This window comes from Passer domesticus, chromosome 2 (genome assembly GCF_036417665.1).
Source record: "Passer domesticus isolate bPasDom1 chromosome 2, bPasDom1.hap1, whole genome shotgun sequence".
NCBI lineage: Eukaryota > Metazoa > Chordata > Aves > Passeriformes > Passeridae > Passer > Passer domesticus.
This window is the reverse complement of record NC_087475.1, coordinates 75534323-75799063: the sequence shown is the minus strand read 5'-3', so window position 1 is coordinate 75799063 and position 264741 is coordinate 75534323. Positions and strand designations below refer to the sequence as shown.

Below are 264741 nucleotides of genomic sequence, written 5' to 3'. Positions count from 1 at the left end.
GAGCCAGCTCTGGTGCTCATGCTGCCCCTCAGTGTGCAAATTCCATCCCTTAATCCAGCACAAAAAGGAAACAAGACAGACATTTCCTTTGTATTGGTGAATTCTATTTTCTCACAGAAAAAAATATGATCAAGACTACTCAGGTATGCCAAGGGAGAGAGTACATAGATAGATCAGGGATGGATGGAGGAGGTGGGGGAAGAAGTCTTTCCCTTCTTTTATCTGAGAACTCCTATGTCAGTTCACCACTTTCACTTGTAGGCCCTTTCAAAGGATGCTGACATACCACATTTGTACTATCTGTGCTGAGAGCATTTATAAAGCACGCAGGAACTTGGGATGGAATACAATGATAGCATAAATTAGATGAGACAGATTAATTATTCTTAATCCCTAAATTATTTTTATGGAAATCATGGGAGTCCAAAAGTTGGAAAGAGTGGTGTTATTTATTTATTACAAGTTTCATCTCAGCATCAATGGTAATTTTTACCATTGATGGCAAGGTAAGTTTGCCTCCTTGGCAAGTTAAGTTTGCCAGGATTTTATGCTAAAGATAGAGGCTCAGGACTACCAAGAACAGAGCAATGTTCCTTATTCTGTACCATGCTATTCCCTACCTTGAATAGTACTCAGAGGCACAGCTGCCTCTGGACTACGTGGGGCTTATCCCCAGCACTGCAGAGACAAAGTGGTGACCAGCACTATCCCAGGAAAAGCAAACACCTATGGGCTCCCAGGAATCACACAGGAGAGCTGTGAACAGTCCAAGTGCACCATATTTGAAACAGTGGTGACTCAGCCTGATGAAATGTGTATTCTGATTCATCTCATCCAAAAGCAAACAACTAAATTAGGTCACATGAACAGCCCTTAAAGTGCCTGTTTCTCTCCAGTACTAGAAGGGAGCAAATGTTGTCTAATTCAGATGCATCCAAAACATCTAATCCGTAGAAATCTAGAATCAGCTAAAATGAATCCCACTTTGGGCAATAGTTTGGTGAAAGAACAACAGTAAAAATTGAACATAAAGAAGTTTAGGTGGTTTCCTATGAAACGGTCACATTTTGTTTAAAGGAGAATATAACTCCCCATTTCTATACACAAAGTTTTTCTAGGAAATAAATGTCAAAAAGAGCAAGCATTGTCCTATAACTTCTTCAGGCAGCCCAGTGGCAAAGTCCAGAAACAGGCCTGTAAACTAGTAAAGAAATGGGAGTTCTGCTTAATAACCCAGAAGGGAAAACAAACCCTCTAGGAAAAAAAAATGTTTCATATGGTTTGTTTGGGTTTTCTGAGTGCTTTACAACTTCCAGAGATATTAACATTATATTAATTTTCCCACATGGAATTCTGCCTCCTACATTCAGGTTTATTTAGAACCAATAAATTTTGTCAAGATAATGGGGCCCCTAATGCATTGGACAAATGCGTATTAACTATTGTGTGTAAGAAATAATTCAAAAAAGAAAAAGAAAATTAAGAAAAAATTCTGGGATTATATGAGTTAAAGAAACACATATCAAACTTCAATATTACATTTTTTCCCCCTATATTACAATGGTTAGGACATTTCAGAGAATAAATAAAAACTCTTATGAAGAGACACCTATCTAAATATCTGGTCCATAAATACATGACTTCAGTACAATTTCTTGAGTTATTTTCACATTGAATTCAGCTACTGCCATGACAATTTCTCCTGCTCTGCTCATATCTTTCTAATTCAAGATAATACAATACTGGGTGAGAAGGAATTGGGACATCCTGTTCTCTTTAGAATCAGAGGAGGCAATGAGACATGGGGAGTTTCGTATTCGTACCTCCATGCAAATTAGATGCCACAGAGAGAAGTAGGTAACCCAGACAGACTTCCTGTATAGAGCAAGTCCTTACCTTTCCCTTCAGAAATTCAAACTAAACTAATTTTGAGAACTATCACCGTCTCTGCCACCCATGCCTGGAAGATTTCTTTGATCATGAAGAAAAGATAGCAGAGACGTGCAATTCTGAAAATAAACCACCTTATTTCAGTTTCAAAATAATTTGACAAGTGGTACCCACACTTGGCCCCTATGGTACACCCCGTAATAGGAGATCTGCTTTGTAGCTCAGCAGTGGTTAAATATTCAGTCAATTCAGTACTGAAAGGGCAGTTTTTGGAAATTTCTCATTTGCCTTCTCATTGAAGGTCATGACTTTCCTACTTTTAATATAAACTATTGGCAGACTTATATAAGAAAACTACCACACTAATTCAAATTTGAGTTGTACTTGGAGGATTATTTCTTATTACTTTTCACTTATGAGATTTCTCGGGAAGAAAGCAATGCAAGACCAATGGCATTGAACCCGCACTGGGTTAAACAGTTAAAAACAAAACAAACCCAAAAATGTGGTGGTTTTCTTTTAAAATGAAATTATTAATGAAACTTGCAAAACAAGACTGCTAGAATTCTATTCTGACCCTCTACAAAATGATGATTATAGCATGAACCACAAGCAGGCTGGCACATGGTGGAAATCCCGGGTGTACCGGGACTTTCACCAGTACCAAAGTGGCCATTTCACATCCCTTCTTCTCACTGACATATATTTACAAATTCAAGTAACAGAAAAGGTAACGCTAAGGCTTGACTGATGAGCTCTTTAAGGTGATCTTGTCTGGGTGCCAATGAATGCACATAAAAATTGTCTCTATCCATGCAAAAAAGTTTTGCACTAAATGGAGAATAGGCCAATATCACTTCAAATGAATAGAGCACCATGACCGATCCTAAAATTTTTTTCTAAGAACTGTAATTGTGGCTTTTCCATCCATTACTGATAGTAGTTTTGGCAGTCTGAAAGCAATAAAACAATGTTTAAAAATACTCAAAAAATAACACTATCTCAGAAAAGGGTAAATTTTATCTGCCTTTTACAGAAACAAAGACTTAAGTATTATATGTGGTAAAAGTTAATGATATTAAAAACTGGTGGCAAAGTAAACTACTCTTGTTTAAAATTGTAAACTGAGGTATGATCATTTTGAAAAGGCAAATGAATATATTGTTTGAATACAACAAAACAGTGAGGAATGGAGACATGAATAAACAACAGGGAACCAAAAGCCAATTCAAGGGCAGAGAAAGAAGAACACAATGATCTGCACTTCTGCTGTGTCTCTGAGCAACAGCACTCAGAAAAAGCAGGTCAGCTCACCAGGTGGTAGGCTGTGCAACTGTTTGATGCTGAACCCTCCTGAGGATGCTCTTTCTGTGTAACATACATGTCCAAGGAACAGTATTGTGTTAAAGCCAGTAAGCATCACAAAAATTCATTTTCTTTAATGAGAGGACAAAATGAGCCAATCTTTCTGGGACACTTTCTCAAAAAATCATCTCCCGTTACATTAAAAAGCACCAAAAACTGACCCATCTCCGAACACATATTCCTGTGAACATCACTGCTTTTTCACTGGAAATGTGGAAAACTTCCCTCAACACTTCACCTTCGCCTCAAAGGTTTTCAGACAGCATATACAAAACCAGCATCTGAGCCACTGAAGGCTTTGCAAAGGGTTTTTCTCCATCACTTTGGTGCCTTATCTTCTCAGGTTTCCACTTCTACGTTAAGACCCCTATAATTCACACTCTTCTTATCTCAATGCCATACTCCGGGTATTCTTTTGAGAGTGCTCAATATTATTCCACAATTCTTTGAGGTATTTATCCCCCAAAACTGACCATGTACTCTTCCACACCTTATTCTAGGTAGGTTGTATCATTTCTATACTAGAATAACAGACTTCTTTACCATCTTTCTACTCAAATCCATTTACTCATAAAAAGTTCATCCTATAGAGAAAACAAACAAACAAACAAACCAGAAACCAAGAGAAGCAACACGAACCCCAAATGGTCAGAGACAGAGAGGTTTTTATTTTCTTTATAGAAAGAAAACCAATTTATGGAACCACAATGGTATAAATACAGTCTTACTTGTTATCAGTTTTAATCTATCTTTCTGTGCTTTACCTAAGTCAATAAAATTGGTTTGAGCATAGGAACAGAATTTGAAAAATTTAATCCACATATTTATCTAGATATAATAGGTATAATGCAATGCTTAGATATACTTTTTTAAAACACTATTTATCTTATTTCAGGGTAGCAAGTGTATCTACTCCTCAAAATCCCTGACTCCAGCTATTGTGTAAATGCGCAGAGTTGGCCTGACTTTTACATCTCTGTTTAAATAATCCCAGATGACCTCCAGTTTTACTGCAAATTAAATATTTATACTTGCAGGCATTTACACATTCACACGAAATAAGAAACAGAGAACTGGAGTAAAATTCCTGTGACAGCCTTATAGAAGGCAATCTTATCATGCTGTGCTGTGCTATGTTATGCTGTAAAATAATAAATGTAAAAACATAATATAATATAAACAACTTCCAAAACTTGCATTATTGAACACCCAAGCATTTTGCCCTCATTTCCTTTCCAGTTTAAATGTATTCATGGACAGTTTGTTCCCACTTGTTCTTGAGCCAATACTATTCTTTAACCTAAACACTTCCTTCCTGTCTCCGGCTTTACCATCCTGATGTATTTAAAGACAGCAATCTTATCCTTGCTCTGCTTTTGTTCTGCTAAAATTCTAAGCTCTTTCAGCATCCTTTCATGAAATAGACTCTTCCTTCCCCTGAGAATCATAACAGCCTGTTTCTTGCACTTTTTAAAATTCATTTCTCCTGACTATGAATGAGGAATTGAACAATATTCCAGATCAGGTCTCATCCAAGCCTGCCACAGTCGCATTAATATTCTCTCTTCCTCCACTGGAAATGTCTCCCCTGACATACCCCAGTCTTTTACTAGCTTTTTTCACCATCACTTCACAATGGCAGCACACAAATTATCCCGTGATTGATGAATGCACTCAGATGCACTTCCTTCCCATAGCATCCCATTGATAAGCACTAAGATTATTACAAGGGATGTGTTTTACTTAGTTTATTAGCCTTTAATAATTAAAGTCCTTTGTACTTCACAATTTTATATGCTATTCTATTTACGTTACAGCAATTCTGATGCCAAGTATCTCTGAGTTAACATCATTTTAGTACTCCATGTTAAAGTACTTGCCATTTTCAAATATTCAACACATCTCATTAGAATATTTCTACTTTTTGAGTGAAGTCACAACAGCAAAGGATGTGCATCTTGAAAATTACTCTGTAATAATTTCATTCTTAACACTTAAGCTGAAGACTTTTGGGTTCAACATCACCCATTTCTTTTTCTCTTGTTAGCTGTACTCACTTTAAACCTTTTGTATTTATCTCATTTTTTCCTAGCCAATCTCTATATGGAATAATTGTGACCTTTATTAAAAAGTGAATTATGTAATGATACAGATCAATTAGATCTTTTAAAATCTTTCTATTACAAAACCCAATTAGTTTTTAAAGAAAGATATCATTTTAGTTTGGCCTAATCTCCTTTTTTTTATGAAACCTGTTTTTTATTATCCCATTTCATGTTTTTCTCTTTTTTTTTCCTTCAAATCTTCTAGTCACCCAAATCAGTTCACTACCAATTCCACAATCCTAACATATATTCACTTACCATACAATATTTTTCTCCTCCACTCTTCGACTCCCCCTCTCCCTCTTTCTAATTTTACCAATGTCTCAAATCCTTACCACTAGATTTGTGACTTAGAGCCTCTTATTTAAAAATTATCTGTCCCCAATACAATTTTATCTTGAATTCAGTTGAATATTATTCCATTTCTACTGTCTTATTTCCCACAGCATGCAGGCAGCATCACCACTGCAAAAAAAATAATTTTGACCAGCCATTCACTTTATATTGAGATTTATTAGATTTGCTCTGTCCCTTCCCTGTCCTTATCACACATCAAAGCCCTATTCTACCTTCATTCTCCTTCCTTGTTTTTTTTTTTTTTTCTTCTGTAGAACATTATCACAGTTCTTAGCATGTATATTTTGTTGTTCAAAAATATGAGGAATTTCTGCAACAGAAAAAATTTGTAGCCAAATGAAATTTATCTTTCTACATGGATTTTCCAGTCCTTGCTGCTGACTCTGAGTGCAAGGGATAAACTGAGCACTCAGATGTATTGTCCACAATCTAAATTCATGCTCTGTGTAAGATGCGAAGACTGCTAGTATCACATGCATCTGTACTTGCTAAAAACTGTAACACAGAGGATTTTTCAAGGTGGTTTTCTCATAAGAGTTTTTCAGACCAAGCTGTTGCCCACTCCCTACCTAAAGGAGCAGTGGAATGAGCTCAGCAACGCAGTCAACAGGACTTCGAATCCACAATGCACTGCCCTACTAAAAAACGCTTGTTGGTTTCCATCCTGTAACAGTGTGCAGATAGTTTGTTTCAATTAACTCTGTGTTGCTGAGCTTTAGAAACATAAAAATACTTCTTAACTCTTTCCTCTCCTTCATGGAAGGTGGGGGGTGAGGGGATGGAGCCGGGTGGAGGAGCCAAAACTGCCTAGATATAATTTTTTCATTTCAGGTACAACTCCATCCAATCATGCCCAGTGTGATAGATGGCTGATGCTAGGCTTGCTTCTGGATTTTTTGTGGAAGGTGTGAGCAGACACTGAACACCCCTAAACTCCACAAATTAATAGAAAGTTATTTTGTGCTGTTCCAATGGAGAGCACTGTTCAAATACTACAGTCCTCTGAGACGAGCTGTATTTACAGAAGTCTGTGGAACTGCTGAGAGTGCCACTGTTTAAAAATTTACACCATCCTCCACTCGTACCTCAGCAAATCCACATTTTAGAAATTAATGAAAAAAATAATAAAGGCTCCAGTTTTCCTATGTTAGCCTTGAGGGCCATATATATTAATAGCTGCTATACCTTTTTTTTTTTTTTTTCTGTGAGATGCTGAATTATTTGGACATGCTGTAAAGCTATCTGGCACTTTGTGACCTAATAGAAAAGCAAACATTAAGAATTTACTATTATACAACAGTAACCTGGAGAGATAAATACTCTGCTGAGAGGGAAATGTAAGCTGCAGAAAATTAATAATAGCAATTGCTGTATGAAAGAAGAGTGACCTACTCACAGCTAAAATTTCTTTCTCTCTTGTCTAGCATTTCACAGTCTCCCTTATCTCCTTCCAGCATGGAGCTACATATTTCTGCTTTCCTGGCTTGTATGCAGAGGCTTTTAACCCTTTAAATGTGGCATACTCAAACAAACCAGAATAGGGTGTTTTGGAAAAGATTACATCTTCTCTCAAGTCAATAGATTGAATGATGCATTACTTTTTTTTCCTATTCTGTTACTCTCTTGATTTTAAAATTGATGTATATTATAAGTACATCTATAGGGAGGATGGTAAAACAACTATGGGATATGATTATGTGTGTAGGAAGAAATATGGCATAGACATGTGGAATGCCACAAAAGAAGGAAAAGTGAAGAATGAGAAAATACTTCCCTGCATTTAGAGCATTTGGTGTACAAAAAATTTGTCTGGGATGTCACGTTTTTGTGTCTGGCCTAAATAGGACAGATAAAGGTATAAACTAGTTCTTTATGGTTATGAATACCTTCATAAAAATTGTTTATTGTTTTTCTTTTTTCATCAGAAATATTTAACTCTCTATCAGCATTCACAGATAGATTTTTAGAAAATAATAGACATTGTGTTCTGAATGCACATCAGGATAACCAAAAGCAAGACATTTTCAAAAAGATTGATGTGCCTGATACCATTATCACCTAAAAATAAAATAAAAATTGCGGAAAAAAAATGTAGAGTGTCAACCCACTTTTCTTCCTTTGTTTCTGCTGCTGATTGTTTCCTTTCAGTATCTTGTCACTTCATCCTGGGTCACGTGCATTACCACTCTCATCCAAATGCTGTGCAAAGCCAGAGGCAATACAAGGGAAATGGCAGAGGTCCATCTTTTAATATTTTGCTTTTGCCTTCATGGAACAGCATCATCATGATACAGCCTGCAGTAAGGAGATCAGCAGTGCACTTAGAGCCCACTTGGGTCAGTGTCCCTCCCACTGGCTGGGGACTGGCATCTCAGGAGTCAGTCCCAGGAAATGGTTTCCCACCACTGAAAACTGTCTTGAATGAAGTGTGATCCGATCTTCTTGGGATAATGCAGTCATGAATACAAAAGAAATAAAGATGGAAATGCATTAAAATGTTTTTTATTGCAGTTTACCAGAGCTCTGATGGTAAAGTAATCTTGTAAGTGAACACATTATTTAGACATTCCCTAGGATCAGTAATCTTGAGCAGAAGTTTGCCTGCAGCTTCAGTGATCCTCCTGTGATCCTGATGATAAGTCACAGATTAGTGAGAACTGAGCTCTTGCTCTTCCTGGGTGACAGGTTCATTTGATATTATCTTGTGAAACATACTTACATTTTGTACTTCTTATTTCCCTTTCTATCAAAATGATTATAATTCTTTAGTTCATCACTGTAACATTGTGAGACTAAGACTGAAGATCTGAGGTGTTTGAGTAAGATAGCCATATATGAAAGATCCCAAAATATGACACTAGAAAAATAGATCCAGCCATTAAAATTCAAAAACTGAGAAGTTTCTGTTTCAGCAGAAGTGCACATGAAAATGGGGGATGTGTCCACATTCAGAAAAAAACATCAAACTACAGCCTGAAGTTATGGCAGTCTATCCTCAACCACACTTTCTGGAAGATGTGGGAAAAGCTTACGGATATGTGAATACTTCATTAAAGACATACTCATGAAAAAGATTTAGAAGACCTTTTGTCGTCCTTTAAAACTTGGACACAAGGTGAAATCTCATCTTTACAGACAATAATCAAAGCTTTTCGTGATTTAAAAAAAAAAAAAAAAAAGCAGGAACTAAACCTTCGGGGGTAAAACTGTGAGGCTAATAGGCGTTATCTCCATCAAAACACAGGCTTTGCTTCTGTAGTTCTGTATTTTCAGGGTCAAATCTGTTGTTTGAAAGATATTCAAAGGAGATAAATAAAGTCATCTATTTCAAGTCTAAGTAAGAAGAACTTAACTTCTAAGAAGTCTGAAGAATGCTTTGGAGGATCGGGTGAAAGGTCAAAGTTATCTTCTGATTTACCACACTTAATATGAATAAGACAGAGAGTTTAAAATTATCATAATGCCCAGCTGCACTTTCTCTCTAGTGTTAATAGGGCCATTGATCCTTAGGACAATTGAACTGGACTTCATAGAAATCAGAAATATTGCCATTTGGGTCAGTGGCAGTACTCTTACCTTTTATTCTGAATGTCACAGTGTTTACAAATCAGCATCTGTGAGTTCTTGCCTCATGTGGAAATGTGAGGTAATGCAGTTATTTGAAAATGGATAAAAAACTGTAGGAAATCAGCTTCTTTATGTGAGATAGTCATAGCTTTATGCTAGCAAGCAGAGATTTCTGGCATTACAAACAGATTATTTATTTCATCTGACATGCCCTAGTGAGGATTTAGTAATATGCAGGGTTGACACCCACCCCAGATATTTTGGAAGGCATGGTGGAAAGTAAGATCCATGGGAGATCAGAGTACATGTTTGCTCACTGAATGGCAGGTGTGCTCCCAATAAAACTGCATTTACAAAGGCACCCCTCAGAAAGAAAATTTGCTTCAGACATATGTTTTTAGTTCCTTGTGGAAAGCAGGCAGGACATGAGAATAGCTGTGAATGGATCTTCACTGTGTGATTTTGTTTTGAATTAACACTGCTTTTCTCTCTGTATTCAGCCAGCCACAGCAGGTGGGGAAGTTGGTTTCTTTTATTTAGCTCAGAACTGAAAAAGTAGATTTAATTTCTTTTTGGGAAATTTTGCTGCAGAGAAGATTTCATTGGTTAAAGATAAAACATCAAGAGGGAGAGCAGAATGCCATTGTGTAAGATCTATAAATACACATTGGGTTTATATATATATCACAAATGCAATTAGACTAGGAAGTGCTATGCTACTGTTATCTTCATGGAACAAATGTTACTAAAAATTTCTCTGATGTATCCCCTATCAGATGCCACAGCACCTATTTTTCCAAAGCACAAAACTGGCTTTAAAAGCTGTTTCAATAACTTTAATTTTCTGGTGAACATCCTTAGCTATAACTACAGCTTGCAGTGGATTCTATCAAAAATGAAATTAATCTATCCAGGGAGGATGGATGGGTTTTTCTTGATGTGAAAATGTGTGAAAAACAGTTTTGAGAAATTTAGTTTAACAAAATCTACATTAGGTGTGACAGGCTCCCAATACTATTTGGTTTCCAATGATCTTCAGAGGTCTTCTGTGCCTGTACAGGTCCTGTTTCTGTTTCATTCTGTGAGGAAGCAGTTGCCAATAACCTGCTTTTGAAACACAGCCATCATATCCCATCATGTGGTGTGTTACACACCAGCTTCTGACCTACTCTTAGCTTGATCTCTAAGGATCCACCCCAGTAGGTGTGATGACCTGCCTTATCACAATGGCAATAGTCTGAACACTAACATCACTCACTGAATTAAATAATCCCTGAGAATGCACCAGACATACTATAACAGGGCATTTTAGGTGCATTAAGAACACACTGAGCCCTTAGTGTTACAAATTAAATTGACTGAATTGAATTACTGTGAATGGGGGATAAAATCTTAACTTGCTAAACCTAAAACGGGTGATCCAGCATCAAACAATTAGAGGAATTGATGGCAATGTTATGTAAATAAGGTATCAAAGATAGACTGCTGGAACAGTCCATGGAGCTCAGCATTCTAATACAGCATGGAGTAGCTTTATTTTACTCCAATCCAAGGAATCAAAAAGGCAAGGAAAAATAAAGCAAAATACAACATCCAGACAAATAGGATGCTAAAGAGAAGGGAAGAGTGCTATGAGAACAAAAGAAAGAGAAAAAAAAAAGAAGTTTCTCTTGCAAATCAACACTTCTGGTTTTGATACACTTCATTTTCCCAAGGATTTAACCTTAGCAAGCAGAATATATTTGTGCACTCTAATAAAATGTAATACTTTGTGTAGATAATACGTCTTTTTGTTTTTTCTCATAAATTCCATCTCTGAGGAATGTTACAGACTTCAGTGGATATTTTTGATTATTTCCTGATTTGCTCCTGATATTCCCTAAAAAAGCATGTCTTTCTTGATATGGGTAGGAATCAGTTGTGGTGTCCATAACCTGGGATATTCAAGGACTCTTAAACTGTTCATAATCCTGATTCCTTTAAACTGAGTGGTAAAATTGTTTCTATTGTTAGCAAAACATAATTAAAACAATATTGTGTGGAAGTTTTCTCTTATATATTTTTTTTTTCTTTTGATTTACCTATTTCTTGTTTGTCTCAGATTCTACCATTTTTGACTTAGAAACAGTTTGAATAATAATAATAACAAAGGCATATGAGTATAGACAAGAAAAATAATGCCTTCATTTCATGAAAATACAATAAAATAAAACTTCCACATAAAGGGGTGCTTCCCTTATTTAAGGTTGTTTTCTATGTAGTCAAATATGGATTTGTGTGACATATCATAAAGAAAATATTTTTTTACTCATGCATGGCACTCTGATTCTACATGAAGTCCACCTGTAGAAAAAGTAAAACTAAAATCCTTGCCTGTAGTGGCTGTTCTAGTCACTTGAATTGAAAGACTGAAACTTCACTTTCAGAGGGACAATGCCAAATACTTATAGGAAACATTTTTTTTCTGTTTCTGCTTAAAAAATTATTTATACAAATTTCAGAGTCATCCAAAGGTCCCTCTTTGGGAACAGGGCTTGCAGTAGGATTGGTCCAATTGGTTCAGCTCAGTAAATGAATAAACTGCAGTGAACATTTGTGCAGCTTAAGGAAAGCCTGAAAGCACCACCCCAAAGTGACCAGTAGGGCCAAGATGAAAGGTTTAGACTACCCTGGTAAAAGAATTGCAAGATCTATTAGTACTTCAGAGACTCAAGACAAATATATCCTCCAAATTCTTCTATCATGCTTGCTATCTTGAAATTATTATTATTTATAAAAGATCTTGGGTTTATCTTTTTGCTGTAGTGGGATATTTGTGAAATCTCTTTTATTACTTCTTGCAGAGGAAAAAGAAAATTATTTCTTCCCACTTCTGCACCAGAACATATCCCTTTATTTTTCAATTATCCTTCCATCAGCTGTTTCCTGACACTTGATTCCATATTGAAAGAGAGTTGAATTCTATCTGTTCTGCTGGTGACATTCTGCTCTGTGCTTTGTTTATTTAGCCTAGAGCACCACAATCAGTACTTTCACCTATGTGATGTACACGGCAGACAACCACTTCTGTGATGAACTGAGTAAACAACAAGTTCCTGGGAATACAACTGCAGGATTTGTCTGGACTGTTTTGATCACTTTGCAGCTGCTTTGTTTCTTTGAGTTAAAGTTTTCCATTACTGGATTTATTTGACAAATAAGAAATAAATTTAGTAACATGATATTATAACATAATAGTCTTTCTGGAGCCTGTGAAGAAGCTTATACCTTTCAGTGACCTTTTGATCATAAAACATTTTCTGTTGGTGCAGTGAGATTTCAATGGGCTGGGCTTGACTTACCCTTAAGGTTTGAACACTGCAATTTCTGCATGAGACAGCATATGAAATTTAACCTGGGCAGACTTGAAAGTTGAGCAGAGGGCAAGCTAATGCAGTTCCACAAAAGCAAATGCAGGGTTCTGAACTGGGGGAGGAATAACCCCATGCACCAGCAGAGGCTGGGGCTGACCTGCTGGAGAGCAGCTCTGCAGAGAAGGACCTGGGGGTCCTGGTGGACAATGAGCTGTCCCTGAGCCAGCAGTGTCCTTGTGGCCCAGATGGCCAGTGGGATCCTGGGGTGCCTCAGGAAGAGCAGTGCCAGCAGGTCAGGGGAGGTGATCCTGTCCCTCTGCTCATCCATGGTGAGGCACATCTGGAGTGTTGTGTCCAGAGCTGGGCTCCTCAGGACAAGAGAGACAGTTCCTGGAGCAGGTCTAGCAGAGGGCAACAAAGATATGAAGGGAGTGGAGCATCTCAGTTATGAGGACAGGCTGAGGGAGCTTGCCTGCTCAGCCTCAAGAAGAGATGAAAGAGACCTCATCAATGTATACAAATATCCAAAGGGTGGGTACAGGGAGGATGGACCAGGCTCTTCTCAGTGGTACCAAGCAACTGGGACAAGAGGGAATCAGTAGAAACTGATGCACAGAAATTCCACCTGAACATGAGGAAGAACTTTTTTACTCTGTGGGTGACCGAGCACTGGAACAGATTGCCAAGAGAGGTTGTAGAGTCTCCCTCACTGGAAATAATCAATAGTCATCTGGACAAAATCCTTTGCCTTGTGGTCTAGGATGGCCCTGCTTGAGCAGAGAGGTTGGACAAGACGACCCACTGTGGTCCCATCCAGCCTGACCCGTTCTGTGGTTCTGTGAGCTCACTTGTCCAACACCTGTATTGATCAGGAGAACCAGGTCCTGAACTGTAGCTACCAACGGATCCTTTACTGTTTGAGTAATGCTGAGAATGCTCAGCATTCTTTTGTTCAAGCTGGAGACAAAATTAAATGAAAAGGCTGAAGATAAAATAGCAAGGAAAGCAAACTAAATGGAACACATAATTTTATAAGAACATATGCAGGCACTTTTAAAGTCTTCTGTTATAAAAAATATTATTATATGTAGAAACAGACACCCCTTTTAATACACAGTTCACAGGATAGAATAGATGTATTTTCTGGCTCTTCCACCTGGAAAAGGAAATACATATTCAACATCCATTAGCACTTTTCTGCAGGCTTTCCATATCATTTGAGCCAGAAAAAAAACCCCAAAATGCCCAAACAAACAAACCCCAAAACAACCAAACAAACAACCCAAAACCAACAACACAAAACCACCAACACCACCAAAAAACCAGAATAGAATATTATCCTGGGTTTTAGGTTTTTTTTTTTTTATTGCAAACTTCACTAGCCTCACTCAGAAGAGTTAAATGTAAAGCATGGTAGAAGACATTTTCAAAGACTAGGATTTTTTCTCTTGCAGTGAGTATTTAGAAGAAGTGAGAGAGTCCTAACAGTGACAAAATTTGCCATCAATGAAGAATTTTTCTTGCAGACATCTCTGATCCTTATTTCTCACTGACTGCTCTGCACTCCCAAAAATCATTTTCTGTGACCGCCACTCAAAAGCTAGCAAATTCATATCAAATATTAGGATTAAATATATCTCTCACAATGCATAAAACTGCCTTTTCTCTCTTTCTTGGAGTGATTTTTAACATTCTGCCTGCAATTTAGCAAATATAGACTGGGTATGCCTCTATACATGTTTAAGTACTGTTCCCTTCATCAGAAAGCTGTAAAGTGTTCCATCTAAAAGCTTCTATCAGAATGAAAAGCATTAATTTATTCACCTTCAAAAATTCTATCTTTTTTCATTACTAATAATGCATTATTACAGGTGGTGGTCACCTTAGATGGAGATGTTTTGCAGCCTTCTTTTGTAACAGTTTTGTAATGGTTTCATCCACCACACAGTGAGACTGCTTCTTGATTCTGAGATGTTTTCCTTAATATGCTAGCAACAACAATCCATCCCTCTAGAGGTTAAGGGAAACTTTTGACATCAATTTGCTCTATTCCTGTTTCTGCAAACTGTGAAAATCCTGTGTCTGAATAAAATGGTAAAGTAGTGTTTGTGATGCTGCATCCACATACTCTGCTATCCTCTTATAAATGTGACAGCTAAATTATTCAATTTATTGTAAACATATGGTTCTAAATTTTCACCAAGCAGTTTTTATTCTCAAGCAAATAGGCAGACCTACCCACTGGTATCTGACAAACAGCAGAGGAAGAAATTCAAGCAGGTATGGAATAGTGTGTAAAACTAATATGTCTTGCTCCTAATCTGCCTCTTCATTAAGCTATTGCTATTTTCAATAATTTACTTAGTAGTACTATAAGCATTCCTTTGTAATTTTCCTGCTTTCAAGAGATGGAATATCTGCACACATTGATTTTCTAGAGTTTTCCAGTTCCACAGCAGACCCGCATTTCTGATCTCAGTAGATACAATACCTACACAGCAGATGTTTCAGCATTTTTGACATTTCAAGAAAAAATATTTCATTTCTGTAACACACACCACCTCTTTCCAAACCTGTATTAGGCAAAATCAATCCCTTCTTTGAGAGGAAAGGCTCAGAGTTCTTGTGGTGGGCTGACCTTTGCTGGCTGTCAGGTGCCCACCAAACCAATCCCTTTTTCCCCCTTCCCAACAGAACAAGGGGAGAAAATTAGGGCTGAGATAACAACACAGACATCATCCACTAATTATCATCAAAGGCAAAGCAGACTCAGCTTGGAAAAGATTAAATTAATCTATTGCCAATTACAAACAGAGAATGATACTGAGGAAAAAAAGAACAAACATAAAAAATCCCCAACCCTCAAACAACCAACTAAAAAAGCAACCAAAAAAGCAAGTAAGCAAGCAAGCAAGCAAGAAACCAACCAACCAACCAAAAAAAAACTCAGCCCAAAACTAAACAAACTAAACTAACACAAAAAACCCCTACACCCCAAAGACCAGAAAAAAAGCCCCAAACTCTTCTACTTCCCCTTCTTCCCTGGTTCAACTTCACTCCTTCATTTCTGACACTCTTTTCACTCATTTCCAGCTCTTCCCCACCATTGCAGCTTCCTTCAGGCATCTCCACCTGTTCTAATGTTTTCTTGGGAGCAGATCCTCTCTCATTCAATTTTTATTAATATATGCAATTTTGGAATTTGCCTCCAGAAAAGCATTTAATTCCACACACACAAAAAAAAGGACTTTTGTGTTTTTAAGTACTTGTGCTTTGAATTCAATAGAATAGAATAGGGGATGTAACTATAACTACATATACAATACATAGTTATATAATACATATTTAATTATATATGCAATATATGTCTTCTTAATTCTCCTTTTTATGCTTACTTTTGCTGCAGACCTGACACAGATCTTTTTCATTTGTTTTTCTCACAGCTCCTTCTTCACTACTATCTCCTCAATAACTGCTTTGATCTTTCAACCCAATGTGTGTGTTCATGTCTGTTTAACCAAGCTCTTTTCATAATTTGTATTACAAACAACTGTTTTCTTCCTTTTTTTCACCATGTAAGTATTTCAAAGGTACTATCCAATTTAGCTTTACAGAATACCTGTGAGTTTAGATTGTAGGATCAACTTCATTTCGTAATTGAAGAACAAAACTGCTCAAAGCCTCTGCTAAATCTGTTTTCATCTATTGTCAATGTTTTGACTTTGAAAGTAGATATCAGGGACCCTCTTTTTCAGCTACTTGACCAATTCACTTAGTTTAATAGAAAAACAAGTGCACTGTACCGTTGGAATTCAGAGCAATGTCTGTAAGCAACCTCAGAAGAGATCACACAAAGCAAAGCCTTTCCCTTCCTGAACTCCATGTGCTTAGTGCCTCAAGCATCCAGACATTTCTCTGCAGACTATGGCTCAGTATATTTCAGTCAACATCTTCTCCGGACTCTGAGCTCTGCAAGCCCATCTTTGAAGCTGTGTTATCTCCAGTATTTCCTTCTATATATTCATCTGCTGTTTCCTTGCAACACTTTGTCTTCAGATCTCTGTTTTCCTCCTCATCAGTCTTGTTCTATGGTATTAGGCTGTTCAGTACAGCTAAGCCCTGATGCATTTATACAGGTTTTAGGAAAAGGTTTGGAGAGGAATGATTATGAGTTTGGGAGTAAACTGAAGGGAAACTGAAATATACAATTACAATATACTTGAGGACATGATAGGCAAAATATACTTCCTGGGGTACTTTCAAGTCAAAAAGCTTTTTACCACATGCTCCCACATCATGCTCAATTCACAGCATCAGAGCTGGAACTCTTCCTTTATTCTCCTTACTCCCAGCTCAGGTACAGATGGAGTTCTTGCTTTAATTCAACTTGGATGACTTTTCTGTGACACTAATACCTCTGTTATTCATTATCCTTTCCAAGTTTCAGTTGCTGTACCTATTCAGAAAGGGAATATTGTTATTTCAGGATAAGTTTCCTCTTTTCTGTGATAATCAATACACAACCTTAAAATCTTGTAAGGTCTCATATATCATGAAAAGAATGTGAAAATATTGTACATCAGCTAATTTAAATCTTAAATCTCCAATACATCCCATGTTTTTTATCAAAACCAATTTCAGACATAAAAATAAAACTTTATCCAGAAAAGCCACGGAAAACTTTGTCCTCTCTGATCTCTTCCCCTCACTCTTCAGACGCATATTTTTGGACATGATTAATGGAACCTCTATCCAGTCCTGAAGATAAAACATCTTTATCAAAGAACTGAGAGAGATGGTGTGTTTTGTCTTACATTTCACCACTGTGAATGCTATATGAAACCTGGTCATATTCTCTTTCACGCTTTACTCTCCTTGGCTCTGAGGAGAAACTTCTGCAGAAATTTCTTCAGGTATTCAACTCATACTGGAAGGAAAAAAACATTACTCAGTGTAAACTAGTTTTAGGGACCCCTTGCAATATTTAAAGAAACCTATATTCCCATCTATCTCAGAAGGAACTTTTGAAAGAACTTTTGCTTTTTTAGTCTTAAATCTTTGTTATGCTGGTAATCTACTCAGAGTAATCCTCAAACAAAAAAGGTTCCATCTAATATAAGAGATTTCAAGTTTAAGCTGCAAAATGGCAGCAGTTCATAAAAATAGTAGTTCTGATTTTTTAAAACATAATAAAAAAATACTGCTTCTTTTCTCCCACTTGTTGTTATTTAAAGAAACTCTCCAGTGGTGTTACCTGACATTTAAGGAAGATACAAATCTATATGGCCTAAAGCTACTGTCTTGGTGTAGAAAATTTCAGCCCAAGTGATTAAAGTTTCAACAAAAATGACAGAAGTTAATGGGAAGTGTCTGGTAACCTAGCTAAATATATGTCTAATTACAGACAGTGATGAAGACTTTTCTTGTAATATGCCTACATATTTCACTAAAAGAGTAGACTTTTTTTGCTTCATTCCTCTTCAGCTATTGCTGTGTTTTATCACATCTACTTTATTTGTAAGCTTTTTTTTTTCACTCAGTTTCATTACCCCAGTCTTGGATGATCTTATAGCATGACCTTAGTTCCTGTATGGTGAATTCCTGATTGATAGTGATGTGGTCATGAAATGAAACTGAGATGATTGATTACTCTTAAGAAATGTTGACCTTGACTTTAACATTATATCCTTAATGTTTTCCTGAATATATGAAATAATTTTAGTTTATAACTTAGCTATTTAAAGTGTTATAAGTATAAAGTGTTTCATCCCATTGCTGTTCATTTGGAAAACTTCTGAATCACTTACTTTATGGTGACTGATAACCTCCCTTGGCTGTGTATTAATCCCAAGGAAGGAAGCAGCCAGATCATTTCACTGACAGCCAGTGTGTCCCTTGAATATCTACTGAGCTCTGAGTTAACTAGCACAATAATCACTACTTCATATGACTTGGACTTAGGATTTTGCTATTTCTTTTATTCTTTGGTGATATACACGTTTAATGGTTACTCCATTCATTTTTTCAGTCAAATATCCAAACAACATCATATTAATGACAAAAAAAGTTCTTCATAAAGTACTTGCTTAAATGAAGTTTCACTTTTCTGCAAGCTGTATTGAGGTCAGAAAATAATGAAGACATTTAATAATATAGAAAAGCTGTTGTCAAATACGACAGAAAAATTCTCAGGGATTTTTCAACCAGATAATTTCCTCTCATTTCAATAGCAACAAACTTACATTGTCAGTCTCATGGAGAACTGAAGGCAGTTGTGTTTTCACAACTACTGCATAGCTTTATATCTCTCTGGATATTAATTCCTACTTGCTAAAATGCAATTCAAACGTAATGAATAATTTTTAACCTTCTTTGCTAGGAATTTTTCTCTTTCCACATTTCATTATCAAACTGTACTCTTCATCCCTTTTTGGATCTTCAGAGTTTTGAAAGCTGCATTCACAGACAACACACATTCAACTTTCTCATTGCTTTTCATCTTTCCCATAAGTTCATACTGAACAGGACTTGTTATAGTACAGAGGATTATGTTTGCTATATCCAAACATTTTGGCCAGCTATGTTATCTAACCTCTCTTTTTGTCTAGTTCTTTTTTTGTCTGGCTGAGCTGAATTCTATTATACTCAGTGTGCACTGTCAAAGAAAAAGTTATCTGTGACCTGATATCACACACTTGACTGTAAAAGTTAAATATTTCTCCTCCTCTCAGAAATATTTTCCCCATTTTCAGTCAAAATCCCTCTTACCAAATATTTCATAAGTCAACAGTGTGTGTTAGCACATAGGCTTTTGTTGCAAGGGGTCATGTAATTTTCATTCTCTGAATTTTTGTCTTTCAGAGAAACTGGTATTCTGTAACTGGCTTCAGGAATGCATATTAGAGTGGTCAGCTTTTGAAGCCACGGAAGGTAGATCACATGATAAAATTCTATACAGAATATGAGCATACGGAGGTCTTAAAAACTTTTTACTTGTAAAAAAATATGTTGAGATGCTTATGAATTTGCACATCAAGAATCAGATTTATTAGAGTAATTTAGCAACACTGGAAAATGTTACACCTATTTTCTATAAACAAAATGAGGAAAAATTATGAAGAAACAGCTTGCAGAGAAATTTGCTGTAGTGTCAGAAAATGGAATAACATCTCCTACCACAGAAAATGTTTGTTTGTCTTCTAACAGAGCATGTAAAAATTTAACACATATTTAAAGCTTAACTTTATATGTATTATTATACCTAGAATAAGTAAAGCCCCTAAGCTCATGGAAGGCCAAATGTGTCCCGACAGTATTATGTTTGAGAAGAAATTCAAGCTTCCTTCCCGTATGATGGGTTGATCATGTCACCATTTCATTCCAAATGAAATTCATTGATTTGCCAACTCAAATTGCATTTTTTTCAGAGTGCTAAGAAATTTTGCCTTCAACCTCCCAATATGATTTTTGTTTTTACTGGGTGCAAATATAAGAATACCTGTATTAAGTGAAAGGCAATGATATCACATTTCCAGAGAAGCGTTCAATTCCTCTGAGGTGGATTCTGCTATCAAGCTCAGGAGATACCACACAGTACAGCCCAGACACAGTCACGTAAAAATATCCAAAACTGGAATGATTAGAAGAAAATCCCTTTATGTTCTGACAACCCAAAAAAACCTCTGACCAAATATTTTTCCAATCAGATTCTACTCTGGATACATAGTAGCTACAGCCACTATTTCTCTAAATAACATTCAAGTGACATATTCCAGAATAAAATTTGGATTTTCTTTGTGTTTCTGTAGTTCTCATACAGACAGCCTGTGAAATTACGTATTTCAGATATTTCTCTTTCAAGATCAGTCTGATGTGAATTGGACTGCTGTTTAATTACACCTCTAAATTTCACAGGTGAACACTGGAATAAAATATTGGGATGATGACCCCAGATCACCACAGCAGTGACTGCAAGTACTATATTTATGGCAAAGTATTGGTTTATATGTCTCTGTGTTGAATTTGCTTGAATTTCTTTTTCACTTATGTAGTTATTGAGTTGGGTTTTTTTTCCTCTTTCCCCCACAACAATTTTTTTAAGACATAGAACATGTTCTTCAAAGACATAGTTTTAAAGACAACACCATGCTGGTTGAAAAAGGGCAAAAAATGAACAGAAAATATTCTTTTCTTCCAACTTATTCCTGGTCCAGGCAACAATCCAGGCTACTTATGCAGTTCTATAGAAATCCTTCTGTGATATGCATTACACAAAAACAAACAAAAAGGTAGTTCCCCTGAGACTGCTTTTATTGTACTTCTAAGATGAAAAAGCTACACATGAATGATAAATAAACCAGAAGATTCATTCAAAATTCACTATAATCACTTATGTGTGGCCACAAGACTTCCATTTTTATTTTAAGAGTTTTAACATTGTCAGTAAACAGAGTCACATTGTTTCCAAGAACAAACTTGTAGGTGGAAAATTTAACTGACCAATATTTGTAATGGTCCACCAAGTAGCCTCACTAGCCATGATTTTTAAAAAGTTGAAAACTGTAAATTGCCTTCTCCAAAATTCAGAAGTATTGCAGAAGGTTTTCATTAGCATCATTAATAAAAGTCATCAAATAGCATGTAAAGTGATGACTACAGGCTAGAAGAAGAACTCTTTGAGACCAGCCTTGCAGAGAAGGACTTGAGGGTACCAGTGGCTGACAGCCTAGACATGAGCTGTCAGTGTGCTCTCACACCCCAGAGAGCCAAAGCTGTGCTGGGCTGCACCCAGTGGTGGGCAGCAGGGTCAGGGAGGGGATTCTGCCCCTCTGCTCTGCTCAGAGCCCACCTGCAGGGCTGCTTCAGCTCTGGGGTCCCAGCACAGGGAGCACAGGGACTGCTGGAGTCTCCTATGAGACCTTTCCTATGAAGACAGGTTGAGACAGCTGGGATTGTTCAGCATGAAGGGAAGAACACTCCAGCAACACCTGATTGTGGCTTTCCAGCACCTGAAGGGAGCTAAAAAAATAGGAAAGTGACTTTTTACATGGGCAGGTAGTGACAGGACAATGGGTAATGGTTATAAAAAAAAGATAAAACTTAGATTTTAGGAATAATTTACTCAGAGAGTACTGAGATACTGGATCAGGTTGCCCAGAGAAGTTTTGGAGGCCTCATCCCTGGCAGGATACAAGTCAAGGCTGGCTGAGTCTTTGAGCAACCTGGTCTAATGGAAGGTGTCCCTGTTCATAGCAGGGGGTTTGGGACACATTATTTTAGGTCTCTTCCAACCCAAACCATTCCATGATTGTGTGATCTTTTCTGAGGAACCCTGTACAGTCAGCAATGCTCAGTTCTTTAGCCTTTCCAGGGCAAGAAGAGGATTCATATTGGATGCACTCCAGCCTTGATCTTCTTGCATTTATTTCCCTTAAAATGAGATCCCTGCTCTGCTAGGGTTAGGGCAGTGTAAGGTTCTAGAAACAATGGTGATTTAATGTTAAATATAGCAATACATTTTGAAACTTATTTCTTTTCAAGTTAGGTAAATACATTCTTTGTACATAACATATATTAAATAAACTAAGAAATACTTTATGCAACTTACAGTCATTAAATCACACTTCTATGGCTGTATAAAATGAAATGTATGCATTTATATGTCTCAGTCTTCAATCATCTTGAATTTAAAGTCATAAAAGCACACTTTATATACAATAAAAGTCTGCTTTATTACATCAGAAAGTCTAGTAAGATTCTGACTTTCCTTTTCTGTTTTCCTTTTTTATACTGTTGCAGTCTGCACAGTCTATATAAAAATATTTACACTTTTCTTTATGAGTCACTGCAAAAATTAAATTATATTTGGTCTAATAAATATTTTGCCATCAAAATAGCATTACAATTTATTATGAATATTATTTTTATTAAGGCTGATGCCATCCTGGCCTGGCTCAGCACCGGTGTGGCAGCAGGAGCAGGGCAGTGACCGTCCCCCTGTACCCAGCACTGCTGAGGCCACAGCTCCAATCCTGTGCTCAGCTCTGGGCCCCTCACTGCAGGAAAGACATGGAGGGGCTGGAGCGTGTCCAGGGAAGGGCAACGGAGCTGGGGAAGGGTCTGGGGCACAAGTGCTGTGAGGAGCAGCTGAGGGAGCTGGGGGTGTTCAGCCATGAAATGAGACAAAAGGAGGACCTTATGCTTTCTGCAAGCACCTGAAAGGATGTCATAGACATGTGGGTGTCAGTCTTTTGTCACAGGTAGCAATTAATTGAATGAGAGGAAATGGCCTCAAGTTGCACCTTGGGATGTTTAAATTAGGGAAGAGGAAAAGTTTTTTCACACAAAGGGTTGTTAAGCATTGGAACAGACTGTACAGTGCAGTGGTGCATTTACCACTCCTGGAAGTGTTCAAAAAACATGTGGCTATGACACTTGAGGACATGGTTTAGTGGTGAACATGGTGGTACTGCTCAGTTGATGGCTGAGCTTCATGACCTTAAAAGTTTTTTCCTACTTAAATGATTCTACAGTTCTACAATTCTATTTCTAATGTGCTATAATGCTGAGTACTGTTTGTACAGTCCCTGTAAAAAGTCTGTACATTTTATTATGTGGAGAGTAAACTTCACGGTTACATTGCAACAAGATTTAAATACGCAACAGTAAGATTTGTAAACTGTTTTGTATTTCCTGAAGGGTAACCACAGCAGAGAAGTAAAAATACTAAAATGAACACATGCAAAAAGAAGCAAGTCAACTCAAAATACTGAGAGAAATGAGGAAACCAAGGATTAAGCATATCACCAACATTCTCAAGTAATGAGAGATGCATTTCATTGATACTACTAATAAAATTTATTCTTAAACTTTACAATAGGGGCTAAGCACATACGGAACTGGCCATAACACAAATGGCAGCAAAAGACAGATGTTACAATCTCTTTCACCCAAGAGATACAACATTAAATAAAAAATTGTACAGTGGTAGACTGTATCAATAAAAGTATTTGCAGAGGCTTAGGAAATATTAATGCCATTGTATAATGTCCTCAGGAGATTTCATCTGGAAACTCTATAAAGTTCCAGCTATACTCACACAAAAAGAAGAGGAGTTAAAATTGCAAAAGCAGGAGAGAACATTTCCTAGCATGAACAGGGAAATGAGAAAGGTTGTCTTCACAGACAGCACACAAAGATCATGACTTGCTCATTTTACCAAAATGAAGGCTGTGATGTGGAAAGGAATTACAAGTGACTTTTTTACAGAACGAAGGAATGAAGGAAGGTGTAGGAAGATGAAGTAGGATGGTGTCAGATGGAAAGAGAACCAGTGTGGAGGTAGAAGAATCACATAAACTGCAAGAGAGACTAACACAAAAAATATGCAAACTAGACAGAAATAAATTCAGGTTGAAAATTATGCTTCTGTTATGGGAGTAGTGAGATTCTGGAACAAGGTTTTGGTTTATATGGTGGAAAGAGAGGAACTCATATCTAAATTTTATATGGCCCTGATCAGGTCAGCTCACTGATAGCAGGGAGCTTGAGTTAAAAGGCCAGGTCTTTCTTGCAGCTGCCACACTTCATATCAGTTCAAGGAGTTCATTGAGTTTCATAGCAATGAATCTTGGTAAAATGAAAGATTAGACACATAGAAAAATTTACCCTTAATCTCCAGCACTGCATTACAAATCTTCCAGAAATTACTGTAGTTTGTTGGAGTTTCTGTTCCACTCTTGGTCTCTACTGTCAAACTCTAGTGACACTCAAGTCAGCTAACCTGGTAGATTGAATTCAAGAAAATCACAGCACTTATGTGCCTTTTTGTGGGTCTATTTTTTTCTACTAATGATTTTCCCAAGGTATACTGCAGAGTGTATTTGCTCTTAATCCCTGACATTTGACAGGGTATAGATTTTTATAGATACGATCACCATGGAATCCCAACACTTTCTATATTGGGACACTTCAGCAGTTGACTTGATCAGAAACACTCTTTTAATGGATTTCCAGAAGAGTGTCAATACTTTTATGCTAATTTTACTGTGCAAATTGGATTTAAAAAAAAAACCCAACTCAGCTAGAAAAATACAATATTATCATAATTCAAGTGACACATCTTCTACACTTTCTCTGATCCTGGAATTGAAAGAATTGATCCAGACAAGACACTCAACCGTATATTCCAGAGCATCTGCTAAATTTTTAAGTACAAGCTCAGAAGAAAATACAGTCAAAGCAGCTTCCACTTGCTTTTTTATTCTTACTATTACCAAGTGAAAGTAATCTAAGGTCAAAAAATATTCCCAATAAAATGCAAAAGCTGTGGAAGATAAATCTAAACTGAAGAAAATAATCTTATTAACTATCTAAATATGTTAGTTGTGCTCCTTAATCTTGAAGAAAAAGTCATCTGCTAGATTCTGTTCTGTTAATAGCTGCGGGATGACTCAGAATAAACTGAGGAAAAAATAAAGCAGAGAGCGTAGTAGGTCTGGGAGCTGTGTGTATAGATCTGTTCATAGGGAGAGACTTGCAGTGCACAATACAAATATAGAGGGTGCACCCACTTCCTGAGCGGTGCAACATTCCACGGCACTGCAGACACCCAGGAACATGGGAGAAATACGTCTGGGTGTAAGCCCAGGGACCAGACCCACCTGCACATGCTCTTTTAGCCTCCTGAGCTAAGGGGAAAATGGTTTGTCTTTTGCAACTACCTATTTCCTCCCCTTGGAGATGCTGATGAAGTCAAGACTTTGTGGACAGTGAGGAATAAGCAGAAATAAATTGAAATGTATACCATGACACCTCAAAAAGCCATTCCAAACTATTAAAATGTATAGACTTTCCTAAATGGGACCATTTTCCTTTACAAGACATAGACCAAGTGTTAATTTCCATAAGATTAGGTCAGGGGGGAAAAAAGAAATCAGAATAAAATCCTGCCAATCTCTTAGTTATTTTAACATGTTTCCCCAGGAAAAACATCTCTGCTACAAACAGAAATATTCATGCAAGTCTTTGTTGCAGAAAATATCTAGCCTAATTTACTTGAAAAGTCAGCTTCAGGAGTGCTAGGAAAACCTCTATTTCACACAACATGATGCTTCTGTGAAATTGTAAGATATATTCTTAAATTTCTTTATTCCAGCCTTGCTCCAACAGTGTAGTAACTTATTGCATAAACAGCTTATGTCTGCACGCCATTTGCAGTTTTTTTTGTGAAGACAAGACATAATTGTATTATTGAAAGAAGTAGAACAGAAACTACTGCATGGTTTGCATGTTGCAATGACTGGCCTAATCTGCTGGCTGAAATGGAAAAAAAACCCTATTTTCTGTATTACCTATGTACCTAACTTCCTCCTTTCCCTCCCAAAGTAACAGCAACCTTAGATTACAGATGTTTAGGAGTTCTGCATGTTATATAAAGGCATAACTGATATACTGGGAAGATGATGCATATAGAAATCCTATAAGTTTAAAAAGAAAGGAAAAGGAAAAAGAAATTTCAGAACTGAAGTCTTTAATTTCTGTAAGAACAGGAGAATCTGTTAAAAAATTCTACTTCAGCATTTTACTGATACACATAGTAAATGCTTTTAGGGTAAAGGAAGCAGTACAATTGAATATTTACAGATGGGATTTTACAGAATTTTCAGAGATGCAAATCTTATTTCAGTCTTGTAATTCACCATAAAATAAATCTTAAGTCTGTGACAGAGCATCAGTGAGAGATGAAAACGGGAGATAAAATAAAGACTGACTTCTTGAGCACCCCCACCCCCCTAGTCTTCTCCCTTGGGGGGTGGGGTGAGACGTAGAAAAGGCCTTGACTCTGTGCAAACCCTCCTCAGCAGTGACTAAAACATCCCTGTGCTATCAACACTGTTTCTAGCACAAATAATTTTATTCAATAGTATTTTCTATCCCCAAATCCACTTTTCCTGGGTTTCTTGAGAGTATCTTCCATGTATTAGGCTATTGGAGAAAAGAAAAATTACTTTGTTGTCTGTCTAATGCAGATATAACTCAAAAATATATCTATTTTCTTATGGAACACTCAATTTGAGTTAAACCTGATTTTTATTTTTACGTTTTAAACAAGTAATTTACATATTTCCATATTCCTCACTGGACACTCTGAAAATGTCAGCTCCTTGTAATCTCTTGCTGCAGACCTACTTTTTTAAACTGGGGAGTTCATTCTGTTGTTCCTCATGCTGAATGCTTGAAATGTCCAGAAAAATTTAAATGGAAACAGCTTTCAGTGCAGAAGGTAATCCTAGCAAGGTTAATCCTTTGTGAAAACATTTTCATTGGGATTTCTTCTTTTTTGAGGTGTGAGGGTTATTAATGAAAGGAAGAAAATATGACAGAACAAGAGAATTAACTAAACCTTTTAAATTAATTAAATCATTATTCCTTCCTCATTGTTTCATTTATTTAATCTTTCTGTAGACTAATGCAGTGGTTAGATTCAAATACAAGCCCTGTTTTCCTGCTCTTTCAGGCAAATAATCAGAATTTTTAAGAGCCCCTTACTGCCCTGATAAGTCAGGACCCACAGACTTGTGCAAAGAGAGAAGGTTACATTGGAATTTAAGGTCCTGCCTCTGAAAACTGCTGTGAAAAACTTTTAGTATTTCCTTTTCCAATACAGGGCCCTTGTACACGTCTGTGGATATTTTTGTAGCAGTGTGATTATTCCTGGCAAGGACACCTCAAAACACTTCTCCAAAACTTCCTTGGTCCTATGACAGCTGCTGACCTAGTGACAATTTCTGACAATGGCTTAAGCATAAAACTATCACTGCAAAGTAAGAATCACTTGAAAAGTCGTTTTTTGATGACCATTTTTTTCCAGCTATAATAAATAACTTGTTGTTGATAGTGTTGTTGTTGTTATATTCTGTTCAACAAACCTCAGCAACCAATTCAATAAAATAGCTATTGAAATTCAACAGCAAAGTGAGAGGTAATGCAAGAAGGAAAAAATATCTTTATTGATGGATGCTGAGGACTCCGTGTCATCCAACTTAACTAAGAAAAAACTATGAGAACTTCTGTGGATAGTTCTCTGAAAATGTCAAGAAAACACTCTATCAGAAATTCAGGCAGCAACTGGATGTTGAGGGTCATTTCAGAACAAATTGACAACAACATACATGAAATCACTGCATCACTTTTTGAACTCTCACTTTCTACTGGAAAATTTCAGAAAGGTCTGGACAAGCCATTGCAAAAAAGTATACTAGAAGATGAAGACAATCATAGAGTATTTCACATATTTCAGTAAATTACTTAGATTTCAGCATGGAAAAGAAATAATATGATTTCACAGCAAATACCTATTGACATAAAAAAGGAAGGAAGACATGTCTTTATGTATCATAGAAAGATAACTGTAGAACACACCAGGAAATAATCAGTAAGTATAGATCAAACATAAAATAAAATAAAATAAAATAAAATAAAATAAAATAAAATAAAATAAAATAAAATAAAATAAAATAAAATAAAATAACTGTGAAATTCATCAGTGCAGGATGCCATGAAAGGTTAAAATACAGGGAAGGCTCCAGATAGAGCAGACATACTTATGAGGTGTGCTAGTTCTGCAGTTTAGCCATTTATTTTTTTGCTAACTGGCCCAAACTAGCTCTTGATTACCATGAATCCATCTTCCAGATTATTATTATTTGAACTGTCATATTAGGAAATAACTGGATTCATGTCTTTGACCTATAAAATAATCAATTATTTACACAATGGTGCACTGCTATCAGGATACATCAGTGTTTCACACATTGGAGTACCCAGCATGTATTAGGCATTCTTTTATGTTATGAAAAGTACAGAAACAAATCCCATCAGTCTGCAGAAAAAAATCCTGCCTACTTCCCACAATGGGCAGGAAGGGAGAGCATTTTCTAATCTTCAACACAATCTTCTTTAGGCACCTAAAGTACTCTGGCCTATTCTACTGAAAAGAAACTGCTTGGTGAGTTCAATAGTGCTTCTGAAAGTTCGTGTCCTTTCCTCTGCCTTCAAATCTCTCTGTGATTTAGCAACATGACTTCTGCAGATTAGCAAGTGTCCATTAAATGGAGGTTGGGATAATCACAACTGCCGGTGCAGCAGTACACTTTCTGTGCTACTATAAGCAGCAGGACTTGAAAACACGCAAAATCCACGTGCTTGCAGAGGATCTTGTGTAGGAATCTCTCTTTGACAGGTTTTCAAAATACTGCACAGAGTGAGAAGCTGCCTGCTTGTCACAAGCCACACTTTGCTAATGCCACGTGTAAAGGGTTTGAGCAACAGCAGGGTCTGTTTGAAGCAGGTTCTGCTTGGAGCTGCATCCTCCCCGGAGCCCCAGAGCTGCACAGCCTTGCAGTACACACACAGCTACTCCAAAAGCTCTGGCAACACCAAACATTCATTTAATGGGGTGAATGCTGCACAAAGGTGCAGCAAGGTCAGGGATAGCTCCAGGTGAGGGAAGCCAGGGGCCACAGTCCTACACCTGAAGGGTGCAGTGCCACTGACACAGAGGAGGGCAGGGCAGGGGGGAGACAGCACAGGATCCTGGTCATCAGGCAACGGCAAGGCAGCAAGTCAGCAGCAAGATCAAGCCAGGAAATCCATGCCATTTTCTAGGAATGAGAGCAGAGGCAGACACCCCTACAACAGGGCTCAGACAGGAACTCAGTGGTCCTGGGCTAGGCTTAAATGGAACACTCACTCAGAGGTGTGGAGAGGTCCTAGGTGAGCCTTGTTAAGGCCATTAAGGACTATCCATGCCCTCAGGACCCCCACATATGTATGGAAGGTAAACTACTGCACGTAACAATCACGTGCAAAAACACTTGTCATTCGAGCTGAGATGCACATCTCAGAAATGGAAAATGGAAAGTGCTGGGCTGTAAAATCATAGCATAGTGCCCTTTGCAAGCTTAGCTCACTGTAAAAGAGTTATTTTCACATTTTCAGTGAAACTCTGACATAGCTAAATTGATTTACAAAAGCATTTAAAATAGAAATGTGTGGGGTTTAAAAAAACCTGCTGATTTTATAGTAATCTTGCAAAACAGAGGTTGTGTGCACCCGTATTACGACAATAAGCAATTCATCAAAACAATCGTGCTGTTATAATGTGAGCTGTTGGTAGTGCTGTGCAGAAAACATAGAGCAGAACCAGGTGCCCGAGCCTTAAGGAAAAACCAGCAATAATGCTTCCATCCTGTTCTGCATCTGCAGAATACATTACCTCATTAACTACTGCTAGCTGCAGTGGCAGCACAGGTGAGACAGTGATGCTGTCTCTGACTGTAATTCTCACCCATCCAGTCTGTACTGGGAATTTACATCAGCATCCACTCTCTTTGCTTCTTGTCTCACTGGTTGTCTGCTTTCAGTATGCAGTTATCTCATTTTTCTACAGTAGGGCTCAATTAATTCATTTCCCTAAGACAAGACTAAAGGGTTCTGGCATTTTAACAGCATTTGAAGACATCATCACAGCGTGACATTTTCAAACACTATTGTTGAGGGTGAATGCATGATCCAGCTTCAAACAAAGACTGACACTTGCCACACAATCTACCTGGGTTACTTATGGATTATTGTGTCTTGTTGCTTTGCTTGTGAATCAGCATATATGTAAAACCAACATGAATGGAAACCTTTCTATTCCCCACCAGTCACTGAAAAGGTTTCTCTTCATTTTTCAAAATTATTTGGGACCATTTTGCATCAGTCAATTTTAGCATCTCGGAATAATCAAAACCTCTTTAAAAGACAATAAACTTGTTTGGAAATTTATCAGTTTACTAATGGAATTTGCTGATAATGATTGCCTGTTCAAAGCTTTTATTACTTTCCAGTCCATTTTCTAATAAAATTTACATCTGCAATATATCAATAGGCACATGATCAAGTTTGTTTATAAAAAGAGCATGTACTAGATGGAGAAAAATCAATACACTAACTTTGTATCCTAACAGCTAATTTATAGTAGCATTTGACATTAACTTCAAATAGTTGCTTCATCATTTTTGGGCAGTGTTTATGAGAGGGGAAAAAAAACTTCTCCAGTGTTCAGGCAACAGGAACTATACAGAAAAGCTTCTGTAACTGGTATGATTTGATGAAAAATATAAGTCTAATAACCTCTACTGTAGTGGGTGTGTGCAGCCAGGTTTTAGTAGTAGTGGGGCTACAGGGGGGGCTGCTTTGAGAAGCAGCTTGAAGCTTCCCCCATGTTTGGCAGACCTAATCCATCTGAAGTTGGATAAACCACTGGTTTAACCTGATCCCATCAGTAGCAATGGTAGTGCCTGGGATAACATAGTTAAGAAGGGGGAAAAAGTATTGTGCAGAAATAGTTGTGTCCAGAGAAGTGAGGAGTGAGAATCTGCGAGAAGAACAACCAACAGCAAAGAAGGAGGGGCAGGACGTGCTCCAGGCTCTCAGTGCAGCCCATGGTGAGGCAGCTGTGCTCCTGCAGCCCAAGGAGATTCATGGAAATATCCACATCCCATGCCAGAGCAGAGGGATGCCCAAAGAAGGCTGTGGGAATCCCAAGCTGGAGCAGGCTACTGGATGGACCTGTGGCTTCTTGGAGAGAGGAGCCCCTGCTGGAACCGGTTTGCTGGCAGGACTTGTGACCCTGTCACAAGAAAATAAGTTCTCAGGCCTAAAGACAAAGTAATATGCAGGAAATAATTAACTCTTTAAAAAGTACCACTCAGCAATCATTTTCCAGAATTACTCTAGAAACCAGCTTATCTTTTTCTCTCATGATAATGGTAAATATTCATTACTTAGATTCATACGCCTCACTTTCTTAGAGGTTTTCCAAATTATAGTAGCTCTGTGCAGTAGAGTCTTCAGACCCAACAACAAAAAATATATGTTAATGACTAAAAGAACCCCTAACCTACATTTCTGAAATTTTAGTAACCCCACAAAGCATCATGGTTTCTGACTGAAATGTTTTTACTTTGAAACAATCTACATGAGTCAATTACTCTATTTTAGGCTAGAAGAAAAATCCAGCAGCATGGAAAAAAAAAGAGCAATGAGAGCACATGCCAGATTATGTGATGCTTTTGTTTCAGAGACCCAAATATCAATGTACTTCTGCTTCAATTTCAATTTTGTTGTGTTATCAAGCATAACACCATTTCACAAGAACAATACCATCAACATGAAATCTACCATATGTGGCAAGCCTACATTTATAAATAATTATACCATATCCATATTTACCTGGGAATATCTAAGTATAAATCAAAATTCTGAGTGTTTAATTTTCTATCTGGATGTCTTCAAGAAGTTTTATAGATAAAAAATACTTTTATCATTGAAGAAAGTCAAATTATGCCTGAATGTTTTGCAGTACATGAAGAAAAATAAGACAGTGATTTTTGCAGATATGTCTCTTTCTTTAAAAGTCTGCTCACTTCTAGGGGCTCTTCCCCACTGTCAAAGAATCTGCATGCTGAAGTTCTGAAAAACTGGTGACATGGCAGTAAATATTCAGTAAAGAATTTAATTTCATACTCATTAACTTTCCAAAAACAATGCTTTTGAGCAGAAAGCTGGTATTCCTTTTCTACAAATCTAAGTTATGATACTGAACTGAAACAAGAGCCCAGTTCCCAAGACAGAAGTTAGAGATGAGAGACAGTGTCGTGCATCATGAAAAAGAGGTTTTTAGATAACACACAATAAATAGAAATTGAGTATATTTTCAAAGCCTAGCTCTACATTTGTGCTCAAAAAGCATGGACCATGAGCCACATGATGAATGTCTGCAAATGTTCACTGAGACTCAGAGTAAAGGTCAAAGTATATAATATCAGTCAGTCAATCAGCCCAGCATCTGTTTGCACTGATTATCACCGACTGTTTTTGAATGCACAGGTGTGGCATTTAAACCATTTGCTGCTGCAAGTATTAAGAAGCATCACAGTGGTCCTTCCCCATACTTCAGCCCTCTACCTCTCATGTCATCTTTCTATCTCATACTTGCAACATGGTAAATCACTCTGCATTGTATTAACTTTGAATAATTCCTCAGAGGTAGTAGGACTATTTCAATGTTAACTTATATATGTAAATAATTTTTACAGGATCAAGACTACACTGTGTAAATATTTGGGTCACATGCTATGTCTGAGGTATATTTGCATTGTATGGTTGAATATGATCTATTTTTGAACATAATACACAGGCAAACTTTTGGAGTTCAAATATTATAATCTCTTAAACTCCTATTAACAATAATTGATAGGGGTTTTTTTGATGCGTTTATACATTGGGATTCATCTTGTGTTGAGGATAAAACTCTAAAGCAACTGCAGTAAGCCTTGACCAAATAATTTGATCATGTCTTAACCTCTCTCAGATATCACTGTTTTTATTATTACCTGATATCTTTCTCAGCCAGCTCCTACTTCTCTATTTGGCTGGGGTTTGTTTCCTATTAAGAACTTTTTTGGTGGGCCATCTGAAGCAGTTCACTCTATTTCTTCATGTGCATAGTACCTGAAGGAACCTCAGAACACTACAGCACTAATAACAAGAGCAACTTCCAATATCTTGGAATATGTACCACTAGATTTCTACAAGGTTTCTTTCTTCCTCTGCCTGAGAAAACAGGCCTAAACTCTTGAAAAGCATTTTTACTAAAAAGTTCACTAATTCAGTGTAAGCTTAACAGCAAAAGACCAACTATGAAAATTGATACTGTTTGAGGGGAATCACAGCTGATTTCCATTAAATCTTATCAGAAAACCAGTCTGGTTTTCAATCTGTTATAATTATCAATAGTTTTGAATATATGAAGACAGCTATGCATTAACATTCCCTTCCCCTCTGCAATTACAGAACCTTTCTAGAGCTACCAAGGGAGAAACACAACAATTCTGATTTCATGCAAAACAGCTGATACCCTTCCAGATCATCTTCTATTGTTTTTCTTTTATGTTTGGCGCATTGCAAGACTTTTTTTTTTTTGCAATTTGACAATGCCTTTAAATTCAGAATTAACTGGATGTATTTGTTTCTTCACTGTAACCACAATATTTGTCAGTAGTTTTACTTGCATGGATCAAGTGCTCTCAAACTGTGAGATGAGCTTTCCTGATGTGACTTAGATCTCTTCCAGAGCAAGACGTACCAAGTCCAGAGAGAAAACCAAAATCAGCATTCATTTTCTCTTAATTTTCTCCATTTGGCATAACACAAACCTATATTTTCCTAACTTATGATCAATAGAATAGGTGCTTCTGTTTCTTGATATCTTCCAAGCAGAAGTGAACTGGGAAAGCAAGAAGTACACCAGGACTGTACAACCAGATGTTATAAACGTTCACAACTATGTGATGTTTCCAGAGGTCTATTAGAAAGAAGTTAATCCACAGGGATTTCCATTTTTTATTTATCACAGCAGTGGAAACATATTAGGTTGTTTTTGTTTTGCAAGTTTTTGATTTTTTCCCCTGAATCTAATGGTATGTTAGCAATACACCTTGAAGTCAAGTTTCCAAAGGTATTTGGTTGTCTGTTAGGGAAGAAATAGTGAGGAAGAAGATTGATGCAGTGTTTCTGGAAGAGCTAGATTCTCTTCAAATTTGAAATCACACATTTTGAACTGGACACTCATGCCAGGTGAGCAGGTATTCAGATATGGGGTGACAAGTTCATGTTAAGAACCAAAGGTTGGAAATAAATCACTCAATATGATTTCTTCCTCATAGTGGTGGGCCACACAGTAAGGATGAAACAAGATTAGAAGAGAAGGCATTACAATAATGTATCAGTCTGCCTGTTAACATGATTTGTCCTTTATAATGCAATATCTACTGCTCAATCTGATCTTGTATTAAGCTCTTTTAAATTAGGAATGTATTTGTTCCCTTAGATCAAGATCCCCAGCACCCAATTCTCATGTCAATGACATCTGCAGCTAGTGCCAATGGCAAATCTTGAATCACAGATAAGAGATATTTTACTAAAAAAAAAAGGCTAAATATGCCTAATATTTCTCCATTTGCTAAATCTCAACTGTATTTATTAATGAACACTTTGTAAGAATATTCTGCATTTAGGTGGAATAGCTGTATGCTTACATCTGGATAAACTAGCTGAGTATTACCAGTTTTCAGATTTTTGACTATTTCTTCCTCTGCTCTACCAAAATTCCCCAAATTTCCCACAATAAGTGATATTGCTTCCTTACTCAGACTTCATCCTGAAAAATCTCATTCATTAGTTAAGTCAGGACTCTCCCTGTCCTTAAAAACAGGGTTTCTGAGCATTTGCATAAGTTCCTGTTAGCAGAGTAAATTTCACCTTCAATTAAAAGCTCCCACACTTTTTGGGGGGAGAACCTATTAATTCATAAGCATGCTCTTACTAGACTGAGAGTTTGCAAGAAATTTTCTGTAGAAGCCCACTTGTTCATGCCAAAAAGAGAAAGGCTATTATTATATCAGCTCCCATGCTTCAAGATAAGCCTGCTAAAAATTTAGAAGTTCATAAATTTCCCAGCTCTATTAGTGTTCAAGAATTTTTTTTCTAAGTTTAGTCATTTTACTGGGTATGCATAATAGTGAAAGATCTTTTTTTCCATATAGGTAGGTATAAATCTATTCAAAAGACACTGAATATTAAGAGGAATATTTAAGAAAAGGCAAGCACAGTGTCCAATATAATTTTGAAGAATGCAACAATCAAGCTTGAGAAACAAATTTTTCTCATTTTTACATTCAGTAGTTACCTTGTTAGAGCAGCTTTTTTACTTCCTTCTTAAAGTTATGATACAGAAGAAGAAAAGCCCTACAAGATAAGCAGCTAAAATAGTAAACTCAAGCAGTTAGAACTGTGAGAATCAAGGCGTTGGAGCTGCATTTGTGATTTTAAATTTGTTCATTTTAAGACATAATTTAAACTGTCATTACTATAAACTGTCATTACACAATTTGAATATTTTTCCACATAATTCTGACTCGGTATGTAGTCATTATTCGAGTGAGTAAACATTTAGTGGAAAAAATCAACCCATCTTTATCTACAATCACAGACTCATAGAATGGTTTAGGTTGGGAAAGACATATGGGAGCCTTCATGGGGAGATCTGATGAATGTGCTACAATGATGCATTGGCCAATAAGATTAGCAAACACTAAATCTGACGTATTTTCCCTCAATAAGCTTGCTTGAATATATGTAACATTCATTAACAAGACTGAACCAACACCATTTTTCTAAGGCTGCCATTTCTTCTTCTGGGACTATGCTGTAGCCTAAGTCCCAAAATTTTTTTAAAAATGTTGAATGTAGAAATCCCCACTTCTTGTTGCTCCTGGTAGCCCGCAGTACTGTGAGGCAGTCTATAAAAGATGGAAATGAGGAGACATTTCACCTTGTAAACACGGAATGGCAGTAATTATTCAGAATAAATGCAAAGACATTTTCACTGAGAATTGGTTTCCTTCAAGAAACAGTTTGTTCCATATAATTTATTAAAATATACAAAATAATTTTTAAAAGGGTAGAAAGCCTACTGAATGTCATGATGAAGATATAAGAGGGATTCAGATATTTTGTTGCTTGGAGAGTTAGCACAACCTACTCACAGACAAACACAAGTCCTTAATTTGAAAATGAAAGAAGGGTTGAAGAACAGAATTCCCACCAAGACCCTTTCAAGTAAGTAAAATAAAACAACAGATTCTTATATTAATAACATAATTTAGGTATTGCTTCACAAAGCTATTAAAGGTGTTCTGTGAATATTCAGTCTTGTGCCAAAGCACATGTCGCTTCACGAGCTTTATGCTGAGTTTCTTTTTGAACACTCTCTGGCACATCACGAAGTGACCAGCTGAAAACCAGCAAGCTGTCACAGACAGACACACAGGTGCACATGCACATGAGAACTACAGACACCTGCTTCCAGGACAGTCCCTGCTCCTGTGGCTCCTGTCAAGGACTGAGGCAGGAATCCCAGCTGGGAAAGGGCTGCGTGCAGGCACCGTGGGCACTGGAAAACGAGCAGCAGGCAATGTCCCAGCTGCCAGAGCAGAGCTTCCCCTGGAGTGACCACAGCGGAGGGGACACCCACACCCATGGAAGACCCCATGTCCCAGCAGGTGGGTAGTTCCTGAAGAAAGTTGGTGCCATGAAAAGCCCACTCTGGAGCAGGGGAGAAATGTGGACTGACCACAATGCCCCCCCCACCATTATTCTACCAAAAAAAATTTCTAAGAAATCCGTCTTTATGAATTTTGCCTACTCTCAAGTTAAATAGACCAACATTTTTTACTATATTTGATAAAGAAAAATTAAATAATACACTGCACATAGACTTTTCCAAGAACATTTTCTTTCTATTAGGTGTGCCAAATAACAGTTTAATCTGATTTTCCCTCCATGAAACCTGTTAGACAGCTCAGGCAAAGAATTCCTTCAAATATTAAATACATATAAAGTTTGTCATGCATCATCAGAAATAATGCCCATTTTTTCAATTAGTAAGATTTAATTAAATCTTTCCAGAAACATCTGATCATGGATCAAATCATAATTTGTGGAAATTAAAAAGAAATTTCCAAATTCTCAGCTGTTGAGTAGCAGGTAATTGTCAGTGAAATCTAAGAAAATATTTTTAAGTCCATTAGTACTGTCCAGTGTTTCTTGAGTAACTCTTAAGCTGTAATTACCAAGAAGATCATATATATCTTGGTTTGTCCACACTTCTTTCCTAGAAACTTCTGATCTGCTACAGTGAATGACTCTTGGCAGCTTTGGCTTAGGAAGTCCTGCTTTTCCTAACCTGCAAGATGGATTTTCAGAGTCCATGGCTACTTATATTTTGAGTGCATATTTTAAAACTAACTTTACATCTCCAACCTCACTAGCATCACAGAGGCAACAGCCACCTAGACCCATTCACAGATGATTTGGTTGCATATGACTTGACAGCTGCTGTTGATTCCGTCTTAATACCATTAACCTATGAAAATTCATTCAACATAACTGCAGCCTTCCACGCTGAACTTCATAAAGTAGTTCCAATCATTGTTTGCTGCAGGTCATTAAGAAACTAGTAAACAGACTATTTAACAATGATGCTAATGTAAATTTTCCATGACAGCAGTCACTGGTATCCTGCTGACAAATGATAATGTCCTCACAACGTGTCCTTAGAGCTCAGTAATTACTTCAGTATTCATGAGTGTATTTGGCTGGAGGTTTACCTGATCTGAATGTAAAATCTCTCTGCAAAGTCTACCTATGCTAAGTGCATCAGGTGCATGTACAACATGAATATGTTCAAAATACTTCTAAAAGAAATAATCTGTTCACTTCAGGCATTACACAATCTTTTCCCCACCTCTCAAGATTCTTCCTGAAATACTGCTTTATTGAACTGCTTCCTGAAATACTGCTTTATTGAGGAGCTTTAGCTCCTCACCTTACTCTTGTAACATAATAAGAAAACATTTCAAGGAACAAAAAGTCAAAAAATTTTAAAAGTGTCTTGGCTACTTGTGTAAAACAGGCTTTTGATATTTCAAACACCACTAGCATAGTTTGAAGCACAGTTTTATGATGATGATTCTTTTAAGCTGCTTTTAAGCCTTCTAAAGTATTTGAAGGACAAAATCTGAATTTCAGTAGTTAAGACAGAATAGGGTTTTTTTTAAATGAGTTTTTTAATTTAAAGTGTCCACTACTTGATCAAATTTACCTCCAAGTGCATAAAGAAATAAACAACACTGTATTTGAAGCATCAGTGATTACATGTGAGAAGTCATATTAGAGAGGGATAGTCTCAGAAAATAAGAAAATGTGTATCTCTAAAAGAGAGATAATGGGGAATCCAAAGAAAACGGGACACCTCACCTAACTACAGACTGCATTAAAATGGAAAAGATGTGTACACAGAAAACTTGGAAACACCTGAAGAACAACAAAATCAAACAATGTGTATTTAAAAAAAAAATTAACTGTTTCAAGCCAAGCAAATCTCCTGGGGCAAGATAATTATATTGCTGGGTGAGCTGATCTTGGCTGGGGTAATTTCCTTCACAGTAGCTGGTTTGGGGCTGTGTTCTGGATTTGTGCTGGAAGCAGTGTCAGTAACACAGGGATGTTTCAGTCACTGCTGAGCAGCCCTTACACAGAGTTAAGGCCTTTCCTGCCTCTCATCCCACCCTACAAGCAAGTAGGCTCAGTGTGCACAAGGAGCTGGGAGGGGACACAGCTGGAACAGCTGACCCCAGCTGAGCCAAGGGACATTCCAGACCACACAGCACCATGCTCAGCATAGAAAGCTGGGGGGGAAAGAAGGAAGGGAGGATGTTCAGAGTGACAGTGTTTGTGTTCCCATGTCACTGATACACGTGGTGATGGATCCCTGCTTTCTTGAAGATGGCTGAACATTGGGCTGCCCATGGGAAGTGGAGAAGGAATTCTTTGCTTTTATTGTGTGTCTTTTTCTTTCCTTATTAAACTGTCTTTATCTTACCCCATGAGTTTTCTCATTTTTACCATCCTGGTTCCCTGATCATGCTGCAGGGGGAGAGACCAAGTGGCTGTGTGGTGCTGAGTTGCCAGCTGGATTTAAAACATGACGCAGGGAAGAAGAATAAATTTGAAGTCTCTTGAGCACAGTAAGAAATATTTTTTTTCCATATTAAATACTTGTAGGAAAATAAGGGAAATGTCTTCTACATGAAAAAACATATAGAGACTGTGTGTGACTTCTTGGAAAGCTCTTCTCAAAGAATAACTATCGGTATCAAATGGGGATTTTCTTTCAGACTGCAACCCTCAGAGATTTCAGGCTCAACTCTGTTCAGTACTTTCATTAAAAGTATGGATTAAAAAGTTAAAAAAATATTGTAGATGAAAAAGGATATGTGAGAGTTACAGTCTGGAAACTTCTGAACTGTCCTAATAAATACATAATCTAGAATTAAAAAGAAATTAATAAAAAAGAAGTAAAGTTCAGAGCAAAATAACTAGTAAGGAGAAATGAATACTGAAAATGCCAAGTGAGGAAAGAAGGACCTGGAAGTTTAAGAGTATTAGAAAAGACCTGTGAGTCAACAGTGCAGTATTACTGCAAAAGAAGGAAAGGGAAAATCTGTTGTCAAGCATTTTGAAGGTAAGATATGGGTCAGAATAATTTCCTTCTACTTGTTTACAGGAAGAATGAAGCTGAAGGAGCGCCAGTGTCTTTCAGTGCCATACTACAAAACACACAGTCACTCTGGAAAGAATACAGAAGAAAACAGCAGGAAAGAGAAAAGTATTAATAGTGAAGGAAGATTGCAAAAAGAATGGTTTCTTTTAGTCTAGGCAGAAAAATACTTGACAGATCTTTTAGGGTATGGCAGATTGTTAATAGGAAAGACAATGATCAATTGTTATGAATTGTCCATGTGAAGGAAAGACAAAAAGAACCCAGTATAACTTGCAGAAAAGACTATATAGGTCATATATTAATAAAAAAATTGAGAGGAGAAAGCTTGAACAGGACACCCTTGGAGAGTCTTTTAGCAGAAATTCTAAAAAAAAGTAGCAGATAAAAACCTCTGTAGGAAGCTCTGGTGTATTTGTTCCTTCCCCAGAGCCAGAGGACTGGACGATATAACCTTTGGAATCTATTCCATCCCAGCATTTCTAATTCAACGACCACATGATGTGCTTCAGTAAGGACCACTTGTGGGTTTTTTAAAAGAGTGCTCTAAGTGACATAAGGTTAGATAATTTCACCCTTTTGCAAAGTAGCATTTTCTTCCCCTAAAGGCACCCCTGCTTGCCTTGCACTTACTTGCAGATTACAGTGCTATTTAGAACAGCAAAAGACTAAGAAAGTTAACATAAAATGTATTTTGGATAATTTTTATAAGTATGTATACATCAATTATTATGACAATATCTGACCTGTTTTAAAAGATGCTCAATGAAAAAACTTTCTGCCAATAATCCCTAGTCCTTAGAGTATGAACCATTGTGTATCAACTGTTAAATAAACCAACAGCTTATAAATTAATTTCTTTTCAGGGACATTAGTGCTAGATGGGACCATTACAGCACTAAATTGCTTCATAATTAAACTTTACTTAATAATGCAACAGATAAACCCACCTTCAATCTTCACTACATATTTTTGAAGAAGAAATAACTGGATAAAAACTGACAAGTCTTGACTATCAGAGTACTAGTAAGAACTTATATTTACTGCATTTAAGGCATCAAAGATTGTCTGATTTTCTAGGGAAACAGATTCTAGTTCTGCAAACACAGCACATGGCTAGAGCTGAATGACAGCAATTATCTAGTCTGCAGCTTTTGTGGTGTGGGGGACAGGGCCTGGAAGACAGCTAGAGCTGAGCCAAAGAGACAGATTTATTTAAGATAAACTTTAACCCTACCATGGAGAGAACACAATTTTGAATACAGAAACGCCAAAACTGTGGGCTGAAAATGCATCTTCAAATCCAGGCAATACTTTATGGGCTCTAATTAATGTGAAATTTAGCAGAAAATAGAGACAGTGTGTGCGATTTGAGGAAAGCATTGCAATATTTGATTGTATGTTTTTTTCTGAAGCTGAGAAATAACTTTATATAAGTAAGCAATGCTTTGGTACAAAAGTATAGATGGTACAAAAGCCAGATATTTATCTCTCAGATATGCAGACACAGGTCTGTTAGGGACTAGGAAATGCAAGACAAGATCACAGGATTTAAGTGAAAAGTATCATTTTTATTGGCAATAAACCTCACTAAAACTAATTTTTATGAGCAATTTAGTGTATCAAACTGCAGTTACATTCTATAAGTGTGATTTTGCAGAAACAGCATTGAAGGTTTCCTGGTTATCATGCTTGAAATATTTTTTATCAAATTTGTTTCACTTCATGTGTTAAAAAGACAGGGCAGAGGCTTCTTCTCAGCAATTTCACCATTCTCTTTCTCCCTCAGGATCTGGACTCATCCTTTTTGCTCATCCAGCACCATCAGTACTGAGACTTCTGCAGCTTGATCTGATGAGGTGATTCTCTGATAGTGGTGGCACAGAAACCAGCTCACTCCTTCTTGTGGGTGACAGCACTCAGGAGGTGAACAAGAGAAATGAGCTAAAAACTATTGCCTTCAAACAAAGGTGAACTTTGGGGGTGCTTTTTCACAAGAAGTGACAATTAGGTCAATACAGCAAAATGCTATGGGTAGTGAACAGGGGCTATTTTTTATACGGTTCTGACCTCTTCCTCACTCTGCTGAGTAGATTATGTCCCAGAGCTTATGGGAAAATATTTGTCATGGAATTAGAGTGATGTTTTAATATGCTTCTGTGGTTTTGGTTTTTGGCTTGGTTTGTTGGGTTAATATAGCCTAAAGAAACAGTCTTTTTTATTTAGGAAAAGCAAATTTTTATTCATAAGAATTAACATTTCAAATATCTGTAATTACCTAAATTGAGTTTCTGCCTCTCCTGATTTTCTTCTGGTTTCTTCCCATCTCATTCCACACTGAATTCAGTTTCACTACAAAGTGTTCACCTGCAGGGACCTGTCTTTTTTACTGTGACTGTTCTTTGCTTAGGAGATGTAGAACCAATGTCCTGATCCCGGATAAAAAAGGGAATTTTTAAGTCCTGCGTGATTCAGAAGAGCCATAATGCATGTCTCCTATCCACAGCAGAGAGACATGTGGGTGAATGACCTTTCTCAACTTGTACCCTCCTTTTCAGGTAACAACCTGACTTTTTGGTGTGGGTGATTACTGACTAGACTCCTCAGATATACCCAGAGGAACCCTTCCTTTGCTACTTTAGGAAAGTACTCAGATGAGTAAGTATAGAAAATGAGAATGAAATACACTTATTTTAAACCCTATTTCATATAAGTTTACAGACAGCTTGTCTAACTTTCCTAGTACCTAGAAGATTAGCAATAACTCATTTTGAATTCAGGAATTATTATAAGTGATGGGCAGAAACCAGCATTAGCAAAAGTTGATCTTTTTTCCCTGTATAAACAAGACCAGATGGGCTCAGGTGGAATGTTTTTAAGTTGCTGCATTTTCCCCCCAAGCACACCGATAATTGATGAGGAAATTACCCCATCCTTCAGAATTGCCTGGCATTTACTACTGCAATAAGCTGTACTTAGGAAAGATACATTACTTCAAACTTTTGTATTTTCTCAGGTAGACCCCATGATGCAGCCCAGGTTATAAATATGGACAAAAAAAACCCCTAATTAAGCCATTATAAATATAATGAATATGACATCAAATTTAAAGGTAATATATTCTGATTTTGTTATTTTATCAAATTCCCGGGGACTGAAGCTGTCTGGAAAGCATTGCAGAAAAATTTCACGATACTAATTGATTGAAAAATAAAATAGCAAATGAAATTCGATATCGAAAAAAATTACAAAGCAGTGTACATGAGAAAAACAACCTTAACTATGCATAACACAATGATAGGCTCTAAATTAGCTATTACCACCCAGGAAAGAGATATGGAAGTCTTTGTGGATAGTTTCCTGAAAACATCGTCTGCATGCTCAGAGGAAAATTATGTTTTAGAAATTATTAGGAAAAAAACTAGTTAAGCAGAAACCAGTTTTACACCTGAAAAAATGTGTTCTATTTCATGTGTCCTGTTTTTCAGAAAGACTTAAGAGGCAGCAGAGAGAATAGTGGCAAGGAGGATTGATATGTAGTATAGACTATAAGATTTGGGAAGACAGAAAGAGGTGACTGAAAGGTGACATTTTAACAGTATATAAAGCTATGCATGGTATTGCAAGGTAAACAGTATTTTTATTATTACTACCTTTGGGAATTTCCAGGAAAAGGTCAATACAAAGTAAGATTTAAATCAAACCAAATAAACTACTTTCTTAGTATGGGGTTATGGAGTTCATTTGCATAGGATGCTGCTGGACATGGAAGTAAATACAAGGCAACAGCACTGTAGGCAACTCTTCAACACAATCACCTGTAGAAATCTTTCATTTAGAAGCCTCAAAGCCCTGACTGTCAGGAGGTCAGAGGACTCAGCAAGAAATAACCTCCCAAAAGTCACTTAAAGTTTAAAGGAAAAGCTGCTGAGCTCTCCTACTCTTTCCTAATAACCTCTATCAGTTAATGTTACAAGTAAGATAATGTTAAAAATGGACATTGAGTCTATATTAATAAGGCAGTTCTTAATTATATCAGTGTTACCACATTTTTCTCAGACTAAAAAAACTCCCAGACTGATATCAGCACAATTTAAATTATAATCAGGACTTTTTCCATTCCACAACAACTTCTCCTTTCATGGTCATGGTGTCTTATAATATCCCTTTAATTTCTTCAGGTCATTGGGTTTGTAAAGAATGATGTTAACATGCATCACAGTAGAAAGGAGTAGGACTGGTGGATGAACACATTCAAAGCCAGATGCATTGTACTACAGTTGTTCCAGTATCAAAATAAAACTCTTAATGAGAAGCATTATTAAAAATAATTAACTATTCTCTCTACCCCAGAATTTAGATGAATGAAAAATAGTAAGAATGAAAATGGGAGGAAAAAATCTTGCAAAATGGAAGAAATTGCTGTAAAATGATTTCCTGAAAAGGAATCTGCTACTGAAAGAAAATGTATCCTCTTGTGTGTTGTTCATCTATTCAGTACTGCTGGTCTGACTACAAAAAGTCACCTGAGACCAGGCCAAAGGGTGGAGTGCCAAAAATTCTACATAGATGATTTGTATTTTAGTTACTTTTTATTGCCTAACACTTCACAAAAGACATAGCCTTGTCCCAGAGTTTACAGTCTAAGGGATCTATTTGACAGATATGTGAGCTACAGCATTTCATAAGGCAAGAAAGAACTAAGAAAGTGCAGGGTGTTGACTCAACTGGTTTTGCCACCATTTATTTATTGCTGAAGCATTTCCAGTGGCCACACAGTGAGAGCTGCAATGAAAATTGTATTTGAAGCAAATGAAGGAGTCTCTTTTTGGGATGGATCTCTGTACCCAGATGGTTGTGCCATGGGGAGCCATTGTGGCACAGACATTTGCCTGCTCTGAAAGGACTCATGAGGAGTCCTGGCACACAGGGGTGTTGTCTGGTTTGAAGCTGTCACTGCTTCTGTGCACCTGAAACCTGCTAGGAAGGGGTTATGGTGGATCTTTATTTTTGTGTCTTTTGATAGTGAAACTTTCATTTTTTCTTCCTCTTTGTGCTCCTAATTGTTACAACCTATCCTTGACAATTGGCACAGCTGTTACTTTCCCCCTTTCTCACTCAAGACCTCCCTCAAAAAGTTAAACGTCTCCAGACACATAACGACATGCCTTTTTAATAGATGGTGTAGCTGGAATTTACATTTTGGATGCAAGAACATATAAATAAGAATCAGAGTTGTTACTTCAGCATATGGATATTTATCTACTACATATGCAACACAAACTCTGTCCACAGTGCAAGGTGTCTTTCTCCTCCATATCCTGCTTTTCCTCTGGTATTCCCATGAGATGAATGCCTTTGGTATCTTCTCTACAGTATTATTCCTCCTAGCTAACACAGCCTTCTTCTCTTTAGAGTAAATCTTCTCATATTATTCAAGTTCCTGCAGGGTCTTTTCATACAGGGATTTTGTTCAAGCACAAGACTATCTGATCAAGAAAACAGCCAAGGGTTTCCAAACCTTGCCAGAGGGGGGGGAAAAAAATCACATTCATGCATCTTCTGCAGCAGGAGTCATTCATGTGCTGCAGCAGATACTCAGCCTCAGCTGATTCTCTACAGAGTGAGTCTTCTCTCTAGTGGTGGCCTCCAGCCAAGGCCAACATGAGCTGTTTGTGCCCTAAGGCAGAGCAAGCCTTCACCACAGAATGTCAGAGCTCCCTAGACAAGACCCCCTCTAGTCTACCACTTCCATACAACTGATGCATTCAACAAAACTCCTTTCACTAATTTCTTACTTTCTCTCATATTTCGTTGTGGAATTCTGAGATCTGTCCCTCATTCCCTCAATCACCAACCACAACTTTCCTAGTCTGCCTGAGGGGAACTAAGGGAATCCTGGGATCTCAGTTCAGAAATGGCTTCAGTGCAGTGCGTCCCCAGCTGCCACCAGGAAAACACACAGGCTCTTCCTTCTGGTCTCCTCTTGCTTGGCAGGCTACAGCAAGGCTGGGGTGGGAGGGTGAGCTGCAGAGAAGTCCTCTGGCACAAGACATGACAAGCTCCCAAAAGGAGCTAGTTTCATCCAGCTCCAAAACAGACCCACTGTTGCCCAAATTGCTGAGGCCGTCAGTGATGCTCGATGCTACCTCAGGAGGAGGAGGGAGAAAAGTCATGAAAGAAAGAGTGAAGTTGAGCCTGGTAAGAGGTGTGTGTGGGGGGTGTTTATAGTTTTGTCTTTGTTTCTTACCATCCTATTCTATCGCTTCCTTGCAATAAATTAAATTACCTTTACCCAATTTGAGTCCGTTTTGCCTGTGATAATAACTGGTGAGTGATCTCCTCATCTTTACCATGACCCATCAGCTTTTTCACCTTATTTTTCACCCCCTTCCTTTTGGGAATGGGAGAGCAGCTTCCTAGGTACCTGGCAATCAGACAAAGTTAACTCACCAGAGCAGCAGAGTCTGAAATCTTATCTCACCTTTCCTCCCCTCCAGCCTTAATCCTTATTACCTTTCCTGTTCCAGTTTCCTTAATCCCTGTTGCCTTTCCTGTTCCAGTTCTTCTGTAAGATAAACATTGTGATCAATTACTTCATCATCTACCATTCACTTCTCAAAACTTACTGAAATGGGATTTTCCCCCTTTGATACTGCAATTCTTTATTTTTTTCCCCTTGTGTCTTTTAAACAAAATTGCTATAGTATGGCCTCATCCCCTTTCTTTTCTCAGCTTTCCACATCTGCCAAAATGATCCTGAGTCGTCTGGGCAACGGAGGGTCAAGTGGAGGATGGGATTATTTCCAGGAATAGCACTGAGTGATACCATTACAGGAATACTGGGTTCATCTCTGACAGTGAACATTAGAAACCAAAGCTAGAAAAATGCAGGTTTTAACAAATGAGAGTAGATATCAACTTGAACAACTCACCCTGGGAAGTGATGGATTTCCTGTCTCTTGAAGTCTTTAAATCAAGATTGGATGTTTCTCTAAAATACATTGTCCAACTCCTAGAGAAATTACAGATTTGATGTAGGAGCTGCTGGGTGAGACTCCTGGTCAGATCAGGTTAGACCACTGTATGTTTCTTGTGCACTCTCAAATTAAATTTAAATTAGCATGCTGCCATTGTGTTTGAAAAAGACCAAAGCATATGCCTCAGCTCAGTAACTTGCTGATCCACTATCATGGATATAGGTCTAAAATCTTAACATTGCTTGCATGAATTCACATGCATATGTGCCAGCAAAATAACTAAATATTTTTCCAAGTTCATTTGCTCCTAGTGGCAAAGAACCAGCCAGCCATGGAAATATTATCTCATTGTCATTGTTTTTTATCTGGGTTTACAAAGTCAAAAAGTTAAATGATGAAGAATGGAGGAAAAGAGGAACCAAATTTTGGGGAGAATTTAGGCAGACAAAGGAGGCAAAGCAAGGAAGAAGAAAAGAAAATCAAACAAGAGCAAAAGCAGAGGTCACAAAAAGAGATGGGTAAATAATGTGAAGAACAAGCCTGCCGTTTCAGAGAGAAGACGGGAAAACGTGAAGGGAAAGTAAACAGAAGATTTACTGAAACATAAAGGAATGAGTATTTTGAAATGTGGGTTAAGTCTGTTTGCCATTGATCTGCAAAGAAATGTTTCAAAAAGTAATTAATTTACAGGAATTTCGCCGTCTCCCAAACACACGCACACACAGAGTCATGCACACAGCTGGACACATCCATGCTGATAAGTCTGTCTGTCTATACATCTCTGCTTTCACTGTTCTGTGCTTACTCTCCCATGTGGTAGATGCTAGGAGCCCACAATCATTCTTCACAAATCACTGTCACCCTCTGCAGCAAATAGAGGGGTTGTCTTTCACCCTGCAGCAGGAGAGGTTGAGGACACAAGGTGCAGTAAAAAACTAAGAAAGTAAACTTGAGTGAAAGGAGGCAAAACTCTGATCTCGGAGCAAATGTGTGTGTTTCAAAGCAGAGGCATAAAGTTCACCTTAAAAAAATCAATATTCTTTCATATTGCCAATTAACATTTTAAAATGATGCTATTGCAACTCCAGTCATTCCCTGTGACTGACAGAAATATCTTGTAAAGCCACATGTGAAGCTAGAAGCTCCCTCCTCTGACATACAGCTATTGTTGGATGATTTCATTACCTATCATTTATTATATATATCTTTTAATTATTAACTGCAACAGACCCAGACTTCTAGCAGGTCCTCTGGGAAACTTCCAAGGCATGAAGAGAAAAATTCAACGGCACCAAAAAAAAAAAAAAAAAAAAAAAAAAAAGACTAGACACTAAAAGAGCTCCATTATTTTTTTTTCCCCACTTAAAAATATTAAGAAAAAATTAAAAAAAAGAAAATAGAAAAATAGCGAAAAGGAGGCGTGAAGTTTTCCTTTCCATTCGCTCTCCCCCGCTTTGGCACGAGTGCCACAGCGCTGAGCGCTCCCTCCTGTGCCGCAAAGCCGGGCGGCGCGGAGCGCTCCCGCGGCTCCCGGCGGAGCGGAGCGCCCCCGCGGGGAGGGGCGCACGCCTGCCCCGCTGGAGCCCCGCTCCGCGGCCGCCTGCACCCGTAACAGCGGGCACTGACTGCAGCAGCCCCCGTGACGGGCGGCAGCGGGCGAGCCTCCCGCGCCCAGCCCGGGGCTCTGTCAAAGTTCAGCGATGCTGCGCGCCCGCGGATGGGCGAGCGGCAGGAAAAGGCGGGGTGAGGGGGGCGAGAAAAAAAAAATAATAAAAAAAAATCCAAACCGCCATCACTAGCAATAAAAATAAGAAAAGCCCCCCCATAAATCACAGGTAAAGGCGAGGCCGTGCCCGCGGGCGGCGCGGGGCGGAGCGGCGCGGCGCGCTCGGCGGCGGCGGCTCCCGCCCGCGGCGGTGCGGGCGGCGGGGGGCGCACGGCGCATGTCCGCCCGCGCCGCGCCGCGCCTCCGCCAGACGCTGCCCCCCGCCGCCAAACTCACCACCATCTTCTGCATGTGCAACATTTGCGGCCGGACACACTCCGCTCCCCGGCGATGGAGACTGCGGGAAAAATGCGCCGCGGCGGCATGGCTTGCTGAAGCGGCAGCCGGGAGAGAGGCAGGGCGCGAGCGGGAGAGGATAGCGAACAAATTCTAAAACCAAACCACCGGAGAACAAAAAAAAAAAAAAATAAAAAAAAAAGAAAAAAAAAGAAAGAAAAAGGAGGAAACCTCTCTTTTTCTCCCCCTTCCTTTTTTTTTTTTTTTAAATTTTTTTTTAATCCTGGTTTTGTGTGTATCCTCCTCGCCCTCGATGCCTCTTTGAGAAGCATCCAGCGAGCGAGCGGGAGAAGGCGAGACAGAGAGGCAGAAGAGAAGATGAGGATAATTTGCAGACAGCTTGTCTTGTTGTTTTCTGGCTTTTGGGGACTAGCAATGGGAGCTTTTCCTAGCAGCGTGCAAATAGGTAAGCGCTGCATTGGGCTGCGTGCGTGTGTCCAGGGGTTCAATCCTTTGCGAAGTGAGTTGGAAAGGAGGCTCTGAAGGCAGTTTTTGCAGATTTCTCCTCCAGCACCATCCCATTTCCGTGCCTGCACGAATCATCCTCGTGTTTCTGTGTGTGTGCCTCCGTGTGTCTGCGTGTGTAAATATTTCTGTGTGCGTTCGCGTGCGGGAAGCAGGATGCTTATCTCGTGCAGAACTCCTTCCAGCCCCGGGTGTGCGCTATCGGCGGGGCAGGAAGGGGCTCGGGGCTGATGCCCCTTGGCTGCTTCAGCCCCCTCCGACTCCCCTTGCTTTTGCCTGACTCTCGAAGGAATGGCGAGTCCTGAGCACCAGAGGTTGCGGTAGCCGGCAGGGATGGGGGGGGGGAAAGGCTACACCGTCCTTCGTTCCTCTCTGTAGTTGGAAAGTTTACGGTTTTGTAAGTGTTTCCCTGTAGTCCTGTGCCCCATTCTCACCCCTTTCGCATCGCCTCCTGCTTCCCTCCTTTCGGACGTGTTTGGGATGGGACGCAGCTATCTGAATTCTTTCCAGCTCAGCTCCATCACTGCATCATTTCTTGTGGACTTGTGAAGATGCTGCTAATAAGGCTGAGCTGCTCCCTGCCTGCACATGGCTGCAGAGGAGCAAAGTTCATTATCTTCCTCTTCAGTGCAGATTATCCTACGTCGAGTTGGTATTCCCTTTTTTAATCCAGAAAGTATCATTCCGCTTAATCAGCCCGCCACTTAATGTGAGAGGCTGTTGAGCAGCTGATTTACCAGTGTGTTCAGTATCAGGGAGATGGAGGCTAAACACTTTAAAAGGTCACCGTAATCATGACAAATCTGGGTATTTATGTATGAAAGGCTGAAAACCGAGAAGTCAGAAAAGAAGCATGAATGCATCAGGGAGGTTAAAATCGATTGAGGACGGTGATTTAAAGGCAGTGGTTGTGATTATGAATATGATTAGTTCCTTATCCATTAAAGTCTTAGGACTTGCCTTACTGTGCAGCTTTGGGAGAGACAGTTGCTTGGTTTTACAAGACAGTAAGTGGCTTGCCAATGATTTACCCAGCTGCTTTTGCTTTTTGCTTTTTTTTTTTTTTCTGTTTTTTGTAGGTGGTCTCTTCATCAGGAACACAGATCAGGAATACACTGCTTTTCGATTAGCAATCTTTCTTCATAACACCAGCCCCAATGCATCCGAAGCACCTTTTAATTTGGTTCCTCATGTAGACAACATTGAAACAGCTAACAGCTTCGCTGTAACAAATGCCTGTAAGTAAACATGCCACTGATCCCACCACCTTATGCATAGATTCCAGTGGAAAGAGCAGGAAACCACATCGTTATCTTGCATTATAAATACATCAGGAGGTCTGTCTTTGGTACAGATAGCCTTTGCAGAAGAGCAAAAGGGGCAGCAGTCCTTGGTAGTTACTTAGTGGAGCAAAATCCCCTCTCCTGCCTTCTGCTGACTAACCTGATGTGACATTTACTTTAGTAAAAAGTAAACTGCAGTATTACTGTAGTTTCTTGCTTCCTCGTTTCTATGGAGATGAATTTTGTTGTTGTAAAGAAAAATTATGAATGTCTCAATAAGTGCATAAACCCTACACTTTTGTTTGCTTCTGTGCATGCTTCTGTGCCTTGCGTGTATTTGAAAATATATGATAATGTTTGTGCTCCCAAATGCTTTTCTAATGGCTGGAAGGGAGACAGGGAAGCAGTGGTGTGCAGGATAATATATCTGAGTTGCTTGACGCTGCAGTTGATCTGGTGATGTCACTTGAGGCAGCCCTGCTCTTATATTCTAGGTTGTAAATGTCTCTTACCATTTCGTAATGCATACATCCTGTGGATATGTCTCTATGCATCCATACATTGGTGCCAAATCAAGTTAGTATCTGATCTACTTGATTTCACAGACCACCTCAACTGGAACAAATATTCTCATCCTACTATATATTTTATAAACACACACACACCCACATACACACAGATGCACATACACAATGAGAGGAAGACAGAGCAAGAAATGCCCTTAACAAATGAGGTAACATTTATTTTCTTTAATTTCTGTTTTTGAAAAAGTGACATATAATTAGCTGAACTTGCTGCATTTCAGTCACCCCAGGGTCCTTACCAGTGGTTAAAACGTGTACTGGATATGCCTAATCTCTGAGAAGGGTAAAGCATTATTTCTGTTTATTTTCGTGTATGTCTAGCTTCTTAAAAGGAATTCATGTTATTATGTAAGACAGTGGTGTACAGAGGGGCAAAGCTGTAGTAGCGTTACTACTTTGATGGTCATATTTCAGGACTCTATAGGTTTTCCTCTGTAGCTCTTAAGTTTTCAAATCCCTCCTCTTCATTCAAGAGAGAATTGCCTCTGGAAGTAGATGCTCTAAGCGACATTACTGAGCGAGTTTAAAATAGAAACATACTGGAGAATGTCTTAGTGTTCATCATGCCTTTAAAATATGTGCTGTGTTTCTCTTCACTTTCTCACTGCCATCTCTGTAGCACTTTTTAATATGTAAACATACAATATGCTGTGCAGTTCTCATGAATAATTTATTGCATGATTGCTAAATTTATTTATACAAGTCTTTGCTACTTCAAGTTTCAGATGACCTTGCCACCTTGTTTAAGAGGAAGAGCTTCTGAGCTGCCAAAATGGCTCCATTCATTTTATGCAGGAAAGAGTGATGTTCCGTAAAGCGTGAATTCTGTATTAAGCCATGTATAAGTTGTGTTTAGCGTGGAAATCAGTATCAAATTCCATAAGGTAGAAAGATTTCAAAAGATGCTTTGAAACTGAAAGGAATCAGGTCTGTGCAGGTGTAGTACATTGAGAAAATACTACAGCTCATGCCAACTTTTGCAAGCACTGATAGTATTTATTCCATGGAGACCAATGACACAGCAGCATTTTTAAACTTATATTTTTAGTAATTGGAAGGGGACTAAAATTTTTGTGTACTAAAGTCAGTAATTTCAGGTGCAGTCAATTAATATAGATTCTGCCTATGCATCTAATTTTGACAATTTCTCAGGCTATTGCTACATTTTGCATTAAGGATATTGCTTAGTCTTTCTGTTTGAATGTTAGTGAATTAATTCTGATTTGCACAAATTTAAAATTGTCTAAAATTGGATCACTTTTCTATGTAAAACAAAACACCTTAAATTCAAAAAGTGTTTTCCCAAACCTTTGTTCATTTACACTATTTGCAGCAGATTCTTCTCTCATTCCAACCACCTTGTGCTATTTTTGCCTTATATTTAACTTAAGAACACCTCTCCCATTATGTTTGCTGTCATTTATAGAAATAATGATTCATAACCTGATCCTTTTTTTTCCTCTTTAAGCTGAACCCAGTTTCGGTTCCAAAGTATTTAACAGCTTTAGAAATGATGAATCCTTGTAGTATGGGGGGGGAGGCAGAGAAGAAAGGGAAAATTAAATTTATATGCTTATGTGTGTGTATGCTCATAAAATTCTGTACATCTGTATTAAATAGAAGTAATCCTAAAGGCCTTATTTATGTTTCTACTTGCCACTTAAATGCACATGTATTTTTGCATTAGTCCAAGTTTGCATTTATTTCATGTTTTGTAGTCTTGCGCCAATAATCTGACTACTTCTTCTTTTTAAAAACGTTTTTTTACTGAAGAATATTTTTTAAACAACAGATATTCTCCTAATGAAATGTAGGCAAACCGAATGACAACTGAATGAACATATCTCATGTTCCTTAAGCTAAATGTGAGCAGAGTCCTGCAAAAATCAATTGTCTGATAGCTGGAGGACACTGGCTTCCATGTGATTGAATTTCCTGGCTTGACAGAGGCTTCTAAAGCGCAGATGTGTGAGTTTTTCTAACCTAATTAAAGAAACCCCCACCATCAGCTCTGAATTAAGTGATTTCATGGTAATATGAAATGAAAACTCTTTGCTGAACCGCTGTGAAACAGTGGGTTTGGACCTTGCTATTGCATAGAAATTACTCGGAGCACATGTCCCCAAACATACAGTACAAAAGCCTGAGAGCTGCTGGACCGAGATGAATATTCATGTGAGTTCAAGCATAAAGCTCTGAGACATTACCAGTTTCCTCTATTTCTGTTTCCATTTGCTGCAAGAGGTTACTGTGAAGATTCAGGGCCTGACCCTTTGCATGTGTCAGGGGCAGTAGACAGATTCTTCCAAAGGATTATGGATGTCATACTAGCAGGTAACTCACTGCAACACTGGCAAAACTTTAATGGTTTTTTTTTTCTTTTCACTAGGTAAAAAACTTACATCAAAATATTCACCCAGGAGTACTTTTGGAACTGGAAAAATTTTGTGTGTTCAATGTCAAGGCTAATTTCCAATGGTTATTTTATGCGTTTTTGTTTTCTTCAAACAGGCCTATAACTTTAGTATTTTAATTTTAAATCTTGAATGCATATGAAACAGGTTGCCTTAGCAGATAGTATCTGTTGTGAATTATCAAAATTGATCTGATCTATATCACTTTGGAAATTTCAGTCCTTTTTCTTTTCCCTTCACATTTGCGTGTTTTATTTAAACTCTGTTCATTTCTTTTGCACTACATACATTATTCAGAGAATCCCTCTTACTGACAGAGCTGAAATTATTCAAAAACATGAATAGTACAAGATTCTTACTCATCAGAACACAATACACCAGAGCTGAAACATTTGTCTATTGGCATACATTGGTTTGCCACTTACAAGCAGGAAATTCTGCTCATGATTAGAAATATACCTGCATTTAGTTTGATTTCAGATGTTGGAGCAATACCTGCATTCAGTTTGATTTCAGATGTTGGAGCAATACATTGATTTTTTGGAGGGGATTGTATATATTTATTCTTTAGCTGAATACAAAATAATTTACTTCCCTCCATGTACCATCTATGTAGTACATTAGTATATCTCAGCAATGCAGTCAGCATTAAACATGCTTGAGTACTTATGAGAGGTAGTGCTACGATTTGACAAAGAACTATTTGCCTTTCAGCTCTTGTCTTGTGGTTGAGAAGTTTTCTGTTGAAGTTGGAAGAATCCTTAATCTGTAGCAGCTTGCAGTTCTTGCACAGAATTAGGCTAAAGAGTATGAAGAGAGATTGTTTCTAGTTTTTCATTAGTGTTTTATACTAAAAGTAAAGCTTTTCTCTTTGAGCTTGTTTGACTTCATGTGTACTCTGAGATGAATATATACCTAATAAGTGTAATTTAGGAAAAACGAGACACTTCCTTCCTGTTTTGCACAGTTCTGTTCTTACTAGATTTTAATCCCAGTAGAGGCAAACCTCCCAAAGCATAATCTTGTTTATCTGCCACATGGACGAGAAGAAAAGCCTACTGGAATTAAAAATTTTGTATCTCGGAATAACTTTCGTCTTTCTCCAGGAGTTAGTGTCTTTGACTCTTGTGCCCTCTAGATTTATGTGGGGTTGATGACCTGAAATTGGAGGGACTGATTCTCCCTCATTTGGGAATGCAGTTTCTGGGGAAGATCTGCTGAGGTCAGAGGCAGCCCTGAGGTCAGACAGGAGTCTCCCTTATCACCCTCACCTCCCTGTGTGTTTGTCTCTGGGCTTGTGCTCCTGAAGGGAGAGGCTATGTCATTTTGGAGTTAACTTTTTGCTGAGAACTCCAGAAGGCTGAGGGAATAGACTCACACACAGTATTGCCCTTATATTGTGACTATCTGTCATTTTACCTACAGGAGTTTCAACTTTGATTTCCACAGCTGCATCATAATGGGATTTTCATTAAATTTGGTTATTAATTCTGCTTTATAATTACAACTCAATTTAGCAATAGAGGCGTAACCTTGGTTGAATAATCAGTGTCATTTAAAAACATGATGTTCTTTATTTAGAAAGTGAGGTTTCATACAGCTGAATGATGTTTTGCTATCAAGAGCAGTGCAGTATTCCCAAGGATGCAGTTTGTAGTGTGTTGGGAGTTATCATACAGTGAGGTTTTAACTGCAAAAGCAAATAGTGTACCAGTTGGCTAGAAAGATGGAACTGGATTAAATTTTACCCTTCCAAGATGGGTTCGATTGCAAAAATCCCTTTGAAGTGTGTGTTTTGCTTTAATACGTATAATTTATCTCAAGCTAGACTCCAATTATTGAAAACAATTTCTCTTAACATTTTTTATTATTAGCACTTGCTGATGGAATCAAAGAACATGTGTGTACTTGGGTGTCATCTGCCATAAGAAGGATTCTGTATATTTTTTAGAAATAAGAACATCCATATTCAAAAAGTTTCATGGCCCTAAACGTGATATTTGTAAATAACCATGCAACAGAGAAAAGAACAACTGTCAATATATCCAGTCCATCAGAGTCTGGTTTTAATTTTCAGGGTTATTGTTGAGGAAATAAATAATGGGCCTTTGCTGACATACAGTAGATTTCTACTCTGGAAATCTAGAACCCTGGCATTTGTCTTAGCATGTTACTGGACTGACTAAAACTTTAAACTCAAAAGCTTTATAGTAGCCTATAGAAATAATTTAATGTTCATTTTAGATGATTAATAGGAATGACTGTGTTCCTTCATTCCTTTTGCAGAAGGCAAAGCAGTGCAGTACTTCTTGTCTAGGACAAAGCACTTTTAACAAGTAAATTAAATTGATTAACTTCAGCTTTATCACTGTGATCTAAGTTTGTATGCTAGTCAAAATAAGTCATGCATTTCATTTTTAGGTCTTGATTGTTTTGAGACTTGCTTGTTCATGAGAGGGGAAGACGTCTGCTTTGATTTCTTAACAGTTTTAGATCCTCCAATGAATTGTGCAATTCCAGATTGTGAGCAGATGAAGTTCTTTGGATTTAAACATGTTGGACCAAATAATCATTTCTCATAGTTCCTATTCCTTAATATATGACTGATTTAAGAGTATGAGATCTGTGCTAGTGCAAAAGTAAAAATGTCCCTATGGTTGGACCAATGTTATTATAGGGAAAAGTTGACCTGTTCCCTAGATTTACATTTTCTGTAGATTTCCATTCCTCTGGGCACTTAGCTTGAGGCAAACATTTTGGGCTAGTACAGCACCAAGTCCTTTTCTACAACTGAGGTGGGCACACCAAAGTTATGTGGTAGGACACAAAATCAAACTAGATAATTTATTCGTGTGTAAATCAAAAATTGTTCTGAATTTTGGAAAATAAATTCATTCAAAAGTATCTGATCATGGTGTCTTGTTTTGAAATTTCGGCGTTGCTTTACTTTTAATAATTTTCACAGATGTTTTAACATCTTCCTCTCTCTAGTTTAGGTTCTTACATAGATTTTTGGTTGTTACTATGGTTTGCAAAGATCCTACTGGCTTTTATCAATGTTGATGTGAATTCAGTTGTTCATCAATGCACCTACATCTTGAGTTCTCTCAAAAATTCCATATTAGTGATGTCTCCTTTCAGGCACCCAAGTTCAAATAGAAAGGATACCCTACATTTTGGCACTCGGAGACATTCTAGTATTTTCCAGAGTCCTTAGCAGCACCTGCCTTCTTCTGGGGAAGTGCTTATGGCTGAGCACTTGGGAAATATGTCCTCCTCTGTGCAATAATGCATGGGGCAAGTGTCTTCTGTCGGTGTTGCTACTTCCTTGTGAGGGCTGTGTTTCTTCCCTACTCTTTTGCCCATAGTCCAGATGAAGTCTGCCTGAGTTGTGCAAATAATTGCAGGTTCCATGTGGTGAGAAGATGGAACCAGAGTGACACATACCCATCACCCTTGTCCTGGTGACACATTGGAAAGACCCAGCTCCTCCTTCCTCTTCACCAGTTCCTCCAGAGCTGACTATAGCTAAAGTTTATGTTGGACTCAACTGGAAATACCCAGATACTTACAAGAAAGCTACTGTAATGGCTGGATTTAGATCAGCTATGCTAGCATTAACAAACTCTAGTGCAAGCACTGGCCCTTGTCCTGCAGTTTTTTCTCCCCGAGAGAGCTGTTTGTGATATAAATAGGGGCTCTACCTGAGCAGTGATTGCAGTTTGGAACCTCTTAAAAAGAAAGAGTAGTAGGAATCCACTTTATTTGCAAGGGGAATATGTTCTCATTTTTCATCTCATAGCTCAAATTTTTAAACTTGCTAAAAACCAAAATGTTTAGCAATTGGACCTCGGGTACATAATGGCCTGTTTACAAAGAAAGTCAGCTGGGCTACTGTTTTCTTGTGTTCCACAGGATACTTCAGTGTTGTATTTATATGCAGCAATGGCTCCTGAAGCATGCAGGCTTGTGCAGTACCTTTCACTATATTCATGACCAACATGTAGTTGCTTTTTCCTGTAAATACAAATACAGCCCAAGAGAAAGAAAAAGTACTTACATTTTTCACTAGATTATTTATTAGACTATTTGTGGGGAAAGACTTTAAACACATTTTGACGATGTATTAAAATACATAATTATTTAACTACTCATAGCAGCTCTTTGTTTCTTGCTTTCAGACCCACTGTTGGGTAGAGCCTATGCCATTTCTGCATGCACACTCTTCCAGTTGTTTCTGTGGTGTATTTTCATAATGAACTTTTAAACCTGTAAAAATGCAATTTCATTTTTTATTTGCTTCTTTTTTTATTTTATGTTCTTGATGTTCAGGTATGACTAGTGAATATCTGTCAAATTTTGGGAAAGTTCACAGGAAGAGAGTTAATTGCCAAAAAGAATTGACACCCTTATGCTTTGCTTGCCACAATTCTCAAGGAGATGGAATTTGCATCTTCACATTGTGGTGTAAAATATGATACATTATGTTAGTATTAGAAATTACCATGCAAAATAGTTAGGAATTATTATAAAAATAATCCTTTTTTGTTAATTTCTTTCTCAGTCATGAGGTATGCTTAATTTTTTATTATCGTCAAGGTCCCCTTGCAACCCAAACCATTCCATTATTTCCTTTTATTAGAGATTTCACTGATGTCACCTTGTCAGGATCAGATCTGTTTTCCCAGTGGGAAAAGCGATTCATGTAATAGATATTCAAGGTAAAAACAGCAGAAAGAGGGAAATTCTTGTAGAAAAGAAAGTACAAAATGTAGTGTATTATTTGTCCCCAAAAGCTTCCTGTGCTACTTTAATATTCCTGATGTTCAGTAGAGGTGTTTCACGCTACTTGCTAACGTGAGATATGGATCTGGATGATGCTATATTAAAGGTCTGGAAAACCTTGAGTATAAAGGAGAAAGATTTTATCCAACACAGACACGTTCATGTAAAATTCAGGAGAGAAAGTTATAATAATTTTTAATAATATCAATAAATGGAGCTCTCTGTTCTGTCACCTAAGTTGATGGGGGAAGAGGGAAGAAGGTTTTACAGACCCTCAGCAGAGTAGTGTAGGATCTTCTTTCAGTGATTTCCTCCAGGTTTTCTGTATGGATCTGTCCTGGAGAGATTTGCTAATAAAGGCCTTCAGCCTTGGTAATTTCCATTCGTTTAAATTGAGAAGAGTGTTTAAGAGTGGACTTTTCAAAAACACTGGAGCTGGAAGGATAATTTCCTTCAAAAATCAATAGTCATGGGCTCTTGGATGACTCAGGAGTTTTTCTCACTTCCCCTCCAAGTAGAAAGCACAAGCCAAGTAAGAAGCTGGGTTTTAGGGCTGTTTGCACACCCTGCTAACACTTGTCGCTGTATCTAGCTGCTTGTGTGGCCTCCAGTTGAGAGCTGATCAGGGGTTTTTTCTTTCTTGGGTCCTTTGTTTAAAAATCAGTTCTTTGGCCAGCTTCTCTCAGGTGGTAAAAGCAGTAGAATAATACTGTATGATATGTTATTTTATAGATTAATTAATAATTAGAGTTTCTATCTGGAGGCACAAACAAAGATTAAAGAAAAAGAGCATAAGAGGTGTAGAGGTGTATTGGGAGGACCTTCACTGGCATTTGCTGCAGGATTACATAGATCCCATCAAAGTGTGTGTCTGGAAGGTCAGTTGTGGTGCCAAATGGAAGTGATCCAAATTAGAAGTCCTTACAGATGATGCAGGAAGGATGTGAGAGCAGTCTGGGGGAGGAAATGTTGACTGATGGCTACGAGCATCATTGCTTCAACAAAGAAAAAGTAAAGGTCACCAAGTGAGTGGGAGTGTGGATAGTATGCAATAATGTCCACAGATTAAGGCTAGGTGGGACCATTTTGGTCACTCAGTGGGAACATCAGGTTGCTTGTCAGCCAGCCTCAATACCTTTATCCAGCCTGTAATTTATTTTTTTTCCTGAATAAGTCCAGTCTTGACTTGAAGACAGGAAAAAAATAGCAGGTAAATTGTCATGTCATCAACACTGCATTGGGATATGTCACCCAGTGTCTTTATCTGTGTTGATTGTAGGAGCCATAAAGGGTAGGAAATTAAAAAGTCTACTGCATTTATTGTTGGTTTTTACTTTAGAGGGATACCATAATCAGCATGATTTTCATCCAGGTCAGAGTTGTGCTGCTCCCAGAGCCCCTGAGGTTTGTTCTGGATGGTTGGAACTGTGTCTTGCCAGCACAGAAAGGTGGCTTGGGACACCCTTAGTAGCATGGTTTAGGTATGGTAAACCATGTAAGGACTTACTGGGGCCTTTTTCAAGTTCTCTTGAAAAATGCTTAGGGTGGACACAAATGGTAGAGTTTTATGCCTCTCATAAGGAAAAAACATCTCCTAACCCCAGCAGGGACTGTGGCTTGAAGCAACAGTAATATAAGCCTAGTAAATGTGTTCCAAGACCATTCAGTACATTTTTGCTAACAAATGTGTGCTAATACCCATTACTTGTATTCACAGACTTATCTACCTACAAATGCAACTTAATGGTCATATATGTTACACATATTTCACTTTCTATGAGCCACAGAGGATGTGAATCTATTACTGCTTTCACCTGGAGGCTTTGGGCTGTTAGCTTAAGATATCAAGAGTTATGAATTTAGCTTTGGAAATCCCTAGTTTCATCTGCTTTGTGTGTCATATGAGATTGCAGCCTGAACACAAACATGATGATGAATGAGATTTAAAACACAAGAATATTTGCAGAAAGCAAAAGACTGAATAAAGGAATACAAGAAGTACTCCCATAGCTGTCTTTGATGATCTGTGGCAGTGTTCTGAATAGCAGATGTATATGGAAAGAATAAAAAAGGACAAACCCTTTCTTTCCTGATACTATTAAGTCACTAAAACAGGGATACGTAGTAACAGAAGACCTCAACAATTAATTATTGTTGTAGTAATGGCTGTATTTACAACGTTCTGTTTACTCCATCCATTAAATGCTTTACTTAAATTATTTATTATTCAGCTATTTTTGAAATCAGCTGGAAAATGTAAAGGTCTTTTCAGATAACTCAGAAAAAGAACAGTCACAGTTAATGCAAATGCATGTGTGCAGCAGATGATGGACAAGGTTTCAGCAGGTGCTGTGTGAGATGATTTGGAGCCCAGGTGGGAGGTGGGTCTGCCCTGGTTCTTCAGGCGCCTTTGCAGACTCAGAAATCAGAGATTACCCAGACTAAGGACTTTAGAGTTTGAGATCTTGCACCTGAAGTTGCTCTTTGCCCTCTGTGGATGCTCAGCTGAGTGGGAGAAGGGCTTCGAGATACATCAAGAGCTGTGTATTAAGGAAATATCATTATTTTGTGTTGGAGAAAGAGGATTCAGAGAGCAGAGAATGGACTGACATGGAGCACTACTTGTTACATAGGGAATTTTCTGCTTCTGAAAACAGCTGGAAGATGTGGCTGGTGCTTGTGAACCAGGCATTACAGCTGGTGTGAGCTGACATGACTTTACAAAGCTTCAAGGTGAACATTTGGTTGTGCCAAGCTGAAAACGTAGTACAGAGGGGGAAGTAACACCTAGAGCAGACGTCCAGTGAAGCACAGGAGGAGTTATGGAATAGCACAAGACTAAAAAATATCGTTCCAAGAGACACAGAGAAAATTCTGTTTGCTTCCATCAGCTATCATCTCTCTTATCCTGTTTTTTAATGTTACATGCCTCAGCTTTACATGACAAAATGGGAGCAGTGTTCAAGAGGCACCACCAGTGGAAGCAGTTGACATGATGCTTCCCATGCTCTGCACCACTGAAAAGGATCCAGGCATCCCAGAACCAAAGTCATAATGTCCCAATCCTACCCCACAGCTAAGGACAGGCTGTTTGTGGCTTCTGGGCTCAGCATCAGAAGCCACAGCAGCTTATTTGCTCCTGTAATGTATTGATTGCAGATAACTGTCAGCTTAACTACTGCAGGGAAAGGAAGGAAAGGGAAAGAACATAAAACATTAGATTCTTGGTCACAAGCAAAAAAGAAATGGCATCCTTATATGACCTCAGAAAAACTCTGCCTGTTTCCATCTCTGTCTTACTCCCCCAAGTCAGACTTGGATTTCAACATGTTCAACACTTTGAGGGAGTGGTGGTGCTGTACCACAAAAAACAGTTCATGCAGATGAATTGCATTGCTTCCCTCCGTTCTTTTCTGGGTCTCTAGCAGATGTTGAAGGACTACTGTTTTTTTAATTTCCTGGGGAAAGGACCAGAAAGTCCATCATTCTTTCCATTACTGTTTATGATGGGAATCTCTTGTTCTTCAGAACAGCTGGCAGGAACCAGAGATTCACAACTTAATCACATTTTCTTTGTCAGCCTTTCACATACTATGCTAAATGGGAGACTAGCAGAAAATCCTTTGAGCAATTACAATAATAGGATAATAATAATTTTTGCAGTTCCTTGCCCTTATATAGAGTCTGTGAAATTAAAATGAGATCAGCATAATGTTACCCATTTGAAAAGGTGTGGATATCCCCTTTCAGGAGCATCACCTTGAGAAAAACTGCTCTCCAGGGCCTCACCTTCCTGCTACCTTATATTTTATATGGTAAAGCAGGGCTGTACTGCCACCTTCCTATTCATGTCTGTGAGCAATTGACTGCACAAATGAAGTCATGAAAGAGAACGTGAATGAGAGGAATCGGCACCGTGAAGAAGTTTTTTTCCCTCTTATGCCCATAAAAGACAGGAGAACATTAAAGGATAATCTCTCCAGTTCAGAGGGAGCATGCTTACATAAGATAGTTTCCTTTCTTGACTGCACATCATGTAGGTCTTAGAAGTAGTAGTTAGGACAGTGAAGTGTGTGCCACCAAAAATGTAGCACACTGGTATAGCTCTAAGCCTGTTGATTTCTTAAAAGATGTGCATTACAATAATGTACTGCCTTCCTGTCTGGGAAAGTATTGTCTGCAAACTGTTGGATTATTGGCACAGTAAGTTTGCAGTTTCTATCTACTGAAATAAAATCCCTCAGGGCCTTTTCTTGGCCTCAATAAAAGTGTTTCACATTTAACTAAAATTATAAGGTTCAATGTCAAGCTTTCAAAACTTTGTACCTATTGTTAGTGCTGTGATGATGGTAAGTTCCTTACGGTATAAGAAGGAATAAAGGGGTGCTACGGTTTTTTCACTGAGTCAAAAATGGGAAAGTCATTAAAATTCTGAGGTTCGGTTTTTTGGTTTTTTTTTTTAACTTGTTGATATAGACTTTCCACACTGAGAATAATGAACAATTCCACATTTTAGTGGGAACCTGCCCCTTTTTCCACCTCTCAGCAGACAGAGATGGAAGCATTCAAAACCAGCCAGGAACAAAGCAGACTATCTCCCTGCATCTGTAGCATGGGTGACTGAAAGAATTCATTGTCACTTCCATTAATGTGTCTGTCCTGATGCTTGACTTCAAGAGAGAAAATAAAGCCTCAGACTTCCTAAAATGCAGGATGTACCACAGTTCTGCTCCCTATATAGCCAGTTGTTAGCCACAGGGGACCTCCATTGAGGGCAGCTTGGATGTGGCAATTCCTGGTGCTGCACTGGATGAAATGCTTTTACCACAATACTTCTTACTCTCTTCTCTTCATCCTCACCAAACAGAAGTTTTGGTCCCTGATGTCTGTTTGGCTGTAATCCCCTGGAGATTGTAACACCCTACAGTGGTCCCAAAGGATTGCAGCAGGGGTTTGCCCAAGTATCTTGTTTCCACCACGCCTGTGTTTACCCAGCTATTCTATCTCCTTTTGGCTTTGTGAAGGACATGAGGAGAGCAGAAAATGGTGACCCTGTCCTTATTTGGGCCTTTTACTCTTGCATTTCATCCAGTACAGCCTCTACCCAGATTAGTTTTTGGAGCTTGGACTTTTTTTTTAGGATTATTACTTGTGTTGCAAATGATAAACTTGGTTGTCAGTGTTTGCACCCAAAAAAGGAGGTTTGGGATAATAGGAACAAGTCACTGAGGCTACACTACAGCATTTTGGGATAGTGTCTTAGGTTGAGCTGCAGATACGTGCAAAAACATCTTACTTGGTTTCTTCCACCTCTATGTAGATAAAGCTTTATAAAACATTTAAATACCTATAAAATGATGTATTTTGGCTTTATGTGGAGAACTGTAAACCTCTAGGAGATGCTTTTCAGGAAGAGACTTGAAGGTACTTGAAGCATTGCATATCCTGGCAGGCTAAATTCCAATACCCTGTTGGAAGCCTGTATGGGAGTTATTTTACTTAGACCAAGTTGTTAATTTCTGGTTGAAACTGTTGCCCAGAAGTCTGTGTAAATGTGTATAGCTGACGGAGAGCTGTCCTTCTGTGCATATATTTTTGTACTACTTTCAGCCACTTCAATGATCGAAATACTAAATCTAACACTCAGACAGCTTTTGGATTTATGCCAGTCCCTGAAGGACTTTGGCTTACAGTTATTCATATAGGTAGTTTTGAAAATTTATGACAGAAATAACAACTCTGTGGTAATACTCATCCAATTGCTTATTTAGAGCACCCAGTGTGAGAACAAAAAACCAGCAGCTAGAAATTCCTGGGGCAAAGCTTTGGCTCAGTGCTCTGCTGTCCCTCACAGGATGGGGATGCCAGAGACATTGCAGAGACTTAAGGCAGTTTTCAGAATTTGTAGAGATGTAAAACCAAAGTGAAATTTGTCCCAGCAACAATTATATATTTAACTGTATATTTAACTGTATTTTTAACTGTATTTTAGGTGCTGTCCTTATCTATTTCATCTTAATCGTTGTTTTCTAATATTCATGAATGTCCACATGCATTGTAGAAGCATTTAGTAAGTCACCTCTGTCCCCCTCCGCACGCTGCTCATGGGATGACAGTGATTTTCAGCAGCTTGTTCTGCCCCTCTTGCTCCTCGGTCATTGTCTGTGGTGTTGCACATAGCAGATCTCTCAGGTCTAGGCAGTAACAAGGAAAAACAAGAATAGGCAGCAGGAGATGAGTGGAGTCAAGTCCCATTGAACTGCCTGATGTGGTGGTGCCATTCCTTCTTCCTACCCTCTTGGGCCATCACATCTACCAAGCTTCATTAAAGGAACCTGCTAACTATCAGGGATGATTTTTTGATATTTATATATATATTTCATATTTTTGTTGTACCTGCCATCTGTGTTTTCTGTGTTCTCTGGTCAAAAAGACCAACTGTGACCTGAAGGAAAGTTCTTCTGCAGAGGGGGCAGGACATGTCCTTCTAACATGCATGTCTTTGTAAGAAGAGGGTCAGTGATGTGATGAAGCGTGAGCAAGAGGTGTGAGCATTCAGGTGTGATCTTTCAGATATGCTTGGGATGATAGTTTAGCTTTCATGTTTGTTTTTTTTGTTTGGTGTTTTTGGAGGTTGTTTTGTTTTATCTCAATTTCATAACCAAGAATCACCTGCATAAATCTTACAAAACTTAAAAAAAAAAAAGGCAAGAAAAGAGGAAAGCTGCAAAGTGGGTGAATGTGGGCAGATTGCTTTCCATTTGAGCGAGGCACACCGGGGCAGGTGTTGGATGGATGGATGCTGTTTCGCGGGCCATTAGCGCCCTGCGGAGGAGCTCGCTGCCCGGGGAGATGTGCCGGTGCTGCCCGCAGGGCTGTGGCACCGCTCCCTGCGGGATCCGTGTCCCTGCAGCGCTGTCCCCCTTGGGAAGGGCTGGGTACGCACTCGGGACACACGCGGGGCTGGTTGTCCGGTGGGGCTCAGGTTCAGCTGGTAGAGGTGTGCAGAAGTCGGGGGGCTGCAGCTCTGAGAGAGTGATGGAACAAACCTGCCCTGAGCTCCAGCTGTGTGGAGCAGTGCCCACCTCTGTGTCTGCCTGCCAGGAGCTCCAGACATGGAGCTGCCCACCTGCATCCCCACAGGAGCGGGCATCAGCATTTCTTCCACAGGGGTAAGAACCTACAAATGCTGATTATCAGCTTCAGGCTTACTGCAGGGAGAGTTCTGCCATTAAAAGCTCAGTTGCAGCTACTAAGAAGTGACTCCAAAAATTGGGGATTTCAGAGGGAAACTTTTGTATGCCTTGAAATTATGTGGATTTTCTTCTTGCTCTTCAGGGTTAATACGCTGTGGCCGTGTCATAAGAGCGTGTCTGCTAAGTGTTTCTAGCAAGAAAATGAAATGCTGCCAGAGACCTGGAGATCTGCATACCTTGCTTTTAACACAGAGCGACAGCTTTGAATCACACATTGTGCCACTGCACAGCCAGGATTGTAAATACTGAATTTTAATTATCAGGTATATTCATAATTCATTAATAGGAGGTAGACAAGTAGACTGGGCTGGCTTTGCAGTGCAAGAAAGATAAATGGAAGATTGTGCATAGGTAATAGAAGCTGGAGTAGAGTGTGTAGAATTTTTCTTTCCTCCATTTTGTCTTGCTGCAGCTATTTTTCTTGAGCTCTCAAAGTCATTCCAGGAAGAGGGGCTGGAAATAGGACAAATGTACATTCATCACAAATGTTCAGAATTCTGAAACAAAGCTTTAAATACAATGTGAGCTGTTAAATGCAAAAGCTACAGGATCAGCCATGATGTTATGTATGCTCTGTGGCAAATATTTCTCTAGTTACTTAATAGCAACCACTGAAACTTCGGATGTATTAAATGAAATAATTCTTAACCATATCCATTGCATTTGTTCTTGAATATATAAATACAACTGACTTAATGATAAATATTCAAGGAATTGCTTATCAGTTTGGGTGGCATGATAGATGATATGTCGGTGATTTAATGACATAAAACCATGTTTAGGTAATGAATTTTTCACAGTCTTTCTCTTGTTAACATACAATCACCAGCGTCAACAGTGTTTTTTCAGGCTAAATTAAAAGTAGCATGTGAGACGTGATATATATTCAGTATATCACATACTCAGCTGTAACTTGAGTCTAGATAGCAAAGCACACGATTGCCTAACCATCAGGCTGGCTTTGGAGAAGTAATCAACTACAAGAAAATGATGAGCACATAATTTTAGATCATTAGAGGTAATTATTATAACTAGGAATGCTTTTAACCTAAAGGTGAATAAATGGCAACTCTGCAGTATATATGTCCATGGCTTGAATTACCATTTTAAATTAAAGATGTAGTGGAAGATAGAAAATATAAATTCTTTGTTTGTTCATAATATTCTTATTTCTTGTGGAGCTGTCTTGGGATTCTTAGGATAGAAATGACATTTAATACAATGTACTATTTGTGTGGAGGCTTAGGGTCAGGTATATGTCACCTTGTTCCTAAATGAGGTAGTTCTTTGACTGTCTGGGTCAGGACTTGTCTGGGAAGCTCCATGACCTCTACTGGTCCCCACACTTGGGTATTGGGAAAGTCTCGGGGAGCACGAAATTTCAGGGGAACTAACTTGTTTTACTCTAATGATGCAGTTCAGTTGGGAACATAATTCATAGATTTTGAATGGAAACTTGTAATTTTTAAAAGTCAAAAAATGCCAGATACCCCATTGCCTACTGTGAAAACACCTGCTTATAAAATGATATTCAGAAGCATACTTAAGAAGTCATGACAAGCAGGTAAAGTTCCCCCTGACTGGAAAAGGGGAAACACCAAAAGCTCCATTTTAAAGAAGGGGAAAAAACAAAGACACAGGGAGCTAGAGACTAGTGGGTCTCACCTTGGTGGCTGACAAAGCCATGGAACAGGTCCTCCTAGAAGCTATGCTAAGATTTACATCAGATATTAAGAAGAAATTCTTTCCTGTGAGGGTGGTGAGGCACTGGCACAGGTTGCCCAGAGAAGCTGTGGATGCCTCGTTTCTGGCAGTGTTCAAGGCCAGATTTGATGAGGCTTTCAGCAACCTACTCTAGTGAAAGGTGTCCCTGCCCATGGCAGGGGTTGGAATGACACAGATTTTCAGGCTCCTTCCAATTCCACCCAGTCTATGACTCTTTCATTTTCTATTGATCAGGCATTTGGTGTCTTATTTCCAAGAGTGGTGTGCTGACGACACACACTGTTCCATCAGCCAGAAAGCTAATGGCAGATGTTGTTTTCACTTTTCTGAAAAATAGGGCTGAATATTTCTCCCAATTGAATCACCAAATGTCAAAGGCAGTTTATTTTGTCTGGAAAAAAAGGTCAGTAGGTTTTCTGCTGAAGCACATAAATGGTTTCACCCAATTACAGAGCCAGTAGTTTGGTGAAGTGACTTTAACTTCTGGTTCTATTTTTGGTTGTAAAATTAGTAAAATCAGCCAAAACCAACTTATTTTCCAAGTTCCAGAACAGCTGCAAATTTCAGAAAGATTCAATGGTCAGCTATGTATGCTGTGTGTGCAATAGCATCTCCTAGGGAAATAGGAGATTTCATGGCAAAATGACTCGAGGTCCAGTCTCCAACAGTTTATTCATGTATGTGCCAAACATAGAAATTTCATTTTATTTAGATCAGCAGTGATCTGCTATTTAAAGATTGAAAATATACAAAAAAGTTTAAGAGAAGGAAATCAATTACATAGTCATGTCAGGTGTGGTCATATACCCCATATCTAAGAGTTTAAGGGGGAACTTTTATACTTCAGAAAGACATTACACCCTATCAGTTACAAGTTACTTATAGCCAAGCTACAAGTGAAAATAGCCATTATTTTATGATCCATCCAATATGCTTTTAGCAATTCCACTTTAAAACAAAAGTTACAGATGTTCTTCAAGGCTCATCTCAGAAAAAAAAAAATTGTGCTTTTTCAAGAAAACCTGTTATGTAAAAGCCTTTGCAAATATGTGTATGTGTAAAGTTAAGCACACTTACTTCGAAATGCTTAGCTGAACAAAGCATTCAGGACATTTCATTGTTCTTCAGGCCAAAGCACAAATATTTTACAAATGGAGAAAACAAAGTGATACAGTTGCTTGAGGCCAAGAAACCTGTTGCCAGCAGGCTTGGAAGGGACTAACTTCACTAGCTTCTTGATAGATGGAGCACAGTCTGAGAGCCATTTACATTACATTTTAGTATAGGTGTAAGAAACTTCATGATGAGTGTGTTTTATGGTTGTCTTCATTCTCTGTGAATGCTCTGTCTGAAAAATAGGATTTTTTTAGAAGAGCAAATAAGCTATTACATGGCAATCTATTATGAAAATAAATTAAAAATTGTGCATACTTTCTTGTTTTATCTTACAGTGTTGTCATGAACAAGTTTATAGTCTTAGCAGTATGTTTTATTTTCCCTAGAAACATCAAAGCTGTAATTTAATTTTAGTGGGATATACAATTGCTAGGTGGTTTATCATCAAATTTAAAGGGTATATTCCTGGAGCATGGAGCACAGTGTTTCCCAGGAAAATTAATTCCCTGATTGTAAATGTCAAGAACAGTTGCTGAACTATTGTTTTGTTATTCTGTTTTTAACTTTTGTTTTACTAATATATTAAATATGTAGTGTAAGCTTCTCACAAAATAATCTTTGCCCGAAAAAAGAAAAAATCTGAAAATATTCTTCTCTTTATTTTTGGGCTGTTTTAAAGGAAAATTTATGTCTGTGCTGACTTTTTAATAACAATTGAAGTATGGAAACAATGGTTTCCATAAAGTGGAATGAACTTTTGGAGTTTAAGTAATAATGGTGTAAATTAAAGTTATTTATTTCATATATTTTTTCTGTATTTTCTCAACAAAGTTTTTAAGCAGCAGATTCAAAACAGACAAACAAATAATAAAACAACAAACAGATGTGGTTTTGCATGACAAGTGGCAGTCCTATGGGACCTTTTCCTAAAGAAAAATGGAGATGCAAACAGTTTGGATAGATTCAAGTTCAAATTACCTGTGCACTGGCTGAGATCCATGAGTCCAGACCACTCAGAAGCTGTAATCAGGAGATGTAAATGCAAATAGTTGAGCGCTGGGAGAATATTCAGGGGAATTACAGATTTCTGGACACTAATGGAGATAGGTGGATCCTTTACCTGAGGCAAAATCGCCATTCTTACTCTGGGGCGTGTCCTCAATCCTGTTACAATTATAGGCTCTTTTGTGAACCACTGTGCTAGTATAAGGACGGGCTAGACCTTATGGCAAACCAGCATCTCTGGGCTGCTGGGACTGACCTGAGATGTCTTTGGAGAGCTGGGTGTTGTTTCTAGAAAGCAAGGACCACCCAGGAGTGCTGCTCATGCTCTGAGCATCATCAGCCTCTTGTGGCTGTAGGTAATGCCACGAGATGAAGGATGGGAGAGACGCAGAACCAGGGAAGCAATTTTGTGTCCAATGCAAGCACCAGCACTCATGAAAGCCTCACAGGTATTTTCAGAGGAGAACGTACCCTTTCTATGCATAAACATCAAAGGATTCGTAGGGTTACTGATTAGGAACTGCAGCTTCTTTCAGTTAAAGAAGGCATGGTTAATTAATGATTTTGCGTTCTGATTAGAAAATTAACATTGCTAATGCTGTTATTAGATAACTGAGTTTCGGTATTATAAAAGCCTTTTGAAATGCAATTTGACAGAGCATATATCAGATGAAATTGGATTGATTATGGGAGTTTTGAAGTTGTTGATTTCTTTGAGAGCTCTGTTAACGAAGCATTATATTGTAAGAGAATCCATTAATAGCTCTGTTCTCCCCAGCTAACGGCCTATTACCCTTGGTAGGTAATAACATGCAGACGTGAGACAACCCAGCAAGCAGGGTAAGACAGAGTTACTCCACTGTGTCCACTGCAGATCTTTGTGTACAGTTCTAGTTTTGCAGAGCTAGGGGGTCCTGTTCTCATTGTCAGCTTGGGTTGGTAACACCGAGTCCCACAGAGCCCTGTCATGAAGGAAGGCCATGGTTTGGTGTTGTCTATTAGCATCAGAGGCCTGAAGTGGTAATACCACGTGGCAGGATGGTGCAGTGACAATGTTCTGTCTGTTCCAGGAACCAGTGAAAAGAATTGACACACTGGGACATGTGACCCCCTCAGAATGGCAAATACTACCTGCATATCCTCACCTCCCCAGACCTTTTGTTTTGCACTCTATGTATGCCAAGGCAATTTCTACAGACTTGCTGAGGTGCTAGATACCTCAAGATAGTATTATGGGTTTTCCCCTCCCAGGCAGGGGTAGGAGTCTTACTCCACAGAACTAGTGAACTTATTTATTTACATGATATTTCTGTGTAAAACAAATCTTTCTAAAAGGTGTAAGAGTACACAAAGACATTTACTGCACATTTAGGGACATCATTAAATTGCTAGTGCAGAGTGGTTTAGCCAATGACCTCAAGAGTACTGGTGTTTTTTTCTTTTTGTTTGGATGTTTGACACATTCTTTTTTTTTTTTTTCCAAGACAAAAAAAGAGGAGACAAGATCTCCAACATAAAAAATGCTCTTTTTTTATGATTCTATGTAGTTTTTATCAGTTGCTTTCAGGTGAGGTCCTTTTCTCCCTAGACGCCAAAGGGGCTGTGTTGTACTCTGGGGTACCGTGCAAGAAACGAAAAATATGCACTGAATATTAAAATAGGGAAGGCAGCCTCAGAACTAATAGAAACTAGAGGCTTTGGCTGAATACCAGAAGCTCTTTTGAATTCTTTTACAAACTTCCCTGCACTGGATCTTGGCCAAAACCTTATCTTGGCCAAACTCTATATATTCAAAAGTTTGGAGAGAAAAAGCTTCGGTGTCTCGTCTCTGAATGTTAGTGCTGCATCTTTGCTACTTTCTCATCCATTACTGTAATGGTCCCATTGAAGGCAATGGTCAATACCACAGTACAACTCTAGAGTGTAATTCAAAGTCCTGTGGTGCATAGATACACCAAAAAGTTATTTTTCATCTTCTGAGCTTTTTTATAACAGTCATGATGCAGGAAAAGACATTTTCACAGCTGGCAGCTGAAAACTGGACCTTTTGCGGTCAGGAATAGAAGAGGTCAAAAAATAAAATCCACGGTGCTATCTATTGTTACCTTTTGCAGTAAAATTGCCTTTAATGTAGATGTTGCCAAGTCCACAGTTACATCCTGTGGTTGTCCGGAAGCCCGAAAAAGAAGCAGCCTGCAAAGGAAACAACCGATAGGGAAATATGTTATTCAGCAGTTCAGTAGCCATCCTGGCATGCAATGTCTGCTTTTCTATGCTTAGGAGATAAAGCAAAACTTTTACTTTATTCTGTGAGGAGATTTTTGAGGCTGGCAGAAAAATTGAGGATGTGAGAAACTATGTACTTTCTGCCGGTTTCTATTAAATTTCATGCCCCAAGTATCCCTGCATGATCTTGACTGTAAGGGTTGAAATCTGGGCTCAGTACAGGTTAATAGGTCCTAGAGCAATAGCCCAGGAATACCTAAATGCACCTGTCAAAGACTGATAAGGGCTGAGGTCTGTCAGCTGCATTTCTGTAGTTCCGGGATTGTGTCAGCCCAATTTCCTCTCTATTTTATTACTTTTCAGTGACACAAAATTCCTAGGAGCGTCTGGTGCCTTGCAACCCCTAAAACATAATTCAAATTATTTGCCACCAGAACTACATTCACAGACCTGGAATACTAACATTCTGCCTGCATTGCAGAGGTAGATACAGTAGGTAATTTTTTTTTTTTTAAGCCCCAACAAAACAAAAAAGTGAGACATGACACTGTTGGCCTTTGATGTTGGATTCTTTGCCAGACTGGGTTTTTTTCCTATGAATGTTAATTTGATTGAGATTATTGACATTTATCTGAATTGCCATTGGTTCTTAAATCTTTTGTCAAATTTTTGTTTTCAGTAGTTTGGGTTTTATTTTGAAAAGTATTCTCCACACCCAGAGTTGTTGTTGTTAATGTGGTCTCTTTCAATCAAGATAACAAAAGAGAGTAAAAAGCAGATGGAAAGGATTTACTGCCATGAGACAAATAGGAAAGTAAGAAAAGCAATTCCAGGGAACTGGAACATGAGAATAGTTGCACTGTGACCATGCCACTTCTACCAAGATGTAGATTTCTGGAGGCAATGTGTTTATCCCTGCCATGGTGACTTACACAATGAGTTTATCTGTCCTTCAGGAATTTGCCTAATCTCTTTCTGAATTTGTGTATCCTCCTGAAATTCTCAACATCCTGGTGTGGGAAGGGAGCTGGAGACACATCATATTCATCAGCATCTTTCCTTTTTTTTAAGTTATGAAATTAATGGGAAGGAGTCAGATCTTCACCTACTGGTAGTTGCTTTTCTAGAGTTTATGCAGAAAGCTACATCAAGCTTTGATTAAACCAGACAAAATGTTTCCTCCAAAATATCGTTTAGCCAAACATACAGATCTGTTGCTATTGATAAATTTCATTAATCCTTTTATATTTTGTGAGTATGTTTGACAACGTGTTCTCTCCCTGTCTCTCTCATCTCCTTCACATTCAAGACACTTAAATACCAACTTCTAGATTTAGTATTTGACATTTTAGTTTTGACAACTACTTTGAATTCAGTGTAGAACAATGAAATTACAGAATTATATTTTGACTTTCAGATATGTTCCTGACTGTTTTACTGTCAAGAAAAAAGAAAATCCCCATCCGCATAAGATGTTGATTTCATTTGCAGAATTGCAAATAAACTGAAAAAATAAGTTATGCAGACCGTTTTCCTTGTGTATCTTTGGAAAACTCATGTTTATTTTAGAAGCCTCAGATGACAATAATTTGTATTTTGGTACTCACTGCTGTACTGTAGTCTTGCAAATAATAAAAGAACATGTATGCCATTGGTACATTGCATGTAGTATCCCAAAATAAACCATTAACTGTCAAAAATTAGTCACTTTATACAGCTATGAAGTTGTTACAGTACTCCCTGTCCCCTTAAGATTCTTGTGACTGCTCAGTCAATCAAAACCCAAGTGGAACAACTAGCTCTTGAGGACACTGAATTTGTCAAAGTCCTTTGAAGAGCTGGCATTTGATTTAAAAGATCAAAATGACAGTAAAATTGTCTGTAATATCTGTGACTTCTTTTCCCAAAACCACTGCACTAAAATTTTTAAACATAGAAAGTGTTTGAAGACTTCATTTTGGAAATTGCACTTTTATGATAAGTAAGCGCAGAACAATTTTAAAGGATATTACAATGCCTGTATGAATGATCAAAAATTGCAAATTATTTAATAAGTGGGCACAATTTTTTATGTCATGCCAGTGAAGAAAGACAGTGAAGCACAGCAAGCAGGGACAGAGCTGAGATGTCGAAGTCTAATGTAATGTTGCAGGTAGCTGTTCTCTACCAGAGTTATTAGAACTCTGTGTCCCTTGAGAAACAGTAGAAATTAATTTGCTTGCTTTACTCTCACCTCTTTACACCACTTAATAGAGAACAAGAAATAAACCTTATGAAAAATCAGTGTACATAGATAATTTAGATTTTATTTTCCTATATTTTTCCCTCTCTGTATTTTACCACACTGCCTAATTAGGAAGATACCCATGATAAGTGAAAAAATTGCTTGAATACTGGGGGCCTTTTGTTGGTTTATTTTGAAGCAGCAGAAAGCAACTAGAATCACCAAAGGGTTCAGATTCTGTTCTAAATATTGACCTAATAAATTTTTAACTGAAATTTATTTTATAAGAACCATTAAAAAAACCCAAACTTTTTAATGCAATCTAAAATATGAGTTGGGAAGATGATTTATGTTATTCATGTATTGTGAGTACTATCAGAAAATCTACTAGGATATGCATTTTTTTTTTCCCCTTTTTTTGCCTTAGTTTTTTGCTATACAAAACCAGCACACATCCCTTTGTGGAGTTTTAGTTTTCATCATTATGTGTGGTAATCTCTTAAATAAAGGCATTGGATAACTATTGCAGATTAAAAATACAGCACAATAGGCTACATGCATCTTCTCCTCATTTGCACCTAGGATGTTTGATAAGAAGAACAAGATTTTTTTTTCCCAATTGGACAGGCTTCTGGTTGTGCAGACAGTGAATGAGACTGATTTAACATCAATATTCTCAGTAAAATTAGACAGATGTATTAGTAATCTTGCTCCAGTCTGTGTGCTGACAAGCAGTGCATGAGTAATGAAGAGGTCTTTCCAATGTGACCCTACTGAAGAGCACTGATGAACAGGGATGTGCCTTATTAGTTGATAGTATATACAACAATTAGAACAAAGAAATGCAGTTTAGGGTGCTGCTTACCTATCCAGTATTCTAGTGACTTTACTTTAGGGAACAGAGGAGAAGTGGGACTTCTGTACTGGACAGAGACAAGTGATGTTTTCCTTGTTTTTTAAGGAATTCTTCAAGAATGTGGAAAGCTTCAAGAAACTATTGTTCCTGTCTTTACAGTCAAAAAAACAGACTATCTGACCTGTAAAAATATTTGCATTTAAATTGCAGTATGGGTGAACAGATAAATGCTTTTAAAATGTACAGTCATGTTCAGTTAAAGGTAATGAACACTTGACTTAAAAATGGAAATACAATTTTTTAAGTTTTGGCATCCACTCAGAACTAACAGTCAAACAAATCATGTTTTCTGGCTTTTTCTCTAACATATGCTGACAGACCTTATATTTTACTTCCTATTTTCTGAGTTGGTGATAATGGACAACAATATTTAGGAAAAAAATAATTTTTGTATACTTTAGAGTGCAAATTAACTCTTCACATCTTTTGAAATTGTGATCAGTTTCACAGCAAGACAGATAGTAAGATGTTAAGGAATAAAATTTCATCTCAGAAGCACTGCAATCCATAGGTACTCATTCAAATGAGGAGATAGCCATGGGGAGTTGTCAGAGTTCCAAGGATTCAAGTCACAATAGCACATTGCTCCAGTTTGGCATTACTGACACATGGACATTGCTGAAATTCACAACACAGTCATGCACTGGACAAAGGCAGATACTCACCACACAACACAGAAATGATCTTTTGGGGCAGTAGTGTGGATGTTGAGATGATTTTTCTGCTCCTTCAGACTTGCAGCTCTGTGTACAGGAGTAGTAGAAAGATGTGTAAGGAGATGCTGATTGGAAGCAGAGTGTGGAAGGAAGATATCAACTGGCACTGAGTTCAGTCAAGGAGTCTTTAGCCCTTGGAGCAAAGATACTCAGAGACACCTCCAAAGACATCAAAAGAGATTGCAAAATATTCCAAAAGCCATGCTACCGTGGAAAAAAAGTTGATCTTTCTTGACTTTTAAATCGCAGATAGATGAGAATCATACTATAAAGGATGTTTTTCATTGTTATTGAATAATAGATGTTCAGAATAAAGAACACGTAGTTATTATCAGAGCATGAAATCATCAATCCATTTCAACTGACCAGCTAATTTGAGGAAGCATCTGGTCTGTGGTCTGCATGTCCCACAGATGACCGAGGAAGCCACAAAAAAGTGCTTGGAAGCCAAGCAGTCTTCCAAGTTTGGTACACTGCAAAATTATTTGTTTTATTTTATTAAAAATGGTAAAGGTTGCTGGTGTACCAGACCACCTTGGAAGTGTTTATGTTCAGGTTACACAGCTGTATGAGGAAGCTCAAGTCTTGCTTTTAATTGGAAGCAAAACAAACGTGATTCTAATCCTCATGCTAAAAGTAGTCTTTCAAAATGTTTTGGCTTCTTTAAAGCTAAAATTGAGCCCCTAATCTGTATTGTGAATCCTGTAAAGCTGGGGAAATAGTGGAGGGAAGTAAGTAAGTCATTCTTCTGTTCGTTTTGCTTAGATCAGTTTCAATGAGAATTTGCTTAATCATTTGTATGTAGAATAGGTGAAAAAGCAGATAGCCCAGCCAAACTGGGTAACATTTTTTACCAGCTCCGCAGTGGATCTTCCAGGTGAAGTCCCTCTCCATGTATTGGAGATCAGCTGAATTATTGTTCTTTGTAGTGCACTTTTGTTTGTAAAAGTAATATAATTTTAGTACTTCTATGTACTAAAGAATTTTACAAAGTTAGTATGTAAATTTTAGAGCAGAGAAATGTGAGATTTAATTTTGTTTCTTTTTTTGGTTTGTTTTCAGATATTTTATTTCGATTTAGATATGTGTGTTTTGTTTTTGTTTACCTATGTTACCTATTTATTTTTACCTATTTTCCTCTAGAAAAAAAATTTCCATACAAATTACAGCAACATGTGCATACATATTTATATATATGTATGTATAAGTACAGATGCAGGCATGCACGTGTGTATGTTAGACTTACCCTAAGCCTAATTGTTGGTTCTGATGCAAGTTTGACACCTCAAGTGAAGTCACTGTAAATACCTCAAGAAAATAAGATTTTAAGTTAGTAAAGGATGTGTGAAGGTTGTGCTCCTTTTGTTTTTGCTTGCAAAAATCAACATGTTTCTGGGAATGTTGCACCAACCAAATAAGCCAGGCATGAGATTTCTCTGCCATTAAACCATTTTCTGTATGCCATGATTTTCTCTAGAACTGCCATAGAGTGCTGTGGGACTGTAGGTCCAGTTGTGGGCACTGGAGGAAAGAATCCATGATTTGAACCTGACTGCAGAGCTAGAGCAGGAGAAAGAACAAAGTATCCCCAATTGCTCTGAATGGTTTCTCCCCTTCAGATACATCACCTTACCCTACATGAAGTTATTTTCCTTTCCAGAAGTGTGAATGAAGATCAAAGCATTTTATCCCTGAGCTCCCCATCTTGTAGAGGGGCCAGAGTGAGGGAGCCTGTGGGAAGCAAAAGCCCTTGGCTAAAATGAAGACAGCTACAAAGAGTAGTGGAAGTTGGTCTCTCTGGAAAATTGGCTTTTGACCAAGTATAACCTTAAGGCTTTCCCGATGGGAAATTTAGCATACCTGTTACTGTGACTCTGCCCTAGTAACCACTTGCACCTGTAGCAGCTCAGCGAGTTGGCAGTCCTGCTGTTTTTACAAGAAGTATTCATGAGCTTAAAACAGTTCAGGGTCATGAAATAAGTTTGTAAACCTTATGTTTTCACAGTGAAAAAATAATGCTAATATATTTTGCTTTCTAAACAATTCCTTGTGTTCTAGTTTAACAGGCAATTTGTATTTTTTTTTTTTTTTTTTTTTTTGCTGTGGGATTCAACTATATAAATATTTTGACAATAATCTGAAGAAGTGATCTCTTTAATTCATAACCATTGCTTTAAAAGAACAACTAAAATATTAAATGAAACTGTAGTGTCTTATATTTTCATTTTGCTGACAGATAAACATAGACATGTCTCTTAAACTGGTGAGGAAACTTTCCTGTCCTACCATTCAGGGAGAACTCTGGCAGTCATGCTCCCACCATCGAAGACTTCTCCCTGCTGGGGTTGAAGCCCCTTTGCAGCAAGGCTCACACAGTCAGACCAGGTTTCCTTACTGGCTCAACCCCAGGTTTCCCATAGCAGGGTCTCAGACATCTGAATCCTTTAAATGATTTAGTCAAGGTGCAGAACACAAAGCCAGCTCGAGCTGGTTGCCTCCAAGGAGGGACCCTTAGCAACCAAATCCCTGAGCTTTGATACCCGTGCACCTAACTGTGCCATAGTCTGGGCTCCTCCTGCTGAGTCCTTGGCTCCTGCAGTGTCTCTGAGTGCCTGCTCTCCTGGCTGGCCCCTGAGGGCTCTCTGTTGTGCAGAGGGGCAGCACCAATGCTTGGGGCTTCCATAATTTCCCAACACCCAGCACCCAATCTGCAACTCACACTGCAGCTGCACATTGAGATAGCTGCACTAAATTAATTCCTCAATGGGACCACTGAAGTTTGTGTTTGCTGGTTGTTCACACGTTCCAGAGTGCTCTGCTATCCCACATGATGAGTTTAGCATTATGCACCATGAATTTTGTAGAATGGGAATTATAAAGCTTTACCTGATGTTTTGTTAGCATCACAGTGGTTGTACACTGAGGATTTGTCATGCCTGACAAATCAAATAATAGATTCTCATGTACTGGGACGGGTGCCCATCAGTACACTCCAAATTAAGCCATGAGAGGCATACTTAATCATATTGATTAGATGAGGAGAGTTAGAGATGTAGAGGAAGAATTTCAAATTGAGTAAAACTCAGAGGAAAAAAAAAAGAACCCAAGAAAGGCAGGGCTGAACTGAAAATATCATACCTGGTAAATCCTTGTGCCGAGCTATCGTGTCCTGCTTGCAGAAGAGGCAGGGGAAGGAGACACAGTGGAGCCACATGCCTGCCTTTGTCCCTGCCAGCACAGCCCAGCTTCATGGCAGTGAACCTTGAGGGTGCAGTGACTGTGGCTGCTGTGGCTGCTGTCAGTGTACTAGAGTCATTGCTAAGCACGGCTGGAAATTAAGAGAATTAACCTGTAACTCACAGGGGGCCTTTCTCTAAGGCAGGTGTCATACTCTATTAAAGACTGCGTCCCTTTGTGCTCTATTGACTAAAAATTATAATTTAAACCTTTAAAATATATATCACAATGTCTGTTTACTATAACATTAACCGGCTTGTACTGTTCCAGTTTGACTGACAAGATAATATATATTTAAATAAAAAATGACAGTGGGGCTCCAGCAGATTTCCCTGGGATTCAAGCGGCAATTAAACATTACTCAGTCTTTGTGCCACAAAATAATGAAGAGATAGAACAGTCAGAGGGGGAGCTTAGAGCCAGAAAATACCATTTACATAAAGTGGTCATTTATAGGAAATCAGTGTTTACTGCACTGCAAATACACAATCTTTCCTTTTGTAAAAAATAACCACAGGCCCATGGTACATATCTCTACAGAGATGACTAGCGTAGCTACAAACAGCTATCAAGTAAATATACTGCCAAGTGCTATTACCACTTGTTCTTGCCATAGAAATAAGAAAAGCTTACATACAGTTCTTAAATGAGGGCAGTGTAAGTAGCTTTGGGCAGTAATTCAGAATGTCCAGTTGTGTCACTTTTACAGGATGTCTGTGACTAACAATAGCTCTCTCGTACCAGGAATAGTGAGACTAGCTTGGGATGGGATGCTGGATGTGGAAATCCAGGTTATGGGTTATCCAAGTGCTGCTAACTCAGGCCCAGACCTTGTGGACTTTTTAAAAGGAATCTGTTACTTCAAGATTTTGGGTTAGATTTGCAATAGGAGGTAAAAGCACAGCAGTGTTAACCATTGGAGCTGACAGCAAGCATGGTGTTGCCACTGAAAAACAGCAGGAATTCGCTGCTGAAAAGAAGTCATACCTCAAAATTAAAATTGATTAGGGACTTAAAAAGCGTAAAATCAGCTAGAGTGAATAAAATAATAGCTTAACTGACAGTATTTAAGAAAAAACCAAACCAAATTGCTCGTTTCTATTAATGCACTGAAACAGGGACAAAATCTCACTAACATGAACTGTAACAACATTTATTCAGGGTGGAACTGCTTGACAGCATGTTTCCTCAGCTCAGTAAAACATGGGGTGAGCTTGACAAGGGATAATCAATGTAAATCACTGTCTAACCCTAAATTCATTATAGTATTGCAGTGATAACCTGTACTTAAGGTTGCACTGCCAAATTTAGTCTCATAAAATATTGTCATAGATGGATAATAATACTGAAATGTCAGTCATGTTTTTATTCAGGCAATGTTAAAATAATTAATAGACAGATTCATAGACATTAATATTATACTTAATATTAAATGTTTTATTACTTCAAATGCTCTAGCACTTGCCTTAACTGAAAGTGACTTCTCTTTGAAGGTGAAATAAACTCTCAACAACCTTGAGGTTTCCAAGTGTCTGAACAGTGGAGTTTCTTTACTTAGGATAATGGATGGAAATGCATTTTTACACATACGTGTTAGAGAGTATAATTTTAAGTCCTTATGTTTAAGATGCATAGTATATTCTTGAATGATGAAATATGTTCTCTGTCTTGCTTGAAGATTATTTTTATTAATACAAGTACTGTTTAAACCAGATGAAAGTCAAAATATGATCTGTGAATTTAGGACTATAGTCAGGGTTCTAGTATTGCTTCTGAATTGGAGTAGGAAGTGTATGTGTGTTTCAAATTGGAAAAATTGTACATTTCTGTAATTAGCTTTGAGATAGAGTTTTTAAAGTAGCATAATACATGTGTTTATATGTGCCAATCATAGTGAGGTTTGGGGGGTTTTTTTGTGCTACAGATTTCTATGAAAAGGAGGTATTTTTCCAGAGACATTATTTTTTACAATAGACTTGAAAAAAATGTGGCTTTTTCCCCCAAAGGATTTCTGTAGATTGTTTAAAATATGAGCAAAATTAAAATCTTCAAATAAAACTGATGATTTTTTACTTTGGATTAAGAAACGCATATGCTTTTATTTTCATCCTTTAGAGATAAGTAATTGAAATCTTTGCTTTAGCCTGTTTTAAAATGCTACTTCAAAGGCAGAGGGAAATTAAATTATTGTTTCTCCACTGAACAAAGCAAAACTTTCTTCCAAAAAATTTTACAAAAATACCTCCTATTTCTAAACATACTTTATGGTGTATGTTTCTTAGCAGTGGGAAGCACATTAAGACATCACAGTTACATTCTTTAACTGACAGCTTGCTGAGTATCAGGGTGAATATTTTCTTATGCCAAAAAAAGTCAATTATATTTGCAATTAAAAAAAAGCATTAACAGAGAAAATGCCTTTGAGTTGTGTAAAACCAGGTTACTATTAGATTTACCTTGCCTTTTGAAATTTCTATTATATATTCTCTCCAAAAAGATAATCTCACATACCTGTGCATGCAATTCAACTATATGCCTTGGCTTTTATGTGTCTTTTGTGCTTTTCTGTAGTTTGAATAGATGTGATGTATTATTTAGTGTTAGGAAGCCACCACTATTTAGTTACAGAAACTCTCTTAATTATATTAAAAATGGAATATTATCTCCTCCTAAGAATTTATTATAAAAGTCAGACTAGGCTGTAGTTTTGGAGGAAGGATACAGAACAGATGACCTTTGTGTCCAGTATTGATTTGATTTGATTTGATTTAATCTAATTAAAAGCCCCATGAAATGGTCCCTGATGAAATGCTGCTAAGAAAGAACTTAATATTTGAGCTTTACTTTTCTTTGTAAATGAGCAGTGGCTCACTCAGCAGTTAGGAGCATTACGAAATCCTTTCAATACCTGAGGTGCTCCCAGGTTTCCTCGTAGGAGCCACTTATGACATGGTTGCAGGCACCAGCCCCAAGCCTTGCCAGGGTGGGCTGTCTGGCTGCAGTGCAAGCCAGAAATGTACTTTCCCAGCTGAAGACCTAAAATATCCTGATGTGCCGTCTTGGCTTGTCACCTCAGATCCTCATCAGGCTGTACTGCTTCTCACTGCTGAACAGAGATGTGAAGGACGAGCTTCTGCCCTACTTTGTACAAGGTGCCTGTAAAGCACGCCCAGAGCCACATTGGTGGTACCCAACTCTTTCTAATATCATTTTAGAGAGATGTTTTACCAAATGTGGCTGCCTGTAGGAGAAACAATGCAGAGGAGTGTTAGGGACTACAATGGGAGCAGGGTTCTTTCTGTTTTGACAGAGAAAATATGAGCTGCCTCTGGTAGAATGAGTTTGTGTGGTTCAAATTGTTAGATAATAAATTCTAGTATGATTAGTTATCTTTATTGCAGTATCTATCTGCTATCAACACTTACTTTGTATGCAGCAGGAAAGATTGTCTTGTGGAGGCTTGGTTGGCATGGGGGAACAGACACTTTGATTTTTTTGGTTGATATTTTTCTTTTTTAGTGCTACATTTAAATAGATTCTTGGGAGCTAAAGGATTAATCCAGACTAGGACTGTTTATACTGAAATACTAGTCCTAGTATTTATACTAGGACTTTTTATACTGAAATTTCTGTTTTGTTTATACCATGTTTATGAGTATGGCAGAGGCAATACCTGGTAGTCCTTGGTTTATAGGTGCTTTGGAGTTTGGGTAGCATGGGTACACTGTGTAAATTTTTCTAAAAAAAAAAATAATGTATCTGAAGAGACTTTGCTTCTCCATAATCTGGCTGCCTTGTGTATTTTTCTCTTTGGGCGCTAAGGTACTGAAACCATCACATAGATTTATGACCTTCCTAGAGAACTTACAGCAGCTCAACAAGTTTTTTATGTGCCCATTTGTCGTCTATTTTAAGCAGACTTGTTGGATACTTTTTATACCTGAATCAGTATGAGTCCCTGAATATTATTCATGCATAAATTTTTTTTTGAAAGCATAACATTTTTCATGCATTTAAATTTTCATTCAAACAGAAGTGTAATGGTAAGTGTTGATTTCGTATGAAAATATTGAATGCTGAGTATATGAAATGCTGAATTTAGAGTGTAAAGTATACAGAAAAGCAGATAGCTGAGAGCTGCCCATGTGAGTGTTCAATGAAAGTTCAGACTGCAAGGTGTCATATTAGTAATGTGTCACACTGATTGTCTAGTTCAATTGTTCGCTACCAAAAGTCAGTCTAATGGAAACATTTCATTTCAAGAAGTCACAGATTGTGGTCACCTGGTACTGTACATTAGTATTGCCTGTGGTTATAATTTGAAGGTAGTAACATCTAAAATAATGCTGTGCTAGGTGCTACAGCAGCATAATGAATCAGTCCCTGCCCAAGGGCAGGAAATGATCAGTGCAGACAGTAGGAGTACCCTTCCTTCCCAAAACAATCAGCAGTGCTCATATGGGCAGGTGTTGATAAGGTAGTGGTGGTACCAAATGCTACAATGTTTATGGATGAATCATGCTGATATGAGGAAGGAAGAAAACAGATATTTCAGCCTAAATTTTCTGCTACAGGTGTCTAATACTGAGTACTTAAGTGTTTGAGAGGTGTGAGAATGTTTGACTATTCCCACTGAAATTAACTGATGGAGAGGTCTGAGGGCAGCTGACTCAATCAGACTTGAATCTATGAATTTTGAGGTGTTGGCCTTTATATCCCACTCATGTGTAAGTGTGTTCCTTTACAGTTCGCATCCAGAAATTTCCTGTAAAGGTTGTTTATTTTGTACATAATTAGAATTCTAGCAATTTCTCTAGTTACTAAGAGAGAAAGGCAGAACTGGAGTAATAAAGTCACACAGGAGAAGCCTGCCTGTATCCACAAACAAATGTTGAACAGCACAATTTTGTCAGGGTCATGGATATGTAAACTCTACACAAAGATCTGCAACATATTCTGTTATTCTCTTCCTATTTAAAGGCTTCTATGAAATGAACTCAAGGGTTTTCTGGTATTTCTGGTGTTACAGTCTTCAGGATTTGATGCTTACAAGAATGAAATCTTGGAGGCTGTCCATTTTCCTGAAGGATGCACTGGGAATTGCCCTTTAGCACCTGTGGAGAAAAAAGTCATGACAGACATAAGTATTCTTCAATATAAATTGTTTTCAGTACTGTTAGAAAAGCTGCACCATTCTTATTTTCTGTGTGTCCCTTTCTGCCTCTCCTTTCTTTCCTGCATTTATTAAATATTAATTATATGGTAATGCATTCTATCAAATTATACGAAACATTCATGTGATTTTATGCTTTGAGTTTTGCAAACTCAGTAAGGACATACATTAAAACACCAGTAGAGATGTAGTGGAGCTACATTCACTTCTGCCATGTAAGTCTGTACTGAATTTGTTTCATTGGCATAAAACTTCTAGAAAATACATGTTTTTACACAGATGTCATAACAATAGACTCATAACGAAATGAAAGCACTTGCTCTTTCTGCCTTCTTACTTAAGTCACCTTTGGATAGTATCTCAGTAATTGAAAGGTAAATGTAAACAATAATATTAATGAGCAATGTTTCGAGGTCGAGGATATGTTTGCAGGTCTAATCTAGCCACCTTATGCACCTGATGAGTACCTGCAGGGTCTGAGAAGGGTGCTGCATGCCCATGCTGAATTAGGGAATGGCAGAAAGTGACAGAGAGCTTCAATGTGCAGTAGTTGTTCTACGCTGGGTTTTTTTGTCAGCCTCCTGAGAAGAAGGTTTTGGCAAGTTGTCTTCATTGGAACTTGCTGAAATATTTTCCATTGTTTTTCATTTTCATGTAAAGCCAAAGAAGCTTTACATGTGCTGATGCTGAGTGTGTGGTAGCATTGTTCCAGGATCTCCTTAGGAGGCATCTTTTGCTGTGGCTGTAGTTTGTGCCACCTGCACTGCCTGTGCCAGAATTGTTGGACCTGGAGGTGTTTCTTGGTTCTAAGGTCTGTGTGTATATCCCACCCTGTGCCTCAAGTCCATGCTCCAGTACCGACTTGTTTGTGAAATTATATACTCACTGTTCTTGAATTAATTCAATTTCTAACCCTAACTGCAGATAAGATGCAAGGCAGCTAAACAGATAAAACTCACTCTGTATAAATAGTGAGATACTGAATGGTGTGAAGATGTTGGAAATTTTGCATGTTTCTTAGAAAGTTTTTGCTAACAACAGCAAACACTGTTGGTTTTTGGTGCATCAGCAAGTGAGACTGGGATTCAGTAGAGGATTCTTCCACGGTGTTTTTTGCAGGGTGTTTTTGTATCTTTTCCCATTCCAGTGCCCTGAGACCATCTCAACTTCCTGCTTTGTTTGGATATGTGCTTCCTTGGGTTGTTCTCCACTCAGCAAAGTTCTTTCTACTGTGTCTCCTTGCTTCACAGTTTGAAAATTTTCAGTTTGTAAAGGTCCCTCATTTCTTACAGCTACTATGTCTTCATGTCTTCCTCTGATCTCTCCTATCCTCTTCATCTGCATCACTAGACTTTCACCATCACAAGCAGCATTCTACAGCACTTGTGGCATAAAAAGATTCTAGCAGATCTTGCCAGCCTTGCAGAGCCCTTAGAGTATAAAAGAACCTATATTTTCATTTGTTGTGGAACTGTTTACTGTTTTATTCATTGTTAATTTAGACAATTCTTGCCATAAAACCTATGCTTGTTTGAACTCTAAGTGCCTGTAACTTGTTTGCACTGTTGCAGTATCCCTTCCCATCATATATACAAGTTACTAAAAATGTTAGTTCAGTTTTACATTACTTTTTGTGCAACTGCTGAAGCAAAAGCTTTGTCATAATCCTTTCTACACAAGTATCTGGCATAGAAGAGGACTGGTAACAGGTATCATTAGGATGAAAAACAAAAATAGTGTCAATTTTAAACTGCCTTAATTACAAATTCTAAAGCCTGAATATAGACCCCACTTCCTGAGATCAATTACATAGCCTTGCATAAAGATATTTTCTGTTTTATACAGCTTTTTTTCTTTCTTATTTTTAGTCTGTGCAATTGAAAAGAAAAAAATTACATCCTGCACTCATAAGCTGAATCTGCAACATAACCAGGGAGCAATAGTTCTGCAGTAGAGAGAAGTACTATCAAGTTGCATTGTATCCTATGTGGAATCAGTGAGCATGTGAATTGATCTGATGTTTTCTCCCAGCTGTCACCAGATGGATCACCAGATTTACATAGTACCAGTCACTGGCTTACCTCTGTTTTATATTATCCACTATGAAGTAAAAAGCTCTAGGTAAGCAGCAGAACAGTTCAATACCCTGTGCTGATTTATGAACACTTGTAATGTGGCTATGAAATCAGAAGCCACTGCAGTGTAGAAGAAAGAAACATAATTTTTGGGCACACCAGGAAAGCTGAAATTGTATTGCCAGTTTGTAGTAAATGTGCAGTGAAGCCCTTTCCTACTAGAGGATTTTAGTGTCTAGTTAATGGCGCTGTGTCTTGCTTGGATTTGAACTCCTAGCATGAACCATCAGTGTGCTGCAGACTTGCTTGAGGGAGCAGAGGGTGGTCTGGTCACAGTTCACCTGCATGACCTTTACATTTCTCTGAAGGATTGTGCAGAGTCTGTTTCCTCTCCTGCCTTCTCTAGGGGGGAGGTTTAGAGTATCTCCTGCTTATCATGCACGCACTTAACTCCTGTTAATCCTTTTGGGAGGGACACTGTGGTATCAAAGCAGGTATATACTTTTAATCTCTAAAGCAGCTCTCTAAGAGGTAACTGGAATTTATAAGTCTTATCAATTTGCAGCAGTGCAGGTGAATAAAGAGAGCCTTTAAAATAAAGCAACTGCTGACTCAGCTTACATAGAGGCTTGGGAGTAAAACTGAAAATTCAGCAGTGCTGGTCCCTCTTCAGCTATCAGCTGATTGAAAGTATTACCCTTTTTATGCTAATCCTCTGAGACTGGTGTAATGTAAAGTACTGGCGATATGGGTGTCTAAACAACAGTAGATCACTAGTGTTTGGAGACCCTTTAAAGGGTAGCTCCTCAGGGTATCCTTCCACAGCAGACAGGGAGAAACTCAAAATATTAAGGTTTACTTTATGTCTGAAAGCTAACAAAACTGCTTAAATAAATTCAGGAGATTCACTAACATGGAGACAGTTCAGATATATTTCCTTTGCTATGAAAAGGTGGTAGGAGCATCTGCTTTTGATCACTTTCGTATTTTGATTTCCTGAGACAAGTAAGGTTCGATAGTCATCCTAACTGGAATAACAGCTGTACAAATAGCTCACTGCCAATACATGTTGAATAACAGTATCATTGTGTAATGTCAGATTTATGTAATGCACTCTTTGTCAGATCACAGATAATAGAAATGCAAGTTTGTTGTATGGTGCTGGGATGAGCACATTTGGGATCCACATTTGTGAACCAGACTCAATTAAATAAAAGATCACTTCAACCCATAATTAACTGTCTTATCCTTCCAATCTAGTCCTATTGGCTCAAATGTCTGTTTAATGTTTGCAGATATGTTGAAAAATGGAGCTGAACAAATAGTTTATGAATTAAAGAGCAGTCAGAGATGCTGTTCCTGCTGCTAATTTTTTCAGACACTTATGTTTATCTCCTTAGATACTGGTCATATGATGAATAAAAGTACAGTGGAATAAGAAGTCTTGTACATAGATAATAAATATTATTTAGTGCAGTTAATAAAAATGAGCAGTGGTGTCTTTAAAGGCTTAAAAATTTCAGTGGGGGTTCTGATATTCTCCTGTTAGTCAATTTCTAATATCTGTTATTTGATGAATAATGCCTTATATTTGTGTCTCTTAATATATTTTTCTTTCTGATTATATAAAGCCATTGTGCATGGTAGTCATTGCCCAGGGTGCTTGAAGAGCCAGAACGTTGTTCTTAGTTGTCATACAAGGGTTTTTTCAGGTGCTATTCACAGGTGCTACTTCCTGAAAGAAACTACATTCAATTTCATATGACTATATTGCAGCCAACTTCTAAGTTTTAGAATGATAAATAGCATTGAATTATATCTTTTAAGAGTGCAGAAATTGCAGGTTTTCTGAGTCTTATTCTCATTACCCATTGCATGCGTATTTTGAATAAAATGTTCACCTACCTACTAAATGCCTCCTTCACAATGCACAATATGAGAAACAAGTACTGTGAACAGGATTCCATAAAGTAAATATTGCTTGTACTTGTAGAAATTGAGCTTTTTGAAATTTCAAATGCAGTGAAGAAAAATGCAAATAAAAAACCCACTGTGCTTGCAGATACTTACAGAGAAATTTCCTGGATCATTAAATGCTTCTTTTCATTCATAATATGGAAGCATAGCAAGATGCATCTGGTATTTCTGTTGAAAGAAATCACATTCAATTTTTTCAACTTCCTGAAGCTTAAGACATTCATGATCTGAATAACAGATTTTACAAGAAAAGGATTTATGGGTTAATTCTAAAGGCTGATGACATGAGACAAAATATCAGAACACTAAATTATATGCATAAATCCAGGTAATGAGGGTGTGGAGCAAGGCTGCAAAAAACTTTTTGAACCTGGGACATGTTTTAATTACTGTTCCATATAGAGGAAATAGTTTTCTAAGAATTCATGGTATCTGCACTTAAATTACAAAGAAGATAACATTATACAAAATGAAGAAACGTAAATTTGGAGTTTATGTTCGTGACTTCAAAGTCTAGGAATCTGCATATCATCTCAGAAATGAAACAAAAGCTGAACCATAAATCAGCTGGTGTTCATTATAATTTGCATACATGTATGTAATTAGAAGTGAATGGAACAGTAGAAAAATACCATCATTTCCTATATTTTTAAGAATTGTCTGTAAACATTTTGTGTCTTAACTATAAGCTAAGTCACAGCTGTAAGTTGATGTCTTTCAAAGACGAGAAACTGAAAAGCAGGTCCCGTCATGGATCCAGAGACTCCACTGGAACATTGCTCATTGGGATATTTCAGCCTGAGATTGCTCTTGAGTGAATTCCTTAGCAATGGCAGCTGTTCTTTGCTGGAGCTAGCTGCTGATGCTTTTAATGCTGGTAACCCAGCTCCTGTAACTCCATGTTACTGCTGTTGTACAACTCGGTGCGTGTGTGGCTGCTGCCTTCCCTATTCCCTTGACCTTTTCCTTGTTTGAGTGTGGAGTCAAGCATGTTAGATTGAAATGCCTTCACTGTTGATTTAAGATTAAAAAAAAAAAAAGACTTTTCATTGGGGCATTGAGTCTAGGAAGCACTCATGGGCTCCATTTAGTTTACTTTGCTGTTGTCATGGTGAACTCCAACATGGAAGTGGAAAAAAATGGCCTGAGGTACTAACATTTGCAGCTCTTCCAGCTGCCTGCAAAGAAATATATATCTGTGACCTTAAGTTCTAGGATGTAGTTTTATAGTATGTGGTGAATTTCTGTTTGTAAAATAAATGTAAATTTTTTTAAATGAACCCTCTGAAAAATATATTTAAGTCTATAAGGTCACATGGATGGTAACTGCATGTTGTTGCGTTGAGGATGTATGTCTTGGTGCTTGGCTTTCCCAAGGCACATTCTAAGGTTCTGTAATCCTCCCAGGTCCAATGGTAGAGACATTCTTGTAAACATGAGAGTTTTCTCCATAAAGCTGTCCTTGCAGATTATATCTGTGCAATTAGCCCTCTGTCACTCTGTTCAGCACTTGCTCCTGCTATTGCAATGTTTCACTATTCAATGGGTCTAATTTAGATTAAGTCTTCAGATCAGGGCGGCAATTTCTCTGTCTGTTCACATCTGTGGTGCTATTTAAACATGTCATATTGTTGACCAAAATCATAACATACCAGACATATTTTTATCCAGTAATGTCTGGTAAGGCTATCTGGTTACAAGGTGAATGGGAAGAAAAAAGTGCATTTCTGGAGGGGCTGGAGAGCTTTTTTCAGCCTTTGCATTTTCTGAGGTACTATGTGAGGGAACTGTGAATGATAAAGGAATTGTGCAGTGTGTCCAAGGCCTCCAGTTTCTTTTGCAATGACTCAAAGGAGTAGGAAGAAAATGGAACTTTTCCTAAGTTTTCTTCTGTTTGAAAGCCATGCTCAAAGGCTCTGTGAAGAATGTTTTATTGCTACCCAGGTACCAAGACAGGAGGGGACTCTTCCAGCAGGCCCAGATTTCCTTTGGGCCCCCTTATGGTGCTACTTTGGGCACGTGAAGTGACCTGAGAATGGGCATAGCTAACAAGATGACTTGTGGCAATGTCCATTGGGATCTGGGATCGCATCTGTCACTGCACATTGCACTGCCTTATCTCTCTGCAGCTCAGAAATACTCCTCCTGCAGCTCCGAATAATCCTTCCTTTAGGTGATGTTTCTGTCTTTATCTAGCTCTTCTTACATGACTTCACTTTCTTTAAACCATGAAATATATTCCTTCAGCACTGGAAGAAGACCTGCAAATATATCTGTCATTGGCCTCAATTCAGGCTCTGGGAATGCGGCAGGCTGGCTGCTGCAGAACTGTCCCAGTAGTTAAATCTGTATCTGTCAAAGCTGATGTTTCATTTCTCTATACATCTCTGTTCTCATATCCCCAAAGTTAGAAGCTGGGTCTTAGAATTATTTGAGTCTGTGTACACAATTTTGTACTTGGACCTGAAACTTTGGACAATTTTGAACTATTCAGGGCTGTTCACCTTGGCCAAGCTGTGTCTCATCTCAGCCTGTGTGGCTGGGTGTGTGTCCTGTCTATAACGCCCTCACGCAGAAACAAGTTCTAGCTGGTGGTCACTGAGGAGAACATTTGTGTACACAGCCTGGTGTACAGGTTGATCTAGTAGGTTTTAGCTGTATTCATGCATGTACGTGAGTGATCTGATATTTTCTCACTTGATGTACGAACTGAGCCAGCTTAAATCCCTGGCAGAGGAGTGATAACACAAGGGGGGATGCAACCAAGTCTTTGGATTTGAATGTTAGATGGAGGTGCTCCGTATGCACCCTGTTTGCCTGGGAAAGATGGAGGTTTAACAAGTGTGTGAGGAAGATATCATGCCAGGATACGTTCCTAAGGTTCTCCTGAAAGGTTTCCCATAGGGCATGTGAGTGTGTAACTGGCCAAATATTCTATGAATCGGTGTCAGTACACATAGCTCAAAGAGGTAAAATGTTAATGGAAGTGCTTTAGGGCAATGCAAAAGGAAAGGGATTTAATTAAGGCATATAGCTCTGGGTGTCTTACAAGCATGTAAATTTGTTCCTGAAAATTGCACTGAGCAGTTTTGGAATTTCTGTCATTTGATTGAGAAAACCATGAAGTGTCTGTGGACTTCTATGACTTGAACTCACGCAGGGGGACTGGAGGGCAGGATCAGACAGATGCTTGGTATGCATTTACAAGCTCGGTTTCAGTCTGATATTAAAATAAAGTTGTTGCTAGGTACACTTAACCATGCAAAAGTACCTCTATGGGGAGTAAATGGGGTAAAAGAGTCTGTCATGTAACTTTTTTTTCTTTCTTCAAACCCTTCTTGGGCACAGAATTGTATTTGAATTACCTGCTGACATTATATTTTTGCTATGAAAATTGTGAAAGGGGAGGAGAGAAAGGCTTTATGTTAACATGTCCTGAATAAAACTGAATCACTAACCAATTTAAGTGTTTATTTCATTATTATAATTGATGCAAACATATAAGAAGGGGGGGCAGTGAGTTCCACCATTTTTGATTACATGGTAGTTATGAAACAAGTATTATTGATGATGGCTTTAAAGCTGGAATGTATAGTAGTTATTTAGCATCCTTGCTTTTTCTTTAAGATGCCTTAAGCTACTGGAAAAATAATTTACTATGTCACAAAATTTCCTGCCTTATTAGTTAAAAGAAAATATTTCCCTACAGATATTTTCACATGTAATGCTATTTTCCATATTTCACAAGCTGTTTGCAGTTTAAACTTAATCATATTTGCCTCTCTGTCACTGAGGCTCTTTAGAATTACCGTAGAGATCTAGATATTATTTGGATATTTATAGCATAATTAGATTTGACGTATCATACTTTGTTTATCTCAGTTAATGCCTAAAGGCTTGATTCTGATCTCAGATCTGCAGAGGCATAGCACCAAATTTGGAATGAACTCTGTATTGGAAATGCTAATATCAGTCTCTGTCCAAAATAGTTACCCTGCTCTCCTCCTGTCTCCTAAAATGTGTTAGATTGGAAGGATGCATTTGTATTTTTTTTAAGAATGAGGTAATGGCAGGAAGTGGAGCCAGTCTGCAGTATTTTAGTCTTCTCTGTGGTACTTTCCGTAGATATTATTGTATAGCTAACAAAAGAATACATTTTATTTTCTCACATCACTATATATTTGATCCTTCAAATATACCCTCCCACAAAGAGACAAAATCACCTGTACTTTTGTTTTGTATTTTTTTCTCTCCATTTTTAGTAAAACAGAAATCCAGACATAAAATTCAGCATTCCTGGAAAGTCAGTCTGGACTGGTGATGCTCCCCAGATATCTTTATTCTCATTAATCAATGACTTAATCATCACCCAGAATTTGTAGTTTATCCTCAGTAAACTAAAAATATTTTTGGTTATCTTTCTTCATAAGCATTTGCCAAGGATAACTGTAGTGTTCTGGCTGCTATAAAGTCACATCTTTCCTTTGAAAAAGTTCAGTATGGTCCTACCACACTAGATGTACTCCCCATAGCCCTACAGCAAATGCTGCACCAGTAGAAGCAGTGACAATGTGTGTTGGCTGGTGATGCAAAAATTCCTAGTGCTGAGAACTTGTGTGTGGAGCACACTGAATTGCAACAGGGAAATTTATGTCCTTCCTTGTCTTGCACGTGTTGGCAAAATGCTGTCAGCATCCTTCCCCCAGACACATATTTTCATTGGATATCTGCTATCATAATCTTTACCTAAGCCGGTTTATCATGTTGATCTTGAAGGCTGATGATGTTTGAAAGCAGGAACACTTTCAGGCCCACATTCAAAGTGTGGGGAACCCTCCTGTGTTCAGCTCTGAGAACAGAGTGTAGGACAGGAAAATCCTGGTGTAAACTGCTTCGTGTCTGCACTGCTTTTGGTTGAACCCCTCAAATATATGTTCTAAAACACCACATCTGGTACTGCTTAGCTCATCCCTGATTTAGATGCTGGGTAATGCAGCCCATGGACTCTGTTAGGAAATCTTTCCGTTCCATAACTTCTCTTTTTGTCGTCTGAACTCTGACTCAGGGTCAATTAAATTCAATGACCATAGTCATGCTTTGTGGCTGCTACCCCTCTTGTGAAAGGAGCCCTTTTAAGGACAGGTAAGACTCACAAAATATTTATGTACTGGCAGTTTCTTTCAAGACATGGAATGCATTTATGGTTTTTTTGAAAGAGATGAAGTAGGGGAGAGGTGTTTTTGATTTGCCTGTTTTAACAGACTGAAAATATGCAATTGTGTCTTGAAGGTTATTTACAGTGTTATGTTTTTATGGAAAAACAATATGCTAAATTAAAGTTTGCTGACATACAGTACAGGTTTAGCTACACTTAAAAAAAACCCAATACACATAAAATACTCCGCAATTCTCACGAAAATACAGGCAGAGAGACTGATTTTTTTCTGGTTTAACCTTTAGATGAAGAATACTGTTTAGTATTCATAAGGCAGAGGGTAAAGTCTTGCTTTTTGAATTCTGGTGCACTGTTGAAAAAATGGCTAGTGCTGAAAATCACTATTTCTATAGAATTTAATTTCTTGTTGGATGGTTTGTGTAATTGTAGAGAAATATTGCTTTATTAAAGAGAAGACAAATGAATATCCTTAACTCATTAGTAAGAGATTCTGTATACACTAATTAGCACTATGTTATTTCTCAGATATTCAAATTATAGTGTACAAATAAATTTTAATTGCTAATGATTTGTACAAAAGTTATCAATTTTATTATTACTGAACATTGATGCTGTGGAAAATTATTAATGCATTAAGCATTTCAGACATGAGCAGGGCCATAATTATTGCTACTATTAGTATTCTAGTATTTTCCAGAATTTACTGAGTGCTTCAGAAATGCAGAAGACAGCATAGCCTACATCTCAAAAAAATTAATTAAATAGCAAGAACAGATGTAATATGCAGAGAGTCAGATTGATGGTAGGCAAATGTCTCATTATTTACAGGTTTGCTCCTGTCTGAGTCTAAATTTAACACATTTGTGGCATTTAAGCCGTTGCTGTCTGCACTGATCCATCTAAGTCAGGAATGGCCAGCCTGTGGCACTTGGGTAGGTGACACACAGCCCGTGCCGCGGCTGTGTGCCGAGCCACCGTGGGGCTGCTCCTCAGGGGCATCACTGCAGAAATAAACCCCGCAGCCACGGGAGCTGGAGGATGCTGCCAGAGAGGTCCTGCAGGGCCTTGGGGCTGGGCTGGGCTGGGAAACACTCCCGTGTCCTTCTTTGTGTATGAAATGCTTGAGAGCTTTGGATGTGCTTCCCTGCTCCACTGCCTCCTAGCCCCATTCGGGGATGGGCTGTCTCTTCCTTTCATTCCCATGAAGTGTGATGATGCAGCATGTAGTAGCAGCTGGAATTTGGCTGCTTCTAGTCTTTTTTCTGCAACAGTTCTGGCTGGGTAAATGTAGGCTTTGTACCTATGGGCCCTTCAATGCATATCTGAGAGCTGCCATAGGGAAGAGTGACTCAAGGAGACACCTGGCAGGGAATGGGAAGCTTTTCCAAACATTTCAGAGCAGGTGATCCTATTGGAGTTGAACCATGGAGAGAGGTGAGGGCATAACTGTGAGAAATGTAACAAATGAGCTGTGAATAATGCCTTCATGACTATTTGCTTTCAATTTGCTGCAGCTGGAGATCTCAGAAGTAACACTGGTGAGAGCTCAGAGGTGACGCTCTGATGAGAAGCAGCAAGGGAGACCCTGTCAGAGATGACTCTTACATGGACCAGAAAGTAACAAGTGTGATTTCTGTCAGGCCAGCGTGCAGGCTTTGCTGTGAGTCGAGCTGGTGAAGGTGCAATAGGAGAACTAAGCAAGATGTCTTATATGCAGTGTGAGAAAAAAGTACTAGACATGACTTGCAGGAAGGAGGAAGATGAGGAAAAGGGGTGAACATTGTGTGTAGTTCTATATCAGAACTACATGGTGAAGCAATTCCTGGAGGAAACAGAAGAGCTCTCTTTTGCTGTGGTGAGTTGGGCAGATACTGTGAAATCATGAGTTAGGCTGATTTATAGAACTGAATAAATTGAGACAGGCCATCACTGAAGAAGCAGCTTTGCTGTGAGTCACCTATACAAGACTATTACCTAACAGTGTGTGAACATGCAAAATTGGGGGGAAAAAAAGAGAGAAAAGAAGCAGCTTCAAGCGAAATCAGTGAATATGGGTAGACAACTGCATTTGACTGAGCCAAAACAATAAAATTAGTGTTCTCACCGTTTTCCAGTTTCTCAGCTCATGGTAAATTAACTTGTCAATCGGTTTGAATTTACAACCTAAAATCAGACCTTCAATACTGAAACAAAGTAGCATACATAAAACGGGTAGAAGGACCCAATAAATAACTTATTTGACCTTTATATATTATTTATAAAGGGCTATGCATGCAAAGCACTAAGCATATTCCATTTTCAATAACCAGCCTGAAGCAGGTCCCATAAAAGCATTGCTTCAGTCTCACGTGGAAAGAAGCCAGGTTTATCAGGGAGTTTACCTCAGGCAGTGGGATATGATGACTTCTGCTGCCCTATTGACATGAACCAGCTGTGTAGTGATACCCAAAAGATGATTTTAAATAAATAAATGCAAAAAGTATGCCTGCATGGCACTGGTGGCAAAATAATGACAAAAAACCCCGAAGGACTGAAGTTTCTCATAGAAATTAATTTAAATATGGCTTATGTTTAAGACTTTCTAAGATTAAAGAAAAATTAAAATCTGTAACCTTAAAGCAGATGAACTTGAAGTTATGGTTTATGCAGGGGTGCTAGTGGAGAATTTTCTGCTAGGAAAATTATTGTAGGTCAAAAAATTATTTATGTAATGGACCACATTTTTACTGATGAGCAAGAGCAAGTGGAAGCTGTTGCAGTTGTGAAGTTCCTCACATGAAAAAGGTTTACAGTCACAGTCAGGATTTGCAGGATTCTGCTCTGTGTTGTTTAGGTACAGATATCCCAGTGCTTAATGGGCTGAGATCTGCAGACTGCTTTGGATCAATAAAAATCTGGTACCAGAAGCTGTGACTCTAGTAAATGTAATTTTAAATGCAGGTTTCAAAACAAGAAAGAGCTTTATAGTTTTGTAGCCCATTCCTTCTCTTAATTTTCAAATTTACCTGCTTGCATTTCTCAGATCTAATTAGTCTTTTTGTTAAAAAACAAACAATCCAAAAACACAAAAAAAATTAACTTTCAAAAATCTGTCATTAAAATTGTAATTAATCAATTTAAATAGGGAAAATAAACTATAGTTTATATCATGAGGGTGCCTAGACAAGATTTTAGTATGGTGTCTTCTGAAGTAAAAATCTGTGTGTCCAGGGTGTTATGGTAGATTGGTTGATTGCAAAGGCTTCTGCTTTTAAATATTAGCTGGGTTGACAGTAACTCCGCTCTTAGATGGGGTGATAGAAATTTCTACCTGTGGAAGACGGCAGTATTCAGCTATAGGCTGTATTTGGCCTTCTTAAGAGTGGCAGAGCATTAATTGCTCATGCTTTAAGCTTTACTAATGCAGAAAATTGTGTACATTGGGGATTTCCTACAGAATATTGTTTCTTGTACAAATGACTTAAAGGTGTGCTTTTTCTTTCAAATATTGAAGAGGGTTTTTTTGTCTTCACGAATTCTACATCCACTACTATAGCTCAGTTTAGCTGCTCTGAGAAATCAGACTTTTGTGACAGTGCACAGATTGGATCATCCAGTGTATTTTGGAAGGTTGAACTTGATGACCCTGCACATCTTTTCCAACGCAAATCATTCTATGATGTCCTGTTGGTGTTGGTGTTCCCCTACCTCATGAAACTTTCTGATTGTTCAGCTTTCAGTTCAGTGTGTCTGAGGCAGCAGGGCTTCTGCCTCTGCTCCTGGGGCCATTCATCTACACATTGGAATGGCTGGATTGATTCTTCATATTTATCTTAAGTCATGGATTACATTTATTCTGTCCTGCTTGAGTGTGCAAGGTGTGCAAGCCAACGTATCTTTTCTATCCTTCTCTTCATTTAAGTGTTTGCAGACTATTACTTTTCTATCCTTTAGAAATGTTTCTTCTGATCTCTTTGAGGAAGCAAATTTAAAAATATTTTTACTTTGGAATCTTCTTTCTCTCCTTCGCTTCTCACTTTTATGTGTTTGTATTGTTTGAGGGGTTTTTTTCAAAGAATTAAAAGACTCTCATAAAGAGTGTCATTGGCTGACTTGGGCTAAAGTCCTCCTTAACAATTACTGCTGTGGACAATGCAGACCTGACTGTGGGAAAATTAATTAAGCAGCTTTTCCCAGGGTCCTTCCCTCCCGAGTCCTTCACCTTGGCTGCAGGCTCAACCATGGCATGTGGTGGGGCCCTCGGAGGCTGCCCTGGCCTCCCTTTACTGGTCCAGGCCACCCTCCTGGCCAGTGCCTGGGTGCTGACACGCACACAAAGAGACACAATTCAGTGAAAACATCCAAAGAAAAGTTCTTCCCAATCCCAAGTACATTTTCTCCATTCTGTTTTCTAGTACTTTTGGGCTGAATTTTTTTTCCAGTGTATGTGTATGAAAGCTTACTCTCTTGTTTTATATACATAAATTTAATAATTTTCAAATTATGCTGTTTAAATCCTAAGATGCTGCTGCTTCGTGCATAAATTTATCTCCCCCACTCTGCTAGTTGTTACCTCGATGTTTTTCCCCTCCCACAATCAACTGTTAATAGGGGTTTACTGCTCTGTATTTATCATAATTACTCTGCCTTTTGGTGGCCTGCTAGAACTTCCCCATAGTTGCTGGTTAGTATCAGAGAGCCAGTCTGTGCCACTGGGCCCATTCACTTCTTCCTCTTCCAGTGTGCTTTGGGCACAAACCTGGTTGATGCCGAAATCCTTGCCCAGACCTTGCCTCTTTTACCCTTTTGGACAGCATTACCAATTCCAGCTTGCTTCTTCCAGTGCTTGTCTGCTGCTTTCAGGAGTACATGTGCTTTTCTTCTTGGACTTCTTTTATTGTTTTCCATGGGCAAAATTGTTTCCATAAGCCTCAGACATTTGGATGTACACTGGCACAGCCATACTACCTTTTACCTTAGCTTATTTTACACTTCTGTTAGGTGTATGTTGATATCTCAAGAGTTTTTTCCATACATATATATGTATATAGTATGTATTACATGTATTTTGCACATTAATATGATATATTATCATTTCTTCTCCTTAAACTTTTAGCCACCATTATAAATGGTTTAATATCTTTCCCAGACTCTCACTGTATTCTTGATTGAAAATTATGTTTTTCTTACTATGTCAGCTATTCCATATCATGATGGTTTCAAAATTCTCCTCTTTCACAGCTACAGATGACTTAATTACTGGAGTCTTCTGTTAATAGGATAACTGAGATTGAACATGGGAATATTTGGACTCTATAGCTGAAGTTTTTAGGGGATTAGGGGAGCTAAAACTTCCCTAATCATTAATCATTCCTGATGTGAGAAAAACTTAACATTATAAAAGATGATAAAATATCTTTGTTAAAATCATCTCTGGACAGCTTGTAAGCTGAATGCTGAGCTGTGTACACATGGTTTTAGCTTAGTGAAATGTTATCTTCTGAAGTATAAAAAATATAATCACTGCAGGGCTCTGTTTAACAAGTTCAAAATCTGAGTCACCGAAGTTTAATTACAGAACAACTGGTATTTTGTGAAATCCAAGTCAACTATTTTTGTCTTACAAAATTATGACTTCCTGTCCTTTTAAAACTACTCTGTATTTTGATGCGTTTGTTTCAACTCTTGGCAGTGATGAAGGTGTATATATTATTCATGATCCTTGAATATCAGGTGTATTTCCAGTTTCATGGCCCTCAAAGTTGGACTGCTCATTTCATGACAGGTTTTTTGAGTAGTGCTAGTGTCAGGTATGACCAAGCCATGTGTTAAAAAAATCCTCCTTTTGCTTTGCTCTTAGACATTTATAGAAATTATGGAGATCAAGTAGTTGTAATATATGGCATATACTTACATATCTTTTTAATAGATTAAGATGGAAAATCAAAAACACTGTTTCTCCACTGCTCCTTCTTCCTTTTACCCTAGCAGCAGCTCTTGTAATCATCCTGTTCAGAAGGCCAGGGGAAATGTTTTGTTCCATGATGGGAATTGTAGTCTAACCAGAGAGCTCTGTTTCAAGTGAGAATGAGAAATTGTCTGAAAAAGGAAATTCATAAGGATGTTATGAAACAAAATTTTCCAAGTCACTTTAGAAAAATTAATTATTTTAATTTTATTTGAAATATAAATATTTGTTTAGATTTTACTGGTGAAATAGTCTTCGGATAGTTGTGAGTAGATATCAGAGACCTCTACATTTATGGAAATTGTAATTTCCTAATAATATTCCTATTTAGATGTCAGAAAAAGAGAGTTTTTTTGATCGCACCCTACATCGTGATATTACCCTTATGGCTCTTTTACTGAAATTAGAACCATTATTTCTCATTAGATATTTTTATTGTTTTGAAATTATTTGGTAGTCCTTGTTTTTTCACATGTGGGAACTCAAGAGTTGAACAGGTGAAAATTAGAGAAAGGTCAGTAAGTAATCATCTATGCAATTAAAAATATTTCATGTTGTCTATGAAATCCAACCCAGACAAATGTCACAATTTCTAATAACTTTTCTCTTCTGTTAAATACAAGAGCCAAAAGCAATTATGGCAAAAAGTCACTTGACTGTGTGCATATACACATATACCTTTTTATTTCATTGTTTTTATACTGTATCATTCTGGTTTATCCCTATTATAAATCTTAAAAATGTGTATCATGTAGTAGATGTAATTTAAAGACAATAGCCTTGCAAAAAGAAGATATTTTGTCATTGCCTATGTGATGCAGTACGGCAAGGAGAAAAATTGGCAGCATTTTGGATAAGAGAGAGCCCTCTATCAGAGACTGCTTAAGGCATATCTCACTAGCTGCTTGATTTCCTGATTGCTCAGCATTTTGCAGAAGATTGGAGTTACACTAAAAGCAAAGTTACGTGGTTTTGACAAATTATTCACTATTTCTTTGCTGCAAGGCTAGTGCAGAAAACAACTTGCACTTTCCTCGTTTGGCACAGAGGAGCTTTTAGGTGAAGCCAGGCAATAACCTCGCTTCACCCAGCCAGACGAGCGTAAACCAAAACACTGCTCAGTGCTGAAGTGTCACACAAAATGTAACCATCAGGAGGAGGCTGAAGTGCTGGTGTTTCCCTCAGTAACCATCAGCTCGTTGCTTTATCTCTAAGGAGGAGCATCCCTGTCCATCACACGCTCTGCGGTGAGGTGCTCAGTGCTGTGACCGCCTCCCCTTCCCAGGTGCCCAGCATAACAGGAGTGAGGCTGCTTGCAAGTGGGATGATGCTTCACCCCACAGCAACAAGGATGATGCTTCATCCAGCTTGAAAGTGTCACCAAGGTTAACCCTTCCTACACCCTGCATCAAAACCACTTCCTTAACGAAATAAAGATGTGTCACTGCCATAGGAGATGGCCTCCTGAAGGGAAGACAAGGCCTAATATGCAGACTGGACCCACTCCTTAGAGAAGCCTGCTGCCTTCCTGGGGATCAGGTTGAGGATATGGAAAGAAAGCCTCCTAACCTGTATGCAGCCCTCAGATTCTCAGATCATTATTGATTTATCAGTAGGGAGGCAGTGTTGAAGTTGCACCAGTAAGTCCAAGGGCAATCAAGACTTTATGGCCTTGGGATGTCCGGTCAAGGGATGAGGAGCACAAGCCATATTCTCTATCCATTCAACTGCAGGGAATGATGAGGGAAAAAATGGGAAGAGCTGACAGATTCTCTTAAATGTATGTACACCTCTGTGATATTCCTTAAATGTTAAATTTAAATATATTTCAAAGGCCTGTATCTATTTTTTTCATAATCTTTCCACTAACATCAGGGTATAGATCACTTATAAAGTGTGTCCTCTGCCTACATAGCTTCCTAATTTTGTTAATGAGTTGGATCTCCTATGCCTGTGTTCTAATTTCCACAGGTGTTGTCTTACAGCTCTGGTCTGCCACTTACTTCCTGAGGTAATGCAAAAAGATAGGACAATAAACGGAGAATAGTACAGCAGGATGAAATATAACCTCTAAAGAGCAAGGCCTTTGCACTATTCTGACATGTCTAGACCTATGCCTTAGGCTGTGTACAGTGTCAAATAATCAAATTGTGTTGTTTAAAATACTCATTGATATATGTTGTTTTATTTTCTGATGCTGTGGGATGACTTCAGGCTAGATTTTGCCTTTGTGTGTGCAGAAGCAGTTTTTACTGACTTTGAGGCAAGGTGACTCCACACAGAAGTGGGATATTGTCTCTCAGCCTTTATGGAAATGCAATTATTTAATCAATTGGAGCTGTATTTTTGCAACACCTCATAGTGCACCAAATCCATAATAAATGATCAGTCTGGATTTCTGGAGTTAGTAAGTGATTTGGAATAAACCATGTTCCTTGGTGTGTTAATAACATTTTTTTACGGGCTTGTGCATGCATGAATGGGTATGACTTTCTTTATGTTTCTACAGTTGCCTTACTCGTGGTCCAAATTTGTATTTGGATAGAACAATATGATTATCAAGTGCAAATATGATTATGTTTTAAGTCCTTATTTTCAGACACATGTACATTTGTGTTCATTGGCATTACCATTGATAAGCCTTGGTTGTAAAGGTTTTGGGGTGTTTTTTTTTCTAGTAACTGTGCTGACTTTGATCATATTAGTTACTTACTGCTTGCAATGCGCAATGAAATTGGTGCCATTTTTCTGTAAAATTTATAAGAGGGCCTGTTAACCAGTATCAGTATCCTGAGCTGTGTGAAAAGGGGCAGAGACAGTAGATCAGAGTATTGCACTCACCTTGAGCACCAGCCAAGTGAGGAGAGGCTGTGGGCACTGGTCTTGTTCAGCATGGAGCAGAGATGGCTTTGGGGAGGACCTGTCAGGAGCCCCCAGTGCCTGTGGGAGATCATCCAGGAGATGGAGCTGGGCTCAGTGAAGTGAGGCTGGGTGAGAAGCTGAGGTAGTGAAAGTAAAGTGAATCAAGAGAGGTTCAGACTGATTTTTTTTCTTTTGAGATGCCCCTGTGTAGACAGCAGTGGAACAGAACAAGCATTATACATTGTCTGTTTTTGTCCTTAGAGATTTTCAGCCTTGGCCAGGTGAAACCCTGAGAATATGGTCTGACCTCAGAGCTGACCTCCTGTGAGCAGGAGGATGGACCAGAGACCTTTGTCACTCCCAGTCTGAACTATCCTCTGATCCTGATCCTGCCCTCCAGACAGGTTACTTGAAACCTATCTCTATTTGCTTTTTCTGAATTTTGATCTCTGTTAAACTCAAGGATAAAAAGTACCATGGTAAGGAAATCCTGTGAGATTGTGCTGAGTTTGAAGGTACTGAGATCAGAACATTATGACACGGAACATGATGCTGGAGGAGATGCCTTTGAGTCTCCAGTATAGTCCTCTCTACTCTCACAGGCCACCAGCTGGCAGGACATTCCTCTTCTTCAGTCTAGAATAAAGGAGAGAAGAAAATCAGATAGCTGTTTTGGTTAAACTATCTCTTGATCATAATATTGGAAGAATTACCCAGCAAGTGTGCTGTGAATTAGAAGATCCAGGCATTGAAAACCAAGACTGTACAACAACTGGGTTTGTTTTGGGTTTTTTTTTAATTTCCTCGGTGTAATTTCAACAAGACACACCTTAAACCCAGCTGAACCTGGAAGGAAGTTAAATGACCCTGCCTAGATTATGCTTTAACTTAAGCAAAAGTGTAACTAATGCATCTCTTTTCCTTTGTGAGTAGGTACAGAAGCATAACTACTCTGGAAATGCTAAAAAATAGGCTAAGAAAGAGACTGTAGAGAAAATCGAGTTTTAAAAGGATAAATTTTCTGTGCTTCTGTGAATTATGCCTTTTTCATAGCAACCCCATAGCAAGTCAAGCTGTGCAAAATATTCTGGTTTATTTTTTTCTGAAGCTCGAGTAGCATCTATGTTCCTTTGTTTGCCCATAAGCAAAACAAATTAATCAGGCAAAGAGTAGTTAGATTTTGCATAACTGTGTAGGAGAAAAAAATGCTTTGCTCTGTACATTTTTCCTGACTGATTGAGTTTAGATATATGTCAGCATTTCTTTTAAATCTTTTGTTGATTGAAAAGTCATAATCAACCTGATCAGCATTTTCTGGATTTGAGGAAGTTGATTTTGGCCAGTAATTGCATATCTGTGTAGTAAAATCATTGTGCTACCTAACTACTGAGTTTTCTGTATATTAGAAATGTAAAGATCATAGAACATTTTCAGGACAAATGTAATGGAACTTTTTTAAAAAAAAATACGTGCTGTGGTAGCTTTGAGCTGCCATAAATTCATAGTTTTTAATGACAGAGGTACTTATATATGTTAGCATACATGCATTAAGAAATGTGTTACAATCCTTGTTAAGGGAAAGCTTCAATTTCTGTTAATGAAATTTTGCCTGAAACAGAAGAGTAAGTCGCAGAGTGCAAGGAGAAACTTGCTTTATTAGGACTGTTTTGAGTACATCTTTCTGGAACCAATAAAACTGTGGAAAACCTTTCAATTTTTTTAAAATCTAAATTTATCACTGAGGAAAAAAAAAAAAGACTGAACCTGGTTTTCTTAGATAGTCTGCTTATATTGGTTTCTTTTCCTCCAGTATGCCTATAAGCAGTGCCAATCCATTATCCTAGGGCAGCAGTTTGATCCTGAAGAGCACTGTGGAGAAAAGCAGCATGTACAGAAGCATTTCTGCACTTGCTGTTTTATGTGATTGGTTTGATTCCACATTACCACAGTCACATTTCATCCACCAACTCTTTGGCCACTGTTAATATTTTTTTCTCTTTTTTCTTTTCTGTATATTGCAACAGATTGACTGGGAGTTATGAATGAATATAGGCTAATTAAGACAATAAAGTAGTTTAAAGATACACAAATGTTAATAGGATTTGAAATAAGAGGTAGCTTGAGGCCACTGCTGTAACTAACAGGCCATTTAAAAATTATTAGCATCAGGCCCAGTGGACCAGTAGTAAAGTACAGCTGCCTTTTTAGTAGAGTATCAGAGCTAGCAGCCCCTAGACCCTGAGCTTTACTCCAGTGATCACAGCTGTGAGCTCTGCTGAACTAATTTTGCTTATTCCTGCAAATGCCAGCATAGAAGCTACTTGCCTTACGTAATGCCTAAGGTGATATATACAATATTTCATTATTCTTAAAGACATCTTTACAGCAAATTGATTTCAATACATCAACAAAGACATGTTCTTGCATACCCAGCTGTTAAATATTTTATTAAATTTCAGTTGTCTGTTTTAATGTACAAAAGAACAGAGTATATTGCTCATTTTGTTGACCAAACAGTTCAGTGAAGTGATGGACTCTGCTCTGCTAAAGTCCAAAAATAAATAGAAAAAAACATAGGGTTTTTTTTGAGAAGGCTGCTGTTGAAATAGCAAAAGAAGTTTACTGAAGTAAGGTGACAGCTATTTTAAGTCTCTCGTGATAAACATGATTTTTTAAAAATTTATAATGGCAAAACCTGTTTGACAATGTGCCTTCTTTTCCCCCAGACCCAGACAGTACACCTTGCTTTGGTCCATTCACAGAGATAACAGGGTCCCAGCCAAACAATCTCAGCTCCCTTCTTATCTGCCTTCTTTTCTAAAACTATCACCAGCACATTTGCCAGCTCTGTAGAAATCCCAATTATAGATAGTTTATTTCAAAATGTCTTTGGATGAAGCCCCATTCCTGCCAAAGATAAGAGAGAACAAAATGAGAGGGCTCATGCTCCTGTTTTAAATTAGTGAAATTATGGAAATACTTAAGATGGTGCCTGAAAACCAGGCATAGAGAAGATAGAATTAGCTGAAACCTCAGGAACAAATGGAGAGAACTGAACACATACTTTTGTCATTGGGTTTTTTTGGGTTTTTTTTTTTTTTTTTTTTTTTTTTTTGGTTAAGCAATTTCCAACTACAAAAATCAGGAGCTCTGCCTTCAGAAGGTGTATTTTTTGTAAAATGAAGAAAGCTCATTGCATGTAGAAAGATGTGAATTGATGCATAAAACTGAAAAAACTGAATATTGACAGCTGCTTTAGGCTTGGACCAGCAATGTCCTCTCACTTAAATGGTTTCAAATACATTTTGCCATCTTTTTGTTGTGCTGTACAGACTATTGTTCTCATTTATAACCTCACAACCTGACAATGTCATAGGAAGAGAGATGGAAACAGCATTTTTGATTGCTGTGCCAAAAGCAGGATGGGAACTGAAATATCTGCATTACATTGTGCCTAAGGAGAGCAATGGGGAGATAGTTTTAGAGAAGCAGCTTGATTTTTTCTGGTTTATGATTTTAAGTCAGTAGGTAGCACTGACATCTTTTTGTGGGGTTGCAAGAAAAATTCTGGTATTACTGTAGTCAAGAGTGTAATAATTAAATTTAGTAACATCAGTTGATTTTAATGCAAGTTAGCAGTTTTGCTCTTAGAGGAGAATACAAGGTATGCTAAGCAATTTCTGCCTATGAAAGGCGGTGTTGGGTTTCAGGATGGCTACTTGAGTCAAGGGGAGGTAGGTCATGCCAAGTCATTCAAAATCTTTACCTCTGTTCTAGTGTGCTTTTAGTTTGGAAGCCCTTAAGAGCTTTGTTTTTGGGTAAAGTCACCATTTTGTTTAATCTTTTACAAGTACAGAGTTACAAAAGAGGTGTTCATTCATAACACAAGTTAGTGGTTTAACGTAGAAGTTAATTATTTCATGTGAAAAATTGTTTTGTGTGTGGTAACAATGCTTTATGAGACAGCAAAAACATTCTCCTCTCATCAACTGCTAAGCCCTCAGACAATAGTACGTTCATTTCCATAAGTATCTCCTGCCCCAGAACTGAAATGAAATGAACTCTCCTTGTAAACTAAACATGGAGAAATATGTAAGACAAATATGTTAGACACAAACTGATGTACTTTATTAGGCTTCTCTGCATACTTAATTTAGAGACATCTAAGCTAGCATCTGTCTCTTGATTTATGTGTTTAAAACAAGTGGCTCAACAGAATAGAAAAAATTGTGATCCACAGAAACAGAGAACATGCATACATATTATGACATATAGACAGGTATTCTTAGGCATGTATTAAACTTCTTTTCTTAAGCCATGTTTTAGTTGAAAAGAGTTCTTTAGAAAGCATAACCCATTCATGGCATTTGACACTGAAAACTGCCTTTCATATGAAACAGTTGGAGCTTGGAGTCATTAAACAAAGTGCATGGCCAGAATATATTTTGCACTTGGGTCTGATGAGACTGATCTTCCATTTAGAAGGTGAATGACATTCACTGTAAATACCCTTGGTCAAATGGCTCAATCATATTTTATTTTTAGCACAGTAATTCCTTCTTCTCATTACTTCAGTTATTATGTGAGACCTATAGCTATTGAAAAACGTATTTTATACATAAAGTAAATTGAAAGATCAGTTTTTTAGAGAAAGAAAAAACAGCTTGGTGGCAAAAATGGACGACAGTGGAACATGCATTTCCAATCATCCATACCAAGCATTTGATTTTAAAATCACCCATTTGTACTGTGGCTGATTTCCACTGGCATAATCATGAGAAGCTAAGAAGAACCCCTCATTAAATGAGTACAGGAGAAACTGCAAGGCACAGTGGGAGAAAATGGGCAGAGGGTAGGGGGCTATCTTGGGGTTTCTTAAATTTTGGACTTGTGGCCCTCCACAGACAGTAATTCCCTAATGTTGTTTTGATCAGACGTGTCCATAGTAGGCAGAGTCTACATTTGAAAAAATTCCTTAGCTATGATTACTGCATTATCTAGAGAAAACAGGCAAGCTACAAGATGCTGGAAAAACATCAGTGCAATGAGATGGTTGAAACAACAAGGCAACATGAAGGACCAAGTACAGGTACAGAAAACACAATCTGTTTGAGTGTTCAGCTTGAGATGTCTGAAGTAACAGTGATTCCCTGATGTGTATAGTCACCCAAGCTGGCTAGGATCCAAATTTCTAGAGAGAAAATCTTGGTATGGTTTTGGTTATGTGAAGTTAAGAGTAAAATGCCTGGGATTTTTGAGGGAGGGCTGCAGTATGAAGTATAGAATGATGAAATAAATCTCAGAGAATCCTTGCTGAACAGGCCAGTGATGGATAATAAGTGTATCTACAGTCATCTTACTGATTCTTTGAAAATATTTTATTCTTTCCTTCAGTTATATGAAGAACTTAAATGTTAGCATTTTGGTTTTCAGAAAACTGGTTTTTAGAAAACTCAGAAGAGCTAATTGAAATGTCTATTGGAAATGAAAATAGGAGTTTGAGTGAAAATTTACAAACTCCTTGGCTTTCACTTCTCTATCCTTTCAGGTACCATTAAGGCAGTTCATTAGATCAAGGCAAGGAAAAGGAGTGAAAACAGAAAGATAGTACTACTTATGAAGTAATTCTGGGCTGTTGGAAGCACTTAAGTTCTGAAAAAGCCATTATTACCAATCCTCATGTGGAAGAAGAAACAATTCAAACAATCATGAAGTACATTTTAGATGTACATGGCAAAGCAAATTTCACATTATTTTTAAAATTTATTTACTCTTCAGAACACACTTGCACTATCAGAGTATAAAACTCATGGGAGCCTAGAAATCTCTTATCCACTGTAAGTAAAAGGTCCTCAAACATGGGTGAACACATTGGGACTTGATATATCTTCATCCCTAAAATGACAGCTCAGAAGATCCTTCTTGATTGGGGAATAGCTTCAGAAGAGCCTTGTGCACTTTGTCAACAACTGCTGTCCTGCCAATACCTAGTCCCAGGCTGCAGAAGGCAGCAGTAGAATTTTTCTGGATCCTCTGAAGTTCTGTCTCTCTGATCAAGTTGTATGTAATCTCATGATGAGACAGCACGTTCTATTTATCCATGAGTAATACTGGTTTCCGGTTGTGCTTCCTACCTTCAAGAGGAAGGAAGTAAGGGAAAGACAAAGAGATTTTTTCAGAAGCATTCAGAAACTTTTTGTATGTAAATCCTGGTTATGGGGATTAAAAAATTTCTGAAAATGCTTTTTTTTTTCAAGTTAAAGTATGTGAAATTAGACACTAGTGGTTATTAACCCATGGGAAATTGGGGGAAAATCCAGGTAAGATTTTCATTACACTTATCCTCTTAACATGAAAATTGTTTTCAGAAATTAAAAACCATGTTTTCTGGATCTTTAAAAGATACTCAGATCTAAGAGTGGCCAAGGAAGCAGTGTTTTATTTAATGTTATTTAATCAACATCATGTGATGAATGTCTGTTAATCTTATTGAGGTCAAAAGGAATCCGTGGCTTCACTCATTCTAAATAGTAAACAGCAAAGTGGGAGAAATTATTTAAGATTATATCTTTGCACAATGGCATGAGTCAAAGTCATCAATGATTTAAGTTGCTAGTGAGGGAACTCCTGATGATGTGAAATCAGTTACTGAGGAGAGAAAGTAGAAGTTCAGTCCCATCTGGGTCAGCACATTCAAAAGCCTGGACTATACAGGGATTATTGCACTTCAGGGGACAAACTGTGGTGGCTGGGAGATTAAGTGGAAGAATTTGAGAAACAGACTCACCAACAAAAAACAATAGAGTTCTAGTGATGGGTCAAATGACATCACTCCCCTAGGCACAGACTTTATTTCTTTACATAAAACTACAAACCAGATAAAAAATAACTTCTTTGGTCAAGTTTGAATGAAAATTATGCTGGAATGAATCCTCATGCTGGACCAAGATAGTTACATCTTTCATGAGTACATGCCTTCTATATCTTCCTTTGCCAAAGTTTTCAGTGATCTGGGGAGATATTTCCTAAGCCAGAGGGAGCAGTTAAATGTCTAGTCCCCTTTTAAAGTCACATGGAACTGTTGTACCAAGCTTCCCCAATACTTTAAAAAATGCTGTACTTGAGCTTCCTCAAATTAAAGCAGCGTTGATTTTTTTTTCAGTTCAGTAAAATTAGAACACAACATTTGATATAAAGAAGCAACATTGGTTCAAAATGTGAGTTATAGAATCACACAATCATTAAAGCTGGGAAAGATATCTAAGACCAGAAGTCTAAACTTCTCTGAAGAGATATGAAAACCAGTACATTAAGAAAATGTGCTTTCAAGAGAAAATGCAGGCTATGCTGGAGGATGCTCTGGCATGTCTCTCATTAGGTGATGATGGATAACATTGGAGCCCACCCCCCCACCATTCCACCCCAGTTTAATAGAATTATAGAATCATATATGTTGGAAAAAGACCTCTAAGATCATTGAGTCCAGATGTAAACATAACACCCCATGTCCACCACTAAAACGTGTCCCAAAAGTGCCAAATCTGCATGTTTTGTGAACACTTTCAGCTATGGTGATTTAACCACTTTGTGGGCAGCCTGTTCTAAAGCTTGGCCCTCTTTTTAGTGAAGAAATTTTTCTAATCTCCAATCTAAACCTTCCCTTCTAAACAACTTTCCATTTCCTTTTGTTATGTCACTTGCTACCTGGGAGGAGAGCCTGACCCCACCTGGCTGCACCCTCCTGTCAGGCAGCTGCAGAGAGTGATGAGGTCCCCCTGAGCCTCCTTTTCTCCAGGCTGAACACCCCCAGCTCCCTCAGCTGCTCCTCACAGCACTTGTGCTCCAGACCCTTCCCCAGCTCCCTTGCCCTTCCCTGGACACGCTCCAGCCCCTCAATGTCTTTCTTGTAGTGGGGCCCCAAAGTGAAAACAGTATTTGAGATACAAATTATGGCAAAGCCTTCATCAAAACAATGTAGGTTAAGAGCCAAGTTGTATGGCTTCACCTCACATCGCAAATGAAATACAGTTAATTCCTGTCAATAACAGTTTTGCTGACAGGAGTACTTCACAATTAATGTTTATTTCTCCAAAATGAAAAAGAAAAATTGTAGGTATTTTTTTCTGTAAACTGCAAATATTTCTTCTTATGTGTAAGAAAAACCTGTGATTATATAGCTATGAATAAAAAGCTATTTTTTTGTAATTACCTGCATTGCTTCATAAGCTACTCTCCTATTTTAAACTGATTCTTTTTTTTTCAGTTCTTTTTTTTCTGGAAAGAAAAAAATTCTTTTTAAATATGCCTATCTTTTCCCTTTTCAAGATAAATAATAATTTTTTTAAATTTTAAAAATTTTAAATAGCCTATTTTTTAAAATATGCTAGCATTGTAGAGAAGTGGGCCATCAAAAGATTATTTCTTAAAACAAAATTTGAATTATTTTTTTTTTTCATTGCTCTATTTCATTAAAATAGGATATGGGGCAAGGTTTTATAAAATATTAGATTTTTGGCGGAAAAACAAGCTGCAAAGTAATTTGTTTTCTCTACAAAGAAATGTTTGGATAAAGTTCAAATTTGAACTGAAGGAAGTAATATGCCTTGTAAGAAAATGAATCAATCCAAGAAAGAGAGAAAATGTTTAATCAGAGAAGCAAAAAATGTTTCATCACATAGGCAATCTAGATTAGTTATCAAACATGATTTCTCTAGATATTCATTTAATGAGGATGAGTTTTCCCTCAGCAGGCAAACTGAAAAGGTGGTAGGATTTTGCAAGCAGATCTGTAACCACCAGGAGTATCAGAGGTGAAATGTTCACCTCAGTTAAGCAACTGGGAATTTTACGATTGATTCCATAAACCAGTTTTTTACTGTAGTCCAATCTAATTTCCATGCAATCTGTTATGCCTCTCTAAGCTTTTATCCTGAAGCAGAAAAAAAATTCAAAGATGGCTGTAGAGACTTTGTCCTTGAGAAAACCTGCAAGTGCCACAGGAACATCCTGCCACGTTTAACTTTTTAAAAAACTTTTGTCGTTCTGAAAGGCTTGGAACTCTCACATGTTACTGGTATTTTTATCAGCTTTTAAAAACAGCCAAAAAAGAACTTCTGTACCAATGTGGATTTTCATTCATGTGACTATGAAAGGTAAATGCTGCATGTGGATTCTCAATGGGAGAGCTTTCAAAAAGAAAGTTTTGGCAGAGTTGGGGATACGCACGTGTATGTGCATTGCCAGACAGCTATAAATATCAGATCCGTGGAGTGCACAGGACAGGAGGACAAAGGCACAATGGATGATTGATTGATTGTAGAGCTGTAAAGTGCTTTTAAAAATGAGAAAAGATTTGTTAGTGTTCAGCAAATGTGAAATTCATGAGAGATGTTCTATCAAAGAAATTAGCCAAAGCACAGTGGAAAAGGAAATTTTATAAATAAATCCAGTTGTTCTAAAAAAAATCCATTGGGTTTAAAATATGTGGAATTATATATTAATGAAAGTAAAATACTTTAGTGGTGCCCAAGTTTTCAGATGGAAAGTATTTAAAGACTAAAGCAGTTTCCCTCTCAGAAATTTATAATTGGCCAAGCTACTTTGTATTCTTTATCATGAAATGAGAGTTGTGAGCACTTTTAAGGAAAACAGAGATACATGACCTCTGTGTGAGAAATACCTGGAGCCCCTGGCTGTGAGGGATCTGTGTCAGTCATGTAAGATGAGCATCAGAGAAGGGCAGCTCCAAATCACATTGAATCTAGGGACAGAAAAGGAATTAAAAATACAGAGGTATTTTTCTTAAGGTGAGATTGTGAGAGCAGTTTTTAATCTATCTATCTAAATTGTGTCATTTCATTTTGCAGTTAAAAAGAGAAAGGTACCTCTAGTGAATAAATCAGTATACACAATTTATCACCCATTTTAAGAACGGTCTTTGGAATATACTTTTTTTCTCTTTTAGAGACAGAAAAAAAAAAAAAAAAGTCCCAGAAAATAAACCCTTGACTTTTGGGTGGTAAGAACCAGGTGAGACAGACTCGTCCACACTCTCTGTGTGCCCCTATGCATACAAAGACACACATGCTTGTTTCACAGCTTCTGCACTTGGCATGGGGAAATCTTTAATCAATGTATTAATTTGTGGAGAGAAAATCTTGCCTCCTAATAAAGCATGGAGAAGAGTTCAGCAGTTGGACTTACAAGCCAGTCTTGCCTGGTCTCAATGGTCTTTTATTTTGGGCATCTCTCAGGATAATCTTTTAAAGTTCTGTAGCTTAGTGATCTGGTATAAGACATTGTACACAAAATACCATATTACAAGGCTTAAATTTATTTTAAAAGAAGAAAATACCGTGCATTTTAGTTAAGATCATTTAATTCCATTTTTTCATTCAACAGGCAAGCAATGCACTATCACTTTCTGATATTGTTTCAGGAATTGTCTTTGAGCAGAAATAGTCTTTTAGAGACAATTCACAAAAATGATTTCTGGAAATGTGGCAATTAATTAAAATATGTAGTAAGTTTGTATCTTGTTTTGCAATATGTTCTCACAGCTGCAGCTGAATAAACAGAATTGCATTTCCCAAATTACCATTTGATCTACCACATTAAACCAAGGCTTTCATTGTACTTAGGAGAGGATTTTTAAATGAGCTGCTTAAGTTGCTTAGAAGAGAGTGCTAGAAGGAATCCACTGCTGTGAGCAGAAAACACTCATGAATTTTCTGTGTTCAGTTGATCTGGTGTTGAACTCCAGTTAAAAGCTCCTGCACACTTTTTAGTAAATGCTTCATCTTATGCATACAGACAAACACAATGACCTTTAAGACAAAGGCTTACATAGTTTTAGGGTTTCAGAATTTACTGTGGAACTGCAAGAGACTACTCACTAGGTATAACATTCATACACACTGGGGTAGCACTCAGAAGCCACATTGAGACAGCTGGACCCTTGTGCTAAACTTTTTACAGATATCTAATAGGAGACTGGCCTTCCTGTCAAGTGCTTATGGCCCTCAATAGAACAGACGGTTTAAACCTTGAAAACTGAGACATGGGAATGCAAAGTGACTTGCTGCAGGGGATGAATTTAGTTTCAGAGATTCAGTACCCAACATGCCAGACTTCTCATTATGCAATGTCTTATTATAGGAGGACAAATGTTTGAGAGGAATAAATACTCAAGAGAGTAATACTTGTGATTCATTTGGGGTTTTTTTTTTTGTTTTTTTGGGTTTTTTTTAAAGCTGGAAAGATCACAATGTAGTCTCATTTTGTCATCTCAACCACTAATACACTGTTAAATTTTAGAGCCATAAGCTGGTTTTGATTAAAGTGTGATATTATTTAACCAATATTATTATTAATTGGTTAAATGCTGTGATACTATTTCTGGTTATAACACTTTAGATATGTTGCTACCTGACATATGATATATGCCTCCTAAATGCAAGATAATTAATTTGCTTGAAGGAGTTTGTCTTATTTTGGATAACTGTATTTAGAGGTATCCTACTCTACTCCAGACAATTTTTAAGGTAGTAGTTAACTGGTCCTAATAAATCTATAATGCTTTTCACTTACCCACTTTATGTAACACTGCTTTCTTTTTTATAATCCTGTCTGTCATCTTATATCAGTGATTTAGTTCAGCTCATTAAGTTCGTCTCAGTGTTGGGAATTTTTCTTAATGCAAGAGCATAATTTAGTATTAAATCAGCAGTCTCAAACACAACTGAGGAAGATCATATATGTTTCAAATCTGTACTGGATTTGGGTGCAAGGTAGTTTAAAACAACAGAGGGATAAATTTAGGTCATTTGTCTTTTGGTTCCAGAGCTCTCACTAGCCCCGTGTCCTCTTCCAGGAGGTGAAGGTCAGTGAAGTGATCAGGGGGAGGTGGAGCAGAGAGCAGAGAGGAGAAAGAGACTGTTGGGATGATGTGTGCAAAGCGAACAGAAAGATCATTGGACATCTTAACAGGAAATGCCAATCTCAAAGCTATTTTAGAAATACTGCTTTATCTCATCTCCAGTGTTGCAGTTCTTATGAACATAAGTTTATAAATCATCTGACCTTGGGAGGCTGTTCATATTTAGATTGAATGATTCTCCCTTCTGTGCTTAATTTCACATGTAGAATTTACATCTCCATATGGGTAGGCTGTTCCTCTTGGAAGGAGTTCTTCAGGTCAGAAAAATTTGCACTGTATATTTTACATCAGTGCTGGCAGGTGCACAGCAGCTGAACAAAACAGTGCAAGATGACTGTGACCCAAGAAGACATGGACCATTGATGGCATTGCAGGCACACCTCAAATGAAAGTTTTCATGTGCTATTATGGTGGCACAAGAAAATGTGACTCCCTAAATATGCTTTTTAAATGTGATGCTCTCTGGAGTTTACCAGATCAAAGAAGCATAAAATAAGCGGAGTTGGAAGCGACCCTCAAAGATAATCAAGGCCAAATCCTGGCTGTGCACAGGACCATCCTCAAGAGTCACACCATGTGCCTGAGAACAGTGTCCAAATGCTCCTTGAACTCTTCTTAGACTTGCTGCTATAACCACTTCCCTGGGGAACTTGTTCCAGACCCCAACCACCCTTTAGGTGGTTTTTCTAATATCCAGCCTAGACCTCTCCTGACACAACTTCAGGCCATTCCATCAGGTCCTGTCACTGGCCACCACAGAGAAGAGATCATTGCATGCCCTTCTTTGCCTGGGAGGAGGGGAATACAGGGACAGCCTCTGTGAGAAGATGCCAGGGGCTACTCCTGTGTCAGAGTTTTCAGCCAGCTGAGCTTGTCAGTGATGCTGTGGTACCTCTGTGATAACACATTCAGTAAAAGATGAAAAACACTGCATAGGAACAGTGAGAGAGTGGAGTGAGAATATGTGAGATTAACAGCCTTGCAGACCCCCAGGTCAGTGCAGAAGGAGGGGCAGGAGGTGCTCCAGGTGCCAGAGCCAAGATTCCCCCACAGCCCCTGTTACAGCCCATGGTGAGGCAGCTGTGCCCATGCAGCCCATGGAAATCCATGGGGATGCAGAGATCCACTTGCAGCTTGTGGAGGATCCCACACCAGAGAAGGTGGAAGTGCCCTGAATGAAGCAGCAACCCATGGAGAGTCCACATTGGAGCTGGCTCCTGGCAGGATCTGTGGCCCACTGGAGAGAGGAGCCCACGCTGGAGTGGGTTTTCTGACAGGAACTGTGGTCTGTGGGGGGACCCATGCTGAAGCAGTCTTTTCCTGAAGGACTATTTCTTGGAGAGTGCCTACATGTAGCAGTTCTTGAAGATCTGCAGCCCATGGCAAGGGCACATGGTGGAGAAGTTTGCAAAGGACAGTATTTCCTGGGGAGATCCAGTGCTGGATTAGGTGAGCAGCCTGAGGAGGAAGGAGAGTCAGACACAAGTTGTCATTGACCAGTCACAATCCCTAAGCCCTGTTTGCATGTCCAAAGCATAGGAGGAAGAGAAGAGACAGCAATGAAAGACTATCCTCATATTTGAAAACTTCCACAATGCAAACTAGTCTTGAGTCTTCCAGTTTTTGCAGTTCCACAGTTTGTGTTTTTATGACAGATAAGTGTGTCTGTTAACATATCTGTAATAGCTAACTGTGCCAAAGCTTCCCACACAAGAGTTGAAAACATAGGGGAAAGCATTTTATAATGCTTTTTTCAGAACCTGTGTCCTGGAATACTCAGGGTCAGTGAGCCATGACTGATGAAAGGTTCCATCATGTTACTTTGGCGTTAGGTCTTCCAGGTTCCTACATATATGGTTCCTATACCTGGTGCCTGTTTGCTGCTGAGCAAAACTAGAATTGTTGGCAGACCAGCTGTACCCTACTTGTTCTTTTAAAATATATTGTTTAGAGGATTTAAACTATATGTGCATAACTTGGGAATAAGAAGTTGTTGGAATTTTTTGATTTTTGTTTTCCGAGATTAGATTTGTGTTTTAAGTGAGGGACTTGCCTTTAGAGCTATAGCAAGAACTTTGGAAAGTATTTCTCTTACAGAGAAAGAAGACCATGTGACTTTTCCATGTGTCTCAGTAAACACTTCAGTATATGCAGTTTTTGACATTTTGGCATTATGATGTAATTTCTTAACTGAAGGCCCTGTGAGTCACCTATTCTTTGAAAGTGATTGTACTATCAGTACAGCTAGAATAGAACACATCTAATTCATATTACAACTACTGCAATAATGCTATCTTGGCTATTTAAGGTGCAATGCAATATTTTTTCTGGAGTCTGTTCCAATGGGAGCAGGGTGGCTGGAAAAAGGATCAAGACTAGCGCTGGGGGAAAGCCTTGGAGGTGCTGGTGGATGAGAAGCTCAGCATGTCTCAGCAATGAGTGCGCACAGCTCAGAAAACCTGCTGCATCCTGGGCTGCATCCAAAGCAGCGTGGACAGTAGGGCCAGGGAGGGGATTCTGCTGGAGATGTTCAAGACCAGGTGGAATAGGGCTCTGAGTAACCTGATCTAGTGGCAGGTGCCCATGACAGGGAATATTAGAACTAGACAGGGAATATTGGAACTAGATAATCTGTAATGTCTCTTTCAACCCAAACCATGCTGTCATTCTATGAGTCTGACCTCCACATTCGTCTCATCTTTGGTGAGACCACTGGGATTGCAAAATCTGCAGGAGAAAAGAGTATGTGCATACAGATAGTAAGTTGTTCAGCTATGAAGAGGTATCTGGTTTAAAGACAAATTATTACTCAATATTTTTCAAAGTATGCTCATAAAAGTGTATTTGTCACTGCTTTGTATTTATGAGGGAAAAAGTCTTGAACAAAATTTTCTTAGAATGCTAGTATGCAACTGTTTTTGCAAGCATAATTTAGTTAATTTTTAATAAGTAAAATGCCTTTAGAAGTGTAAGAGAACTGGAAAAAGAATTGGCAAATTCAGGTAGTCACGTTTGCCGGGAGGCATTTTCTGAGAACGGTAGTGAGTTGGAATGCAAATCTTCATGGCTTTGCTGATTTTGTGGTCGCTGCTGATTACTGTAAAATTGATTAAGGAGTGTTGCAGCATCTCTGCATATGTTTAAGCTTCATCTCCATAGTGTCACAGGCATTCTTCCTCTCTGTGGGTTTTGTACTGAGTAAGAAAAAAGTCTCATAACCCTCATCTTAGCATTTTTTCTTATCAAGGAGAAAGAAGGACACTCTTCAGTTATTTTCCAGTCTTGATCTCAAGTATAACAGCAAAAGTTTTCTTGGATTGGCTATTTCAGGACTTTAATGGTATTCAGAAAATATTTTATCATATTTGGATTTAGACTGGGGCAAGGATAGTTTGCTTTGAACATGAAGAATTATTATTCTGTTACTCTAAGTTATAAGTACTTCAGGATCATATTATGTTATTTAATGAAATTTCAAGTTTGACTTTTTTTTCCATCCGGAGAATGAATTTGGGCTCTAACTCCACTAAGTGTACCATTTCACAGCTTGGTATTGATTTCTTGAATTTTTCATCATGTGGATTCCTACTGTAAGGACCATGTGTTACAAAAAGTACTCTGTGCCCCTGTAAAACTGTAAAGTGCAACAGCAAGGAGCCTTAGGAAGGATTTTGTGTAAACAAGAAACACTTTAAGTAACTACCACTTACATGAGGTTTGTGTTCAATTATTTCAGTTGTCAGAATTAATTGATGTGTGTGTAACAATAGAGAAGGTCTGCCATATCCTCACAGAAATACTTGTAAAACACAAAGAAATCCTTTTGCAGAGGAAAGTAACATGCAGGATGGGACTGAATGAATGATTATAGAAGGAAGATACAAGAAACACTTGTTTGAAAAGGATTATTAATAAGAAAGATTGTGTTTAAAAAAAGCAGATATAAAGGACATTTTATTTGCTGCAGAAATGAAAACTTAAGTTAGGGCTTCCGCTGAAAAGTGAAACGTTTAAGGAATATTAAAACAACAGTAGAAATTAATTTAGATATTTAAATAAAAATACAGGAAATAGGAAAAAGTTGAAGCTGTTCTATATTGATCATGAGGTAGAAAAGCAGGAAAATGTGGTTGGATATTTAAAACTAATAGATATTTCACAGTGATTTTCATCTCAAGGAGATGTGAAGACTAATGGGAACAGAGAAGTCACATCTTTCTTCCCTGGTTCTTCACAAACTGGTTTACGGAAGGGCAGATGCAATAACGAGTGCCTCTTACTAGAGCTGGAATATGTATGATCAGTGAAGTTATATAACAGATTTTTACAGAAAGAAAGATTTAAAATATGGATATAGATTGAAAATGGCATAAAATGCAACCAGAAGTTACTAAGGTAGACAGTATAGGATTGATCTCTATCTTTCAATTGCCAAGAGAATGTAATAAAATAGACATGGTCTTAAGAGAAGTATTATGGAAATGGAGACAAACAGAGTCAAAAGGCAAGCATGAAACTGTGGAGAAGATGGCAACAAATTTTGGTAGAAGAGGAGGTACCAGGCTGGAGAAGCACAGTTACAGGAGAAAGATTTTGACTGTCTCATTTTAGAGTAGACACAGAGATAAAAAGTCAGGGTACTATGATGGAATTTGCTGGAGAGGCAGATAAGTACATCAGAGTAGACTAAGACTGTAACCATAGAAGTACATAACGTTAAAGGAGTGCAGAAATATGTGGGGCATGATGGAAAACAAATAACAGTGACTAATGAAAACACTCTGCTATAAGCAGAAACTCATCATTTGCAAAAGGCCCAGAAGGAATAAGAAGCAGACTTTTGATCCCAACATGATCGTCAGCTGTCACTGAGGTTCAGATTTTAGAAAAGCAGTGTCGTCTGAGGATATGTCAGAAAAGGTATTTTATGGTTGAGATGGGGAAATAATGTAAAAAAAAGCAGGAAACCTTTAACTGAAATTCTCAACATGTCAGTCATCTGTGTTCAAGTCAGATGAGATGGAGCTGGGAAAGCAGAGAGCAATGTTCCCTGTGATGATTCGTGGAATGAAAAGCCAATCATTTGAGGGATCTGTGGGAATCTGTTTTGTGTGGTCCAGTAAAGAAAATACTAAGAGGATTTTTGTAAGAGATGTGCATATTGAAGGTGAACTTAAAGGAAGAAGTCTTTTGAAAAAGCTTTATTAATATAAAATCTGGCTTTAAAAATCAGTAGGATGGAAGCCGTAACAGTGGAGGAGAACATAAAATCACAAAACTGCCCTCAAGCTACTTACTCCAGTTCTGGCATCAGAACTGGGTAAATCACCCAAGTCTCGGGAGAAAAATGCACAATTTTTATTTTCAGCTCTTTATGCAATAAATGTAATATGAAAAAATTTAAGCTGGAGTGGTTTGAATTTTCTAAGGGTGTACATTGTTCCATGACTATGCTGCACATGCAGAATGACTGTGAACTCCTGGCTAGTGGGAAGGTGCCGTAAGTTTTCCCATGTTTAGGCAACATGTAAGAACAGACTCTAAGAGAGGAACAGGAGAGCATGGGAAATAGTGAGAGGAAAGCATAGAAAATAGGGTGATCCCCTAAGTGACTGCTCCTTCCTCGATTTTCTGTGTGTCTGGGAGAGATAACACTATTAATGATTGCACAGTTTCTAATAAATTGGTTTATGCTTGAAAAAAATGGGATTCGACCCTTTATAAATTGATAGGAATGCAGTAGATGCTCAAGAAAATATCCCTATGCCTGTTTTTCTATGCAGAGATCAGGGAAGTCCTTACCCAGTGTGATGAAATTAATAGAAATCTCTCTCTATGTTTTAAATGAGACCAAGAGCAAATCAAAACTCAGAATATATATTCAGATCATTTGTTTTCTGGTTTCCAGTTAGCAGAAAGTAGAAATAAAAGGGTTGGGGCAAAAGTCAGATCACATTGACTTACTGCATTTTACTTAAACTGCCCTCTTAAAGTCAAGGAGATTATTCATGAAGTAGGTTTTACTCAATGTCTCTGGAAATGTTTTAATGTATCACAAGTGCTTCCTGTTTAAAAGGGAGCAAAGGTTCTCCATCGTTGCAATTCAAAATGTCCAAATTTCACTTACAAGGTCAGTAATATTTTTTGATAATTTTCACATTTTAGACTATGAACATTTTTCAGTTCAAGGTAATGGAAATGTTCAATGCCTGATACTATGCAGAGCTGTGGCTAAAACAGTATATGTTGATTTTTTTTCACTGGTGTGCAAAAACACATTATTTATTTTACATTTTATTTTAGAGTAAAATCACTATGGATACTTTAGTGTTCTATGAATAGGACCAGAAAGTCACAAAATGTTATTTAGCTATTTATTTATTGGTTTCCATAACACATGTGAAATTTGAGTGTAACACATGTGAAAATTGAGTGTAACTGCACAAGCAGAATTGCAAATCTTCAAATTAAGAATTTGAGGATGTCGGAATGTATAAGCACATGTTTACAGATTTTGTCACTACTTAAACTCTGTTTTTTTGTTTGTTTCTTTCTTTCTTTCAGTTTGCTCCCAGTATTCTAGAGGAGTTTTTGCCATTTTTGGACTATATGATAAGAGATCAGTACATACCTTGACCTCATTCTGCAGCGCCTTGCACATCTCCCTCATCACGCCGAGTTTCCCCACGGAGGGCGAGAGCCAGTTCGTGCTGCAGCTGCGGCCGTCCCTGCGGGGAGCCCTCCTCAGCTTGCTGGATCATTACGAATGGAACCGCTTTGTTTTCCTGTATGACACAGATCGAGGTAAGCTTTCTTATCTGAATTGTTCAAATGACTTTTGCGAGGGCTGTGAACTTCTGTGTTCCACTGAGAGCTTGGGGCGCCAAAGTTTAGAGAGCCTTTGAGGTGAAATACCTCGAACGGAGTAGCTGTGTGGCTGAAGGAAGAACTCCTTAGTCTGCAGAATTTGGGTATTGGATTCACACAGTATGTAATCGACCAGCCAAAGCCTGTGCTTTAAGTCTGGAATACTGAAATCTTTAAACTAATGGTAGTGAAACAAAAATGCAGTTCAATAAGCAGAATGACATAGCTCTATTCTCTCTTCAATTCACTTCATAAGTGACAGCAGTACAAAGAAGGAGAGAGGAACAGCCTCCTTTCTGCGTCTGCACTGCTGTAAACTGAGATGAGAGCAAGCCTATGGGACTTCCAAGCTTTGGAAGGTCAAGGCAGAGAAAGGCTCTGCCCTCAGGCTGTGCCACAGTAGTGGAGGTCAGAGACAAAGCTTGCAAGGCACAAGGTATCCACAGGCAGAGGGAGGGAGTGCTGCTGCAGCCCATCTTCTGCTCCTTTCAGCTGGGCTTAGCTCTGTGATGGACTACACTTTTACAAAATACATATTTAATTCCAGAATAGGGTGTATTTTCTATCCACAGTCTCCATTCCACATCTCAATGCATCTCAGAACTCTTTAAGTGATAAAAAACTTTAAGTGCATCACTGTACATCACCTCTCAGTGAGGAATTGAGAGGTAAAAGCTGTTCTCTGAGTTGTGTGTTCATTCTGCTGGCAAAGTCTTTGTTTGTGGAATAGGACTGAGCCAGCATCGCTGAGCTCCTGTGAAAGAGACAAGATTTTTATGTTGGTGGCTTGCTTTCAGCAGGGGAGCGAACAGCATAGCTGTAGTCAAATAATTATTTTACTACAGCTGTTTCAATATAATTCCCCATGTGGACAGTCTATTCCAGAATTAAAGTGGCTTTATTCCAGTATAATTACTCTACAGAAGAAATAGGGAAATACAGACCTAGATAAATCTGCTTAATTACTTGATTATGCCTATAGAAGTTAATTTTCTGCTATAGACAAGCACTACATTTTAGTGAGTTTTACCTTGATATGCTGCCTAAATACCTGAATTTGAATAAAAAAGAATAATGGAAGAAAATGAAAGAGTTTGTATTGTTTCATAATTGTTTGTTTGTTGTTTCAACTAAATATTTTTTTAATGCTTGATGGACCCATAAGGGAAGTTCCAGGAAGCATTATAGAATGCATTAGGTAACGGGAAAGAAAAATACAGCAGAATTTTAAAATATTTCTATTCAAGATATAGTTATGGGTAACAAGAAAGCAAGCACATAATTACAGATGTGGTCTTATAAGTTCAACAGATTGTTAGGTAAAGAAGTGCACAACCTGTAGTTACCTTTCTCATCTAAATTCACACACTTAATTCTATTGTGAATCATTTTTAAGCAGGTGATATCACACCAAGGACAGTTTCAGAACAGAGTCTGTAACAGCATGGTTAATAATTAATTACTGAACTCTGCCACTCTGAACTCTTTAGCACATCTTTGATAAAGACGTGACATTTGCTATCTTGGATTCAGGGGATGCTATATTGGATAGTCTCTCAAATTCTGAATAGGTCTTGTGATGCAGTTTCATGCAGGAGAAAATAAGATTCAATGCACCTTTTGATATTAAGAGTACTGTAAAGACACATAATTGTTGAATAAGTTTTCACCTCCTTTGTACAAGACAAAATTTCAGTGTGGACCTCAGATACACCATAAAAAAAAAAAAGTAAGCATCACCTTACTATCAGAATAACTGTAGAAAGAAAAAAAAATCATTAATGTTAAGTCATAAGTTCTCTGTCAGTGAGGCCAGAAATTAGACTTGTCCACATTTTTGTCAGAGATCCTTTCTTTACATGCCAGATGTCTCCCTATTTCTCTGAGCAGTCCCATTGAAGTAAAGTGAAGGAAGGGGAACCCCCTCAGCATTTTGTTGTTGGGCTTGCAAGTTGATCTTTGCAGCTTAAGTGGGAAGCTATGAATAAGCTCCTATTGGGGAAGGTGAGCCATAAGCCTAAATTCCAGCCTGACACAGTAGCTATCTGTGAAGAAGGCAGTGTTTAGCAGCTGTCAGTATTGTAAAAGGCAGAGGTACTTCACAAAAGATAGAGTGACGAAATGCACTTCAGCAGCAGTGGTGGACAAATTAATGTTGTTTTCAGACCTGCTTTAGAGCCTTTTTGTCCTGCTGGCTTCTTGGTTCTGTTGCGTGTGACTCAGTTGCTGCTCACTCTTGGGGGTTGAACAATTAAGTCCTATTATCAAGGAAGGTTTCTCTGTTGTATCATTCCATTCAACTTTGACAGCCCCTAAGCTCCCTGCAGAATCCCAGTCTTTAATGCTGGAGACACCTGTGTTAATATTTCAGTTTAGGCCAGGAATGTACTTTTTTTGCATCTTTGTTGAGTCATTCCCCCATACCACACTTGGGGTTACACCCTGTAAGAGTCTTAGACCACACAAACTATGATGAGGTGGTGGCTTCAACTATTATCTCCCTTTCTGATGTTCTGCCAAACTCACAGTCTGGAAAATCACTGTCCTGTGACAGAACGAAGATACTAGGAAGAATGGCAAAAATACAAAATTAATTTGATCTAGCCGGGGACATTATGGAAAAGGAGAGCAGGTTTTGCAAGAGGCATTAGACCTAAGAGAAAGATGAAGGAAAATTCAGCTCATTATTTAACAGGAGAAAGTGAGCAAGTAAAGAGTGACACAGAAGGCTAAAGCCTGAAGGTTCTTTTGTTTCAAGACATTCCTCTTTCTCTTATCCTCCTTCCAGGTTTAAAAAGGTTTAATTATGACCTGATGCCTAATACAATTAATTTTAACAGTGAAGTGCCAGGAACACAGACAGGACAAGGAAAAAGGAGGCTGAAGAACATTTATTTGGGTTATGCAAAGCATATATGAAATAAAAAAAATGCCTCCCTGAGATACCCATAGGAGAGGGAAGTCCAGTAGGGAAAAAGAGCTCAAGTAATATTTGATGTCATCTCTAAAGGGAATTAAGTGAAAAAACCAAATGAATAGAGCAGAAGAACATTCAGTTTATATGTTGTTTCATTGTGGCTGCGAGGGATTTAACTTAAAAAACGGCATATAATCAAGTGGAGCTGTGTATCTGTAAATCCATGGGATTTTTTACTTAGCACAAGTATGCTTGTAGTGTGATTTCACTAGTTGGTGACAACATTTTCTGGCACAAGAAAGAAAGATTTGGACCCTGAAACCACAGAAGAAGGCTGGAGGAGTTTGTGTGATGTATGAGAAGCTGTTTAAGAATAAAATCATAGAATAATTTAGGTTGAAAAAGACCCTTAAGGTTAAGTCTAGCCATTCACCTAGCACTTTCAATATCCAATATAGAGTTGAGCAGTACAAGAATTGAACCTACAAGATGTCAGTGTTAGATTTCCACACAACGTGCAGCCTTAGTGAAAGCTGGAATGGCTGAAGTTGCTAGCTAAACTGCAGGGATTACCCAGGGCTGAGAGGTCCCAGGATGGGGACACATAGGACACCAGGGAGGATGGAGGATGGCAGCCAGCAAGCTGGAAACTGCTTTCACAAAATGTCAGCATCCATTTGAACTCAGCTGTGTTTCCCAGCAAGTTTTCAGTCCCTGACAGTGACTAAAGTGGGGAGCAAAAAGGGTGGACCTACCAGCTGGCCCAGCAGTTGGTTCACCAGAGGCAAGGACTGTAAAATATTTACATTCTATAGAAATAAGGCATCATGTGTGAGCCTGGTTATGCTTTTTTCTTTCCCTCACTCCTTTTAATTACATGTTCATGAAACCAACTCTGTCATGGCCGCAGATGAGGAAAATTAGCTCAGTGTGCACAAAGTAAATTTAATTTTCCCACATTTCTGGATAGTGTTTTAATAGCAACTCCTTTAAAGTCGAAACTGTTCTGTGACAATCTAAACCTGGCAGAAGGTTTATACAAGTGCTGGTGACCTGTTAGAATTAATCCTGCTGTACACAGAGTAAAAATCCCTAGGCTTTTGTCTCTAAGACCTTGTGGAGGATAAGTGAGTCTCAGAAGAGAACAGAACACAAATGTCTGGAGAAGACAAATGGTGGTATAGGAAATGTATAGGAAAGCTTTCCCTTTTATTTTGAGGGACATTATGGATTTTATTTACAATCAGTTTATCAGGCTAATTTCCCCCTTTGGCAAAGATTCTGGATCAGCAGTAACTATTAGGTTTGGTGTATCCATGTTCAGTACCTCCAGTGATACTGCCTTGGGCCTGACTTTTTCACAGAAAAAAATAGAAAATAGAGGTTCAACTATAGCATGGCAATTTGAAAAGTAGAAACCATAACCCCAAAATTTTTTGCTAATAGCATATTTTAAAAGTAAGAGCAGGTGAGGTTAGAGGGATTTGTCTTTGAATTTGCATGACAGCACAGAGCAAGGCTTTGGTGGGTTTGTGAGCCTGGCCAAGGTATGAGTGGTACAAAAAGGGTTCAGGGTTCAAGGTGATCTGCCACATAGATAGTTCAAGAAGGTGAAATGTGATAAGGTGGTATAAAGGCTAAACACAGGAGGGGAGAATCAAAGATACAAGGTGCAGAGTAAGTGTCTCAGGGTTAATATCATGGGATATATTTCAGGAGTTGTGATGAGCCATAAGTATGATGTAAGTACAGAAAGCCATACTGAGTCCAGTAAAGTAGAGGTTCTTTTGGAATTTTGAAAGAGAATGTTCCATGTGAGATGTGAAAGCTGAATATTGCTCTCACCCAGCTGGCCATGTTGCTGTGTCACATGTTGAGATGTGAAAAAAATGTGAAAAAAAAAATTAAAAATTTTCTTTGCCATTTTGAAGCACTTCATTTATACTGAAGGCTCTTGTTTTCAGCTACAACAAGGGCCTTCAGTATAAATATAGCACAAGAATCCATTGCTGGAATGGCACTGCAATCACTGACTACCATATACAGATATAAGATTCAAGGGTCCAATGAAGAGAAAGAATATTAAAACAAAAAAAATAACATGGCCAATGAGAAAAAACTTTGCAAATGGAGATTTTTTTTTTTTTTTTTTTTTGATTGTGGGACTGTTAAGGAGCAAAGATCAATTGTTTTTACCTGATGAGATGTAGACAAGATAGAATTATGTGGGCAGATTTGAAGTGTTACTAAGAAAAAATGTTTCAGTAAGGTTGGAATAAGCTGACAAAGTTCTTACCACTAGGGTAAAATTGTTACCACTTCAGAGGTTTTTAAGTAGGTTAGTAAATATCTGCAGTGGTGATGGGCTTTGTAATATTCACCTCAGACGATCTCCTATGTCCCCTCAGGATTATTTATGTAGTTGTCATGATTCCTCTAGGAAACTGGGAATGGCTTCTTCACAGTATTTGGGACACTGAAAAGATAATTTTCTTAATTTTCTACTATGGAGGAACTTTCAATAATACATTATTTCTATTCAATTATATATATATAGCCTTTGTAAAACATTTAGTGTGTTCTATTATTCAAAAATCAGATCAAAAATATTCTAAGTGATCTAGATTAAAACACTGTAAAATCAGGTTGAAGGACTATCATTAGAATATGGTACTCAACAAGTTATCATTAGATGGGCATTTAGGTGCTGAAAGAATTGGCCCTACATCAAGCTTTACTTGATACTTTTACTGCACTTCTGAACAAATTTTTCAATGTCTTACTAGTGAAAGTTGTAAAGTTATTTCAATACCTCAGTTGAAAGGACTAAACCTACTAAAGTCACTAGTGATATAAACATATGAGTTACATTTTTATGTGCATAAAAATACTGCATCAAGGCTCTTATATGTGAAATAAGTGAAAAGGACCAAGTGTTGCTAATAAAAAGCAAATTGCATGTGACCTTACAATACAATACTGAAAAAAATTGGTTTTGACACCAAGTGCTCTGTATTTAATAATTTTTTCTACATAGCACTGTTAAGCCCAAACCTACATCACTCTTGCCTTAAACTTCTAGAATAATATCACAGGTAAGCCTGAAAAAAAAAGTAATGTCTTGGATTGCAAAGAACATTATGTTTGGAATCTGACTTTGTTCATTTGCAGTCATCCATTTGGTCTTGGGCCCTTTTTTTATTACTATTACCAGGAAGAATTTGGTAGGATTCCCACAGTATGAATTTTTCATCCTACTGATCTTCGGCAAAACTCTCAACAATAAAAAAAAAACAAAAAACAAAAGTTCATTAATAGGTCCACTAAAAATGGGAGGTTCTTACTTGCTTCATGCAGTTTTGTACCAAACTTTTGTGAAATAAAGATCAATGTTGTCATAACATTGAAGAAATATTGATAAAAGAAACAGCAAACAGCACCTGCTCTCATAGTCCTTAGACTGTTCTAACATCATGGTCTGCAGATTTGAACTTTTCCATATTCCTCACTAGATCTGATAAAAAGCTGTTTGTCTTCAGCAAACACTCTTACGTGGGCAGTGAATCATGTCACACACACATTGGGATCCAGCTACCACTGTGTTTGTTTTGTACCAAATTTATCTGGTCATTTAATGCAGGCCAATCTGAAACAATACACAAAATATAGAAAAAATGTTTTGTAAAATATCAGTGCATTTAAAGAACTGCAGTAGGTTTGTCGTATGATCTACTGTTGTCTGTACTCAGTAACAGTAAATTCCATGTTTTTAATGAAATAGGGCAATGTGCTTTATCCATCAGTAATTGACTTGCAGCAAATTTTGTTTTGCCAGTGTTAGCTCGTTAATAATTATACAGCAAAATGCCAGCTCATCCTCATCTTCTCAGCAGGTCGTAGCAGCTTGAAAATACAGGTAATAAATGCACACGTGAAACTAAAACGCAGCTGCTTCCTAAAATCAGCATTAGTAATGATACTGTGACTTTCCATCTTTCCCTTGTCTTACCACTAAAGAGAAGCAATACTGGTAAATCAACAAGGTCATAATTTAATTCACTACATGTGAAAGATCTTCCAAGAGCTTTCAGAATGCTTCATTTGACAGAAGTGCTCCTCTTGTTGACTGAAATGACTGAACATTAGATCAAGGTTGAAATTAACAGAAAAGGCAGGTATTGGAATCAAAAGCTGATCATCAAGTGTACAGATGAGTCCCCTGACTTTGGTATTGCATATAAGATGTGGCTCAAACTATGCTGCATCAGAACTTTTCTGTGTATTTGGTCATCTGGCTAAACACTCAGAAAATGGAGCACAGCCTAATATGCAAATGCCACAGAAATATATAAATCCTAAAACATTAAATAAACAGCTGCTTATTATATTCCTAGTCTGATGAATTTGCTTTCCTTTCTTCCAACTTAGTGGGTGCCATGGAGAAGACAAGAGACTCATGATAATTTTAAATATTGCTTTTTAAGTTGCCATGCCAGTGAATCATCTCTGCCCTTTCTAATGATTTGTTTGTGACAGTGCTGTAGAATCCTTAGAGCTAAGTTCTTTTCTCAGTAGCATTTATCTCAGTTTTGCACATGTGTAATACAAGATTATGTCTGTAACTTCTATATGCTTTTATATTCCAACATCCGAATGTAAATAACATTGCAACTTCCAATGGCTTGTTCTAACGATATCAGAGAATTAGAGAATAGTTAATTTGTTGTTACCTGCATATGTAATATATTCCTTTAAATGAAAGCATGTCATTTTTATCTTGTTTTTACACACATTCTGTATTTACTTGAGAGCAGGGACAGTATGGTCTGTAATTCTGAATGTCTGTTTCAATTTGCTTAAGAGCTTTTCCACACAAGGCTGCAGCTAAGAAAAAAAGTGACTTCATATAATTTTTTTTCTGAAAAAAAGCTCGTGTCTTGGCATTTTTGTTCTAGATTTTCTGAACAGTAGAATTAAGTTCAGCTGCTTTTATGAGTTTCAAATAATAGCTCTGAGCACATTTCTGATTTTATTGTTATTCGATCCTAAATAAGAGGAGGTGTTTTACATATATAATTATTTGACTTGTGTTCATCTTTTCTGTGGATCAAACCAATTACTGTCAGAGAGCAAAGTGTTAAGCACAAATTTGTGGTAATGCTTCACTAGTATTTAGCTTTCATATTAATATTTAGGGTAGACCTTGCCGTCGTTACATATATCTATATCAGTGGTCTCATGTTTGACAAACTGCAAAAAAAACTACCTTCAGTGAAGGCAGCCTTACATCAGCTTAGCCAAGAGCATCTTTGCTGAGGCTGAGGCTGTGCTATGTCACCACTACACCCTGGCCAGCAGTAACACTGCAGACAGTTGATGGATCCAGCACCCAGCAGCGTGGCCCGCCAAAGAGCGCCTTGAAAAGACTCAGACGAGGAAGCCAGCCACACTTCCAAATGCTTTAGAAATTCCTTTCAGTATGGACATCCGAGTCCTGCAGCTGCTGAACGTTGCCTTTTATATGGCCACAGGTGTTGGCTTCAGTGCTGGAGCACGAAGTGGTAGCAAACAAAGGGCAGTATAGTCAATGCTGCCAGAGACCAGACATGGTGCCAGTTTAATACTGAATGTAAAACAAATACTTGTGCCAAGTTGTTTCTAAATGCATTTTTAGTTAGAAAAATTAGCTTGTCTTTTGAGAGTATTATCTATGTGTAGATGAATGTTCCAGGTTTTAATAGAGTATAAAGCAGGCTTTTTAAAAATAAAAATAAATAAACAAGACGTAGACTTACAAATATCAAGATATACTATTCCATTTGTTATGCACCTATTGTTTAAAAAAGAATCAAAATATATAAGGATAACTTAATTCTTTATGACTCTTTCTTGGCATATTTTTGAGACATTTATTCCTTGTGTAGTGTGAGTAACCTCTCCAGAGCTGGAGCAGGAGGTAAAGGTAATTCCACTTTAGTATAAATTTGTGTTTGCACATAAGGGTATTTCCGGAGTTCACATTCTTAATTCAGCTGATTGAACTCTCCTTCTATCATCTATGCAGTCTGTGATTTTAGGGCTATATTTTATTCTTCTGTAAAGAAGCATATTCCAATGTATTTAGATGTTCACTATTCTGAGATGCATTTTCCCTGTAAATGGAATTTTAGGTGGTTCCCTCATAAATTACAGCTGAATCCTATTTACATACGTATTTATACAAATAATTTGCCTTTGGTCAATTCCAAAAGGGGTGGTTGAAGTGCAGACATCCTTTTAAAATGATTGACTGCTTATCACAGTGCTACAGATGCTATTTCTGCGTCTGTACAGGGAATTTCCTGCACTAGTATTTACAGATAACAGCATTAGTAGCTGCTTCTGTTACCAAAATTGCAATGCGTGTTTGAGGTATTTAGCATTTTGCAATTGGAAAGAGAGTTACCAAAGGGTCCTTTAATCCTGGGGTCTCAGGACCCCTTTTTTGTACAACTACCTTGGTGGGTTTTAATATTAATGCACACCTGGATGCTGCAGGACGTTTTCCTTTGGACAAGGGGCACACATTTTTTTCCAGTGTGACTTCGTCTGCAAATGGCAAGCAGAACATTTAAAGTTTTGAAGATCTGGGCATAATAAATGATGAAGTGCCACGAAAGAAAAGGGTTGTGAATACAAAACTTGTTGCTAGTGCAGGTCCCTGGAACAAATACGCATTTTATGTTAACCTCTCACTGGGAAAAAAAAATAAGGAAAGAAACTGTCCTGGGAGTAAGGACTTGTATCCTAGATCATACCTCTTCTAAGGGTGAGTCCAGTCAGCATTAGACAGTGAGCTTGGGAAGGTCCTAAATACATGCTTTTATTTCATAAAAGGGATTGGAGCCAAATTTCCTCTGTTGTGAGTTCAGGATAAGAAAACTAAATTTTAAAATGTCAAGTGTACATAACATATTAAACAGATATTAAACACAGAAAAATAATAAGCAACATTTTTAAGTGTGCTATTCAAAGAAGTTTCTCATACCAGAGAAATGTGTTTGCAGATGCCTCTTATAAAATGATTAGATATGTAGGGATAAATCAATTTGATATGTACAATTTGTATGATTTGATGGTATGTATGATATGTATGATTTGATATGTAGGGATAAATCAAGTGGAAAGAAAACAGTTTGCTATGTTATTTAGCTTGATAAAAGTAAGGCATTTTGATATCTCTGACTTCAATTATATCCTTCCTGTAACAAAGTACTCTCCTTTATATAATGGGATAAGGAGGGATTCAAATAGGTCTAAATTATTCAAAACTCTTTTAAGAATCTTTAACTAATGGTAGCAAAAATGAGGCAGCTTTGCCAAATTTACATTATAAGCAGTCTACATTTAGAGTACAAAACAGGACATGAACCTGACCCTATCTTTTATTTTTGTGTGGAATTTACTTTTGAGGATGTGGATGAATTTTTCTCATATATATATATATGTATATATGCCTAATATTAATTATATCTCCTAGCTTCTTTGTCTGGATGCAGAACAGCTGAAGTCATTTAAATATCAAAAATATCATAGCCTAATAGCCTACAAATTCAAATCATGCTACTGAAAAATATTGGAGCAGTAATTTTAGATTATATTTTCTTTTTAATTTGTATTTTCACTCTCATTAAGCATTAGATTAAAACCAACCTTTTTTACAACCTTCAACTAGTATGTCTCAACATCTCCATTATTTTGTTTTAAAACTATTCAAAATAAGAAACTCATCTAAAATAGCCTTTTCCCATGAAAAGCATTTTGATATTTGTTTTTCAAGGAAAGAGTTGGGGGGAAAATGTCCCAGCTAATACTATCATAATTATTTTACTGAGAAAATAATATCCTTCTTCTGAAGTGTTTAATAAATGTGTTTTAAAAGACCAGTATATAGACCATTGTATATATCTTTTCAATTGTGCCTTTTGCTAGATTGATTTCACATCCAATTCCTCCTCAAATAAGCAAAGCATTCTGCCAGGTATTTCCTAATGCAGCTACATGCTCTTGATCTTGAGGCAGAATGAAAATCTCTGTTCTGAAGCCAAGGGTGACGTTCACAGTGTGCCTTTCTGCACAGGACTTCTATTATTCTGTGAAACATCCCCTAGACCCCCCCACTGGATGCATCTTTCTCTTTCGTGATCTCTTCATTTCCCCTTGTGGGAAGAGGAACTTCCTTTCTCCTCTGTGTCAGAATGTCCCTTTGCAGGTTCTGAATCTCTGGGCTGTGGGTAGAACAGTAACTTCATCTTCTGTCCCTTCAGAAACTCTGTTTGGTAGGGCCTCCCGAAACTCAGCTGTTTTGTTGCTCACATTTCCACTGCTTCAGGGAGGTTTAATTATTTTCAATTGCATTGTCTTGTGAATCACCTCAGGATCTACCTTTGCATTCCTGCTTTCACATATTTGCCCAGATTTATTGGCTTGATTCTGCTTTCCTTTTCCTCCTTGATAAGTTATATTGGCTTTTTTTCCACACCTTCTTCTAATCCTTTTGCCCCATTTTCCAGTTCTATCAGTACATTCCAGTAAGCTTGATCCATTTTCATTTCTCATACGGTTATTTCAGAGACTGGGAGCATCCCACTGTCATTTATTTCTATTTGCTACTTACAATTATCACAGATCATGGTTTTTAGCTTGAAAAATCAAACATGTAATAAGACTTAAAATTAGTGGCTGTGGCTGTCACAGTGAAAAAACTTGCGGTTTTGTCTCAGGGTGAACAAATAGTTATCAATATATTTTAATGCATCAGCATTCCAGTTGAATGAAATGAACGACATAAAACCAAAAATAGAAACCAAAACCTGAAACCAGATATCAACTATTTTGGGTTTTAGTCTAAGTCATTTTAGAATGAGAAAGAGTTCCAGTTTTTATTTACTTACTTTATTTCTGCTGAAAATGTTTATGGTTTTCATGTGCATGAATCACCAAACAGCAAAAGGAAAGATTCACCAGGTGCTTTATCTTGTCATCTCAATTGCACTTCCAAGCTTCCAGACAAGTGATAATAGGAAATGCATAGAGGTGAAGTATTTCATCTGTACCAAAATATGAATTCACAAATATTTAAACACAAAATTACATAATTTCTCCTCATGCAAGTCAGGCACGTTGTGGTGGCCACTGCACAGCTGCTGGCCTGGGCGACATCCAGGCAGACACAGTCACAATTGTCTCTTTTCATCTGGGTCATTCTGAATTCCTTCAACAGGAAATGGAGCACAAGCAGAAAAGTTTTAAAAACATCCCAGACATGAATCAACAAAAACCCCAAACATCTGCTCATCAAAGCTCATCAGAAAACAGTGTATTTTATTTACACTACTCTTCTGGGTGTACTGAGAATGCCTAATGAGGCTAGAGATCACTGGAAAATATTGCTGGTATGAAGTGTCCATTTCATTTTCAGAATAACTGGCCTAGTCTACCCAAAATATGTGAAATACAGTGTATTTCTCTGCCATTTTGTTATTTATTTTAGCATAAAGTGATACAGTTTTATTCAAAAACACTGTTCACTTCAAATCCAAACGAATTAAAAGAAGGTGCAACATCTTAAACAGTATTTTAATTTGTTTTGAACATAAAGTGGTTCTAGTAAATGCAGAAACAGGGATAATAGAAAACACAGTTAATGTAAATGCATTAATCAGAGACGTGAGAACATTTTCACATGTAAGGAAATGCAGGGTCCAATCCTCAGAGCAGCTCAGCATAACCTACTGACTGCATCCTGTACTGAGAAGGAATTGTGCCACTGGGTTTAAACCTCTAATGTTATATAGATTTTCTGTTCCACAGGACTAATCCCATACTTTGTGCTCATGTAGGATTTGTGAATCCATGTGTCCTTACAAGAGGTGTCAGTACTGGGGCAGGTCTAATTTTGTCTTTGTCCACAGTAAGAGCTCAGATACCCTTATCTTCAGCAGCTGGTGTTTTTGTAGAGTTGCATTCAAGCTATGCATGAAGAAGTGGTTAACTAAAGGATGGTTCCTGACCTGAGCTCCTTCAGTTATTTCAGCAAGGGGTTCACCTCAACCACAGTGAGAAAACAGTGTCTTTGACTTTGTCCTTGCAGACATCCTCACACCTCTGTGCATATCAGAAGGGAAAGAAAATTTTCTTTTATTGGAATAAAATGTGTTAGGAAGCGAAGGGATTGTTTTAATTTGTACTTGTACACTGGTCCTTGTCTTATTCAGGCTCCTTCAACAGTTCTTATCATCTTAGCATCAAAACAGCAATATTTTTTCTGAGGCTTTTCTGTTTGCGTTCATAGGGAAGCATCTTCCTTGGCTTTTAAGGAAAGCCAGTAGAACACATTGGTCACTCTGTTATGGATACAACTCAGAGATTTTCTTTTTCTTAGTAAATTCCAGAAGCAGCAATACTTTCATAGCGTTGGTTTGGAGAAAGAGGACATCAGCTGTGAATGGCTGGAGCAGCTGTAAGTCTCATAAGGGGAAATTATTCTTTTCAAGTGTGGAAAGGAATCTTATTCTGCATGTCTGCTGTGTAGCTACAAAATATTGCTGTCGATGCCAGAAAGGATAAACACCTGCTGAAAGAACTGTGAAGAAAATTATCTCTCTTTCTTACAGATATACTTATGAAACGTGCACTACACACTGGACCATCTCCAGGTTTTTTCCCTTTCTCTCAGCATTTTTCTAGCCATCAGTTGTTCACCCTCCCTACTTGACCTGTGGAAAGGATTTCTGCTATGGAGACAGGCCAAATATCAACATATGACATGATTCAGTTTTGTGCATTAACTTTGTAGGATAGAAGACTTGTTTGTTTTTTATTTCACCTGCTTTTGAGTTTTGTCACATGATTTTGTCACTGGGATGTGGGGCCAGTATTCTTTTCTGCTTTTTATCCCTTTTTGCCAGGCTGGAAAGAGCTTCTTGCTGACTTCTCACTACCTGTGCAGCTGTTACAATGCTCTGCCAGAAATGCTAATGCTCCTTTGCCAGTTTCAAAACATTCTGCCAAGTAGAGAGAATTAATAACAAGATCTGAATCATCTCTAAAGTAACCCCTGTGTCCTATTCCTCCAGTATGATGTCATTTTTCAGCTGCTGTCCGGGATAATAAGAAGGATCTCTTATACCCCTAGAGCTGAGAAGTGTGTCAGGGCAGGCCACACCATTATTTCAGCCTACCCTTTCGCCTTTGCAGCTCTAAATGTTTAAAAACCTTTAGGCCAGATTTTACAGTCCATGTCGTGCTGCTCAGCTGGTGCAAAGTGGATGGACTCCAGCCAAAGCTGGCGAGTGGCCACAGCCGTCCCCTGGTGCCCGTGATGACAGCTGGGACGGGGCAGTGCTGTCTGTGTCCCCGTGGCTCCTCCGCGGTGTCACATGCAAGGCAGCCCAGGCCAGACCCCCCAGCTTGGAGGGGAGCCCCTGGATGGGCTCACCCCTGTGCCATTGTGCCATGGGTCTCATTGGCCCCTCTGATGACATCCATGTTTTAGAGCAGAGCTTTTCATTTTTAGACTAAGAAACAGAAGAGTTGAAACAATTGAAGGGTTTGAGTACAGCTTAAACTAATAGGCAATAAACCACTACACCTGAACCATAACTGATAATATCTGCAATATACATGCCTACTGTATCTACAGCAGCCATCTGCTGCAATGTGGGCTTAACTTGTTTCTCTTTCTTTCTTCTTGTTTCATCCTTTTTGCTTTGTTTGGAAGTAAAAGCAAAGATTTTAAAGAGTCAAGATGAACTGTCAAAAGTTAATAGAGGAAAATGCTTTGGGATAGCCGTGCTCAGTTAGTGCCACACCTTCAAGAAGTGCTAAAAAGCACTCCTTTTAGGTTAGAAGTGTTTAATCTTTTGTATCAAGAGGAAAACTTGATCTTTAGTTTCCAGACACCTCTACAAACTGCATGAATGTGTGCAGAGCAGGAGCAAAAGTGTGGATCATGCTCCAGTGAACTGTGGAGCCTGTTTCTGCTCCCGGCACCTTTCACTCCTGTTGCAGCTATCAATGGCTTGCTCTGGCTGGGTGTTGAATTTTCCTTCTCCAGTGATCTGGAGAACAAACATAAGCTGGTACACTCTGAGCTTCTTCCCTCTCTTCTCTCCTGTCTCTCTTCTAGCATACATCAGCCATGAACTTTATTTCATATTTGCATGTTATCCTTTGCTTGTCTCCAGTGCTCTGCAGTGCTTGTGGTTTTTCATTGGGTATGAAGACTTTTAGGCAACAGTTCTGCAGCTCATTTTTTCTGTTTCTGCTGCCCATATCTGCTGTTTGGAAAGAAGAACAACTTTGGTTGCTTACAAAGGCATCCCCAAATACCAATGTGGCAGTTCTGAAACTGTAGTGTGGTAAAAGGCAAACCTCTTTATAGAAATGCAAACAGGCTCCTAATACTTTGACATTCACCTGTCAGTCAATGTCTGCCTTGGCCTTGTCTTGCCCTAAGTGTGTGAGTTGCATATAAATACCACACCACATCCCCTTTGGCCACTGCTTTTATTAGCAAGGTGTTGTACCACATTGGCTGTGATAGTATACCAGAGTACCTTAATTGATATGTCTGAAAGAGCCGTCTGGCACAAGACACTACATTCTTTCTGGTTCTCATCCATTTGTAGCAAAGAGGCAGTTTCTGAAGGCCTAAAAAGTTATCTGGCTTGTAAAGAAAAATCCACTCTCTGGCAGAGACTGAAGTTATAAAATTTGATCTACTTAGCTAAAAATCCTATTAGGTGGATTTACACATGGCTCTCTGACATCCGGCTGTCCAATATGAAGAATAGGACCTGAGGCCTTTTAACGGGACCTGAAGCCTTAAAGCTGTTTAATACTGTCAGGAATTTTTTCCAGGTTACTTTTCCATGTTTCCTTCCAATTCTGGTCCAAAAAACAATGCAAAGTAGTGTCTGATCAGTTTGCAATTTGGAATATAATTATGTCAAATTACTAAATGTGTTACATTAGAATTTGATAAACAGCATTGCTGTAATCAAAAGAAATTACTTTTTGCCACAACTGGCTACACGGCATGGCAAAATGCATCTCCTTTGAGGCTGTTTTGAGCTCTTAAATAGTCAATTCTCATTTTAGCTAGCTGTGTTTAAATCCACTTTCTCTTGACTTCATAGCACGTCACCTCACCCCATTCTGCAAAACCATGTGACTTAATTTCAAAGCTAACAGTATTTAGTGTTTTCTTCCTTGAGTGTCTTGCTTGGAGAGACAGGTAGTTTTGTGAAGCTCTCAGCCCTCCTTTCTGTCCAAAAAGAAAACATGAAAAAGGAAATTTCTGTGAAGGAAATTTCTGTCCTCCTCCACTGTGTAAAAGAGTTTGTGACCTCAAACACTGCAGTGGTTCAGAAATCAGGTGACAAAACATTGCCATTAAATCCCTTTATTTTTATTAGTCTCGTAAATTTTTTTTCTTATTATCAAGCAATTGCTTTGGAGGTTTTTTTGCTTAGTTAAACCTTAGTGAACAACATCCTACCAAAAAAAACCCTAGCAAATGAACCCCCAATGTCAACACACTGCTAAAGATCCTATGAAATCCACAATCACTGACAGTTTAATTAATTGGGATTACCACCTACTCCCTTACTCTCTTTGATTTCTTGTTATCGTCTAGATAATAATCTTGCTGTAAGTGAGAGAGATGTTTTCCAGCATCTTGGTACCATCTTTTCCATAGCTGTCAGAATTTTCATAACCTGGACAGGAGAAGAAAATGCATATACCAGCCTGGAATAACTAGAGAATTTGCTTTCTGCATTTCCAGGAACTCAGGGAACTCAGAGTCACCCTTAGCAAAACTTGGTGAGATGTTTTTTTCCCTAAAGTGTTGTTTCTGGGCCCTGAGCAAACACCTTTTCCTCCAGCATTCTACAATATAAGCACAAGGAGACAACATTACTGTACTGGGCACGCTAAGCTCTTACTAGTTGTGAGCAATATTGGTGCAGGTGTTCTGCAAGGCAGAGTAGCTGACATTCTAGATAAAACAGTATTACTTTTAGGTGAAATATTATTTGTCTGAATTAAAACACACCAAGTTTGCATTTAGTTACCATAAATGATCACAAATATGCAAGGCCCTATATGTTGATTCCTCACTCTTCAGATCATCGAAGTTTACAGTACATTTGGCAAGTGAATATTGACCTTCACTTTAATGATGGTCAATGTTATCTCTTAAAACATTTAAATCCTGGTCTCATCTAAATAGAAGTAGATATCTTCTTACTACCTCTCCTTTTTTCCACATGGATTATTGTATTATAAATGACAACCTATGAATTTAGCTTGGCCTTACTTTGAATCATACATACGCTTGAATTTTCAAATAGGGTGTTTGAAATTAAAATAATGTATTAAAGAACTCTGGTGAGACATAGTGGATTTATAAAAATAGAAAACTGCAAGTACAAACACATAAATATTTATGGTGAATTTTCTTATCCCTGTTTATATTTTATGTAGCATAATATTTCTGTCATAGTCTTAGGTTTGGTGTGCCACTGGTTTGTGTGACAAGAAATTTAGAGGCAGCTCACATCAATCAAAATAATTCACAGTGTGCAAAGAGTTAATATCAGCTCTACAAATGTGAAAGCTTTTCAATGCATGACTAATATACATGCGTGTCTTGTCCTTCTGAATTAAAAGGGCCATTGGGGGCTGAAAATTAAATCCTAGATAAACTGGTCTTCAATTAATGAAACAAGGGATACAAAGCTTTTAAAATGCCTTGTGATTCATAGATACACTTCATAAAGTGCACATGGCAGTGGCTATTTCTTCAGCCTGATTCAGCCTTCACTGACAGTGGTGAAAATCAGCAGTAACTGCAGCAAAGGCAGTGAAGATACCTGGGATGAGATGAGAACAAAATGAGGAATTTATTGTCACAGCTGTGAAGAAAATATACTGCAGTGATGGATTATTTCTTTATGGATTATGACACAGCTTGAAGGAAGGAAAAATAGTAGTGGCCTATGAGCAATTGATTTTTTTTTCCATTGCTGAACAAAAGTAGAGCCATTGTTAGCCACTGCTCTTACGCAGAGAAACAACTGAAAAAGTACAAAGAAGTTGTACTAGATGTGAAGATCTTATGCAAAGATAATTTCACCCTAATGATTGGAACACAGTATTTTGCCTTTTTATAAAGGAAAATGTATGTATCGGAAAATGGTGACAAAGTCTTCCTGGTAGCAGTCAACTTGGAGAAATGTATGGCAGAGACTGCCTGAAATATTCTTTACTTGCAGATTAGGATATTTTAATGTATGAAATTTTGAACTACTGCAATCTTTTATGACTGTTTAATTCTTTAGTTATTAAAGAATGATAGATGACTTTGGGTAAAACAGATCAATGAAGACTTTAATTTCCAGAGTTTTTTTCAAACTGCTTTAACCCCCGTCAATTTTCCATGCATACAGGTTAGTATAATGCTTACATTTGGTTAATAGTGAACACTGCAAGTCACTACCTGTTGCAAGTAAAACTTAATAAGCTGTTTCATTTATCCTTTTCTTGCTGTCCCTTGTCCTTTTCAAATTAGATCTAACACTTGGTTTTGATCTTTAGCAAAAAAGTACCACTATATTCTCCTTGTAATAAATCAAAGCGCAAACTGACACCTAAGTCTAACTCCTTAAAATGCAGAGGGCAGAAGATTCACTGAGTGAGAGAATTTTAATAGCCAACAAGACTTCATAAATTTAGTGAACAGAAAGCAAAATAAGGATATCAAACTCTTATTTTTGCTCGGTAAGATTGCAAAAGAGCTACTAAGATGGGGGATTTAAGCATCAAATACTTACATGGAAAATTACTTGGAACACTATTTTGAAGTAACCAAAGAAAACCTTTAAAAGCAGAGTCCTAGGCTCAGAAAATGCCTAGTGGGATGAATTCAGATGCTGGGAAAAGTAAAATGTTGTAACTGCAGGACTATCACTAAAGGGATAGGAAGCTAACAATTGAATACCAGGCACAGATAGCTGTAGATTTCGTTAATTACCTTTGAAATTAATCAGAGGAAATACAAAAGTTCTCCAATAAAGAGAATAAAGCCATTGTTACAGAAGACCAGTTCTCTTTCTCCATTTGAGTGCATATGAACAAAGATATGGTAGATTAATAGATCTATAGATATTCTAGATTGAAACAGCCATGTAAAGGTGGCCAGTTCAAAACTTCTGAATTTTGTGCACAGTTTTGAAGTATACCACAAAAAAGGCACTTACAGGATATTGCTGAAGGTATAAATGTAGCATACCTCAATTATCAAGTGGAAACTGTGATGAGTAACAATATCTTGAGTTATACTCTTGAGTAGAGCCAAAGAAGAACAAGGAAGACAACTCATGGCAGATTTTAAGCTAGTATCTGAATGTAAGGGAGCGTGACAAAAGTGATAGAGAGCATAAAACACAGCAACTGCCTTTTGTCCTTCTTGTGAAGCAGCTGGTGTTGCACAGTATAATAGGTAGGAATCTGGATGGATTTGGCTTTAGTGTCAAATATTATAAGCTACAAAGTAAAAAAATATGGTGAGGACTCTCAAATACGGTGATATAAAACCTGTCTATAAAAATTCTCTGGCCCAAATTTCTCTTGGATAGTTTGCCCAGTTGCATTCAGTGTGGTAGGACTGTGGTAATTTATCCTAGGTGACAGTAGGTCTTAGAGTTTTAAGATAAGCTACATAAGAGAAGAGACTTCAGCAAAAAGACCACTGAGAAGTAATCAATCTTCTAACTCCTGACTGAAAAACACCACAAAGCTAACAAATTCTTTTTAAAACTAATGACAACATAAAGTGAAAATCTAGTTTTTGTGGGGAAGTAACATTTCATTCTGATTTTCAAGCCGAATCACATAGTTTCCTCACAGGAAGCAGCTCCCATGTTTTCTGTTGCTAACTGGTAAAACTCACCATCAGGTAATGCCCATTGGGGTGGTACGGCTGGCTGATGTTTGCGTGGAAAATCGGAACATTCAAATGCTAAAAACTAAATATCTGCTTTTTGAGCAGCTAATATTATTGGGTTTGGGAGCAATAAAATTATAAATGTAGATGATGGAAGAATAGAAAAAAAGATGTGTGTGTTCCTGAATCATTTGGTATTATGTTGCCTAAGCAGTGTGAAAGATGCTAATATATCTGGTGCCATGACAGTCAAAGTTACTACAAACTCTTTAACCGTAGAGTTAAAAACTTATTCAAATATATAGAACAACAACAACAAAAAAAAGAATAAAAGAGAACCCATATCCTAGAAAATGTTGGGGCTTCTTTCATAATCAGTCTTTAGGACAGCCATCAACCCACTAAACAATAGAATATTAATTTCTGAACTAGAGGAGTCAAAGTTCTGTCAATACTGTAGCAAATAATTTGTGTCTAATGAAAATCAGACAAACAGGCAGACAAATTCCTCTTTTCTGGTAGCTCAAAAATGCCATGCTTCAAATGTAACAAGGTACGTGTACATGCAAAAAGGGAAATTAGTCTAAAAATCTAAAACCACCTTCAGTGAAGTTTTAAATCAAGTTTTTCATAGATCTTTGATGTTGTAATCAGGTCTTACACATCTACATCACTTTGCAAAGAATATTTGTGTGTATTCTTAGCACTCATCTAAAAGTAATGCTTGTGATAAACTGGCAATTACCAAGCTGCTTTGAGAAAAATTGTCTCACTTGGTCTTTCTTCACTGGTTTCCAATTCTGTCCTACCTGTTTTTTCTATTCACTTTGTTATCCTTGACAGTTACTTCAGCTGACAAAATGACCAGCCACTGACCACTGTGATTTGTGGTTACAGCATCAGGCATCTGCACTTCACCTCTACCTGTTCTGCTCTACATGACACTTTTATTCTAACTCATGGGCTGCTCACCCTATGGTAAATAACTATGTTATCACTATCCACTAATTAGGGATAGGTGTTGCTCCATATCACTACACACAGCTGATCTCCAGCTGAATTATTTAAACAGTCAACTGACTGCCATATCTTGTCTGGAAAGAAGCTAAAACCTGGGTGCATGGTGTGGCAGGTTGCTGACTCTTTCTTCTTGGGTTAAGGGGACTTCACTTTTCCCCCCATCTCTGTCTTCCAGCTCAGGGAATGGATGGATACCTGGCATACAACTGATATTACTAGCATAGACTGAGGCAAAGAGGTACTTAATACCTCAGCCTTTCCTCAGCCTTTGTCATTATGTTTTCCCCTTCATCTAGTAAAGGATGGAAGTTCTCCCTCAGCCCTCCTTTTGCTGCTAATGCATTTATAGAAACATCTTTTAGTCTTTTCCAGCAGTAGCCAGATTAAGTTGTAGTTGAGCTTTGACCCTTCTAATTTTCTCCTTTCATAACCACACGACATCCTTGTAGCCCCTCTGAGTTGCCTGCCCCTTCTTTTAAAGTCTCCATTTTACCCCGAGTTCCATACACATCTCTGCTCAGCCAGGTGGGTCTTCCTGCCAGCTCATCTTGAAGTGCATTTGGATGACCTGCTCCTGTGTCTTTAAGATTTCCTTGGAAAATGTGCAACCTTCTTGGACTCCTTTGCCCTTCAGGACTGCCTCCCAAGGGATTCTGTCTACTGAACTGCTAAACAGGCCAAAGTCTGCCCTCTGGAACTTTTTTTCACATAGTATATATGTATTTGCAGATTTTCAATGTCATAACAAAGTGCTTGATAGCAACATCCTAATAATGAATAATGCAATTATAAATAATCAGAACAGCCCAAGTACTAGTTCACATTGAGAGCCTGCAAAAATAAAAAAGGTATTTCTTGTTAATGAGTGAAAGAATATTAACTAGAAAGCTGATGTTCCTAGTAAGTTTTTTACTAGAAACAGACATTCTTTTGGAAACAGCTCATGTACAAATTGTATTGCGAGAGTTAATCAAAGAACATGTAGTTAAATTCCTTGTGGCTGATTCTGAACCTGATAGGGGTCTGCCCCAGTTGCAGTTTTAAAATTAAAAACTGGGGAATCCCCTTTAAAGGATTAATCTGGCTGCTAAAATAAAAACAAAAAAAAAAAAACCACTAAAAAATTAATGAACAAAAAGCCCTGTTTACATGCTATTAGAATTCATTTTAAGCCTTGAGTTAGTATATGAGAAAAACTTTTGTCTTCTTCATTGAGAAAACACCACAGCTACTACAGTTTTGATCAACACCTGTGCTAAGTCTTGGATGCTTTGTTCACCCTGGATTACATTTATGTATTCTGTCTTTATATGGGTTTCTTACTTTGGTAGTCTTGATGCAGTGTTAAAAAATGAGAGCACAAATGAAAAGAGGGTGAAAGATTGTCATGTTAGGCATGGGCAGAATTTCTAACATTACATTCTTGCTGTCTAGTTTCTTCTTTCTTTTCTTTGAATTGTAAATCATCATGTTTCTGATGGACACCACATAAATGGTGAAGAAATGCAGCACCTCTTACTGCTCCCATCAGTCTGACTCAATGATAACTAAGGGGTCCTAAAGATGAGTTACTGGACTGTGTTCATCCCCTGGGTTTTTGCTGTGTATGGGACAACATTTCTCCACAAACTGCTGCACTGTGAGTCCATCCTGCAGGCAGGAGTGCTCCCCAGCCTGCTGCACCATGGGCCACAGGGTCAGTCCTTCAAGCACAGGCTGCTCCAGCACAGGTCACAAGTCCTACCAGGAAACCTGCTCCAGCGTGGGCTCCTCTGTCCATGGCTCTGCAGGTCCCTGCCAGCAGCCTGCTCCAGCACAGGTATCCCATGGGGTCACAGCCCTCTGTCAGGCATCCACCTCCTCTGGTGTGGATGTTCTCCATGGGCTCCAGGTGGATTTCTGCATCCCAGGGTTCTCCATGGGCTGCAGGGGCACAGCTGCCTCCCCATGGTCTGCACCAAGGGCTGCAGGGGAATCTCAGCTCAGTTCCTGGAGCACCTCCAGCCCCTCCTTGTTCCCTGACCTTGGTGTCTGCAGGACTGTCCCTCTCACGTGTTCTCACTGCCCTCTCCTCTGGCTGCAGTTAATCTGTGCCATGACTTTTTTTCCCTCTTCTTGAATATGTTATCACAGAGGCTTTACCATCACTTCTGATGGGCCCTTGGCTGGCAGCACGTTCATCTTGGAGCCAGCTGGCATTGGCCCTGCTGGACATGGGGAAAGCTGCTGGCAGCTTCTCACAGAAGCACCCTCGTAGCTCTCTCTGCCACCAAAACCCAGCCATGCAAACCCAATGCAAACACACATCTGAGTCAATAGCAAAACAGACTGATGTCCCTGCTAAAATGACAGAATCACAGAATCATTTGTGTTGGAAAGGACCTCTGGGTGTCATGTGAAAATTGTCCCACCCCCGATATATGGGCAAAATTCAGCTTTAGAAAGGTAGCTCAAAACCTTCTCTAATCAGTTTTTAGTATCTACAATGATAAAGATCCTGGATCTCTGAGAAATCTCCCCTTTTGATTACCTTCATAATGAGAATTGAAAATTCTGGGTCTGGAGCCTGCATCTATTGGGCCTGTCTTTCTTTTATTGTGCATAGCTATTCAAAATGAATAAAGAATCTTATTTAGAGTCACTTACACCAGTAATAGCCTTTTTCAATCTTAGTTATGGTGTCAGTAGTATAATTTTATAATAAGAAGATTTTTTCTCTGCCTTGAGGTAAAACTAACTGCAGAGAGAGAAACTGCACATTGTGTTAGACTTTGCTGGTTGTATACCCCGTTGGCAGGGGGGAAAACAAGCTGTGGTACTGCTCCATTCTGTACTCTGTAGATTATCATCTCCCCTTTTCTGAGACACCCAATGCAGTAAGAGTTCTTGAAAAACCAGTGAGTGTCAGGAGTGCAATTGTTGTTGGCTTCAGCGAGTAGCGCACGAGGAGTAGGGATAATCTGATGGCATGGAAATGTCCCGCTTCTTAGATACGCAAACACACAGTGCTGAGGGCTGAATTTTTTTGCTTCAGTGCCTTTGTAGATGGGGGCTGTTTCCCCCTTGTGCTGCACCTCTGTGAGCCAATGGAGGGAGTGTGAGGGAGGCAGCAGTGAGAGTCCTGCTGTGTCTCTGAGCCCCAGCTCTCTCCTCACAGCAGCTGCGCTGTCGGGAGGGCATCTCGGTACACCTGGTGCATGCCTGGCTCCGGCTGCTCCCACTGCAGGCAGGAAGCAGGGCACTGAAATGTGACTTTCTGGGTCACCGTGCACACCCGAATCTGCCCCTGAGCTATGCAATTACACATTTTCCTTATTCAGGGATCATGCTGACTATGTGGTCTAAATAAATTTCAGAGGCTTCTTTTCATGTAGCAGCGATTAGATAAGTTGGCACAATGGCTGTTTTATACAACTGCAGTGCACTCTGTCTATGTGGAGTGTAGAGAAATGCTGAAAAGAAAATTCTGAAATAATTCTTTCTTCAACTGAAATTTGGTTTTCAAGTTATAAGTGAAGGGTATTTTTGAAGAGGGTTTAACTGGATTTTTTTTCTCTCCTGGGAGATGTGTGCAAAACTCTCTACCCCGTAGATAAGGCAATGACAAAGCTAAATTTGATGCACTACATGTCATGCTTCTACATTTTCTGGTGGGCATACATTGGAATGATGTTTACAACATGAATCAGCATAATTGCTCCTGATATGTTGCTTGTAACAATTTAAATTTCCTCCAACAAAGACCGCTCTTTATTTCTTCTCTTTGAAAAGTTGAGCACCTCTTATACAGCATAAGGCTTCATAACTGAAATTGAAGCTTTTATGAACATCAGCAGAAATAGCTTTTATTGTGTTTGTTCCTGGTGGAATTACTATAAAGGATGAAAATTTTTGATCTTAGTATAGCTCCTCCAAACCGTAAATATACTAATGCAGAACATCCAACATCAGACAATTATAAGTGTCAGTATGCCAGAAAATTTGAACTATTTTTCTCATATATTGTAATTTGTTTTGCTGGATATATGCAGAACTTAGCATTTCTCACTACTGCTATATTGTACTTAATTACCATTTCATAGCTACCTTATGCGTGATTTATTATTACTGAAAGTTCCTCATTCAGATTTTCATTGTTTTATGTATTCACACAGTGAATTTTTTCAATGTTGTCTACAGAAAGGTGTTGTGGGTCCTGATTTGGGAGTGAAAGGAGGATCAAAGGCAGAAAAGGAGAGGGGATAATTAGGCAGATAGCAGTGTACATTCCTGACCAATACTGTGTGATTATGTCAGAAGTCTGTCCCTGAACTGATGCTTCTTTCAGGCCCTGTACTGTAACAGAGACAACATCTGATCTGGATGTATTTGTATTGTGACTTTGCAAAAATGCAGGATATGATGAGATAGTATAATGAGAAGCAGAAGCACTTGTAGCCACTGAAGTCTCTCCTTGTCACTGCTTGTGTGCAGCTGTTGTATGCAAAGGCTGACAATTCCGTGAACTCAGGATGAAAGCACTAGAGGGAAGGAAAAAAACAGCTACATTTATTCAGTACTACATTGCCAACAACAGCCAGACTGCAATTTTAAAATGGATGCATTTTTTCTAGATCTGATTTTGAGTCATTGTGCCAGGACAAAGTTAAAAACTGAAAGTGAGGAAGACTGAAAAATAATAGTATCATCCTCCTTTTTGGAAACAGACTATCTCACATGCATACTGAAATATGTCAGTCTGGCATAGAACAGTGACATGCATACTTTGGAAATGCAAACAGCAATGCTGCATTATCAATGGAATCAATATTATTAAAGTAGTGAAAATAGCAAAATAATGAGGATCTTGATGATGAAAATGAAAACAAAACACCTAGCAATAAGTTTTGCTTGGGTTTGAGAAAAAAGAAGCAGCAAAGTATGAGCAGAAAAAATAATTATGTGTCAGAAGTGGTTTATACAAAATTTTCCTTCAGTATTTTTTAGCAGTGGTCAAATTATCCCTGTTCCATGAAGGGAAACATATTTGTGAGCAGTCATTGGAATCATTCATAGTCTTCCCAGAATCACAGTAATATAATTTGTCCCATATAGTTGAATAATGACGTGGCAGAGTTTATTTATTATTTTTTAGTCATTAAGTTTATTTATTAACAACTTTCTCCTGTTTTGAAGAAGAGAATGGTGTTGCCTTGTAACATACAAATGTTCTACAAGTGGCTACATTATACCTACCCTGGGATCAGTGAAATACATTATCTCTAGGTACTTATCAAGGACCAGGCCTTGGCATACAGCTACATATTAAGAACATGAATGTTACATGAAGTGAATAGGGGCTGTCCAAGTTCTTTGTCTGTGAAATGGGGTAATACCTGGTCTCTGTTGCAAAAACATGCACAGTTTTTGAGATTCTGAGATGCAGGAATACTAGAACCTATTAAGTCTATGAAAAAGAAATCTGAAGGTTATAAAAGAAGTTATAATTAATATAAAACAGAGAGTTTATTCCTCATTTCCTCTATTTTGTGATTTGTCAAAGCACATGGTAAATTTCTTTGTTTGTGGAGAGAATAAAGTCTATATGTCTTCTGTCACATCCCTGGAGCAGGCAAGAAGCCAGTTTATGACATAAGCCAATGCCCCTTTTTTGCCTTTTTGAACTATTCATTATGCTACAGGAGTTCACATTTTTATTTAAACCTCTCCTCCCCAAATTAATAAAGTGATGTCAGCTACATGTAGAAGGCCAAAAGAACCAACTGTAGATGATTCCTCTTCAATATCTGTCAGATACAATTTTCCAAAGTATGAAAACTGCAACTTGCTCAATAGCACTTCTCTTATGAAATATATTTAATAGATTACATGCAGAAACATAGAGAGAGGAGCACACAGAGGCATCCTACTTTGTTTTTTCTTGCTTGTAATTTTACTTTCTGGCTTCTCTTGCACGTAAAAAAGTACAACTAGTGATGGTACTGAATTATCACTGTTACCTGATAAACCCTGTCACAAGTGCTCTGCATTAGCAAACAAACAGCAGTGGTTTTATTTCTTATTTCCTTTCCTTTTCACTCTTTCCTTCTGATTCTCAGTGTACTCTAGCATACAGCTTTTAGCTTCATATGGCTGCAAAGATGCTTGAGGAGTCCTGGCAAAACTGGAGAAGGTGGCAGCAAGAAGGCCAGGTACAAAATGGCTGAGGACCATTGCACAGTGCTCTGATTTTTCTGTTCTGTAGAAGAGGATTCAATCCCAAAGATTCACTTACAGATGGCAGAGTTGCTGAAAGGAATTAATGTGGGAGTTTGGCATAGTCATGACTATTTTTTGCCTCTGGTAGGACGGAGTAGCTGCTAACAAAATATCCAGGTGATTGTTTCATCTAGTATTATTCAAAACCTTTGGTTTTAAGATTCCAGCTTTTCAGATACAGGTTTCTTGGTTTGCATAGATAGCTGACAAGCATTCATTAAACATAATAAGAAATGAGTCAAGACAATGTGGGCTATGCCTACACTTCATGTTACGCTTTGATTGGGAGCTTGCTTTTTTGACCATTTTTGTCATATTGCATGGAGGTTTCCTGACTGCTCAAGAAACATTCCAAAAATGGGTCTTCCTCAAAAACCTTAATGGATTGAGAGCATGACAATTTTAGAATGGAATTAACAGCAGAACTATGCAAAGGCAAACTACTAAGAAAATGGAAGTAGTATGTTTATAAGAGTATTATCTGTTGGTATCGTCTTAGCACTTGAGAACTGTAATAAATTACTTACACAGAGGAGTACAAAAGAAAGACATCACCATTGCTTCAAGTAGTTACATCTAGGCATTAAACAGGACAGTGTGAGCAAAAGATGGGAGAATTCAGTCATATAAGGAGGCATGAAAAGTATTCTTAGCATCATGGCAGTCTGCTCATTGTTGAGCTCTCTTGCAGGTGGCATGGAAAAGCAGTATTTGACGGAGGGTAACAAGGTGACTAAGCAAATGCTCACAGGGATTCTGCTCAGCCTCACAGATTCTGCAGAGCCACAAAGGAGAAAGCTGAGTGAAAAGCTGGAAAATTTAGTAAGTGGATGTGAGATTAGCATCACCAATCATCATCATCTCTAAAATAAATGATAATATGATGGAGCTCGTCAGAAAGGGCCTTGAAAGTGGAGAGAAATATTTAAATTTGATGCCATAAGGAAAGAAGAGCAGAGTAACAGGAATACAAAGAAAGGGATATTATCACCATAACAATAAGCTAAGAGACATTGAATGATATTATGGATGGATATGAGTGAGGAAAAAATTATGTATTTCAGAAATTAATAAATAATGTTGAAATAGATGAGAAAAAGGATGGAAACTATGGTGAGATTGGACTGCAGGCTGGATACAATATGCAAATATTAAGGAATTTAAACTAAAAAGATAATATTGTACCATTAGCATGTTTAATGTGATAAATTATTGGAGTTCTGATGTGTAGGTTTAGATCCTGCCTTATAAATAAGATATGCCATTTGTGTTATCACACTGTTTAAGTCAATAGGCAGGTCAAAAAGGAAAATTATTCATGTTGATCCTGAGTTCATGAGGAAAGAGTAGAAAGGCAGAGGACAATTTTCATCTATCAAAAATGCAGGCTAGACTCACAAATGCACAGGTTATACATGTGGCAATGGTTAAATACCTAGGAAAGTAGGGACAGAATACAGATTTAAATGCTTAAGCAGAAACTTCTGCTGATACAGACAGGTAGGTGGGAAAGCAGACGAGATGATCTGAGAGGGACCTGGCAGACAAATATGCTTAAAGGGAATGTAAGCAGTGGATTCAGAAAGCTTAGAAAGAAAGGAGATTAAAGTAGTAATTGTAAAGGCAAATGGATGTAGGGTTGGTGCAAATTCAAGTTCTGATTGGGTGGAAAGGATGATAACTAATGTGTATGAAGAACATATACCTGTTTATTCATACTTATAAGCTTATAAAATAAATATTCCAAAGGCAAACACAATCACTTTTTTTCTTTCACTGTAGCCTCATTGCCACTTTATTTTTATATTAAGTATGTGGGTTAGGAATGCAGCAATTCCTTGAGAGTAAAAATGGTATAACACTGACTTAATGTGTGAAAGGTGTGTTTTAAATTGTTCTATTAAGAGCTTTGTTCCACTAATTATATAGGTAAGTGCTAATATAACTAGTTTATATTACATTTAGAGTACAATATGCAAAAGGAGGGATGTTGCTTTTCTAAACCTCCTTTATTGCAGAAACAGATAATGAGAGCTATATAAAGTCCTGAAATCATAGCCAATTTATCAGGCCTGCTATGTGAGCTAATGCAAGGCTAGCGACATACTGCATCGACTGCTGATCGTTTTATACCACTTTTAATGCAGAGAAATGAAAAGAAAGAAATTAATGGGGAAATAAAGAGAGAAAATGGAATATATATAATGTATTTTTGACATTTTGAATCTCACCCTATTATTAGTGTTTTTATATGGAAAAAAATCCAATCAAATCAGACAAGTATTCTGATTTTCAGCTTTAACCCATATACAGGGATTTTAGAGGGTACTCCCAAGAAGTGTTGCAAAATTATGTATTTCTGATAAGGATCTAAAGTGAACAATGGATAGAAACTAATACAAATTTGGTTTCCTCAGCAATGATGCTTCATGATACCATAATTATTTGTTGTTTATACTACCACAGTAAATATTCTTTTATAATACTATTACTAGAAGTCTACAATTTGCTTCTGAGGCCTTTTATTTAGTCTAAGAAAATGTAAGCTAAATCAGCTCATTTTAAGTAAAGGAAGGAGGAAAAATATAATAAGAAGCAATAGTAATAATTTGAGGCACATTTATGTTCTGATAACATAAAAATTAATTTGCTTCATAGTCTGAACTGTCACATTTAGGCCTAAAAATCAAAATTATTTGCATATCTGTTTATTTAGGAATGTACCAGAAGTCTTGAAGGGGGATTGGGAGGCCATGAGAAAGCAGACTATGTGAAAGCACCAAGGAAAAAAGTCGTGGGAGAAGCTCTCATGTTCTCACCTGTTGAAAAAATGGTGGCTGTAGTCCCATCCCAGCTGTCTGTGCCTGAATTCAGAGAGCATGTGGAACAAGCAAGTGGGATTAGGTGTCCATATATGGCCACCAGTGTGGGTGGTTACAAAAAGTGCAGCAACTAAAAGGATGGGAGCGTTGCAGGGCACGGAGGAGATGGAAGGATCCAGTGCTGTGCTCTGTGTGAAGGGGTTACTGCGCTGTCCAGGAAATTCCTTATGGGCCAAACTGACCCAGAACATCAGGGTGAGGAGCAGAGGATGGATAAGCAGGTGTGTGGTACCTCTGCTAAATGCAGTCAGGAGGTGCAAGTGGAGGAAACCTTCAGGCAGCTGGAGGAAGCCTCAAAGTTGCAGGTTCTGATACTCATGGAAACCTTCAGCTGTGGTCGAACTGCAGTAAGGTAGAATGCAAGCAAAATAGGAGATTTCTGAAGCATATCCAGATGATTTCTTGAAACAGGCAGAGAAGGTTATAACCAGGGTAGTCCTGTTAAACCTGCAGCTAGAAGCAAGGAGGAGTAAGGCTGGAGGTGGGCAATGCAATGGCAGCCTTATAAGCAGCAACTCTGTGCTTACAAAGTTAACAGACAGGTAATAGAAGAGTCAGAGCCCTGGCTTTAAGGAGAGCAGCTCATTTAGAGATCTTCTTGGCATGATCCAACAGACTTCTACCCTGTAGAGGAAGGGGTTCAGGAAGCTGATCTTCCAGGACATTTTCCTCAAAGCACTGAGATTATCCTTTTTGATGTGAAGCAAGCCAAGCAAGCATGGCAGGTGCTTGAATGGGGAACTCCTGACAGAGCTCAAATGCAAAAAGTAGGTCCACTGAAGATGGAAGCAGGAACAGGCTCTCTGAAAGACTACAAAAACATGGCTCAAGCATGGACCTGTAGAGTATTTGGGAAGAGGCTTGTCTTTGGCTCAGTATGCTAAGCAGTTATGGAGTAAATTCATTTCTGCGTGTATGAAAGACAAGGAGATGATTTGGAATAGCTAGCATGGATTTACCAGAGTAAGACAGCCTGAACAATTTGAATGCTTTCTATGATCAAAATATTGACTCCATGGACAAGGGTGAAACCAGTACAGTTGTGAGTAGATGTGTTTAGTTGGACTTTAGTTGGGCTTCTGACCTTACCTTCTATGCTATCAATGGCTGGATACAGTTTGGGTGCATGAGTGCTAAGGTGAGTGTGCTGTGGGCAGCACTAATTATGCTGAAAAGGTTGTGATTATCTGTACAAACCCCAGTTTGCAGCCAAGTATTGGTGGTTGATGGTGTGCCTTAGGGGCTGTTGGGGTTTTTACTCCAGCCAGAAAATACATACCATGCAGCTGCTCATTCACTGCCCACCACCCCACCCCCAGTGGGGAGGAAAATCAGAAAGAAAAGTAAATTTTGTCTGTTGAGATAATAAGATTTTAATATTGAATCAAAACAAAATGTAATAATACTAATTATATTAACAATAATGATAGTAATTAAACAAGAGAGAGTGAGAATAAAACCCAAGAGAAATAAGTGATCCACAATACAATTGCTCACCACCTACAGACTGATGCCCAGCTCATCCCCCAGCAACATGGTCAACATGTAAGACTACATCTGTAAAAGCACTTGAACACATAAATCCCACTGTAGAATTTTTAAAATATTTTGTGGTGCTGGTCTTTGCATTTTAGGAGATCCTTTTGAGAAATAAATATTCTTTCTTTTTCTAGTAGGTCTTGTTTCCTATAATTTAAATACTTCTATTTTCATAAAATCATAGCATGGTTGGGGTTGAAAAAGACTTATAAAGATCATCTAGTCCAACCTGTCTGCCATGGGCAAGGACGTCTTTCACTACCTCATGTTTCTCAGAGTCCCATCCAACCTGGCCTTTGAACAGTTGCAGTGATGGGACACACACGCAGCTTCTTTGGGCAACCTCTTCCAGTGCTTCACCAGCCTGACTGGAAAGGATTACTTCACTGTCAAGGATTTCTTTCTTATATCCACCTAAATTTACCCTCTTTCATTTTAAAACCATTATGCTTTGTCCTGCCACTACAGGCCCTGGCAAAAAGACTCTCTCCATCTTTCTTACAAGCCTACTTTATATATTGAAAGGATGTCTTGTCTTGTCTAGACTTAGCAACCCCAGCTCTTTCCATCTCTTGTTCCAGTCCTCTGACCATTTTTGTGGCAATCCTCTGGATTTTTTCCGACATATCCATTCCTTCCTTTACTGGGTCCCAGAGCAGGACATCTACTCCAGATGAGATCTGGAAAGCAGAGAGTAGATGGGGAAAATCATCTCCCTCGACATGCTGGCCTTGCTGCTTTTGGTACAGCTCAGGATATGGTTGGCTTTCTGGGCTGCAAGCACACATTGCCAGATCATGTCCAATTTTTCCTCCACCAATCATGCCAAGCCCTTCTCATCAGGGCTGCCCTCAATCCATTCATCCCACCAGTTTGTATTGATACTGAGATTGCCCTGACCCAGGTGCAGTACCATGCATTTGGCTTTGATGTACTTCTTGAATTTTTCATGGGTTCATTTCTCAAGTCTTTAAAGCTCCTCGGATGGCACTGTATCCATCTACCAAATCAGATGGACCACTCAGCTTGGTGTGATGTGGAAACTTGCTGACCATGCACTCAGTCCCACTGCCTGCATCATTAGTGAAGATATTAAATATCAGAATATCAGTCCCAACATGAACCCTTGAGGAACATTGCTCATTACTGGTGTCCATTTGGGCATTGAACCACTGACAATAAATTTTTATCCAATGCAGCCAGACAGACATTTCCTTATCCTTCTAACAGTTCAGACATCAAACGTGTGTCTCTCAGATTTAGAGATGAGAATGTTGGGGATGATGATAGAAGAGGATTTGGAGAATTTAATGTAATTTTTACTTTTTTTAGCATTTAGAACTTGGGAGACAGAGAAAGGGACACATTAAGCACTGGTAATGATATTGTGTACTATAAGCATTACTGTTTTTATTCCTCTTCTTCCCCAGAGGACTGTGTTAGAAAGACAGGAATAGTTTATATTAAGGCACTTAAAATATTTTCCTGTGTTTTAATTAATCTCTAGATTTACATACATGTGCATTTTTCTTTTTAAGTCTCTTTAAGGATTTTCTTTACATTTTTCTCTTCTTTTCATGCATTCTGTTGGTTTTTTTTCCTCTAAACATCAGTGAAGGCATAATTTTTTTGGCAATTATAGGTTCATTTTGAGTCTGTATAAAATCTTACCATGTCTGTATACATTACTAAGAGGAGAAAAAAATTGTATTTCTTCATCTTAAATGTTTACAATATATATTGTAACAGTTTCTTAAAAAGCAATACTGAAGACGTGACAGGCATGTGAAAGTATTTCTCATGCATGAGTGTGCCTTTCCCTACCCCCACCAAAAAGCTGCCTAAATAGATTTTTTTAACCACTCATCTTTATTAGTACACATTCCAAAGAGTAGCAGATTACTGTGCGTAACTCACGATGTTCATTGATTCATTGGAAACCACTGTTCTGCTCTCTGAGCTCCATATTTCATCTGCCTTCTTCTCAAGTATCAGGGGTTTTTTGCATATTAAAGATTTTTCAAACAGCCCCGAGACAAGTGTCAGGGAAATTAGATTATCATACCTCTGGAGAACTGAATTTACTTGGATACCACTCTTCAAGGTGCTGCAGTATTCAATTATCTCCTGAGATTTCATGCTGAGTTATGTTTAATAGTCTGTGTGCTTCCTAACAATTCTTAATGGTTTTTTTTTTATTTTTTTCCAAACTCAAAACAAATAAATGGTTTGTGCTTTGAAAGGATGATAACAAGCATACATGAGCATAATGCTGATCAGGATGAACATTTTTTTTATTATTATTATTTGGTGCTGAAGACTTTTAGCCAGTTAATTCTCATGGCTTCTCTTGGAGAAAGAGGGATTCTGCGAAGAACTGCTAGGATGATCATCACTATGCACCATTTGTTTCATGAAAGAAAGAGGTTCATCCATAGATGAAAAATTACTGAGTTTCATCAATATATTAGGAGAATAAAAGTAATGGAAGAAATAAAAGTTCTTAAACTAATGAACAGTGTTGAGTCAAACACAAAGTAATGTAGTAATGGCCAAAAAAGCTAATCTATATTGGAAATAAGATTATCTAGTAAAAATGGAAGAAGATTGTGGAAGAAGCACCACATGAGCTTTATAGAGTAAAGATTGTGAAGTACTTTTAAAAGATAAAGTCATGATTCTTGTCTTAAGTTTAGATTTTGTCCAGGTGTTGTGTCATAGAATGACTTTTAATGTTTGAAAAAAGAAATGTGTGTTGTTCTAATACCATGTGCTTCCAGTAGACTGTTTCTGTACCAACTTTTAAAAATGGCATACATACACTTTTGGGGAAGATACAGTATTCAGCAGTGCACAGATAGGGAGAAAGGATATTTGGTAATTTCTAAGTAATAATGGTGGTTTTGTATGGATAACACCCCTTTTTTCAAACATACAGTAATAATAAATACTGCAGAAGACTTTGAAAATACTATATGCAGTATAAATCACCCATTATCAATAACCAATCAATGAACTTATAGTACAAAATAATAAATTCTCCTGTTTTACGTTCTGTAAAATTGTGTTCCCCAGTCCTGGGCTTTGTATCGTCTTACTTTTGCAAATGTCCGTGCCATTAGGAAAAATCAACATTATCTGGATAATCCAAGAAGAGCCCAAAATAAATAGAAAGTATCCTGTTCAAATTCTCCATGAAATCTGGGATTTGGTTTTGTAAACTAAGGGTCAGAAATATTGTCTGTCTAGAAACACTACTATGGTAAAAGAAAGATCAGGCTTCTGAGAAGATAAAAAACAAAGAACTGTCAGGATTTTATTTACTTGTTAAGAAAAAGTAAGTTTCTGAAAAAGATGCCTGACCCTTTCATAGACTTTGCCTCTCTGTTTCTTATTGTGTCTCACTGTCTGGAGGGGAGTTCTTCTTCTGACTGTTTGGGTCAAGTAACTCCTCTCTTTTATTAGATACACTGGTCTTTGGCAGGGCTTTTAGGAAATTAATTCACTTCCTTTTGGACTTCATCCTATGCCCAATACCTAAGCGATATTTTCAGGAAGACCTTTTCTCCACTTGCTGTTCACTGGAGTGCTATGTCTACTTGTCAGATTAAAACAAAAAACAACTCAGATTCTGACCAGTCAAATGAAACAGCCTCTTAAGTAAAATTTTTTTTAAAAAAATTTTAAAAACGAAAAAACCAAAACCAAATAAAACAAACCACCAACAACACGACACCAAAAACCCAAAAAATACCCCCCAAAAACAAGCAAACAAACACATCTGTCAATTGGCAAAAGCCCCTTTGAAGAGCGTTTCCTATCTTGGTGACTGTATTTTGCCTGTATTGACATCTGATGGACTGAATCCGCTCTGTAATTACTGGAAGGACTTTGGGTTTCACTGTACATATGCACACAAACACAAATTAACCTGGTTTTAGGTTCATATTTTTTTCCCATAGTGTGTAAAAGTTACATACATCCTGTTGGGATAGTGAGTTGGTACAAAGACCTGCTTGTGGGGAAAGAAGAGGATTCAGCAGGCACCCAGGACTGGGCCCAGCTGCTTCCTGATGCCAGGAACAAGCCCTCTGTGTTTTATCAGATTGCAAGCAAAAGCACCAGATGAAATACTCTATTGAATTGTTAGAGATGAGCTGGGAATAAATAACATAGAAAGGTTTAATTCCCTTTTCCTGATTCGGCATATTTGAGTGTGGGCAGGAGTAACAATAATGAACGCTCCAGAGAATTGGAAGAGGTTTTAACTCAAGGTAATATACCCGTGCTACGTAATGAGGAACAGTCATGGGTTTCATCTGATTATCACCAGTATCTTTGAACTTTATTACTTCAGTCTTTCACTAATCTTTTATTTCAGCCTTGGAGTGGCTAGACACAGTAGCTTAGCACTCTGTTTTCTAAAAAATGAGGAATAAGTTACTGAATGTGATTTCATTGCACTAAGATAGAATGTAGGGTTGTTTCCCAGGCTGTTGGGCACTTCCACAGACTTTTTACCTTTTTCCGGTGAATACATTACATTTGTGGATTAAGTCTTTGTGTTTGTTGAAAAGAAGCATTTATTTTAAAAAAGCACCATAAAACAGATACTCAGATGCAACACAAAATCTGTGGATCTGGACTTCTGTAAATTTACTCAAGTGCCTATAAACCCCTTTAAGTGCAATGAAGTACTCTAATGAAGCATGGATTTAATCTTCAGGGACTGTCCAACTTGAAGATAGCTCACAAATCCTGAAGAGACCAATATCAGGAGCAATACCAGGAAAAGAAAATCCCAGGGTGCTAATTTATCAGATGTGCCCGTTTTATTGTCTGCTCTTTTGGATGCCTGGTTTCCTGCTAAATTTTCTCCTTCCACTTTGTTGGAAAATCAAGACCTTTTGAAAACTCACAAAGAGTCGATCCAGTATAAAATTTGATTTTTAAATGTATTTTGCAATCCCAAGTGACTGACAGTACCCTCTAGGTTCATTCTTTCTTAAATCACTCTTCAGAAGCGTATACCATACAGGTAGCTTGTACTGCAAGTTTTATGACTTTGAAATTTGGCCTGTGACATTTATGAGAACTATTTGTTTGGACATGTCTGCTGTTATTAGGGTTACTGCACAAAAGCAGATTCTCAGGTGCCTTTTCAAAAGACACATGGAAGTTCCCAAGGATAAGGTTAGGCATTGGCCTTCCTAATATAGGAAAGTTAGGTGTTTTGACATGTTTTAATTATGTACCTTAAAAGCATCAAGTCAGAATATATTTGTAACTTCTTTAAACCTGAATTATAATAAACCTGCAGGATAGAAAACCCTTGGAGTGCCAGAGTGTAATGGAAGAGTGTGGCTTTTAGGTGAGAATGTGCAAGAAGATATGATGAGGTACTTAAAGACAAGGTAGCTTTTAGGTTTGAATATTACTGTGTTGCAGCATAAAGGCCTTTTCTGGTACCACTTTTGAGTGGCATGAGACCACAAGTTCAGTTCCTCGTGGGTTTCAGTTGACATGCAAGCCTGGAGCATGCCTGGAGCAAGTTACTGTGCCAAAAATGGAAGTTGCTTTTCAAACTGAATGGTGAAAATACCAGTTTGCTGCAATTTACCTCCCTGGTAAATGTTCTGTAGCATTTTAGTTTTAGCATGGGAGGCTAGGGTTTTTTTTAAAGTTTCTTTCTTGGCCAGCTGTTAAGTAACCTGAGTATTAAGTGTCTGAGTACATTCTAGGGTAGAAGACTGCTTTGGGTACTGCAATCCACTGAATATTTCATACACTTCACCTGCACAGTTCTCCTCAGCCAGGAAACTGCTAATATTGACATACTGGGATGCTGATAATAAACTGTCAAAAATGTCATGAATCCTAAAGAAAACAACTATGCTTATCTATGGTAGACATGTTTGGTCCTGTTTTAAGTGTTTGGTTTCCAAATAAGGCATGTCATTTAAAAATCAGAACCTGTCACTTTATATCTTTTTGAAACAATCATAAAACATATACAGCAGCTTTTTAAACCATGTGCCAAAATTGTGCCACATATGTTGTGACCACCCTGAAGTTGTAAAACTGCATGTATATGGAGGATATGTTACAGAGAGTTGCACAGAACAGGTGAACATTGTCTAGAAAGTGAATAATCTTATTTCTCAGGAAAGAAAGTATATCAAGACAATATTTAACATCAGAATAAAACATCAGTTCCTGTCCAGACCATGATTTTTCATGTTTACTAACCAAATTCACCTATAATATTTAGTATGTTTTGTGACAAGACAGCAGTTTCAGTGTCCACTCCTAGTCCTTCAAAGGAGGGTCCCCTTCTTGCCTGCCTTCCCTCCAGATGTAAATTTTTTCCAGAATGCTGGGATTTCATTTTCATATCTGGTTCTTTGTTATCTTTAACTTTTTTTTGTCAATTGCATTTTCACCTGGCACAGAATTAGTTGTTATACAGTTAAAACTCAGTGAATGTATTAAAGGGGTTTTGGAATTAAATGCTCTCAAATTTTAATTATATCAGATTTCAAATATTGAACCAGCTTCTTCTCCCGTGAGTAGTTCCAGCTAAAGTCAATACGAATATTTTATGAGTTATGCAACGGGATTTGTCCTGCCTTTTATAAGTAATCTTAACACCCACGCACAGAATATTCCTCTAGTTCTTATTCTGTGAAAATGCAAGTTCAAATGTGGACTGTGTAGTGACTTATCTGTTATGCTGAAAAAGAATGATAGAAAGGAAAATGCAAAGTAAATTATTTAAATTATTTGCTCCTAAGCATATTTCAAAAGAAAAAAAAATAAATGAAAATAAGAATATATGTGTATCCAATATATGTCTAATTGCATATTTTTGATCATCCTACTTTTAAATGAATTATTGAATATCCATTTAGAATCAAGTTGTTTTATTTTCAGACTTATAAGCATGAAAAATGCCTCTGAAGTGTCTTGTTCACCTAATTAAAAATAAAAGTAGTAATAAACAACTTGCCCTACCTCCAAGTCTATTTGGTTTCCAAAGTCATCTTTTTTGAGTCCTTTTTTTGCACGTGTACTTGGTACAGCACCTGGAACAATGAGACCTTTGAGCACAACATGACTTATGTAAATACAATTGTTCCTATCAAAATGCCTAAAATTTTATCCACATTCTCTACTACAGGCTGTATTGTACAGGCCTATATTTCAGATAGTTGTCTCAGGATCAGAATAACCTTTTTAATCATAAAAATGCATTAACATCAGACTCTTTCACTGGAAAAGGACTTGTTCATTTTAACTACCATAGAGATGAAAGCTAAATGGTGAATATTAACATTCTCAGGAAGAGATAAAACCTTAAATAAATATCTACTAAGTAATTACAACTCTTTTTTCATGCACAAATACCTTCCTAAATGAAAACATTAAGGGTTTTTTTAAATCTTTATTTAGTGATACACAAGATGACATCATCAGTAGCATGCTAAATGTATGCTGAAACTTTATCTTGTATTCTTCCATGAACAGATGCTTTATGTTTTCTTCATTATATTAAAGAGAAATCTCTCCTTTGTGTCTGTCATGAACAACCCCACAGAACACCACATGATGCTTCAGAGTAGCTCCAGGCCATGGAAGCAGCCTGACTCCAGGACAGAGATCCTTGGAGGGGATGTGGGGAAAAACAATACACAGGACGACTTTGCAATGTACACAGTCCTCCCAACTGCAGCAAGGTTGTTTGGTTTAAATGTCCTGCAGTGTGTCAATATTGAGATTTTTGTTCTCCTATCATCTCCAGTGTTAACAGCTCAGCAGGGAAGTGCCTGCTGCTGCTGCTTATATCTGTGCAAATTGTCTCTTATGAAACCGTCTCATAAGGGACGTAGGCAAATGTCCAGTTTCTGTAATGGTGATGTTTGTTTATTTGCAATTAATTAGCCTGAGATTTGGCTCAATGGTTTGGAACCTGAGTTAGCAGGTAACTTTAGCAGGAGGAATGAGGTCACCCTGTCTTTTGTACTTTGGGACATTGTACCACGTACATCCCAGCCCGGAGTCACGGCACAAAGCTGCCATGTGAGAGCGCCTTGCGGCTGCCACTCGGCATAATTCAATATCACAAGCAAAACACAACGTGCTTAAGGAATTCTGTGCAATTTTACAGCTGTAGCCTGGTCTCTTGGTGACACTTTAGGATCCTCAGCAAGGGAGTCAGGGGTGATGCCCACTTCCTTCCACTCTACTTCCAGAGAAAATGCCCTCAAGGAATAATTGTGGCCCACTGCTCTTTTTTGGAATAATGTTTCAGGGCTCGGGTTGAAAAGGTTGGATGTCACTGCTTTAAGCAAATTAGAAAATTCAAATCTATATTGTATCTCTTTAGGAAAATAAGACAGTTGAGGTAATTCATAGCATTTAAGATACTTACTGTGAAATAGTATCTTGTCAATCACATTGAAAAGGGCAATGGAAGCACAAGCCAAAATACACAAAGAACTATGAGTGGACAGCAGGTTTTTCTACAGTGGTTTTTCAGCAATAAGCATAGATAGTGTTGTTCCTGGCAGCAGTGTGTAAAGAAAATTAAATAATACTGGCTTTTAAATGGATTATCATCTGCTGTAGATTTTTAGAAATGGATTTTAATTTCCAAGTACAGATGTGGAGACCTCAAAAAAGTGGTCAAAGTGGGATTTTTCTCTTTTTGCACTAGTACAACTGAAAATCAACCTTATTAACTGTTAGTGTTTTTTTTAAACTTAAAGTCTAAAATCCCAAATACATGTTCTGGGACTTAAAAAGTATCTTATATCCACTGAGGAGTTCCTGCGTTCTCACTTTTCCCATTCCTCTCAGATACGGAAGGTCCCTCTGTAATGTCTTATTTTCCACCTCCTTAAGTTTTTGCAGCCAATTCCCACATCCTCTGCATCTTTTTCAGATATTCTTTTATAAACTAATTAGCCACTGAAGACAAGACTGCATTAAATGTTTCCCACCTTTCTGATAAATATTGTTTGTACCATGGTGCAGAGTCATTTTCTCTGTCTTTTTCTGCCTTGGTGAAAAACATTGTTTTCATACTGTGGGTTTGCTGGAGAGGTTTAGACTAAACCACCCAGGACGTGCTCAGTCCTAATGATCATGACACTGTACTCAGGGGCATTCAGTGACACTTGCAGAATTCCATGCTTTCTTGACCAGGAATATGGAGTGGGTGTCTTGCTACCACTGCTCTCCTGGGTAAGAGTTATGCAGATACCAAATTGTGCCTATTGGTTATATTCATGGAGATGCCCTAAATGGAAATATTTAAGCAACATCCATTTTTATTAAAAAGATGTTTTTCACTCTTTTGAAACCTTAGTAATTTTTTATCCTGGCAAGTCCAAGGCAGAAATGCTCACTTCTGCGCATTAAGACTTGGGATTACACCAGAGTGTGCTTTTCTGTGAATAAACAGCTGTTCAGGGGGAGGAAACTACCCAGCTCTGAAATGAACAAAGTTCTTAAGATCATTTGCTTTCAAAATGGTCAATGCAAGTGCCATTGTATAATGAAACGTCACAGGCACTTAACTTTTATGGAGCAGTTATTGACTGGCCACTGTGTTCATTTTCAGACATTAATGCCAAGGTCAGTTGAAACTAACCCAAGTCCAGATCAACATATATTTCATACTAGAAACTTGCCAGGATTTTATTCACAATTTTATTCCCTGTTCTGTTTTCAGACAGGCCAGTCACAGCTTTCAATGTCTGTATTCTTTTACGTGTTAACTTTTTATTATACCTTGCCCATTTCCATGTTTCCCACTAAATGTCACTTCCTACAGCTGAAATTGAATTTGAATTGTTAAATATATTCATTCTACCAGAGCTTTGAACATGAGTTTATGATTACTTCTTGGCATATAGGTTGCCTTAGTGGGATGTAATAAATTAGTCTCATCATATGGTGAGTACTTACTTCATTCTGTGTTTGTTCCTGCTAGGAAGTGAAATTGTCTCTGTAATTGTATGCAAATCCCTTCACCAGAATAATCAAAGGAAACCTATGTGTAGCTGACCATCCTCCACAAGAGAAGCATAAAAGTTACCTAACTTTTAATTCCACTTAAATGAAATGTTGTATCTCCTTATGTGAAATGTAAATACAAAATAGAAGAACAAAATTTAAAGCATGTCGGTAGCAGATACTGTGATAATATTGCTGGTTGCTTTTAGTCCTGCTCTTTACATATGCATAAAATTATGTTAATAGTGTTCAATGTCCTCATTGAACCTGAGAAAAAATAATATTGGGATTTTTCATTTTAAACATGGAGTGTCATCTCCACCGAAAACTACATGAGACATGGTGGAGGTTTTATGAGTTGCCTTCAAGAAGATGCCTCTTTCCTCCTGCTGCATGACAAAGGATACTGGATGAACTAGCTCAGAATTATCAAAATTCAAATTAGTCAAAATTTCAGTTGAGATAAATTCTCCTGTAATTCTCTTACTCTAAGGCATGTTTTGTATTGGCCTCAAATCATCTTGATTTGCTGCTTTGAGCTCTGTCAAATATTTTATCATTAATTTTTTTAATGTGGACACCAAAAGGAAATTCAGCCATGTAGGAGTAGTCCAGTGTTGTCTGTGAAGATCCTATCATCTTCCCTGTTCCCCTGTATAAGTATCTAGATGTTACATTAGCTGTCTTACAGCATTGCTGGAAAAGATCCGTTTTGTATATCAATGACTGTGTTAGCAGTGTTTGTGAAGACACTCAAATAAGGCAAGGTTACTAAGTGCCTTTTACCATGCCTGTTCTTTTCAGAGGTGTACTGAAAAGAGTTAGGAGAGGAGGAAGCCAAAGCAATCAACAGTCTCTGCTCGTTTCCCTTCTTTGAAATTGTTGTTATTTCTTTGCATGCTGGTTTGCACAGGTTCATATAAAGCAGTTACAGATATGCATATATACAGATGTATTTACTTGTTATGTACATATATATGTACACTAGTAATGTCTTGGGATATTTAAAAGAACTTATTAAAATGTTTTCTCGCACTTTTTTTATCTTCTTTTTTTTTTTTTTTCTTTTTTAATTGTAGGATTTGGGGTTTTTTTTTTAAGAAACTCAGATTCTTTTTAAGAAACTCAGAGCCCTTTTCAGGGTTTAGTTGAGAGTGATATTTGCAGTCCCTAAGATGAAGTGCCTGGCAGGTGCATTATTCAACATCGTAGAATCATAGAATCATTTAGGTTGGAAAAAGTTAAGATCCAGTCCAAACATTAACCCAGCACCTCTGTGCTCCCCCCTAAGCCATGTACCTCACTGCCACTCTACACATCCTTTAAATACCTTTGAGGACAGTGACTCAACTTCTTCCCTGAGCAGTCTGTACAAGAGCTTGACAATGCTTTTCATGAAGAAATGTTTCCTAATATCCAATCTAAAGCCCCTCCAGTGCAACTTGAGGCTGTTTCCTCTTGTCCCTGCCACTTGCTACCTGGGAGAAGAGCCTGACCCCACGTGGCTGCACCCTCCTGTCAGGCAGCTGCAGAGAGTGATGAGGTCCCCCTGAGCCTCCTTTTCTCCAGGCTGAACACCCCCAGCTCCCTCAGCTGCTCCTCACAGCACTTGTGCTCCAGACCCTTCCCCAGCTCCGTTGCCCTTCCCTGGACACGCTCCAGCCCCTCCATGTCTTTCCTGCAGTGAGGGGCCCAGAGCTGAAATTTGAAGCCAGGTAAGGGGAATGATCATTCTCATTACACTTCAATAAAAGATACTATATTAAATCTTCAGATGTTTCACAAGTTTCTGCTCCAGTTCAAAAAGAAGGAGCCTCATCTTAATGCTGATTTACATAAGAAAAGCACTGAATTAATTTTAGGAACTGAAAGAAAATCATATATCTTTAGGATTATCTTCAAATTGTTTTTTGTTGGGGGAGCAATTGGCTTGTAATAAATTTGTGGTCCATGTGTCAGTTTAAAAGATACAGTAAGATTTATTTCAAACTCACTTCAGACCAGTGGTAACCATAATCGTAGCATTCAGATTTTAAGTCCTGTTTTCCCAGGACTTATAACTTTTTCTGAAAAAGGTAAATACTTCAAAACGTAGTTTTCAAAAACATCTTAAATTTATAATCAGAAATAATTTGTCTGGGATCTACAAATAGAACTTATGGTAGGAGTAAGGTCCTAAATGTTATTTGCTGTGTAGCTACCAGTAAATAGTGAATATGGACATGGCCACAAATGCATAGAGACAGAATTAAGGTTGAAGGTCTTCCTTCAAAAGAATGCTTGTTAATGTGAATGCCTGTTGTTTCAGTCTGAAGGCTGTTCTTTCTGTTTTCTCTCAGGCAGATATTCGAAATGACACAGCCAATAGGCAGAATCTGCCAGGTATTTTATAGTAAAACACTACTTTTCCAACAAATCCCTATAGAAAGGAGGCAGAAGAGTTGACATCAAGATCTTAATTTAGTGCCCACAGTCAGATCTGTCCTAGGGCACAGGTATCTCATTGAGGCAGATCCCTTAAGGGAAAAAGTAGTTCGTGACAATATAAAGACAGCAGCACAATATATTAACTGGAATACATTAAGGTACTGCTCATTTGAAGGTACACCAGCTCTTGAGAGCTTTAGCTCACAGTGTTAGCACTTTGACATGGTTCTTTAGGATGTTATTTACACAAACCTCTTGTACATTTGTATACCATCACAGGGCAAAGTAAATCCTGTCAAACTGAGACTAGAGAGGTAAATTGTGGGCAGGCTAGCAATTTCTGCAAAATAGCTATGCCTGAATGAAGGTGTTGTGCAAGAAGGATAATTTATTAGTATCAGTCTTACAAACTATAGGTTTTAGCAAAAGTAAGAATTTTGGCAAAAGGTAATAAGGTAAATATTTGAACTTATTTTATTTTCTTCCAAAGTGGATTCATTTTTTCCTCTTTTCTGCCCCTTAATTAAAAATACTGATAGACATTTGCCCTAATGATTGTCCCAAGATGGCGTATCAGATAACTGGTTATTTATAGAGACTACATAGATGGTCTGACAAAAGGGTAAGCATAACACATGCTTCTTTTTTTTCCCTCTCTTTTGTTCCACTTGTTAAGTCAGTTGCTGGGGGGTTTTAGGCAATAGTTTGTAAGTTTTGATAGCACTGTGATTACATGCAGTTTCTAATTTAGCATTTAAAGTTCTGTAGTAAAAATTTGCTAAAATTTACTAAGTGTCTCCTTGCTGCTTGTAAACTACAGAGGAGCCAATGACCTCTCGCCTGAGCCAGTTGTAGCTGAAGCCTATGGCATAACTGAAAACAGACAAATAAAAGCAAATAATACATAAAATGCTAACAAGGTACAACAACTTGGTTTTGGCATTTATCTATAAGTACCTTTGGATGTTTTCATCTTCGTGCATTCTTGTTAAAAGCAAGATTATGGGCCTGCAATGTTATTTTGAAGGCTTTTAGTGAAATGGGAAGAGTAATGGCATCTGAAAACTGTGAAAGCCCAACCAAAACTATAAGATTGACTTTAAAACCATGGCTTTTCTTCAGTCCCTCTCAAGTTCCCAGTTATCTCTATCACTTGGCACTTTGTGGGACACCTTTACAGTGTTTTTCATATGAAGGCTGCAGACTCTGAAATGCAAAGAAGGGGAAAATCTTGCTGCTGAGTGGGTGTAGCATTAATGGGACCTGACATAGCTTGAATCTTTGATCATGAATTCCCATTGTGATGTAAGCCAAACCTCCTCCCATATGCTCCCTGAAAACACATTTCTTAGGATATGTTGTTCCACTTAAGATTAAAAAAAAAAATGAAGTAATGTTTGTAATATGTTGACAGCATTTTCTTGTAGTTTTGTGTTGTCCTCAGGAAAGAAGGATTATTAAATACTGCAGATGAAAGTACCCATCTCAAAAGGATTAAGGGAGGGAATAACAGAAAGTCTGACCATAAACTATTGCAGGATCTTGTTTTGAAGGTGTCTCTCAAACACCAAGAAAATATTCAAGGTCATAGTTGTCAGGGAAGCAAGAAAGTTGGTCTCAAAGGGAGTTTCCTTTATCACCAAATATTCCAAAGTATTTGAAATAAAAATACTATAGAAGAGATGGCTAAATTGGATCCCTTATTTCCTCAGTTTTGGTTCAGAACCATGTATAGTAAAATTGTCGTGATCACTGATGGTATAGGTGATTCACAATCTACATCATAGTCGATCTCTTTGAAAGTAGACAGAATTTGGAAAGCTAAGTAAGCCCAAATATGGATTTCTCAAAAACAGATTATGTGAGATAAAACAATTTTCATTCTATTACAAAATGATTTTGTTTTCTAGACATTGGAAAAAAAATATGTGTCTCATTCTAAGGCAAGTTTTTACACTGCCATGAAATTTTGCTCAATCAGTGCATTGGGTTTGCATGGCAGGGGTTTGGTAGTGGGGGTCTGCAGGGGTAGCTTCTGTGAGAAGCTGCCAGAAGTTTGCCCCATATCTGATAGAGCCAAAGCCAGCTGGCTCCACATTTGCCACAGACCAAAGCCAAGCCCACCCCGATGGCGGTAGCACCTCTAGGATACTGTGTTTAAGAAGGAGAAAAAGCTATGAAACAGAGATAGAAGTGAGACTAGGAGAGAGAAAGGGCTCTGCAGACACCAGCGTCAGTGCAGATGAAGGGGTCGGATGCTCTCGAGGCCCCAGAGCTGAGGTTCCCCTGCAGCCCTTGGTGCAGACCACGGTGAGGCAGCTGCGTTCCTGCAGTCCATGGAGGTCCACAGTGGAGCAGATTATAGAATTAGAGATGGTTTGGATTGGAAGAGACATTAAATGTCACCTAGTTCAAACACCCCTGCCACAGACAGGGCACCTTCCACTGGACCAGGTTGCTCAGAGCCCTGTCCAGCCTGGCCTTGAACACTGCCAGGGATGGGGCATCCACGGCTGCTCTGGGCAAGAGTGACCTTTTACAGCCATATGCGTAGCTGAAGAAAGGGGAGGTGGAAGGAAGGTATTAGAGATTTTTTTTCTCACATTATTCTACTCTGATTTGATTGGCAACAAATTAATTTTCCCAAGTTGAGACTGTTTTGCCCACAACAGTAATTTCTGACTGATATCTCTCTTTCTTTGTCTTGACCCACATTTTCCCTCATCCCATCCAGTTGAGGAGTGAGAGTGATCGAAGGCTTGGTGAGCATCCAGCCAAAGTCAACCCATGGCAATGAGCTAAAGAATTTTTTTCTTGATGAAATTTCTAGAAGACCTATCAAACCCTGATCACACTCAAACTCAGAAAGAAGTATATGAGATTCCCTGTCAAATAAAGAGGTATTAAGTATTGATCCATTCTGCTTGCAGGGTTTTTTTTCCAGTGTCTTTGTTAATGATTTGTATGAAGAAATACAAAATGCATTTTTTAAGCTTGCAGAGGATAAAAATTTAAGAGGACTGTGTGTACTCTGGAATACATTTTTTAAATACATCACATTTTCTCCAATGTACTTCAGGAAAAACTTGGATCAATTGCAACATATCCAGAGGAAAGCAAGGAAAATTGTCAGAATTGAGACTAAAACATTTTCCACAAGGAAAAAACCGAGAGAATCATGTTTCAGAAACAGAAGTGCAGATAAAAAATAATTGTAACAACAGTCTTCAGTTACATAAAGGATTGCTTTAAGGAAGAAGGGAACAAACTGTTCTCCAGACCTACTGGAGACAGGACAAGAGTGAGTGGCTTTAAATTATGCCAGGGGAGACTTAGGTTAGACTTTAGAAATCATTTCCTAATGATAAGGATAATTAAGCAATGCATATATTACCTAGGATGTGACTGAATCCTCTTTAGAGATTTTTAAGGACAAAGATATCTGTCTACAATTTTTTTAATATGCTTTATATGTCTTGGGGGATGGAGGGTTAAAGAGGAATAGATTCAAATATTTCTTGAGTTCCCTGTCTTACTTTCCAACCCCTGTATCATTTCTGTGAATCAGACCCAAGAAGGACTCAGAACACACCTGTAGTTCTAGCTTCCACTCTGACATAGGAATTGGCCAGTTTGTATGTTGTTTTGTTGAAAGTTCTGGCTCCAGTTCACACTGTAGAAAAAAAGCAGGGGTATAAGTGATTTTGTTTAAGTTCTGGAAGTTCTTTGCTGACCGAAATTTGAAACAAAACTGTATGTAAATGAAAAGGTAATAAACACAACAAGGAAAAATTAAATATACATGAGTTTGAGTGATTGTAGTTATTCGTGGAATGTATGGTCATGCGTTACTCATACTGGAAATTTCTTGTATGGTTTTCATCACTGTATTTTCTGTATTCATCTCGACAAGATTTGGCCAGATAAGATAAATGGTAGTTATTTTCACTAAACATCATGTCCAAACTCCTTCAGTATTCATTGAAGGAAAAGCACCTTTGAGATAGATATCTAAGACCAAAAAAATTGGATTTTTTTATGGGTCACATGTCTCTCCTTTGAAAGCTTGGATGATTAACTTAGACAACTACTCTATAAACAGCTAGAATTAAGCAACATTAATCCAGTCCTGAATTTTAAATATATTGGCTTATCCTTACCAAATTATTTATTGGTCATTCTTCACTTCTGCTGTGTGTTGGATTTATAAAAAACTCACCCTAATATTAATTCCTATAGTTGGAAGTAGCTTTCATAAAGTAGCTCCACCAGTGTAGGGGGCTTTTGGAATCATAGTAATCTTGGGAATGAGATTTATTCCTATTTGAAAATTAACTAGCCCTGAAAGAGAAGCAAATGAATTTGCATTTCAGTAACATGCAGCATATGAGTCCATATAAGCCCATCTTTGGAAAAGACTCATGTTTGTCAGAGATGATTTCTATGCCTGGGGTCATAACAAACATATTGCATATGCTGTTTCCAAGTTTACTAACCTGTTATCTCACTAATTCAGTATTGTTAGTCTGCTAAACATAGTAAAATACAGTCATAATATGTAAATATTGGATCCTCTTCATTGTAGAAAATTAGTAATAGGTTACTGGATAAAAGTTCCAAAATGAGAATTATTACTAGGGGTGCTACTGTTTGGAGCAAACAGCCACTTCTCTGTCTGATTCCTGGCAAGCCCATCAGGAATGATTGCTTGTGCTTAGAGGGTTGAGGAAATGGTTTCCCAGAATGAAAAGGCTGCTGGAAGATGAAAGTTATTGAAATTTATTATAGCACTGTAATTGATCACTGAACTATTTTCTGGTGAAAGCAAGCAAGCAAGGAAAAAAAAAAGAAAAGAAAAAGAAAAAGAAAAACAAAAAAAGGAGAAAAAAAGGAGAGATCTGCATTCCAGCAGAAAAATAAGTCAAGGTGGTAATCCTATAACTCTTCAGTTTATTCTGAACATGCTGAAGAGATATAGATATCAAATTTTACTTTTTATTTAAATTGAAATAAATGAAATCAAATCATATCCTGCTGAGATGAAATTGGTTAGAGGAAAGACTAGCTAAAGATAAATAAAAAAGTCTGACAGGTAACTTAAATTTTAAAATCAAAAATATTTCTCATGATTTCAGCTACTTGGGTGGAGGAAGGTTGTATATAGGCTCCAATTACAGTGAGTAGGAGGAATCCTGGACTACAAAATTGCCCATTTTACACATTTTGGCCTCCAGAAGATAGCCTACTCTGAAGAAGTACTGATATCTCTACAGCACCAGTTGCACATATGCTTTTATTTTTTCTATGGCTGATCCATTTTTTGGTGAAAAAATGCCAGTGGGTTGTGGAATGAGAGAAAAAGGCTTAAAAATCTGAGATTTTGTTTGTAATATATTTAACTGTAGTATCGACCTCAATGCATGGATTTCTTGCAGTAGGCATCTCCAACTTTCATTTTACAGGAAACAAATAGAGTAATGTTTAATTTTCATGGGGGGGGAAGGAAAAAAAAAAAAAAAAAAAAGCAGTATGGTAGATCATTACAATTCTACCTGACCAGAGAACAGAAAAAAGGGAGAAGGGATCAAGAAAACAAAATCTTTGCAGACTTGCCCTTTTGATGTTTTGGTTCCAGTATATTGAGGTGGAATTGATATTACTAGTCCATAAGCAATTGTTAATAGTATCTGCATTTAAGCAATGACCCATAAAATACAGTTGGCAGACTTCTCATCACAGGTCATTTGAGAAAAATTCCCCAGAATACGGTCCCATCAAGAGGAAAAAGAAGTCCTTCTTGCATATAATGTCCTTGCATGTGGGAAGGACTTCAGTTGAGCTTTCAGGAAGTTCTGTTGGCATTTTATTTAATTCATAGACCTGCTAATTGAAAAAAAAAATAAAAAAGGAAAGGTAAGCTCTGTAAAAGACCAGGAACTTCTTGATACACATTTCCAGGCTTCAAAATTATGCTTGGGCACAACCATTTGTCTTTTTTAATAAATGAGTTGTCTGCATTTCAAGGTTGAATTAGTTGATGAGGAAGGGTTGCTGTAAAAATTTGTGAGAGAACTTAGCTTACTTTTGTATATTGGCATAGTCCTAAACATTTAGTTAAATAATAGTGTTTAGAAAAAACATGGATTGTGCAGCTCAGCTGATATGAGCTAGCCTAGGGATTTTTTTGATTACTTGTATGCAACAAACAGTGTTTCACAATAAATGGGAGGGAATGTATTCCAGAAAATGAATCATTCATCTGTCTGTAGCATAACTGAGGATAAGCAGCAGGTAAAGAGAAAATAAATACCTTTCAGATGACAGCTATAATATTCATGTCTGGTGTCTTGTGCAAACATCTTTCTAAAGATTAGGAATTTTGCTTAAATAGAAATGCAGCATTCAGTTTCTGAGAATTATCCTAGGTTAGTTTCAGAGGTTTTTGCCTTATAAAACGTTTGCAGAAATCAATTTTATTTCCTTGTCAGCTGTAGCCAATTATTTTGGACAAATAAGCATTCTCTGCAGCATGTCTAATTTTTATCCAACTGGGCCTGTGAATGCTTTTATTCATTCTGTGTAAACTTCATCTTTGTCAGTCTGTTATATTAAAAAGCATTCCTGCAAACTGAATAGATGACCATGCCACTGATGATTTGCACAGGGATTCTGAACTCTTCTGATGGAGAATATTGCACCATGTCCCCTTAGTGTTGTTTAGCTGTGCTGTGCCTACATGTGAAAACTCTCATCTAAGTGCAAGCTACTGACAAGAAGCTGCAGAAGCTTCAAATACCTAAATGAAGGCAGTTGCTAATGAAATGTGGCAAGTGAAACCTTGATCCAAGATAGAAGAAAAGGTTTTCTGTGTGTTTGTGTGATATTTGTCATGCTTTGTGCTGGGATAAATTACCAGTTTGATCCAAACGCTTCTTAGTGAAGTTGTCCAAATGAAATAAGAAAGGAAGGAGGGAATGTCAATTGCTGTTTCAAACACCATTCATTCTGAATCAAAGAAAATGTTAATTAGTGTCAGGAAGCTGAATTAAGTAAATGTTGACTGCCTTGGTAGCACAGATCAAGTCAAAGTTACAGTGTTAAGTGAAGCAGGAACCCCTGTAACATTGGAGTGGCTTTAATACTTGTCTATATATGGAAATGAATAGGAAATGAAGCAAGAAATACAATGCTTGAGAAAGAATCTCGTCATGATTTGCAGAGATAATTACAGGCAAAAAGGAGATTGAATATAGCAACAGGAAAAGCAGAATAATTATGCAGCAATTAACAGGAAAGCTGATGGTTCTTTGAAAAAAATAACAGTCATTGGGTTAAAAATATATGCTGAGTACAGAAATGTTTTAATACTTGATGCATTGAGTATTTGAATTCATTTCCTGCAATAAAATACTGTTTCATAAAATAAATGTCTAGTTTATGTTAAAAAATATGTTCTGCATTTTATGTATTTATTATAATTGTTAGTATTTTTATCTAAAATATGTCATCTGAACTGGGGGGGAAAACCTAAAAAATGTTCATTTTGGAGTGCTGATGCATAATGTCATAAAGATAAGAAGAAAATTTATATTTTAAGTTAATATTTAAAAGACTGCAAATGTTATAGGAGCCACTAGAAAAACAGCTACTCCTAGATTTGCAAAAAGATTAGTTTCTCATGTATCCAAAAAAGGCCACATTCTAATAACACTGTCATCTAGTTTTATTTGACTGGAGGCAAACTCAGACTTCCGTTGTGTTGTAGGTCTTCTGCTAATTAGTTAGTTAGCAACCACACACTCAGAAACGCTCTTTCTGAAATGTAACTTACTAAGATTCCTCTTGAAATTTGTGGGGATGTCTCTTAGTTCTTCTACAGGGAACCTGCCATGCAGTGGCATTTTTAAGTGCATTAAAATGACACCTGGGGGTCACTGCACTCAGGCATGGGACACTCCTGTTGAAGAGAGAAAGAGGCTGCCACTGGGTAACCCCATCACTAAGGAAAATTTTTAAGAAGTGAAATCTTTCATTTAAAGCTAGTGGGGAAAATTCTGCCAGCTAATGAGTTAAAAGCCACAATCCTGTCGTGTTTCTAGACAGGAAGGCTTTCTCTGAATTGTGTCTCTTTTATGAACGCGTTATTGAGAAACATGTTATATCTGTCCTTCTGTTCTTTTTGTATTTTTAAAACATCAGGTCTAGGTGTGAGATGTACAAACTTCATTACTTTAAACAAATTCCCCACTTATTCTGGATGAATAGTAGAATAACACATGCTTCCTGATTCAGGGTATAGTTGAGCAAGTTTTGCAAGCTGCTCTAAGTCAGGTCCAGGGCAACCTTAGACTGTCCTGCAGGTTCAGGGGGAGACCTCTGACAGGACACTGCCTTTCCCATCTGTGAACATCCTCCAAAACAACACAGGGGGCGTCAAATACTGGTACTGATACAGAGCAATAGTCCTGCCAGTAGTAACAGTTAATGCTTCTCTGGTGCCCTTCATTCATTGACCTCTAATCTCTTTGCATACATTGATTCAAGCTGTATGGCTCTGAAATAGTTCAATATAATTTCTATTCATGCATCTATACTAGCATATAATTTATATGTATAATTAAATTAAACAAAGAATTCTCACTAGGAAGCATTAGAAGCCGCTTGGATTAAGTGTTGCTATTAAAAAAAGAAACCCAAACCAAAACATTTGAATGCTTTAGTGGTATGCAAAATACTGCTGCTGAATGAGTAGGCTCAGATTTTTCCTTTGCTGTGTCCAGATACAGAAATTGTACAAAACTAGTCTGAGAAGCTGAATGCTTGAGTGGAAGAGTTTGTGTGTATGAATCATATGAAGATTATCCATAATGCTCAGCATTCTGATCACTCCCAGTGATTGTAAATTTTGTTAATTGCGTACTGTATGCTGATCATGACAAGCAGCATAGGTAGGATTCAAATATTCTCTTATTCCCTTCCCTGCAGGAGCACATGTTAAGAGACATAATATTGATTAAGGACAATTCCTATTCAAAAAACGCGATGATTGTGTTACTAGTGTATTGTATCCTTCTCTTTTAGGTTATTCAATACTTCAAGCAATTATGGAAAAAGCAGGACAAAATAGCTGGCAAGTCAGTGCCATCTGTGTGGAGAATTTTAACGATGCCAGCTACAGGCGACTTTTAGAAGATCTGGACCGAAGGCAAGAAAAGAAATTTGTAATAGACTGTGAAATAGAGAGACTTCAGAATCTCTTAGAACAGGTAACACCTGCTTTTAATGTTACTGTAAACACGTTACAGAAACTCCAGATGAGATTGCATTTTGTTTATTTTATCAATGGAAATTAAATTTATTATTTTAATTTATTTTTTTTTTAACTTCATCAGCGTATATTTGTATGTTCACTTGCCTGTTCTGCTCTCTTTTCATCTACAATACTTGTCTTAGCAGCTGGTATGTCAGGGCAGGGAGTCTCTCCTTTCCCCCTCAGGACCTTGGTGGAGAAAGGTGCCAGCAGTCAGGGCAGCCGCACATTTGGTCCCACTTCCCAGCACCTCCCTGCCTGATGCCTCCTGCATCAGGGTCAGAGGGCTGCTGGAACAACATGGTATTGTTGAATTGCCAGTGTGTTCTTAGTCTCTACCTTCATGGGGGTAAAGCTCTGCTTTGTTTGAGGGAGGAAAAAAATCTATTTTAAATCCATTATTCTTTCTGTTTGCCAGATAGCATAGGTCATGCATTTCTAGCTGTAAAAAGATTTAAAATTATTGTTACAGATATTTAAACTGATAGTTTTATCACCTTAGCAGGGTATTTAGGAACATAAAGCGCAGTGAATAAAAGTGCTATTGAACTGGGAAGAGAGGTCAGGTTCTTCCATCAGTTATCCATGGAAACTGCTGGGGGAAAGAAAATACTGGGTCAGACAGACTGGCTTCCACTGGGTATTATCTATACCAGTGTGCAAAGTGAATATCAAACCATGCTGCTCTGATGTGGCAAATCTATCTCTATATAGTGTTTATGTGTAAGCTGTTTCTTAAATAATGGAAAAAAAGAAATGATGCTTTGAAAGAAAAATTTTGCCAAATGACGAGAAAATAAATTATGGTTAACTATCTGCATCTCTTATGATTCCACATATTACATTGCTGTGGTGCAAGTTCACTGTTCAGTACCTCCTGCTGCTGCAGAAATTGCAGGGAATGAATGCCATCTGCTGGTGCTGGACCTTCTGCCACCACTCTGCTTCTCTTCGTTAATACGTTAGAGAATTTTGAAGATTTTCTTGCAAAACCGTTCATGATGCATCTGCCCCTGAAGTCACTGAAAAATGAAATGTCATTTTTCATACAGAAATTCATGAAATAGTATTCATAAATGCATAAAACAGTACTCAATGTCATATATACATCAATTTTTCTTTCAGTGGCAGAAGGTAAAGAGAGAAACTGAGAATTAATAGTATAGTATGGCTGACATAACAGAAGTTTTTCTATGACTATGGCCAAGAAAAGAACAGACAATGCCATATTGCTACAGATAGTCACTTGGCCATTATATCTTTCTTTATTCTGAATGCCATTATGTTTTAATACATACTTTCTACAGCTTATAATGAAATCCTCCCCCAGTCCAGCCTACATTGTAGTAAAACAGAACACCCATGTGAGGGTCTTCTAAATTACATTCAGAAAAACAATTTCTCCCTCACTTCTGTGTGTGCACATGATGTTACCTGATTTCTTTTACATGGCATGCAAATGCAATGTAGAAAAGTATGTTCTGTTACCACAAGTCTTGTAGTACACCCACCATCCTGTGTAGGTGTTCCTACTGGCTATCCACTCAGTTGCAAAGGAAAATGAAGTCACTGAGTACATGTTTGGATCTTACTGATCTCATGTGCACATTTCATTTTCAGCCAGGAGCTGCTGCTTATTTTCCTTCTAGATCGGCAGCTGCATAGTCAGTTCATACAGGTCTGGATTTTGCATGCATAAAATAGGTAGCTAATGCAAGCATGCTAAGAAATAAAAATGGAGTTTGTGGCCACAACAGGCTGAATCAGACATGGTGAGTTTGTCTCACACCTCCACAGGACAAGCCTTAAAGCTAATTGAGTTTTTTCATTAACTGCACAGGGAGAGTTGAGGGTAGGAGTTAACACCTTACATGCAGCATACTTGTATCACTTTTAGGAAGTGATTTATCTGGCTACCGTCTAATTTTGGGTGAGTTAAATTCTACCTAGGAAATGAGCTTTTTTTGTACTTTTGCATATATTATCTGCTCCTAAGTGTAAAATCTTTGCCCTAAATATATGCTACTGAAGTGAAAGAAACTGGCTTGTGGGCTTACAGAATTTTTTTTTCTCTCAGTATACATCTCTTCTTCACCATCTATACATATCTAACATATACATATCTATATTTGCATTACCTAATTAAATTGGAAGTCATGTGTCATGTGAATTCCCTTCTTTCCCAATATGCCTGGAGATTCTCTCCATCCTTCTAATAAAGCAGGGATGGCATTACAGGCAGGCTAGAGAAAGTATGCAGAAGAGCTGCAGCTTTATTTTTCCCTGTGAAGGTTCTGGTCTTCCTAGACAAGCTGACCTACAAATGAGCCTTGAGTGCTGGCTTGGGATTCCAATATGAACCTCAAAGACCATATGCTGCTTTGAGGATGGGCAGTCAGAAGCAGTCTCAGAAACAAAACACCTAGTTTTCAAAAAATAAGAATGAAGAAATTAGCAAAAAGAAATTATCCCAGTGTAGAAAATGCAGAAAACCAGCTATTTTCAAATATCAGCCATTGACTTTTTCCCTTTGTTTGGGGGTTTTAATGACCTGTAGCAGACAGGTAGGGTGGCTTCACAGCTTCACAGATGGACTAAAAGTTGGCATGTTCTTCCCTGCATACACCAAGGAATTGATTAAGCTTCAGTGAGTCTAATTAACTCAACTTCTTTCCTGCCTAGTTCTCCTGTAATTGAGAGCCTAAGTTGTGACTATACTGTAATACTTTGCAATGTACAAGTAAATGTTCTGCAGAACATTTAGGAAAAGTAATTAAATCTCAGTAATGAGACCATAACTCAAAGTACTTTGCCCTTAAATCTACGCTAATGAAGGGAGGGAAACTGGCTTGTGGGCTTGTGGGTTTCTTCTCAACTGACTGCCCATGTACATCCACATCCACACTTCTCATAACTGTATATCTCAAGCAGTGAAGGCTGGAGGCTTTTCCACTGGCTGTATTGTAGAAGTGAGCTAATGTGCTCCTCCCCTGCCCATGCCTGCTGCCCACTTATCTGACCTGGTGTTTTCTGCTCGCTGCCCTCTTCACCTGCCAGCAGAGAAAAACAGCACCTTGCTGTTTTCTCACTTCTTGTACAACTTTATTGTCACCATTTCCTATTTCCTTTTGTCCCCTATATTTCTTAGTTTATTAGTCTTTCTTATTTATTTTCTCCTCTCCATGTACATCGGTGTGTGTATGTAGAAGCTAACCCCCACACTCTGTATCTGGGACCTGTCTTCACAGAAAAGTTCTCTCCTGGAACCCAGTGATGTATCTGAATTCCAGACTCCCCCCATGCACAACCCAGGATGTGCATTTTTTTATCATGAGGTCTTCCTTTTAGGTTTTATGTAGCTGTGATATTTTGGGCAGGGCCAAGTCTCTATTGCTTTTTATGGTGAAATACAGAAAAATGGGGTTTGATTTTTAGATTTCCATTCTAGAAAGGGACAGTAGGGCTGCCATTACGTTAAATCCAGAAGATGGATTCAGTCTGCACTCAAGCATTTGTGTCTGAGTTGCTTGGATTGCTCCCTCCTGTCTTCATCTCAAAAAAGGTTTGAGATCTTGCCTCTCAAGGATATTCTGAGACTGTGATGGTTTTCTTAATAAAGCTGTGCTCTCTTTTTGGTCTTATTCACCCACACAAGACTGACTTGGAGGTATTTGGGAATCTTTTGTGTGGTTTTGGTGTTAGTGGCCATTGTCATGGCTCAGCTCAAAGTCCTGTTTAAACATAACACTGGAGCAAGACATTCATTTCTGCACACATCAAAGAGTTGTTGCCTATATGATCAGTAAGAGAGACAGTCTTCAGCCTGAGTCAGCAGATCTCCACCTACACTTGATCATCTGCTTCAACTTAAGCCTACCAAGATAATTTTAGATCCCTTTCATCTTTTATTCTCAGGATGGTGAAAGAACACCTTACCTTCTTAACAGCTTAGAACAACCATAACCAGGAAGACCTTTTTGTTACCTGGAAGTGAAACTCATCCTTTACGCTCTTCTGGCAGACCTTGCCATCCGGCATTCTGGGCTCTGAAAGACACCACACAAACACCAAGACTATTGGCAGAAGTGTTTTGTTTACTTGTCCACTTCAAGTGATGCACATGATTTGCCTTTGAGAAGGGGAAGCCGGCCTGCACCCATTTTACTGACCAGTGCAGTCCTGGTGTGTGGCTGGGGCTGGTGTGGTTCCAGGCATGGGCTGCTCCCTCCCTGTGGCCTCTCAGGCAGCCTTGGCAGTGCTGATGCTTGGGGCAGACCCACGTCTGTAGCACAAGAGGATTCAATGCTTGAATTGAGCACTGCTGCTCTCTTGCAGAAATAACCCCAAACCAGTGTTTTACCGCTGAGCAGGAGCCCCCAGAGCAGTAAAATAAGATGGAAACTAGGGGACAGGGGGGTTGGAACTCAATGATCTTTTAGGTCCCTTCCAGTTCCAACCATTGTAGGATTCTGTGATCTTACAAAGATCTATTCCATGTCAGCTTTCCTCACAGCTTTCAGAAAGTGTGTTTCCATTTTGGTGAAAGAACATCTGCGCTTAATGGTTATAGAAAATTTGTACTGCTTAACACAATGTCTTCTAGAACCTTGTAAATAATGTCACTAAGTCTGATTCCCAGTTAATTTACCTAGTCCTTTGTTTCATCTGTTCATACACAGCCATAAAAAAAAAGTGCAACAAGTTGTTAATTCAAAACATAAACCAGGATAGCCCTTTATTTGTGTTGCATAAGTGACTAGAAACAGAGGCAAAGCCCCATTTTCCTACAAGCATAAAATTAGGGGTTTTTTTACCATTACCTTTACAGATTACTGGGACAAGACAGAGAAACGGAGTTAAACAAAGACACAGAAAGATAAAATGATATCTCCACAGTTTTATGTAACAGCTATACTTATATAGCAGAATGCATTTCTAGTGATTTATTTTCTGTCAAGGACCATTGTGTCCTTGTTTACTGACATCCCTTTTTCCACGGCACTTTCAGCAGGTGGTCTTTTAAAAGCACAAAAATATTCTGTTTGAATGAAAGGATGAAAGTCAGTGAAAAGGATGGAAAATTCTTTGCTTCTGTGCCTCTTCTTTACAAGCAGTGTTTCTAAAATGCTCCCATGAATTTAATACAAACAACTTTCTGCTTAAGATGAAACGAATGCTTGAAGCCCATTGTAACATGATTTCCAGTTCCTTCCAACTAATCCACTAACACTGGCAGCAAGCTGTACAGCATCTGAGCAGTCCAGGCCAAAGGAGTCATTTGCCACATACGGCACAGCAAGAAGCACACAACTGTTCATTGAGAGTTTTCCTCCTTTTCTTAGCCCTTCTTTTCATTTTATTTTTCTTCCTGCCTTTTAAAAAGAGTGTATCTGTTTGCATTTGTTGCTCATTCAGTGAAAGTCAGAAGTCAAGTCAGCCTAGGGCTGAAGGGTATATCTACTAAAATTAGAAAACTATTACTTTAAACTTGTATATATTTACTGAATTTCTATCTGAAATGTAGAATCCAGGTTCCAAAATAAATATGCTAACAAAAGCAATGTGGGTTTTTTTTTAATTACTGAGAAAGCTCAAACAAAACTAATACCACAGACCTATTTAAGCTAAAGTTATGAAATCCCAAGTCAGGCTTCCCAGTCTAACAAAATCATTATTTTAATTTTTTTTTTTCCCACAGAATTTTATTTACATTAGTATTTATTTATCACTTAATTTGTATAAGTCAAATCTGAAACAATACTGAAACTACATATAGCAGATGGAAATGGTGTTCAGAAGTACTAAAACAAATGATATCTTTCTGGATTTTTGTGGGCTTTGTTTTTTTCCTAGTCCATCTCTTCCACAAGAACCATAACATTTTTCATTCCCAGAAGTGTACTCACTGAGCACGAAAGAAAAGGCATTTCCTGTGGCTAATCAAGGAATATGTGGAAGGTGTCAGTGCACATGTGCTGACTGGTAGCTGTCAGACAGGAGGTGTAGTGTCCAGGTGCTTCCAGTTCTTGTGGGGGCTAAACCAGATGGGTCTTTGTTCTCCACCCAGCAGCCAGGATTAATAGGAACTGTAGAAACTGAACGCCTTAGATACGTCTCTTTCAAATATAGCTGAAATTGCCATATGTGTTAAAAAATATCTTACTGGAAAATTGATAAGCAGACCCAGAGAGCTCTGGAGCAGAAAAGTGATTTCCTTAGGAAAAATGACAGAAAATATATAGCTAAAACCACGCATTCAAGGAAATGTCATGGCACTCCCTCCTTGGTTGTGCTTGCATTTAATTAGTTGGGATACTTTACTTTCAGTAAATACACATCATAGATTTCTTCCATTATTTCTTTGTTTGCTGTTCTGCAAGCAATGATGAAGTGGAATAAAGCAATGTGGTCAGATTTGAAGACCATCACAGAAAATAATTTTGAAGATTTCAGTGAAAACATATTTTATTTGTTCAACTGTATTTGTTCTTTTTACTTCTTCAGAGACTAATAGCCCTTATTACTGGAGAAGCAGACTGTCGTTTCCTCAGCCATAGCTGATATCACAGCTATTTGTTGTAGTTTGTTCAGTAGTCAGAAATGTGTTCAGGTATACCATGCAGTCAATTCTCCAAATTCTCTTGGTAATTACACTGAAAAGTTTAAGCTAAGAGTCATTTAGGTCATGAGGAGTAATGTTATTAACTATAAATATTTTAGCCCTTTTCTTCTGGTCTTTCAATATTTTTTTTCTTTTTGCTGTTAATATATACCAAAAGGACATATAAAACGATGCAAGGAATCTTTCAAAAGCAGAAAGTGCTGAAATTGGAAGTTAACAGTTTTGTTCACCTGTCCTTTTTTCTGACAGAATTCTCATTGTCATCACATATTAAGCATTGCAGAGCAAGTTAGATACTGAAGAAAAAAAATGGACTCTTAAGTTGGTGGTATTTGTTTTCAGACAGATTTTGGAGCTGGTTTTGAAATTCAGACTGTGAAGTACTGATATAAACAGTTCTAATTCACAAACTAAGAGAATAATTGGGATGGAAAGTCACCTCTGAGGATCACTCCTGGTGCTCAATGGGGCAACCTTAGATCAGGTTACTCATTTGACCTAATTTTGAATGCGTCCAAGAATGGAGATCCCATAACACTTTTATTTCCTGTGTCACTACTTGACTACCTAGTAGAAAAAAAAATAAATTCCTCATGTCTAGATGGAATTTCTTGTGTTGCAACCTGTGTCCCTTGCCTGCTGTCCTGTTGTTGTACACCTCAAGGGAGAATCAGGTACCCTCTTCCCTACACCATCCCATTGGGTATTTATAAATAATTGCTAAGATCTGCCTGAGCTATTTGTTCTCCTGGCTGCTTCAGTCACAGCTCTCTCAGCTTCTCCTCATGTGACAGATGCTTCGATACGTTTTGGTGTTTCTCTGGGCTGTCCCAGTACGTCCATGTCTCTTTTGTACTGGTGGCCCCAGCAGTGGGCACTCCATGGCCGATGTGCCTCAGCAGCGCTGAGCCGAGGGGCAGGATCACCTCCCTCACCATGATGGCAATGCAGTCCAAGAGGCTGTTGGCTTTCTCTGCCAAGAGGGTGCATGATTGGCCCATGGGAAACTCAAACCAGAAGCCCAGGAGCTTTCTGGCAAAGGCCTCTTTCACTCCAGTGTGTACCCAGCCTGTCCTGCTGTGCTGGGTGTGTCAGGCTGAGAGTCAGGCCATGAAATAAGGAACAGATGGACACAGATGAGCTCCTTTAATTCACAGTACTCTTTTTACATTCCTATAGACAGCTCTTGAGGTAGAAATACCTTATGAGTGAGTGAAGTGTGTACCATCTTGCACTAAATCTTGCAAACCCGTAATGTGCTGGCATCAGAAACAGCCAGAAGGGATAACAGAGTGATCAGACCAACCTCTGTGCTATATTGTGTGACTGTATCTAAAAAAGTCCTTCACTAAACAGATACCTCTCCAGCATTTTGGTTGTCATTCTCTGCTACTGTGTAGTCTGCTAGTTCTTCCTTATTTCTGGTAGCCCTTTCAGATTTTGACCAGAAATTCAATTTAATTGCGTCTCCATAATGACCTTCATGTGAAATTCAGCAAAGCAAGCTGAAAACACAAGCTAACTGTAATTGCATTTGCCTAGAACCTTTATGTTTACTTCTTTCTGAAAGAGAATATTGCTACTCCTCATTTCTGTTTTCTAGGGTTTTTCGTATGCAGTAACATGACTGTGTTTGTTTCTATATTTATACAAACAGATATGTCCATAAACACATCCACATGATGAGGACTATATTCAGAAAATAAATGTTTCTCCTTTCTGCATGAATGGCAATGGATGTCCTTTCTTCTTCCATCTGTAGCAGCTCCATCCTCTCCCACCGTCTCCATCGGACAAAGTTGAAACCTCAGCATTCTGTGTGATCAGAGCCTTCCAGTGTCCACTGTGAACAGCATTTTCTTCTGAATTTTGCATAGTGAATCAATTTTGCTGTCAGAGATCATCAGTCTAGCTCCTGGTGTACCAAACAGGCTGATTCCAGTCCGTTTTTTACTGCACCCTGCTCTCCCCATACCATAAGAATTAAATAGGATGTTTCCCAGTAGATGAGCACTTGTCTCAGCTCTGTCAGTGCTTTGTATCATCAAGATCAAGCCTCACTGCTCATCCAGGGCTTATTTGCCTTTAAACACAGAGGTGAAAACTGTTATGGAGCATCTGGCACAGATTTAATGCTTCAATATACACAGCTTAACCGATACATAATAATAAAAAGAATTACATTGTCCTGTGTAATATTAAAATTTACACATGGATGTAAAATTGCCACAAAGTACTAGTATCATTAATCTTGTAAAAACTGCAAGCCAATAAACTCTAATTAATAACAGCTAACAATTGTTATTAACAAGCATAATGGGGAAGTAGCTGCCCCGTGTCTTGAATGCTGTTCACAGCTGTCTAACTAAATCAGTTGTTCAATGTGTTCCTTGACACTGCTGATTCCTCAGCCTTAAAGAGCCTTGAGATATGTTGCTGAGAAATATCATGAATGTGTTTGCACTGAAAACTAAATCTCTCTGATAGGTAAAATGGAGTGGGTTGTCACAGGAAGAACTAATAGTAGTAGTAGTAGATGAAAAATTAGCAGCTGTAGTAGTAGTAGCAGTAGTAATAGCAGCAGTAGTAGTAGTAGTTAGTATTACCATCAAAATGAACAGCAAATAAATGTGTGTGTGAAGAAAAGTACAGAAGCCAAGATATTCCCCTCCTTCATCTCCTCTCAATTTGTCCCAGGAGTGCTAAACTTCAAAAAGTAATGTTTGACTGCTGAATTTCTCTAAATTGATCAAGTTGTCAATTTGGCTGGTTTTAAAAACATTTTTTTTCTCGTCTTAGTTTCCAGTGTGTCTACTAGCTGAAGATAGTACTTGGCATTTTGAAAATCATATTTACATTACTAGCGTATTTAATTTAAGAGTAAATTAAAACATGATACTTTGCAATAAATTGCAACATAATACAGGAAGGCAAAAATTAACCAGACACATGGGTTACACAGAGTACTAGCTCCAACATTCCTACTTCCCTGTTTTTCATGAGCACAGAGATTTGTTGGCAGAAAGGATCTACCAGAACACAGATCAGTATTTATCAAGAGACAGCATGGCTTTTGCATGTAGTTTAGTGGCATAATGTAGATTTCTTTATCTCTTGTTTCAGAAACAGCATAGTCTGTCTGCAGTTTTCCCCTATGTCTGTTAGATTTGCGTGAATAAAATGCAGATTCAGTTGTGCTCTCACGGAACCACAGGAGCAAGTCATTAGCCAAAGAAATTGGCATGTGCACAGCACACAGTAGCGTGGGCTGCTAGCAGCATTGCTGGACTTCATACCACTTTCAGGGATGTAGTAGCAGCTCTCTGCACACCTCAGTCCCAGAGGGAATGGAAGATTCATAAAGTGCCTTTTCTTCATCATTCTTTACTCTCCATGTTTGTTTGGGTTTTTTTCCCTAGAGGTCTATGGAGCTGCTTCTAAGCAACACTGGAATGTCAATGCAAACTGATAGCTCTCCTTGAAGGAGCCAGCCGCCAGCACTGCCACCAGCAGTGTCCTCACCCTGCAGAGCCAGGAGGAGCTCTGCACAGGTTCCTTTCTGTGAAGCAGCTGGGATTTTGCACACAGTCCCACACTGCCCAGTAATAAGAATGCATTTTGTTAGTTCAGCACACAACTGATGAGGTTTGGACATGAGAAATGAGTTATTTCAATCGCTGAAAGAGCAAATAGGCAGTAGGAGACAAAGGATGAATATGAATTATTTAAAGGATTTGTGAAATGACCTTCTTCTTACACCCTTAATCTCTTTCCTCACTTCCTTTTTCCTTACGAGTCTTCCCATCCTACTTAGGATGGAGTAGGCTTTGAATGCAAACAACTTTAGGAGCAGAAGGAAGCAAATAGCTATGTTCAGGGCACTGGTTAATGACCTTTGAGCCACCTCTCCAGGTCTTCTTCCCCTGCAGCTTCCTGCACTGCACAGGGCTCTCTGCTTTGCCAGCTGGTGGTGGGCATGGGGTCTGTGTGGGAAGCATGGTTCTCTGCCCAGCCATGAGAAGGGCAGGTGTGCACAGCCCTGTTCCAGCTCAGCACCTGCCTTCACAAGAGAGACAGAGTCACATCTGCTTCGTTTTCTGCCTTCTTTCGCATCCTCTCTAATGGCTGTCCACGCTGTCCCCAGTAAGAATGCCCTTTTCTGAGCACTAATTGTTAAAATTAGGCTTGTTTCTCAATTGATTTTTTTATGGCTTTGTGAAAGATTTATCCTGAGTTCAGATGCTGTGTAAAATCCCTCTTCAGTTGTGGTTTATATCATCACCATTTCTGCTGCAATATTTCCGGTCAGGTCTCAATCTTCTGTCTTTAACAAGTGTCCACTCTTTTTATATTGCATTAGGCAGACTTCATTTTATTGCAGGTGTTCTTTTTCTTAAGGCAGTGTATTGTGACACAATACCAAAGAGGAAAACCTTTGTTAAAGTCCGATTGGTAATGCACAGCTATAACCCTTTGAAGAGATTTAACCGAAAATAAGTCCTTTTCACTCCAGCTGTACTGACCTCCATCTTCTGTAAATCATAATGAGGGACATTTCATGCTACAGAAGTTAAGCATTATTTTAAAATGAGTTATGTGCAATATCCATTTCACAATAGTAGAGAACAGAGGATGACCTGGGGCCAGATTCTCTGCTCCGATGCTGATGCAAGTTTGCAAATGGTTTTATCAAAGTCAGTGACCTTGCCACACACAGGAAAAAACAGAGAAAATAATCAAAGCAGACACTGGTAGCCCTTCTTTCCAAGAGTAGAACAGTTTCTGAATTTCCTAGACCAGGCTATTGTTCAGCTAAATTGAAAGAACAGTATTGTATCATAAAGTCACAGAGTTGTGTCAAGAGCCCGAGCTGGATCTCACTGGCCCTGCTTTTATCAAACTTTGAAGTCAGTGTAATTCTAGTTACTTTTGATTACTACTGGCATTCCGAAATCCGAATAAGGCATTTTCATAATTATGTTATAGTAGATCAGCAATTAAAATTCTCACAATGAATTGTTCTTTATAGTTTCTTATATGTGTATGCATTATATAATGTGATTAGATCCTAATGCTGATTTGGGTTTTTTTGAAGTTCACCTTTCTGCAGACACTTACATAAACAGTAATATTTGGGGGAAAAAAACAACCAAACAAAATTGTGTTAGATTCTGAAAGAAACTTGATAGCCCAATGGCCTTAATATCTCACTTTTTTTTATTTTTTTAAATTCTGTTCTGTTTCATTTACAGAAATTAGATATTCACCAATAGTGTGACTACATGGTAAAATATGGAATGACCCTTGTCTTCTGTGTTAATAGCAAGTTGGGAAGCAGATAATATTTTCTGACTCATTCTTTTTAATGCTGATGATTAATTAATAATTTCTGCAATTTTACAAATAAAAGTATTTTAAAAGCTCCGATTCTAGTTACTAGTCACCTTGGTCATTGAACTAAAACTTGCAAATCAATGTGCAAAAGCCACTGCAGCATCCTGCTCACACCTGCTCTCAGCCTTTCCCAAAGAAGCAAGGTTTACCCTTCCCAGCAGTTTCTTCCTAAAATCTCCCTGAGCAAGCTGAGGTCACCCTAAACTCCCACTGTGGCAAAAGCCAGGTGCACTATGTTTGTGTGGTGTTTAAGAAGCCAGAGTGGGAGTACAGAGCAAAACTGAATGTTTAGAATGTGTGAGGAAGTACTGCATAGCCCATAAGTATGGAAATACTGCATGCTGCCCCGGGTTGCTGGCACTGGGACAGTTGTCAATCAGAGCATCCTGAAGCAGTGAAGAGCACAGTTACATGTGCAGAGGGTCCTTCCTGACCTACCACGACCCTGACCTACTGTATCTGCAGCTTTCTGGTGTTTCACTGCTTGTGCGACTGGCACAGCCCAGCTTTGATGCCTTAGCCCTGCTCAGTTTCACAACTGGCCAAGGCGTGAAAGCTGTGTGAAGCTCCCTGACAGAGCCACTAAAGGTCCCTGTGACAGCACTGCCCTCTCTTCCAGGACCTTGCTTTTCAAATTAAGGCAGTTCTGACTGCTCAGCCGTGTGCTGTGTGAATCTGCCTCCTGCCTCACAGATGCTCAGGGCCTGTCTAAAAAAGTGCAGCCCACAGGAACACAGAGTATCTCACCTGGAACAGGTTGTTGTTTTTTGCTGTCATTCTCCTGGTTCCTGAGTTTGACATCAAGGTTGGACTCAAAATACATGAACTGGTTTTTATTTGGATTATGCTAAAAAAGATGTGTCCTGAAGTGTAGTGTGAGCTCAGTCTGGTGACCAGATTAGAGGGAGTCCATTGTAAATCCCTGAATTGTATGCAATGGATGCCAGCTTCTTAGCACCAACACTTGCTGTACTTACCTCACCAATTTCCCTGTTTACTAATGTAGATGTTAGACAATGCCTCTCTACCTTCCCTCTGGGCTGTGATTGAATTTGGCTTTTGGTCTGAATGGATGGGTGCACAAGGAAGTGCTTGGGTTCTTTAAGTGCTCCCAGACTTAATGAACTTCTGTAGCAAAGGCTTTCTGGAACACTCTGTCATCTGACAAAATCTCAGGCCTGTTTTGGCTTCTGGGTAATATCTACTCTTACATCAATGGAATGGTTGAGATCTCATCTCAAAACATTAGCCACTCTTAACCAGTTAATTCACAGAGGAGGAAAGTGAGAGACTTCACATTCCAGACTGAATACCTGTCAAACTCCTTCCCCTGTTACAAAGACACTAAAGTTCTTTGCCTCAATGTCTCTCAGAGCAGAAGTGCAGTGAAGCACAAGGGGGTGGTCCAGGTAGCAAGAATTCATATCCTGTTTTGTAGCTGTCTGCAGCTTTGAGTATTTGAGAAAGAAAGGTGACTGCATGTGTATTTTGGATATTCAAAGCTATGACATATTCACAGAAAGCTATGTCACTAAACAGCCACTTTCCCCCTAAACTATAACCAGTTCCCAGTTTTCAAAGTCTGTGTGATCAGTAGCTGTAACTCTTTCCAAATTCAAAATCAGAATTGTACCCAGTCTTGGTTGAAAATAGAAACCATTACTTCTCTTTTCTGGCTGCATAATCAACATGTTTAGGATAAAATTCATCTCAGCATTAGGGATATAAAATATAGTGTCTGCATCAGAGCTAATCCCCATCAACTCTTTCTCATCAATGAAAAAATACACGCAGAAAAATACACACTTTCAGGGCACAAGCTGTCTAATTAGTTTTACACATGTGCTTTAGAATAAGTTGAATCATTTCCTCAAACTGTCTGCTCTTTCCACTGACTATAAGGGAAGTTAAGTTAACTCTGTGATACATAACTGTGTACTTGTGCCACACACCCAAAGAGACAAGTTTTGAGAGAATACAATGAAAACATCAAATTTCAGGTTTTTTAAAAAATGTTAAGTATTTTTCACATCAAATCCAAGAATTCTGCAGGGGTATCTACATGCATTTCATAGGAACAAACACAAAAATAAATCTCAAAAGGAGATTTGCCCAAGATGAAGGTGAATAGATTAAGAACAGATCCGAGGAAAAAGACTTGGGAGATGTTGGAACTAGATGATCTGTAAGGTCTCTTCCAATTCAAGCCATTCTATGATTCTATCATCTTAAATTATGTCAGTCCACTTTGAGGTTGTGATGTGGTATTTATTTAAAAATGTAATTTTTTTTACCCTATATCAGTTTCCCTGTAATGAGGAGGCAAATACTTTCGTTACCGTGCACTGCTGAATGAGTACAGATGTATAAGCTTTATTGGGATCAGGGATCATAATCCTTATTGGAATCAGGGATCATAATTCTTTTGAAGCCAGTTTCAAGCCAGGACTTGAAACTTTTTATTATATGGAAAAATTAATTACTTGAGAGTGTCCTCCTCACATGTGTTGAGCTTATAATAGGGAAAGTTGTGACTCCTCCGTCTCTACCACCCCCAATAAAATGGTAGCAATGGTAATAAATCACTGGTCTGGGAGTTTTATTAAGTCTAAAATTCATTTATACGAAGGGTAACAATCTGGTCATGTCTTGGGTGTTTAGTGTCTTTGGGATTTTTAGGTTTATGTTTTGGTTTTTAAATACAAGCACTTTAGCTGTAGACTATTGTCCTGGTTTAGGGTAAATTTAGGGAGGAAACCTCCAAAGGGGTTGGAAGCAAATTCAAGTAGCCCCTCCCCGACCTGTTCAAAAGACATAAACCTGTTTTGAGAGAAGTGGGAAAAAAGGTTTTTTTAACCAGAAAAGTATTCACAAACATAAGAAAATTAATACTATTCAACAATGGAACCTCTTGCTGTTCTGAAGAGATGGCACATTCAGAGTCCTTTTCATAGGCTGCAGCTCAGCTCACTCAGTCTCTTATCAGAGGCCCCAGTTTCATTCATAAATTCGGCACTTATTTCAAATGAAAAAGCAAATCAATGGGTAGGCTTTCTAGCTAGTGTGACATCTCCTCCTTTTGAATTTGTATCCCATAGATAATTGCTCTATTTGGTAAAATAGTATACTACTGTAAGATTTTCAGTACAGAAGGCACTCAGATTACCAGTTCATTACTTTACTCACTGTAATTTTAACTTTTTCCCATTATTAAGCCCCTGGAAAGTTATAGCTACGTTATTGCAAAAAGACTCCCAGCCTTATATTACCAGTGCTATACATTTCATTTTATATCTAGTTTTCTATGAAAGCACCTTTATGGAGAAAACAGTATGACATTGTTTTTCCTTTTTTGTCTTATTTCTCTCCCACAGATTGTGAGCGTGGGAAAGCACGTTAAAGGATACCATTATATTGTTGCCAACCTGGTAAGATACTTTTCTAGAATTATACCCCTACTCGGTAAGTGAAGCACTCAGTTTTACTTTGAAGTTATAGAATTTCACACAACATTTCCCATTTGTCTCTAATACGTGCTTGTACATAATACATTCTTTATGATGTGGAAAAGAACTTGGGTTTCTTATTGCAGCTATCTAGATAGGAAGGGCACAGTAATATAGTAAGTAATACTCCTAAATTTTATCAAAATCAAGGTAGGAGAAAGAAAGGATACATGTATCTTGAAGCTGAGTTAAAATTTACAGAACTATAATGATTTTTGACTCATCTTTTTATTAGTAATAGCATAAGAATTCCAGAGGTAACTTTTATACATTCCCCAGGGAACATGTATTTTCCGGTAAGATCAGCTATTTTCAGTCAAATTACTACTTCAGTCTCTTTACTTTAAGGCTAAACTGGACATTCACACAGCTAATGATCAGAAGAGGGCAAAGAAAGAGCAAATGCAGTATTTTATTATTCAAATGACTCATTCTTTAGGCCAAAATACCTGCCTGGCAAAGCACAGTGAATGTAGGACGGAGTCTAATGCATGCTTTAAACTGTTTTCTTTCTACTCACCCTCAAGGAATTCTAGTTGACATGAAATATTTTATTGTGCTTTGCTGCACTTGAACCTTCACTTAGTACCACTTCAGATTTTATTTAAAGCCTCAGGTGTTTCAAATGAGACATCTGTACTCTTATGTCTTATAAATTAGATTTTTCAGCATTACAATTTTGTGGTTCCCCAAGTAATTTTTCTCATGCAAAATAGTTGCTGTAAACAAGGAACTGGATGTTGCAGTAATCTGCTAGTGAGGTATGCAGTGGAGACGGGCACATCTGATCTACTTCAGCAGGGGTATACTTTGTTATCTACTGTCTGTTCAGTTATGTGGGTAATATAACTTCCTGATGCATCACCTTTTATATTTACTGTCAGTAACCCTTAGGACATGAATCAAATCTCTGTCCTTAACAAGTGCTTTTCCCTTGGGATATTGTGTCCATATCCCAGTACCCCTCAAATTTTTTTTCTTAAATATTTCTAGATTTGTGTTTTCACTTGTCTTTTCACTGATAAATACCAATCAGAAGAACTTAAGAAAATTAAAATAAGATGCCTCTGAGCTAGCCTTTGACATAGCAGCTAGGAAGGGAGAAGAAAGATTCATGCTTGCTTCTTAGTGCTTTACCAGTTTGTACTATGAAGTTTATTGGAGTTCAGTTCTGTCTCTAAAGGCAAATTCTAGTAAGGAATTGTGCTGAACAGATTAGCCAGAGAAACCAATAGGTCAGGAGATATATGTGCTTTATCTCCTCTTTCAGTGTTGGGATTCACTCTAGGTTTTCAATCTATAAGAGATCTAAGAGCTACCACAATCCTATTTAACAGAAGTGTTGTTTTTATAGTTTTCCTTGCACTAACAGCGAGATCCTCATGTGCTGTTTCTGCCTTCTAATGTCTATTATATTATCTCATTTTCAGTCTAAACAATGAATCCTGTAGTAAATGTATTTACAGAATGTTTTAAACATGCGAAAAAAAAAAAAAAGGGATGCATTTTTTTTAAGCATTAGTACAGTGCTTATTCCAGTCGGAAACTTTGATGGAAATTGGATTAAGCCTTTAATATTCTGCAGGCATTTCTCAGTTGATTTGCCAAAGGCATTTCTTTAAAAACTGTCTGCCATTCCCAACAATGTGTTGCTTAGCTGTCAAGACCACCCTAGCAATAATTTGGCCAATCTATTTCTTAGCTTTTTTCTTTATTACACAAATGGAAGTTATGAATGAAGGTTCAACATTATTCCCAAGTTTTAAATTTTGCCTTCTAATAGAATCCTGCTGTTGTGCGTTCTTTATTCTGCCATGTTGACCTAGAACAGATTGGACCCACAGTGATGTAGGAGGGAAAACAAAATCTTAAATTGATTTTCTAGGGATTCAAAGATATTTCTTTGGAGAGATTTATGCACGGGGGAGCCAATGTGACTGGATTTCAGCTAGTGGATTTCAGTACCCCAATGGTAACTAAACTGATGCAGCGCTGGAAGAAACTGGACCAGAGAGAATACCCAGGATCTGAGACCCCACCAAAGGTACTTCTCAATCTGAAGCACTACCAAAAATATCACTTCAGTGTTCTAATTTCTGATTAACATTGTTGAATACATGAATAAAAACTTTAATATTTAGGCAGAGGAGAAGGCAATTGATCTTACTATTACTGGCCATTAATCATGACTATCCTTACATTTGTATGGTGGAAATGAAAACTGCAACACATTTTGCTGATGTACTTAAATGTCTGTTGTCGCTTGTTCTCCAAGTTCACCCCTTTACCGACAGCAGATAAAGGTCAAAGGCTTAAATGACAACTTAATTTCAATAAAATTTACATTAATTAGTCTAATTATCTAGGTTTCTCTGGAGTGCAGCTCTTTCCTGACAGATTAATTCTTCTAGATATCACTTTAACTGTAAATTTGCTACCTTTAAATTTTCATATGGGGTTTCCTCTGGAAATTTTCCACTCAAAACCTCATGTGAAAATCAGATTCAGGCATGATTTTAAAGTTAAATCTCATCCCAGAGTTCTTCTATCCTCATCCTTCACAGATTGAAAAAAAAATATTTTTTGACATATGATTTTCCTGGCAGGCAAATCACAACACAGCTGTGAATATGACTTCAACGAAGTAGTTCTGTTATTATATGCACTAATGCATACCACACATGCTTGAAAATGGGCCCCTTTGTGCTGGGCATTATGCAAAGATAAGCAACCAGCCCTCCCTTGGCTGAGACATTGGTGGATTGGTAAAGTCTAGAAAGAGCATCAACATGGGTATTACAAGACATAGCTACAGAATTCAGTGACACTCCAAAAATTTATGTTAAAAAAACCTGCAAAAACCAAAAAGAAACAAACCAAAACCAAGAGCTTGGAATGCAGACATCCCCAGTTATGGGTGACAGGAAAAATTCTACCTGTAGGACTCCTTGTGACAAAAGCAGGATTATTCTGTCTGCTACTGAGAAGTCAGCATGATTAATTGGAATCACACATAATTCATCTCGGGATAACCAAAATTTGAGGCTATAAAGATAAATCATGTCTCAAAGACCTTATAATCTGCAAGACAATGGAAAGGAAGGAAATTAGATTTGAATAGTGGTATTTGAATTTTGGAAGTTAGCATGCATATCAATAGCAGCCCTGGGCACATGAACAACTCGTCCTGATGCACTGTTTTTATCAGAGGACCATACTGAGAAAGCACCCCTTTGTTTCTGTGGCTCCAGGCTAACATCTGCCAAGACTTGTTCTAAACGTTTCGTTTGGCGTGTTATCAACCTAGAGCAGTTGCTGTAGTTAGTGTAGAAACACAGACTGCTCAGGGTATCAGGAAGAGATCCAACACAGGTTTTCCAATAGGAAGAATCTATTCCTGATCATTCCTTAATAGTTCCAGTAGCCTGAATGTCTGCTCATCATCTGTGCATTTTTTTCAGGTTTTTTTTTTCTCAGTGACTTACTGTTTCCTTCTTTTCTTTTGAATAAGTTGAGTGGATGGGGTTATTCCATATTGTATAAGTCAAGTAAAAAAAAAAAAAAAGGAAAAGTATTTGAATATTTCAAGTTTAATTTGTTTTCTTTTTAATTAATTCTTAAGATGCAGATTTTTCTACCCTTAGGAAATACAATTTTAAATCTGTACCTACTGAAATGTCCTACATTTGTCCCTTAGACAAAATGGCTTTTGATTTTGAGGAGAGCTGTTTCCTAAACGCAGATATAGAAACTGCTGTATAATGAATCAAACTAGAATTATCTTGAAACAGCAGAATTTTTTTGTCAACTCTGAAGGGCTGTGTTTGTCCATCTATTTAGTATACATCTGCACTGACATATGATGGAGTGCTCGTGATGGCTGAAACTTTCCGTAATCTTAGAAAACAGAAAATTGATATTTCAAGGAGAGGAAATGCTGGTGATTGTCTTGCCAACCCTGCAGCCCCATGGGGTCAAGGAATTGATATGGAGAGGACATTAAAACAGGTAAGGGGAGGCTTTATTCTGGGAATCTTTTAGAATGTTGGATACCAGTTGCACCTACATGACTTGACAAGGGTTGTAATAGGAGAGGGAAAATTATTTTTTCCTTGAAAATTGGAAGTAGCTTGGGCTGTTCAGGTTCTGATTTGTAACTTGGAATGAAGGCAGAAAGGTACTACTATTTGAAGCTACTGTTAGAATCTTTTGAGACAGTTGGAACCTCCTCCACTGCACTGCTGAGTTCATTTGTTACTATTGCAAATAACCTGGCTGTACGGATATTGTCATTTAAGAAGAAAAGATATAACCACATAATATAACCTCTCACATATGTTTCTGTCATCTTCAATAAAAGTAGACTTCTCCCAGGGAAATCACATAGGTAGTTTTGGGTTTTTTCTTTAAAAATAAATAACCCAGAGCCATGGGTTATTTCAGGATTTTGAATTCCTGATGAATATGGATGCCTAGAAAGTTCCAGATCTCTGTCAAGATGATTTAGCCTTTCCTTTGAATGGGACAGTAACAAAAAAAAAAAAATAAATTCTGCAGTAGAATTTAAATCATTGCAAATGAGCAGACTCCTCTCAGGAGAAACTGCCGAAGAGAAGTGACTGCTGACAGAGCTGGCTGCTCCATGCCTGGAAGCCAAGGTTTCAGTCCTGGAGAAAAATCAGCAGATAGAAATGGACAGAGGCAAACAGTAAGTGATTTCAAGCCACATCCAGACTCTTAGGGAGAGAAATAAAGCATTTTGTATGCTTCACGTATTCTGTGCAGATGCACAGATCTGTAACAATTGAGAGAAACATTAAGTCAGGCTTCTGTGCTCAGGCAGACAGCAGGAGACTTCAAATTCTGCCAAAGAGGTTTTCATGGCCAGATCCTGGTAAAATCAAAGCCATCAGCAATATGGCCACAACTTCTTTGGGACAAGGATCACAGCTTGGGTATCCTTCAGTGACACAATAAAGTGCTGAAAGAAAGAAAAAATGCTCTGGTTTCAGCTGCAGCATTGGTGGTGGGAAACTACCACAGCCAATTGTAAGGCTTCAGATCTGACCTTCTTCATTCTAATGCTTTGAAAAAACCCTTTTCAAGCCCTATCCATATCAGCCCTGTATCATTTTCCCTCACAGTAAACTGCTTTGCAGGGGCTAAGATTGTTGTCAAGTGGGAGTTGGAGCTAAAAAGACACGTGAGCTCAGGTCAAACTTCCTTCAGGTTTTTTCATATGCCCCCAGGAGTGATGAGAACAGTAATTCTCTTTAGAGAATTCAGATTCTCTTTAAAATCTGCAGCTGGAAGGTGTTGATCTGCACAGCATGAAAGAAGGGAAGGTCCACTTTTTGTCTTTGTTAGCAGTTAGATACTAACATATCTAAGCCTGTTTTGAGCATGGTTTGACAGGAAAAAAGAATATAAAGTAGCCAACTTTATTTCTTTGAACTGTTCTACAGTAGGGTTCTTATGGTAATCTAAGGATGTAGCCATGATAACTTGTACTGCTCTGTGACTTTTGAAATAAAAAGCGTAAAGCTGGATCTTCACAATGGATTTTCTTCCATTTGTAGGTTCGAATACAAGGCTTGACCGGAAATGTTCAGTTCGACCACTACGGGCGCAGAGTCAACTACACCATGGATGTCTTTGAGCTGAAAAATACTGGCCCTAGGAAGGTTTGTGCTGACATTGCTATCCTGATATCATAGAAATGAGCTGTGTATGATGAATTGGTTATGCAAACTTATATTAAAGTGGACTCTGCAGTTTGAAAAGGTAATGCTTAGTACATGGATATTTCTGGTGAAAACAGGTTTAGCTGCTTTTTCTACTAGATGTTATGATTCAGTGCCTCAAATTGGGGAACACAAAAACAAGTGTGCATCTTGGAGTGGTGGGATGCCAATCAGTCAGGCATACTAATGAATACCAGCTGGATGACATGTTGCTAGGCTGCTGGCTGATGGAAAATGGTCAGAATTCTGAGTAGTAGATATTTCTTGTATTTTATCCCAAGACTCCTGTCTTGAAAGTTACTTGCATTTTTAAGCAAGCTGATTTGTACATTCTGTGCAAACATGAACCATAGGCTGTAACCAACACTGGGCTTTTAAGGATGAAAGGACAGAAGAGGAGAGAGGAGGAAGAGAGAATGACCTGAATACTTGCATTTTCTGAAATTTATTGCAGTATCTAATCCTGTGTGCTTGATTGGCTTGGTTGTTTGCAAGCAAATGCACATTAATACATGTCTAAGCAGATCCTTCATGTCTGAATGCTCATTATCACTCATCCCAATCACTTTGAAAATATAAGCTTGGGTACTTTGTTGATCCTTTCTCTTCTGTGCTGAAATTTGTCCATTTATCATAGTATAAAACAAATAAGAGCAGAGAATGTACTCAAGCTCAAGAATTTTCATTTTTTTGACTCCTTGTAACCTATTTTGTTTGTGAGGTCATCACAACAAGAAAAGGGGACAGGTGATGGTGAATAGGGCACTCATGGCTGCTGGAGTAGGCCCAAAACAATCAAAATTGAGTTAAAGAGTCCTCTGCTGTTGGCCAGAGGTGACAAGTGCAGTAAATACTACCAGGTGAACTGTGTGTCCCTGGAGACAGTTACCTGCCACATAGCTGAGAAGGCAGAGTGTTAAACTGCAGACCCAGAGCAGAATTACACACTTGGATGAAAAACTTGCCACTATATCACAGTATAGAGCCACAGACCAAAGCAAAGCATGGGCCTGCATATAAGGCCTGTTGGTGCAGTTGCCTTTTGAAAGTGTGACAGATGGCTGAAGAATAAATTGGAAAAGGTGAGTTTGTCTTTCCTTTTTTGGAAAGTCTCCTGTCTTGTGAAAAAATGTGTCTTACTACCAGCCCAGCTTCCTTCCAGCCTCTGTGCCACACCATTGCCAGCCAGGAGGATATATGGATGGCTGGGGTACACTGAAGGAAACAGTGAATTATGACCTTTCCATCCCCTATTCCCTCTTGTACAGGAGGAAAGGCAAGGTGCAAAGAGATGTGGTTAATTATGTCACAACTTCAGTAACTCATGAGGGAATTTGCTTGTCAGCAAACTTTTGAAAAGAGTTGATGTTTCAACCTTTGTCACCCGTTATGGGAGAGCTGTCTGGCACCACTGCAGGGTTGTCCCCATCCTCTCTTCTTGCCTGCAGTTTAAGGGGAGGGTGATTGCAAACAGAGGAGCTATGTCTGAGCTGTGCTAGAGGCCCAAGGTGCTTTTCTTTCCTTTTAGTCATGCCTTTCTGCTACTCCTAAGTCTATACCTGTATTTGACATAACAAGTCATAACAGCTTTGACAGATCTGGCTATTCACAAGAATTTCTTTCTCATGTATGAGATAGTGCTTTATATGTGGTCGTCGGACCAGTTCTGTGGTCCAGCCTGACAAATCCTATATAATATGTGAGAAATGACTGTACTTAATTGGACTAAGAGGCCTTCACTATTAATGTCTTCTTCTCATGTCCAACATAACATGACTTATGAGTCACCCAGCTGCCTTTCCAGTCAGAGTAATGCATGGCTCTAATCTTTAGGAAAGTGATTTTTGTTGCCCACAGCTTTGAATATGTGAAGAGACCATTAAAAAACAGCACAGCTAGAAAGAGGCAGACTTCCACATGGTTTAGTAAAAAAGGAAATATTAGCCTATGCTCACGTTAGTTTCATTTATGCAGCACTTCTTACTTGGTTCTTCTTTGCAGAGCAGTAACAAAACGTGCTGGTGAGGGGAAAGGGTAGGAGGACAAGGATCACAGAGGTGTAATGGAATGGCTCCTGTGACTGGAGGGTTGTGATCAAGTGATACAGGCTTTACACTGGTGCCCAGGGACTGGACCAGAGCCAATGAGCACAAACTGAAACACAGGAGGTTCTTTCTGGATATCAGGAAATACTTTTTTCGTACTCTGAGAGTGACCAAGCATTGCCACAGGTTGTGCAGGGAGGTTGTGAAGTCTTCATCCTTGGAGACATTCAGGAACCATCCAGACATAGTTCTGGGCAACTGGCTTTAGGCTGAACAAGAGGTTTGACCAAATGACTTCCAGAGGTCCCTTCCCAGCTCAGTAATTCTGTAATTGTGTCATTCACCATGCATCCTGTCACCAAAATAAAAAAACAAAATGGAAAAGAAAGAGTAAACAAAGTATATACATTACATTGCATGCATAAGGCAGTCTTAAGATTTGGCTTCTGGATTCCAACTTGGCAACATGAAAATTAGTTACCAAAACATTTCAGTATTCTCTTGCTGTCAGTGGCATGTGAGCTCCAACAGAATCACTTCTGTGTTACTAAAGGTGCACAGGCCTTCAGAAAAGACTCTGTACATTCAAATGCCAAACTGTTAATGGCAAATTTACTTTGAGGCAAATATTTTTGCAGTATTTTTTTTCCTAAAAGATTCATTCAGCCTCTGTATAAGTGGATGCAACTGCTATGAAGTTCAATTGCAACCCAAATAGAATTGGAGGTACTTTTATAGCTAAATTCAATCCTGTCCTTTGAGGATTTTTTTCCTTGTGGAGCTGAGGTATTTATGGGAAAGCATACTGTTATTTAGTGCTCTCAGAGTGACTGTGTATCTCTATACTTTTATACAACTGTCATGACATATCTTTCATATTTATTCAGTAATCTAGTTCCCGAGTTACTTTAGTGCAGGTTAGCACTGAATATATACAAGCTCACACCAATGCACAAAAGCTGAAATTCCTTTAAAAGATGCCTGTCATTTCTCAAATAAAGCCTTTAACTCTGTCTGAATTTTCATATGGTACTTACTTCTGTAGCACAGTATATCATTCATTTTCTGCTTTCCTTCTGAACTTTATAGCAGTGAAGAATTGCACAATGAAAAATCACAATTCACTATCATAATAGTTCCCCAAACTGACAGATTTTGGAGTACATATTTTGCCTTCAGCTGGTCACTCTTTTTTGACAAGAACTCCACGTTTTTTAATAATCAATTTTATCTGTGGCTGTATGGCTGCCTGGGTGAAAAAGAATATTTGTTATAAATGCATACTACTAGGAAGAAAACCTTCCTCTCCACTATATCAGCACTGCTGACACTTCCTGTTAGCTGCAGACACCTAAATCAAGGCTCCAGTGCTGTAAGAGCAATCTCAAAAAGAAAAGGATCATTTCAACTAAATATACCAGAACCTGTTGTGTATGCACAGTTTGTGCATGTTTGCTTCACATTGAAGTTCTGCCTGGAGCCCACTTTCCATTAAAATTCCTGTTCCTCTTCTAGTAAGATAAACAAGATATTCCTCTCTCCCAACTCTTGGTCTTGTGCACTCCTAATTAACCAAGGAAGGGAGCAAGGGGCAGTTGCTGCTGACTCGTCCCCAGGTGCTCCCAGAAACTGAGCTGTGCCTAGTTCAATTGCATCTCTTTGACAGCAACCTTTTAGATCATGTGTCTGTTAAATCATGCTGGGAAGAAAGATCAGTCTCCCAATTCATTAGTCTCTCAGCAAGCAGGGGAGCCCCTTGAGGTGGGATTTGAGCGCTGTGCTACTGACACGTTTGTGTTCACGTTGTCCGTTTGACATGGAGCTGAGTGCTGTCAGTGCTGGGCCAGAGGAAGAAGCCCCAGCAGCCTTGTCAGTGGATGCACAGACAGCCATGATCTGTCTGCAAAAAGAGAATGGGCAAAAAGGGGAAAAAATTAGGTTTGGGGGTTTTCTTCCACAGGATTACAAGGACAACTGATTCAAATCTGACCCTAGAGAAGTTAATTGCCAGCAACAAACAAGGGCAGCTGTTTTACCTTAAAGCTGCTCAGGGAAGGGTTATAGCAGCCTAAATGCAGCCAAGGAGAGAAAAAACTGATTTGTTCCACCTCCCTGTAGGCACTTTCCAGAGATATATTTAGGAAGAATTCAGTCTCACCATGCTTTGCAGTCAGTGGGAAAAGCAAGCACCTTTCTAGGAAGGATGCTTATCCTGCATGAGCTGAGTCACTGTCTGCTGGTACTGTCTGTCCTGTGAGTGTAAAAAAAGCACAAATAACAGGGTTTCTAATGTAGGTAATAAAAGGTCAGTGCTAGCAGTTAAGTGGAACAAGCCCAGTATAAATCTTGGAGCTGGGGTCTCCTGGGAAGCCTATGATGGAACAAGGAATTGAGATCAGCCATGGGATTGCAAAACTGTCATCCACATGTCTTTCATTCCTCGGTCTAAGACCAAAACATTTGGAGGACTAACAAATTAAAATATTCTTGTGGGGAGAAAAAATTCTTATATCTCATTTATGCCCCAGGAAGGATTCAAGCTAATGAAAATGGGATTTACCTTGTGTCTCTGGTTGAAGTAAGTAGCTCAGATCATTCAGGAGCAGCAAAGTGGAGGGGACACCAGGTCTGTCTCTGTGCAGCAGGGGTGCAAGGGGGTACACCCAAAGTAATAGATGCATCCTCCCATGTCTAACATGACAGCACTTCCTTTGGACAAAACCATCTTTGGATCACTCTTGTTCTTATAGTAGTTTATATTTGTAGTTACTCAGAATGTAGACCTTACTGCAAATGATACACGTTTTGTTTTGCAGGTTGGTTACTGGAATGACATGGATAAATTAGTTTTGATTCAGCATGAACCTACACTTGGAAATGACACTGCAGCCATTGAGAATAGAACAGTAGTTGTCACTACAATTTTGGTAAGGTGTTTCTTTTTTTTTAATGCTTATACTGGTGTGTGACACAATCTCATTTCTAGTTACGCAGTTATGATCAAATTTAGTCTGCCAGTTCCTAGGTTGGTGGGAGGATGAGAGCCATACATCTTAATTATACTGACTGTCATGTCTGCACAGATTTTTTTTGGTATGCATTTAATATAATGATTCACTTCAAATCAAGTTTTAAAAATTGAGTTGTGGTAATTTTTTTCTTTAATTCAGTCTTTTCCATTTTTTGCTAAAATAAGTCTCAGGGATACGAGTTCTTACAACCTCTAATTGATAAATCTTGTCTCACAGAACACTGGAATAAAAGAAAAACCCAAAACCTTTAAATGACAGAATAAAACAGAGGGTATAAAATGAGATTACTGTAATGCCGGTGTCCTTTTTTCCTGGTAAATTATAAACTCAATAATTGTCTTTAGCAAGAGCTAAAGCTCTAAGTAGTATGGTTCAGTCAGCCAGTCAAAACTGGATTATCTGTTGTTAATTGTAAATGAAAACATGAATTTAGTAAATGCATTCTTAATGTTCATTCAGCATTGCAGTAAAATTTCCATTTTAATAAAATCTATATAGATTTGGAGTTTGATTTTTCAGGATTATTGTGTTTTTAAAGAGTGGTTGCAAATGAGAATGAGTTGCTTCATTCATTTACATTTTTAATTCACAATTTTTCAAAACAATTGATTCTTACAAATCTGTATTTTAAACAAAATATTTAACTTTTTTTTTCCTCTGAAGTCAGATATGCCCTTTAAAGCTGATGTTTATCAAAGCCAACTGGCAAAGGGTGACCTTTACGTGACCGCTTTTAAGATTTTACATCTCAGTTCACTGCCCTTTTCACCTGCTTCATTTAGACAAGACATGTTAACCCAATAAACTGTGTCTCAAATGGGAAGGAATATTCTGAAGGTGTTATAAAGAAATAAATTTTCTTACTCAATACAGAGTTTAAAGTAATCCAAAGGAAAGCATCAAGACATTTTTTAACTAAGAATACAGTTAATTACCAGATTTTCAGCAGTTTGTATCAGCATTTATGCAGTAATTATGTCTTAACAAATCTCCTGTTGAAGGTTATAATTGCAGGATACAAAACAAACTACTATACAGGAATTCAGAATGTAACTCCTAACCAAATTGTGTAACTTCTAATTTTATTTTTGCATGGGAAATTTTAAATATATGTATATTTTTCCTAAAACAATAAAAATTAAAAAAAAAAAAGACACGGTGATGGAAAAAAAATATACTTCAGTACAGTCCTCCTCTTTTCAGCCTCTGATGAAGAATCCTATTTTAAGAAATTGATCAAGGAAGAAAAGAGTCCCAAGATGCTGCGAACATTCCTAACTAAGGCTCAAGTATTAACCACCAGTCTAGTAACATTGAGCTAATTTTTCCATATGGATTACTGTTCCTCTGACTGGATGACCAGGCACTGAACCACCAAGAAAAGTTCTGTGACTAATCTGAAATGTCTAGAACAGATGATGTTAACCTTCAACTTTGCCAAGCTGAGAAGAGAACGATGTGAATTACAAGCTTTCAGTCGAAATTTTCCTCTCAAACCAATCCTGATACCTTTGACTGAAGCTCTCACACATGAATACTGTAATTTCCATAAATAGCTCCAAGTTTAGGAGAAGCAAGTTAAAATACAATAATGAAAAGTAATAGAAAAGTTTCTGTTCACCAGAAAGGAAAAAAAAGAAAACAAGAAAGCTTTTAAAATGTGTTATCTTGCCTGTCCTGTTTGCATTGAAGCATTTTGATGTGCATAATAAATGTTATCTTCAAAAGAACTTTTCCAGCCCCTGTATTGAAGGGACTGGTGGGGTCATTTGCAAAACCAAAAAGCTGAATTAATATTCCAAAGCATGCCCTGTGTTTATGCAGCATGTCATTTTTGGATAAATGCAGTTAATTGAAAGCAGCACAGCTTCTTGACCAAAACTGTCCCCTTTCCATGTTTCAAAATCACAGTGCAAGAGAAATATATTGGAATTTGGTTTGAATAAGAATATATGGTGAATTCTGCCTTATCATGCCCATCTCCCATGTACTCTTCTGGGTGCTGTACACATGATGCTGAAGGCAGAATAGAACCATGATTCTTAATATTGGCCTGCTAGGACAATGTATTTAGTATCTGCAAGCATATGATCACACACACAAAGAAACATTTAACTAGAATAACTTTCAGATTCCTGTTATTTTTTTCTTCTTTGTTATGTTGCAAATGCCTCAGAGACTTTTTCACCTCTTCATTGCCCTCTTCATGTTGAAGGGAAGTTGAACCATTGTAGATGACACATTTAATTCTGATTGCATGCATATTTTCCAACATAAAACTGAAAAGCTTCTGCAAGCAGTGCTGTCAGATTTTTCAGTCTTCAAAGACAGATGTCATGGCAGCATAGGAAAAGCTTACAGGTTTTCAGCATGGCTCGCTTTAATTTTTGCCTAAAGCCAAATAGCACAAGTTGATTTGTCCTCGTTTCTTCAGCTTTTATGTGTCTATGCTTACTTTGCTGTAGTGTGGCTGTATGCCTGTTGCATAGAAACTGCATTATAATGAATCAGCTCTGCACCCAAAGAACTTAGTACAGTGTTTTCTCCTTGGCGAAATGTTTTCTTTGTTTGTAACATAGTGAGAGCACGTAGAAGTTATTTTACAAATTTGGTTTAGGCTCTCAGCCCTATCCCCAGTTAGCTACATGGTGCAAAGCAGCCCAGGGAGAGGAGGCAGCAGGGGGCAGCTGATGTTCTTTACCAACTGCCATTTCTAGCTCTTGTTCTGCACCTCGTGTGATGCACAGCCTCCTGCGCTCTGCAAAGGACAGATTTCCTACTTGTGCAGAGGCAGTCCCTTTGGGGTGGGATGGTAACATCTCCAAATGCACAGCAGGCTCATTGCATGACTGAAGAAGGGCTGGTCTTTGCAGCCCTGCTCTAACACTGAGGTAAAACACGGGACTTGTCTAGCTAGGGAGAATGATCATCTCTAGTTTTACAGGTTCAGAAATATGGTCCCAGGTTGCTGAGGTAGAGTTTAGGGAAGTAAGCTCAGAAGACTAATCCAAACTCTTCAATACATTTCATGATAGAGCCAACTCTGTACTTAACTCTGAGACTGCAAAACGTAAAAATCACAGAATTCCTTAAAAACCAAAGCTTGATGATGAGCTGCATCTGCATTGTGGCTTACAATATCTGAATGAGATGTCCTCGGTGTTGGCGGATTAAGTTTCAAGGGCAGGATCCAGTTCACAACCAAGTCACCGAGATGTGGATGACTTTACAAAGGGTATTGATTCAGTTGCATTCAGTGACATTCAAGATGCTCTAGGATACACAGCCTGTCCCCCATTTCTTACACCAGCAGAGTGACCCTTGCCTGTCTCATGCTGTATATGTGACCTCTCCCTCTGGATGTTTTAGCTGGTGTATGTACTTTTCCAGGCATGTGGGGTAAGTTTTTCCCCAAGACTGTAATTCCACACAGATTTAGAAATTGATTCAGTGGCCTATAGGTGGATGCCTTATACTGAGGGTATCAGACCTGTCTGTAAAAGGCAGGCACAAAGCACCTGCAGAACAGCACCTTGGGGTCAAGCAGGTCACCTTAGGGCATCAAAGATGATAGGCAATTTCATTAGGTGACTGAGAATCACCATCACTGTTTTGACTGATATACTCTTGATAGAGTCTTACCTCAGAAATTCTAATTATAGCCTTTTTTCACATAATAGAAAGATATTTTTTCATTATAAACTTTATTAATTAAATTCTTCAGTAGACTGGAGAAAAAAATGAAGTTTGTTGCATGAAAATAATAAAGACTTCAAACCGAATCCTGGACACTTTATTCAGAAGAAAAAAAAAAAAAGAAAGAAAAAGTCACCAAAAAAACTTCCACTGATACTTACAGAAGTTTCTTTCAGAATAAAGTGTGATAATGTGTCCCACACCTGTTCTAAAAATCAAAAATTTCCTTGCACAGATATTTGTCACTTTTACAAATTATTTTTGCAATGGTGAATATTTTGAAATCCACTTTGGAATAGGAGAACCAAGTTTAGATCTGTTTGTTATTTGGGTTAGTTACTTTGTCCGACTTCCCTTATAGTATGAATCATCAGTTGTGAGCATTTAACTGTACACATGAATTTGTGGCAATGTGGTGGAATGATCTGTTTACATCTATAAAGGTAATTGTTGCAGACATCAACTTGTATTTGCAAATGTTAAGTATTGTTATGAAATTGTGAATTATATAAGTAAAGCTTGCGCCATTTCAAATATCTGTTCTGTGCTAGTCATTGGTCATTTCAATGTGGACTTTTCCTTGATTCACTACTCCATAGAATACTCTTAAGCAGCTGAAATCGTGCAAATATTGCAATGTTAAACCTCATTCGGCAGTAAGTCAGACGTTTGGTTTTTATTAGTAGGTTAAAAGCTCACAGTCCAAAAATATAGTAAGCACAAAGATGGTGGGCAGAGATAATCTTTCTATTAGACAAGATGCTAAAACTGGAAACAATGAAAAAGTAGGCCTATGTATTCAGCTATTTCAGCTGGATTAATAGAAGATAATACCTCTCCACAGACAACTTGCAGCTCTTGCATTTTTAGACTACCATGATTACACCAACATTACTACTCACTTCAAAAATGCTATTGCAATGGATTATACAAAATAAAAATTCTTTTTCAGTGTCACAGATAGAAAAGTGCATCAAGATATGGCTAAGTACATGCTATTGATCAGTTCAGATATTTCATGGCTTCACAGTGTGACTTTGAAAGTTCATTTGTGTAAGTTACTTGTTAGCAAACCAGTAAAACTTGCCTTTCAGTGTTTTTTTGTTATAACAACTGAATACCTTATCAATTTGAGACATCGTCAAAGCCTGAAATTGACAGGACTTAAAACTAGGGCTACTATTTGATTTCTTTTTTTTTAAAAAAACAGTCTTTATCAGAAACTCACATGCAGTCCCACCTGCATTCCCTGATCAAATTCTACCTTGAAAATAGATATCTGATTACTTGTCAGGTAAAGTAGGCACAAGATTTAAAAATATATAAAATAGGTTAGGAGGGAAAGATCAACAGAGTAAGCAAATGGTAATCAGTGTTGCTGTTATGTTTAATTGTACCATTCCACACTGGCAGATCATACTCAGTTGCTGGTTCTTTGAAAGCAGTCACAGCAAGGCATGCTACCTTACTCTAGAAGATAATTGCATTACAAGAAACACTCTCTGCTATATTTTGCTCTAAATCAGTGAGATCAGTGTAAGAAAGGGAGGTGAATGGGGAAGAGAACCAATGTGGTACCTCCAGGTACCCAGCAGATCCCTGTAAGATCTTAGTGGTCACTCGACTGCATGGGATGGCCTCTGCTTGTACCTACCAAGGACAGTATTGGGCCACCCCACTTCCCTTGTCTGTGTTCCCTCACAGAACTCCTGGGTAGAAGGGCTGATGTTCACTTAACTTCTAACAGAAAAATTGAGGCATCTGTCACTTGGCTTTGCTGTGCAGAAACAGTTAAAATGCTTTTTTGCAGCAGCCCTGCCAGTAGTGAGGTGCAGGCAGAAGGGCAGTGTCTGGGTTTTGGAAGAAGGAGCAAGCTGATCTGGCATACACTGTGCCTGTCTTCTTTGAACCCATCACCAGAATTATCTCCTGGTGTGACTCTAGTTGCATGCCTTTTGCTGGGGATTTATGACTGAATCAGAAGAGCTGACTGGTCTTTGGAAAGTAAAATTGCTTTTGAGGTGCAGCAAACAATGTAGCTGAAGCTTGTAAGGAGAGTTGACAAATGTGGGACAGTGGACAGACTTGGTTACCCTTCTAGCAAGCAGTTGGCTAAATCACAGACAGGACAGAGTATTTTTTACCTCTGTTTATTTTAAACTTTTTTGTGTGTAATGGCGTATGTGGAAAGGCACAGATTTTGGCTCTTCCTATCATATGAACAAAAAGCCTTTGTGAGAGAGGAACATTTTATTTATGTGGCCAAAATACTTCCAAAAATCAAGAACTTCTGCAGAGGTCAAGATCTCCCTGCTTTTCTCCCTCTCTCCCTCTAGAAGACCAGTGGTTGAGATCAAGGTGATTTAAGTAGAATACACAAAAAGTACTGGCTGCTGGTAATACTCTGCAGTTTTCCTCTGAAGATGCAAACTCCATACAGGCAAAGGCACTCATTGCACTGCACCCATGTAACCTCCCTTGTTAGACACCTAATAAAGGTTACAAAATTGTTGTTGCTTACAGATGATGTTCTTGTAGTTTCAGTGAAGCAGGTATTGCTGCAATACATGTTTTAATTTATTTTTATTCTTGTGCTAATTATGTCTGTAGGAAAGATGGGAATGGGGCAGAATACTACCAAGGTTAGTGTCAAAAGACCAACATTTTCCAGGGAGCAAAGAGAGAACTTAAGTTGCCAGTATTTTGTGATGTAAATTCAAAAAAGGGTGACCCAAATAACACTTTATATTAGACAAATATTTCATCTGGAACTGGCTCTGAATATGAATTATGTGAAGCAATTTAAAACACCATCAGAAAGTATAGTTTTGCTTAATAATTTCTAAAGTCTGAATTCACGCAGAGCTAACAAGAAAAATTACCTTGATTTCCCAGTTGCATAATGTTCACTATTGCGATAGTATGGTTTTAAGGAATTCAAGATCCACTCTTCAAGACAGGTTTTACTCGTTCTCAATGGCACTCACTGTCCCAAAATATTTGGTACTTCTTTTTCATACAACATGTAAAGTCACTGTCAACTTAATACCATTCTTCTCCATGCATATCACTTAAGTTAATCCTAAACGACCTTGAAGAATCTGCACTGTTTATTTTAAAGGGAAGATGCATATTTTCTTGGGAGTATATTTCTATGTTCGCTCTAAAATGTACGTAGCCATTTAGGAACTATATGTTCTAAACCTCAAGAAATGAAGTCACTCGGGCTCTGCATCTGAAATTACATCGGCAGTAATCCCACTATGTTAGAGGATGTGTTTACTCACTGGAGTCAGAAATCTGCATTGTATCTTCATGATCTCACAGCCCTATGCACTGTATAGGCCCAACCTCTATTCATGCTTTAAATTTAGCATATACTGCACTAAGGTCTTTGATTTAAAACAAAGTAAGGTCAATAATTCTTGTGAAATGTATGACCCAAATTACAGCGTATCTTGTCAGAAGGATTTCTGTTCATACATTTTAATTTAAATGTGCTAATACTGTCCATGAACTTTTTATAATTTGTGTGTTGTTCAGTCAGCTCATGACATGCTTGGTTTTTTTCAGGCTATATTCGGTACACTTCTCCTTTACAGTTCTACTTCTTTCATTATAGGAAGCCCCATATGTTATGTTCAAGAAAAACCATGATACGTTTGAAGGGAATGACAAGTTTGAAGGATACTGTGTAGATCTGGCATCAGAAATTGCAAAACATATTGGTATCAAGTACAAAATTGCCATTGTTCCTGATGGAAAATATGGAGCAAGGGATCCAGAGACAAAAATCTGGAATGGGATGGTGGGAGAACTTGTTTATGGGGTAAGCATACCAATTTTTGAAGCAGGATTTAATTTGTCATAGTATAAGTCATAAAATAGGAAGTATATGTGCATTTTATTTAATCTTGGGGTCACAGAAAAGAAACACAATCTTGTTTCAGGTCTGTGAGTTTCCACTTATTTTCAAGATAAAATTTAATAGTTCCATGCAAGTTCTACTTTTTATTCAATTAGTACCTTGAAACATTAGAACATCCATAGTTTGTATATCACTTAAAATTCATTCATGTTAGAGACCTATTCTTGACACTGTAAAAATTGGTTGGGAAGATTATCACTCATTAATTTGTTTTCATGGAATGGTGGACAGATCTTTTTAAAAAGATGGGATTCTTGGTCTAGTTTGAGAAATGAAAAATCCACCATCATGCATATTAAACATAGGTAATAAACCACTACAGGCAAGTACATAATTAGGCAATTCACGATGAAGACAGACTTTTAAGACGACCATCAGTAATAAAAATTAAGATCAGACCTGGTAAGTTTAACAACTGAGAACATTATGTTATAGAGTGCTCTGGAGAAGGATTGTTCAGAATACCATAATCGTTAGCAATTCTGTTGACACATAAAGTTCCAATATTTAAAAGAAAATAGTTCCAACAAACCTAAATAAATATTTTCTATATCTGGTGTTACCAAAAGTAGCAAAACTCAGAGCTGAGCTTGCTGATGACTACAATTGCTAGTATCTGCACTGAGAACAGTTCAGAATTCTTAGAGAAGCTTTTAATTTTAGTGACAGAATAAAAAAAAAAATCTTTAAACTTCTCAGGTGTGAATATTTCCACCCATAACTCATAACATGCCTCAACCTCCCCATAATAAAATTCCTGCATACCATTTGTTCCATACCCAGTTTCATTTTTCACAATTCCATTGACAGTTCAGGCCATACGTTGCAAAGGCCTTGTGGCTTTTGTAGCAGTTCCATTTCAGTTCCCTTCTGCCAGCTTAGCATAGCTGATAAATTCTCCATTAGCATCAGTTCAAGGGAATCTGCAGAATGAGTCTCTGTGCTGCAGGAGTGTGGGAAATGTTGCCCCTGAATTTCAGTGATCTTCCTGCCCCATTGGAATGAAAAGGTTCTGTCAGGTTTACAAATCTCTCCATGTTCTTTGAAGTTCATGAAGGAGCCAACCTCAATTTTCTCTTTAATGAGTAGAAACACTGAATGTCACTAAGCATGTATATCTGTCTACTTCAGTGGCTTGAAAACAGCTCATCTCTTAGGATAGTAAAAGATAAATATTTTTCAAGATTATTTTATCAAGTGCGGAGGTTATTTCTTCTCTGGCTTTTAATTGCAAAAGCAAACCCATGGACATCAATGATTTTATACTAGAATGTTTTTTAAATTATCCAAGAAATGTTACTATTTCTGAGAAAACTCTTGTTCGTATGTACAGTTTCAGTGGCCTATCATTTAGTTGAAAATTATAGCGTAAATTTGATGTTAGACTTTCATTTTCTGTTTGTATAGGGCATTTTTGTCCTTCTTTTATCTTAAAAAATTTACCTCATCAATCCCAAATTGCCCTAGGACTAGAGTGAAATAAAAAGTGTTGTAAGGAAGCTCGCACAGACATGTCAACAACTACAGCTTTTAACAGAGCTGAAAGCAGTAAAGTTCACAGGGAAGAGGAACCTGTTGAAAATTACCCTGAAGAAGAAGTCCAGCCCAGAATACAAGGCCAACACTTCATTTTTTGTGATGGAAAAGAGTGAGGAGGAGGGTCTTTCCAGCTGTCTGTTTGGAATGGCTGCAGTCTCTTTGCAATTCTGGGACTGGGCCGTGGGAATGAGCTGCAGCAAAGCTCTTGGAGCTGCTTCTTTACTGAAATCAGCTGTTACCCAGGACATTTGCTCCGCTGTCATACGGCTCCTTGAGGCTGTATCTATCCTGGTGTATGAGTGGCACCAGGGAATGTCCCTGTGCTTCAGAATTCACCTGATTAATCTGCTAAATTGCAAGAATGGTCTCCAGAACATTTTTTGGCCCATAATTACTGTCCAAAACAATTCCTGAGCCCAGCTGGACCCTGGGATTGAGCAGAGACCTTCCCCTACAAGCAGCTCTAATGAGGCCATGCAGGTTTAGAGGTCGGGTGACTTTGACAGCAGCGACGTGGCCTGTCCAGTGCTGCTGGGCTTTAAGGCAGAGAGCCACGCCAAGGTTGCTACAGGTGTAGCTTTAAAGGAAATTGTTCTTTCTCTTCTTTTAGCTTTCTGCTAAAGATTTCCACAGGGAGTCCATCAAGAGCATCGTCCCTGCAAATTCCTTGAATCCTTGCCAGACAATTTACAGAGCATCAGGTTTCTAGGCCCAGGAGAAAACAGAAAAATCAGTCAGCCAGAGACTTTGCTGCAAAGCTCTGCTAGAAGAAGAGTATGTTCATCTTCTCTGATAGATCCCCTAATCATAAACACAAGTAGTCTGAGTGGTTGGCTGCGTTTCAAGCAAGGCTTTTTATTTGCAGCCAGGACTGGGAGAGAATTTGCAACTGAATTAGCAAGTTGACGAGGTGATCTGTTTGGGAAACATTTTACAGCTTTTAATTCCCAGCCATGTTAATGGATTAACAGACAGTTTTGCTCTGGCCGGTGAGATTGGACTCGTTCTGTACAACACAAAAGGTTCCTCTGCTCTCTTGCTCTTACCATCATACCCCAAAGCCCCTTAGCCCTATCCTTATTACTGAGAATGGACATGTGAAAATTTTATCCCATGTTCCTGTATGCATCAGAGTTTATTCTGGTACTTGGACACTCAGGTGCTGCACAGAGCAGCGTAGTCATTTTCTAAACCCCGTGGTTGATGTTTCCATCATGTCCCAGAGGAAACATCATATAAAATGCTGTGGGGTACAGTTTTGCTAAGATTGTACAGAATGTCATGGTGGGGATGGTGCTTATTTTCTTGTTTTGTTTTTAGCACATTATTAAAAACTACAAGGAAATCTTGGTCGTTTGTCCCTGATGTATCCATATGCATGCAGTGGTCCATGTGGATTCCATTTGCCTTGATATCTAGCTCACAGAAGAAATGCTGGCTGGGCATGAAGTGCCATTAAGCACATGTAACAGGTGTTTCCAAATTCACTAGCAGTCAGCTCCAATTAAATATTAATTCTCCTGACACAGAATGCTTTTCTTTCACTGCTCAGCACAAAAGGTCACAATTCATTTCTGTTTGAAATCTCTGAAGCCATGAGCTTCTGAGATTAAAATCTGTTTCTGCGTTATTTTTCTCAGATAGCTTTACTACCTCCAAAATACTTGTACCAAGCATAAATTTTATTCACAATGTTATAATGATTATATACTCTGGAGAAGAAAATGTCTCCCTCCATCAGGATCAATCTTGTCTCCTTCTATAATATTGGAATGATCCAGAATGCATCTGTACTTGGTAATGGTGGAGCCTTGATTGAAATGCTGTTACAGACACAGTTGATTTAACTGTGAAGTATCATTAGTCTTTGTCAAAACAGATTTCAATGGCAACAAAATCATTAATTGTTTTTGCACCATAGTTATATTGTTAATCATTTAAATCCATAATTATATGGTGTACATTAACTGGGCAAAGCACAAATGCTGGTAATTATCATGCACAGCTATTTTCATTATTTAGCTTTTGCAATGAAGAGTTTATGTAGGCTTTACATGGCACACAATAGTCTTGCAAAAATAATAATATGATCAGTCTGGGGGGCTGTAGTTTCTCCAATTTTTTGGCATTTAATTATGACCTAGCTATATATTTTCCTTTTAGATTTCTTGGAATAAAATTGATTTATCTAAATTTTGAATTATCTGATACTAGATCACAATTGTAAAAAATGGGTTAAGTTCCTATTTCTCCTCTTTAACTCCTTCAAGTACTGTAGGCAGCAGTTCTGATGTTGTTCAAGTTCTGCAACCCTATCTAAGCATTTAAATTTGGTAAGATAAATCCTCTCCAGCATTTCATATATAATATGGAATGTGCTAAGTAGGTATTCAAAATCTCCTCAATTCACACTAACATGGCAATGTCACTTTTCCAGCTCACACTGTGAAAACTAACAAACACCAGGAATCTGTGTTTTAATCCCAGTAGAAACCTGCAGACACAAAAAAGCCCTGTTAGTCAGCACCTTTGAAGACCAGTGACCAGGTCTGTCATCTACACTGCATTAATGAAGATACCACTATGTGACAGACACAGAGAGGATTGGCAGGAAGAGATCACAGTTGCCATGAGTCTTTTGCTTAACTAAAGGACTCCACATTATGCATTCTTAATAATCAAAATTTAGAAATACAAAAGAAGGAATGGTTTCCTTCCTCTAAAGAAGGAAACAATTCTTCTGGAGAAAAGCTATTTATGAGTGAGATGAAAAAAATATGCAGAAAAGCCAATAGCTCAAACAGTCTTACAGTCTTTAGACTACTGAAACTAAGTTTACTTTATAATTTTCAGGCTAGTTAAAATATATTTTAAACATGTTACCCTTCTCATAGAATAGCTGTTTTCATAAAACATCTATTTCAGCCTAATTTAGGTAATCATAAGGGATTAAGAAGCCAAATTTTTAAAAAATGCCTTGTATAACAAAATGTAAATTAAAATTCAGAGAATTAGCAGTGTTATCATAATGTTTACCTGAGACAATTAGCACAGGAAGTAATTTCTGATACCTTTGCAAAATTATGCTTTCAGATACATTGCTTAAAATGTTATATCTTCATATAAAATTTTGGTAAGTGTTTGCATCACAACTATTTCAGAATGACAGATATAATCTGATTATTAATATACAGTCATGTTAATACAAATGTGCATTTTTGGGCCACTGAATGAGTCAGTTCTTTTGAATTATTTACAATTGCAAAGCTGCCAAAATAGGTGCAATTTTTAACTACCCAATGTTTGTTGAAAATTAAATTCCATAAAACACATATGGCTCCAGATGAATTAGCATGTAAAATAAAAACCACAAATTATTTTAAATGCATTTACCTGTTTCCAAGTTGTAAGATGACAAAAAAGCTCCTTTTCAATATTTTCTTTGGCACATGAGCTATTTACATAACACTGGATTAAACTATTTGAGCACATCCTTATCTTTCTGCATGTTTAACCTCATTCAAAAAACAAAGTGTTCACAAATACAGTTACTCTCCTGCACCCATAAGCTGTGTAGAAGTCACAGAGCATGGGCTGTGCTCTGTGGCTGTACCTGGACACAGCACCATGATGATGAGCAGGACACAGGTTTCAGCAGCTCTTGCATCTGTTCCCCTCTCAGAGGTGCATCCTTTGACCCACACAATTCCCATCTGAAGCACTGCTGTAATGACAGCTTTAGTGTAAAAGACAAGGCTAGGCAAGGAACAAACCTTAATGTAGTGTAGCATCCCTAAGGAGAAAAGTGATCCATTAGCTTAGCTCCAGTATTCTATGGTGCATACAGACATCATTGTTAGCAGCCATAATCACCTCCATCAATAATGATTCATTCAAGATTGGCATCGTCATCCAAAAAACATGTTAGAAATACATTTTAAAAATGTTCCTGACACTAGTGGGAATGGATTCAGCACACATTTTATCCTTTTATCACATGATTTTGCACACCTATTTCCTGTATACTTGCCATTTTTTGCTGTTTAAACTTAATTCAGTCTTATTAGGCTATATGTCCCTTGAGACAGTTCTGTGCAGTTTGGTGGAATCACAGCAACAGTTAATCTCTTTTGCAGGCTCACGCCATTTGGAGCTTTCTTGAGTTTATTAACTGCTTTACGTCAAAATATTATTATGGCTTATCAAAATATAACAATTAAAAATCTCTATACAGTCAGTGACAATAGGGTAATTCTCATTTTCCATTCTTTCTTGAATTCCTTTATTTAAATCTAAGTTAATGCCTAAAATTGTCTTCCTATACTGCTGCTCACCTCTATAAGATTTAAGAGTCTTCTCCTTAGCAGAAAAATTAAGTATTTGTATAATTCTGTAAAATAAAAACCTGCAATGTGTATGTTTAACTGAAAGCATATTGAGTAAATGCAGACTGTGATAGAAAGAAAGAGAAAAATGCTACAAAGAGCATTTAAGCCACAGTGTCCTGATGTTAATAACATACCTTTGGAATTATCTGCTTACCAAGTGTATAAGCACACATCAATTAATCTATACATCTATATTTCTTTTTTCTTTATAGAAAGCAGAGATTGCTGTTGCGCCTCTGACCATCACTTTGGTACGAGAAGAGGTCATTGATTTTTCTAAGCCTTTTATGAGTTTGGGGATATCCATTATGATCAAAAAGCCCCAGAAATCTAAACCAGGAGTGTTTTCCTTCTTGGACCCGTTGGCGTATGAGATCTGGATGTGCATAGTCTTTGCCTACATTGGTGTCAGTGTGGTCCTGTTCCTAGTTAGCAGGTTTAGTCCATATGAGTGGCACACAGAAGAACCAGAGGATGGGAAAGAAGGACCCAGTGACCAGCCTCCCAATGAGTTTGGCATATTCAACAGCCTCTGGTTTTCCCTGGGTGCCTTTATGCAACAAGGATGTGATATTTCCCCAAGGTTTGTGTCAAATCTTTTTACATTTGCATTTTGTCTTCAACACTGAAGCATAAAACCTTCTTTCGTTAATTTTCCTGGCAGTGTTTTGAAGTTCATTCTTCGACCTTTTATTTTTCTTTTTTTTTTCTCTGTTTCTTTTTTAATAGCCATGACAAGAGCAACAGATAATCTACTTTAAATTTCAGTCATTACTATTATTTCACCAGTGTCAATGTGCATAAACCCCAAACAGCTGTCAGAAACAGCAGGTTTACACAGGGGAAATTCCACTGTGTTGACTTCTGAAGTACTGTGTTGTTGCTAGATTAGTTCCATTGTGTTACAGCCAAGAAATGCACACAGTTGTGCTGAATATCTGCCTTGCATCAAGGAATGTCCCACTTCTGTTTCAAGTTCTACAGTGCTGCTTCACAAATATTGCTGTCCATGAGAGACAATATTTGACTGTTTCTGAGAAGCCACAGTGTGTTGCTCCTAGAGCAACAGAGCAATGCCTCAGATCTACTACGTTTGGTCCTATAATACATGATTAGTCCTATAATATATGATCATCTAGTAAATGATTAGTCTAATACACGCAGTCCTGAATTTCTCAACATTTTACAAAGTTCTGGAACTTTAAGAGGCAGTAACTAAAACTTTTTAATTAAATATTATGACCCAAACTTTCAAACTTAAAGGTTCATTTTAGCCATTTGCAGTGAAATTTTGAGTGTTCAGCATTGGTCTAATGCTTCTATTATTGAAGTTAGCAATAAAACTGATACTGATTAAGAGTGAATGTGCCTTGCTCCTCAACAACCTTCTCATCAAATTGCAGGTATTGAAAAGAAAAATACAATTTTTTACTTAACAGAAATGTCTCTTCTATCACAAAATTCTTGCTTCTTAAAGAAGAAAAATATGAATGTTCAATGAATTATTGCAATAGCTTGTGGAATTTTTGAGAAGTTTGGGTGACAAGAGCATCTTAATCCTAAAGCCAACATAATCCATATGCAAAGCCTTTTGCATTTTTTTTTAAGAGGAAACCAAGAAAGCTACTGATTTTCAGCTTCCATGCTTTACTTTTGTCTCCAAAAAAAGATTACCTACCCAGTATTTTTTGACACTTTTTTCCTATTTTTAGGCATGTCCTGAAATAATAGGAACACAGAGATTACGGTCCAAGAGGATTTAAGCTTCTGTATGTGTGATACACATTGGTACAGTGGAATACACTGTAGACATTAAGTTGCTAGAGTAGAAGCATCTGTTAATATTTAAAATGCAAATTATCTTCCTCCCATTGATTGTTGCTTAATGACAAATGTTCAGCAATAATGGTGCCTTCACTCTCTCTCTCTGTCTCTCACTTTTCGTGGCTCAAGAGACAGGAAAATGTGCATTATCTTATTCGTGTTTAGATCCCTCTCAGGTCGCATTGTCGGAGGTGTCTGGTGGTTCTTCACGCTCATCATTATTTCATCCTACACTGCTAACCTCGCTGCTTTCTTGACTGTTGAGCGAATGGTCTCCCCCATAGAGAGTGCAGAAGACCTTGCCAAACAAACCGAAATTGCTTACGGGACACTGGACTCAGGGTCAACCAAAGAGTTCTTCAGAGTAAGTTGGCACATCCATTCGAGCAGCTGTCCCTCCCAGCCACTCTTATAAGATGCTTGGAAATGTGAAATAACGTGAATTTGCAAATATATGCAGTATGGTTTTGTAATTCCTGAAATATTTTAGCTACATTTTTACCCCCACAAGACCATTTGTTGGAGTTTTCAGTTTTTTTAATCTGTGGAAAGCTTATTGATCCTGTCAAAAAAAAAAAAAAGAGATGCAAAAGAGATGCCCGGGGGGATACTGAAGCAAGTGCTAATTAAAGCAGCATTGCACTATTGATTCATGCGAAGCTACAGTACTGAAGTGATGTGCAGCATTGAAAGCCTATGATGGTAAAGTGAAGTCTTGCAGGTTTTGTTTCTGCTTATGGATTTGGCTGTGTGCATTTTGCTTTAGGGTCTTGGGTGGTGGGCAGGAAATGCATTTTTTAATTTGCTGACTTTCAGATGGATAATAAAGAGAAAATTTAACTCGAGGGTATGTGGTTGGAGTATTAGGAAATAGCCTAAACAGCCATTCATATGCCTGTGCTGTCTCTATTGATTACTTCATTGTCATTTGCTTTCCTGCATTAGTGCGGTTGGTATGTAATCCTCATCATTTGCCAGCTGGAAAGCAGGGAGCTTGGACATTACAGGCAGTACATAATAAACAGTCCTTCCTGCTTTATTTCATGACTCCAGCAGATGAAAGTTAAGCTCAGCTGACCGAAGTGAGTTTAGTGTTTAAACACAGCTCTGAATAAATGCTGTGAGCCAGTAACCCTTTCTTGAAAATTGCACAGCTAATTAGGTCATTATTTAGCTGAAATGTGGATATTAAGGGATTTTTAGAAGTCAGTAAGATGGAATTTTCTTCTAATTGCCTAATTGAAAGAATTTCTGTGTTAGGTACTCACGCACACCTTCACTGTTTTCAATTTGGCCAAACTGAACTTAGCAAACCATTAACAAAATTTTCAGTGCCATTTGGAAACTATAGACAATATCCATTCAAAGACTGTGTCTCCAGTGGAATAACCTTTTTATTGCAACAAATAGCCCCATAGAATAGCTTGCAAATCTGTTCTATTATCTCCAGAAAGATAATTTATAAGATATAGATTTCACTTAAAAAACAGTGATTGGACCTTCACGTCATGAAACTGATGAAGGAGTTCAGTTTAACCCAGTTTTCTAAATTTCTTCTGTAGACACAGGAGACTCCTGTGCATCCTGTGTGAGATGTGTGTTATGATGAAATAAAGCACACATTTAAGTATCTGTCTCTTTACTTGAACTCTAGAAGGATCCAGCTGAAATGGCTAGAGTACTTGGTACCTAATTTTTAATGAGGACTGTTCACTAAAAGGTTTCTACGTACACCTGTCTTACTATTTTTTTAATGAATACAGTCCCTCCTATGGTTTATTTATATTCACCTATGTTTCACCCATAAACAGATTTTTAGTTCTTTTTGTGGAAAGTTAGATATTTTATTCTTGGAACTCAAGTTTCAGTCCATCCTAAGTTGCGTTGGTAACCACAATATATGGCTACAAATAGTTCTTTCTACTAGAATGAAGCATGATACTTAAAAACATGATACTGATGGTCAGGGATATTTATATAACTTTGCATTTATTAACTTGTTGCATTTTCAAGAGTATCTAGTGCTTGCAAAAATTAATTCCCAAAGAAATAATAGAGAACAAAGGACTGGAATTGTTTTCTTAAGAGTTTCAACATACTTTTACAAGCCATTATATTGAAGTAATGAGATCAGATATTTTGATGTAGAAACAATATTAGTCACAAAAATTTCATGGTTCTTTTAAATCATCCTGTAAACACAGAAACTCTTTCAATATTTTATGCAAGTTCTCACTTACTACAATGGAGTAAAAATGTCTAAGGCGACAGCCCTTCTTTCACTTCAGTCTTAAAGGATTAAGAGAAAAAAGAAGAAAATCAATATTGCTCTTTTTAATTTTTCTTTTTTTTCAAAATACAGAGCGAAACTTTAACTACAAATACTAAATACTATTGCATATGCAAAATGTGAAGCGTAATGGAGATTTAAATTGTGTGGATCACTTTCTTTAAAATGGTGCAGTTGAGGCCCTGCTTTCAAATGATTTCTAATCTCTCTCACAATAAAGTGATTCTTAATGATACTTTTTGTGCTTTTTCTAAAAATATTTTTCACAAAACAGGGAGAAAGATAAAATATTGACAGACAATATTTACACAAAAGCTGTTTTCATAATACATAAATTAAGATCTAGCCTGAAACAATGATGCAAGAAGATTTGTGTGCCAAGTTGAACTTTTTTTGGTTTGGAAGCAATTCACTTTTTGGTATTAGAATCATGTGTAACCTTTCTGTCAGTGGTGATTATCTGGCTGAAGATGAGCCTTCAGGACATTTTCTCATCAATTTGTCATTTCTGATCAAAATGTCAGAAACTCTGAACACCTCTTCAGCCTGTTTTAAATCTGGGTTGAAAGCAAAAAAGGGAAAATCATTTTAAAGCCAACACACAGAAAAAGAGGAACTTTGACACTGTTAGCTGTTATATACTCCTGTTTTCTGGTTTACATGCAGTGAGAGTTGTATTTTCCAGGCAGACTGCTCAAGAGGGAAAGTAGTTAGTTTTAGCAGTTCTGCTCAGAAAAGCCCCAAATGAAAATTATCCCAGCTTGGCTGACTGCAGGGAAAGCTGCAATGTTTTCTCATATGATAATAAAAAATACTTGTTAGCTCACTCTTCAATTTTCACTCTGACTTGACAGGTAGAAATTGAATGAAAACAAATGAAAGTTTGGGAGAAGAAAATGTTAGAGAGCAGATACCTTGCTAGACTTTCCATATTTTTCTATTTTCATAGGCAAAAGTGACTATATTCTAAAAGAAAAAAAAATCTAAATGCAACCTTTTTCAACTGATGTAGGGCAGAGTTTCCTGTTACTATTCAAGCTGTTTTATGTGCTGCATAAGGTTATAAATGAAAGTGACCTATTATATTTATAAAGAAATAGGTGTAATGGATGTTAAGATGAGAGAAATGTTTGGAAATGAAGGCAGAAAAGGCAAGAAAATACTCTTAAAATTATTATTGATTTATTAATATTCTCTTCTATTTTTTTCTTTCTCTAAATTTAAATCCATGTAATTACATCAGTCTGAAGGAAAAATAATGCATTGGTGGTTTAGTTTATGCTCTGCTTCCAGCCACTATTATGTAAATGTAAAATAGCTGTGACTACAGTGGAAAGAAAGGGTGACAAGTCAGGATGTGATTATGGACATACACAGCTGTTGCTGATTCAAATGTTATTATATTTGACAGAAAGATAGAATTATGCATACAGACTAACTAAAAAAGGAAAGCATAATTTATGATGTTCTGCTATATGGCATTTTTATTGAACAGTTTTAGTTAAATGCCACTTAGTTTCAGGATAGACTTAGGTCCCTAACAAATTATTTTCTAAGTAATAGTACATTCATTCAGTAATTGGTGAAAAGAAGTGCTTCAGGGAAATTACTTGCACATATAAAAAAGGCTCAGTTCCAGGCTTCTTAAAGCCATTTTTAATTTATATAATACTAAGATTATAGGATTTTGTATTTGTTTCAATAATCTAATGTCCTTTGTTTTGGGGCTTTAGAATAATGAATATTTTCCTAGAGTGCTCAGCACAGTGTAGGAACAGGCTCATAGACCAAATCTTGCTTAGAAACTCCTCTTGACTGAAATAAAAGCTGACTTGAGCATTAGGTTAAAAAGTCCTTTTTGCAGCATACATAGGGGAAGACAAGTGCCATCTGTTATTACAAAAACAGTGTGTAGTGTTCAGCTGACACACTGCTGGTTTGCATGTATGTATTCCTATTGCTGGAGGAAGCAAAGGAGTTGTTAAGTGAATCTAATGAGCATGGGAAACTTCTCAGCCTGACAGCATGTCCTTCCTTTCTTTTAGTGAACATTTTTATTTGCTTTCTTTTTTAATGAAGAAGTTTTATTTTTGCTTAAGTATTTACCTGTAGTTACTCCATGCATTCTCAGACAGGAAAATTTCCAACTAATGCGATCTAAGCCATGAATTCTTGTGCATTCTTTGAGAAAGTACATTTCTTACTCAGTTATTGGCAGGGTCAGAGTCTTTAAAATAAATCCACTGATACTGCAGTTCTAAAATCATACCTAATTCTTTAAGAAAGATGCTTATGGCATTTTACTTCCTTTAATATTTGCTCCAACTTGCTATTTCCATCTTTTACTGTGAACCATGTCTTCAAATATTGTATAGCATTTCTGATTATAAATCAGGTCAGTTCTGGACTCTAAATCATGAAAGCAGAAATCTTACTTAAGCTATTGTGGTTTTGATGGTAGAAGAAGTGGGTGTTAGAGAAATGCTTTAAGATTCAGCTGAGTATTTATGGGGAGATTATTTAACTGTTTCTCTTAAGAGTACAGGCTTATTGTGGATATCTATTTCATATATCATTCCCTAAAACACATTGACTGTGTGAACTTCCTCTATTTAACAGTAAATTCAGCTTTGCAGGTTTCTTTTTTGACTGCTAGAGGGTAGCCAGACTCAAAAATAGTATCTGCTACTATAGTATTGATAATTTTCTTTCTTATCTCTTTTAAAATAATGGAATTCAGATAAAACCCTTCTCTAAGATTTTCCCAACTTCAAATGTCTGAAAAATTAAGTATGATTGATTTTATTTGAGCAGTGCCATTCTGAAACGTTGCAACATTCTTTTGTTCTAACTTGTTTTTGATTTTCTCCAGAGATCAAAAATAGCAGTGTATGAAAAGATGTGGACCTACATGAAATCAGCTGAGCCATCAGTGTTCACTAGGACTACTGCAGAGGGAGTAGCTCGTGTCCGCAAATCCAAGGGCAAGTTTGCCTTCCTGCTGGAGTCCACCATGAATGAATACATTGAGCAACGAAAGCCATGTGACACCATGAAAGTGGGAGGAAATCTGGATTCCAAAGGCTATGGCGTAGCCACACCGAAGGGTTCTCCATTAAGGTGGGTGGAATAGTATAACAATATATAATGTGTTGTTATAGTATTCCACCTTCCCTGATGTCCCTGATATAGCTCTTTTTGTTTTGTGTGTGAACATGGTATGTTATTTTTATTTTCTTCCATTTCATTTTTTTTTGATCAACAAAGGTAACCATTTCTAATTGCAATATGGATTGAGCAGCTATAGTTGGCATATCTTTCAAGGCCATATAAAAACCAAACTGGTTGAACACTAGCTACTTGAAGTCAGCCTCAATAGAATTAACACCAGTTATTCTATTTCATCAGCTTTTTTTCACAGAATTCAACCCTTTACAGCAGTATTATGCTTACATTATCTACATCAGTATCTGCATCAATAATATGCCTACATTTTATGTTTTGTTTATTGATCTTGACTACTAATTTCTGAGTAAGAAGCTGCTTGTAACATCTTTTTTCAAATGTCGCCACTTGGAGGCAATTAGTCCTTCATTAAAGTACTTTTTTACTAAAGCACCTTCTTATTTAGAAAAAATGTTTGTGTTTCTAGCATTATGCATTTCAGTACTGCCTTCAAACTCACCAGTATTTTCTTTTTCATGGTATCAGATGCATTCAGTAAAGTAGGATAGTTTTTGTTTCACAGGCAGAACATCATTTGCATTTCATTTAAATTGTCAGGGAACAAAAGTCAGTTGTGTGTTAAAATTGGCGGTATTTGCCATTTTGTTCTTTAATGTTTAACGCAAACAAAACTTGCATTTTCCAGTATAGATTTGCCAGTTTTCTTCAAACAAAAGAGCAAATAGCAGTTGAAGGGAGTCTGACAGTGATAAGGTGCACATGGGTGGGGGAAGGGGAAAGATCCACAGAGTGCTCAGCATCCCATTTCTCACATTTTTGCTCCTGATAAGGGATTACAATGTGAAAAAAAAGGGAGGAAGTAGTTGTAAGGGAAGAGTTGCAAGAGCAGGTGGAGCCATATGTCTGTGGATGAAGTAACTAAGGACCTATTTGTCTACATCTGTGAGTGCAGAGGAGACATCATTACCACTATGCAGATAATTAGACTCACTCATAACTCATCAGTTTAACCTGCACACAATGCCACAAACATCAGTAGCTGTAACTGTATTACAGGGATGGTGAAAGGGATATCGTTAGAATAATTTCCATCCACATCAAAAGATTTGTATGTGCACGGGAAATCAGGCCAGTTATTTCACTGAATATGAATTTTTGGTCCTTAACATTCAGTACCTCTCAGATTTAAAAATTGCCACCTTCACTGCTGAACAAAGTAGTAAGAGAACATTAAGGAGGTGAGAGAGGGAAAATGACACTAAAAATGTTAATTCTATAGAAAAACATGTCCAGAACTCATAGAGTAGATAAAGGTAGAAGGCAGTGCTAATAAGAGAGACTGCTCTATTATCTGGATATATTTCCAAAACACTTAGTTTTTATTTTATATTTCCAATAAATGGACATCTCCTTTTCAGGTTTCAGACAACCAGAGTGGTGGGCAGCACTGCAGTTTAGGGTAGTAAGGAAATGCCCATTGCTGACAGTCACGCTTTACTGAGTCAAAGCTAGGGCATACATTTTAGGAGTACTTTGGCTGCTGTCATATATGTCCTAGCAGTGGGCTCTTTGCTTTAAGTGTGCTTTATGGTGTTCTTTAGTCCCTTTCCCTTTCTTCTGCAGAGTATTCAATACCAACAAGCGACATCCTGTTATAATGAGCACTGATAGCCTGTGGAAGTTGATTTTTATCAAATTTGGGCTAATTTCAGGTTTGTTCAGCTGGCTAGACAAAAAATACCTGGGAGTAATAGGGATGAGACATAAAGCAGTTAGAAGTAAGGGGGCCTAGTAAGACTAATAAGGGCAGAGAGGGAAAGCACAGCCACAATTGTAAGGATCCAGTGTGAAGTCCTGGTTCCATCCCAGCTAAAGACCAAGCTCCCAGACAGTTCAGTGAGGCCATAATTTCATTTAACTGGGGGTCAGCAGCTACAATTAGGGTGATATGATCAAAACCATGTCATTTTTCACATCCTACCTTCAAACATGTTTCAAAAAGCAGAATAGGGGAAATCCTACCGGGCTTGAAAATTGGACCAAATCTTCTTTCAAGCTGTCTCGACTGGCTGTCCATGTCCATGCCTTTCCTGAGCCTTTCTTTCACATGTGCTAAGCTGCTTGTTCTCCTGCTGCACTCCATTCCCTCTCCAGCCCCAGTGACAAACCATCAGTGCTGCTTACCTACTAAAAACATTAAGCAACACACTTAATGTTCTGGATAAAAATAAAGAACAAGCAATACCTCACATTTGTACCACCTCTTTCATGTATATCTATGGACAGTAGCACTTACAGAAGAGGGGAAAAGCTTCCTTCCTCTGTGTTTTTGAACAGAAAAGAGTCAGCTGTAAATTTTATCTGCATGTTTCAGTATTTTCTGAATTTTTTAAGATTTAGAATATGCTGCTTTTGCTATTTTGACTGCATCCCACATGGTAGTGTTTCTGTCACTGATCAGATGACTTATGTAACTGCTGTCTGCACAGATAATTGCAAATATTGAACATGCAGCTTGAAATCCATGAAGGGCAGGCTAGCTGAGCTCATTACATAAATTAGTCAAAAGACATAATTTGCTACGGGAATTTTAAGTTCTGTTTTATTTAATAATCCTAATTTCCTGTTTGAGTTTTATGTAGACCACAAATTACTTGATGTAGTTCACAAATAATTGCAAGTAGCACATAAAATTTAAGCATTCAAATGCTATCTTTGGTTTGTTCAGGACTAGAGAAAAAATTTTTCCAAATGAATTATTCATATCAAATTAATCACTGAACTGTTTGAACACCTATTTAGTTAGAAGCATTTTAGTCTTAATCCTCCTACTTACAATGATATAAATCAGGAGTTTTTTCCCTGAAAATATAGTAGCATCTGAATGTGATGTGAGTCTATGGAGAATCAGACCATATATTTTCACACATCTAACTGACAGAAAGTGGTTCTTCCTGTAGCATAGGATTAGGGATGGTTTCCTGCCATCACATCACCGGGCTCATGTTCATTACAGAGCACATACCCATCACTTGGTTCATGCAGATTAAATCCACCTGTCAGAGAGATCCAAGGACTGGTCTCTCTGTTGCTCATGACTGTACTCATGAGCAGGGTAGTGGATTTTAATTCAAAACTCTTCCTTGTTGGGTTTCATGCTACACTCCTGCAGTGTTCAACCAGTACCTATTGGCTAATTGGAATGATTTCTTCTCAGTGCTGGTGCAATATTACAATTAATGCATATCACTGAATGGAGGAGAATGGGAAACACCTGATGTGTGTTTCTTTTATGCCCAATGGGCAGTACCATATCACATATCATGTGTGTCTCCTTCCTTCCCTCCTTTTCAGTGATATTCATTTCTATATGAATATCAAAGACTGACGTGTTTGAGAAGGAATGTGGGATTGAGGGCAAAGGCTCTCATCACAACAAAGATTGAGTTTCTCTCATGGCACTACCCAACTGTTCTTACTGTTTCTCCTCCTACAACGGTAGGTATCCTTCCAAATCCTCTGTGGGGTACTCAGTGTGAATTAATGAGTTTTTTTCTTCAAAGGTGGTGCTTTCAAAGGTGGTTAAGAGAGTGCTGCTTGTCTGCTTAGTGACACCTACCTCTGTAAAAGTGTTGTCATTAGAAGATGTTCTTGTGGCCAGACTTCTGGCCGTTGTGGATCACCCCTGGGTCATCCACCTTGCCACTTGCAGTAACTGTGTCATCAGAGGGCAACACCTGGAGATCTTGTACTACTCAAGTCCTGTGCCTTGCATGCCTCTGCTTTTCTGTTTTAGATATGTAGGCATCATAAACAAGTTTGAATAATGAAGAACATGAAACAATGCTCCACCCTAAGAGGTAATGATAAAGGAGTTAAGGGCAATATTTTCTCAAAGGTACACTAAAAGCTTTTTCAGCTTTTTGTACCTTGAAGCTGTTTTATGTAAAGGGGAATGACAGGTTGGGCTAAAAAAATGAGTTGTTATCATTTCTTCTCTTACTGTTTCAACTAAGGACATTTGTCCTGTCCTGTAGCCAAAAGTATGCAGCATGGATGAGTGAAACCTGCAAGGTCATAAGTATCTGGTGAGACACTTTGAACCCAGACAGATGAGAATGACAGGATTAGATTTAGACAAATAATAGAAAAACTTTGACTAGATGCATCAATGTGTTTTAGAGATTGGTGATGTTTGTTCACCAACCTCATGAAATCCAGAGTTCTAATAAGTTCCTACTATTGGAATTACAGGTAATGTTGATATATATATATGAACCTGGGATTCTATATTCCATTACTCTAGTCTCTATTCTTTTTATGTAGTAAAGGATTAACTCAGTTTGACTTTAGGAAGAATTCTTTATGTTCTGGAGAGCAAGGCAAAAAGGTCCACCTGGTGATATCTGCTGGTTTTTGCAGTGTGACGTCTGGTGACATGAACTGGCTCTTTACACTTTATCTGTTCTTTACAGTGTTTAACATAAGGTGTGCAGTGTGGGCAGTGCATCAGGAAAGCTAGTGTTGTTGATGTAACCTTGCCACGATTTTAGAAATTCATGTGGAGAGAAAAGTGTAATGTAAGTGAAGCTAGAGATTTTATTTTCTATCCCCTGCAAGGGAGGAGCTCCCTGCAGATTGCTTGGGGTGCAAAAGGCATCCAAACCATGTCCTGTCAACAGTGTATGGATTCTCCTGTTTTATATAATGGAATGTGCGGTACCTGAAAGAGATTTATCCTAGAAGTGAGAGATCTGTGGTGGAAGGACATTTTTCTTGAAGAAAAATGAATCTGTGAGAATAAGATAAAGATCCGTTATGAGGGGAGTCTTTGCGTGCATGGGTCCTGTAATTTACCATCTTCGTCTCAGTGACTTCATCTTGTTTTCCTGAGGTGAATCTCTAAAACTGTCATTCTTTCATTGCTTCATTTCGATGTGGTACTACAGCTGGTAATGTTACCTTTGCTTTTCACAGACGTATCTAGTATGGTTTGTTAGAAATCTAGTGGTGGAAGAAAACTTATTTCAGTAACTCATGCACATTCATACAAAATTTTGGCAGACCTTACATAGGATGGAATATATCCACCCCACCGCCACCCCCCCCCCCGCCCCTTTTCTTTTCTGGTAAGCGATACTTCCTTTTGTTTTTTCATTTACCTGAAAATAGCATTATGATAGCATAGTTTCTTGAAGTGGGACTATTTAATTTTCTATCACATGTTGTCCTCAATGTTTTTGTAGACCAGACTATAAGGAGCTTATTGTGGAAGGAATTCCCAGCTCATCATTCACTGCCAAAGCTGTTTATTGTGAACGTAATATATTATTCTGAGATGTACACCAGTTCTCATTTTACCCTGGATTTGTAGGTCAGTGAGCTGGTAATTCACACCAGGCTCTGTAGGAAAACCATAAGAGTCATTACGCAGTAGTCAACTGTAAGGACAGGTGAAAACATTTCCCTCCAAACTTCTTGCATGCTCTGGTTTCTTATGCTTTCTGTAAGATTGGATTTGTGTGTACAAAATGATAGGTATGATATTCACAGACTTCCTCTAAGAGAAGAACTGGAAAAAATGTTTGAGCTGGCCACACAAATTTTTTTACACTTAACCTTTGTCTACTACAGAGGACTTCTTCCACTGTTGTTTTTTAATGGTTTTGAAATCCAAGGCAGAAATCCATGAATCTTTAGAAAAATAGACTTTTCCCATCAGTGAAGCTTCCTTGTACAAACTGTGTTGTATCATAAAGGAAGCATTTCCTTAGACCACTCTTCAGTGTACTCTATATTGTTCAGTTTTCAAAGGTCTTTATAGATTTTTTAACCAATATTGTTGATGTAACTATTTTATTTTGGTGTTTCTGTGCATCTGGGCTGCATTCTTCACTCAATGGCATGTTCCTGTTTCTAGAAGATACCAAAATAGGTAAAGGTAATGTATGGTTGGGTCATCCTGATAACATATGCCTCTGAGCACGTTCTGGCACTTCAGAGAAGAATGGGTATTTCTTTTGCTGGTTAGCTGTCTTCTGGTTGGCAGCACTGGCACATAAAGGCCTCCCCAGATCATTCTGCAGACAAGCAACCATCACAGTGAGGAGAGATGCAGAGGAAGCAGGTTTGATTTTTTTCACATTTCCCTTCTCCTGCCAGAATGCCTGGTCTTGCTCTTAATCAGTGTGTTGTTCACAGAGTTGTTTCAGCAAAGCACCATAGGAGCTCAAAACTGATGTTATTTATACACAATGTAGAGAAGATATAGAAAGAACTGGAGAATAATTGAGGTTTGATGATTAAAATGAGTGATGTGAAAATACTGAGTTTGACCTCTACACTTTTAAAGCAAAGGGCACTGGAGAAAGCAAAAACCCCTCCATAGTTGTGGGGTGGTCTGTTGATACTTAAAAGAACAGGATTTTTAGTCAGCTTAGCAGAATTTTCTAGGGTCATTTCTTTCTGTGATACAAAATTGTATGAAAACTAGAATGTGATCTGTAGCATTTTATACATATATAAACAATATCCTGTTTGACTGATGGTGTAGATCATACTGTATGACTTTGCATAATATTTTTTGCCTTCACAGTAGGCATAACAAGGCTTGAATTACCACATCATTGCCATTCAGTGTCAAAGCTTATAGCTGAGATATTTCTCAAGCAGGTCAGATCCTTCAGAGCTTGTTGGGTTTTCTATCAACTGAAAATAACACTTACTAGGTAAAAAGGCAGAGAATGGGCCACTGCTTAGGAAGGAATATAAAAGTCAGGGGTCAAAAGAAGATCAGTGAAGAGAACCTGACAGTGAATGTTAGCATGTTGTTCTTTCAGCTGAGCCTGGGAGGCATACTTAATTTTGGTTATCTGGGTTATTTCTGTCTAAAAACAGAGTATCTATTTGAAAAGTAAATATAAAGCCTTGGGAACAGAGATTTGAGTCCCAGCTTGCTCTGTTCCTCAGTGATGCCTGTTGGATTAATTTCATAATTTTCAGTCAAGATAAGGGTCTTCCCTGTGCAAAAATAGAGCAGTAAAAAAAGGGAAAATTTGATGATGACTAATATGATTCACTGCAAGATGTACAAGCAAATGTATTGAGGCAAAATCTTCTACTTGAAAGACTTTTGCCCATTCTTGCAAATTTTACTTATAGAGGAAGGAAATTGTAATAATTCTGATTTAAGTCACCAAATGGCTGTGAAGAGTAGTGCTATTGAGATAATTTCTGATACTTATCTCTTTGAAAGAAAACAACTCATTAATGTCCATGATGCTGCACTTGCTGAATTTTCTCTGACCTGGGGGAGAAAAAAATCACTCTATCTTTCAAGTACTTCAAAGAGCCATCTCTGACCTGCCTTGCCTCACAGAGCCTGTTTCTTCATTGCTGCTAGCAGGAAGTTTTCACTCTCAGACTTCAGGGATGATTCATAATTGAACAAAGCTCTCTGTGGTTTGGAGGAGAAATGAAAAGTCACAGGAATTTGTTCTGCTGCCATTTCTGTTTTCCTACACTGCAAGTGACAGTAGAAGCAACTGATAGAAGGCAAAGCTCTTCCAAGAAGCTTAGCTCTCATCTTGGTCACACTGTCAGGTTCTGATGCCTCTCTGCTAGTATCATCCTGCTCCTTACTCCAAGGAAAGTCTTAGGATTTTAGTGAGAAAAGTTGTGAAATGAAGTGTTTCTGAGAAGGAGTGAAAGAACAGAGCATGGAAACAGCAGTAAAAATATTTCATAGAAAGGTTGGTTTTGGTTTTTTTATCTAAACATTTCAGTGACAATAGGTATTTTTAAATTAGCAATATAATCAGTGTAAAAGATTCTGTATCTTCCGCTTTAGTATTTGCTTAAAAGCAAAATGAGGCTTTTTTAATATATATATATTTACAAACTTTTTATACAAGAGATTTCTCATTCTGATAGTTAATGATTACTAAAAATTTATTTACTCTCTTACAGAAGCATTGGGCCAGTCTGAGGTAGTAAGTACCAGGAAAAGTTCATTAACAGGCTTGTTTTCTACAGTCAGAAAGAAATCAAGGCAGCAAAAAAGATCAGAGTTCTTTTCTTGCTTGTCTGTTTCAGAATTGTTTGAATACAAACAGGATGAGCTTCACAATAACAAATCTATCCAAATGAAATTTGTCAGACTGCTGAATTCTCTGACAGGTAAAGAGGGGCTTATGTTCAAGTATAACCAATGAACTTACCTCAGACTATCAGCAAAGGCCATAATGTCTCAAAAATACTGATACCATTGCTGTGCACACATCCTACTGATTTTCTGGACTTTTACAAATCTTTGATAAGCATTAATCCCCACTGTATGCCAGTGGGATACAAAAGGTTATGGTTGTTTCCAGTCTATAGATCCCCTGAGAAATAAATGCTGCCTCTTGCCACTTCAGAAATAATTTTCTCCTGCCCTTTTCTCTGCCATTTCCACAATCCCTTGTAAAGCATCTCAGCAGAGGGCAAGATGCAGCCCTTTATATTTTAACAATGCTGCTCATTATTATTTCTCTCTTTTCTTTTTATTACAACTCTCTGGCTGTTTAGGTGTCAAGTCCCAGGAACTGCCCTTTGAAGCTGATGGTACAGTTCCCAACAACTTAAAGGCCTATCCCACTAAGATAATAATTGTTCAGGTAAATTGTAGGTAGACTGAAGCAAGGGAGCAGGCTGCTGAAAGCCATCTCAGCAGCTTGTAACAATACCTCTCTGTGGAAATGACATTTGGGGTACAAATAGCACCTGGAAAAGTAGTTTGCAATTAATCTGTGTGATAGTTGCAAAACCGCCAGCTTCCAATTGACAGTAAGTACTAGATGGACTCCAAGAGACATAAAATGGCCATTTAGTCTTTCTGCAGCCTTGATTCTTGTGAGAAATCTCCAACCAAAAGTAGGGAGAAAAGTTTGTTTTCTTTCTTGTGGTTGCTCTGAACTGAGAACGCCATCTCAGGCTGGCACAATGTGTGACAGAGTAGGCATTAGGGACTGAACATCCCAGCATGAAAGGTAGAAAGGTGTTGACAGCACAAAACAAGACTCAGAAGTCTTAATGTATAATTTAAGCTACTGTGTGTCTTGACACAACAGCTCTGAAATGCAACCCTTTCCCATCATCAGAATGTTCCCAAGGAGTTCAGGTTCCAAATAAAAATGGTCATATGTGTATCTCACTGAACAGTACAAGTTTAAAATATTGTTTGATTAAATAGTGACTTGTGGTTGATCAGTAATTTTTCCTCTTAACTGGTTTGCTTTGTGTGTGGTAGGAGGTAGAATGAAAACTAGAGCTCTTTTTCTCAACTATCTCTAGTTATCCTTAGCTCAAGTCTCTGCACTTCTATAACTCAATGCCTTACTCCCATTTTCTGCTTTCCTTCCTCTGCTTCCTATTCCAACCAAGTCACTGAGTGACAGCTTAAATCAAGCCTGAAAAAGGATTTAGCTCCTATTTAACTATATCTTTTAGCAAACCACATTATGCTAAGCACTGCTGTATGTTCTTTTGTTGAGACTCTCTTTTAACAGTTTTTGGCATGATTGGCAGTTTTCTGTAGTCAAAATTTGACTAAAATTTTCCCTGCACCTTTTTAAAGTCAAAAGTCAACTGGATAAAAGGGATCCAAGCCTGACCTGGTGCAGAGACCTATTTTATTGTTACACTTCAGGTACTTCTTTCTACTCTAAAAGAACACATGAAAATAATAATCTGCCTCCAACACGCAAAGAAAATCGAGCTTTTTTAGATTTTTTTTTTTCTCCCGTCTTGTTCAGGAATAGCATCTCTGTGCAGGAAGATCCAGATCCCTTGCTAGCTTCCTGATCTTCCATTACTAGCAGCAGGGATGAATGAGGCCTGCAGGTGAGAGCAGCCCCAACATCTGGCAGCCCATCTGTTAACTCCAGAATATGTACAGCTTTCTCTGAACATAATTACACATCAGGCTCTTTCCAATCTGTTGCTGATAAGGTTCCATTTAGTGTGCCCTGGATTTGTAACTATGTCTTTAAGAGGATTTTATATGTAGAATTAGATGCTTAGATTCTTTGGTATGGATGCAGGCACCTGATTTCACACATTTTATGCTATGTTGTTTGTGTGATTTAGGTTCTATTTTGGATCTTAAAACTCTTAAGCCTACAGAAAAATTCATGGGATCTACTTATGTCCTACAGAAAATCTCAGCTTTTTCTAAAAAACCCAAATTTTCCATATTTCATATGCCTTAATGTAAACATTACTAGACAATTCTTCACATTTTTACATTGTCAACCAAAATTTTGAATTTTAAGGTTTTCACAAGAGCCTTTTCCTGCTTGCAACACAAAATATGAAGAGACAGGTTTTAGAAGGATGTTCATTTCTTTATTGGTTTTAAATAAAAAGAAAATGCCCTCTATCCAAAGCTAGGGGACTAATCCACATTCAGATGCTCTAAATTTTTTAAGATCCAGCTCCTCAGATTTTAATCAGTATATGATACTATTCTGATTATATTCTATACCTACTGATAATATTTTTTTGGTTTAAAACCACATGAACACTTGACAATTACTTTTGACTTTTCAGTTTAAATAATGCAAACTCAGTCTATGAAAGTGTAGTTGAAAGTGAACAGAAAGTCATCACAGTTTCTTGAGGATTTAGGATTTTTTTCCTGTCACAGTTAAATAAGCAGGCTGCTATTTTTGGCATCTCTTTTAGATAGTGGGCAATTATCCAAAGCAGTTTCCAATTAGAGTGCTTTTAGTTCATCCAATTTGTAGGCCACAAGAGAAGATACTGTTGCATTAGATAAAATAATTGCAAACATTCAGACTGCATCTAGAACACAACATCCTTTTTTTGGCCTCCTCCCTTAAGAAAAACATCAATAAATTGAACCTGTTTCATGGAAGATGACAAGATAGAGCTGGATATGGATCTGGACCATCTCTAATGAAGAGAGTCTGGGAGAGCTGGGCTTGTTCAGCCTGGAGCAGAGATGGTTTTAGGGGTATCTTAGGAGCAGCCCAGAGTGTCTGTGGGGGTCTTTGAGGAGGTGGAGCCAGACTCCTCACAGCAGTGTAGGGCAGGAAGGTCAGTGACAACGAACATAAAATGAAAGGGGAGAAGTTCAGACTGGATGTAGGGGGGAACTATCTCCCCTGCCTGCCTGAGGACAGTCTGACAGTGACACTCTGCTCAGAAAGGCTGTGCAGGCTTCATCCTTGGAAGTGTACAAAACATGACTGGTTGAAGCCCTGAGCAGTTTGGTCTCATCTCAGGACTGACCCCTGTACAAGCAGGAGGCTGGACCAGATAACTCCTTAGGCACTTTACAGACTGCACTGTCCTATGATCCTTTTTTGAAAATTGTGGCTATGATAAGGATATCTTCATTACATTGAATCTCCTGGAGCTGCAGGAGTATTTGGAAAGTTGTAGTAGCTTATGGAAAGTGATGTTTATGTTTCCTGCAGGATAGAAGGTCTTCTCCTGACCTACTAGGCTTTAGTTACAATTTCTGAATTAAATGTCATGTATATCATTCCCATCTGAATAAAATTTTCTTGCTGGAAAAGCAAAATAGAGAATTTGAAGTCAGTGAAGTGACAGTGCTTCATACCTCTTCTTCACCAGGGAAAAAGGAGCAGTTAACTTCCTAAGCAGCTTTATTGGGCTGCTGAGTGACTGACAGCATGGATTTTTTGGGACTCCTGGGTGGGTTAAAATGTGGAAGAGTTTGATTGTTATGGGAGTCAGGCCACTCAGGTTGTCTGTCGCCCACTTTTGGCAGGAAAAATTAGGACTATGTTGTGGTTAAGGACTGAATCGAGGAAATACACACAGAAATTTCAGCTTAGTCTATCTCTGGGAAACCAGAAGGATAAATTCTCTATGAATGATTGCCTGAAAAGACACAGATTTCTCAGAAGCAATGAAGTTTGATTGCCTGAAGACGTGTCATACCAGTGAGCTGAGTTAATGACCCTGCCCAGATTTCCTGGGAGTCTTGGAGGAGATCTGTACTTCAGATTCGCCTTTGCAAATTGAGGGTAATGACAATTGCCCATCAGCCTCAGAGGAATAGTGAAGATTAATAGCATGGTATTTATTGTGCTGTGGATATTTGAAGCCCATTCCCACTCCAGATGTTTCTATGATTATTTCAAATCCATGGAGGTGTATACGTCAGGATAAACACGGTGGTAGATTTCTGAGTGTCTTTGGTCAAAGAAACTGATCTGGAAAGAAAACAATGAGGAAATTGTAACTTCAGCTAATGGTCTCTGAAACAGTCTATGTCTATGACCACATGTTTTGTGCTCCATTTAGAAAGCAATGGCAGAAATCTCTATCACCAGTGGACCCTACTCCGTATGGCTTTTTTAATTAAAATTGGCACATGGGCATGTGTTCAGGACAACAGTAATTACAGTATTTGTATCTCCATATCCACCATGGAGATCTATTAGTACTTTTAGTACTGTGTTTTCTCTGTAGCCTGGCTGCTTGTATTTGAAACATTACAAGCAGGTGTTACCATATCAATGTGATTGTGCTTAGTCCAACTGGACTGAGAGCTGCTATATTTGCATTTCAGAGAGTGGCTTGGGTTGGAAAGGACCTTAAAGATCATCTCTTTCCAAGCCCCTGCCATGGGCAGGGACACCTTCTACTAGACCAGGTGGTGTAGTGGGTGAAAATGAGTGGGACATAGTAAAATCCTGCAGAATCATTGTATTGAGCTAACTGTGGCCTTTCCTTCACCACCACCAGTGGCAGAATAGGGACACAGAGCTGTGCAAAAGTGAAGGTGCTCCATGGTTAAGTGGAACCTGTTTCCATGCTGGGGGAAGGTGGAGAGTTTGCTGCTGTGTGCATGAATGTATTGATGGTGACATATATAGCGAGTTGCCAGAGGGATTGGATTGCCCTTGTGATCATTTCACCTGATCTTGGGCTGCTGTTCAGCTGGCTTCAGGGCATTTTAATTATCAGCACACTGGCTATTGGACCAACCATCTCATCTGGTTGCTGGCACTGATTATGTTTGTCTAAGCATATCAGATATTCCTCATTAACTTCTGCAATAATATTCAGACAGAGAGTCCTAGGAACTCTTCCAGCTAATCCCCATTTTGGCTGCTGACCAAATAAGGCTTTATATGGCACAACTGTAATTGCTTCATTTGTATGGTATCGATCTGCCATTAGGCAAAACACAAGCCAGCATTTCACTAGGGCACAAGTTATGCAGTGCTCTTTATTGTTTGCATTGCAGTTGCAGCTCCAGTTCCCACCTGGGAAATAGCTCCCCTCTTTTTGTCTTTCAGTCTCTCCTTCTAATTTAAGTAATGAACTTCAAAGTGCTTGCACCATAATTAGACCAAAGCTTAAGAAAGCATGTCTTAGCTGAAATCTTTCCATATATTGCCTTTATGAAAAAAAAAATCAGTGTGGAGGCACAAAGAAGCATGAATGTAATGTTACAGAAATCCCTCATGCCTCTTCTCAGTCTAAGTTTAGACCTGCCCAAATTGTATCAAATGTACAAATCTCATGAATTAGTGATCTGTTTCTGGCGGCCATAAAAGTCAAGAATCCATCCTGATTTCTGTGCTGCCAATAGCTTTTGGCAGAGTGGCCATGTTTCATTAATAACTTCATGGACATTGATGTCAGTGGATAAATTCCCTCAGAAGCAAACAGCAGTTTTGCCCTACAGCTTTCCCATGTGGAGTAAGCTTTTCTTACTAGGAAAAAGTTATTCAAGGGCTTGCTTGTATTGCAGCACTTTTAGTACTGTACTGAAGGCTGATGGTATTTGGCTTTGCAGCCATATCATGCTTCATTCTCATTAAGGTGAGACTAGGGCTTGGTGGCTGAAAGGTCTAACCAGACAGGCAAAAGGTTAGGAACAGTACCTTAGGAACAGAACAATCATGGGCTTGTTCCTAAAATAAAGATATTGACATAAATAGAACCACAGAATCATCAAATCATAGAATCACAGAATAGTTTGGGTGTGAAGAGACACTTAGGGGTCATCTAGTCCAACCCTTCTGCAATGTGCAGGGACTGAGCAGGTTGCTCAGAGCTCAGTCCAGCCTGATCTGGAATATTTCCAGGAATGAGACACCTCTCTGGACAACCTAGTCCAATATTTTACCATCCTTATTCTAAGAAATCTATTCCTTTTACATAGTCTAAGTCTACCTTCTTTTAGTCTAAATCTGACTTCCTTTAGCTGAAAGCCACTGCTCCTTGTTTTGTTTTAGCAGGCCCATTCAAAAGTCTTGTTCCCATCCTTCCTATTACCCCCCTTAAAGTATTGAAAGGCCTTAATAATGTCTCCCTGGAGCCTAGTTTTCTTCAAGCTGAACAACTCCAACTCTCTCAGCCAGTTCTGATGGGAGGGCTGCTCTGTGTCTCTGATCATTTTCTGGCTCCCCTCAGGACCTATTCTAACAGGTCCCTGTCCTTCCTGTGCTGGGGTCCCCAGAGCTGGATGGAGGTAGTCACAGGAGTGGAGTAGAGGGGCAAAATCACCTCCTTTGACTTGTTGGCCATGCTTCTTTTTATGAATTCAACTGAATGTGTCTACTCTGAATTCCTGAGAGCAGCAGTAGCACTTTTTTTTTCTTTTTTTCTTCCAAATACAGCTCTGGGAATATGGGAGAAGTTGGGTTTTTTCTTTCACTGTAGCTCTTGCCACAGGTACCTATATCTGTCACCCTGAAAGTGGTGGAATGCAACTTCTTTTGCATGACTCTTCTCTGAGGACATCTCAGAAATATTAGCTAGGATAGAGGATTTTTATCACTTCTTCTGGAGAATCATGCACTGATGATAAGGTAGTTTTAAAAGCCATGCAGAGATGCTCAGTTGAGCACTTTTACTTGTAGAAGTCACTCCATCGTGACTCCTGATGTTTTTCTGCCATATCTGAATCTTAAAGACATCTTAAACTAATCAGGTGCTCTTGTGAGAGCCTGATGCTCGCAAGAAGGAAAATACTTCTTGCAAGCATACATACCATAAGGAATAGGAAACAGGCAAAGACCATTTCAGAGGTAGCTCCTCTCAACCATTATTGTATGTTCATAAATGCTAGATTCAGCCTTACAGTAATGAAAAATAGGAGAAGTCTGAGAGTGAAATATTTTCAAATATTTGCAGATTTGAACCAAATCTGCAAAAATGCCAGGTATGTTCAATACTGCACTATAATCTTGGATTTGTTATTATGCCCTGCTACCCACTAAATAGAACATACATTTATATAGCACATTGAGATGTGGGGCTGGTTAGGAACCAGAAAACCTAATATTTACAGTTAGTCCAACAGGATATTTTATCTTCCATGATTTGTAGTGAGATTCAGCAATAAGTTCTGACTCCTTTTGGATATCACAGTAGCATTTCTTCTGGGTAGCTGATTCAACCTAGGGACTGGGTCTTCCTGCAGAGGAAAGCTGTGAAATGCTCAGTAGAAGGTACAATATTTCTGCCACTGCTGGGACATGTTGAATGAAAAATTAGAAGCTGCTGAAACAGCTGCCACCTGCTTTGTTCTGGAAGGTTTTGATGTAGTACAATCTTTCTCTGCATCAGGTAGCCAGAGTCGGTGATCTTAATAGGCTCTCTAGTAATCCATCAGTGATATCAAATGGATTGAGGTGGATGTGAAGAAGGAACAGCTTTCTAAGTTACAAGGAACCACACCATATTTCTATTCAATAAGCACTGAATCGCATGCAAAAGAGATATGTTTTCCTAGCCTAATTCTGGGTGAAAATAGTCCCTCTGTGGCATTCAGAATCATAAATTTTAAAGGCCTTACAAATATGATTAAGATATTATATAAAGGAAAATTTTAATCCTCTGGCCAAGATCAGTAATGGTGAATAATGTTTTCAATCCTGTTAAATCATCCATTTGCTAAACAGTAAGATCAGTTGTGCAGCATTTGGCTTTTTCTTGAGATGGAGACACATAAGGAGTTTCAACCTATGCCTGGGTAACAAAACATGAGGTCATTGAAAGAGGCTTGCACTAATGCAGTCGAAGTGGGAGAGGAGCAGGACAGCATGAGGCATGATAGATCCTCACTGCTGTGACCCTCACCTCAAGCTGCTACTCCCCAACTTTCAGCAGTGCCTATCTAGCACAGATGGAACCTCTGCCTTGCACTGAACCCCATGCTGGCTTTGCCATGGAGCCCCGACCTGTCTGTGCCAATACTGTCATTCTCTTTCAGCTGGGGGACCCTAAACTTAGGAGAGGCAGGTGAAACAGTGTCCAAACATGTAGCTGCAACAAAACTGTGAATTGGTTGGCATAAAGGCATAAAAGGCATAAAAAGCAAAAAGCTTTCTGCCAGCCATGCCAGAGGTGAAAGCATTATGTATTGGTGGGGGAGAGGGATGTACTTACACATGCTCACTTTACACATTTCAATTTTAAAAATATTACTGTAAATTCTTTCAGCAATTTCAATTATATAAAAACCATAAATGGCTCAAGGTTACTAATGTTTATGAGGTGAAAGAGTGTTTTGAGGCTCTTGGCAGTGGGCTAAGCTTATCCTTAGGGTAATTCGTGCAGCATAGAGACAGTGCTACACTGGTGCTCAGACACTTATGAAAAATATCACTCAGGTGAGGGATTTGCTAAAGGTGATGAGACACTGGCACAGGTTACCCAGCATTGTTGTGAATACCCCATCTCTGAAAGTGTTCAAGGCTGGATTGGATGGGGCTTTAAGCAGCCTAGTCTAGTGGAAGGTATCCCTGCCTGTGGCAGGGGAGTTGGAAGTAGATGATCTTTAAGGTCCCTTCCAACCCAAACTACTCTATGATTCTAAGCCTTAAAACATGTATTCTGTCTTGCAGGTTTTGGACTGCAGCAGCGTATTCACATAATCCTCCTTATGCTGGAACCAGCAAGAAAAATTGTGCCTTAAAAAAAAACAAACCAAAATGCACTGCTCAATGACAACAGGATTAGGTAGTCGTTAGCAAAAATTAAAATAGCTCAGAGTTGGGAGAAACTAGCATTTCTGCTGCTGCTAAAGACTGTGTACTGAACCAATATGAACAGTTTCTCTAGGGACAGTTTTATGTGTTTTTTATTTACAACAAAGCTTTGTGTAAAGCAGAGAAACAAGCTGACTTGCAATCCCAGGTCAACTGCTGTTGTTTTTAAACAGGCAAAATATATATTTAATTGCTTGTGCCACGAAGTGTTTGCATACTGTAATTGGAATATCGTGCTGCAAAACAGCTTTCAATCTATATAAATATTTTAAACTACAGTCATCAGACCTCTAGCTGGTGTAAATTGTCAGAACCTCTTTGAATTCAAAGTAGCTGTGGCAAATTTTAGCAGCAGTGGGTCTCCCATTAATTGGAACTCCTGCTGATCCTCAAGGTGTCAGTTTGGCTCATATTTGTTTACAAAGTTCAGCTCGAGGAACTAAACGTGTACTATATTTAGGATATACATAGAAACTGTAAATACTCACTGCCCCAGGAAATTAACTGTCTTATCTGGATGGCTAAATGAAAAGTGCTAAACTTATTATTTTAATTAGCTACAATTAAAAGGTATCTGAGCACTGCTGTAAATTTCCCATCTCTAAATAGATAGGAATAAACATACATTCCTGTAAAAATACTTTATTCTTATTGTTTCACTAATATTTTGATATATTTTTCTGTAGGAGGTGTTTTAAGTGCAGTTGGACAGGGGATTTTACAATAATGTTTTTAAAAGGGTTCAGCTTCTAATGCAGCACAGAACCTGCCCAGAGCTTTTTTGCAGCACTTTGACTTTTTACAGACCAGTCAGTTTTTCAGGGCAGGGGTATGTGAATTTTGCAAAATGGAATTCAGGAAACATTCACTGTTCTGGTGGGTCCTGAGCTGGACCTGAGCATTCTGCTGAGATGCCTGATCATTTCCTATCTTTGATAAGCATAAATATAAAAATGGAGGAGCTTAGCAGAGAAGCCTGAGAGACACACTGGAGAAGAGCTAGTATATTATGAAGACTCACAACAAGAATACTAGCAGTTCTTTATTTAATACAAATGCTGGCCAAGTTATGAAAGCAAGTGCCAAGGACTCTATTTTGTGTGAACTAACACGTGAAAATGTTTTAATGACTCCTGTGTTTCAGTATTTGAATACAGTGTTTTTTTCATACAAGCAACATGACAGCATGCAAACCTTTATAAAACCCAGTAAAAATATTTCCCCTGTAAGATCTTAAATGGATTTAAGAGGATATATTTTTAAAGCAGGCCTTTTGTCTTTAAAATTTACATCATTTTTCTTGTGATAATGTTCATGCATTAGCTCTTCTTTTTAATATTTATGTTATTGATCTTTCAAGCCTACTGAACACACAGTGATGTAAGCTTTGGCTACATCTTCCTCATTAACAGAGTGCTTGTTTCATTCCTAATTTATTAAACATATTCAGCAGTGCCATGCAGCTTTACACTTAATTTCTCTTGATGAATTGTCAAACACCCTTAAACCACACTGCATTTGCGTCGTGTTACAATCTGCCATCAGTGCTTTTCAAAACATGGATAAAATAAACAGCTCAAAAGATGTGCAGGTCTTAATTTTTTGCTTGGTAAGGTTGCATTTTAATTTTTCCTGTTAAAAATTATTTGAATGGATGATATACACAAGCTATGAAAATGCACCCACTTGTGTTTCGCTAAGCACATTTAAGACAGATCTCAGCTGCATGCAGGAAGCGCTCGGCTGGGGGGTGAGGAGAGGCTCCTGGCAGCTGTGGCCTCCTCTTCCCAAGCCACCTGGGCTGGATACAGATTAGATCACAAGAGAATAACTGAATTCACATTACTGAAATAAGGTCACTGACCTTGGCTTCACCACGCACCCTCTCTGCCTTGTCCTGTGGGAGGAAGCCCTCCAGCCTGCTCCAGGAGTGCCCAGGGATGGCTGCACCATTTCTGCACCAGGTAGCTGCAGGAAAAGACATCCACAGTGCAAGGAGGAAAATGAGCTTGGGGTTGCTTGAGACACATCATCACTTTCCAATACTGGCTGTGACACTGCAGTCTCAGGAAAGCTTTTTTCCTTTAGAGGTGCTGCTGCACCACATCTGTGGTTTTACTTCCCATTGTACAATAGTTTGCTGATCCCCCCTTCTTTACAGGCAGCAGTTATATAGGAGTATATGTGCAACAAACTTACAGGACAATGTGGTCATATATTTTATCCTAATAGAAAGGAAGCCTCTGTACCTTGCCAGTTGGTCCATAACTCACGTATGGTCCACCTATGGAGCTTTGTTCATGTCGCATTCAGAATTTCTTGTTGAACTTTGGTGTATGTTCAGAGAACCTGTGGTTAACCAGAGATGCCATCTCTCTGCACCATGTGACTTCTAAGTGACTGAGTGATTTCAGAGACTTTGAAATCCCTTGTGGGAATGATTTGTGAAAAGCCTTTTGGAGAGCTGGGGTCTCTGCTCTGCTTTTGCCTCCTCAGCTGCAGCGGTGACCACAGCATTTCTGGAACAATGGGCTGTACAGTATGGCTGCAATTTAAACAGGGGTCTTTTCATGTATGTAGGGTCTCATTAGTGAGTCACGTCATTTTTGCACATCTTGCTCATTCATTATTGCAAGCGAAAAACATCCCCAGCTCTAGCAGTGAAACAGTGCCGCCGTCTGTGATGATAACTGCAGAACTGTGCTAAGAATCTGCCCAGGATGCAGGGAAGTATTTTTGCTATCTAGCTTGCCAGTTACACAGAATTTATGAGACTAAGTTCAGGAAAGGGATTCAGGAAAATGTCAAAGCTGTTTAAATAGCTAAGACATTTAAGTTTTCCTGGCAAAGCTCTACTGGCTGCCTAAAATATTGTTATTAAATGCCTACAGCAGAGATCCTGCCTTGGTTGTAATGAGTACTTAGGAACCTGTCTGTGCCTTTGTGCCAGTATTCAGTATTTAGTATTCAAAAGCAGATATTCTGAGACCATACTTCATGGAGGCAGTCTCCATGAACCAAGCCATGGCTGAGTCCTTGGAATTGCATTTGGGAATGATGCTGAATGATGCAGATGGGTGGTGCTTTCCATGCATCCTCTGAACCATGGTGTATCCAGATATTTTGGGAACTGAATTACTTAAATGAAAAGCAGCTGTGGTTGAGAGTATACATATTTGTGTACAAGTGTACATACATCTGGATACATATCCAGCCTAATTAGGCTGGAGAGAGCCTTTTCTATGTGTTGTGTGTATTCAAGCTCTGGGCATTAGTTGATCGTACTGAGCAGAATGCATTTCATGTTTTAGTTCCTGTTTTCTAAGGAGTGATGTGTTCCTGTGCTGGAATTGAAGTTGAAAGTGTTGCAATAGGCAAAATTTTGTGTCCCTTTTCATGATGTGCTGCAATGACTGTCTCAGATTTCCAGCAGTGCTTGTGATGTTGGCCGTGGTGATCCCTAGCGTGGAGCTCTATCTCATTCCCTTGTGGTGCAGGAACCTTTGTGTGTCTTTATCAGCTGTGGAAATGCCCCTCCCGTGGTTGAGCATGTACATGAGCTGGGTACCACAGTGTGGTTCACCGTGGTGTTCAGGTAATTTGTTGCGTGCCTCCCTCACTGCTTCTTATGGACTGAGGTCCAACAGATGGGTCAACTGCTAACCACTGATGTGATCCAAACTCACTGGAAGTCAAAGCAAACTTCTCTGCTGGCTTCCCTGGGCTTTGGGCAAACACCCTGCTGCAATTCTTTTGGGTAACAAACGAGGTATCTGTTTGGAATCACTGATGTTATTTTGCAAGGGACTGGGTAGTGCTGTTGTCATCTGTCTGCAGAGTTTTATCTTTGATAACTGTGTAAGGTGTAGCTACAGCACAGATGGGCTCTTCTAAAACAAAAGAAGGGATACTAATTTAATGTTTTGAACTGCTTACTGCTGTTTATTTATAAGGAGATGGACAGTGATTTCAAATGAGTGAAAATTATTTAATTCTCATCACATTTTTCATACTGTAATTCTAAAGACATTTAAAACAGCTGTGACCCATGCATTGAAAGCACTGTCCATGCACCCAAGTACTTGGGAAGTGAGGGCTGCAGTTTTGTCTGAACTGGCTTGACTATTGCATGCAAAGACTCTGTTTTCTTCAGAGTAATGGAAGAGGCAGGACTGTGCAGTGACACCAGGGATTAAGAGTCAAATATTAAAGGCCTTGCCAGCTTTCTACTATTAAGCCCTGACTCTTGCAAAGACATCAGTTCCTTTATTGAGGAATACATTGTCTTTAGTGGGAGTTTGGACTAAGTGTGTGATTGTGGATACAGTCCTGTTTTTTAAGATGAAAGAAAAGTTTCTGCCATGGAGACTCAGGTTTCCAGATGCCTTCCTGTGTGGCAGAATGAAGCACTGTCTAGGATGTGTGTGGGTGATCTAGCCTGGCTCTGAAGTCTGGGTATACAATTTTCAATGCAGTCACCATTGCATGTTTTAGGCTCTCAGTTATAACCTACCTGGGAGGTACAGCAGTGTTGAGCAAAGGTTCTTTGTGTTTTGCTGACCAGAGGGAAATTATTTATTTCCACATGTCGAAGTGGACCTGGATATCAAAGCAACAGAGAAAGCAGTGTGAAACTAACCTGGTTTTACATGGCCTGCTAGACATGATGAGGACAATAATGTGCTACAATTATAAACAATACAGTTTAATTTCAGAGTGATGATTGCAGCTTAAATCCACATTTACTTCTTCATCCTTTTTATTTTCATTTCTCTATTGTGCTGTGAAACTGTCTATGGATATGGCTAATAACCCAGCTAAATAACCCTCTCATGAATGGGTTTCATTTATTTATTTATTACTCTAGGATTACTATCAACCAGCTGCAGCTTCTCTAAATGACTGTGGAAAAATTTTCCTTGATAATCTTCAGTGCTTTGAAAGATAAATTTAAATATTTGGCAAGTGAGAAAGCTCTTTCCCTTCAACACAAAAATTAAACATGAAAACTTATGTTAGTTGTCAAAGACATCACCTAGTTGTTTTTAATTCAACTTGGAGTATCCAGGCAAAAGGTGTAAGTAGACACTAACTTGAAAAAGAAATTGTAAATTATCAAGTAACATCTTCATCCAAAATAAGATAAAGATTGAAAAGAAAAAACCTTTCTAAGAATATTAGCATAAGGACTTTGTCTAATTTGGTAAGCTTTAATGTTCACACTTGAGAGACTACAGCTCAGAGGAAATAGTTTGAAGATGCTTTTTTCAGATAGATTGATAGGGCTTCCCATCTGCTTTAAAATCAGACTGAGATTAAGTGACTTGTTGAATTGAGAGTTAGTGATATTCCTTGAAATGCACTTCATTTTTCGTGGGAGTGATCAATCCTGCCGGCATCTGTAGAACTGTCAAAGCAGCTGCTTGTGTTATTGCTGCCCAATGTGACAATTCAACATAGCAACATTAGACCTTGGTTTGGATCCCTTGAAGCAAGAAGGAGTTTTGACATTGACTTTGTAGACAGCAGGCTCCAATCTAAGCGATTTTCAGAATAAGTAATGTTGTTCAGCATCAAAGAAATGTGTTTCCAGGATCATCTTTCATCTGTGGCCCAGTCTCCATGTCCTTAAAAAGGTGACATTTATATTTAGTGTACTGGAAATCTCTCTGTTAAGTGGCAAGGCTGGTCACACAGTTACCTTTCTGAATGGGGCAAACAGACTGAAATCACAGGCTTTGTAATGAAAAGCTGAGTATGAAAAATCTGTAGTAAATATGACTGATTCAAAAGCAATTGCTTCCAAGAACAAAAGGGACAAATGAACAATTTCATTCCAATTTTGCAATTGCTTCTCTCCCTCTGGAGTGTGAACCATAATTAGAGCACTTACACAAAATCACATTTGTCAGCCTGGCTGCTAAATTCCCCTTAAAGATTTATCCACCAAGAGCAGTCTGTTATCACTCCCACTACAGCCTGCAGTTTTCACTTTCAGGGACAGACAAGCAATTACTTTATCTCTGTTGAAAATCTCATATAACTCTATCTGCAGTGAAGTTAAGGAAAATCAGATCTACACACAGGTAGTTCCCAAACTTCATGACCAGCCAGCAAGGACCTGTCTTTCATCCAGGAGGAGCTTTATGAAAAGCTGTTACCAGAAGACAGGAAAGGTTTGTCCTGAAGCTGACATTTGTCCCACAGATGCACCAGAGTAGTAAAGGACTCTCCATAAGCTGTGAAATACCATTATCTGTACCTGGTTTCCAGGAAGATATCTCTCTGAATAAGAGAAAAATGTCCATTTTAAGACCAGAAAGGACCCCCAGAGAAGAGAGATCAGCCACCTCTAGAGAGGCTGAATCACAAACCCCAGTGTTTTCTAGTGCCATATGATTTGATAGAGCCCTGCTGCCAGAGGATCTCTTCCTGGCCCTTCTCCGAATGCTTTGAAGGTGTTGCATCCTCTCATTGTTGAAGTGAGAATATTATTGACAGGCATAGTTCTTGTCATATCCCACTCAGTCCTGACAGACAGATCTTGAGAGCATTAAACAAATTCAGAGAGAGAAACTCCATCTTTCTCAACCCCACATCATCTCCAAAGAGCAGTAGTTAAGCTACTGACCCCTCTCAAGTACTTTGGAGATGAACTGTGCCACTGCTCCACGTGCCTCTGCAGAGCCACACACGAGGCTGGGCAGACACCCATCAGAGAGAGTGTACATTTCTCATAGGCATGGATGCACTAGGAACCTCTGGACCTAAAAATAAGAAGATACAATTTTACTGATACTGATGTAGTTGTATATCATTAGGATATGTGACAGTTTAGGGTCTTAGTAATACAGACAGAAAGTTGTATACTTAAACAAGTGCAAAATTTCCTTTGGAGATGACAAAGGCTGCATAAATACCTTGGAAGATTAGTTATCAGCTGATTTTAAAATGTTATATAGTGGTTATAGTCACTATCATAAATCCAGATGCCTTACATTCAGGTTTGTGTGGTGGTCTAACTGCTGCCATCCAGTCCTGATGCTCTCTGGACACCTAAAGGGAAATCTCTGAGCACAGAACTGCAACCTAAGACCAGCTGTGTCCTTGTTCATGGCTGAGTTTCAGTACAATTCCAGCAGCCTTGAATTCCTGCAGAAGCAGTGGTTCTGTGCTTTAGCCTTTGTGTTGGCAATGCCCCTCTGCCTGCACAGATCCAAAGTCTCTCTCAGGTATTTCTCTCATCTGAAAAAAGAGCATTTAAACATGATATGGAGGACACCAGGCTCACAGTACCCCTTTCAGTCTGTTGTGCCCATGCCACTGTGTTGCTAGCAAAGCAGGATTTGTCTTTCATCCAGAGGTAGCATAACATGTGTAAATTCTCCAGAGAAAAGTTCTCAGGATGTCCAAAAAACTCTCCTTGTATCTTGGGTCCTCAGGATGCCCAAAAAAGCTTCTTATCTCTCAGCACTTAGCTAATTCTCTGGCTTTCTCTTCCAGCAGTGCTTGAGCTTCACTTTGACCGCACTGTTTTCAGGTTTCCCTAGTGCAGACACCCTTCATCACCACCTTCCTCCTCCATTCCTCAGGTGCTCTTTGGGCTGGGCTGCCCTAGAGTCATGGCACTAAGCCAGGCCCCAGGTCCTGCCTTTCAGCTAAGCCTCTAATGTGCAAAGGGGGCAGGACTCTAGAGCCTGCATCCCATGTGCACACAAGTGCCAGCAGCAAGGCTTCAGACAGACCTCTGGGCACTCTTGTACAGTGCTTTCTATTGACTGGCTCTGTACAGCATCTTAGTCAGTGTGTGAGCTGTTAGTCCTCCTCAGCTCTTCCTCCCACAGCCTGTTTCTAATCCTTAGCTCATGCAGGATCAGTCTGAAGTGCTGCATGTCAGAACTGTAGTGACACAGCGACTGGCAGCGTCTAGCACAGGCAGTCTGGATCTTGCCTCTTTAGTACATGGGGATACATTTTCTCATCTGCTTGAAAAATAGCCTGGGCCCACACTTTAAATATAGATTCAAATAAATCTGTGTAAATCGTTTTTAATTCCAGGCAGAGTTTTATCATCATTTTGCAAAAATAGTTTGGGTTGGTTGATAGAATTTTTGCATTAAAATCCAAGCTGTTCTGAAAATCGTTTCTAGAACTGGAAACACATTTTTCACATTTGGAAGTAACCACAATTATTTGTGCTGCCAAGGGCTTTGAAATATGGAAATGAGAGGTTTATTTAGTGTGTGGATCAAGCTTATAAACAGCTTAAGTCCTCATTCCTTCTAACATCTTAACAGCTGTGCAGTTTCTTACAAAATATGTTTTATCGTTTCAAGAAATGCTGTTAACCTCGCAGTTTTAAAACTGAATGAACAAGGCCTCTTGGACAAATTGAAAAACAAATGGTGGTACGACAAAGGAGAATGTGGCAGCGGGGGAGGTGACTCCAAGGTTAGCCTCAATGTCACCAAAAGCGGGTAAACAGTATGTGAAGTAATTGGTGCATCTGCTGGGGTCTCACCTGCGACGAAACAGCTTCACCAGTAGCACAGCACTGCTGGTCCCTGCAGCTGAAACCGAGGTGTATGCAATTACTGTCAAAGCAAAAATATTTGCATTTGTTTAAGCACCCCAAGGGGAACTCAGAAATGGTCTCTGGGGTGAGATCCATCACCAGTTTTCAGAAACATGCATCTTCTGAAATTTTGGTGAGCCTTTTCCAAGCTTGTTAAATACCCTCAGAAGCCTGCTCACCAGCTATGACTTTTTTCCTGCTATATAGTACTACTAAAAATATTTTTCAGTGACATTAGAAGAAAAGGAGAAAAAATCAGTATGACTATCTCTGAGGGGTAATTTAATGTATGGTCCAGGCTCAGGGATCCATTGTTGACACAAACAATACTGGTACAAATTACAATTTTCACAAGTATCCAAAATAGGAAGACAAATTTCAGATAAAATATCTTCATACTGACATTTTCTGATATCTTTCCAACAAACTGAAATCCACGGTGATTTCCCAGGCATAATTTACCAGAATTTATCAGACAGGAATTTTAGGCTGCATGCTAGGCTGAGGTGTTAACAGCTTCATATTCTTACTGCATTCCCCTATCTTCCATTTGGCCAGTACCACTACTTCCTTGCTGCCTCACAGCTTCATTTGAGAAACTGCCTGGTGTTGAAAAGAAGCAAAAATGTGGAAGACAGTGAAGTGGGGGAAAATTGAGGTATTAAAAATACCCCTTCTGTTCCAGGCAGCATGTAATAATATTTATTTATGTGCTTGTGTGTGAACAATATATTAGAGAATGCTTCACAGGTAGTTGTGCAGGCACAGAGCTAGTCAGATACAGATTAAATTTGACTGATTTGTCACACACAGTTTATGTAGCTTTCTTTACAGTTGCCTACATATATTTTTTCTTTCTATTTTCTCTCCTTCTTTAGTCCTTCTGCTTTTTCGTCCTGTGTCCTGGCCTCAGGGACCATCCCTTGGGCTGTCCTGCACCCACCCAGAACTGGTCTCCTAATCCTCTTCACTTTGCCTGCAATCCTGCTGCTCTACCTATTTTTCCCCACACTGTTCTGCTCGCCAGCAGTCACAGTTTCAAAAATGGTCTCTATTTTCTCTTCCAAAATGTTCAGATATATTAGACCAAATAGCACTTACCTCTACTCAAGCCTGAGATTTTGCATTACTGGGGGAGGGGTTTTATTTATTTATTATTTTTTAATATCACAGGCAGAGAATAAAATCATTAAAATACTTACATTTTCTTAGAATATTCTCCTCATAAGCCTGCAGTGGTTGCAAAGTGAGATAAAAGTTAGCTAGCAAACTAAGGGTGTTTTTTAACTTACTTTCCCTAATCACGAGCCACAGGTACTGTGAGTCATGAAGCAGGGAAAAGGGAGCAGCTCATGGTGGAGGGACACACAGGGCTTCACCAGGGAAATGTCTGGAAGTGCTGGAGGAGCAAGTTTGGTGTGGTGGATAGTGAGAGAAAAAGGAGTTGGAGGGAAAAAGCAGGAAAGGAAGGAAAGGAGTGTGGTTCATGGAGAAACAGAGGAGCTGTGAATGCAAGAGGAAGGAAGGGAGGAACACATTGCCAGTGGAAATAAACAGTAGGTGACAGCGACAGTTCAGGATCCAGTAGACAATGTGGTGGGCAGGACAGTCTTAGCAAAGGATGGAGAACATGCTGGAGCTCAACCCGTGGCTCTGGGACTAGACACAGCCTGCCATGAGCATTTATCTGGCCTTGGGCCTGTTTCTTGCCACAATTTTTCCCAGGCACAGCTGAGTGAGTAGGCAGTACCAGCAGTCCTGGGAAGCTCCAGGTCTATGGTGTGCCTACACTGCCCACCTTTGGTGGAACCAGGCACAAATCGTGCAGGTGAGCAGGCATCCCACGCTTCTCAAAGTCTGCACTGCAGCAGCATCTGGTCTTGGGTTATAAACTACTGCCAGGCTGATTCCCCAAAGGGTAACTTAGCCATTTATCATCTGTAAAATTCATTTCCTTGCTCGGAAACAGTCTTGATCAATTGATGTCAAAACCCTTTCTACTGAATTAATGGAGCTCTATGTATTTTATTTCTTTTCTGCTAGCAAATTATCATTAGTGGAATAACCAGCACACTATGCATTACTTTTGTAAACCTGATGACTACCAACAAGTCCTGAACTAAGTTCTTACCTTCTTAAGAAGGTTAAGAATACTTCTTTTATTGTACAGATTTTAAAAGAAGCTTTTTTAGCAGCTCCAGTTTAAATTGCAGGGCTTTGTCCTCTCATAAATGAGAATAAGAAACTCCTCTTCACTTGAAAGAAATACAGCACCTGAAGCTTAACTGATAACTGTGCTGTTACTATTTGAGATTCATTATTCAGAATATGCGAGTGTAGACCTACAATATCCCTTCATGATAGTACAGAGGAGCACAGAAATGAGGGAGCTTCCAGAGAGTTCAGCTGTTCTCCAAAGGTTTGTATTGCTCTGTAAAATGAGATGTCTCCTACCTTCATTCTCTGCTGTTAAAAGGTCACCTCTAGCCTCCCCATTTATTGTTCCCTTTAAGGCACAATCTTCCAAAATTCAGAAAGACAGTTTAGAAAGCTGCCCTGTGTGAGCCACCTGTGGTTTAGTGGTCTGATTAATTACTTCATGATTGAAGATAAAAGTGAGCTCCTCAAGCCATTTGAGTGTTTTTGAAAGTATTACCTCAGATCCTAACTGTATGCCATCATTTCATGTGGTGCACAGGAAGGTACTGAAACACAGTTTCTGCCACTTTGCTCCATTGTTTTTATAAAGTGTGAGTGGACAGAAGCTGTGCTGATGGAGATTCTTTCCAGTCTCTGCTGGCAGCCTGCAGGAGAACACGGTGGCCCATGTTTTTTTCAGTCAGCTATGAGACTGACCTTACACTTAAAGGCTCAGCCTCGAGTGGGTAATGAAAGTGCTCCTAAAATATACCCATGATTGCATTTTTAAAATCCTTGTCTCCCAGAATTCTATATTTGTTTCAGAATCACTTAGTATTGTGATTTAAATGTTATAATTGCCCATTTGTTGTCCTGAACACAGAACTTCATTAATACCATTTTAAAGCACTCTGATTTTGCTGATGTTGCTGGCTCAAGATCCAGCCTGAGGCTCTTAAAAATGGCCCTTCCAACAGCAAGTGATTGATGACAGGATAGGAGGAAATGAGTAAGAAGCCAAGAGAGGAGGTAGAAGGGCTGAGAACATGATGAAAAGTTAGAAAACCAGTGTCCCTGTGCCCAGGTCAGGCTGTGCCAACACTGACTTCAGCACATGGGTGAAGAACAGGGTCCCCTGTGTTGTCACACAGCAGTTTTCCTCTATGGCTACATGGGGCAAATTCTACTCCATAGATAAAGGGTAATTTTAGTTATTATTTCTCATATATTATCTTTACATGAACTTGAGGCAGTTGGATCCTCTTTATATACAACAACAGAGATTCTCAGCAGCTGTACACTGGGAAAAAACTACACTGATTTTCACAAACTGTGCCAGTTTACTCTAGCTGAAGATTTAGCCCAACATTAGTAATTCAGGAATCACTAAGCAATTTAACAAGACCCAAATCTATAGTCATTTTCCACTGCCGTATTAAACATTCAATACTGAACTTAATGGAGAATTTAATTATAAATGCTGAATTTATCCCCTGTATGTAACTTCAGTACATTTCTCTTGTTCACATACAGCAAACCAAACAATTATTTTTGTTTCTGCCCCCTTTAATATCAGTGGGACTGTTAACCAACTGATTGTGTGAGCAATCCAGTAACAAGTTGTAGTCTCTGAGTTTGTGACCCACATAGTCAAAATAAGTGACTTGCCCCGAGAGCCAAGGTGATCTGGACATGCATCTCCCTTAAGAGCTGTTGAAAATCTCCAACCGAAATGAAACAAAGAAACAAATTAAAAGTCTAAAATACATTAGAATTCACAACACCTGCAACCACTTACTGTGATTGCAAAGAGATGTATATATGCTGTGACTCTGAAAAACATAAGCAAAACATCTGCCTTTTCCATTCTGCAGCCCTTTAGTCTGGGCTTCTTATATTGGACCATGTGCATTTCCCATCACAGCTGACTGATTTAAATTAGGACAGAAATCCTGTTTTGAAGGTGTAAAATATTTTAAAATATTGTAATATGTCATTTTAAGTTTTTTCTCAGAATGCTTCTCCCTCATCCCAGCTGGGACTGTCTGAGGGCAGATGTGAAAGAAATGTCACAGAGCCTTGTGAAGGCAGGCAAGAAGGAGGGGGCCAAGAACAGGCTTTCTTGAGCTTCAACAGGGCTTTCATTCAGAAAGTTTTCCACCAAAATTCTTGGAGAGGAGAAACAAGGGCCTGACATCAGTCACATCACTGCTGCATCCCAGTGAAAAATAGGAACTTCCTCTGCTGACCATTGCCATTGAGATCAGTTAGAAACTGCGGGCAGCGTGGCAATTTAAATGTGGAATTGATTGTTTTTCCCAAAGGAAAACCTGAGAGCTTCCTTGCAGAGACAATGCAGAAAGGATGACATTAACAGAACTACAATTAGAAAAAAAAAAATTCCCAGCCTGTTTCAGGCCTTAAATGCCTAAAGTGTTAGTGCTGGGGAAAAAAAAAATAAAAATAAAAATAAAAATAAAAATAAAAATAAAAATAAAAATAAAAATAAAAATAAAAATAAAAATAAAAAAGAAGAAGAAGCAAAGAACATGGAGGCATCTGTTTTCTAACTTGTTCCCACCTTGCTGGTGGCCTTGATAGTTCATATCTATTCCTAGTTATCAGTTTGATCAGTTTAATCTGCAACAACTCCATAGGCTTCTGATTTTCCAAGGTAGAACAGTACCTGTATGTCCCCTTACCTTTGTCATTACCAGTCCTGTTCCACTGATAGAATTCAGGAGCATGGGAATGTGGCTCAGTGCCAGTGCATGACATGTTACAGATGACGGCTATTCAAATAATATTAATTATTTTGCACTTGTACTAGAAGCCAGCAGAGGATCATGTTGACAGGCAACTTGCCAGCACCCCAAGCCCACTCATTTCACAGCTGCGGGACTCTCATCTTCCACTGTCAACCTGCACAGCCTGCTGCCAGAAGCCTTAAGGCAAAATTTAAGTTTGAATACTGGAAAAGAGCAAAAAATGGGCATTTTTGTTTCTAGAAGCAGAGTATTGCATATGAATTAAATGTGTGGGATTTGAAAAGTGGATGAAGCTTTTCCTTTACTTAGGGTAATCACTTGAGAGTTCCTGGGAAATCCTCTCACCCAACTGTGGCTGTCAAAAATTTCTCCAAGGCACCAAGGCTTCCTCAGCAGTAGATGAAGAGACAGGCATCTCAACATCATCCTTTGTTAATATTGGTATCAAGGCCCACCATTTGGAGGTACCTACCTTTTCCCATTTACTGCAGGGAGGTCTGGACAGACAGACAAAGCTTGGGGCATAATTTAGGGGTGCAAATATTGAGGTGAGGTGAATCCCCTCACTTTAGGTACATATAGAAAGAGTAACCAGAATGTATGAAGAGGCAGGGTCCCTAGAGCTAAGAATAGCATATAAGGCTCAGAAGCTATTATTTGTGTATTAAATAACTATATACAAATCTGCACAAATTTATTAATACATAAGCATTTGGGGATTTCCAGTTAAACCAGTTACAGAGTGCAATAAGCCCCCTTCCTCTTCAATGCAAATTATTTTAGTAGGTTCAGTTACACTATACTAATTAATGTTTGCACTGGTTTTTTATTGATTAAATCTTGAATCCATAAGTTAATGTTTAAGTAATGAATGAATTGCGGCATATTGTGGGAGATAAATTTCCCCATAGAAATCTGCTGGCACACATGGGATCATGTCATTTAACATCACCAGAAGGCTATGTATCACATGCGATTTCTCTTTATCTCCCTGCTTCTCTGATATATAGTGTATTTGCATGCACACCTGCACATAAATAGATATCCATATGCCTACCACATTAAGAACTGGACAGCGATTTGAAGTGGAAAGTACATAAAATAAGTCTGTTAATAATTTAATACGTTTTTAAAACATATAGTGATAGATCTGCATTAATTGGAGCATTACCATAATACTCTGAGATTATTCCATAAGTTTAAGCAACTTCACTGTAAACCTATAGCATTTCATGATTCTGAGGCATTGGATTAGGTTTCATTTCAATATTAAACTCTGTTACATCACCCACAGCAAATACCACCAGTAAAAATAGCTATTCCAAGTAGAAATTTATCACCAGCCTGGGACCCTTGAAATATTGACATGAATATGTGAGATATAAGGAAAAACTTTGAATTTTAAAATAATGTTGAAATGGGAAATTAAAATGGAAGACTCGCTGTCCTTCTTAGCTAGGGGATAAGGAGATCTTTGCAGCTCTCCTCCCAAGCTCTTTGCATGCAGACCTCCTATTACAGGGCTGTGCCAAATGGTTATGGGCAGCACACTGTAGGAAGCATCTTCTTTTCTTGCCAGGATAATTTTGAGGGCAGTAAATGAAATACCTATGACCAAATCATATTATTAGTTTGTACGCATCCAAACTAAAAATAGATTGAAAGCAAGAAACACAAATCAATGTTTCTTAAGTTGCATATGCAGTTGTCTTACATATATCTCTGAAGGGTATGTTGTTAATATGTGTAAGCCAATAGTTTTGGGTTCACAGTAATTGCATACTATTTATTTACAAATCTTCCCCAGCAGTATGTGCCTGTTACCTAAAGCGATGGAGCAGGTCCCGGTCTTATGTCTGTCTCTAAACCTGGGCCAACAGTACATGACATAGCACCCACTGTGGCCTCTGCTCTGTCACTTTGCAATGCGATTCTATGTAGTTTTACTTGAATAACATAAAATAACATATATAATGTTATTTATGTTATTTTCCACGTGAAGAACTCCTGTAAACCTTGCCGTTTTGAAACTCAGTGAGGCAGGCGTCTTAGACAAGCTGAAAAACAAATGGTGGTACGATAAAGGTGAATGTGGACCCAAGGACTCTGGAAGTAAGGTCAGTCGCTACAGTTCGGGACCTAACTATCGTGTTCACAAAGCAGTAGAGGAAGTAATAAACAAAATGACGTAGAAGTAAAATAAGCAGCTGTAGACACAGAATGAATCAACTTTGGCCCATCTTGATGGCGGTCACACTTTAATTTAAGGAAGCACTATTGCATTTTAAAGTCTTCAGTGATATAAATCACCAAACATCATCCCACGTATTCATCTCTTGAAGAAATACATCTTGAGATGTTCTTGAAGAGCATCTCTTGAAGAAATACAAAGCAGATTTTTGGGTTTGGAAGAGGCAGTCTGGATTAGCTGTTTCCTTCCTGCCTGGAGGGTACGGACTTTTCCCATTGACTGTTTAGGAAGTGCTCTTCACACCTTCTTTAAGAGCTGGCCTAGCTCAGCAGTTTTCTGAGAAGAAGAAATGCTAGCAGGAAGGACTGCCTTTCATTGCTGGTCAGGAAGGTGGTGTCTTGTGGTGTTTGAGGATGTTCCTGGCTCCTTGAGGGCCAAGGAAAACTTAAATTGAGCTTAGAAGTGAAAGACTTCAGCAATTAATAGTTTCTATAGTTTCCAGTGTTTATCCTAGTCCATACCCAAACAGGAATTCTGGCAGCTCCAGAGAGCTGACAGCTCCTTCTCTTTATGAGGACACACCCAGAATCAGATGTTTTCTGGTGGCTGGGAAACACCACAGTCAGTGCCAGCCCTGTATTTGAGGAGTCTGACATTTCTTCACAGTACCTGACTCCATGCCAGCCTCTGCAGCCACAGCTAAAAGGAAAGAATGACAGGCACTGACTGCTTGTTGCCTTCATGTCTGGAGACTAACCTTGATAAAATTAGTGTGGGAAACAAGCTTTCAACACATTTCTCCTTTTCTGGCAAGTCCTTTGAAAAAAATGAGTGAAAACCATTTAAGAGGATGACAAAGTACCTGTAAATAACAGCTGAGAAAGCCTCAACCCACCACCTACATTAGGGCAGGTCTTTCTCATCCTGCCTCCTCCTGATTTGCAAGCACAATTGCCACCAGACTCATCTCCAAGACACTTAGGTTCTTCCTAGCCAGCTAAAAAGCAGACAAAGCAGAACCCAGCTATAAGCCCCAGCCACCTCTGTACATTCATGGGAACCTTTGCTGTGCTAATCTACTGATTACACAATGAATAGTGCCTCTTTAAATTAAACATCCAAATTTTTTGCAGTCTACATAAATTAAAATTTCATAGAGATTACAATCAGAAGTTACATATTCTCCTTACTTTAGCTAAAGATTATATAGTCTGCATAAGAATAAAGCTTTATAAGTATTTTAAGGCATACGATGTAGCATATGAAGTCAATCCTGAGTTCCTTGAGAACTATGCTGAAAAAGCACATGGATTTCAAGTCAAAAAATGTGATTCATAACTATCAGTGAAGTATAGAGAAATGTAGAATAGTTATTTACTACAATACACCCAAGAAGGTGATTGTAAAATAATGAATATTTAATACTTTGCTAAAGAGAATCCTCACTTTCATCTAAATTATGAAAACTGTGTTAAATTGTATAAATTTATATTTAGAAGTATACTGTTACTGAGCTTAGCAGTCCATGGGCATGTTCCAGAACTGTATCCATAGTAAAATAAAACCAAAATACAATAATAGGTAAGAGGCAAATATATCACAATGTGTATGGTACAGTGTGCACTTTCAAAGGAAGTGTTTGTTCAAAGAAAGAACTTAAGCCTCACATGTTATTTTTGCCTGTCCTTTAAGTATCAGAAGCTCAGTCTGGATCTTTTAAATAACAGCAATGACTATCACAAGTACAATTACAGGTTTTTGTAAAGATCAAGCAGAGTCTTGTCTGATATAAAATGGATTTCTGGATTCCAAGGCTTCTGAAGAGCTTTACATAAATGCAGTTTTGTATCAGTGCTGAAATGTCCCCTAAATAGAGCTAGACATGTCATTGTTTAATTCTCCATGTAATGGAAGTAATGCTTTGCAGTAAGCAAGCAATGACATCCTGATATGTTGGCAATATACTTAGAATATTTTTTTATGCCAACCAGGAAATGTAGTTGCTTAAAATATATTTTATAGATCCAGATAGGTCAAATTTTGCTAATGTAAACAACTGTCATTAAATTTCAGCTAAACATTGTTACTTGTCTATTTCTAACGTTTTAATGTGTGTTTTGTGCTTCTTGGGATCCATTTTCCAGGGTTAACTGTGTCACTTCTGTTTTCCCAGGACAAGACGAGTGCCTTGAGTCTCAGCAACGTTGCTGGAGTCTTCTACATTCTGGTTGGAGGCTTGGGCTTGGCAATGCTGGTGGCTTTGATAGAGTTCTGTTACAAGTCCAGGGCAGAGGCGAAACGAATGAAGGTGGCAAAGAGTGCACAGACTTTTAACCCAACTTCCTCGCAGAATACCCAGAATTTAGCAACTTATAGAGAAGGTTACAACGTATATGGAACCGAGAGTATTAAAATTTAGGGGTAGGACTTAGGGCCTACTACAGCGAGTGGGTGATGCATCTTGTAACGCAGTGTTGTGACATGTCTGTCTAGTGGTGCTTGCTTCTGAACAGAGCTTTATATTTTGGAAAACTTCAGTGCAAAGTGGTTCAGTTCTTTTGGCTGCAGATGTACAGTATATTATTCTATGTTGCAAATAGACATCTGCATTGCAATGAATTTCTAACATGAAAAATTCTAACATCTTCAACAACTCAAAGTTGTCAAATCAGTTGAGAGATGACAACTATTTTAAATAAGAAAGTATATATCCAGAGGGCCAGTTTTTAAGTACTTGATTGGAAAGTCTGTTTTCCGAAAGGTTTGCACTGTACTAGTGACAAATAGCAATTTGCAAGCCTGTATTATTTAATGTTGGCCCTATTTGTAACCAAGATTTAGGATAGGCAACATCACTGAACCATCGTTAACCTAATGGAAGAAAAGGCACTGTTACAAGTCTAAATGTTGTTTTACCTTCTCTCCCTTCTCCCCTCCTGTGCCTTCACCCTCCCCTTGATACATGTTTTATGCTAATTGTGTGGCTTTTTTTCTTCTTTTTTTTTTTTCCTCCCCACAATATCCTGCTTCAGGTCAACTTTTGCCCACTGTAATAGTCACAAAGAGTCACTAACCAGTGGATAGACCTTGATTATCATCCTCAGCTTTCAGTAAAAATAACCCCTTACCTAGGTCAAGACTAGTGTATTTTAGACATTCATGCAGTGATTTTGGAGGCTGAAGCACTGATGCTGCCGAGCTGCATCCTGCATAGCTCCCCTGAGTAGGTGTGCAGGGATGGTTTACTAATGTACTTGCTCTCATCCGTACAGTGAGTATCTTGCCAACTAATCATTAGACAAATCAACTCCATGACCTTTGGAAATGGCAAGCAGCAGCAAATTGAGCTTCTAAATATAACTTTTACGTAGCTTCCAAGCTATGCTGGCTGCTTTATAAGTGAACGTGCAGCCAGCACCCTACCCTGTCACGCTAGAGATCCCTTGCCCTTGCAAATAGCAAGCCACGTCTCCTCTGTTAACAATTATCTTCATCTACGTTTTTCTGAGCCATCCCTATATAGTGGAAGTAGAAAACACAAATTTAGAGATGAATAATATAAAACCAGATGAGTAATATAATACTTATGTTGCCACCTAGAAAAAAGAAAAAAAAAACAAACAAAGCTTGTGGGAAACAACTGGAGATGCACTTATTATTTTTTATTTATTATTTATATAGCGCTGGAGTAGACGGCGCTGTACAGTAGGTGAAGTGTGCCAGACACACAACAGGTCCCTGTCCCGAGGAGCTTACAGCCTAAAGGCACAGCCCGTTCAGTACCGAACCATACAGTACAGAGCAAACACAGAGTGAGCAGAGAATGGTCTTTGAGCATGGTAGCTGGAGCGCTGCGAGGAATAGGTGGGTTCTCGGGGCGCGAGGGAGGGGGCTGGCTGGGAAACTGTCCCCTGCACACTTTCTGTGGGGTTTTCTTCTCTTCCTTGTTCTAGAAGGAGTCATGCCCCTGGGTATATTCTAATTGCAACAGAACTGCCAATTTCCCCATGTTAAAAAAAAAAGTGTTAGCTATGCACTTTGTTCACTAGAGAAAATGTGAGGCATGCTATGTGCCAAGGGGACTCCAAGAGTATAGACCAGTGCTCATTACTGTGAACTGGAACACAGGACTTGCAGATGCTAATATTAATCTTCCAAGTCCACTCCCTTCTGTCAGTAATAAGGGTCTTAAAAAGAAGTAATCCTGTGCACGCCATTGTGCAATGCAAGTGAAAGGTGCTTTTTTCCTTTAAATTCTTTAGTGATGTGCTCGCAACTGAGAGTGTCCCCAGGCTGGTATAAAAGCAAGAATCCCAGAAAACATATTCCTTATCAAGTTCACAGAGTGCAATGCATTCAAAATGCAGTCTTTAAAAAAGCAAACAAAAAAAAATAAGCTTTCCTTCAAAGACTGACCTGACCCAAATTGGCTGAGCATGCTAAACTTGGCATGACTCGATAATCCCGCAGTTGCCACCCAGCTCTGTTATTCCATTGCAACAGACACTGATTATACTTGCAGGACTTCTTTTTGTCTTAGCGTTTTCTTATAATAAAAAAAAGAGGTAACTGAGTTTTGTATTTAAAGGAAAGATCATACTTACTGTAAAGTTTGGATTTCTGTGGGACTTCTTGTAACACAGGGATGAATTTCTATTCAAAAATATACTTTAAACAATACAAAAAAGATACAGAAATGTTGCATTTTATTTTACTGAAAATCCGTTTTTAGATCAGTCAAAACTTCTGATAATTAACATTTCAGGGTACAGAATTTTAAAATTCACAAAAAAATCACTAGGATTTTGAACAAATATTTACAGACTTCTGAAATTCTTCTTTCTGCTTATTTGGCATAATATTTATGTGAAATTGAGAAATTTCAAGTGAACTTCTTATAAAAATGCTTATGGTGATATGTGGGAGACTGCCAAGGCCCAGTCATCCTCTCCTGGCCACACTGGCAGCGAGAGGTGCCTGTGTGCCACACTGCACAGGGGGACTATGCCATCTGTTCATACACATGCTAGTCACAAACCCCTGTTTAGCTGGCAGCATTACAGAGCCCACCATGATGGCTGCACATATTTCTGTAGAAATGTGTCTGTCTTACACATTTTGAAAACTTTGATATGTTTTTTTGGGTTTGTTTTTTTTATCCTAGGAGTAAAGAGATCATATTGGAACTAAAATTTGCTAATATGGAAACATGCGTGGTGGTTCTAACCTGCATGAGTAACCAACATATCTGACTTTTTAAGCTAACATCAAATAGTTTTAATTGTATATGTTTTAAACTAATATAAAATAGCTTAAATAACCCTCCTGAAAGTTAATATTCATTACCCTGATTTTTACTTTAGTTTCATACAGGCAAACATGAGTTACCTCAGGGAAATTCACCCTGCCTGCAAGGCAGCTGAAAATGAAAATGGAGGACTAGTATGTAAGTGTGGACTGGTCTATATGATAATGGGTTAGTCCATATGTGTGGGATAAAGACATTCAGAAGCACTGGCAGGCAGCTGCATCTGCTGAAGAGAGGGAAGAAAGTTTGCTTTAAGGAGGGAACAATCCTTTCCTCCTCCTCTGGGCAGTTTTCCCATTAGTATTAAGCCCTTAGTGTACAAGTAGAGCTGACAACGAGAGCAGAGAGGAGCTTAACATCCTTCTGTCCATCTGCTCCAAGGCAAAGCCCTGCTGAGTTCCTCAACCCAAACCCACAGGCTTTTGAAGGGGTTGTTCCAGTATCCAGCCAGCCTCCACCACCGCCTCTCCATGGCTTTCTCAGTGGGCCATGAAGCTCAGGAACCAGCTTCCAGCTCAGCTGCCTTCTCTTGCTCTCCCATCCCGTGCTGTTGTTTATAACTAATGAATGAAACTAATTACAAAACTACAAAAAGCAATGAAAAACATCACTATTACAATTAACTACAAAAAAAGGTGAAGTGCTACAGGATGGCTCAGTAAGTGTGTAATGTACTTATTTTGACTTGCATACTTGCAATTTCATAGTCAAGAGAGAAAAATACATTAAAAGTTGATCTTACATATTTGTGCCAAAGCCACCTCCATGTGACCCAAGTACAAGAGGAGCCTGAACAACAAAAAAACCCACACAGGCTAGGATATTTGTATTACACAGATTGAGAATATAATTTTCCAAAATTCCCTTTTCCCCTCTAGAAACAGGGCAGTCAGTGTTTTCATGTGATTCATTTCACAACTAATCTAATCGAAACTAATGACAAATTTGAAAATACATTATCACTATTAACCATACTGAAAGGAGACTTTCACGGCTTGGGTAATATTCACAGTAAATACCAAAACTTTTCCCTCTTATCCCAGCCACTCCTGGAACAGTTTCTGCATCCAGGCCATAAATCTGAAGTTGTAGCAGCACAGTTAAGTAGAGTACTAGCCTGGCTTGTTACCTATAACATAGTTTAAAACAGAGAGCAGATGCCAATTGGTTACTTGGCTTTATGGCACTGTCCCAAGTACAAGTCTGACCTGCTCCTCCTGGCTTTGTAAGTGTCTCAGTTGTCCTGTGGTGTGTTGCTGAGCTGTTGTTAGTCTTGCACTGAAGACAAGAGTTATTTCCTTGCAGCTTCTCTGTTCTTCTGTGGAAGGCTGCTGAAAAAGTGTTGTTATCTTTTTTTATATTTTTTATTTATCCCGGATCTCTTTTATTGTCTTTTTGTCCTGAGTGTGTTGTCAATGGCCAGAAAGTTATTTAGACTGAGCTAGCACAGTTACATACAACTTGTATATCCCATACAAATCTGAGTCCTCTCACTCAGATTTCCCAGTGGGAAACTCTGAATGGCCATGAACAGATAGTTGATAGGTGTGCTGGAGAGACTCTGGTAGACAATTATGACTTTCTGGGAAATTTAACCCATCTGGAGCAAGCTGTCCCTTTTCCACCCAAGTTTGCTTTCTAATCTGGTTTGGACTCTCGTCCCTCTCCTTTAGTTTTTTTCTTGCCATTGATCAGAACATGTTCTCTGCACTTCTGCAGTTACCAGTTATCCATTTGCAGTGGGACTCAGGACATGCACCATGTGGATCTGTACCACACTGCTTTGTGTCTGTGCTTTGCAAATGCAGGGATTCTTACTTGCTGCTGGGAAGTAGTTGAAGTTTTTGGTAATGTATAGGCCAGTTCCCCACTTCCTCTTCACCTCTGCTGCACTTTTTGTATCTGGGTGTTGTTTTAGATCAAGATATGTTTGGTAACAGTCCCTGTCACAAAGTACAGTGGTGGCAGGGAAAGGTTTCAAAGGGTGTCCTTTACCAAAGCCAAGGTTTTCCAGTGTAAGGGGAATGCCATAATGCCCTCTGTAAGCTGAGGCCTTTTCCTGAATTTGGGTGCTTTAGAGGGCTGAAGTTTTTAGGGTAATTGTTTTGGAAAGCTGCTTTTAAATCCAAGCTTTGTCTGTGCCACAAACATGCACTGTATTTTTTTAACAACTTTTTGAAAGAGCTACTGATAACAGTGCAATATTAGACTGGTGCCTTTCCACAGAAGTGCACCAGAAGCAGTGGAAATGTTTGGGAGTTTTAAGGGCTCTTCCTCATCCCTATATACTCATATATAAAATAAATTCCACATATCAAACAGCAGCTCAGGATTTCACTGCTACCTCAGAAGGAGAAACTGGGCTCAGAGGGATAAAGTTCAAAATGCAGAGATTAGTAATAAAGCAAACAAAATGACTTTATGATGTTTGTTATCCTTTTGCTCCTATGTGAATGCTCCTATCTCCGTTTCTTCCCAATTACTATTTCAGACTGCATCCCTGCATATCATTTACATAGCTTCTCCTGACTAGAAATCAGATTTCCCCACTAATTAATATCTTAACATGGTTATCACTGAACTCTCTTTTAATGTACTCTAGTTTGGATGCCTTGCTACATTTTTTTACCTTAGACACTTACCCTAATTTTAGTAATCTGGAAATAATTTAATTTAAACTAGTCATCTTGGCTTTTTTTTATAATCACTTGAGAGGGCCCTACTAGATTTTTAGATTTAGCTACTGATTTTTTGATGATTGAAGTTAGATGTCATAACTATAAATCTTTTTAAAAATCTAGATTTTTTTTTTGCTTGAGTAATTTAATCTCTAAACAAGATATTTTGTTCTGATTTAGCTGAAACTAAAGACTTTCAAGGAACAAAAATTTAAACCTTCATGTGGGAAATTTATACATAATGTAAAAAAGAACTGTATAAAACTGCATTTTCTCTCATTAAATTACATTTTCTTTGAAAGTTATCACCTTCTCTAATTGTAGGAAAAAAATATATGTATATATGAAAGAGATTTGAGGATAGTTCTCAGATTTCCTGATACTAAATATTTCCATTGTGAAAATAAGTAATAATTTCTTTAGATTTGAAGACGGAATTGCCAGATAGCTGGTACTATGTAGTTATTGGAAATTATAAACTAGTTATTGCGATTTATAAACAATTTTCAGTAGTTATATTTAATCCTGGCATTCCTAGTTGAAGGTCAAAGCCTATAAACACCTGTGCATGACTTTATTCACAGATGCTAATGCTTTCAGGTTCCAAAAGGTCTTCTCTGTATATAAATTTATTTTGAAGCAGTTTAGATGAAGTTAATTTCATTATCAAATTCAGATTTTATATTTAAATAAACCAGTAACAATTTATTGTAACGAAATTTACCCTCAGAATTGCTAGTCTTTTTTATTCCCAGTAGACTTAAGTGCTTTGTATTATCTTTATGATGATTACTATTTCTATATATAACATTAACATGAAAAAATGCAGATGTCTAAAATTTAATATTTTGGTGTTTGCTGTGTCCCGGTTGGTTGAAGGACAGAAACATTATAACACTTTCCTCTCTTCTGCTTTTCCTCCAAACCTAGCTTACCTTTTCTGAAGCCATAAGAAACAAAGCCAGATTATCCATCACAGGGAGCGTGGGAGAAAACGGACGCGTATTGACACCCGACTGCCCGAAGGCCGTGCACACTGGAACTGCAATTAGACAAAGTTCAGGATTGGCTGTTATTGCATCGGACCTACCATAAAAACCAAAAAAATAATTGAGTGCCTTAATCAAACTGTGTTGGTGACTGATGGGAACACAGCACAGACTGTAACGACATGGGAGTGTCATTGATGAACTAATAATTTGGCTGAGAAAGGGAAGTACGTCCAAATGCGCCAGACATCATCAGCAACAATGTGTGCATGAGCTCAGCTCGGAAACCCAAACTCAGATTTTATATCAGGAAAATTCATAATTTAGTTTTGTTGGGGGGAGGGGGCTGGGAAGGGTGTATTAACAGCAACAAATTTCACTTGAGTGGACTTAAAACTAATAAGACTTGCCAATTTAGCGCATTAAACTGTGAAGAACATGCTCAGAAAGGACACCATTTTGGTATTTGTCTTGACAAAGAGAGAAAAATAGCTATAGAAGTCAATGAACATGCTAACCTGTGTCTCCAGAACATCAATATATACAATGGAAGAACACTCAGCTGTTCAGCTGTAGAAATGAATCACTAAACTGTGATAAAAAATAATAAATATGTAAATCCTGTGAAAAAAAATAAAGAAATTATTTACATTTTCTTTGGAAAAAGAGAAATATTGAACATGCTTGCTTTTTAACTGATGTAAATTCAGTAGAGGACAACACAATTCTTTTTTCTAACCATCTTAGGGAAAAATCATTGCAATAATTGATATAAAATGCCATCACTGTAATAAAATTCAGAGAATTTTTTTTTATAAAAGTTGTTGGTCATCCTCTTGTTTGCTGTTACCTTCATTCTGTTCCATCATTCCGTGTTCCACAGATTTGCATCTGTCTAATACAAGAAACAAAATGATAAAATGTTTAGAGTACTTCATCAGTCTGCAGTGTAGAATCAAAAGAGATTACGGGTCACTCATGTTACAGATATTATTTATAATCTTGTTCTGTGTAAGAAACTGTGGTTTTTGTACCCACCAAAAAGAATAAAACAACAGTTGTTCTTATAATATTGACAGAGCTTGAGTTGTTTTCTGATCATTAGGAATGCAACCTGGAAAATAGAAAAGGGCCATTCATTTCTTACAACAGGATTCAGAATCTTGTCCGAGTCAGTCTGAGTCCATGCGCATTTCTAAAGTGCTTTTAAGAAACTGAAATAAGGACGGAGGACTCTGAGCAGCTAAAGAATTAGCATAATTATTCACTAGGTATTTTAGTACTAGTCACTAAACACCTTGCTGAAGTGTTAGGGAACCATTTAGTGATAATGTTTGTCCTCTGGGTAGGTCAAGGAATGAGATGCCAGGGAGCATGGAAGTACAAATGACAGTCCTTGATGCTGATGGGATAGATGATGGCTGCAGCCTGCTTGGTGTCCAGGAGCCTCAGTTTTCACCCCCAGCCTATCAGTGGCATGCCTGGGAAAGACTAGCAGCCACCATTTGAATAAAAGCCAGATGTCAACAGGAGCAGGCATGTCTGCAGATGCAAAGCTGGAGCCAGTCTGTTCTGTGCTGGTCATTCTCCTTGGCCTCACAAGGCCTGGC

General features: G+C 38.2%; 1 protein-coding gene and 2 long non-coding RNA genes across 10 annotated transcripts; 2 read left to right on the top strand and 1 right to left on the bottom strand.

Annotated features, from left to right (window-relative positions):
• Positions 1–39239: 39239 nt before the first annotated feature.
• LOC135294297 (uncharacterized) lies at positions 39240–42528 on the top strand. Its single transcript, XR_010356416.1, has 3 exons — positions 39240–39336; positions 41659–41839; positions 42428–42528. It is a non-coding gene; the product is annotated as an uncharacterized LOC135294297 (long non-coding RNA).
• Positions 42529–48760: 6232 nt separating this feature from the next.
• Positions 48761–264201, top strand: GRIA4 (glutamate ionotropic receptor AMPA type subunit 4). Of its 8 annotated transcripts, none has more exons than XM_064409394.1 (16): positions 48761–49317; positions 50456–50614; positions 120576–120815; positions 174016–174200; positions 189635–189688; positions 191652–191810; positions 193607–193774; positions 195346–195450; positions 200372–200482; positions 207906–208112; positions 214351–214721; positions 216128–216326; positions 221125–221372; positions 246820–246934; positions 256330–256537; positions 263073–263222. In XM_064409394.1, the coding sequence occupies exons 1-16, from the start codon at positions 49230–49232 to the stop codon at positions 263084–263086; spliced, it is 2631 nt and encodes an 876-aa protein (XP_064265464.1). In that variant the 5' UTR covers positions 48761–49229; the 3' UTR covers positions 263087–263222. The 8 variants fall into 8 exon arrangements, 7 of the variants coding, with proteins under 7 accessions (XP_064265464.1, XP_064265463.1, XP_064265462.1 ...); XM_064409393.1 differs by lacking the exon at positions 246820–246934 and adding an exon at positions 253968–254082 and having other exon boundaries at positions 256330–256577; positions 263073–263211; XM_064409392.1 differs by having other exon boundaries at positions 256330–256577; positions 263073–263211.
• LOC135295523 (uncharacterized) lies at positions 68246–71845 on the bottom strand. Its single transcript, XR_010357650.1, has 3 exons — positions 71650–71845; positions 69518–69559; positions 68246–68771 (listed from the first exon to the last, which is right to left on the bottom strand). It is a non-coding gene; the product is annotated as an uncharacterized LOC135295523 (long non-coding RNA).
• Positions 264202–264741: the final 540 nt, after the last annotated feature.

Coding starts and splice junctions, on each gene's coding strand:
- GRIA4 (XM_064409391.1), top strand. CDS start 49,230: ATGAGGATAATTTGCAGACAGCTTGTCTTGTTGTTTTCTGGCTTTTGG. Junction 189,689..191,651: donor ATTATATTGTTGCCAACCTG/GTAAGATACTTT, acceptor TTGATTTTCTAG/GGATTCAAAGATATTTCTTT. Junction 200,483..207,905: donor TAGTTGTCACTACAATTTTG/GTAAGGTGTTTC, acceptor CTTTCATTATAG/GAAGCCCCATATGTTATGTT.